This window comes from Gasterosteus aculeatus, chromosome 1 (assembly GCF_964276395.1).
Source record: "Gasterosteus aculeatus chromosome 1, fGasAcu3.hap1.1, whole genome shotgun sequence".
NCBI lineage: Eukaryota > Metazoa > Chordata > Actinopteri > Perciformes > Gasterosteidae > Gasterosteus > Gasterosteus aculeatus.
Window position 1 is genome coordinate 22685106 of NC_135688.1, and position 288358 is coordinate 22973463.

General features: G+C 44.0%; 12 protein-coding genes across 38 annotated transcripts; 6 read left to right on the forward strand and 6 right to left on the reverse strand.

Annotated features, from left to right (window-relative positions):
* The first annotated feature begins 17131 nt into the window (after window positions 1–17131).
* On the forward strand, window positions 17132–65981 carry LOC120819868 (double-stranded RNA-specific editase 1). Of its 4 annotated transcripts, XM_040177641.2 has the most exons (11): window positions 17132–17393; window positions 37765–37809; window positions 52876–52950; window positions 55290–56224; window positions 57474–57588; window positions 58193–58361; window positions 59673–59827; window positions 60967–61135; window positions 61945–62126; window positions 62365–62543; window positions 63621–65981. In XM_040177641.2, exons 3-11 carry the CDS (start codon window positions 52947–52949, stop codon window positions 63795–63797), a joined length of 2085 nt encoding a protein of 694 aa, XP_040033575.1. In that variant the 5' UTR covers window positions 17132–17393; window positions 37765–37809; window positions 52876–52946; the 3' UTR covers window positions 63798–65981. The 4 variants fall into 4 exon arrangements, with proteins under 4 accessions (XP_040033575.1, XP_040033582.1, XP_040033555.2 ...); XM_040177648.2 differs by lacking the exon at window positions 37765–37809 and having other exon boundaries at window positions 17244–17393; XM_040177621.2 differs by lacking the exons at window positions 17132–17393; window positions 37765–37809 and adding an exon at window positions 40461–40758.
* Window positions 65982–71092: 5111 nt separating this feature from the next.
* Window positions 71093–81216, reverse strand: LOC120825939 (uncharacterized). Of its 4 annotated transcripts, XM_040187804.2 has the most exons (9): window positions 81033–81216; window positions 78357–78389; window positions 77114–77164; window positions 76609–76641; window positions 73145–73177; window positions 72987–73031; window positions 72398–72469; window positions 71844–71986; window positions 71093–71749 (listed from the first exon to the last, which is right to left on the reverse strand). In XM_040187804.2, the coding sequence occupies exons 1-8, from the start codon at window positions 81094–81096 to the stop codon at window positions 71868–71870; spliced, it is 450 nt and encodes a 149-aa protein (XP_040043738.2). In that variant the 5' UTR covers window positions 81097–81216; the 3' UTR covers window positions 71093–71749; window positions 71844–71867. The 4 variants fall into 4 exon arrangements, with proteins under 4 accessions (XP_040043738.2, XP_040043748.2, XP_040043757.2 ...); XM_040187814.2 differs by lacking the exon at window positions 72987–73031; XM_040187823.2 differs by lacking the exons at window positions 76609–76641; window positions 77114–77164.
* Window positions 81217–81485: 269 nt separating this feature from the next.
* LOC120813498 (centrosomal protein of 70 kDa-like) lies at window positions 81486–82316 on the forward strand. The gene is made up of 3 exons (XM_040169381.2): window positions 81486–81629; window positions 81712–81811; window positions 82029–82316. The coding sequence occupies exons 1-3, from the start codon at window positions 81552–81554 to the stop codon at window positions 82184–82186; spliced, it is 336 nt and encodes a 111-aa protein (XP_040025315.2). The 5' UTR covers window positions 81486–81551; the 3' UTR covers window positions 82187–82316.
* Window positions 82317–86507: 4191 nt separating this feature from the next.
* Window positions 86508–89005, forward strand: LOC120820588 (ankyrin repeat domain-containing protein SOWAHC-like). Its single transcript, XM_078092794.1, has 2 exons — window positions 86508–86967; window positions 87226–89005. Exons 1-2 carry the CDS (start codon window positions 86661–86663, stop codon window positions 88377–88379), a joined length of 1461 nt encoding a protein of 486 aa, XP_077948920.1. The 5' UTR covers window positions 86508–86660; the 3' UTR covers window positions 88380–89005.
* Window positions 89006–96923: 7918 nt separating this feature from the next.
* On the reverse strand, window positions 96924–108821 carry LOC144389454 (uncharacterized). Of its 2 annotated transcripts, XM_078094124.1 has the most exons (9): window positions 108620–108821; window positions 101363–101442; window positions 99719–99763; window positions 99450–99482; window positions 99027–99071; window positions 98549–98587; window positions 98287–98319; window positions 97218–97344; window positions 96924–97135 (listed from the first exon to the last, which is right to left on the reverse strand). In XM_078094124.1, the coding sequence occupies exons 2-8, from the start codon at window positions 101424–101426 to the stop codon at window positions 97226–97228; spliced, it is 378 nt and encodes a 125-aa protein (XP_077950250.1). In that variant the 5' UTR covers window positions 101427–101442; window positions 108620–108821; the 3' UTR covers window positions 96924–97135; window positions 97218–97225. The 2 variants fall into 2 exon arrangements, with proteins under 2 accessions (XP_077950250.1, XP_077950288.1); XM_078094162.1 differs by lacking the exon at window positions 98287–98319 and having other exon boundaries at window positions 97218–97343; window positions 98548–98587.
* On the forward strand, window positions 108771–121046 carry dhrsx (dehydrogenase/reductase (SDR family) X-linked). Of its 5 annotated transcripts, XM_078093088.1 has the most exons (9): window positions 108846–108971; window positions 112112–112147; window positions 112306–114254; window positions 115250–115357; window positions 115814–115882; window positions 117308–117409; window positions 117495–117702; window positions 118318–118525; window positions 119393–121046. In XM_078093088.1, exons 3-9 carry the CDS (start codon window positions 112355–112357, stop codon window positions 119597–119599), a joined length of 2802 nt encoding a protein of 933 aa, XP_077949214.1. In that variant the 5' UTR covers window positions 108846–108971; window positions 112112–112147; window positions 112306–112354; the 3' UTR covers window positions 119600–121046. The 5 variants fall into 5 exon arrangements, with proteins under 5 accessions (XP_040042623.2, XP_040042633.2, XP_077949180.1 ...); XM_078093054.1 differs by lacking the exon at window positions 112112–112147 and having other exon boundaries at window positions 108824–108971; XM_040186682.2 differs by lacking the exons at window positions 108846–108971; window positions 112112–112147 and adding an exon at window positions 109066–109202.
* A 6370-nt stretch (window positions 121047–127416) lies between these two features.
* On the reverse strand, window positions 127417–129918 carry LOC120818310 (ankyrin repeat domain-containing protein SOWAHC). The gene is made up of 2 exons (XM_040175284.2): window positions 129456–129918; window positions 127417–129197 (listed from the first exon to the last, which is right to left on the reverse strand). Exons 1-2 carry the CDS (start codon window positions 129760–129762, stop codon window positions 128044–128046), a joined length of 1461 nt encoding a protein of 486 aa, XP_040031218.2. The 5' UTR covers window positions 129763–129918; the 3' UTR covers window positions 127417–128043.
* Window positions 129919–133126: 3208 nt separating this feature from the next.
* LOC120818282 (centrosomal protein of 70 kDa) lies at window positions 133127–140351 on the reverse strand. 9 transcript variants are annotated; one of them, XM_040175239.2, is made up of 18 exons: window positions 140186–140335; window positions 139739–139759; window positions 139465–139605; window positions 139283–139382; window positions 138942–139065; window positions 137776–137956; window positions 137486–137661; window positions 136049–136108; window positions 135738–135825; window positions 135568–135656; window positions 135416–135496; window positions 135026–135101; window positions 134795–134932; window positions 134193–134339; window positions 133905–134073; window positions 133713–133821; window positions 133549–133628; window positions 133127–133395 (listed from the first exon to the last, which is right to left on the reverse strand). In XM_040175239.2, exons 3-18 carry the CDS (start codon window positions 139540–139542, stop codon window positions 133334–133336), a joined length of 1758 nt encoding a protein of 585 aa, XP_040031173.2. In that variant the 5' UTR covers window positions 139543–139605; window positions 139739–139759; window positions 140186–140335; the 3' UTR covers window positions 133127–133333. The 9 variants fall into 9 exon arrangements, with proteins under 9 accessions (XP_040031173.2, XP_077949514.1, XP_040031180.2 ...); XM_078093388.1 differs by lacking the exon at window positions 139465–139605 and having other exon boundaries at window positions 134795–134964; window positions 135070–135101; window positions 140186–140351; XM_040175246.2 differs by lacking the exon at window positions 139465–139605 and having other exon boundaries at window positions 140186–140351.
* A 126-nt stretch (window positions 140352–140477) lies between these two features.
* cd99 (CD99 molecule) lies at window positions 140478–157332 on the forward strand. 2 transcript variants are annotated; one of them, XM_040175295.2, is made up of 13 exons: window positions 140478–141563; window positions 144214–144246; window positions 146050–146106; window positions 146940–146972; window positions 147107–147148; window positions 147367–147405; window positions 148702–148752; window positions 149201–149272; window positions 150998–151027; window positions 151165–151185; window positions 153285–153401; window positions 153504–153557; window positions 154785–157332. In XM_040175295.2, the coding sequence occupies exons 1-13, from the start codon at window positions 141500–141502 to the stop codon at window positions 154811–154813; spliced, it is 642 nt and encodes a 213-aa protein (XP_040031229.2). In that variant the 5' UTR covers window positions 140478–141499; the 3' UTR covers window positions 154814–157332. The 2 variants fall into 2 exon arrangements, with proteins under 2 accessions (XP_040031229.2, XP_040031237.2); XM_040175303.2 differs by lacking the exons at window positions 153285–153401; window positions 153504–153557; window positions 154785–157332 and adding an exon at window positions 151561–152322.
* Window positions 157333–157686: 354 nt separating this feature from the next.
* On the forward strand, window positions 157687–167665 carry gyg2 (glycogenin 2). Of its 7 annotated transcripts, none has more exons than XM_040175314.2 (10): window positions 157687–157938; window positions 159935–160070; window positions 160152–160326; window positions 162584–162746; window positions 162942–163068; window positions 163315–163477; window positions 164001–164153; window positions 164603–164725; window positions 165937–166107; window positions 166490–167665. In XM_040175314.2, exons 1-10 carry the CDS (start codon window positions 157932–157934, stop codon window positions 166655–166657), a joined length of 1386 nt encoding a protein of 461 aa, XP_040031248.2. In that variant the 5' UTR covers window positions 157687–157931; the 3' UTR covers window positions 166658–167665. The 7 variants fall into 7 exon arrangements, with proteins under 7 accessions (XP_040031248.2, XP_077949901.1, XP_040031258.2 ...); XM_078093775.1 differs by having other exon boundaries at window positions 157791–157938; window positions 166493–167665; XM_040175324.2 differs by having other exon boundaries at window positions 157791–157938; window positions 164001–164102.
* Window positions 167666–174766: 7101 nt separating this feature from the next.
* mxra5a (matrix-remodelling associated 5a) lies at window positions 174767–187514 on the reverse strand. Its single transcript, XM_040190247.2, has 8 exons — window positions 187127–187514; window positions 186470–186690; window positions 186150–186279; window positions 184837–185227; window positions 180534–184535; window positions 178971–179889; window positions 178537–178863; window positions 174767–177324 (listed from the first exon to the last, which is right to left on the reverse strand). The coding sequence occupies exons 2-8, from the start codon at window positions 186652–186654 to the stop codon at window positions 175734–175736; spliced, it is 7545 nt and encodes a 2514-aa protein (XP_040046181.2). The 5' UTR covers window positions 186655–186690; window positions 187127–187514; the 3' UTR covers window positions 174767–175733.
* A 19756-nt stretch (window positions 187515–207270) lies between these two features.
* prkx (protein kinase X-linked) lies at window positions 207271–228099 on the reverse strand. Its single transcript, XM_040181562.2, has 8 exons — window positions 227259–228099; window positions 222700–222868; window positions 220034–220297; window positions 216569–216688; window positions 214002–214097; window positions 211391–211448; window positions 209676–209753; window positions 207271–209517 (listed from the first exon to the last, which is right to left on the reverse strand). The coding sequence occupies exons 1-8, from the start codon at window positions 227404–227406 to the stop codon at window positions 209392–209394; spliced, it is 1059 nt and encodes a 352-aa protein (XP_040037496.2). The 5' UTR covers window positions 227407–228099; the 3' UTR covers window positions 207271–209391.
* Window positions 228100–288358: the final 60259 nt, after the last annotated feature.

Here is a 288358-nt window from a genome sequence, read left to right on the forward strand (position 1 = left end):
ATTGAGTCCTCATTTTCTAACCCCAAAAATCTTCTCCAACCTCCTCAAACCCTCCAGTCCTCCTCCCCCCTCCACCCTTTTTCCGGGAGACTTTGTCAACTATTTTACCAAAAAAATAGCTGACATACACTCCTCTTTTGCAAACCCACCTCACTACTTATGTCCCACCGACTTCACCTCTATCGCCCTGACCTTCTTCCTTTCCTCACCTATCTCATTAACTCTTCTCTGTTATCTGGCTGTTTTCCCAACTGTCTGAAGGAAGCAAGAGTTAACCCTCTCCTGAAGAAACCCACCCCTCAACCCATTTTAAGACCGTAACGACCTCCTGCCACCAGCCATGCTCCAAGGCAGGCCATTCCACAGAGACTGCTCTCCTTGCTGTCTCAGAGCACGGGGGTCGTCATGGCGCAGGGGTTAGAGAAGGTGTGCTGGGAAGAACAAGGTTGGTGGTTTGATTCCAGGCTGCCCCATGTTCCATGTTGAAGGGTCCCTGAGCAAGACACCTAACCCCTAATTGCTCCCCGGGCAAAAATCCATGGGTTTAAAGTCTAATGTAAGTCGCTTTGGATAAAAGCGTCTGCTAAATGACCTGTAATGTAATGTAACTCCACACTTCTAGAGCCGCCTCTCTCTCCTCCTTACTCATCGTTCTGGACCTCTCTGCTGCATTTGACACAGTCAACCACCAGATCCTTATTTCCTCCCCCCAGGAACTTGGTGTCTCAGGCTCTGCTCTCTCCCTTCTCTCGTCCTACCTCGACGGCCGCACCTACCGGGTAACCCTGGGAGAATCTGTGTCGTAACCTTGTCCTCTTACTACTGGAGTTCCTCAAGGTTCCGTCCTAGGTCCCATTCTCTTCTCGCTCTACACCTCTCTCTCTCTGCGTCATTCGCTCACATGGCTTCTCCTTCCACAGCCGATGACACCCAATTCTCTCCTTCCCTCACCCAGACACTCAGATCTTTGCCTGTCTGACTGACATCTCTAAGTGGATGTCCGCTCACCATCAACCCGACAAGACTGAACTACTTCTCTTTCCGGGAAAAGACTCTCCTACCCATGACCTGACTTAACTCCGTGCTAATGCCCACTTTGACTGCTAGGAACTGATAATCAAAAGTTATTTTCGTGGGCTTAGTTGGGGGTTTTGCTGTCTTGTCTTGATTTAAGAGTTAGGTAAGGGGGTAAGCAGGATCTGCCAAGCAGGCAGACACGAGTCTGACAGGATGGGGAGTCAGTTTGTGTCCTGGCTGAGGAATGTAAGGTCTGCGGGTCAACTAGAAGATTTACCAGCCAAAGGGGGGTTAGAGACACACCAACACTATTCAACATACACACTCTGTTTACGATGTTTACGTTAAGTCAGGAGTCTGGATATTGGATGTAACCGGATCTTAGATGCGGGAGGTGGAAGGTCCTCCTCTACGCCAGTTTAGGGCCAATAGAAATATTTCCTTCTCTGTCTTTCAAGGGTTATAAAACATGATGTTCTTGCTGATGTTAGTTAGTTGTTCTTCCGGCCTGTGTGCTGCCTGAACTGCTCCTGCCTTTGCAAACGCAGCGCTGATACTTGACCTGTGATCTGACAAATAAATTTTCCAGAACGAGAGAAGTCATTCGGCTGAATTTTTGATAACCCCGACCAGGCTCCAAATCTTGAACACGTATTCTTACAATTTGGTGACCCCGACGTGATTTGCTGACCTGGACAAAGAAAGACGGGGACGTCCGTTTTCCGGACCGAGCCGAAAGGACCGGCGGCGTGGTTCAGCATTGACAACAGGCGCGCAAACAGAATCAGGTGAGCAGACAACCTTTTGTTCTAAATGAATAAAATGTCTGTGATTGGATACTTCTAAAAAGATTTGTTGTCAACTGCAGAATTCGTCTCTGTCCATTGACTGAATAAGGTCGTTATAAGACCATTAAATTTAAAACTAAATTTGAAAATTTCCTGTTGATCACATGTAAAGTATAAGCACATACTCACACTGAATTCAACGTTAGGGAAAGTGAATAAGTGTCCATAGGTTTAGGGATTTAGGTAAAAATATATATAATCTTAGTCGGTAGAAATCCAAGTTGCAATCCGTGTGGTACGTAGATACCTCTGGTAACTGCAGTCCCACGTTTGCATGCAGTGGACTGGCAGTTTAGAATAGTGTAGGGATTTAGGTTTAGGGACTTAGGTAAATACATGAAGAGTTTAAAAAGGAATGACGGGGCTCACTTGAGTTCCCTGAGGTCGACTCTTAGTCTGTAGAAATCCAAGTTACAATCCGTGTGGTACGTAGATACCTCTGGTAACTGCAGTCCCACGTTTGCATGCAGTGGACTGGCAGTTTAGACAGTGTAGGGGTTTAGGTTTAGGTTTAGGTTTAGGTTTAGGGACTTAGGTAAATATATGAGGAGTTTAAAAAGGAATGACGGGGCTCACTTGAGTTCCCTGAGGTCGACTCTTAGTCTGTAGAAATCCAAGTTACAATCCGTGTGGTACGTAGATACCTCTGGTGACTGGGGTCCCACGTTTGCATGCAGTGGGCTGGCAGTTTAGAATAGAGCAGGGATTTATGTTAATCTTAGTCTGTAGAAATCCAAGTTGCAATCCGTGTGGTACGTAGATACCTCTGGTCCTGCAGTCCTACTCGTGTGATTCTTGGACTGGCAGGTTAGAATATTAGATGAAGAAATAAGGACACAGGGAAAGATTTGTTGTTTTTCATACTGGGAAATGTGTGGGTGGTTGGTGTAACTCCTGGTGTTTTACCGAACCTGGAAGCTGTGCGTATCAGGACTTGAAAAAGGACTGAGAATCCGACAGTGAAAAGTGTTTGACCGGATTACACATCTGTGGGGATATGTATTAAAGGGTAAAAGGGAAAATCATAGTTAAATGATGGTGGTATAAATACGAGAGAAATAAAACAATACGAGTGAACTGGTGTTATAAGCCTCAACAATCGAGCGCTGTATTCCTCTAATACAGTAGAAGGTTCTTGATTGGGTTCACAGTATTGGGCATTGAGTCCTTTCTCTTGTGTTCAAAAACCACGTGTGAATAAATAAATAACCTGTGATGAAAATGGAGGAAACCATAACGATATGGGAGAGGTGTAAAGAAGGCACTCTGGGTTTCGCCCTATTTAAGACTTATAAGAGACATATGGATAAAACCCTAGAAAAAGATAGGAAATGTGTAACAAAAATATGTGAAGTGGGTTGCACAGATGCAGGAAAGAGGAATGTTTGGAAGGGAGACAGATTCTCAACCAACAGGCGAGCAGCTGCAGGACCATCTTAGGATGGCGAGAAGAGGAAAAGACCAAGCGCATGCGCTCCTTGCCGTTAAGGGGAGATTTTGTGGAAAAGAGAAGGAAAGTGCAGAAAAGGCAGATGAGTTCTTAGTGGACTGTAGAACATTTCTGGGAGAAATAAATGCGGTATTCGTGAGTAAGACGGCAATGCAGTTGCCGCAAACCAAAGCAGGAGAAGAGAAAGTGCATGAGACCGGTTGTAAATCTAGTGCGCCTCCTCCCTACTCGACAGGCCCATATGCGGAGGCTAATCGGTTGTTAAATGAACCACATCAGATGCCACTGAGGCAAGGGAAAGCTACTAATCCAGGAGAATCTCAGGTTTTGGTAGTTCAAAAAGGGTTGTTACAGGTAACTCCATATCCACATGAAGAGAATGATGGGGTGGAGAAGGTTTCTGCTTTTCTCTCAGAGACGCTACAATTCCCTACAATATTTGGAGGACAGGCCCCAGTTGGAGCCTGTCGATTGGAGTAATCCAAACACAACACAGGGTCACTCGACAGTCGTAAAGAAGCGGCAACCCGAGCACAGACCTATGACCTCATTTAATGTAGGGGGAGGAAGAGTTGCAGGAGAAGAAACTTTGTTAGTCAAAGCCCAGGCAGAGCGGCAATCAATCACCCGGCGTGGATAGGATGAGCGGGGGAGGCAGGTTGAGTCAGAGGAAGATGAGCCTGGCCCTGCAGATGATTGGGACGAGGAATTTCAGGAGCATGGAGCAGCGCTAGAGTCACAAAAACCACAGTCATCTACTCCGATGGAGCGCCATGAGACAGGGGGGTTAAGAGGTAATAGGAACAGATATTATCAGGGGAATGCAGCCAGAGCGAATGTGCATCAATGTAATGATTTGAAGTCAAAAATCAGACGGGATGCTCAGGCCTCTCATCAACTACCACTGTTAACGGCTATTTGTAGAGACGGAAGTGAAAAAACAACATATGCGCCACTCGCATTGTCAGACCTAAGCATGATGAAGCTCGCATTACCTAAAATAGAGAAGGGTGGTGCAGCGTGGATTCGTGGGTTCCTTGCTCAGTGTGCGGGTAGTGTTCCCGGTTTGGGGGATCTTAGAAGAATTTTTGTGGCGTGTGCCTCACTAGCTGACCTCCAGAAGTTAGAGGGGGAAGCCGGGACCTCTGACCTCCCTGACGGGGAGCCTCTGGCAAATTGGGTGTCAGTACTCTGGCCAAAGCTCAGACTCCAATATCCTGTGAAGGTGGCTACCACAGAACTCACTTATGTTCCCCCACACGACGGTGAGGGTGGAAATAGTTATTTAAGGAGAGTCAGAGAATTATGGGACAACAAGTTAGGGGAAGATGTCATGGATGATCACAGAACCAAGCTTCTTTTTCGCGGCGCCATAGAGTCATCTGTCTCGGAGACAATGAAGACCCAACTAAGAGGAATAGTGGGGTTGTCTGACATGAATTTTGATGCTTGGTCCTCACAGATTAAACACTATGTGGACCGGAGCAGAGAAAAATATGATAAGGAAAAGGGTGAATTAAACAATATTCAGTTACAATTGGCGAAAGCACAGCTGGAGTAAAGCAGAGAGAAGGTGAACCAGGGCAAGAGTGAAGCCAAACAGATGACCCAAACAACAGCGCCATCTCAGGGGGAAGGGCCACCTCAATATGACCCTTATCCAGACCCCCCTCCCTTCCCATGTGCGCCAGCCTGCCAGCAACCACAACAGGCCGCGTACACTCCTCCACAGGCTTACTATCCCCAACCTTATGCCCCGCAACCACAACACATGATGGGGGCCCCACTGTACGGTGGCTTCAGGCAACCGAAAAGACAGTGGGTAGGGGGAAATCGTGGCCGAGTTCCAAACAATGGAGGGCAGTTTAGACAACGACAGAATACTTGTTTCAGCTGTGGGCAGCTTGGACATTGGTCCGACGCATGCCCCCATCCACCTCAGGGTCAGAGGCCTCAGTCCAACCCAGCTCAATACCCTTACGATATCTATCCACCACAAGCACCACATACACTACAACAGGGTAATAGCCTGCGGCATCAGGCCCCAGGTCATCAGCAAATGCCATAGGGGTGCCCAGATCCGACGGCTGACGGTAACCTGTTCCCAGAACCCATGGTGACTCTGACAATCAACGGAAGAGACATTTTGTGTTCCCAAAATATCATTATGCAAATGACGAAGGGATGTATCACTGTAACATTCCCGGATGGGACACAGCAACGATGTGCCACACCCCACTCTTATGGCCACCAGTTGCTGCAAGCTGAAGTTCAACAGACGCTGAATGCAGAGGTCTGGTGGGGGAGAGTGGAGGACTATGATGGAACTGTTCTGCATGAGACTGTCCGCCGTTGGGGCCCATGGTTCAAGGTATTACACCCGACTGAACCACCTGCGGATCCTCCTCATTGCACGATGAACTATTCGCTGTCTCCTGATGAGAACTATGACACCCTGTGGAGTGGACTTGAGTTTGAAAGCGAGGTCCATGGACATCCTGCTGTTAAGGTCCGAGAGATCTATGTGGGGAAACAAGGTGTGGCAGCTGCGGTGGAACTAACCTCTGAGTTACAAGTTCTATATGCGCTACAAGAGACCTCTGCTCCTCACATCACCTTGCTCATCCAAAGCGGAGGAGAAGCCAAGAACATGGGGCCAATGGTTAAAGCGGGGGTTGATGCCACGGACTGGGTGCCCACTTAAAATGTTAACTTACATTACTCTCAGGCTAATGACATGTACCATATTGCACATACCTCAGAAGTAAAACTTATACCAGAGAAACACCTGCTAAGCCGCACACATGGTAGGGAAAATACTGACCATGAGAACACACAGCTCATGCTAGTTGATTTTCCTGATACATTTTGGACAAAAGGGGGAGCTGATGTGGGATTGATTCCAATGGCCCCAGTGGTAATTGAATTAAGAAACGGAACGGTCCCAATTTACCGTCCTCAGTACCCCTTAAGGGAGGAACAAATCGCAGGGATAGAAAAAACAATTGAAGTGTTGCTGCAGGCAGGTGTATTGGAGAGGACGGGGTCCCCCTGGAATACCCCGATTAACCCGGTCCCTAAACCCGGAAAGCCTGACTATAGAATGGTGCATGATTTGAGGCTCGTCAACAAAGTTGTAGTACCAACTCACTATGACACCCCAAATCCTTATACAATGTTAAATGCAATAGGCCCTGATAAAAGATGGTTCACCTGCATTGACCTGGCGAATGCTTTTTTCTGTGTCCCTCTAGCTGTGCGCTCGAGACAAATGTTTGCGTTTACGTATAAGGGGCGCCAATATACATATACGCGGTTATGATTTTTAACCATGTTCTGAAGACCATTTTGGCCGAGTTGGAACTACCAGAAGGAGTTGTTTTACTACAATATGTGGATGACATCCTGCTAGCAGGGACAAGTTCAGAAACGATTATGTCCGCTACCAGAACGGTTCTGCAGTGGTTACAGGAAAACGGCTTCAAAGTGTCTAAATCGAAATTGCAGATTGGGAGACAGAAGGTGAATTTTCTGTGGAGAATTGTGTCACCATCAGGGCAAGCTATGACTGACACACAGAAGTCGTCCATTTTGCAACATCCTCGGCCCACGACGGTTAGAGAAATGATGAAATTCTTAGGACTTGTAACATGGAGCTAGAATATTATACCTGATTTCTCGGTGCAGGTGGCTCCCTTGAGGGCGCTAATATTGGGTGCAGGCTATAAGAACTACTCAGAGCCTTTGGTGTGGACCCGGGAGGCGGAGACTGCATTTATTGCCACCAAGCAGGCCATGGCCAGCGCAGCCACGTTGCGCCCCCCTGACTACTCGAGACCCTTCCATCTGGATGTTGATGAAAAGAACGGATTTGTGAATTCCGTTCTGTTTCAAAAGGGGGAGGGTAACACAGATCGTAAGGTTTTGATGTGCTATAGTGGTAAGCTGGATAACGTGGAAATAGGGCATCCCTCGTGTGTCAGAAACGTAGCTGCTATTGAGCGTTGATTAAAACGGCCCATATAACAATGAAACACCAGACTGTTGTGCACACATCGCATGGAATAGTTGCGTTCTTACAGTCAAACACGTTCACACTTTCCACGGCAAGACAATCAGTCATTGAAAATTAAGAGATAAGGTTGTGTAAGATTTAAATGAGGAATGAAGGTGATAAGGAATTAGGAGATTTGTTGTATATATTGTCCATTTTTTGGATTAATGTTTGTAGTTTTTCGAGTTTTCTCCTAAATTCAGAGATGGGCGGTAAATTGTTGAGTGCTGCTATTGAGTGTATAGTGCACGATACACTTGATACAGTATCTTGATGATGGAAGCAAATGTCTGATCAAAGGAACATTTATAGCACCAGTACACGAAATATGGAAACTTGTTACAGACGGTCATCCTGTAATGTTCAACAGGTAGTACACCCTTACATTTGGATACGCTGACCATGAGAGCTTGGTGATCTATCAGTAATGAATGAATGGATTGGATCAAACTGAGCATGAGCTGAGTTTTATCTGCAAGTAACAGACATGTCTCCCACCCTCTGCTTTGCTTTTGGGCTGAAGAGCAATAAAAGTGGAGATTAACACTGAAGGCTGGACTTGGAAGTTTCCAAGTTGAGGGCAAGAGGTATTTGTTGGTATGCGTTGATCCTTTTTCTAGGTGGGTGGAGACGATCCCCACAAAATCAGAAAGAGCAGCAGACGTAGTAAAATGGCTGACCAGAGAACTAATACCCAGATTTGGAATTCCAGAAGTCATACGATCGGATAATGGTTCACACTTCTCGAACGCTGAACTACAAGAAATAGAGAAAACGTTTGGGATCAAACATAAATTTGGGGCAGTTTATCATCCTCAGTCTCAAGGGCTAGTTGAGAGAGCTAACAGAACCATAAAGGAAGGTTTGGCTAAAGTCTGTGCTGAAACGAAGCTGACGTGGGTGGCAGCCCTGCCAATAGTGCAGTATGGGATAAGATCATGTCCTAACTCTAAGTTAGGGATTAGCCCCCATGAGGTATGAACGGGAAGAAAGATGCCTTGTCAGTTAACAACCACTTTGCCTACCACTGTCAGCCCATTGCAGTACCAACATGTGGAAATATCTGACTATATGAGAATGTGTAATAATACTGTGATGAGTATCTCTCAACAGGTGACAGAGATCCTTTCTGAAGAAGAAGGAGAGGGTGCACCAGTGGAGGTGGATGACTGGGTACTACGTAAAGTAGCCAGATTCAGTTGGACTGATCCCCGCTAGGAAGGTCCATACAAAGTTGCAGAAGTAACCACGCTCTGTGTGATAGTGTGCCGAGAGGGGTACCTGATCAATACAAGTTAACGGATCAGATAGCGGCCGGATGGGAATCATTGTTCCCTTTTATAACTGTAAACAAAAATGTGGATCGACTAAATTATGTACATTTCAATATCCAGCGGCTCACCAATATGACAAGAGATGCTCTGTAAGGGGTGCACAGCCAACTATCGGCCACCTCATTGATGACTTACCAGGACCGGATGGCTTTGGATATGTTATTAGCTGAGAAAGGAGGAGTGTGTGCGATGTTTGGCCAAGCATGCTGCACTTTTATCCCCAATAACACCGCCCCAGATGGATCCTTTACTAGAGCATTACACGGACTAAGAGCCATGTCTGTTGAATTAGCTGAACACTCTGGTATAGACGGCACCGTCGGTAATTGGTTTGGTAAATACTTTGGACAATGGAAGGGCTTCTTACTGTCAGTTTTTCTGACCTTAGTAATCGCAATAGTGGTTTTTGTGGATGCTGCTGCATCCCCTTTATCAGACAACTATGTCTCCGACGCATCACCTCTGCAATAGATGCTAAAATACCCCTGCCATACCAGATGGCTTTGTTACATGAGAGGATCCAATTGTTAGGGCCGGAGGAGATTGGAGAGGAGATAGGTATGGTAAGAACCGACTTCGAGGGACCCGAAGAAGAAATCCTTTTAGGTTCAACATTCCTGTCCGCGTGATCTGCTAACTGTTGCACACATCATATATAGTGGATGCATACACGTAGATGGTGTGATATTTCTAGGCTAGGATGTATTCTGTGTCTATTATACTCGGTTTAGATTTTTTGTACTGTTTAGGGATTTCCATGACTGCTGCATTCACCCGTATTCACTGATATAGATATTTAGCGTTTAGATTGGTGGTTTCTTTTGATTTTTTTTTGGTTTACATAATGAATTATGTAAAAAGGGGGAATTGATAATCAAAAGTTATTTTCGTGGGCTTAGTTGGGGGTTTTGCTGTCTTGTCTTGATTTAAGAGTTAGGTAAGGGGGTAAGCAGGATCTGCCAAGCAGGCAGACACGAGTCTGACAGGATGGGGAGTCAGTTTGTGTCCTGGCTGAGGAATGTAAGGTCTGCGGGTCAACTAGAAGATTTACCAGCCAAAGGGGGGTTAGAGACACACCAACACTATTCAACATACACACTCTGTTTACGATGTTTACGTTAAGTCAGGAGTCTGGATATTGGATGTAACCGGATCTTAGATGCGGGAGGTGGAAGGTCCTCCTCTACGCCAGTTTAGGGCCAATAGAAATATTTCCTTCTCTGTCTTTCAAGGGTTATAAAACATGATGTTCTTGCTGATGTTAGTTAGTTGTTCTTCCGGCCTGTGTGCTGCCTGAACTGCTCCTGCCTTTGCAAACGCAGCGCTGATACTTGACCTGTGATCTGACAAATAAATTTTCCAGAACGAGAGAAGTCATTCGGCTGAATTTTTGATAACCCCGACCAGGCTCCAAATCTTGAACACGTATTCTTACAGAACCTCGGTGTGACACTTGACAGCCAACTCTCCATGACTCCCAACATCACTGCGACAACACGATCCTGTAGATACATGCTCTAGAACAGCGATTCCCAAACTCAAGAAGGCCGCGGCCCAATTTGAAATCTGAAAATCTTTCGCGGCCCACCCCAACCTTTCATCACACCTCTGATCAAAATATAATGATTAAATGACCTTAAGAATTTAACCAAAATCAAACATCCGCGAGCAAAAGTCTGTCTCGCGCGAGCAAAAGTTAGTCTCCGCGAGGTATTTGCTCGCTTGCAAACATGAACTTCGTTTCGCGCTCGAAGGAGTTTTCTACGCGCTTGCTGTTTTTTTTTTTGACAGTAAGGTGGAGACGGTGCTTTCAGGGTCCGATCAATGCTGCGAGGTGCGTCCGCTCCCGCCGCCTCCCTCGTCATCCACGCCTTAAATCTTCGGCTGCTTTTAGAATAACTTATTTTCCTTCCTTTCTTATCTATAGCAAGTTGTAAATCAGCTTATTTGCACTATTATTTGAGAGAACATAAATAATTAATACATTATTCATTTGTGAGCACCAGTTCATTTATGTTTCTTTGCCTTGAGAAACAAAATCCAGCCACTTTATTCTCAGTCATTTATTTTGAACGCAGCACGTCTGTTCCTGTCTTTTTGGCAGCATAAATGTAACTGCGCTATATGCTGAGTCAAGTCAGAGTCATTCTTCTTGTTCATTCTATTGTGTTTGATAAAAGTTGTCCCTTTGGGGCCCCGAACATTTATAAGGCCATACATCTACAGGAATCAGGAAACATTTATTACCAAAATATGCCAAACATACAAGGAATTTGTCTTGCCGGTTGTGCGCGACAGTAGACAATGTGACCATAGACAAGACAGCAGTGCACAAGTAATAAAATAAAGTAAAATGAAATGCTAATGCGATGGGTTAGTAGAATAAGGCTTTGGGTTAGTATAAAACAAGAGAATAAGGTTACAAATTTTAAATATTAAAAAAGTTTAAAAAAAAAGAAATATTAAGCATAAAGTGCACTAACGAACAAGTAACAAAGTGACGAGTGACGACAAAGTGATGAATTACAGTTAAGGTGACATGTGCAGTGTGAAGGGGAGTGACCGGTGGAATGGTGGCGGGAGGTCTTAGTCCTGATGGACCTCAGCCTCCTACCAGATGGAAGGGGCACAAACAGTTTTTGTCCGGGGTGAGAGGGGTCGGCCACAATCTTCTTAGCTCGCTTCAGAGACCTGGAAGCGAACAAGTCCTGCAGGGACGGCAGATTGCAGCCGATCACCCTCTCTGCAGAGCGGATGACACGCTGCAGCATGCCCTTGTCCTTGGCTGTGGCTGCAGCGTACCAGACGGTGATGGAGGAGCAGAGGATGGACTCCATGATGGCCGTGTAGAAGTGGACCATCATCGTCTTTGGCAGGTTGAATTTCTTCAGCCGCCTTAGGAAGAACAACCTCTGCTGAGCCTTCTTTGTGATGGAGCTGATGTTCAGCTCCCACTTGAGGTCCTGGGTGATGATGGAGCCCATGATGAAGAGCAGAGGGGAAAGAACGCAGCCTTGGGGGGAACCGGTCCTGATGGTCCGAGAGGCTGAGACATGTTTTCCCAGCTTCACGTGCGGCTTCCTGTCAGACAGGAAGTCTGTGATCCACTTGCAGGTGGAGTCGGGCACGTGCAGCTGGGAGAGTTTGTCCTGCAGCAGAGACGGGATGATGGTGTTGAAGGATCCACAAACAGGATCCTGGCGTAGGTTCCTGGGGAGTCCAGATGCTGGAGGATGTAGTGGCCATGTTGACAGCATCATCTACAGACCTGTTGGCTCTGTAGGCGAACTGCAGGGGGTCCAGGAGGGGGGGGTGAGGGACTTCAGGTGGGTCAGGACTAGCCGTTCACAAGACTCCATGACTACAGAGGTCAGGGCGACGGGCCTGTAGTCATTGAGTCCTGTGATCCTGGGCTTCTTGGGAACAGGGATGATGGTGGAGGCCTTGAAGCAGGCTGGTATGTGGCATGTCTCCAGGGAGGTGTTGAAGATGTCAGTGAACACCGGAGACAGCTGGTCAGCACAATGCTTCAGGGTGTGAGAGGAGACGGAGTCCGGACCGGCTGCCTTACGGGGATTTTGTCTTAACGTCTCTCTCCAGAATAGAGAGGGTCGTTGCTGGTGGGGGAGGGGAAGGTGATATAGATGAAGAGGCGTGAGCACCTGATGGGCTGGGGGAGGGAGGGGTAGGGGACTGCAGCAGGTTGGTGGAGCTGTGGGGGATGGGATCCGGACATTGTCTTTCGACTCATTCAGCTCGTCTGCCAGGCGGAGGTCATTCATGGAGTGGGGGGTTTTTGGCTTGTAGTTAGTGAGGTGTTTGAGGCCTCTCCAAACCGAAGCAGAGTCACTTGCTGAGAACTGTTGTTGGAGTTTCTCAGAGTACAGTCGTTTAGCATCTCTTAACGCCTTGCTAAACTTGTATTTTGCCTCTGTGTACAAGTCTTTGTCCCCACTCCTAAATGCCTGATCCTTCTGCAGGCGTAGTGTTCTGAGTTCCGCTGTGAACCAGGGTTTGTCGTTGTTGTAACTCACCCTGGTGCATGATGGTACACAGCTGTCCTCACAGAAGCCGATGTAGGAAGTTACAGCCTCTGTGAACTCATCCACACTGTCAGTAGCAGTCCTGAAAACATCCCAGTCTGTGCAGTCAAAGCACGCCCGAAGATCCTCCAGCGCCTCACTGGTCCTCTTCTTGAGTTCCCTCACCACAGGTTTGCAGAGCTTTAGTAATGATAATAATGATAATTAATAATGATATTTCCCTTTCTTATAGAGCAGAACTGTATAAGGGCAGCATGGAGTTAGCGAGGCCCTGTGTGTTTGGTCTCTGCTTTTGTTCTCTACATTTCTTCTGGCTCTGGAGTTCCACTCTCGTCTGACGCTGGATCGGCTCAGGGCCACATATTTCTCCTTCATGACTCATTCCTGTCTGGTGCGGGATGCTGGCGGACCCAGGAACAAAACAAACAATGTTGGGCTCCTCATTTATCAGATCAACACCTGTTTGGTGAATAATACAACATTCCGGATGCTTGCAAATCCTCCTGAGCCGCTGAGTGCGCTGCTGATTAAGCTGCAGGGCTTCCTCTCCTTTAGCGCTACAGTTAACCCAGCGCCACAGATCCAGCCCCCACATGTTCGACAGGTACTGATGCTATCTATCTCCTATGTGTTTAATGCTTACATCGTTAGATCAGATGTCTGCGGGTTTATGTTATTTGATGTCGAAGTGAACCTTTTGAAGCGAAGAACCCTGAAGTAAACTTCTAGTTTATGTGTTCAGCTTCCGAGCTTGAAGGTAAACCTTTCCTGTGTGACTTTATCTATCTACCGTGAAGTTTTGAATGGCTCTGCTCAGGTCACCGAGGAACGCTTCATGTTGACCGCTGAACTGCTTCTTGAATAACATGAAAGAGAAAACCACACTCAAACATTTCTTTGGTTAGCATTTTATATATTTCAGACCTAAGAGTAAATGTGTCTAGTCAGCAAGACTAGACTTCTCAAGGGGGGCGGGCGGTCATAGTCATATGAAGAAATCTCTGAACCAGCTGCCCAATGAATAGAATATGGATGTATTGATCAGAAACATCACTCAACATACTCGTCTGAAAACCATCTCACCTTCTGCTCAGTGACGCTGGAACTCCTGCGTCATTCCATATCACACCTTCTTCTTACCCCGAAGCACCCAAAGATTTACACGCCCTCAATTTGTTTTTGTGCTCGTTTCTTTCTCTATCGGTATGCACAGGTCATGTAAATGTGGTGGTGGTGGTGGCCGAGGTTTGGCTCGGCTGCAGAGGGGACAGAGTGGCTCAACGGTGCCAGGTGGAGGTGTAAATGGTCTCTGCTGTTCGCAATTGTTTGAATTGTAAGCAGTAGTGGTGATCCAGCGGACAGGAATGACAAGTGAGAAGAGGAGTCCTTTTGCCGCGATTTATACATACAACCACGCACGTTACATCCACATTTATGGTTCCAGAAGACTGAGGAATGTTAACAAGTGCCAGTAAATCCAGACGTTTTGGTTCACTGATTTCACAGAGTAATGCGCTCTGTGTACAACAATGGGAATTAAAAACTCTTAGTGTGTTATTGTTTGTAATTCGACAAGTTGTTTAAATCTGTTGTGGATAATTCAGAGTAAGTATAAACTGAAGGTTTTTCCACAGAGGAGAGCTTCTGTAATAATGTTAAACTAGATGAAACTGGTTAGGGGACCTGAAACCATTACTACCTGGTAACAGGTCCAAGTCAGAGTGTGTGTGAGGAAACACAAACATGGTGACTTGGTGGAATTAAACAAACACACTGGACAAGAGCTCCAGAGTTAGATAGGTTAACCGTAGCTTTTTTTACTGCTTTAGAAACGGTAAAATGCTGGTTGTGAGGACAATTCTGCTGAACATAACTTGCAAACGTGTGTTTTTGAACTTATTTTCTACAGTAATCCACAGTCCTATGCAGTGCAGGGAACCAGTGATGCTCACTTCCTGTTGGAGAAATAGGTCATCGCTCTCTGCATGAGGATGCATTCGCATAACGAATGCGACAGCATCCTCACGCAGCCCTGTCCCGAAATATCATGTCCCAATACAACTAAACTGTAATTGTGCTCGACGTTTGTGGGAGATGTTCATGTCTTGTGTAACCAGATTCATGCCGATGTGTTTTCCTTAAATATTTTACTCTACTCACCCGCAGTGTCGGTTGGCAGTATTCATTACCTCAATTATACATTTTCTTTTGTATTTCTAACAACATTGTCATTTTGAAAAAAATGATGGAGCGCTACCAGGTTATACTCATAATACCTTCTGGGGGGAAAAAAACACTTTACTCAACATAGGGAAAAATGAATTTTGAATCAGGCTTCATCAAATAGTTACATTTATGCTAAGTACCTGTATGCAAACGAGCACATATTTAATCAATATTGTGGTATAACTATTAACTATCATATCATAAATATATTATATAAAATTATACATATATTAAAATCTAAATATATTTATATAAAATCTATTAGATCATGTACAGTATATATATATATATATATATTGAGATGCACCTATCAACCTAGTATGTTGGCTAAACAGGAGGAATGAGGAAAGACAAACTCAAAGGCCCCACAAAATTTACACAAAAGACTCAATGTATTTTAGAACGCTGAAATTATAATGTCACTCATTAACTTTATCAGTGATTGGCAAACTGCTTCTTAGACCCGCCGCTTTGGGACCGTGCCCCAACCCAGCTGAGACAAGCGGACAGGAGGTGCAGGAAAAGCATATATTTTGCACAAATATCTTAATTTAGAAATTTTACTGGGTATATAATCCATATTTCAAAAGCACAAAAACACAAGTATTGACTATTTGTCAAATGTCGCTCATGGTGGGGCCACGCCCCGTTGCCCTCTATGGACTAGCCGCCACTGCTAAAAGGCGTCCTAAAGCGGTTTGCGAAAGCTCACATTGGCTGAAACCGACCATTTGCTGGGTTTCTGGTCTTTTTTTGGCCGTCGCCGCTGAGCTAAAACTGAAATGACAACTAAAGTCACATTCGTGTCGACGTACTCGTATCAATTCATGGTTCTAAAGGCTTGCGTGTGTTACAGAGCAATTCCCCTCCAGAACAACAGGTGGAGTAACGTTTTTGGAGTCACGTCTTTGTGTGTGGAAGTTGTTGGTTTGTTTATTTATTTATCATAGACTTTATTGCCCCGTCCATCGCCACTGCTGCTTTTCATCGCAGACACATTTGTCTCCTATTTTCCTCCACAACTTTGTTCCCCTCGACCGGCAAACCCACGTTTGAATCAGAGGCCATCCGCGCGTCCTTATGGTCTGCCAATGACGGGTTGTACAAGTGGTCATATTTACGCATTTCTTCCGACAAAAGTTCTTAAATCTGATCGGTTCTCTAAACATTCTTTGTTTTAATATTGGCGGTATGGTGCTATGAAAACGGAGATGTGAGACTCCGTAAAGGATGCAGTTAGCAGACCAATCGCAGCCTTGCGGGCTGCAGGAGGCTTGCGTAGCTTTTGACGCAAGCCTAGAAAAATCGGGGTGGACGCACACAAGCACGCAAGGAGGTGTGAAAAGGCAGCAAGGGGCTCTTGGGTCTGCGTGTCCTTGCGTCTCTCTGAAAACGCAGAAGCATAAACTAGGCTTTAGGGTTACACTGCTGCAGTTCCCTGTCCTTCTCTTTTCTTGGCATGATGCTGCAAATCTATGTGAATAAATGTTTGTAAATAAGATAAATCAATGTTGCGCATAACAATCAAGAGTGACTTACATACTCTCCATAAAGCTTGTGGAACAGTAAAACTGCCGGTCTGTATCTCTCTCTCCCTCTCTTCATCAAACATGACAAACGTCAGTAGGCCGCTGGACAAGGCTTTGAGGGGGGAGGGGCTTGTGAGCGCCGCGCAGCATGTTGGGGCCAAATTCTAACAAGAACTCAAGTAAATGCCCCGCCAAATATCAAAACCCATTTGGGGGAATTGATGACAGAGAGAGTCATTTTTATTTCTAAATATTGATGAATGAAGATACAAATTGGGCTCAAGCAGAAGGGACACTTTTCTTGAGGTGCTTGAGCAACATTATGAGCAACTGGCCAAGTAGCCCTTCAGATTTGTCCTCCAAATGACTTCTTCAAATATGAAATCATAAAGTTATTATATAGAGAATGTTATTTTATATCATATATTATGTTAAGACAATTACAAACACTGCTTTGAAAACCTGGGGTTCCACCTCCTTCTACACAGTGCACGAGTCCCACTCACCGCGCTACACAGCGGGCGTGTAAAACCTGCCTGCCGTCCCCAGCGTGTCCGATCCGTGCGTCTGCCGCGTAATGCGCCATGTGGCCTCGTTCTGTCTGCACCCACCTCTCCCCCGCCGTCCAATGAGAAGAGGCCGCTTTTGGAGCAACCGGGAGAGACTGTTGCCCAATGATTCCGTGAGGAACGATTGTTGCTCCCTCAGTGCGCAGAGATACGCAGACCGCACGGAGATCCACGCAGATCACCGCATACCCCACGCAGAGCCCCGCAGACCCCCCCACGCAGACCCCACGCAGACCCCCCCGTCGTGTCCTCCGGAGCTCGGACGCAGCAGCATCACCTGCCCCAGAGATGCTTCTGAGCCTGGACGGACCTTGACGCTCACCGTGAGTCCCCGTTGATGTGTCTCCTTCATATGTGTTTTTCTTTTTATGGTTATAACGTACAGCGAGATTAATTGTATTTTCACCAATTCAAAACTCCATTGTAAAATGTGTCGATTGGACCTTTGCTGTAACGTGAGCACGCGGCTCATGACACAAACTGTATTTTACTTTAAGAATGGAGCTCAGTGATTGACCCAGTAGGTGTACTATAATAAACATAACAGCGGCTGTGCTCATTGAAACGTAACTTCGGTGGCCGGTTGACGGGAGCCGCCGCTACTCAGCGCGGAGACTTGGCCGGAGGATGCGGATCATGGAGCAGTCAAAGCGGCTGTATCCATAGAGCTGCCGCTGCTATGGGTCTTATCCGTCGGCCGAATTGAAGGATCTGTCCAATAGAGGATGACAATGTTTTTACTTTATCTGTGTGAAATATGGTTTTGGCGCCAATCAAGTTTTCCTTAAATTAATAGTTATTTCGATTAAGTTTTGCATGAGTTCTTTTTGACGCGACTGAATGATCCGCAATCACGATTACCGGAGCCCATACGCAATATCGCAATGTTTGAAGGATTGACAATTATATTTCATGATTAGAATTAGCAAGGTACTGTTATTATATAACTTATATCAATTACAATATCACTAAACATGCGTTCTTGATTTTATTATGTGTGTTTGGTCAAAGTCAAAGAAACGTGTGTGTGTTAGATAAAAGAAGTCTCATTGATGAAAGTAAATTATGTGAGGATTAGAACCCATAAATAATGAGAGATTCTGGGGAACAGGATTCTGTTAACAACCAATGAGGAATGTAAACTTTTAAAATGGAGCTGAGCTTGGCTCGCTGTGGCCCACCATGCAGGCATCCCTGAAAGCAGACCTATTCGTCCCACACATCATTTTGTGTCACGGGTTTGAGTCTCCGTTCTCTGCTTACCGGTTCTGGCGGAAATGGTGCAGCCCACATCTTCTAAAAGATGTCTGGCACGTTATTCACGTGTGTGCCCACCCGATGCGAGAGGTCTTTTTGGTTTACACGCCATGCTGCGCTGCAGGCCCCTGTGACCCTACGGAGATGTTGTTAAAAAGCCTCTGGTGACGATCCTCTCAGATGTGGCCAGTAAAAATGAATAAACAAACTTTGATTGGCTGAGGAATAGTGACTCCAGAAATGTCCTGGTTGAGTCCAAATAAATAAACTTGTTTCATGTATTAAAAAATATATATACATTCATGCTTAATGTATTGCATTAAAAAACAGAAATAAAAGCTCAGTCCCGGTTATTCAACATGAATAGGTCGTTGACGTTGTAAATTCACGGCTCATAGAAGCAGTGTGTTAAGCATCCATTTCCTTGGAAATACACATTAATTATGCATAACACATTAACAGACTATTCCAGTATGAAGACAGATCATCCTGCGTTATTCCCTTGTGAAGAAAACTGCCTTTGGCCGCATCAGAACGCCTATTTGGCAAATTCATTTGTGCTGCGATTACTTCTGCCCTCTGCGTGGCTCGGCTCAACTCGCCGTAGACCTTTTCCGCTCTTGTCTGCCACTTAGCCTACATGCACGGAAATAGAAGTAAAAAAGGCGGATGACAAAATGCATGTTCACTTGCATGCATGTGTATTCAAAGTTTCTAGGGTGTGACTCAATCAGTGGGCATCTTTAGCGAGACTCTTTCTATTGTATTTACTGCTCATCACTCGAACAGGAAACCAGCGCATCACCGTGGCTGAATATACTTTGTCATTTTGGTACGCCTACCTTCAGCTGGTACAACAACCAACACAATACCAACACAATCCCTTCTGGGTGCATTTGAGAAGTTCAAATGTGGTCCAAGTACAAGCAGTCATACATGAAGTGTGCCTTACAGTCCAAAAATGGCATTGAATTATTATTTACCAATAATGTATATTGGTATTATGAAACGTATGAGTACAGGACACTTTTGGTACTAAATGCTTAGTACACCTTGTGGTTGGTACTAATGAGGCAGGTTTTACCTTAAATGTCGAGGTCCGACCCGTTACCATAATGAACAGAAAATGTTTTGGCACTTTTCAGCTTTTGATTTGACAATCTGACACTCAGCGTTACAAGTCTCTCTGGCTCGTTGAAGGAAGAGAGCCCCACTGTGACTGTCTTTATGGCGAGACCCCGTTATCGGAACCCTCTCTTTAATGCTTTTGAGTGTGTCCAGAGCACTTCTACACACCTTTTCCTTTAGATGTGGTCTGGGGACACGGCATACAATTGAGTTCTGACTCTTCTATTTTTTACGCTCACCGTTACATCGTGCTTTTTCACCGGGCCGTTCTTGGGTCAGTGTAACAGTTCTCGCCAGCTCAACATGTAGTCGGCCGAAATCCATGTTCTGATACAAACACTTCTCCTTCATCGCAATCCATGTTCTTGTCTGGCCTTAGGGTTGAGCCAAGACTCAGGAATTGCATCTTGTTTATTTATCCCACCTTGACCTCTTTCTTAAAAGGTGGACTGCAATATTCTGAGAAAAATGGAGGGACGAAAATAGTGACTATGGTCATTTTAATGATGCTGGTCTTGTCTAACCAACATTTTCCAGAAATTCAATGAATGACATCAAACAGGGGACGAATGTTTGACACAATTCAGCATAGATCCATTCAGTGAACGCACTCAAGGTATGAAGGAATAGAAAGTGATTTCATTCTGTCTGCGCCGGTCCTCCTTCTGATATCAGACCTACTTAGCTATGGTCACTGGTATCGTGGACTAAATCACGGGCTGTGCAGAGGCTCCACTCTCTGGGATTACGGAGCCATAGTGGGTGGTCCGACCATTTCGTTGACTGCTCAATCCCCTTTTGGACAATTAATGTGCCTCCAGCTTAACCCCGTGTCTTACATCACTGTCGTCTTTCTTCACACCGCCATGCAGTCCGGCGCATGAGAATGAAGGGAGACACTCAATGATGTGGATTATGTTTTTGTTTTTTTGCAATGTGGGGGCAAAAGCATAGCGAGGTATGTACAAACATGCCGCACTGAGGTAAAAGCCTGTCATGCATATACATTCACGGGAGGGTCAAGGGTAAAGTAGGAGTTTCTCATAAAGGGATGGAAGGGGACACGTAAAGTGCGCCCGTGGAAGCGCGCCTGCGTTTTGCAGTGAAAATTCTCCACCTCCTACAAGCAGGTGTAAACCAGAACTCCTCGCATATGCCTGCTGATCAGTATTGCAGCAGTAATCCGACCCAGACGGCGACATGCGGCCAAGGAAGCGGGATGAAAGGATTTTTGCCATAAAAAATCATTACGTGTTACAGATTAAGCAGCATGCAATCATCAACAGTCACGGGAAGAAACCAAAGATGACGTCGCATCTCCGACTCAGCGTTCACATTCCATTCCAGCAGTTGTTAAACTCCTCTCTATAGTACAATTATTGGCATTGGGATCATTTCAAACAGTCATAGCATCAGCTGAGGGAAAATCGCAGTCTGCACTCAGCCGTATAACAGCACAAGTTCGTAACACTTTGCTACAGCGCACCAGTCAATACAGACGTTTCTCCACCACTAACGCCCAAATAACACATCAACTTTGTTGTCACTGAATGTTTTCTTTCTTTCATGCCATCCACATCTTGCCATCCAAAGCATCCCTCTCCTCGTCTTAACACTGCCACTTTGAGCTCACCTTAAGAGCAGTGTGTTGAGGTGCTCAAGGATGTACCGGCACTGCTTTTTTATCTGAAGGACAGTTTGATTCTCAGGTAACAGCTGGACAAAGGAGAGAGAGAGAGAGGGTGAGAGCTTTGACGTAGGACAAAGAGGCTACACACCGACCAGCGCAATGCTGAATGGGTCTCGTGATCTCAGCAGAAAGGGGGCCGTCCTCAGGTGGACCTGTTAGTCCTACAACAACACTTTGTGGTTTCACTGATGCGTATTCGTTCATTGTGACCCGACTCATCGCTTTTCAAATCCTGAAGCCGAGTGGCCGAGCACTGCTCTGTTTGAGTCAGTGCTAATATCAGACCTGTGCTCTAAGTCAGAGGGAGGGCCAGGGGGAGAGAGAGGAGCACAATGCTGACAGCGTGGCAGATGGCTTCTGAAAAAAGGCTTAAAACACACCGTCAACGGCAGGAGTGTGCCGCGTGGTTCAGAAAAATGTTAAGCCAATGGCATTGGATGTATGAGCAGCAGTCAGGGAGACTCTGTAGACCCGGATGGGTCTGAAGAAAAGATTTCTCCAGCTAGGCACTGAGACCACAATCACCCAACGGTTAAAGTCATAATCATAGTTTTTTCATAACTTGAATATTTGAGGGTACGGCCATTTTGATCATTGATGTGGTCTTTTGACTTTGTCCTTACTTCCCTCATATCATTGTTTTCCTTTGCTTGTCCTCTCCCTGGTTCTTGTTCTTCCTTTAGAGCACTCTTTGTGGAGGCAGGTGTCCCTGACCCTTGGACTACCCTTTGTTTGATGGTGATGACTCAACCAGCTGAACCTCAGTCTCTTACTCTGAAGGATCCTGACTCGGCATTTCACTGAGTCTGCGTGAATTGTGTCCTTCGGCACCTGCAATTCCAAGCTGGTCCCTGATCTTTGCTTTTTCGGGTCCCCTTATGAAAATGCATGGTTAGATGAATTATGGTTGCACACAGTACTAGCTTTCATTGTTAGGAATGTCACGCGGTAATTAAAGCCAGAGGAACATTCTGTGTTCCAGATGGTATTGTGTAACCCATCTGTTACATCTGGTAGATCACCATGGTATTGCTAGTTTGGCAGCAAGTTCTAGATTTTTAATATCCTCATTTTGAAGCTTTCATTGCGAGCAACTGGAGATTTGCAATTCCATACATTTTCTTAATTTAGTACTGTCCCTAGAGGCTATTAAAAAAATTACTTTGTCGGGCCTCTTTAGCTGCTCCTGATACATGTTTCTGATTTCTGAGTTTTTATTCACTGAGTATTTTGCCTCTTAGTGTCAGAAGTTCACTTCCAAAGATCCCCACTAACGATTGGAGGTTCTCCAACGGACTTTGTGGTGAAAGGAAGCTCTCCATTGTCTTTGAGCCTCATTTCCTTGTGGGTGCTGGTACATTTTTAATCGCTTGCCAAACCAAAGGTTGCTCAAACGTATGTGGTGTACGTCGTTGGTGTGGATGGAACTCATGTCATCACAGACCTGCTGCCTTCAGCCATATGATCTCCTGCTAACGCTCAGGCTGCCTCTACAGACCTTTTTCTTGCAGCATTCTCTTCTAACTTTCTTGAATGCGTTCTCTCCTCTTCTTTTCTAGCCTCCGCTCAGTCCCTTTTCTTTCTCCTTGGAGAATAATGCAGATATTTTTCAGTCTGCAACGATCCACAACTTTGAGTCTTCGTGGTCTCTCTCTGTGGCAGTGTTGCTCGGCCATAAGCTTGAAAACTGCTGGAGGCTCAGCAGCTTCTTCTTGTGTTGTTACTGACGATACATTGGAATGGATTGAAAGGGGCCTCGTACGCTTGGAGTCTGCAGATGAACCCTGAATATTTTAGATGCAACTAAAGAGCCTGCATCCAGCCAAATAGGTTCCTTGAACTGAGCATTGATACTTGCGTATCACTTGCGGATGGCTTGCATTTCGTGAGCGGGGCTGTCATTCACGACGATATAAATCATCAACCTTATTCATAAGAATAGATCCCTTTAAACAGATGTTCTATTCCCCTTAGTTGAACCTTTCCAGCGTTCATAAATACCGACGAAGCAAGTTAGAGGCTCTTTGTTATTTCTTTCTGAAATTCCCCTCTTTTGCTGATATGTGCAAGCTCTTTACTTTTTCGAGGCTCTTCAGACTTTATCGCTCGTTGTGCAAAATTCAACTCACCCGTCTTCTCTTCTCTGAGCCACTTGTTCTATGAGTGCTCCTACCTCTCGGCTTCTTCGTGACATTTTAAACAATCGAGTTCACAACAAATATTTAATGAATAGGATATTCTAAATTACGTCACTGTCCTTCCAATCCGCCATTTAAAGTTAATTGTGCAACGGCCTGAAAATGTAATTTACACTTGACACAAGGTCAACACTGAAATGATTTGTGATTGAATAATAATAAACCATGACTATAACACTCTCTAAAATGCACACTCACACACAAAACTCTGCTTTCTTACCTACATCAATGACCTATGTTATATGAAATAATAAATGAGGAATATCAGCCATGTAGCAATAAATCACTGACCTTATTGCCTCTTTGTATCTGTTAAGCTACACAGTGCATTTATTTGTCAGTTTCAATTTAATTCCAGTAGACGCAGGTCTGAGTTCCTGGAAATACACAACACATCTTCCTCTGGTTCATTTGTCTTATCTTTGTCTCAGTCAGCACCGACTGTTTGAATACATAAAAAAGGAGCAGGCGTAACCATTCACATAAACAAACACACCCAAGCGGAAAAGTCAACTTGAAGAACAAGCCCTTCATCATCACTTTAGTATAACATCTTCCGCCACAACTAAATTTATCCCGGCAGCTAAACACAGTTCCTATCAATGGTAAATCCAAACAAACTCAATATTTTATCAGCAGATAAACAGTGTAAAATGTGTTTTTTCTAATTGAAAATATTTTACTCTGAATGCAGACAAGCAACACAAACATTGCTCAGGTCTCATGGATGCACAGAAACCGGTGCACTTCCCGACCCTCTTCTCATTCCAAGGCTCCTCTCATCACATGTTGTCAGTATGTGCTCGGGATTTATTCTTACAGGAAGTTAGAGGACCACTTCAGAGCACCATACACCACAGGATCGAAGAAGCCAAAGTGCAGAAAAACCATGTGACCACAAATGTGTTTCTAATTGCACAAGTGCCTTAATGTCCTTCAATCAGATGTGTGAGACATTTAACCAGCATCCTTTGACTTTCGAATGGTCTTTGTTCCTCTCACTGCTTGTTTTCATTATCGTGTAATAATACGTGTAGGCCTACAGCTTGATATTGAACTCGCTCTGCCATGAACCCGAGACGTATTAAGAGTTCTTGGGACTTGGACTTCTTCATCCCACTATATATGGACAGGAAGAATGAATGCTGCAGAACCACAGACAGCATCATTTTATCACTTCACACATTCTTCTCTCTAGCATGCACCATCTTAGTTAGCATGCTAACAGTAGCTTGTTAGCATCAGAGTCAAACTACACAGCTCAGGCTGATGGGAATTATTTGGTTCTGTAGCTGCTTGATCATAAACACAAGTGTTGGACACGTTCAATTATTGACCTGACGATGGTTGTGGGTGAAAAGTTATCCCAGTTCATGCTGTCTTTAACACAAAGGGCCGAATTAAACGCTCAGTGCTTAGCGACGTTGGCAGAGGGTAACCGCTTTCATTTAAATGGAAGACTACATCCAATTAAATGAAATGAGCTGAGCGCCTTGATCGATTCCTGTGAGCGGGCCGGGGGTCGTCTCCTTTTCTCCGTCTTCAGAGCTTTCTCCATGTCGATAGGCGTTTCGCTGCCTCAGGCTCTGAGGCAGCATTGTAAGTATTCCCAGAATCCCCGCTTGACTCAGCGCTATTTCTTCTGCTCCCCCCTATTATTTTCTTCCTCACTTTCTTGTTGTGGAGGGTCAGGCCCAGCTCTCTTGTGCCGCGTGCTGTGCTGCTGTCGGGCCCACTTTAATATTTCATAGGTCGCCGCTCCGATAGAGCGGAGGGAACGCCGGGCCTCGTTAGTGTGAGTCGGGCCACGGAGACGCCTCGCTGCTGAATCATTTATCCCTCCCATTGTTCCCTCACCTCACCTAACACTGTGATGCATCAACAGTTTATGTGATCTTCGTTGGAATATGTTGATGATGTTCATTTTCTTTCTACTACAAAAAATGACACAAAGCCACATCAGGGGCACATCATTAGTCACCGGAGGACGTGTACGCCGGCTCGGATTAGACTGACCCTGGCCGAGGATATTGGTTTATCATCATTTATCTGCTGACAGCTTTTGATTCATTCTGTTGGCCCGGGCCATTACTTGATTTCACGCTTTTCAAATCCACCTCTGCCTCATCTCCGCCGTGTGGTACGACTCCACTCCACACATGTAGTGTACAAAGTACACACAAGGGGGGACATTGGGATTGGGCCCTGCTGTACATTGTATACAGGGAGTATACAGTACCATGGCAATGATGTCACAGACTCTTTTTGACCAATTCTGACAATGATAAAGTGACCAACAGATAAAATAGCTCCTCTTAAGAATACCTCAGTGTGCAGAGAACTCAGTTATCATAGTTTGAGTTAGTAAAAGTTGAGCTTAGTGAGATTAATAATTCTTTTAAATATTGAAATGTATGTTACATGGGAAGGAGAATGTGATTGTACTTTTATTTAACATTAACAGCTTCATGTGTTTCCATTCGTCTATAAATTGAAGAGGTCTATAGTGACTAGATATTTATATTTATATATTCAGATTGGTTCCTCATGACGTTTGTGCACAAAAGGTGGTGTGATTTGTTATTGCTACTGACTGGAGATTCTTATTTTAGTGGTAACAGCAGGCTCAGATTGGAAGTTAGGTCATGATTTTGGTATTGCATGTTTACGAGGGCTGAAGTTACAATATGTTCCTTCTCCTGAGGTATATTAGAGCTATTGCTCCACTGTGATGACATGATTTCTATCATGTCAGTGCCTGAATAAAAATGCTGTTCTCATTTCATCATAACAGGCAGCAACTTGATGCAGCAGCCACCATGGAAGCCTGTTCCAATGTTGTGTTGCTCGGGCACCATGAATAATACAGGAGATAAACACATTAAAAACTGAACGGCATTATTGATGAGAAAAGATCCGGATGAGGCCCGTTTGCATAGCGTGATGTCAGATATCCACCAACCTCACGCTCCTCTCTTCTCATCTGTTCACCAGGTTTATTGCTGCTGGAGCATATTTATTTATATATATATATATATATATATATATATATATATATATATATATATATATATATATATTCTATATATAATATATCAGACAATTAACATTGTTGATATTTAATGACCCATTTCATTTGCTACTGCTTTGACATCTAGTCATAAAAGCGGCCATAGTCTTTCCAGTTTGCTTGCTATAGGTTTTGTGGAAGTAGCTTCACCTTGTTCAAACCTTGTACGGGGGAGGTTTTGCTGACATTGAATGCATGATAATTTGCATGGCTGCATAAACAGACAGCTTAGGGTGTCATTCCAAGGTCGTAACTCCGTGAGGTCATCCTGTCACTGTCTTTGTAGCTTCGGTGCTGAGAGGACAGCCTCGTCCCCCCCGCCCGCTGCAGCGCCAACATCTGAGTGCCCACAGTGGTCCAGGGAGTGCTGCGGCATATTGTTGTGCTCAGCTGGACCTCACGGATGAGCTTTATGATTTTTAGAAAGGTACTATATAGATAAAGAGTTATGAGCATTTGCAGGAGAAAGAAATAATTGCATATCGATTATGTGTCCACTGTGATGCTGAGCAAATTGTCAGGCTACTTTGGGACGACGATAGAGGTACTAGATTTATTTCATTTCTCACCTGCCAATTCCGGATGTCGGATACTTGCTTCACTGTAATTAAAATGTAATGTCTTAGCATTAGCATTTTTAGTATAATCTGTTGTTTGCGTTTATGATTTAGCTTTTAACTAATTTGTGATATTAGGAGTCTTCCTTAATAAATTTAATTAAGATAACTTTCTAGCCAAAAACTATGTTTGTTGTTTAAGATTCCCTTTAAACACATGTTAGCATTAAAAACACACATTTTACTAAATAGAGCATGAATGCACAACAATCACATTAATGCAGCCTCTGATAATAGCAGCTGTTACTCTGATATACATGATGGGAATGAGTATGATAAGCTCTTCATCCAAAGCTTATATGATTCTTGTAATGTATGTGTGTGTGTGCACGTGCGTGCTGATGTAACACTAGCAGAGACACGTGTGTAAATTTCATCACTGTGTAAATAATATGAGGCCGAAGGTTTTAGTTGACAAACAAACCCTCAAGTGTCAGTCGCTGCTGAGCTCCAATCCACCTGGGCATGCAATTAGTCCAAACAGACAGGCCTGGATGACATTACACAACATGTGAAGTCATCTACCTGCTGCTGAGATATTCTTTAAACACACTTTTCCAAAAATATTTCAAACTTCATTACTAGTAATCTCTTACAAATTGTAAATACGTCCCTCCTCTCCAGTGTATTTCCACAAGCCCTTAAAACTGTAGTTACTAAAGATGGCTAATTTAGACGCTGCAACAATGAAAAATTAAAGGCCAATATCACACCTGCCCTTTTTAAGTAAAATAATTGAAAAAGCAGTTTTTCCTTCCTGCCTTCCAGTCAGGCTTTCGAAGGACTGAAACTGCTCTTGTTAAGGTTTTCAACGAGATCCACTTAAACACAGACAATGGCAGAATTTCAGTCTTATCATTACTGGATCCTAGCGCAGCATTTGACACGGTCGACCACGACGTACTACTGGGTAGACTAATCAACCAGGTTGGACTCCTTGGCACAGCACTTAACTGGTTTGACTCCTACTTGAATGACCAATAATACTATGTGTCTGTAGTTAATTACACATCAGGGTTGAAGAAAATTACATGTGGTGTTACCCAAGGTTAACTACTGGGGCCCCTTCTGTTCAACATATACATGCTTCCATTACCTCAGATTGTGGAAAACAACCGTGTGTTATCATAATTATGCAGATGACACACAAATCTACATAACTATATCACCAGGGGACTGCAATCCAATACAGGGGCTGGGTAAATTCATTGAACAAATCAACAACTGGATAATACAGAAGTAATTGTTTTTGGTAACGCGGGTGAACGATTAAAAGTGCTGAGATTCAATCACTGATGTTAAAAACAGCAAACCAAGCTAGAAATCTAGGTGTAATTATGGATTTGGACCTCAATCGACCAGATTTTTTATTTTTTTTGCATTTTTCTTCAGTAGACTCGACTGCAATAACAGTGTTTTTCTCTGTAAAAGTCAATCAGAACGCTACAGCTCCGGTCCTCACTCCAGCTCTCAAGTCGTTATACCGGCTTCCTGTCAAACAAATAACTGACTTCAAATCCTGCTGTAGGTTTATAAAGCACTGAATGGTTTAGGGCCAAAGTACATTTCTGATCTGCTGATCCCTTATGAACCGCCACAAACCCTTAGGTTGTCTGGGACCGGTCTACTTTCTGTTCCCAGAGTTAAAACTAAACACAGAGAAGCAACGTTCAGCTTTTCTGCTCCACATATCTGGAACAATGTCCGAGAAAGCTGCAGTTCTGCTGAGTCCCTCAGCTCCTTTAAATCCAGATTAAAGATTTTTCTGTTTGCTGCTGCTTTTAATTGACCATTTCTGCAATTCAGAATTCTTAAAGGCATTCTTAAATTGCAATACACTGCGTCTTTGAATTGCCCTGTTGTTGAAATGTAAAAATGTAAAAAATCCAACTCTGTTGGTCAAAAAAGAATAATTCATGAGATATCCACTACTGTAAATGGTGGTTTTGCATTGCATTACACGGCGCGCCGTTGTCCTTGTGCTCTGCTGGCTATTGATCACCTCAATTCATTTCTCCTTTCACTCCCACAAAAGGTCACAACCTCCTCTGACCATGGCTGTGTATTTAGAGCTGAATCCGTCTCTCTACGAGAGGCTTTTAGACTCCCTGATTGGTCCCTGATCCCCTGAGCCTGGAGGTGGATTAGAGAGGGACCGCCGATCGGTGTGCTGGAGTGAGATCCGGTAGCAAGGACCGGGTTAACCAGGGACCCTGCCACGCACCGCTTATGCAACTGCTGCACACCCGATCCAGTTGTTCTTTGTGATCTCTTCTGACAGCACACAGTGACAACGTGTGTGTGTGTGTGTGTGTGTGAACTGAGGACTCACTGACAGTACGACCCGTTCACATGGGAGTCGGACCCTGAGCTGGTAGCAGCTTGAGGATTCGGCTGAGTAAACTTGGGCCTGCGGATTTATCGTCGTGCAGCTTTCACTTCCCTAAAGGGGGGCGCAGCAACGTGAACCCGGGCACGTTACCATCTTACAGATGGAAAGCACTGGTGATTAAAAAACGGATTGTAATCCCTTCTCGGGGGAAATCCTGGGTCAGCAGTTCATCCTGTTAGTGAAAGCTGGGCATCGCAGAGAGATAATAAATCAGATTTGTAAACTCAAATCCAATTGTTAGTTGTTTCTCTGTGGAACCATGTCAGGAAGAATCACATCACAGCAGATGCTCTGTCGCTTGTTTTCAGGGGGGGGGGGGGGGGGACACAGCAATTTGTCTGTGTGCGTCAGATGGGCCCACGCAGCGACGGGGAGGGCGGGTCCTGAACCCTCGGGTGCTGCCGCTGCAGGGAGGCAGGGTGACTTTGTCACGGCTGTACAACAGAGCGGAGAGGACGTGGCTGTCTCCCTCCTTCTGTCAGGTGGAGAACGGCATGACATGATTACTGTTCCCATGAGATGTGAGGCGTTTAGTTGTGACAGTGTGACTCCTTGTCGCATTTATGTGTGTATTTGTGTGTGGTTAGTGTAAGTTGTTGACCTTTTTTATATTGAGCCGGGTCCGAGCCGACAGTATGACAGACCTGTAGCCTGATCCTTTCCTAACAATATTTAACACCATATTCAAACTAACAGTGTTTTTTGATAAAAGGTCCCAATAGACGGCTGCATTGAAACCGCTACCAGTACCCTACTGACCCCAGAGCAGCAACTCTAGAACAGTTACAAGTGCGGCAAGATTTTTTACCGACTATCCTTTTCTAAATGTTAATTAGCTAGTTTAATACTCAGGGAGGGCACACTAAGGGAGAAGGAACTCTTTCTGGTAAAGGGTGACACAATACGTGTCTGTTTTTACTGTGAAAAGTAAGAACAGAAGGATCAGATCTGGCATTTTATGTGAAAATATTAGGGCTGTCAATAGATTATTTTTTATTTTTTATTTTTTTAAAGACTAAATCTTACAAGTAATGAATAATGCCGTTAGAAAGCGTGTTATTTGGACACTGTTGTTTAATTGTATTTTTGTTTTAAATATACACACATGTGATCATGTTGGAGGCAGAATACATCCGGTATCTGGAGAAAAGCCAAAATGCATCAGGGAGCATGTGTTCCTTGCATAAAGACTGTCTCTGCCTTCCAGCCCCTCTAAAGCTCACTAACCGATACCTTCTGTCTCGGCTGGTTCATCAATGCTGAACCAGCCATGGCTCTGAGGGAGGGGTCAGAGGGCAAGGAGTCCCTTAAAACTCTCTCACACCAAAGAGAATAAAGGGACTGAAGGCAGCCAGCAGGCCATGTGGCACCTTGGTGAGTCGGGGCTGATTGAAGCAGTGAGAAGGACAGTGACTACCTGGGGTGGCTCCCTCAGAGAGGAAGGGGGCATCAGAGTTTGAGGGAGTAGTCGGAGACTTCGGGGACGGAGGTCAGGGTTTTTAAGTTTTTAAGGTGCGCTGCCTTCTTTTAATGAACGCCGGAGACCTGAAGAGGGTTTAGTGTCAGACAACGTTTTCGTAAAGTGAGAGGCCCGCTGTTGAACACCTGTTTTCCAGGTCCCGGTTTTCTGGGGGGGGTTCATGGCCTCATTAGCGATTAATGTAACGGTAAACTCACTGATACACCCGGTCAGGGTGATTAAATGCTTAAATGCAAAAAGCTTGTTTGTGGAGAAGAGATCGCAGCGGAGGCTTCTGAGTCGTCTCTGCCACCGTGTCCGATTGGAACTCTGGGTTATCTCCGTCGGCATTAGTTCTGACAAACTGGTGGCGCCCCAAGCAAAACAGCTCATAATTGCTCTGTGAGCGTGACAAAGTTTGCGGTGATAAGTTCTCTTTTCTCTCTTTTGGAATTCCTTGATCCCTCCGGTATCGTGTGAGAGCAGCTTGAGTCCCACTTGATACGGTTCTTGGTACGGCACACCATGCCGTCAGATTACTTTTATGGCTCCTAGTTCTAGTTAAAATGTCAAATAACTATTAAGGCTCCTTTTAATTACGTGAGTTAATTCACAAAACAAACTGTGTTACTTTGAGCACAACCATGAACCTTTCTTCTCCTGAACCTGGGGTTTCTGTGGTGATGGAGACACACAATGTAAGTACATCACATGGCACATGAATGCGTCGTTAAGAGGCCGGGGTCCTTCAATTCCTCTCTGTTGGGTTGAATGCATTTCTTTCATCGTCTTCAAATAAAAGGGTCACCATGAAAACAATACCTGCTCTTGTGCATGTCAAAGGGATTTTAATGAATGTGTGCGGGAAGGGGGTGAACCATTAATCTGACTGCATTGTCAGGCCGCTCCTTGTCTTGTTTGAATGCGTTGCAGGTACGGGGCTTGGGGGCAGTAACAGTGTGGTGACTAAGCAGTTTTCACATTGTCTCGGTCCAACCTTTCAGTCCGATTGGACCTTTTTTTTCTTGGCCTGTCTTTTTGAGCTCCAGTAACATATCACTCGCTCTGACAGATGATATTGTTCACCGCTGGATTGTGGACCAGTAAGATTGGGGCCTATGTAATAGCCAGGGGGCCTCTAAGCTGCAGGGGGCTCATGGCGCATTGCTTGAGATTTCCCAAAAAGTGAACTTCTAGTTTGCAGCAACCGCTCATTTAGTGTTCAAAACATAAGCTGACCTCAAAGGGGCAACAGGGCAGATTGTCCTGTTATGGTACCTCCTTGCATCAGTGTATGAATGAATTGAGTCCTGATAAGCAAGTGGTTGGAGGATTTGAAAAGACATTGAGATGCTGTTGAGTTGCATTATGTTATTGAGTTGCAATATTGGTTAGTTGGTGGAATGAAAAAAGGCTGAAGCGCCAGTGCATATTACTTATTTCTTTAGTTTTGATAAGTTTTAAAATGTACAAATAACATTGAAATGAATGAAAATCATATATTGTTCATCGTGCATTCTAACTGTAGAAATGAAGAGATCTTGTGGCACCTCCTGCCCCTCTTAATTCTAGAATTCTCCTAAAAGCCATCCATCCCATTAGATTTGAATTGTTCTGATGTATCAGTAAAAATGTGGGTGGGTCTGCGATTGATGTGTTGTAATGTTGAAGGTCACAGGAATGCGACCCTGCTAATCCACATTTTCCCTTTTATTTTCATCGCAATATCAATAAAGCATGGGAGTGAGGGTGGGTGAGTGAATGGCATCCAGTTAACGTGTTACCACGCGTGTGTGTGCTTCCATCAAGACAGACATTTTCCGATAGAGTAGGAGACAGCCAATCGAGCGCGCCGTGTGCCGGCGTAACTCAACAGCGCTCCAGGGACTCGTTGAGCAGAGTGGATGCAGAGATAAAAGCCCCCGACACGAAGGGAAGAGCCACACAGAGATGATGATACCTTTATTCTGAAGGGGAGTCCACACACTCGATCAAAGTAGGCTGAAAGGTCGCAGCCCCGTTGAAGGCGGGGCTGGGATCCATCTTGCGCATAAGGAGGAGGAGAGGGAGAGACAGAGCAATGACATGCTGAGGACATATGGCAGACACCTATGACATTTAATATCTGTTTAAGTGTGCAGTAGATTTGGAATAAACACTGCGGCTGCTGCCTCCTTTGGGTATTTGGTTTGTGTGACTTTGTAACTAATAAAAACAAAGGCAAACTAAGACAAACCATCTCTGCAGAGATAGATGAACCACTTTGTCAATGGAGTCTGGGGGCTTTAAAGAAAGTAACAACACACAAATACTTATGCTCCATCAGTTATCATTGGCAAGATATTTCATATTCAACTATTTTTCCGTACATTTGATTCCTAAAATGCAGAAGTGACTTCATCGAAGCCCTCGCGCTGGCAGAATAACAATCTGGGGGCAAAATACAGAATTAATAACATGCCTTATTCATCAAAAATATAAAAGTTATGAAAAAGTTATCAAATATATTGGAATCCGCCCATAAAATGTGTTCTAAAATGAGAGCCAAGCTACCTCCTAATAAAACACCGGGACATGACCTCAGTAAACGTGGTCCTGCTCACACATCTGCTGCCTCTATTACGGCTTTCCCTTATTCTTTGTTTATATGGTTTAATCATCAGACATTCATCACATTAAAATACCAACACCTGCACCGCCCTTGTGTTTTATAGTCGAATACTGTGGACTTAAAGTATTGATTAAACTAAAATAAACAAGCCACTTTAAAAATGCGCTGCTTGCTTGCAGTTACGGTCCCTTAGGGCTCACTGGAGTTGTTGTGTGATATCACTGGAATAAAGATCTTCAGACTTCACAAAAAACATCGGCACCGGTCCTTTAATAATGAGCTGTGTTTGTAGTTAAAAACAGAGAAGAAAGTGAATGCAACACTGTGCTCTCTGCTCAAGGACTAACTGCTGGAAAGGTTGCAAGAATAGTGAAATCATCATCATCATCATCCTCCTCATCCTCCTCATTGTTTTATTTTAGATTTAATCCACGGAATCCACAGGTACTTTTGCAAGCCTGAAAAATCATTTTCAATAATGTATAATTCAACCTTTGGATCACGTGAAAACCTTCAAAGGTGTCAACATGAGTCCTGGGATGAGATCAAATGAGCTCAACCTGGTGTAAAAATAGCACGGCCGACAGCTTTGTGTCAGGGGGGGAAGAAGGGAAACCGAGGCAGCACCAGGAGAGAGATTAGTCCAGGTGAAAGGAGAGCACAACCTTTTTATTTAGAGAAAAACAAAACGATGTGTGAGTCTGTGCAATGCAGAGGGGAAGTTCAACACTCATTACCTCGGTAACAACCCTCTTTGTGAAATTATGCTTTTTACTAATTACGTATTTTACGATGTTTAACAGCTGAGTGATTATCTGCACGTTGTTAGTCGCAGCCATAAACCCAACAGAAAGCTAAAACTAATAATATGAGGAGCACTGTTATGCAATAGTGTCTGTGCACCAAATACAACAAACTGGTGTGTTTGGATACGCTGATCTGATACTGACCTTCATTAAAAACACATGAGATACAGTCCATTTGTTAATATTAAACATGGTCTGTGGTGATGACACGCATGCTCCTCTGGATGCTCCGTCAATTGAGCTTGATGTGTCTGAGGAGGGCCGTGCCCCTTTAAGGCGTGAGACTCGGCGCGCTCAAGGGGAGGGTAGGAAGTCACAAAGGTGACGTCAACACACTGAAACAGTGTTTAAATAAACATGAGATGTGATTTACACCTTTGAGACCACGAGCGTGATCTCTGTGTGTGTGTGTGTGTGTGTGTGTGTGTACACACAAAAGCATTTGCATATTGGAGTCCGATTATTCCGTCCCACAGCCCGAGTCCCTCTCTACACTCGTGCTCCCACCCCACAAGTGGGATTTTAGAAAAAGCGATGAGATGAAGCGAGGGGGGGGGATCTCTGCAGGCCCCTCCCCCACAGTGCCTAAATGCGTTTTCCTCTCCACACTGATCACTGATCTGTGATCAAATATTTACCACGGTTGCAGAGACAACATTGATGAAGTGAACAGAATGAAAAAGAAAGATGTCTGATCCGCAGAGGTTTCAGACGGCGTGTTACTGCTGCATCTGGACCTGGTTCCAAAGTGATTCATGAACATTGCGACCTCGAGGGGTTTCAAATGCTGACACTGGGCTTTTTCTAGCCGACCTGTCTTGTCCTTGTCAGACCGACCACCCCCTCCTCAACCCCCCTCATCTCACCAACCCGGCACTCTCTAAAACTGCCTCCTCCCTCTCTGAATAATATGCAAATGCTTGAAAGTAGGTTACAGACATCCTCTTGTGTTTGCTCCTCACCCGTCTCCGCGCTGGGATTTGGGGAAGAAGGAAAAGAAAGATACATCCTCTGGCCTCCTGCTTCTCTCATTCTGCACACGAGCAAACACTTGACCATTTGGTTTCCTCGCGGCCTCACGGACCGTGGCCGTGTATCGGAGTGAGGCTGGATCGGCCAGTTGAGGTCAGACCTCTGAAGTTGTTTGCCCAATTAAGCTTCACATCGCTCATGTCCGCTACTCAAACCAAAAGTCCACGCTGACCTACTTGACCTTTTGTTACCACTACTTTACTTTCTGGTTGTACGTCACAAACGCTCTTATTTGAAACCAAACCACAAGGTGGTCACTCAGCCTCAGAGATCAGCATGAGTAAAGCTGATCATTTTCATAGACAGAAGATGAATGGAAGGAGCAGACATGTGTGAGTGGATACATGCTGATGGAGCCATTTGTAATCTTTTAAATTACTGTACATGTCTGTATTTCTGCTGTGATGTTATCAATGAAAATACAAAATATAGAGCACGCAGTGTCTAAATCATTGTGTGTGTTTTTTAATGTAGCCATGCTTCTGTGATACATACTATTAGAGTCAGGAGAGTAAAGAGAGGTCTAAAAAAAGGTTCAAGAAGATAAGAAAAGGTCATGAAGACATCAGGACTGAATCTCTTCTCAAGACCAGTTATAGCTCTGCTATTATTCTAAGACATCATAATGTCTTCAAATATATCTTCATATGTTCTAGAATAATCTTGTTAATTGTAGTTTTTGATGACAAACTTGAATGAATCAAATAGCTTTGTATTTTCACATTAATATAGAACACAGGTTGGAAATTCATTTTGATCTGTGCATTTTCCTTTGACGCGCTTCATACAAATTACAAGACGACAAACAAAAAACCTGGGAAAGAAGGTGTCAATTTCTACTCTTGCTCTTGATTTGTAAAACACAAAAAACTAAATATTAAAATAAATATATATTAAAATAGGGCGGCACGGTGGCGTGGTGGTTAGCACTGTCGCCTCACAGCAAGAAGGTTCTGGGTTCGATTCCGCCCAGTGGCCTTTCTGTGTGTTTGCGTGGGTTCTCTCCGGGTTCTCCGGCTTCCTCCCACAGTCCAAAGACATGCTCTGGGGATCAGGTTGATTGGGGACTTTGAATTGCCGGTAGATGTGTGAATGGTTGTATGTCTCTGTGTGGGATTGCTGCGATTGGCTGGCAATCCAGGATGTACTCTCTCTCATCTCCTGAAGTTGGCTGGGATGGACTCCAGCCCCCGTGACCCTGTGCAGATGGATGGATAAATTAAAATAAACCAACCACCTTGGAAGTTTTTAATTACGTACTTGAAAATGTAAAATCACATTTTATTTAAAAGTCTCTAAAGAAATATAATTTCCCTTACTTTAGATCACTGATATGTCATCATATCATCTTTTATTATTCTAATGAATCCATACACCGTATGTGATATCTGATTTGATGAGACTGAATGTCAAAATATTCACAAAACAAAAAAGGAGAGTGAAATCATAACGTACGGAAGACATTTGGGACAAAATGATACACATTCTGCGTACAGCTCAGATCTTGAATAAATTCTACATTTTAGAATATTGTTGAAATATGTGAGTTAATAACGGTCCAGTGGAACAGCAGTAACTTGATGATGACCTTATGCAAGCAGCTTTAACTCATAATTCATGCATACATTCTAAATGTTTCATTTGTTGAAGTATGACATTGTATGGTGCCTTTTGTTAAAAAATCACACACAATACATTTTTTAAAATAATGATATATAAGTCCAGTTATCATAATTCTTAATAAATGCTGGTCATTCACTGACCTGTTTTATAATTGTAGTATATCTACCACAATTGTAATATAATCCTCTCATAGTGCATTATAAACAATGTTTGAATGTGATTATTAGGTGAGCTGATTATTAGTCGCTACAAGTGCTCACTATTTGCCTTTGTGTTATGCTTTAATATTTGCTCTCACTATTGTAATGGAGCCAGATAGATATTAATGAGTGCTTTCACAGATTGTCTGCATGCATACAGTGTTCCCTCTTGGCTCTTGTTGTTGGAACAGAGACACACGGCTCCCCTCTCTCCCCCCACTTGGCTCAGTGTATGTAAGAACCCCAGCCAGTCGGGGCTGGAGAGCTTCCCAGTGCCTTTGTACACCTGGTTCCCACCTGACCTCTGACCTTCTCCTCACAGAGAGCTAACAGTGGAACCATGTTGGGCCCTCTAGGAATGTCTTCGTCTAATTTCCACTGTCTCAATTCAATGAAAGGATGCCGGGCTTTTAATCTGGAGCCCCACTTTCGGATCACGTGACCGCCTCGTCTCCGTCTCGAGTCAGCGGGATCTGCTTCTCATAACCCTTCAGCTGAGCCACCGAGAGAAGAGGGGAGGAGAGGGAGGAGTACGGTACAGCGGCTCCACCTGCAGGCCGCTTGTGTAACCTTCCCACTGCATTCATCACAATACCGTTTCTGTATTTCAGAGCCTCATCTTGTCGAAGACATTCCCAGAAGAAGACATCCACCAGGTGGGTAGACTCTGCAGGAATACCTCTCTTTCAATGGCACTCTTTATGGTGGAGATGATGATGGCAGCAGAGGAGACGTTTAGGCTAGCTCCAGAACCACATGACCCTACATCTCCAGTTTATGCTTGCATCGCCCACCTCATACATGTCCATTTCTTTCAGACTTCATGTCATCAGGTTTAGGGGGTTTCCCTTATGGATGTGCCACCGAGCCCAAGCTGAGAAGATGCTGATGACATCATTATGACCTCGTGTGGGTCACTACCTCAGACAGAAGAAGACAGCTTTTGCTACCTAAAAAAGACCTTCTGTCATGTTAGTGTGGAGCACGACACAGGCTGGGCCAGGAGTAGTTCACGGTGGCTTGCTTCACATCACCAATGGCTGATGGGATGTTGGAAACAAAAGGAGAGGAAACACAGCCTGGCACTTGGATGGAGAGGAGGCATAACATACAACTTCTTATGTCAGTTCTGATAAAATCATGAGACACATACAGATTGACAGTCGGCAGACGTCAAGCCAGCAGACCTCTGTTCATGTCCCCTGGAATATAACTGTGCTCATGTAACTCCACTTTTGTTCTTATTTGAACCAAAAACAACCAGATTTCCTAAATCCAACCAGGTAGTGTTGTCTCCGAAACTCTGTGCAGACGAACATGTGATAAAATCTCCTCATATTTTATACGAGGTTATGTGACCACGTGAAACACAGCTGGGACTGAATTGTATGGACTAACATGATTTTGTTATTCCTCACATCAAACCCGTTTCCACTGTCTCCATAACTACTACCACTAGAGGTCGCCAAGTCCAAGCTAAAGGAATCGACTCAGACTCGAGGACACTCTTTGCCTCACTAGTTTTACATATTGTTAAACGCTAGGGACTTAATATCAGTGGACATCCTCCTTTAGGGAAACTATCTGGCCGGCTGTGTTTGATAAATAACCCAGGTAATCTTTAGAAGTCGGGTACCGTGGTGTAAAGTCGGAGGAACTTCCTTCCCCTGGACCTCAGCTTCTATCGCCAGGTTCTGCTTCAAAGGGTCAACCCGTCCCATAGATGTATACACGCAGGTGTCATATGGGTGTACGAGAGGTCATCAATGATCGGGAACAAATGGTTGAAATGATCCAACATGTGGGCTCTCACAGCTGCTTTATTCTAGATCAGGGATTGCCAAAGTGTGGTGCTTGCTTGAGCAGCTGCTAGGGGGAAAAATGTATTTGTGGTCCAATGATGCAATAATTTATATTAAATATGATTTTGTTTTTAAATAAGTGGGTTTTTGTACAACAAAAAACATTTCTTTTGTAAGATTTAAAATTTAAAAAAAAAAATGCACTTCAGCTCCTGCCACCAGACTTTCTTCTATGTACGCACTAGCTAACGTTAGCATAGTTTGTTCAGCTAACCGCTAACTTAATTTACTCTAAAACATTCATACAAATATGCTAAACTGGCTAAAATCGGGGAAACTGTCTGGTGGGACATCTGAAGCTAGAAGAGACAGAGACAGAGTGAGTGAATCGGAGGCAAAGGAAACGGAGAGGTACGTGGCGAGAAATCAAGTGGGAGTCCGATAAAGATGAGCCGAAAGAGACCGAAAAGGAGGAAGGGATAGCAAAGACAAATGAGGAGCACCCAGTCTCATCTCAGAGTGGAAAAATTAGGAAACGAAAGTAAGACACGGAAAAGTAATATGATGAACTCTACAGATGTGAACGATCTGGCCAATCTGGTGTACGTCCATTGTCTTTTCAAAGGCGCGGTACAGGAAGACCTTTTGTTCTGTCGGCTCCTTGCTACCAAAACAACAGGATAAGAAATCTTTCATTTAATTGACGTCTTTAGGAGAACAGATGAGATTGACTGGACACGCTGCGTCAGAATCTGCACTGACGGGCCAAAATCAATGACGGGGAAGCAAACAGGGCTTATAGCTCGCAGCAGGAAAGTCTGTCCATCCATTCTCTGGTTCTCTGCAGTGTTCACAGGGAGGCCCCCACAGGCCAAACCCTGATCCACACTCACAACTTAATCATGCTGTTAAACTTCATTATAGCGCGCCGGCTAAATTCAGTTAACATTGGGTCCAGCAAACACCCAGCAGACCGCTGTCCGGTCCCATTGCCTATTTTATTTGACTTTTGTCACATCATTTGCATGCTTAACCAACACCAGATACATAAGTAAGGATACAAGATACTTATTTCAATCTAAACCAAGATCTTTTCCTAAACCTAATCAAGCCCCGATGGTTAGTTTGATTTTGGGATAGATGCAGTTTGGCCTATCTAAGGCGTTATAATGGTCGGTTTACCTTCGGTAGTCCCTTGATCAGAATATTCTACATGGGGGCGGGTTGGTTCTCTATGAAATATTACCACGACTTCCCACTCTTTAGCCTTGTCTTTCAGCCTTGTCCTTCTGTCTCTGCACGCTATATGATTGTAAAGCCTGTACATGTTAGAGCAGAGCTGTTTGATGGCACACTGTAGAACTTTTTGATCCTCCAGTGTTTCATGTAATGGATTTTCGTTTTTCCTCCGGTGTGTCGCACGCTTGCAGCCCCTCTGATCACTCGCCGTAGTGTCAGATGTATATTCAAAAGGCACTTTTGAGGTATTTTTTGGGGAGTGGCTCATCACAGTCCAGAGTATGTATGTGAGAGGAAGAGGAGGAGACATCCTAGGTCATTTATCCGACAGCCATTCACCACAGCAGCTCTCCGCCCTCCTCACGGTAGACTGGCTGCCCCTCCTCTTTCCCCCCACGCCTCCCCTCCTCGATCCAAAGTTATCCAGGCACACTCGGCGTTGGGCTGAGCGAGGGGAGCTCAGCGTGGGGACCCGTGCCATGGCTCTGATGCTGGACAGCGCTCTGTGCTGCCTGATCCGCCGCAGGGGCAAAAGGAGGAGGAAGAAACGCTCCGAACGCAGAGGTACTCCTACGTACTGCTCTGCTGTGCGTGTGTGTGTGTGTGCGCGTGTGTGAGAGAGAGAGAAGAAGATATTGAGTCTGGAGCAGCGCTGCTGTTGGGAGGCTTTGTGTTAGATTAGCTGGTGTTCATGATGTTTGGCATCATGGTGGGACGTCATCACTTACGGATTATATGTATTTCTATTTATTTTTGCTCTATGGAAATCAACTTTATTTTGTAAATAGCACTAACGTTTTTAAAAAATCCGAACTTAATGTCCTGGAGGTCTGAACATCAAAATAAAGTAAGGTATATAAAAGATAAAAAAATAACAATAATTTCTTGATATGATGTAAATAAAAAAATACTGACTACTGAATGGAAATCTCCTGAAGAGATTCCTTTATTTTAAAACCAGACAGATACTAGATTTTTGAGACAATATTAATGTTTTCAAGTTAAAATGAAGATAACATTGACATGAGGTCAATATTCTGAATACAACCAAAGTGTCTCTGCCTGCTTTGATTGGACATTTGGAAATAAAATGACACGTTATGTCTTACGTAGGGCCAAAGCAATGTGAAACACTTGATGAGTTCAATATTTAATTCATCATAATCATTGATAATAAACAGATTCCGATCATTGTAGAGCCTGTTTATACTCGGAGTACTTTCTATGTCACAGTAACATTCAGTGATGAATAGTTAGCGCTTCAACGCTCACCGTTAAAGGAAAGCAATGTCTGAGCTCAACGTTTATATTATTGTCTTCTGAGACTAAACTAAAAATGATTAGTCGTGAAAACAGGACACATCATAGGAGTTATGTTTCTGCTCCGAAACTCCTGGAATGAAGGTACCTTAAAAGGTCCAGTGTTGGAAACTGCAGTGCACCCTTGGAACTTAAACCAAGTGCCAGAGAAGGCTCGGTGAGGGGGAGTTAGAAATGTCTCATGAATAGAACTTTATGTAACTCCTAAAGCATAATTACAAGAGATTAGATTATCTTTTATGAATCTATATCTGTGCCTTTTATTGACAGATCATCATCATTTTACCCAAAGGAAGTATATTTTTGGGATATCCACCTACTTGTGTGGATTTTTGTGAGTCTAAAAATACAGAGAGCATGTGACTCACTTCATGTAGCATTGTTCCATGCACAAAAAGACGTGAAAAGATCCATGATTTAACGTCCTGCTGCACGCTGTCTGAGGAATATCGTGTATCTGTGTCAGTCCACAGAAACCTGAAGGCAGCAGGTTGAGTGATGATGCTACTTTCAACTGAAAGACACACGCTACCAGCATCAGAACCCTCTGTGACGTCCACTCAGTTTGATACACAATTCACAGCTCAACTCAGACATGACAACTAGCCTGGCCACAGAGCAGCAGCTGACCGCCCAGGCAAAGAGATCAAACCAGAGGAGGGATTCTGATCAGAACAGACGGGATGGACACGTGAAATGTGAAGTCTGGGTCGACCTGCCACCACAACCTGATAAGAGGAAAATGGATGGTGGGTGAATGGATGTATGGATGGAAGGATGGATGGACTGGACACTATGCAGTTGGGGTCATCTACCGCTCTGTGCTTTATCATCAGGAGTGGTATTTATTATACAGTTTCAGACTTCTCTTCTGCATTTCTCTCTAAACATTACCACACATGTATATTAGAAACAGTTAGATATTGTGAAGTTACCACTTATACATTAGTTCTTCTTTGAGGTATCTATAAATGTTAAATCATCGCCACTTACTCAAGAGAAAAAATATAAAGTTGATCCTTAAACAATGATGGACTTATTTGTCAAACCGAGCAGCAAGTCCTCATCTGTAAAAGCAACGTGAAACATGCAACTTTAGTTTGATATTTCTTTTATATATTATATGTAAATATAAAAAACTCAACTGTAAAATCTCAAATACACTTTAAAAATGTGTAAAGGAAAAGATGAAACAATTAATAAATGAGTCATTCACAGATAATTCACTGCCACTATTTAAATGTTGTAATAGTAAAACATTTTGTGGTTTCTTAAATACCAAATAAATGAGGCGTATAAAATCAGCAGATAAATCCATAACAAAATGATAACCATTATTTAATGCTCAAGCAACTACACCAGTAAAATCCTGCTCTTCATGAGTAATAATAATCTCATGTTACCTTGGGTCATATCACGTAAGAGTACTTCTACTTACTTGAAGTACATTGACATATTTTTACTTTAACATGTAACAAGTAACCTTTTCAATGAAGGACTTTTACTACTAACATATGTTCATAGATTTTTACTTTTTATTTTATTTTTCTCTACTAAATGAAATGAATACCTCTTCCACAACTGTTTATTTGTACTAATATGAATAAGAGTATCCATTGAGCCCCTCACACTCCTGTCAGTGTTGATACCTTCTAAATATCCATCAAATTAATCCTTAATACGAAAAAGCACTTTGAGGAAGTATTAACTTCATGGCTCAGTAAAGGTCTGCATTTAGTCTTTGTTGTAGCTTGAACATGTGCTCGCCCTTTCAAAGCACAGCCCCCCCCCCCCCCCCACATTCCCCCCCCACTCTCCCCCTTGGCTCTCGACTCCTGCTTCATTTGCTCTTTGCATGATTGCCAGCGTCTGCTAATATTTTCACTAAATGCAAAAGTCGAGTGCACTTAATCTTCACATTCATTCCAATTCCATTTGTCGCCCCAAAAGGCCAAAAGCAGCAGGTGTTATGTGACTTGATTCATCTTATTATCCCACTGGGCAGTATTTAATCTAGTTATTTATGGAGAGAGTGGTAACCAGTACTAATGTGTAGAATGGAGCCGTCGCACATGCTTTGCATGCAGCGGCGAGTGGGGAGCCCCTCCTCTCCCCGTCTGCTAAGCGGCGTGTTGTGAGATGAACTGAAGTGTGAGTTTAATCTACTGGGAGCAAAAGTGAATTTCAGACGCTCTATAAGCCGATGTGCTCCGCGAGGCGTGGACACGCCGCCGCCGCCGCTAAGGGATGTGTCTGCCGGCCCAAAACCGCCGCTGCAGATCTCGTCGAGCACACGCAGCGCTCTGCGATGTGGAGGGCTTGATACGGACCCCCACTCTCCCTCCACCCTGCAGTTTGTGTCGGCCTGAAGCTCTGCTGATAACCCACGTTCTCCTCAGGGCTCAGGCTTGTGAGCTCCTCTGGGCCCTCCCCCCCGCCTCCCACCTGTCTGTCAGACAGGTCGAGAAGGAGGCATGAAGGGCAGACTTATTACTTTTTAACTTTTAATTCAATGCAAGATTTGTATTTAAAATGAACTCATCTTATCACAAAGTCTTTCCAAACTTGCTGTCATTTGTCAAATCTGCATCCAGAGGAAACAAATAAATAAAGGAACAACCGAATATGTGAATACACCATCCAGTTTTCTCTGATCGTTCTAGGTTCTGTGTCTGAGTGACTAATTGGAACGACATGTTTAGTAATTGGTCCAGTAGTGAGATAGTGGACCACATGTACTTTATTGATGAGAAGGCCCAATATGATTTACAGGAATCAAAGAAGTATCTTTGTTTTTGGTGTATGTGGAAATTTTGTTTAGTTTAGTTTAAAAAGATGAAGAGGAAAAGGACAGCGTGCAATCCACTGACTCACGTTGTTATTCTAAATGTCATACTACATCATGGAGAGGAATAAAGGAATAAAACCTCTTTCCGTGAGTCAGAATCGGAGCCCTTGTATCCTTCTTATTACTGCTAAAAGACGCGGCTCATTGAGGCGCAAGCTGACAGCGGAGAGCATGGATACTAACTGGGAAGCATGCAGAGACCTTCCAGCTCCACCTGCCTGTCTATCAGCTCTTGGCCTCACTAATCCTGATGCCGTGGGGTGTGAAATTCTACATCGGCCCTGAGCTCCAACCCCACCCCCCCCCCACACACACACACACACTCTGGGAGATAGCGGAGGACCCGACCTGGCCTTGGCTGGGGCGAAGAGAACAGTGATAGCCATCTGTTGTGAGCGCCGAGACCAGTGATGCAGAGAGAATGGGGTGGGGGGGGTGGGGGGGGGGGGGTGGATGGGCGCAATGGGGAACCTGGAATCTCTCATGCCGACCTTTACAGACCTTGTGAAAAATGTAAAAAGTCAGAAATAAGCTCAAGCCGAATCAAAGCCTGTCACCACAGATCAGCCGTTCAGAGGCTGACATTGTGACCAGAAGGTCAGGAAGTCAGTGCTTTGGCTCCAGCTCCGTCACATTGCATCAGTTTTGAAAGTTGTTTCACCCCAGACTGTATTACTTGTACGTCACTGAGGTCACCGCAGAGGCAACATTAAGCTCAAAGCGGAGAGGTGGAGCGCGGCCGGAGCCGAGGTCGCCGTTTAGCTTCCAAGCTTGCTAAGGATGGTGCGCTAGCAAGAAGGGGGGTTGTGCTACTCTGTGTAGATTTATTTATCTTATGTCCATTGAAGATGCTAATTAAGTAAAAGTCTTAGCATCAAAATTAACTTTACCAATCATGTAGATAGACCTGTTCCAAATCATGTATTTATGGTTGTCTTAAATCAGTGGGTTATACGTTTTGATTTCACTTGAGTGTTCTTTAAATACTTACTAACAAGTGGCCTTCATGCTACTAGTTAATTCAACTATTCTTCAAAGTAGCTTAACATTACTATTGTTAAATGTCTCCCTCTGGGATGTATAGGACTAGAAGTAATACTTCCCAATTAAAGAACTACAAAATAGAGTAGACGTACATATTCTTGTATATTCTTCGTAAGTATAACATTTTAATTGTTAGGACTGTACTGTTATAGTCTAGCCTCTCATCAGATTGATGCATTCAACTATAAAAAGTACATTTTCTTTTGGAGGAGCATGAGGAATCTAGAAAGGTCACTGTGGGAAGAACCCCCTGAGGCTGAATGCTATCGGACCAATAGCGGACGGGCTCTGAGCTCCAGAAACCGAATTGAAGTTTTGGTTTCAACAGACGTTGAATTTCATTTCCTATTTCATGTTTGTACTTGCTACTTTAAAAACTGACTAAGTTGGGCGTCATGCTACTAGTTTATTAGCTGATTCTGTTTGGTGTAAAAAAATCTGATCCCCCGCAGAGCAGAGAAAACCAAAGTACAGTACAGGAACTTAAGGTATAAAAAAGGTACAAACCCAATTCCAAAAAAGTTGGGACACTGTCCCAATTGTGAATAAAAACAGAATGCAATGACACATGATTCAAATTTCATTATTGTATTCGTAATACAACATAGATGACATATCAAATGTTTAAACTGAGAAAATGCATCATTTTAAGGGGAAATGATTTAAAATGTAAAATTTCATGACATCAACACATCTCAAAAAAGTTAGGACAAGGCCATGTTTACCACTGTGTGGCATCCCCTTTTCTTTTTATAACAGTCTGCAAATGTCTGGGGACTGAGGACTCAAGTTGCTCAAGTTTAGTAATAGGAATGTTGTCCCATGCTTGTCTAATTCAGGCTTCTAGTTGCTCAAATGTCTTAGGTCTTCTTTGTCGCATCTTCCTCTTTATGATGCGCCAAATGTTTTCTATGGGTGAAAGATCTGGACTGCAGGCTGACCATTTCAGTACCTGGATCCTTCTTCCACGTAGCCACGGGGTTGTAATTGATGCAGTATGTGGTCTGACATTGTCATGTTGGAAAATGCAAGGTCTTCCCTAAAAGAGACGACGTCTGGATGGGAGCATATGTTGTTCTGGAACTTCGATATACCTTTCAGCATTGATGGTTTCTTTCCAGATGTGTAAGCTGGCCATGCCGAACGCACTCATGCAACTCCATACCATCAGAGATGCAGGCTTCTGAATTGAGCGCTGATAACAACTCGGGTTGTCCTTGTCCTCTTTATTTAACCTACCCTAACCCATTTTTCCAAAAAGAACTTCTAATTTTGATTCATCTGACCACTGAACAGTTTTCCACTTTGCCACAGTCCATTTTAAATGAGCCTAGGCCCAGAGAAAATGTTTAGATATGGCTTCTTTTTTGACCTATAGAGTTTTAGCCGAATGGCACGGTGGATTGTGTTCACCGACAATGTTTTCTGGAAGTATTCCTGAGCCCATGTTGTGATTTCCATTACAGTAGCATTCCTGTATGTGATGCAGTGCCGTCTGAGGGCCCAAAGATCACGGGCATCCCGTATGGTTTTCCCGCCTTGACCCTTACGCACAGAGATTGTTTCAGATTCTCTGAAGCTTTGGATGATATTATGCACTGTAGATGATTATAACTTCAAACTCTTTGCAATTGCTCTCTGAGAAACTCCTTTCTGATATTGCTCCACTATTTTTCGCCACAGCACTGGGGGAGTTGGTGATCCTCTGCCCATCTTGACTAAGAGACAATGCCACTCCGAGAGGCTCTTTTTCTACCCAAGTATGTTGCCAATTGGTCCTCCAGCTGTTCCTTATATGTACATTTAACTTTTTCAGCCTCTTATTGCTACCCGTCCCAACTTTTTTGGAATGTGCAGCTCTCATGAAATCCAAAATGAGCCAATATTTGGCATGACATTTCAAAATGTCTCACTTTCAACATTTGATGTTATCTATATTTCATTGTGAATAAAATATATTCTTATGAGATTTGTAAATTATTGCATTCCTTTTTTATTCACAATTTGTACAGTGTCCCAAATGGAATCGAGTTTGTAGAAATAGCCGTGTAAGAAGGTGTTTTCTCATGGGAACATCTCGTCCACAACCAACCACCAAGTTTCTAGTCAGCAACAATTTTCAGCCCCAGGAGGCCCAAGAAGCTACCCGTGATGGCGTTAAATGAAAATTAGAGTGTGAACCAGGGGGACTGTGTGTGTGTGTGTGTGTGTGTGTGTGTGTGTGTGTGTGTGTGTGTGTGTGTGTGTGCGTGCGTGCGTTTGTGGGTGGTAAACTGAACAAGTTGCACAAAATAGACAGCAGAGAGTCCCGAGGCTCACAGCCACATATCTTACTGCAACAGCTGCAATCACACCCTAGAAAGCTCCCGTACAATAGGAGACCAAGGTCTGGGATGTGATCCACAGTGTATGTCTGGATTAGAGGAGGATGTATCCGTCCATGGAGGATGCGCTGCTGGGTTTTCTTCCGCGCTACATTTATTCAAACATGGAAAAGGTCTTGTTGTTCCACGGTATATTTTCGCCCCGTCACTCCATCCAGTTCAGCTGTGCCTGCCTGAGTGGGAACGACAATGGGAATGAAAACCGGTGAAAGTCTGTTTTACAGGAACCGTTAGAGGTTTTTATCTGCTTTCCGATGTCTTGGATGTGACCTTGAGTAAAGACGTGAGCTTTATTTCCTAAATGACTCCTGTGGTTGTTGGCCCTGAGGCTCCACTCACAAAATACGCTACCCAAGCATCGTCTCTGCCTGGCCCCCTCCCCACACGCAGTATGGAGGAGATAATCCACTTAATTGCTTTACCTTCAGGAAGGCCGCCACTTCTCCTTGGCCACCAGTGGCGAGGGCATTACGCTGCTTTGAATAGTTGGCTGTCAACACCACAAACGTGTCAAGGAGTGTGTGTATTAGCCTGTGGCATTGATACCGCATTGACCCCCCGGCCCCTCCAGCTACCGCCTGGGCCCACACAGAAAAATGAAGCCGTCATAAAGATTTGAGAGCCTGTGGAAATGTTCTTGGGAAGCAGGGAGGGGCCCTTGTCCCGTGATCCCGGGACCACTAACGCTATTCTGTTAATGTGCTATGACGTTGGATGGATGGAAGAATAAAGTTCAAACGCAAAAACTATTAGGAATAAGCAGTAATAAAAATAAAACAAGTTGACAGTAACTGAATGAAAAACTATTATAAGTGGTTATACTGCACAGGTTTTAGGGGATTTCTTGTCTACTTGGAGCAGAGCTGGTTGTGCAGCCGGACAGCAGCACTGATGACGATAATGATAATGTTAATGATAAATAATTGGACTTCATGAGGAAGCTCTGAGCTATTTGGTTCAGCCCTCCTTCTTCATGTTCTCATTTGATTAGCATCAGCTGAGCCTATTGGTCCATGTCCGTCCATTCTGTAGACCGACACACCGCCGCTGCTCTGCCTCATTGAAATGAATGCGCTTACTCTGTTCTTCCACATTACGCTGACATGGAAATAAAAAGTGTGAGAACAAGCCCAGACTAAATAGTTTTCCCAATCATGTTGTTGTGCATTGCTGCTTGCATCACCTTTACAGACAATATGAGCCCCCCCACCCCCCCCCAGCCTTCCAGCCTTATTCATATCTGCCCTGTTAGGATTGAATGTGATGGGTTTGCAGTTACATTAGGCAGATTCTTTTATGATTATTTTGTAACCTACTGCAAATGTCACATTTCCATGGAGCTCCGAGAGCCTGTGAAAAGTGAAGTAAATATAGAGGAGAAGCTTCCGGAGAGATGCCGGTTAATAAGCATTCTGTTTGTACCTGCCAAGCTGAAAAGGTCAGGCAATGATCTGGTTGAATCGAGCCGACTTACTGAAATGTCTTCATTCTGCGATAGACTTGTTCAAAGTCAAAATGTCACTTTTTCTATTGGTTTCAATTACATTTACTCTTTGGAACAATACTCAACTGATTGATTCTTGGCAGTTCAATTATTAAATGTTAGCTCTATCTACCAGCCAAATTAGTAATCCGTTTTTAGTATTGAGCAAAATCTAGTGTGCCCAACAAGACTCCATTTCTGCACTCTCACTACTTCCCCGGTGTACAGCATGTGTGAAGAACAAAGGGCAGCACATACAACCATGAGGAATGAACATTTCCAACTGACCTGGTTTCCTCTCTACCTAAGACACACTCGTTCTGATCTGGCTAAACCGCAACAAGCTAAATCTCAACGTCTTTGTCGGCTTAAAAAACTCACTAATTGCAACATGAGGAGGGTGACGGTTTATTACACGACACGACACAATCGTTATGCGAAGATCCACCTAAAGACCAGCGGTGCCAGGAAGGTGAGCGCATAGGTCCAACTCACACATTCGTCCAGGTGCCCTTAATTAAACTAAATGAAATGAAAATAACATTCACAGCGGGACATAGAATTACAGGTAACAAGAGTACATTTGGGGATTTGATTGTGATATTCTTCCCTGAAGTGTCTCCAGGTGTGTCCCCTCTCATCCACTAACTCATCAGCTTCCCCGGGGCTATCAATATGTCACTATCTGGCCTGCCAGGCTCCAATTTCTGCTCCTCTCAGAATAAAATTTCAGGGGAGAAAATGGAGTTTGTGTGTGTGTTTTTGAGCCCTGTCCCTCTGGCAGGAGGCTGCGGTCCATCGGAACCAAGACGCCCCGCCACAGAAACGGTTTCTTCCCATCACCAGTTGGTCTCATGAACCAAGTCTGAGTCGCCCAGTGACCCAAATACTCCACCCCCGTAACATTTGCACAGTGGTTTCTCTCCCCATGGAGATATGTACATACATACTTGTTTTAACATACTTATCTGTTTATATTTTCTTTATCTTAGACAAATTCCTCTACGTTTAATATGTGGCAGTAAACGGCTTCTGATTCTGATTCTGAAGGAAGCCCTGTGCTGCCGACAACGTTCAAGAAAGTTGTTTTCTATTTTTTTGTCCACATCACACATCTAAGGCCACCGTTTCCCCCTCCCTGTTGTCTGCATCTCCTCCGGGTCGATCCATCTGCATTAGGCCACTAAAGGAGTCCTGTGACAGCTGTTTGATGTTGTTCTCCCTCTCAGGCTATGATTGTAACTCGCCACAAGCACCTGAAAAAGGCTCCCAAATCCATTCTACACTGTCGGCTCAGTTGCTGGTTACCACTGATGGCTGGTGTCCAAGTGCTCTGTTCTTGTTGAGGGGGTTTGCTGAGGGCAGCACGAGAGGCTGACGTAGCAGCTCCAACAGAGGCAGAGCCTCTGCCAAGTTGATTTTGCATGACTGTTCATGTTAACAGCGGATCATTTACCAAACATCCCGTCAGTCTTCAGATTGATGTTTTTTCCAGGCATCTGTTACTACTGATTCAGGTGAACCATAGTAATCCACTTATAAAAATAATAATAATATGTATAACTTGTAGTGTTAGTGAGGTGTAGTGCGGCTGTGGCTAATTTGTTAATCAGCAATTCAGGTATATGTGCGCGTGGAAATCGCTATGTTCTGTGCTCACTCGCTCGCTTTTTTTAACAGTAAGGGCGCAGATCCAGTCACCATGATGTCACTCCGTGTAATTGGTTACAAACTTCGTCTTTGAATTGGCTAATGCACTCCCAGAACTATAGAGGGCCATTTCCGCACAAGAAAAAAGATAAAAAGTCCTTTTTTGCATGCATGGACCTGATTTGCGCTCTCGGATTTTGTGTTGCTATGGTGATTTTGGCCAACTTTGCTTCCTTGAACCGATTAGCCTGATCTATGTAATCTTATCCTGAAAATGATCCGGCTAACTTAGTTAGCCACGTACGAGGAACGGGGCCCTGGTCCCTGTGTATGTGATTCAGACAGTCTATAATGAGGTAAACAAGGTTTTTGAATGAGCATAATACAAAACTCAAACTTACACGTATTGACACTTTACTTCCTCTGAGTTAATTTTCTTCTTCCATTATCTCGAGAAAAGCCGTGTTCTCCTCCCACCCGTCTCACACAATGGAGCCGGAGAAGGCCGATAACATTGTTGTGTCTAATGTCTGGAGCCACGTGGCTGAGTGGCAGCGGGGCAGGAGGCCGGATCTGCCAACAGAGGAGCGATTAAAGAGAACAAGTATGAAGCCTTTTCTGTCAATCCCATCGGCTCGGAGCTTTGCTCGGTCCTCCTTCCAGAGGAAAGCCCCTTTCATTGGGTCTAATTGAGGTGAATGAAGGAAATCATTGTGAACCAGAGTTTTCTATAAATGGATTTCCTGCAGATACAAAAACAACGTAGCGCCACAGAACTCCATGGAATTATCATACTTTGACGACATACAGTATTGGAGGAATTCCTTGTTTCTCCACTATGTTGCCAGAGATGGATTTGGATTTACTTTAGCAATACCTTCTGTTCTCTACGCAGACCTGCATCCAACCAAACCTGCTTCTACCCGATTGGTCGAAACTACTACAAATGTATCTGTTCATAGAGATGATGAGTACCATGGCTCAGCCTGAAGTATACCACCAAAAGTAAAAAAATAGTAGTCATAAAGAATGTACTGAGATGTAGTGGTGTTCAGGGAACCAGTAGGATCTCTACACTCACAGGACAGACACCCCGGCCCCTCTGTCTCAGTAAATGAATGCTAATTGTTGCATGCTTTCTGCTACTGTTTGTTTGTTTGTTTGTGTCCAGGAATGGGACGCTGAGCGACAGTTTCATGATTAGACCGCAGGAAATAACGACAGCTTAGTATCTGTTATCAGCCTGAGGGACGAGTACCTCTGTCTGACAGGAGTAGCTTAGGGATGAGGGCGGGGGGGGGGGGCTGGGGGATGAGTTGTGACACATGAGCAAGGAGACGTAGAGGGAACAGTGTTTGGATTGGTTCAATGATGGATTAGGTATAAAAGCCTAAAAGCTTTTCAACACTGCTGCTCTGAGGGATTGTTTCACTTTGTGTCATCAAAGTCATAAAAACCATACATGAAGGAAGGAAGTGTCCCATCACCACTTCCTGTTTCACATTTCATCCGTCTGTAATGATACTGTATCAGACAAAATATGTGACTGCTTGTCTTCTCTGTTGGTTTGCATTGAGCACTTGTTTTTACGTGCATCGGTCTGTTTGCTGTTGTGTTTTCAAGGATTTATTTTTAGCACTTTTCAACACTGCGTTATGAAGTGCAAAACCACGCAAAAAAACTGTAGAGAACAATAAAATCTAAATGGAAGTATGAAATAGCAATTGGAAAAATAAAAGATGAAAGCTTTGCTAGAACATTAAAAGCTGTTTGTAGGTTTGTTCTGATCAATGTATGAAGTTCTTGCACATGCACCACCTTTAACAAAGATTTATATTCATGTTTGTGTTCATGACGTGAGATTTCTTGTTGCAGTGAATCCCCACGGCTGCAACGAGCAAAGCCCTTTTCACAGATCAACCTGCATCATTTGCTCTGTGTGTTTCCTCCAGGCCGAGCGGGAGATCGGCTAGATCAGAACCAACAGAGGCTGCTCACCATAGAAGGGAGCGAAGCAAAAAGCATGAGTGAGTCAATTTATGCATTTCAAGTCTAACCAAGACACCTTTTTCAGATATGAACCCAAAGCATTGAGAAAAACATTTCTGCTTTGAGTGTATAGGAACCATGCAAACTGGTATGGGAGGTACAGGATCCTGAGCTGAAATAGCTCTGCTGCATTGTTTACTGTCAAACTGTCCTTGAAAATGTACCACCCAATTCTTTTTGGCCCGGCTCAGGAGGCAGGATCAGAGCTTAATCCCAGGGTCAGGGTGTATCTACTGGGAGATTTCAGTCCATTTTGATAGCAGATTCTAAGCTTGTCCCCTTGGTCTTAACAAAAAAGCTCCCTAAAGCCCCCCTGAGAGACACCTCTGGATTTGAGTCACAGGTCTATTTCAGTCCTAAAACCACCTGACCCATGATAAGACACAATATGATTTTATGGAAAAAATGTATGTATCAAGATTGTAAGAGATGTTAATATACAGCAAGCAAAACAGTTTAACACAGAGCTTTGCTTTCATCTGGCCTCAGTTATGTGTCTGCTTTTGCTTCTGGACGCTGATTCCTGAGGAAAAGATGTGTGGTCTATTAAGTGTGCTATTTATTTACAAGGATGATACAATCCAACATACATGTAGCTGAGATGACATTCCATTTTCAAGAGTGAGGTAATCCGGCTGTTCGTCAGGGTAGGCGGAAAGAAGTCTCTGTGCTGGAGGACGAGAGCCAAATCAATAGTTAAGCATTGTGATTCGGCCTGCTGATGCCGCGCCCCAAAGCTAACGGACTATTTAAACGTTTCTCACACAGCAGTAATCCTGTCCCTGTTCAGTTTAAGCCAAAGTGAAACGAGTCGGGAGAACATGTGGATTATGCATGGGAGTGCAGGGAGAGTTAGCTAGCGTTGGTGATGGAAGCGCTCAAGGTTATTCAAGGGCTGCTTGTTAAAATCATAAACAGCAAGCCAAACAAAAAAGGAATCAAATATTAGATTCCTGCTAACGCATTTTGCGTTGGCGTTTTAACAGGACCTGCCGAGACACATTTTGATCCACAGACAGACCTTTCCATTGGATGCACCAAAGGGATTCACTTCTATATCCAATGAGAAAATTCTTGTGACTATATTTGCTCGCTGAGCCACATCTCTGACTGTTTCAGTGGAAGAACAATAACAATATGTTCTCTCTTCCCCAGCAGACCTATAATCATTCTCCCCCTCTTGTTGCTCAGGGTATTATCTTCCATTGTGTTTCTCATGTTTGGGTTCAGTTCCCCTCGTGAATGCCTGCTATGTACTTTGCTTACAGTCGTTGACGACTGTTGTTGAACACCGAAAATAACTCCACTAACTGTCCAGGAACTGTATACGTTGATTAAAGAGGAAGTCAAAGACATTTTTAATTGGAATACATGAAGCTTAACTTGGTTTAAGGTGACAATGGGTAGGGATGGGTACTTTTGCATTTGACGGCCCAGAGAATACAATGTAAAACCGGCAGTAGGCTGAGACCGAGGGCTCGTCTTCGGAAAACATTACTATAAGTTAACATACGGCGCCATAATTTCTTTTCATGTAGTGTCAGAAAGACGTGAAAGAAACTCAAAGAGATATTTATACCTTCATGTATTGTGATGCACCATCGCTGCTGGTTTCCTGTCTGAGGTCGTCGCAGTTAATCAATCGATAAAAGTGCTTGAAGTTAATATTATTTCTCTGATGTTTTTCTTCAGGCTCAGTCAAAGTACAGAATTATTTTAGGAAATAATGCATTGTTTGCACCCCCATCTTTCCCCACAACCCCCTTAAACCTGCAATTATAGGATTGTTTTCTGTCCTGAGCACCGAAAGGAGTAACCTATCGAGCTTATGCTGGAGGATGTTATAAATGGAAATTTACATTAAGTTCCATCAGCTTTTTTATCAGGGCCAGGTGATATGTGTTCCCCAAACACACAACATCGTCCTGAGGAAGTCATTTCAAAACACATTGAGTTGTATAATTTTCTGAATTTGAGTACTGCAACAAATAGCTAAAGTCAATGTTTTGCTTCTCATGGTAATAAAGATTATATTTTGGTGAGGCAAGTGTTATAGGTTAACAGTTTCTTATTTGCCATACCTAATTTAATCAAACAAATCAGTCCTGATTGTGTGTAGCATTGTTGCTGTCATGAATTAATGAATGTGTTTAAAACACACTACCGATAGAATTTCCCTCCTTTTCACTACTAAGTATTGATTAAGGAACACACATCACTCGTTCGGTTGCAAAGAAAGCTAAAGGAATCTCTAAATTTTACATTTACAAGATCCTGCAACGAAGGCATTGTAAGTTACTCTTTCTGGGCACCGCAGGTTCATGCAGCACAGATGTTAAGGAAAATCGGAACTTGGACAAACTCTTCTCCAAAGAGGGGGTTGCAGCTGCGGCTGCTCAACTCCCCAATGGGAGTGGTGGGGGTGGGAGGAAGCGTCCTTTAGAGGAGGGCAATAATGGGCATGCGCATTCCAAGTACAGGCCCAAGAAGCGTAAGAAAGTCCCCGGGCCCATTCTGCCTAAGAATGCCCTCATGCAGCTCAATGAGATCAAGCCAGGGCTGCAGTACAAAATACTCTCGCAGACCGGGCCCGTCCATGCACCCGTCTTCGTGATGACTGTGGAGGTCAACGGGCAGCTCTTCGAGGGTTCTGGTCCTACCAAGAAGAAGGCCAAGCTGAATGCAGCAGAGAAGGCACTGCGCTCCTTCGTCCAGTTCCCCAATGCGTCCGAAGCCCACATGGCCATGGGCCGGACTCTGTCTGTTCACACGGACTTCACCTCGGACCAGGCTGACTTTCCAGACATGCTCTTTAATGCCTTTGATACATCCATTCCTGCGGATGACCCGTTTTACCTTGCATCCATCAGTAATGGTTCCTTCAACTCATTGGGAATAGAGTACCCGTTGCTCCCCTCTCCTGTCCCCAACCTGGGGCAGGCCCCGTTACCGCTAGTCCCCTCCCCCTTCATCTCCCCTACAAGCGGCAAGAATCCAGTCATGATCCTCAATGAGTTGCGGCCGGGCCTCAAGTATGACTTTGTGTCAGAAAGCGGGGAGAGCCATGCCAAGAACTTTGTTATGTCAGTGTCAGTGGATGCTCAGAGCTTCCAGGGTTCTGGACGGAACAAGAAGCTGGCCAAGGCCCGGGCTGCCCAGGCTGCTCTGTCTGCTCTGTTTAACATGCAGCTGGATCAGGCTCCATCGAGTCAGCCAATACCCAGAGAAGGACTGCAGCTTCACCTGCCACAGGTAAGCAAGGACCTGGGTGCATAGATATCATGATAGTATTGCATGATCACATGGGACTCCTTAAAAATGTCACCAGCAACTGTTTTCCCTTTCTTCGCAATTGCTCTGACCACATTCTCTCTGCTCTCCATTGAGTTGTAAATATGCAATGCAATGCTCATTGTGTAATAACATAAGCCTTTTCTTTGTATTTAGTTATGGCACAGTATGAATAGTAAACATGGACTGATGACTGTTATTGGAGTAAATAATATAATAATTATTATATATAATAATTCATAATATCTATCCATTTGAAAAGAGAAGACCAATATATTGTATCTAGGACCTTGAACATACGATAATCTGATAAATGTTTAACCTGAGCAGATGTTTGGTCATTAACCAAACTACTTATTACCAAGCAAATCATATGCCCACAAACATGGTTTCTAGTCTCACTGGACTGGAGTCATATATGATGTTGATCTGAGGTTCGTTGTAATAATATAGATTTATTCCAATATATATATATATATATATATGTATGAAGGAATTTTACTGTTTTTATATTGGCACAAACCCATTTCCTGAAAGTTGGTCTTCATAACAGCAGAGTACAAAAGCAAAATTGAGTTGTATCACAAATGTGAAGAGAAAGTGATGACAATCGTCACCTGTAAAGAAAAGCTTTTTTAAGAAAGGTCGCAGGCAGACAGTGGCAGCAGCGTTGATTGTGAGCCGCACATGTTTCTTTGTGAGATCTGTGTTGTCCACACGAAAGACTCGTCTACCTTGTCCCCGATCGTGGGCCAACCTGACAAAGTCTGATTGAAGAGCTTCAGGAGAGACCAGTTCAATACACTAGGAATCTATTTACACATGAACTAATCCCTGCCTGTAATCCCTGCACACTGATAACAAAGCTGCTATCTTAATTACCATCACCCTCTGCGTGCTATTCAAACGCTCCCGTTCATTATACCAGCCTTTCCTAGTCGCTCTGCTTTACTTCCAGAGCAGTCAGTGAAGCGGAGGATTTGAATGTGGTAAGCTGCTCAGAATCCTGCCTGTCATTCACACCAGTGCAGCATTCCCAATTGAAATATTTAATAACATTTTCAGTGCAGATAAGAGCTTTCACTTTATTTCCATCACTCGTGGCCCTTGTTGTTCTCTCATACTCCTATTACATCAAATCTGGGGATGAGATCAGTCTGCTTAGTTTTCTTGACAGACTTTATTTTCTGCCGTTCTTATTCCTCTGAAGGTCCTGGCGGACTCCGTCTCTCGCCTGGTCGTGGACAAGTTCAGTGAACTCACGGACAACTTCTCGTCTCCGCACTCGAGGCGGAAAGTATTGGCAGGTGTCGTCATGACAACAGGTGATTTTTTTTTTCATTTGCTTGAACCCCCGTCCTGGATGATTTTATGAGCTCTGTGTTTGAGGCTGCAGCGGGTTTTTTTTAAATTTAATGTATTCTTTGTTTGAAATGCAAAGTTTTGCCACACTTCCTGGTAAGCTTCTTCTCAATTAACCTTTGTTTTCAGAGTAACATGCCTTAGTTAGTGCTTTTGGATTTCTGAAAAAGGAAACTTGAGTTATTGGGTATTCTGTCCAGCTTCAGATGGGTATCTACTGCTTTGCTGGATGGTAAAATGTGAATAATTATTTACTCTGATTTCGAACAGCTTCCATGAGTCAAAAAGGCGATGATGGATGATAGAGTGGTGATTTGTAGCCCCAGCAGAATGGCCTGGCGAGTCGTTTGGTCCTCTGTACAGTGGACCATCAGTCCCTTGGAATCGCGATTGTGTATTTCAGGAGAGCTGTAGAAAGATTTGCATAACCGTAGCCAGGTTGAGGTTGGTTAAACGGGGGTTACATTAGAGGTCACTGAACTTTGGGTTTCTGAACATCAGTTTGTGCATACCAACACCTGATCAATGTCCCAATTTAGACTGCTATCCTCATTCTCTCTTGTACAGGTACAGATGTGAAGGACGCTGAGGTCATCTGCGTGTCCACAGGAACAAAGTGCATCAATGGTGAATACATGAGCGATAGAGGTTTGGCCCTCAATGACTGCCATGCTGAGATAGTGGCTCGCCGCTCGCTCATCAGGTACCTTTACTCCCAGCTGGAGCATTTCCTCAGGTAAGCTGAGCTGCTATTCCACTATTTGGTAAAGGCCAGTTTCATAACAAGGGAAAATAACATTGTCGTGAACTTGTCAATTCCAACCAAATGTCTAAATTCCAATAAATAAAAGTCTGATCATTAAACACAGTTTATATATCTCCTGCATGTTTGAAATGTATTGAGTCGTTGCTTACAGTTGTTCACAATCGTTTCTCAAAACAATAACAGCTTTCTCAAAACGACATTCACAAAACTGAAGACCTCACACATAAGATGCTAAACCTGACTTTGTCAGGGATGCGTGGGAAGGCGGGACTCAAATGCAGAGGTCAAAAGCAAAAAAATGACTTTAATAGTCAAAATGCAGAAAACAAAAGGCCAAGGGGCAAAAACACACACAGGAACAGAGGGCAAAAAGGCAGGCAGGAACTCGGAACATCCAGGACGATAGACAATGACGAGACAAGTGACAAGGGACTCACACTGCTTAAATACACTAGGGAGGTGCAGGTGATTGGACACAGGTGGAAACAATCAGACAATCACAGGGGATGACAGGACAAGGCAGGAAGTGAAGTTACCCAGGGAGACAAGAAGCAGAAAACTACAAAATAAGACCGGAAATATACCCACACCGTGACAGAATTTCCCTTTGAAACATGACTCTATGTCATCAAGTATCTAAAATTGAACTTGTGTTTTCATTTGTACACAGCCATATTTTCAAATCCCACACAGATTTATTCAGATTCACCATTCATTGACTACACACAACTAAGCATTTGCTGCACACTGCCAAGCAATTACAGCACACTGAAGTGCAATCATAGAAATTGAACACACTTTATGAATGACAATGACTCTGGAGAATGCGCCATTTCTCCTTTTGTAAAATGTCTCAGGGTAGGCCTACTTTTTTCCTCAAACATAAGAAACACACAAATATGCAGCATATTAAAAATGAATAAAAATGAATTAGGCCCAACATTGCATTATTCAAAATGGACAACAGCCCTGAATGTTTAGAGATTTGAATATTTGTTGATGCTTTGAGATTTTACTTGAGAAGTGTGTGCAACAACATTTTGTGTAGTGCTTTGATAACAATGTGTAGTTGACATTGAGTGTAAAGAAGGAAAGTCAGAGTCTAGTTTTGAAAAGTAAGGCCAAATTGGGTCGAGCAATTGGTATATGAAGTAAACATTGTGCAACATTGTGCCAAATGTTTTGCTTTTTGTGTGTTAACAACTGAGAAAAACTGTAAAGACAACCTGCAAGCCGGCGTTCTGTGTGGCATGTCCCTCCATTTCACATATGTGTCTCCAGTAACCACGAAGAGGAGCAGCAGACATCGATCTTCGCCAGGTGTGAAAACAGACAAGGCTTCAGGCTGAAGGAAAATATCCAGTTCCACCTGTACATCAGTACGTCCCCCTGTGGAGACGCCCGCATCTTTTCTCCCCATGAGGCTGGAATGGAGGGTGAGGAGATGAAGAAAAGTAGAAAGGCTGGTCTTAGTATGAGAGTGTTTCAACGTTTCCAGGGTCCTAAATATCCCAAGTTGAAATAAAGCGAACTGTTCGAAGGTTTCATTTTGTCACCCTTAAGTTCCCACAATATGTTGTATAAACAAATAGAGCTCCGTCAGGTTGCCAATTTGTGCTATACAGAGCTGGGGAAGCAATCCACAATAAACCTAAGAAAACACAATTGTCTCCTAGAAACCATTGACACCAAGGAGTTAAAGAGTCACATCCTAACGTGTAGCTAGTTCGAATTAATAATAGGTTTGTGCAACATAAGATCTTAGGACCTGTTGAGAAAACAGCAGTAAAACTGGGGCACACACGGCCCTTTGTCCTGTTACCAGTATGTGCTATATACGTTTGGGAACGTAGGGACATATGACTTGGGGGACATGACATTTGGACCTCAAATGTCTGAGAATAAAACATTGGGAACATAGTAACCAGGTACACTTAGAACATAGGACATTGGGAACATATGACCCTGGTAACATAGGACCTATGAATATAGACCCTTGGAGTATACATATGTGAAACTGGGGCACATAGGACCCTGTGTGAGGTTTTGGGGACAGAGGAGGTCGCATGTGAACAGAATGTAAAGCCCTCTGAGAAAAATGTGTGATTCGTGATTTTACGAAACAAAATGAATTGAATTGAGTACATTTGAACCCATGCATATCTGCGTGGGTTCTCTCCGGGTTCTCCGGCTTCCTCCCACAGTCCAAAGACATGCTCTGGGGATCAGGTTGATTGGGGACTTTAAAATGCCCGTAGGTTTTTGAATGTGAATGTTAGTGTGAATGGTTGTCTCTGTGTAGCCCTGCAATTGGCTGGCGACCAGTCAAGGGTGTACCCTGTCTCTTGCCCGAAGTTGGCTGGTATAGACTTCAGCCCCACCCCGTGACCCTGTGTGCAGTGACAATGGGTACATTTGACTCGTCACTTGTTCTCACTTAAACCCAGGGAAATAAGACTGTGGGAACATAGAACTGGTTCCTTCATGAAGAAGAAGAACAACTGAAAAAAAATAATTTACATGATGGTGTATTGCTTATCATAAGATTCGTAAAGTCTCTGCCTGCTTGCTACAGATCAGGGGGACAGACACCCGAACAGAAAAGCCCGTGGACAGCTCCGCACTAAAATAGAGTCCGGTGAAGGAACCATCCCGGTTCGCTCCACTAACACCATCCAGACGTGGGATGGGGTTCTTCAGGGCGAGAGGCTGCTAACCATGTCCTGCAGTGACAAGATTGCCAGGTTTGTGTTGTGTCGCTTCCTGTTCGCACACACCCACATACACACACACAATAGAAGAACCTAAAAACGCAGGTGGCACTGTGTCTGGTAGCTCCTCCCATCAGTGTGTGAATGGTGAATGATAACATGTCGTGTTAAAGAGCTTCTAGTGGTTAGAAGACTAGAAACAAGACGCACAAGTACAGTCCATTTACCATTTAAATATAACACAAGACACAATGCATGGATGACGGTATTGTGTAAGGATTTTTTATTGAAGGCCACTAAAAACTGAAACGTGGAACCGTAATTTGATATTGGGCTCATTAGTGCCCAATAAAATAATATAACCTCGTCTTTATGACCATGTTGTGTTTTTACATCGAACATCCTTTCGATATATGTTAAAATTAAACCTGCAATGTGGTCATACACTTTACAGTGCGCATAAGTGGATCAACAGACAACACAAACGCTGCCCTGCAGACTCCCTGAGGGGTTGACTGGGTTTTTTCAGAAGGCCCTTAGGAATCCTGGTGATTACGTGCACGTGTAAAGACGTGCTCCAATCACTCTGTCTGTGTCTTCTGTCGGCTCTCAGGTGTCATCATGCCACTGGAACTCTGATTAGGCTGCTTGATGAATCTCAGGGTTCCTCTGAGCTGGAATGAAATAGCTGTGAGAACCGTGTCGTGAATAAAGGATTAAACCACGTGGTTACTCTCTTTATCTGCGTGGGTCATAAAAAGAGGACCGGAACCGACGACCTAACTGACAATTTGAAGGAATCTGCTTGATTGGATACATTTTTCCATTCTGTTTCCGTTCAGGTGGAATGTCGTCGGACTCCAAGGCTCTTTGTTGAGCTACTTCACTGAGGCCATCTACTTCTCCAGCATCATTCTGGGCAGCCTGTACCATGCTGACCACCTCTCCAGAGCCATGTACCAGAGGATTACCGAGATCGAGGACCTGCCCCAGTCCTTCAGCTTGAATAGGCCACTGCTCAGCGGTGAGAAACAGGCCGTACTTCTAGAAAGAACTGATTTCCATTGATTTCAACTGACTTCCCTGCTAAAGTCATTTTTTATACATTAGGGCTCCAGCTTACCTTAAAATATGTGACACAAGAGGTGTGCAAAATGACAGTTGTGGGCAACCTGTGTGATATCCAGGCCGATTCTTATTCTGGTCGCGTCTTGTGAAATGGATTTGGCCTTTCACTCTGTGAACTGAAACTTCTTCTACAGGAATAAGCAACTCAGAGGCTCGTCAGCCAGGAAAAGCTCCCAACTTCAGCGTGAACTGGACGGTGGGGGACCAAGGGTTAGAGTTGATCAACGCCACCACAGGGAAGGACGACCTGAGTCGACCCTCCAGGCTCTGCAAACACGCTCTGTACAGTCGCTGGCTGCGCCTGCACTGCAAGGTAACACCACATGCTGCACACGGGCAAAGTGAATGGGTGGGTCCGACATCCCCAGGACATTTGTGTTGACTTATTTTTATCATTTCGTACCTTTCTAAAGCAGGTTCCCTTTTAAACGTAATTTAAACCCAAACTGCTTTTTTCCTAAACATAACAATTCTTTTGTTTGCCTGATGTAAATGTTCTAATTTTCAACTCACAAGGTTAAGTTTCAGTGGTAAGTGAACTATTAAGTAGTGATAACCTAACCTAATGGGCCTCTGGTTCAGGACACAGAAACATCAGCCGACAGAGCTCATAAAATCATCAGCCGTGGTCAACTGATACAAAAAGGGCGGGAACTTACCAGGTCATTGGATGAACCCTTTTGGTGAAGAGTGAAAAGCTTCCAGGGCCGGGCTTTGCTTTTCTTTCCATGAACAAATGTTCTCCAGATCAATAATAACTGATGCTATTGCAGCGTCTATGACGTAATTCTAGGGGGGCTCAATACGTTGATTGCTATTGAGTGGTCGATCACCACGGCAGTGCGGGACACACCGGTCACCACGTATCCGCGGCCGACCCGTGGGAGCTAATGCAAATCTCCGTTGTGCTAATTAGCAATCCTTGCTTGCTAACATATTTGATTTAATTCGAAAGCAACTCTGACTGACCCCAGTCAGTGAAAGTCATTGTTATTTATTTTCTCATTTTAGTTGGTTCAGTTTGTTGGGGGCCAGTTCTGTGGAAGGTCCCAATGTGTGTACGTAGTCTAAGTCATAAACTGACATCACAAAATGTCCTGGGGCTTCCCTGGATTCTCAGTAGCGGTGTCAGGCGTGCGTAATTCCTTTTCAGTACTGTTGATGATTACTACTGTAACTTCTACTACTACTCTAACTGCTACATTGGGACTCTATCATGTGCTTAGCTGTGGTTTAGGGTTTCAGCCTGGTGTTACACAGTTCCATCAGAAATTCTGTACACTGGTGAACATCCTGCAAGTCTTACTGAAATAACAACAGTAGTGTATCGTCTTTTAAGCCACTCATTCTGTTTAAAGCTGAGACCATCTTGTTGTGTCATGTCCCGTAGCTATCCTCCACCCTGCGGATCAAAACGGTGAGGCCCAGCAGCTACCATGATGCCAAGCAGGCAGCGGTGGAGTACCACAGCGCCAAGCACGCGCTCTTCAGAGCCTTCCACAAAGCCGGACTGGGCGCCTGGGTGAAGAAACCCATCGAGCAGGATCAATTTGCTCCGGGCACCTGAGCGGTGAGCGATGGGAGAATAGGTCTGCTGGCTTTATTTCCTGGGTCAGTTTCCCCGGTGGAATGGTTTCCCTCCGGATTGTCATGGACTGGCCTGTGTATTAGTGGGAGGAGAGGGGAGGATCGCATCCAGATGTCAGAATCCACGGATTTAACCTTCATCTGTGTAGCCTCATGCTATGCTACCTCTCAGCCAGCACTGCGCATTCAAGAAGAGAATTATCCAGTCAGTTATGCAACTTTATATCACGAACAAATGTAAAAACAGACTTGAGAATGGAAACTTGTTATCAGCATTGTTCGCTTTAATGGCACTTGTTTATATAACAATATGGATGTTCTCATTTTGCATGTGTGTTTATACCAAATTCATGTGTCAGTGTTGTAATGATTTGAGAATGTTTTATCTGCTCATTTGCAGTTCTTTGAGGTCACACATATATATTTTTTTGCTAAGGATATGCACACTAAGATGTCTAAAATGGCAGAAAACTTTAGAGGATAGTAATTCACAGTTTTAATGACAGCTTTACTCTTAATTACTTATCTACATGAGCTGGACTCCACCTACCACATTAAGTGGACATGCGTGGTGGATTTAACTGTGCTAATCTTTAAATGCATAGGCTCGGAAATCATAGTAAAAATATATATATCATAGGTGGAGGGACGACGGTGCCAGACTCGTTTTCTGAAGAGAGTTCTGAAATGCTGCGCGGCTATCTAACCAGAAAATACAAATACAATAGAAAAATAAAGCAGGCCGACACATCTGTCAATCAAAGAGATCCAACCGAAAACATTTCCGTTTTCATTCTGCAATAACCCTAACCCTGCTTTCCCCTGATTACCCATTTAGTCCAGAACAAGCTTCCTAGGTCAATACTAATGAGCATTTTTGATGTCACCGTTAATATTGTTCAAAGAGAAATTAGCCCCAAGACAGATTTATTTTCACATCAAAAGGCAAAACAGAAGTTTATTTTTGTATGAAAATATAAAATTTTGGGACAAATATCAACCTACATGTATACTAAATTAAGTGGTCATTTAAGCTTCCATCTTTGTTGGAATAAAGAATAATAAGGTGATTGTTGTCAATGTCCGAGGCGTTAAGCCATGGTGGTTTGTTAACTCGATGCTCTTTGAAGAATTTGTCTCCTTGTACCCTTTAACCCTTGTAGTTTGGGCTAATTTCCTCTAGTCACTAACGTTGGCTGTGAACAACTCTCCTGTTGCACCGCATCGGGCTGACAAGTTTATGCAACCAATCTAACAAATACGTCACAGTCTGCAAATCTCTCACCGCAGTGATCGCCCCTATGCAGTAACGACAGCGAACCCACACCCTGCTAGTGTTGTTAACACGAAGACCACCAGTAAAAGCTCACCAAAGATGATGTCAGCGTTTTTTGTTTTCTGTGTTTTTCTTCCACACATTGTTGTTTTATACTATTGTATTCTGCCTGTACTACTTGTGCTGATGTGTAAAGTGAGGTTATGTGTAGTAGACTCTCTTACTCTTTCAAAACCAAACAAGACATTTTTCTTCTATAGCGAAGAAATAATTCATATTTGATTTCCTGACCCTGAGTGGTTTTTGTTTGTTTGTTCAATTTGTCTTCAAATCATTTTGAAATTCTTTATTTGCTGTTAAAAGTACTCGGGATGTAAACCTCCAGCCTCAAACCCACACAGGGCATCTTGAACAAATTTCTTAATTTTTAGTTGTAGTTGAACGTGTATCCTTCGGCTTCTATTTACTTGCTGAAAATGCATCTTGACTTTGAGCATGTGCAGACCTGTTCCTGTCTCGGCTTTCCTGGCTCCACAATCGGGCCCTCAGGGTTTTAGGAGGTGCCGCCAATTATGTTTCCTCGTTATATGCACTTTTTTAAAAAGGGAATGGTATAGTTTTTCCATAGACAAAGCAAGCAAGTTGATAAGTGGTTAAATATGGTCCACCGTATTTTGTTCCTATTTGTCAATATGTTGGTGCTTGTTGAACCTCCACATTTCTTATGGGTTCATGCATTATGTTATTGATTTCCCGCATAAAATACAGCAAGACCGTGGGGCCTAATGCATGAGCTCAACCTGTAAAGCATGAAAATTATGAATATAAAATATGTAGTAACTGAGTCATGTCACTGAGCTGAGATTTAATAAAGTGCTGTTACAGTCATATTGTATGATGTCTTTGCTTTACAAGGATTATGGCTGTGTTGCTTCGGAATAAAGGTTGAAGAAAGACTAAAAGCAAAATCTTTTCAGTATGAACGATCGTAGCTGTATCCTAAGGGCGGATATCATCATTAGAAACACACATTGGCCATTTACCCAAGCTTCTTAGTTATTTCAATCAATTATTTTCTTTCTCACTAATGGTGGGTATTGTGTTTATTATCAGCTGTTTCCCATCTGCCAATCATCCACAGGTAACACAGTGTATGTAGCCTGTTGGTCTTTATTGAGACCACCTAGGCATTTTAATTTCAAAGTATTTATTATAGCCCAAAATCACAAATTAGCCTCAGAGGGCTTTACGATCTGCACAGGTCTGCGCTACATTATAGCAACATCCAGCTATTTTTCAGATCCATATGTTACACACACCGTTAATATTCCACAACATAAACCTAAAATGTTATATTGCTATAGATATTTGCAGTATTTGTAAAACAATGCAGGTGTAATGTGAAAATGCTGGTAAAGTTGCTGCGCTGTTGTTGTTCACAAAAGTTGACACAATGCCAGGTCACTGCTGTTTATCTGCTGCCATCTAAAGCTGCTGCAGCCGCCATCTCCACATGGGCTGTTAGAGGCCTATTACTTTGTGGTATCAGCCTCGGGCACCTGTGCAGCATGAGAGAGCCTCATAATCTCACTGTGGATAACCTGTCCCCTCTGTAGTCAGACCCCCCGCCAAGAGACGGACCTTTCAATGGAGAAAGCTGGGGTATTTTTATTTTTTATTTTTTCAAGAACCAAGGTTTAAAAGTTGATTCCTGGCCAGGGATTTCAGCTGATGGAGTCTGACTTCTCTATTCTCTCACTTTCAGCCAAACAGCTTCAAGGTGAAGAGGGATTAGTGAAATGGGGCTCTTCATACGTCTCCACCTTCCACAGTTTATCTGTAAATGACGTTCCCGAGCTAAGCCCCCGACAGGGACAACTCATGCTCAGAGTTACAATACTTGGATTGTCATTTCTTAGCAATTTTATGCATTCATGGTTCCACCTATATGTCACCATTTCCTCTTCTACCCTTTAACGAGGATTCTGTCTTTCTATATCTTTCAGTGCATATGTAAAAGCAGATTTAATCAAACAAGCAATAATGATTCAAACCTACATCAATGATGGCAAATGGACAGTGGACAGTTTTAGTCGGCTTTTGGCCCCTGAGCCCTGCTGCAGGGGGAAACATCTCAGAGGACTCGGCGTCAAATCAAAAGTAGAGTGCATATAGGTGATATTCACCTTCCGTTATTTACACTGCTTAGAGTAACCGTAGGAATATGTTCACGCACACACTCACCTTCTTCAAAATACAGTTTATTCCACGGCTTCTCTTGCATGACCCAGGTCAATTCAATAGGAAAGCTTTTAGTTTCGATAACCATGGCGACATAATTTATTTATTTTGCCTTTTATAAACAGGACATGGTATGCATTATGAAACTAATCCATTTCAGCCCTAGAAAAGGAAGCACAGGCATTGACATGTGCCAGCACTGCGTGTGCTTAATGCAAATAAACAACTTTATTTCATACCACAATAATATGAACACAGGAAAAAAGCCTTTACGTAAGTACCATGAGATTTCAGTCCGAATGGGCTTTGTTTTTCTGGGCTTCGCTCCACTGGGTTAGAGACTTTCACTCATTTTCCATTCAGCTCAGTGAGCTGAATGGAAAAACTTCTCTCATGTGGCTGAAAAACAGTCTCCCTTGCTGTGGAAGAGGGATAGGGAGGGCGAGTCGGCATGATCAGTCATAAAACAAAATCACAAAGAGTCATAGAAATATCATAAAAATATGACAAAATCTGAAACTTATGAGCAAGAATTCACAATGGGTCAAATGTCGTTAAAATGTTATATGGTGTGCAAGGAAAATGTCATAAATATGTTATGGGGGAAAAATCTAATTTACAGAGCAGTTATAAAAATGGCCAAAAAAAGAAATCATAGTATTGTAGGCTATACCATAAAGTGTCTCAGGAATGTAATCACAAAACGGGGCTTTGTATAGCATGGCTAAATTACATATAAAAAAAATAAAATAAATAAACGATATTAATTAACGCATTAAATTCCCCCCAAAGTCATACTACATACAACGTTTAGCAACCTGCCTCCACCACCACATGGTGGTGGTGTTGACTGATGGAACAATGAGTTGAATAAGCTGATCGAGCTGGAACGAGTATCAGCAGCATGAAGCTCCTGAAGGTAGAGAGACAATCATATTTAAAGAGATAGCAGCAAGATGATAGGCTAAGAATGTCATTGTTCTGTTGTGCATGAGTGATTGACAGATGTAAGAGAAATAAGCTATGGGCTATAGGCGGGCTAGAGCAGGTTACCTGACTGAGTTTACGCTACAGCTTTATGAGCAGCATCCATGAGAGGATGCTCAACATTCAGAATCTTCTCATCTCTCTCACAGAATGAAGCAGTGCATGAGAGCTTACAAATAACCACCATCAGAGTGTTTAAATGGTTTATTCTAAAAGGGAAAAAATACCGTTTTAGAGAGCATTTGGCAGCTTTGTTTCAAACAAAAATCCAACACAACTCAACATATATCGTCCCGGAGGAGAAAACAATTCCTTAATCAAACCAGAACTTAAGTCGCTGCAACATGTTCCTCCTTTCTGTGGGTTTCCTCCTCATACACGCCGCTTCACCATCTGCTTGGTCCGCCCTCCTCTTCCCCTTCTCCAGCCCTTAAGTCGGGCCATAATCAACACCTACACCACATGTGAGGGAGTTTAGTATTACATATCTGGAAAGAATGGTCATTGTCATCTAATTACTAGAAGGGGCCAGAAGGTCCCCACATACATCAACTCCACTGAGCAAAAGATTCAAATGGAAATTTAGGCCTGAACGGAGCCGAGGGCCCTGTTAACCTGTGCAGTATGATTTATGGCAGGTGATTTCATAACCTCTATGCCACCTGGACCGCTGCGCTCATTCGATACTCCAACTCCTAACGTTCATTTAAACACAGGTTGAGGAAGGTTATTTTTATTATTAGTCACAGACAATGAGGTTGATCATAGTACAGTTCCTCCCTCGCAGGTGTTCAGAATTCCGGTGGCTCCGGAGGACGTGTTCTTCGGCGCCCCCTTGCGGCCTCCTGCCTCCACGCTGGGGTTGAGGCCTCACACAAACGTTCTATTGCGTTGACTTTTATTGTGAAAATGTACACATACTTCCAGTTTAGCTGCGGCGCTTTGTAGTTCGTTTCATAGGTAAAAAACAAAAAGGGATTTAAAATCAAAGGCGTTATTTGAGTGAGGGTTTTCTTTTTTAGATATTGTGATGTCACGAGAGGTGCCGCCGCTCTCACAGGGGTAGTTCAAGTAGTGCGAGGACACCAGGTTCAAAAATTGTAAACAAAAGTTTAATTCCCATCCTTGGGATTAAACAGAAAACAGTCAAAACGGGTAACTTAGGCTTCGGTCGCTCTTCGCCGGTACCAGCCCGGCTACCCGAATCTATCAAGGCCTCCACGTCCTGGTGATTCAGTCACCAGGCAGGTCGATCTGGGGGGGGGACATCTACAAGTCCTATGAGCGAGGCAAACTGGGGGGCGGGTGGTGAGCTGGAGGACTCAGCCGTGGGAATCGGCTTTTCCGCCTGCGTCCCACACTGGCAGGAGAGGTGTCCCACTCGCCCTGGGGCTCCTGAAGAGGCTGGGTTGGTAGCCTTGGGACCGGTTTCTTCCGTCTGTGTCAGGGCCGCGCTCCTGGGTTCTTTTCTTGAGGCCCGAAGCATCTCTGTTGCGGCTTGGTACTTTTCCATCGCTTCCACAGTTAGATCGGCCGTGGTCAAGGCCTGTTGACTAAGGAACCGCTTCGCCTCATACGGTAGAGCCCGTAAGTATCGATCCACCACCACGGCCTCTACTACCGCAGGTGCCACATTCCTCTGCGGTTCCAGCCATTTCCACGTGATCCGGACCAGTTCATGCATCTGCGCACGGGGAGGTTGATCGTGTTGGAAGGTCCAGCTGTGGAAGCGCTGGGCCATACCAAACTTCGTGACGCTATTTCTGCTCAGGACCTCCGTCTTCAGGGCTTTATAGTCAGTCGCCTGGTCAGGCCCCAGGTCCCGAAGAGCATTCAGTGACTCCCCCGTTAGAAAAGGGGCTAACAGCCCAACCCACTGGTCCCTGGGCCAGGCTTTCCTAGCGGCCGTGGCTTCAAAGGCATGCAGGAACGCCTCAACGTCATCCGTGGCCCCCATCTTGGACAGATAGTCACTCGGCTTTATTGGGCGGACATTCCGGTCGGCCATCTGTTTCTGCAGTTGTAATTCCTCTGCCTTCAGAAGGTTGACTTTCTTTTGTTCTTCCAAGAGAGACACGTTAATTTTCATTTGGGCTTGCTGGCCAGCAATAAGGATTTTCAAAATGTCTTCCATTTTGTTGGTTAGGGGCCTACGGTCCTTCTGGAAAAGTGTCGAATAAAACTTCCGGTGTCTTCCTCTTACATGCACTAATTCCGCTTGAACTAGACCTGCATCCTCCACCATATGTGATGTCACAAGAGGCGCCGCCGCTCTCACAGGGGTAGTTCAAGTAGTGCAAGGACACCAGGTTAAAAAATGTAAACAAAAGTTTAATTCACATCCTACGGATTAAACAGAAAACAGAAAAGGTAACTCAGGCTTCGGTCGCTCTTCGCCGGTAAAACTTAAATAACGCCTCGTCTTTGGAGGGGAATCGGAACCTCCCTCAAGAGAATATACCGTCTTCTCCAACGGCCTGCCTCCGGGAATCGTCCTGCACTGGTCTGGTCTTCTGCAGCGGGCCCAACCTGCAGCTCGTCTCTCTCTGCTCTGGGATGCTCTGCGTTTCGGAGTGGGGTTCCTAACTCCACCGGCAGATGGAGCCACAGCAGTTACAGACATCTCCGGTGAATAGTATTCCATCCAAGACCCAGCCTCTCGCTACATCACAATTTGAACACCAGAAAAGGGAAAACGGCCGCATGTTTCAGTTTTCTCGCTTTTGGTTTAAAAAAAAAAAAAAAAAAGGAAAAAGTTAAATACACCGGGCTAAATTCACCTTTTTATTTAGTTTTCTGTGAATTCATTAAAGAAACCACGTTTTTTTCAACCCCAGTACACCTGGTATGTTGGGCTAGGTATTCAACATTGAAAAAATAAAATTAGGCAATCATTTCAATTTAAAAAGGATCATTCTTTGAATGTTGTTGTGTTGCGAAAATATTTTTTCTTTTGTACAGTCCTTTTTAGGAAAAAAATTATCTTCATTAAGAACTGCGGCAATATGGCCACCTAATAATAACTAATAAATATATGTGTAATATTTATTTACATTTTACAGGGTACATATACCATTATAAAGGCCGTTTTAGGTTTACACAATATTATTGTGTGTGGGTTATCTAAAAGGAAGAAATTAGTTATGTGATAATAAAAATGTCTTATTCCTACAACGGGCTGATGGGAATGATAGGCTAAAGAAAATGTGATACTGCTGAAATAATTCTGAAATATTACATTGCGGTTTCAAAGAATTATAGGGATTGTCATAATCATTTTACCAGATATAATCTATTCTACTAATTAGCAGATCCATTTTGAATGTACTAATATAAAAGAGAAGTGGCATCAGTAGTTATATAACCGTGTAGTGATGAGTAAAAAGCACTGAGGAGTTCAGGCGCACTGAGGGAGGTCTTCCTCACATCTGAAAATACAAGAGAGGTCCGGTTAGTGAACGTGTCTCTGTGGAGACATCAGCCTCTATTTCATGAACATAAGTAGGTGATAAACAGACTCACAGAGGTCGTCCTGTGTCTACACGCTTAACGTGTACGCCGGTCATTGAAGCGAGAAGATGGAGTCAGCTGTTTGAGCAGACGGAGCTGCTGGTTCTGATTCTTGATGATGGTGTTAAGTTTCTCCAACAAACCTCCCTGGTAGCCTGTTAATAAAAACATAAATTGTACATGTATATATACTAGGGCTGTCAAAATGAACTATTCGATCGCACATTATTCGATGAAAAGTTTGCTATTCTTCTAAAGACCAAATCTTATAAATTAAATGAAATCTAATTCAAGACAAAATCAGATTTGTTATTTCTCCTTAGCATTAATGCTGTCTGTTTTCTCAGAGCATCGTGGCAACTCCAAGAGAAGACCTAGTAAAACAGAGTACCTAGGTTGGCATACCAGCAAACTTTTTGGATGGATTGACTGGAAAACACATGTAATAAACTCTACAGTTTGACAGCTCATCAAGGCACCACAATAATAACTACACTAAATGGTACGGTAAGTGTTATTTCCACAATGCAAATGGAGGAATTTGGCAGGTGGTGCTGATGTCCTACCTCCACCTTCCTCGGGATTGTAGTCTCCACCAATGACGTCCAATAAGTCGGAGTCACTAAAGGTCCGTCCACCTTCAAGAAATGAACAACACAGTGTCAAACCAATCTTAAACTGTGGATTACAGTTTTGGGACGTGTGTAGTAAAGCTGACATGTCCAACCAGGCCGTTATAGATATTACAAATCTCATTACCAAAAACAACAAGGTGTTCTCAATAGCTCTCACATTTATTTTGATGGATGGATGGTTTGGGAGCTTGGTGACCTTAATCATTTATTTGAATGGAAGAAAACCTTTGTGGTATATTGGAATAACTAAGCTCAAGGTGCTGCTGAGCCGTCTAGAACACACAAAGATCTCACTCATGAAACAATACTAATACAGGTTATTCTAGGGCTCTCAAGTGTAACGCATTGAGGGTGACAGTCAATCATTTTGGTCTCTAATCACGCACTCCCGCCACACATCCAATTTCTCAGGCTAAAAAATGAAATCGGAGCGTCCACCCCCCGCCCACCCTCCGTCGGCCGTAGCATCCAACCCCCTCCCCCCCCCCCGTCGGCCACACGAGATGTACGTTAGACCTACCAGAGTATCGTGAGCATGGTTTCTTGGGGGGGTTTACAGTCGGATCTGTGGAGGACAACACAACTAAGTCTCATCTTGAAACCACACACTGAATGAATGTTTCAAATATCGGCTGCCGAGTGAGACACAGCAGCTTTAACGTGCACAGGGGACTTTACCTGGTCCAAAGGCGTCGAGAAGGTCCAGCCCACCTGGAGGGGAAAGGGAGCAGAAGAACTTTAAACCCAAAACACTTCAGTGGTCAGTCACACGGCCGCACCATCAGGCTATTTGTCATCACAACCACATCCAGTTAAGTAGTGTAGACAAGGTGGTTCCATTGTGGATCTGCCTCAAACCTGTGTGACCACCCACTGCGCTCCATTGTAAAGCGTGTGTGGAAAACTCATTGTGAAATATAAAGGGAAGGAACTCTTAACACAGCACAAGTGGTATAATTTTTTAATAAAGAGGAAGTGCTTGCACCAAGATGCAACCCCTTTTCCTCAACTACTGGATGCTCACAACATTTAGAAGAAACATTCAAATACATCATGTTCCAATTCAATTCCCCTCATGAGCCGTCATAACGTTGGAGATCCACAGACTCTGTCGCAAACTGGCGAGTCGCGACCATTGGAAACATCCCACAGTCAACATGAGTATGCAAAGGCTTACACGTTAGCATTTAGCTGAAAGCACCACGGTGCCAAAGCCCCACCCAATGGGATTCGGAGACTTGCTCCCCTCAGTGCTCCCACTGGCCTAGGGAAGAACAACCTCTGCTGAGCCTTCTTGGTGATGGAGCTGATGTTCAGCTCCCACTTGAGGTCCTGGGTGATAATGGAGCCCGGGAAACGGAAGGAATCCACAGTGGTGACGGGGGAGTCACCTTGGATGATGGGGGAGGGTGGGACTCTGTTCCTCCGGAAATCCACAACCATCTCCACTGTCTTTAGAGCTCCAGGGTGTTGAAGGCAGAGCTGAAGTCCACAAACAGGATCCTGGCGTAGGTTCCTGGGGAGTCCAGATGCTGGAGGATGTAGTGGAGGGCCATGTTGACAGCATCGTCCACAGACCTGTTGGCTCTGTAGGCGAACTGCAGGGGGTCCAGGAGTGGGTCGGTGAGGGACTTCAGGTGTGTCAGGACTAGCCGTTCAAAAGACTTCATGACTACAGAGGTCAGGGCAACGGGCCTGTAGTCATTGAGTCCTGTGATCCTGGGCATCCCAGTCTGTGCAGTCCAAGCACGCCCGAAGATCCTTCAGCGCCTCACTGGTCACGTCTTGAAGTCCCTCACCACAGGTTTGCAGAGCTTTAGTTTCTGCCTGTATGCAGGAATTAGATGGACGATGAGGAGGTCCAGAGTGTCCCAGTGCAGCACGAGGGACGGCGTGATAAGCCCTGCTTAAGCCTAGTTTATGCTTCTGCGTTTTTAGAGACGCAAGGACACGCAGATGCAAGAGCCCCTTACGAGTCCCTTGCGTGCCTTTTCACACCTCCTTGGGTGCTTGTGTGCGTCGACCCATTTTTCTAGACTAGCGTCAAAAGCTACGCAAGCCTCCTGCAGCCCGCAAGGCTGTGATTGGTCTGCTAACTACATCTTGTCCGAAGTCTCACATTTCCGATTTCATAGCAGAATACCGCTACTATTAAAACGAAGAATGTTTACGAGAGAACGGTTCAGAGTAAAGAACTTTTGTCGGGAAAAATCCGTAAATATGACCACGTTTACAAGCCGTCATTGGCGGACTATAAGGACGCGCGGTTGGCCTCCGATTCATGGAGGGAGATCTCCGCAAACGTCTGTCAGCAGGGGCGATGCACGGGGCAATAAAGTCTATAATAAATAAATGAACAAACCAACGACTTCCACACACAAAGACGTGACAGTAGGTCGTCTTCAATAAAACACGTTACTCCACCTGTTGTTCTGGCAGGAAACTCCTCTGCAACACACGCAAGACTTTTAGAACCATGAATTGAAGTTCGGTATCGATCCAGAAAAAACAATGTTGTTGCTTATTATCTTTCATACTTAGACAAACAAGACATCTGTTTAAAATAGTCAAACATTAGTTCCGTCGTGAAAGGCTAACTACAGCTGCTGCAGTGTAGCCTTGCCGAGCTTTAAAGTAACGCTGGGTTACCACTGTAGGTAGTAAGCAGGTTAAAGAACTTTGTTCTAATCATCACATACAGATGGAGTAACTATTTATCTAGCGGAATCACACATAACCTTTGACCTCTCCATTCAACTCATCCTGAGAGCCCCTAGGGGTTCAGGGTGGTGCTGAAGGACACGTGGCTGGAGGACAAGTGGCCACAGACACAATGGTGTAATGATACCAAGTTTAATCCATTCCAAACCATTGTGCTTTGTGTGGAAGATGTATGGAGATGGTCTAAGAAAACAACATGTTCACCAGGCAACAGACGTGGGCAATACTTGCTTTTGATTCATGCAAAGAGGAATACATCGACTGTTAAAGCTTCATACCGGCAAGACTCATATTAGAACCATTTCTATCTTCCTTACCAGGACCGAGAGCATTGAGCATGACAGTCACTCATTTCGGTCTCTAATCACGCACTCCCGCCACAAATCCAATTTCTCAAGCTAAAAAATCCCTCCCTGGTAGCCTGTTAATAAAAACATAAATTGTACATGTATATATACTAGGGCTGTCAAAATGAACTATTCGATCGCACATTATTCGATGAAAAGTTTGCTATTCTTCTAAAGACCAAATCTTATAAATTAAATGAAATCTAATTCAAGACAAAATCAGATTTGTTATTTCTCCTTAGCATTAATGCTGTCTGTTTTCTCAGAGCATCGTGGCAACTCCAAGAGAAGACCTAGTAAAACAGAGTACCTAGGTTGGCATACCAGCAAACTTTTTGGATGGATTGACTGGAAAACACATGTAATAAACTCTACAGTTTGACAGCTCATCAAGGCACCACAATAATAACTACACTAAATGGTACGGTAAGTGTTATTTCCACAATGCAAATGGAGGAATTTGGCAGGTGGTGCTGATGTCCTACCTCCACCTTCCTCGGGATTGTAGTCTCCACCAATGACGTCCAATAAGTCGGAGTCACTAAAGGTCCGTCCACCTTCAAGAAATGAACAACACAGTGTCAAACCAATCTTAAACTGTGGATTACAGTTTTGGGACGTGTGTAGTAAAGCTGACATGTCCAACCAGGCCGTTATAGATATTACAAATCTCATTACCAAAAACAACAAGGTGTTCTCAATAGCTCTCACATTTATTTTGATGGATGGATGGTTTGGGAGCTTGGTGACCTTAATCATTTATTTGAATGGAAGAAAACCTTTGTGGTATATTGGAATAACTAAGCTCAAGGTGCTGCTGAGCCGTCTAGAACACACAAAGATCTCACTCATGAAACAATACTAATACAGGTTATTCTAGGGCTCTCAAGTGTAACGCATTGAGGGTGACAGTCAATCATTTTGGTCTCCCGCCACAAATCCAATTTCTCAAGCTAAAAAATAAAACCGGAGCGTCCACCCACCGCCCACCCCCCGTCGGCCGTAGCCGTAGAAAATATCGGCTGACACCTTTTAAATTCAGGGTATGAGAGAGACACAACAGCTTTAGCGTACCTGGTCCAAAGAAATCGATAAGGTCCAACCCACCTGGAGGGAAAGGGAGCAGAAGAACTTTAAACCCAAAACACTTTAGTGGTCAGTCACAAGGCCGCAGCCCATCAGGCTATTTGTATGGTTTTCCCTTCCCTTTAAGTAGTGTAGACAAGGTGGTTCATGTGTGGTTCACATGTCCAACCCGGCTGTTATAGAAATTACAAATCTCATTACTAAAAACAACAAGGTGTTCTCAATAGCTCTCACATTTATTTAGATGGACGGAATGTTTGGGAGCTTGGTGACCTTTGACCAGAACATTCTAATCATTTCTTGGAATGGAAGAAAACCTTTGTGGTGAGTTAGAATAAATGAGCTCAAGGTGTTGCTGAGATACAGAAGAACAACCTTAAACATGAAGCCTGGAGCCACCACATCACCAGCGTGAGGAGGACCAACGCTCTGAGGTCTTAGCTCTGAAATTTGGATTTAATGAAGAAAATGAGCAGATAGATAAAAGACTTACCTCCACTGCTTGGTGGCTTCACAGCAGGTTTATCAGGTTTGGGTTGAGGATCTGTGGGTACAAAGAGGTTGTCGCCACCAGACATTTAGTGAACACAGAAAGAAAGCCGATCCATTACAACTTAGGAATGCAGCAATAAATGAATTAACAATTCCAATAAATGATTGCCATACTCTGAAGTCCAATCGAACCTTAGGTTTAAAGCCAGAAAGAAGAGACTCCATGGGAAATGCATGGTGATTTCATAAGCAATAAAAAACCCTATTGTATTGTAGAAAAAGTACCCAGAACACTGCAGCGTTTTCCCTAGGTTTACAATTTCTGGGGGGAGGGTAGTAGTTGAGCAAACTCTCTGCCCCGCTGCTGCAAGCAGCACAGCACACAGACATGTTTGCGTGTGTTGAACAGCCAATGCGTGTAAATATGAATTAAACTTTAAATTGAGTTCTGTTATTTATTAATAATGATTAGTATTAGCTATCCTATGAGGTGATATTACTGTGCACATCATTGAGGTAAATCTTTAAAGGGAACACCCACGGCTAACAATGACTGGTAGAGGCGGGGGGTTGTCCCGTGGCAATACACGGACTATGGATCAGAACCTTGTAAAAGCCCACTTCACACATGTGAACTATGGTATAATGTCAGGAATCAGGAATCGGGAATCAGGAAACATTTATTACCAAAATATGTCAAACATACAAGGAATTTGTCTTGGCGGTTGTGCGTGACAGTAGACAGTGTGACAATAGACAACAAGACAGCAGTGCACAAGTAATGAAATAAAGTAAAATGAAATGCTAATGCAATGGGTTAGTAGATTAAGGCTATGGGTTAGTATAAAACAAGGGAATAAAGTTAAAATATTAAAATATTAAAAAAGTTTAAAAAATATTAAGCATAAAGTGCACTAACGAACAAGTAACAAAGTGACGAGTGACGACAAAGTGACAAATTACAGTTAAAGCGACATGTGCAGTGTGAAGGGGAGTGACCGGTGGAGTGTTATAGTCAGTCAGTGGGGGACCGGGCTCTGTTGATGAGCCCGACTGCCGACGGGAAGAAACTGTTTGTGTGGCGGGAGGTCTTAGTCCTGATGGACCTCAACAGTTTTTGTCCGGGGTGGGAGGGGTCGGCCACGATCTTTTTAGCACGCTTCAGAGAGTCCGGCAGGGACGGCAGATTGCAGCCGATCACCCTCTCTGCAGAGCGGATGACACGCTGCAGAGAAAGCACTCACCTGGATCGTCCAAAGCATCAAAGAGGTTGAACCCTGTAAGAGGAAGACATGAGGAACATCATTAAAAACTGTAGACCAAGCCACCGTAGACATCGGCAATAGATCAGCTGACCAGAAGGTCCTCTCCTTCATAGTGGAAGCACATGTGTTCATGTGTTGTAAGGCGTGCGCTGCACTGTTTTGCTTGGTTCCTATGGCGACGCTGACTGATACACCGCAATGCTTTGAGGCATGAGTCACTAGGACCAGCAAGTTGCTTCCCCCTACAGAAAGAGCAGAGGCCAACCCTTTTTACCCAGGAGGCAATGGGACACTGTCTCTCCTCTTGTGAAGCTCTGGCCTTCATGACAGGTCACCGTCAGTGGTTCAACATGCACCACATCAACGCTACCTGCCACACTGCCAGGTAGCCGCCATCGGTCCTCTGAAAAAGGGGCCGACTACTCCTTGAAGCAGCTGCAAAAATGAATGCATTAATTGCAATCCTGAAGTAGACTAACAAAACAGAACCCAGAACCAAAGAGCCACGTGAAACTCGCTGGTAATCCTAGTAGTTCAAAACACATAAACCGTGGACGCGGTACAAGAGGACCGAGGCTCCATCACAGTTTGTTTGTTCATGTCAATAATGAGACTTGTGAATCAAGTTGGATATATTTCTCTCATACATCACACAACGTCAGATCATTTCTTCATACCAACAGGGGTTAGAAGCCGGGTTCAGCTCACATGATTCTTATGGTTCAATATAGCAGCTGAATATTAAATATATGTTTGGTGATGAGGTGTTAGGAAAACCTAACCAGGTCACTTTTATCAGATTGCACTTATAAGAACACATTGGCTATGTATAATTTTGTATTTAAAAATGTACAGAAAAGTACTGTATTTCAGGCCGGTTGATGAAATTGACATAATACTACTACTTTCTTTTCCATTTCCTGATTGAAACCTGACTAAAGCACTTGTCTTTTGTGGGTTACAGCATTATATTTAGGTTTAGGTTTATCACGCTCCACACGCTAACCAGAATGTATCACAGAAATAAAGCTCACTGGTAATGGATACAACATATCAGCACTACTGTAAGCCACAAAATATCATCCTCGCCTATTTCCGTCAAATAGCGTGCCGAGTCTCTCTCATGTGCGTGCCTGTGGTTTTCTGCCACACAAAACAGTGGCACGGACTCAGCTCGGAGCAACTTCAGCCCGGATATTGTCTTTCTCATTGTTTGCTTCAGTCTGACGCTGTCCGACAGATGAGGTACAATGGAGCTGTGGCTACTTTGTCGGTCCAGTTCTCCTTTACAGCCGTGATTTAACTAAAACGCGCTGCAGCGGGCTGACAAAGCACGATCACAGACTGTGTATGAGAAGAGGACAAAGTCACGGGGACATCTCCTGCTGGTTTGACATGTTGGGGGCGGAGATAAGAACGACCGTTTTACAATGAGCTTCCATGGAAAGATCTCAATGAAATAGTTAAAATTGTAAGATGAAAACACAGACAACACCCAGACCAGACAATGCCATTAATGGACCATCATTTACTGTATGAACATCATGCTGTATTGAAGACTTCTCGTAACTACAGATTGTGATCATAAACTCATGTTTACAATGATTAGTGATTGAATAAATCCAGAGAGAAGTAGAGTCTTTTTCTCATAGACTTCTATAGGACCAGAGGAGTCGCCCCCTGGTGGTCAGTAGAGAGGATGCAGCTATAACACATGAAGCTTTGGCTTTACTCTACAGAACCATCGGTGGCCCCCGAGCCAGACCCGCAGATAGCGCTCCAGTTCATCTGAAAGGTTGAATTGGGTCGAGGTCAGGGAACTCAGGTCTCTATTTCTTCAAGACCGGGTGATTGTCATGTAAACAGGAAAGGGCCTGCCACAGATATGAAGACACAATTGTATTCTGCAGCTTAGGATGTCCCTTAAGGAGCCATTAGGAGCCATGAAAACATGATGTTCTAGTCCACTGTTCAGCTGTAAAATGAGAACAAGCTGAAACTGGGCGCCACCCACCCCCCCTTAAAAATACCCACTGTAGCTTAACACTACATGGACCTCATCATATTCTACGATCTCATTTCATCTTATCCAAATAAATCACTTGTTTCTACTTCAACCTTCATTCACATGTAAAGATGCATAAACAACATGAACACACTGGGTATGCAATATGGAAAATACCCAGTGACAACATTGGTCATGTGATTTTTTTCCTGAGGTATTTCCAGATTTTTCAGCAAATCGGGCAGAGTTCACATAGTCTCCCGTTGGAGCCAGGCGGGGCCTGCGCAGCTCCAACACAACTCACATGGTTCTCCATCCACTGCTGACGTCGGCCTGGACCCACGCTTCACCTGTGTGGATCAGGTCCCGTAACTCGGTCCGCAGGGGCCCCTTTAGGGTGTGAAGCGTGGACGAGTGTCCTCACAAGCTTCCTTTCAAGTGTAACCCCCTCCTCCCCCCTTGTAACGCATTAATAACAACACGACTACTGCCACACAAGCAACTGATATGCAAGGTTACATGTTGTGGCCTTTGTAAAAACAAAAAACTCCTTGTGAACTTTAATGATCTCACCTACGCCTTCAGACACAAACCAGTGAAAAACACCATAACGAGACCTCCACACCCCGGCGCTGCGGTGGGGATCTTACCGTCGTCCGTTAAAGTTCCAGTAACCAGTAGAAGGAGAACAGCGACCCTCAGACAGCCCGCCATGGTGACCGTAACTTCTGCTAGCTCCGTTAGCTTCGGGCGGAGAACCTGCGGCGGGTGTTCGTGGTCTCAGTCCGGGTCCAGACTGCTCGGCTCGGCTCGGCTCGGCTGGTGTCGGTTTACGGGTTTGGTGGGTGTGAGTCAACTTCTCCTCTGGGTGCGGTCACCTCGTCACAGGGGCGGCTCACAGGAACCGAATGGAGACACACGTGTGACTTTATCTAACTAGAAACAGATGCTTGTCGATTCATTTCACGCCGGACTGCGTTGCATATGAATTATTACAACCGGCGCAGATATATTTTCAAACCGAAGCAACGCGTCCTGTGGTGCAGGAGTGGCATCTCCTCTGCTGGAGGAGCTGCAGAAACCTGATCACTAGCTGCTCCGGACAGGAGGCTCAGCAAGCTGTGTTAAGATTGAAGTGAGCGCGTGCTGCAGTCGAGGACACTTTAAACATGGACAGCGGGAGAACTCCGTCTTTACAACCGAGAGATAAGACGTTTGTTTGTCTGTGGACTAGCAGGCAGTTCCAGGTAGCTGTGGAGCTCCGATCTCTGCAGCGGCTGCACGCTGCTCTGTGATGTTGATGCTCATTTGATTGTGTCTGTATTTCAGCAGGAGCAGGTAGAATGGGATGATGTCAACAAACTTCTGCAGCATCATGGTTTTAAGCCTGTGCATTTTGCAGATCCTGGAGGGAATACGAATATTTCAGGTAAGGGTCATTCCAAATTCTTAGCTAAACGTCTATTTCTAGGGATGATTTAATTGTTCTCGGCTTTTTGTTTTTGCTTTGGAAGCCATCCAGTTTAGCTGTCATTAGTAAGATGAGGGCCTTTGTGCTGATACTTTGCTGTGAGAAGTTTGAAGATACTCTCTGAATACTCTTCATTAGATGAGTGTCTGTCACATGACTGTCCGTGTGTCCTTAGATCTGATTGTGCTGGACAAGAAGTCAGCTGGGGAGATCCGGATGAGTCTGAGGACCCTGCTCACCGACTCGGAGAGGAGACAGGCTCTAATCCAGGAGCTCATCAAGTCCAACAACCAACTCAAGTACGTTCATCACACCATTCAGACATGTACATAATCATACCACGATAAAAACATTAGAAGCACCAGTATTTTTTTTTTGTGGAAGTTCACTTACAAAAAAAAAGAGGCAAGGAGTCAAGAAATATAGAAAATAGCATAATGTGCTCCTGGAATGTATGGAAAACAGGGTATACATGCTTGCAGTATACATTACTGTGGGCGATCGTGTGTTTCCCCACTTAATAATATATCTGCAGTGTGCGTGGACCACCTGTCCTCCTGTCATCTAATCTCATCAGCATCAGATGAGCATCACAGAGGGACACCTGTCCCCCAGCTTGGTGCGGGTGTGAAGGTGTGATGCTGCCCATTGTCCTCCACAACCATTGTGTAGTCAAAAGAAGTACTGGATACATACATCAGATATTAAAAAACATATGTAAGGCTTAAAATCTCAATTCATAAAAATGTGGATTAAACCAATCAGCAAACTGATTTCCTGCACAAATAATTATGGTTGTTTATTGTTTATTTAACCAAAAAGGTGACTTTGAGATGCAATGAGGAGTAATTTCTCTCGTCATCTAGTCCCAGATACTGGATAATATGTTGGTGAGCTGGATATGCCCTGTGATCATTTATGTCACAGGTGTCAAACTCAAATCCGGCCCGCCGAATAACTTTGCTATTTTGAGAATTTCGAAGTTCTACAAGCACAAGCTCCGTCGTCTGGAGGGCTCAAAAAAGCACAAAAGGTGGGATCGATTGCTTCAGACCTGGCTGAGTTTCACACTGTGGTCCCCACACTGGAGGCCTGGGCTCAGCAGCTCCGCCTCCTGAAGGTAAACACCACCTGTAGTGGCTTCTTTGTCTATCAAAAGAAGGCCACCACACTGGCCGCCTCACCGTGGAAAGTGATGTTTCTTTTGTTTTATTTAGTGTATGTATTGTATTTGTATAATTTATTGTTTTCCCAACACGAATCAAAGACATCCATGTTCACTGTCTTAATATACCTTCTCCTATTCTAAATGAACATAAATCATAAAACGTGTTACCGTACACTATTAAATGTATCTTTGCACTGTCCTGACTGTTACTAGAATCATCACTATCGGCAGCAGCCCTACTCCTCCACGTGGTGGGAGGTTAAACCAAACACATTGATAAGAAAATGGCTCTTCCGCCACTTGAGCAGTTGAAGGGACGTTCACGTCATCGTTCACCATAGAGCTGGAAATGAACCTGCTGTGTGGAGCCACCTTTATGCGTGTTGGTTGGATGTGTATGTCGGTAGGATCTGCAAAGGGCTTTAAACCGGTTGACTGGCAGACTGATGCCCTGGAAGCCGCGTGATGGCGGCCATACTGTTGCAGTGAAGGTGGAGGACATGCTGATGCTGGTGGACAGCATGCTGGAGAACACCTCAGCTGAGGAGGACAAGGTGCCACCCTGCGCTACTACGTGCTACTTGCTCATGGTGGTGTAGAATACGCTGTGTCAGTTGATCCCACACTCGTAGGTTTGAGATGACCTTTTTGTGCTGTGGTGTGTGTCCCACAGGTGCTAAGGAGTCCCACTCGGTACACGTTGGGCTCCATGGTGTCTCACTTCCAGAAGCTGTTTGACGTGAGCTCCCTCAGCGGAGTGTACCCACGTATGAACGAGGTGTACAGCAGGCTGGAAGAGATGAGGAACATAATGAGGAACCTGCGAGATGTTCTGCAGCTCGGTAAGCTCCGACTCTAGTGTTCTTTAGTGTGTGAGGAACATCTGGACAGTAGTTACACGGCACTCTGTGGTTCTGTGTAACAGACAGCAGGGCTCCTGCTGCTGAGGTGGTGCATCGTGTGGAAAGACTGGTCTCCTCCACCCAGAACACCGCTGGATTCCAAAGCTTGCTGGGAGAAGCTGATATCGACAGGTTCCCATCCGCTGAGCACACACGTTTTTTGGTCTGTTGTGTTTCTGCTGGTGTTCGGATGACTAAACAAAAAGCAAAGGCTTTTATGAATATGCACCAATATACCGTATTGTTTAGAGTAAGATAATCAAATCTTAAAGTGGCCCCTTAAGTTTAATGGACCCAGGCCAAATACCCAAAGTAAAAATCACTGTTTGTGCCATGAAACTTATCATTTAAAAATACAAACATTTTGTGTAAATGTGCAAATCATAGTGGACTTTGTAATAAAAAAAAAAATCCTCTAGATCTTGATCACCTAGAGATGCACACCATGTGTTAACGTTCAGAATGCTTCATACAACAGGAATTATACCTGCCTTGTTGTAACACATTATGAACTTACCTGAGAATAGGGCTCAGGTACAGGTACTGATCTTGTGCCCATATCAACCAGGTGCTTAACTCATAAAACCATAACTTTCTGACGTGTTTTAATACCCCTTTGTTTTCGTCCAGCTTCGAACTGCGTACTTCCGGTTTCTCTACATTCAAAATAAAAGCGCAACCGGAAATGCACCGACTGCCGTAACAATGTCATACTAATTCTACCTTATAGTCCAGTGTATTTATCGTCTGGAGTCAAGCATATTGATGTAGCAAACTCTACCTACCTTGGAGTGTTACAATAACCATAGCATCTCATTCCATGTGTCCATCCAAGCAAATTGGTGGATCCAAATGTTATAAAACAACACATGGTGTTATTTATCCCAAATAGCAGTAGGGCCAAGTGCGAAAAGTGGTCAGTGGCAGGTTCCTTTGCCAGAACGGCAAATGGAAAATGGGTTCTCTATTTATTTATTCATTTATTTATTTATTTCGATAAATATGTCCCACTATTGTTTTCGCGTTGCCATGCCTCTGAATATCGCCATGTTCTTATAACATCATAGAAAGGTGCCAAATGACCCATTTCAGACTTTAGGAGCAAATATAGAATCCCGTTGTGTTCATTTCTAAAGCCTCGCATCAACACATACATCACTTTATTTAAGACGCTGCGCTACTTGCAAGTCCCCGTGATCTGCTAGATTGTCAATGAAGTTAGAAAGAAACACGTACGGGAAACCCACGGTCACGAAGATACTCATTCTGAAAAAGGATCCTACCACAGACTACGACAAATTACCACCGACCAACCAACCTGCCGTTCAGACAAAGGAACCGACCACTTTTCGCACTCTGCGTCACTCCAAAATAGGCTAATGTTAATTGTATGCTATTTTTTTAGGGCTGTCAAAATGAATGGGTTAATCTATGCTATAATTATTGTGGCTGAGATTAATGCGATAAAACACTTCAACGCAGTTAATTTAGCTTCTTATTTACTTCTGGTGTGCGTTAACTTCTGGCACACAACTGCCTCGTGCCTGCAGTCAGATCAGGGTCAGATCAGATCAAGGCAGAGAGAGATTTTTGCATTGGAAGTAAAACAAACCAAGGCGCAAGAACTGTGCATAGGACCTCCTCAATGTGTCAAACAAGGGGGACGAGCGTCAAACGGACCACTTTAGGCACTGATAGTACCCGAAACATGTTATTAGGTGCTGGGCTACTTCCATCTGAACATCTACCCTGCGCTGTACACCATCTGCAGAGGAACTCCAGTGTGGCGCTAAAAGACAGTGGTTTGGAAAACGTCCCGGCTAAATCTCGGGAGATTGATGGAGAGTTGACAGCACAGCAAACTGCACACAGCAGGAAGAGTGTGTCTAGTTCAACATGTTTGACCTGGTGAAATTCTGCTTTGGAGATGTTTAAAAGTGTAGTTTTGTGTTTAAAAAAGTGTAAAAAATTGAGTTTTCTAAATTGATTACTCGTTAATTTATGGAGTGGGCTGATGTTACAGTAACCCCCGGGCCACTTTTCCCCCAAGTCTGCTGCTGCTTCGCATGAAATGCCAGTGACACATAAAATACAGAAGTATAGTTTGGACACGTTTTCTCATTCAGACACTCCAAAAAAGTGTTGAAACTTTTGACTGGAAATCCACGTGGCTGACTTGTTTAGTCCTGTTGTGTGACCTGGCAACCAGTTTGTGTTTCTGATTACATACTCTTCAACCATTACACACTCAAAATAAAATATTTGCATAACTACTATTCATAACTATACATAAGCACATGTCCACTTTTTGATAATTAATTTAATCTGTTAACGAACAGGCGGCGTCACGTGATAAAGAACTGGTATACTTTATATAGACAAGACTAAACAAAAATGTTGATTTTTTTTATTATCATTTCAAACATTATCTCGTTTAAATGTTTTCATTTCAGTGGACATAATGAAAGTGTTTAACACCCCAAAGCAGCACAAACAATGTATTTAACGTTTTTTTAACCATGAACCCCCCGCGGAACAGATGGTACAGTCCGAAGGTTGGTACAGTCCGTTTCCTGCACTCGGTTGCTAGGAGGCGGAGAACGCTAGAATACAACGCAAGGAGAAGCTCTGGGTGACACGGCTCTGCTACGACACGTGATAGTTCCTCGGGTTTTTTGGTATGGGACTGTACAAGTTGTTCAGTGGCTTCAACGGGTATTGGATTATTATTGATTAAATGTTTACAATGGCGTCCGACTGCACTCAAGAGGCCGTTCTTGTTTTTCTGCAGGGGAAAGGGGGCAAAGCGACCAACGCGGATCTAATAGAGCATTTTAAGTTCGTGTTCCCGGGGGAGTCGCAGGAGAGAGCTGCTGTCCGTAAGACTTTTAAAAACTACGTGGACCACGTTGCTTTCGTAAAGACTGAGGGCGAAGTCAAATATGTCTGCCTGAAGAAAAGATTCCGCGGTTCAGAGAGGCTCGATCCGGAGGACCTCCTTCCCCGTTATCCGCACGCTTCAGACGGCAGGAGTGACGCGGCAGGTGAGGCTCAACCACCTGACTCAAGTTACGGAAGTAGCGGCCAGGTGAGAGTTGATGCTGATCTCACCACCGCATCCACTTCTGCGGGGGAAGCCGACTCGAGCGAGGGTCCTCAGCTGGTCTGTTCAGTGGAAGAAGCGGAGATGGGAAACGGAGACAGCTTTAAAAGAGACAAGAGAGAGTCCAAGAAGAAGCAGGTCGGACATGGGCCTGAAATACCAGAAATATCTGTGACTAATGCTTCGCCTCTTCCTGCAGAGGGATCTTCGTTCAACATGCCGGGGCCTGTGCAAACCGGTACTACAGGACCAGTTCCCACAGGTGGTGTGGGACTCAAACCCGGAGACAGGCTGGTGGAGGCCGAGGCGCTCTCCCCAGAAGTCCTGGAAGAAGGAGAACACGGTAACGTGGTGGCCAGGAGCAGAGCTCCCTCCAGACAGCTGGAGTCTGATGATGATGAGGAGGAGGAGGATGGCGATGAAGGGCAGTCGGACACATGTAGCCTCTCTGGGAGCGAAGGACTCTGCAGCCCCAAAGGCAGCCGTAAACACTTCATGGAGGCCATGATGAACAGGTCCCCCCAGCCGAGGAGGAGCACGGTGACCAAAGGCTCGGTGTACTTGTCATCCAGGACCGACAGCGACTCGGCCTCCCTGGTCTCCTCCTGCCCGGACGACAGGACCCCGGTGGCTCTGGACCCGCTGGAACACGAGTGGATGATGTGTGCCTTGGACGGGGAGTGGGGCAGCATGCACCCCCTCCTCACCACGGAGCCCAGTCTGATCCTGAGGAAGGACTTCGTCACCGGGTTCACCTGCTTGCACTGGGCGGCCAAGCGAGGCAACCCCGAGCTGATGGCGCTGATCTTCAATTTTGCCAAACAGAACGACACCCCCGTCAGCGTGGACGCTCGGTCCAACGCCGGTTACACGCCTCTGCACGTCGCTGCCATGCACAACCACATGGAGGTGGTGAAGCTCCTGGTGGGGGCCTACAGCGCAGACGTGGAGGTCAGAGACTACAGCGGGAGGAAGGCCTGCCAGTATCTCACTGACAGTGTGAGCGTGGATATCCAGGACATAATCGGAGCATACGAGCGCTCTGACCCGGAGGACGCGTGCCGCGGGGCCGGAGGCCGTTGGAGGTTCTCCAAGGCTCTCCAGTCCAACCTGAGGCCCCTCCGACTCCTCAACCCCAACGACGAAGGTGACTCTGTGGACGGGGAGGCCCGACCCTCACAGAAGGTCCTCAGGAGGAAGTCCTCCCTCAGCAGGATGAAGCCCGAACTGCACAGGCTGCGCTTGAGGACATCGCAGATTGTCCACAGGATGTCGTTCCGTGAGCCAGAGGAGTCGGGGGGCTCTGGGAAAGGTTCCCTTAAGTCCAGACCCAAGACCCACTTCTTTGGGTGAAGTCAATGCAGTTACAGAGCGCAGCGTCTACAGGAATATGGCAGAGGAGCATTTCTATATTCCACTTCCATTACTAGGCTGTGTGTTTGGAGCTGGTTTATTATCAGGGGAAAGCTGATACTCTATTAATAATATCCAGCACCTTAAAATGTGAACAATTGTAGTCCAAATAATCAACACTCAAAAAGCTATGTGAGACCTCTTCAAATCCTCCTTAGTCCAATGATCCCATAAGACATTCATAACTGTCATAATCATAAATTCAGGAATGATGAATGTATGAAAAGGTTATAGTTTTTATGAGATGGTTTGAGCCTCTAATTCTGCTAGAAAATACTTACCAATCACAGCCTTGCGAGCTGCGAGAGGCTTGCGTAGCTTTTGATGCTAGTCTAGAAAAATGGGTCACAGGTGTTGGTGAGAAGCAAAATAGTTTTTTGACCGTGAGGGTGAGCGTGAAGTGTGGACGTGAAGTGTGGACGTGGAGCGTGGAAGGAGAAGCGTGGAATGAGAGCGAGGAGCGCGAGCATGACAGAGTGAACGTGACCGGGTGGAAGAGGCATGTACGAAGATAATTGGATGGTGTCATTAAAGAACAAAATAAAGGACAATCAAAGAAGTGGAAACGTCTCGAGGAGTATTTAAACACGTCAAAACAAACTCAAAACACCAACCAAGAGGACCTAACTTTGAGAGGCAAACAGGGTCTCTACAACGTTATTAGTATATGTTGTATAAGTGTAGAAAGTCATAAGGACTCAAGACATGACAAGACAACACTCTTTTTGTTGAGGTTTTGTCATATATACACACAAATATAATATAATTATTACTAATTTTTCCATCTCCATCTCGGCATAAAATAAACATTTATTTTCTTATCAACTAGTAAACCTACACATTTTTAACAATTATAGTATTATTGGTAGTCTATTGGTAGTTCGTCAACATGATACCAAACTGATCAACAATTATAGGCACACGCTAATAAGATATATGCTATTTTATTCAACAAGCAACTTAACTCAAATAATGATGATGATGTGTGCACTAGGCATCTCTTTCCAGCTGTCTGCAGGCTGTTGTGCACGAGCTGAGCGCCTGCTGTTCAAGTCACGCACAATGCACTTTTGCAGCCAAGCACATATTGTTTTTGTGTCATTTGAAGGGAAAATGGGTGCAATTTAGCATTCGAGTCACTTTACAAAAGTTGCTCAAAGGTGCCAAATATATATTTTTAAATGGCTAGATTTGTTTCTATGTGCTGTGGAAAAAACACGTTGCCAGGGTAGTCTGAAAGGTAGCTGAATCGTCCCAGCCGTCGGAGCTCTTTGACCTACGTGTATTGAGATGGAGTAATGGTTATAACATTGTACAACAATTATTACCCCAAACTAACGGTAAAACACCAGGACACAACAATTAGTGACAGATAAACAATTTGTAACAATAAGATTTATTGCTTTTTTAAAATTGTATATGTCGTATGACCAATACATTTAAAGCTTCTTTGTCTGAAAAGTTGACATATTTAATAAAGGCTCATGAATGTGTCCTTGTGTTTCATTATTAAAAGATAAATGTTCATTACAGACACCTGGTATTTCCATTACACAACCCTGATTTATCGTAGGTACCTGGAATGGATTAATGGGCCATTTTAAGGTTTGACTCGCTTCCTCTGATTAAATAAACAATACTATACGTTAGAGCATCTTTACAAAGGCTTGTGTGTGTTTGTTTTTATGTTTTAAGTTCTCCCAGATAGAATTGATCAGCTCCTCACTGTTGTTGAGCCTGCGTAGGGTGAGGCTCTCAAGAAGGTGATATTTTATGTGAGCCTGTGACCTAAGGAAGTCCAGGGTGAGATAAGACACAGATGGAACCATACGTGCCCTGACTGACTTTTAAATGTAGTTGATTGACTGGCTCCATTAAGGGAGGGTGACGGTGTCTCCCCCACGTCGTCTCTGGTACTTTTCCAAACACTCCTCTTTGAGGGACGGGCTCTCCTGTGCTGAGGCAGCACAAACCTCCCTGAAATGTATAAAACCTCCTGTTATCCTTTTCAACTTGGTCAGATCTTCCTGCTCCTTTTGGGGGAAGGAACAGCTCTTACATTTGTACAAAAAGAACAACAATATTTATTGTAGGTACCTGGAATGGATTAAGGGCCATTTTAAGGTTTGAGTCTCTTCCTCGGATTAAATAAACAATAGTATAAGTTAGAGCATCTTTACAAAGGCTTGTGTGTGTTTGTTAATGTTTAAGTTCTCCAAGATACAAATGATCAGCTCCTCACCAGTTCTTCCTGAAGCTTTATCCACCAGTGCTGATGAGTGGACTGTGAAACAATTCGTCCTGGTTGTAAGGATCACGGAGGGGGGCCAGAGAGTATGCTCATCTGATTTTTTTGGGAAAACCGTAGCACACGGAGTAAACCCACTAAAAAAGATTCAACCAGTTTAACAGAACGACAACCATCCGACGGCACGGCCATAGTGTAAACTACCAAATTATGTCTTATCTTAACTTGATTACATTAGTCTGATTGATTTAAAGTTTTTTTGGGAAAACCGTAGCACACGGAGTAAACCAAACCAAAAACGTTTAGCCAGTTCTTCAGTTCAGCTCCCACTTGAGGTCCTGGGTGATGATGGAGCCCAGGAAACGGAAGGAATCCACAATAGTGGCGGGGGAGTCACACAGGGTGATGGGGGAGGGTGGGTCTCTGTTCCTCCGGAAATCCACAACCATCTCCACTGTCTTTAGAGCGTTGAGCTCCAGGTTGTTCTGACTGCACCAGGACACCAGATGGTCAGACTCCCACCTGTAGGCGGACTCATCCCCACCAGAGATGAGTCCAATGAGGGTGGTGTCATCCGCAAACTTCAGGAGCTTGACGGACTGGTGACTGGAGGTGCAGCTGTTGGTGTACAGGGAGAAGAGCAGAGGGGAAAGAACGCAGCCTTGGGGGGAACCGGTGCTGATGGTCCGAGAGGCTGAGACATGTTTCCCCAGCTTCACGTGCTGCTTCCTGTCAGACAGGAAGTCTGTGATCCACTTGCAGGTGGAGTCGGGCACGTGCAGCTGGGACAGTTTGTCCTGCAGCAGAGACGGGATGATGGCGTTGAAAGCAGAGCTGAAGTCCACAAACAGGATCCTGGCGTAGGTTCCTGGGGAGTCCAGATGCTGGAGGATGTAGTGGAGGGCCATGTTGACAGCATCGTCCACAGACCTGTTGGCTCTGTAGGCGAACTGCAGGGGGTCTAGGACGGGGGGTGAGGGACTTCAGGTGGGTCAGGACTAGCCGTTCAAAAGACTTCATGACTACAGAGGTCAGGGCGACGGGCCTGTAGTCATTGAGTCCTGTGATCCTGGGCTTCTTGGGAACAGGGATGATGGTGGAGGCCTTGAAGCAGGCTGGTACGTGGCATGTCTCCAGGGAGGTGTTGAAGATGTCAGTGAACACCAGAGACAGCTGGTCAGCACAATGCTTCAGGGTGTGAGAGGAAACGGAGTCCGGCTGCCTTGCCGGTTAACGTCTCTCTCCAGAATAGAGAGGGTCGTTGCTGGTGGGGGAGGGGAAGGTGATATAGATGAAGAGGCGTGAGCACCTGATGGGCTGGGGGAGGGAGGGGTAGGGGACTGCAGCAGGTTGGTGGAGCTGTGGGGGATGGGATCAGGACCTTGTCTTTCGAATCTGCAGTAGAACTCATTCAGCTCGTCTGCCAGGTGGAGGTCATTCATGGAGTGGGGGTTTTGGCTTGTAGTTATTGAGGTGTTTGAGGCCTCTCCAAACCGAAGCAGAGTCACTTACTGAGAACTGTTGTTGGAGTTTCTCAGAGTACAGTCGTTTAGCATCTCTCAGCGCCTTGCTAAACTTTTTTTGCCTCTGTGTACAAGTCTTTGTCCCCACTCCTAAATGTCTGATCCTTCTGCAGGCGAAGTGTTCTGAGTTCCGCTGTGAACCAGGGTTTGTCGTTGTTGTAACTCACCCTGGTGCATGATGGTATTCATCCTTTGCCGTGCGTTAGCGAAGAATTAGAGGTAGTTTTTCCATTTTGAGACGTCGATTTTCCCCCAATTCATTCAGTACAAGTTTGCTCTGAATGTTTCTCTCATCGTGTAGGGCCTCGACCTCTTCCCATACACTCGGTCTTCTCCCCAGAAGATCCTGGTATTCATCCTTTGCCAGGTTTCTTCTTCCCTTATCGCTCCTCTGCAGACAACCTGTTTCCACAGAGGACTCTGTTGGGTTGATCAGCCTTCTGTACTGAGTGCCAGTTTGTGTTTTCGTCCTCACCCCTTCTTGTGGGGGAGTTGGACGTAGTTTCCCCATGTCCTTGTGGACACCTTGAAGTTGTCCAACTCTTTCACTGTCTCAATTACAACAGTTCCCTTCTCCCAAGGTCTGAGCAGTGTCTCTTGTGATATCTGCTGTTGTCGAAGCTTGAGTAGTTGATTTCCCCCCAATTCATTCTGTACAAGAATGTTTCTCTCATCGTGTAGGGCCTCAACTTCTTCCCATAAACTCGGTCTTGTCCTCAGATGATCCTGGTATTCATCCTTTGCGGTGCGTTGGCAATAAACTGGAGGTAGTTTTTCCATTTTGAGACGTCGATTTTCCCCCAATTCATTCTGTACAAGTTTACTCTGAATGTTTCTCTCATCGTGTACGGCCTCGACCTCTTCCCATACACTCGGCCTTCTCCCCAGAAGATCCTGGTATTCATCCTTTGACAGGTTTCTTCTTCCATCATCGCTCCACTGCAGACGACTTGTTTCCACAGAGGACTCTGTTGGGTTGATCAGCCTTCTGTACTGAGTGCCAGTTAGTGTTTTTGTCCTCGCCCCTTCTTGTGGGGGAGTTGGACGTAGTTTTCCCACATGCATCTCACACAAGTCATTGTGGCGCGGTGGAACCCAAGGTCTGCGCAGTGTCTTTTGGGATATCTGCTGTTCATTTTGTCGCGGGTTGATCAGCCCTCTGTAGCGACTGGCTCTGTTTGCATTGGTCCTCTCCACTTGGGGAGGAGTTGGGTGATGTGGCCCCATGACCTTGTGGCCCTGGATGGACATCGTGATATATTCCAGGTGGTTCTATTCACTTCTATATAATGTTATCCCTGTGTTATTCCAGCTGTTGAATTTACCGTGAGTTCTGTAGTTTTGAGTGTCCAAAGATTAAAGTCTAAAACATGGAGTCTGTCTCTTGTGTGTGTGTGTCTCTTGTGTGTGCCTCCTTCAGACCGAAGAATGTTAATGACTTCCAGGCATTAGATTTGAGACACTGATGACTTCATTGGATTTCTATTTCATCTTTCACCTGTGATCATGTGACCATTATCGCGGTCACGCGATGATGATCATATCATCGCATATGGTCACGTTTGCATGTAATTTGTATTCATCTGGAATGAAGAACATTGCTTGCGTGTGGTGCTATCTATGCCCAGTAGGTGGCAGTGCAGCGCTGTGGTTTCCGCCGCCTTAACTCTGTATCGTGCAGCGTCTCATCGCTTGAGAAAAGAAAAGGCTTTTTTGTTCATACCTCCATAGCAGGTTCATTTGAGCCAGTTGGATTAGTTCGCCACTCCCTCGGAAAAAAGGGCAGCTCTCTTCCTCATTGATGAAGGAGCGATAATAATTAGATTAACGTTTTATAGAGAGACAGTTCTCTTTTGGCGCTTAATAAACTTCTAGATGTCCCATATTTCACTGCTTCAATTGATCAAATGTCCGATAATGAACAATATATACACAGGGACCAGCCATACACATTCACACACACATAATAAAACTCCTAGTTATATATGGTTATCTACACATACATGTATACACATACATAAGCGCTCGGTCCGTGTACGTTTTGATAGTCCCTTTTACCGTAAAAAACAGAAAACGAAAACACTCGTTTCTCGTTTTTGATCAAAAACGATAAAACGGAAGTGGACAGTCGTTTTCTCGTTTTTCGTAACAAACTCACAACTTTTTACTCCGTTAATCCCTTTCGGGGTTTTGCCCAAAAAACGAAAATACGAAGCGGAACCGCTAAACCGGAAGTCCGTAGATTTTCACAGTAAGAGTCAATGGAACTCGAAAAGTGGCATTATGAAATAAAAGTACCATGAAATAATTAAATGTATTTATTGTCTCATTTCATGATGTATTTCAAATGCATATTTCATGTATTTATGTTTTTATTCATTTATTTAATTTTGACTAAAACGGCATTCCATAGTGAATAGGTGAATATTGAATGTGAAATGATGCCATGACCACCATATTTCCCTGTTGGCATGTTGTGCTCAGTGTTGGGTGTCCACCACACAGCGTTTGGCATTGAGGCAATAAGTTCAGTTTTGGTCTCATCTGACCAGAGCATCTTCTTCCACATGTTTGCTGTGCCTCTCACATGGCTTGTGGAAAACTCCAAACAGGATTTCTTAGGGTTCTTTCAATAGTAGCTTTTTTTCTTGCCACTCTTCTATTAAGGCCAGATTTCTCGAGTACACGGTTACTAGTTGTCCTTGGGACAGTTTCTGTCCACCTCCAGAGTTACCATGTGATTCCTGGTTGTTGCTTTATCAAGGACATCAAAATGTACTCAGGATAAATGTGAACTTTGACTTTGGTGATGATAGAGGAAATTAATATAATATACAACTAAAAAATATACCAATATTGTATTTCAAGTAAGAGGTGTCTCTCTGTCACTGGAGACAACCTGTCCAAACATTCATTTCTTCTACCAAATTACATTACAGTGTCACTGAACTAAAAGCCAAACTTCCAGCCTGACAGTGGGATCCATCCACAGCTCCAGAGATCACTCTAAGGCAGTGTTTTTCAACCAGTGTACCGTGAAAAAAAAAACATTTTTTACATACTTTCACTTCATTGGTGACAAAAAAAGAGCCAACTTGTGTTTGTGTGTGTGTGTGTGTGTGTGTGTGTGTGTGTCGTCGAGCTGTTGGTGGTATGAAGGCTCAATACTCCACTCTGCCTGTGGGTGGCGCTACGCAGCGTAATTAATAGGCAGATTTGCTGAGGCGAAAATTTAAAAAAGTGAGATTTAAGGCCGGCGCATAATTCTGCATTTGTGTCTGCGTCGTTGCGTCGACGCACTCGTTTCAATTCATGGTTCTGCGTGTGTTGCAGAGTAATTCACCTCCAGTTTGAAAGGTAACATGGAGGCAATGACGAAAAGAGAATGAATTCATTTCTTTATTGTTCTTGTCTAGTGAGAAAAATGTAAAATATTCTAGAGTCAAAATGTTGAATACCATAGTCAGTCATTTTTCTTATACCAACATTATTTCTTATCATCAGGGCCCTTTGACCTCTTGGGCCTAACCGTTCGATTTTGGATGGAAGTGTGACAAATAAACCAGAATTAATGAAAACAAACGTCTCTATTCATAAACTGTCATTCCTTATTGCTTAATAAACACGTGTTCCCTCTTCCATGAAATAAATATAACAAGATGTATTCAACAATGGTTGCAAATGAACCATAAAAGTCACATACAATAAACTGCATTAAATACATCAAATTGCATACAGTAATAAATAAACAGTTTAATAACATTAAATCTTTGGTTTAAATACACGCATTCTGCCATCAACTGGTGGAGATGTGAACATGTTTACTCTGCCTCTCATTGGATTGTCTGCGCTCACTCAAGCAACACAATACGTGGAGAATAAATAAATATCAGAGCCAAGAGCAATGAGTGACAAGGGACAGCTCATGGGATGACAAAAGGGATTAACGGAGTAAAAAGTTGTGAGTTTGTCTCATTTTTTGGTTCTAAACGAAAAATGAGAAAACGACTGTCCACTTCCATTTTACCGCTTTTGATTAAAAACGAAAAAAGAGAAAGGAGTGTTTTTGTTTCCTGGTTTTTACGGTAAAAGGGACTATCAAAAGGCATCAAGAGCTCCCCTCGTGACAAAAAGGGGCGCAGGGGCTGCTTCGTTGAAAACTTCCAGGGAGCGCTATGGAGGCTATTTATTACTTTTCAGCCAAAACTCCACATCAGCTCTGTAACGTCATCACCTAGGACACTAACCTATCGTTTCAAGAGTTTTTCAATTTGCCAAGGCACCGAAATATCAGCTTGAACTGTCATGCGAAGACCGTGTTCTCAACACAATATTTCAAAAGCTCCCAATAATCATGGTGAACTATCACGTCTTTAAGCTTTAATACACACATTTAAAGGTCGATCAGATTAAATTGCTAGGAGTGGCTCATCAAAGTCTAAAACTTTTCATTTCCCTTTGGCAATAGGTGGTGCTATACTTTTTGGAAAATCACTGAATGGAAATACAAATTTTCAAATTTTGGCCAGAAATAAAAATGTGAGTTATAACATTTTTTATGAAAAATGCACACGTCAAAATAGTATTTGTATTGGCCTACACCTCTTCATGGCCAGCCTCTCTGGACTTATGTGCCCGTTTCCTACGCAGGGCCTTTAGCTTCATGTTCATGCCAAATAGTATTAAGCTCATACAAATGAAGAAACACACAAGTTCCCCATTCGTGATCCCCTTTATTGATCCACCAAAGGTTTGCTTCAGCACCCTCTACCATTGGCTTTCATGACATCCCTCTTGCAGCTCGCTTCATGCATATTAAGACATCACTTGTGCATTTATAATACGGTAGATTCATGTTCAATCGTGTAGTGATGAGTAAAAAGTATTGAGGAGTTCAGGCGCATTGAGGGAGGTCTTCCTCACATCTGAAAATAAAGGAGAGGTCCAGTTAGTGAAGGTGTCTCTGTGGAGACATCAGCCTCTATTTTAAGTAGGTGATAAACGGACTCAGAGGCTTAACGCGTGCGCCGGTCATAGAAGCGAGAAGATGGAGTCAGCTGCTTGAGCAGACGCAGCTGCTGGTTCTGATTCTCAATGACGGCGTTCAGTTTCTCCAACAAACCTCCCTGGCAGCCTGTTAAAAAAACCATGAATTCTATTATACATGTACATGTGTATATATATATATATATATATATATATATATATATATATATATATATATATATATATATATATATATATATATATATATACTAGGGCTGTCAAAATGAACCATTTGATCGCACCTTAATCGTTGAAAAGTTTGCTATTCTTCTAAAGACTAATCTCTTTAGAACGCATGTATTTTAGACACTGTACACACATTTGACCATCTCTAAGGCAAAATTCCAATGTGTGGAACATGTTGAACTAGCGACTCTTCCTGCTGTCCTCGTACAGTTTTTTGTGCTCTCAACTCTCCATCAACTACAGTCTCGGTCTCGTTCTAACTGACTGCAGGTACGCAGCGGTTTCGCTGTTAACAGTTAACATTAATCTCAGCCACAATAATCACATAGAATAACGGGTTCATTTTGACAGCCCACATACATTTGTATGTATATGTATACATGTATATATGTATGTGTCCAAGTTCTACACACTACCCATGTAATTCAATATAAACATACTAATAATGCTTTATGACAATACTTCATTACTGCTGGTCACTCACTGCAGTCTTGTGCTGCATATATTATAGGTCCCCAAGTAGTAATACATTATGATGTTTGCATACACTCATTGGTTTAATTTACAATAATCCAAATACTCATTGTGCCCATTTAGTAAATGTTAGAAATGTTAACAAAAAAAAGAACGCACACAACATTTTAAAATTAACTTTGAATATCTACTCGTCAGTGTTCTGCAATTACAGTATTATGATACTTGCCTTTATGGGTCATTGTGAAATGCTTCATAATAGCAGTGTTTCCCCTGGAATTATATTAGCCCCCCCACCACCTACTCCCCATTTCAACAATATTGTAATAATATGGTAGCATGCATGTAATAAAAGAGGTTTTAGGCTCACTTTCTCCGCTGGGATCAGTGAGGGGTTTCTGAGCTGAGGGATAAAATATTGAACAAAAAGAGTCATCAGGAAGCTTTTTACCAGATTCTTTCAGAAATAGAGGGATATATTAGATATTAGAAGTGACTCACACTTATAAACATTCATGCACAGATCAATCTATTTACCAGTTGTACCAAGATATATCCAAAGTAAATACATCTGACTCAAATCAGCCGACAAAATCTAATGTTGTATTTTCATATGAAACTAAGAGCTTCCCCTGGTTGGAGAGCATCCTCCAGGTTGAACCCTACGCCGTCTGAAATGAAGAACATTATTAAATTCCCAGAGAAATGTGATACGCTAGGTTGACATGTCAGTGCTGTACAGCTCGCCATGTGGCCAACAACTCTTCCTACAATAGACGAGTACACTGATGTAAAAAAAACATCCACCACAGCAAAATGATACACTTATGATTGAAAAAGCATTAGTTAAAACAAAAACAGAGAATTATGAGGGTTCATTCAAATCAATATTTACATTATTATTATCACTATGTTAGGCCACTATTACCCAAAACCAATCTCTTTCAAAAGTTTAAATATCAGAGCCATTAGGATGAAGCGCATCAGCCAGGTTGAACCCTACGCCATCAAAAGAAATACATCAAAAACGTAGAAAAACTGTATTTTTTCATAATACATCACAAATATACTTGACTACAATGCATATTTGTATAAATGATTTGTACTCACCTCCTCCAGCCGGGGCCTTGGTGGGTGCAGGCTGGGTGGAGCCTTCTGTAAGATAGAGAGGCATCAACAGAAGACTCACTGCCCATTCTACCTCTCATTGTTTCTGATCCATCCAATACATTTCTATAACTAGAATGAACCAGAACTATCTAGAATGAGCTCTACATGCGACACACAACAATATACCTGGGGATAGGTAGAAATATAATGGAGCATTTGAATTCAATATATTGAAGGGAAATTGAATTAGACGTATGCTATTATCTTATTGCCCATCACTAAACTTCATAACAGAACCTTTAAAGTAACTATACGTTGAGGGGAACTCATTTGATCTTCATATTCCCCGTATGTGCTGCTCAAGTATTAAAGCTATCCATGTAAACCTTTTGCGTAGTGTTAGCTTGCTCTGAGGCAACTCACCTTTTCCCCGGAGAGAATCAAACACGCTCAGTCCTGATTGAGGAAGATAAGAAGAGTTGTGACTTAAAAGGAGATGATCAAGCCCTCAGAGGTCCACTTCCTGCTTCAATAACTACTAACACTGAGAGGTCTAAGCTCCTTCTCCACACAGCGGATATTCAACACTGAACAAATAAAAAAACATGCAAAACTTGATGTCGCCATCCTCTGCAGATGAACAATTATTTCAATGAACATGAACACGACCCGGAAATGATGGGATGACTCACCACTCCAGCGCTTTGCCCGCTGACCAGCAGCTTCATGGTTGAGGTCTGTGAGCACAGAATGATTGCATCAAGGATCTTTTCTCTTGGGACATCAGAACACTGTGACACGACGGATTGTGTGGCGGGGAGTCGTGGAGATGTCATCATCATGAATAAAGTGCTAACTGCTGTGCAGGGTTCTTAAAGTAGTGGAAGAGAGGGAGGTGAAAGGAACCCACTGGTTCCCCCTGTGTCTTTAAAGGTCTCCTCACTCTGCCTCATGACAGGATGTTAGCAACACATCTGCATCTGGGAGGACATTTACATTGTCACGGGGGGGGTCCCAACACTCCTTAAACAGGTGCAGCGCTCACGGGTGTGGTGTCTGTCTGAGGCAGAGTGGGTGGAATGGTGACATGAAGATCCCTCCTATTTTAACGGAGCCCACTCACACCAAATGCGTAAATGCTGCCAGTTCTTTGAGCTCTGTGGTTGCAATAATTTCATGTCATAGTCAGCAGGGCCTTTAGGACAGCAGAGTGTCTGTAACCTCCTACAATGACAGCTGTGTACGTCATGTCAGCTGATGTCGGCGCTTAAAATTTCTTGATGGCCTCCCGGTGTCTCGTGGGGCAAAATGATATGTCCTGGGGTAAAGAACATGATCGTCCGTATCTAAAGACGAGTGCATATCCAAGCCTCCCTGTTTCATGTTCTGGTCCTGGAGGAGATGCCTTTTGAGTAGCCTTGATGTATGTGTCAATTCTGTCTGTATTATTTTACAAATGTCTTGTTCAATGTTTTTATACTGGTGTCGAGAAATACATTTTTTTAACAACTTTCTTCTTGAGTGTCAGTATATACTAACAAGCACGGTGTGCGCATCACAACCTGATGAGCCGCAGACCTCCGTTAGAACATTAACGCTCTCCAGGCATTCCTTTATTAAGCTGAACTCACTGTAGGTTATTTGGTCTCATCCCCACATTCACCGTCCCGCTGGGGTACTCACAAGAGCACCAAATGAGGATTAATCCACCACTGAATATGATCCCAAACTAAACTAGTAGAAGCTGCAATGACCAGCTGATTTGGATTATTACCAAGCTGCAATTTGGGGGAAATTAGAGGTTAAAGTGCCTTTGTGATGGATTCCTGGATTCTTCTCGACAACGTAACATAAATCACTAGAGTGAAGATGTGACACGGAATTCAATGATTTCCTCAAATTCAAACTGCAAACTCCTGACATGTCTTCAAAAATCAACAAGCCTACCTGTGAAGTTATTTTTATGATAAAGCAATCATCTAAATATCTCCTCATGTCAGGTGTTTTATTCCTATTCGATGTCCCCTCGTCTCGTTCCTATCTCCTCTCCTCGTTCTCAGGCCACTCAAACAGCAAATGGGGATCCAGTGAAGGGATTTTGGTAATTATTGTTATAACTATCATGAAGATGGACGAGAGGTCCGGAGAGGGGCCAAAGTAATAGTGGATGTGTGCCCACCTCGTCGCTCCAACGGTCAGAAGTTCACCTAAGAACCAAACCCCAGATACCTGATCCACATGGCCTTGCTGTCTGCCCCCCTTTCAATGAGGAAACCAGCTGTGACACCCTGTGTTCAATCCATACCATAATACGCATGCAATGATCCGTGCCTCACCTTCCGCTGTCACTGCTGCAGTCACCAGGAGGAGAAGGACGGCCAACCTCAGACTAGACTCCATCTTCGCGCTGGGATTCCTGTGAATAGGTGGGAGGACAAGTGGCTTTTAAAGAGCCGGCTAGGTGTGCAGCTCTGACCGAGACCTTACAAAAGACATGCATGTTGTGAAAGAATGAAAGCAGATTAGTGAGGAACAAACAGAACAGTTAGTGGTTAGAAGCGCTTCCATCACTCAAAGACGGGGCGGGGAGCCTCCCTCCCATGAAATCCTATCAGCGATTTACTGCTGCATGTTATTACAGTTTATCTGATCGTTCTTCATTTTCAAATCAAAATGAAAATCGCAGAAATGTCAGTAAACATTTCACTGAGTCTACACGTCTCCTTCAGCAGCAGCCTTATAAACGGAAATAAACGGAGAAAAGACATACTTGACTCAGAGCCTTGGTTTCTTACTTAACGATTGTCTGTGCAAAATCTTCCACCACAATTTGGTGTCAGAAGTGGGATCGTTTGAAGCTCCGTCGGGACTCCGGGAAGGGGCCCCTTCAGGATCCACCAAAACGTGATTCTGCCCTATACCTCATCACACTCAGAGAGAGGGGACCGGCGACCAAAAGAGACCTGATTGGCTTCAACACGATCCGATGAGGAAGATTTTCACACGAATCGGGTAAGAAGTTGATATTCTGATTTTCAAACGGGGTTTTCTGAATCATAACGGGCGATAACAGATTACAAAGACGGGTATTTAGTACTTTGGGATTTTTTTTATATTATTTAATTTTTTTTTATTTTTTTTAATTCACTTCACTAATACAATACTTCATAATAGTAACTTACATATTTCTCCGCAGTGTTGTTTCACACTATTGTCATCTGTTTTTCTGTATTTCTTTCTACTTTTCGTAAAAAACAATCGTCATCATTAGATTATTAGATTACAGCTACATCAAAACATGCTGTCATTAGACTAGTACAAAAGACAGTATTTTACAGAGAAAAAGAAAACTTTCTCTCTGGACGTTTTTTTTTTGTGTGGTTCTGCTCGTCCTCGTCATCATCTTATGGTACATCTTCCCGGTTGTGGACTGCGACCGTGCATCCGACGGACACGCACACCCAGACAGCAGGGTGACCGTGACTCACGCCCTCCTTCAGGTCATAATCCACATGTTGCACCAACGTGCACCAACATATCGTCAGTGAGTCAAAGGCAGAGGGAGCACGTCAGTGAACGACTATTAATGGGAATTATTTTACAAACTGGTGCAACTGTTCGTCTTTTGGACACACGGTGCTTCAGGCCAACCCAATCACCTGCATAGATTAGTCCATTAGGGTGCATTTTAACTAATAGTTTAATGCATACTTTTGGAAATGTACTGTAAATAGAAATGAGAGGGAGTGGAGCCCTCACACATTGTAAAGCAACTCATAATGACTTAACCTTCCTCTTGTGTTAGGGTTGGCACCGACCCGTTTTAGATTTTAAAAGCATAAAAGAACCACATAAATTTGTGTTTATGCATCAAGGCTTTTTGACTTTGTCAGGAACCTCTATTTCAACAAAATCAAACAAAAAGAACAATCTTCACTAAATTATAAAATGCTCTTTTTGAAATGATGCCCTTTGTGTTGTTAGGGTCGGTTTCGACCCAGTCATAAAAATAAGATTATAAAGCAATAATTAGAGACAAAACTGAAATAAAAAGTGCACTGTCAGCCAACACATTGACAACCAGCTCCTCTCCCAATCATTTCAGCTTCAGGGGATTCTCATTTGGCCTCTTTTTCCAGTATTCCTGCACAAAAACAAAACTAACAAAAACGGGCATGGGCAGACATGTGTGGTCAATTCAGTAGAGTTGGTTATGCCATTGTCACTAAAAAGAGTTATTATTGCTATGAGAAACCTTGAAGGACAAAACATCCATGGCGACATGTGGAAAGACATTGATGAGGAATTCCTGGATGCTTGTATTGCTATTCTTCTTATTGCTGGAGTGTACAGATCACTCAATGAGGCCTGTCGCTTTCACATGATATCAAGAGTTCTCCGATTTGACAACAGAGATACCAAAGCAAGGTCCGACAAACTTTCCCCCATCAGGGATGTCTGGCACAGATGGGTGCAGCTCCATCCACTGATGTTCAACCCAGGGCCACAGGTGACGGTGGATGAACGTCTTGTCCTTTTCCGAGGAGAATGCCCCTTCCGACAATACATACCCAGTCAGCCAGCGAAGTACGGCAAAAGAAATCTGGGCAGCCTGCAAAAAACACTATGCCTGGAATCTACAGATTTACACAGGCAAAAAAAGTGACCAAAAGCCCACAATTATCCTCGACTATAACAAAAACAAAGTAGGAGTGGAAAAGTTGACCTACACTTGCCAGCGAATGACCAGGAGATGGTCAATGGTTGTGTTTTACAACATCCTTGATGGGTCTGCCTGTAATGCATTTGTGTGGAAATGGGTGGAACTCAACCAAAAAAAGCAAGTGGAGAACCCCTTTTCTTGAAGTAAATACATAGGGATCAAAATTGATCGAAATAGATGTTACAATAGTTAATAATATTAAAATAAAAAATAATCAAAACTAATTTATGTGAGAGATGTGTTCTAATACCCCTCAAAAATAGTCAGGTAATTTTACAATTTTTTTAAAATATAAATTGAGGGGTATACTGGCAAAGAAAAGGCCCACAAGCCCAAACCAAAAATATTAAAACCAATATTTTCATGGATAAGGAAGCCTAACAAGGTAACCAAGAGATGCGAAACAAATTGGATGATGGATAATTGTTTCTAGTGTATTTTACAGCTGATTTAAGACACGGGTCAAAACCGACCCGTTAACACAAGGGATGGTAACAGAAAGCTAACACAAGAGGAACGTTAAATTGCCAAGCATCATCATCAAAAACTACCTTTTAATCTCCTGTAAGAACAACACACTAAATGTTGCAACCCTATTTTCCCCTACATGGACAGTGTAGTTTATTTTAATAAATGAATAACAATAGTGATTGTAAAGCATCATAAGATATTATAATGCATTCCAACTGAGGGAGTTACAATACAATATATTCCATGCAACTGAGAAGTTGTATGATACTAATATACTACTGATTTGATTAGTCAATAATGTTTGTTTCTTAATGTGTTAGGATTAATGTCATAAAGCATAAGAGTGCTTATCTGTCTCTGTGTGGGGTATTTCTTGTTTTATGTCGTATTTGACTGCCCCTCCTGTCCCTGGATTAACTTCCCAGTCAACCTGGGCTGGGTCGGGCTGAACCGAGCCGTCTGGCCTACAGTTGACGCAACTGCTGACTCACTTCAACATTCACCCACATGTTCACTTATATAGGTCACAGTTCAAATAGTACTGAACTGCATCATACTGCGGTGTTATTTGTAATTATTTGTACTTTATTTGAACATACGTGCGGTGGTCGGAATGTTGGAGAACGCCTCCAAATGGACTGGTGCAACACAAACTGAGTGCTACTCAATATTACTTCACCAGGAAAATTGATTTCACATGAAATATTTGTAAGGAAGGTTTCATGAGGCTGGTTCTTAATCAACCATCTGTGATGACGGGTTGTTTCACTCTGACACTGCTTGTTAAAAACACTGTGACCCATTTAACGCCAGTAGAAGCAAGACGTGTTGTCACGTTCAAAAAATTATGACGTCAAAAGACCAAATCACAAAATACAATTCTATCAACAAGTCATTTTAGAAAAGCTGCTCAGTGTCGTTGTTTCATGTGAGTAACCATTGTTGACTATGATTGGCCCTTTCTACAGCAACCAATTACACACAGCCCATGATGACGTGACCGTGACGTGACATCGTTCTTAAAGACACTTAAAAGCTTCAAAATGTAGAGGTATGCATGCCATACTGTATAGCAAAGAACAAGACATTCAAACACCTTAAGCTTGTGTCAACCACGTGTGTGAACCACAGACCTTGAAAGTTCAAAAACATATTTTTCTAGTTCAGGATGTTCTTGTGCTATTCCAGTTGGGGGTGGAGAGAGTTTGCTGCTGAACATCTGCTGCTGCTGCTGAAATCTACTACATAAAAGCAGGTCAGAGGGTCCCGCTATCCTTGGTGTTAGCTGTGCCTGCTCCCACTCTCCAAGGACTTTCTCCTCCATGGACATGAGCAGGGACTTTAACCCCGAGAGGAGCTCAGGGACACGCCAGAGGTTTTTCACAAAAAGTCTCACCAATAAGCTACACCAGTATTGCCATGATGCCATGTACCATATCCCTATTGTCCGCACTAACGTCTTGTTAGTCTTTCTGTCTATCTAAAGACAGTCTATCTGTCTTTGCTTTTATTGTTGTATTTTGGCATTTTGCACTGTGAGGTTGGATGAATATGTATAAACAAAGGAACAGGAATACATCTTTACCCGCTGTAATCTTCATGGTATTTTAAATGTGGCATCACAAAGTCATCCTAATAGGTTGATTAGATATAGAAACAGTATGGCAAGAACAGTATGGGCATTATTCATTTTGAATAGATTCTGTGATCAATGTAAACATAAACGTATCGTAAACAATTACGTTTTATATACATAAGAATAGCAATGTAAATGTGTTAAAGAAAGCAAAAAATCTTCTTAGTAAATAAGAATCAGTTTTGCTTGAGAAATTAGTAGACCGTTGAAATGAGTCAAAACCCTAATCTGACATTGTTCAACGGCAGATTACCCAATTATGCTCAATGCACGGACCAATAATATGGATCATTAATTATATCCAAATAAATGAACACTGATATAGTCTAAATTAACAGGGCCATTATGTGGAATTAAAAACACCAACTTAACGTTAGCTAACTAAAGTTAGTTTAATTTATTCAATAAATCCGCCAGTGTAAACATAAAATGAGATGATGGGGAGCGCTAGCTAATGTTAGCTAAAAGTGTTTGCATGCATGCTAGCATCATGTGGTGAACACCAAGTCAGCGAAAAATTGTGTTGATATAATTTCAATTGAAACAAAATGACTTAAAACCGTAACCTTGTTAGCATCAGAACAACGTCGCTATCCAACAGCAGCAGGAAGAGCTACGTTGAGCTGTGCGCTAAGCAGGTGAACCCGCTGAATATCTTCTACTCCAGTCTACCTTCAGTCCGGAATCACAAACCCGTGCTATTCAACAATTATAGTGTAAATAAGTTACTGGGATCCAACACAAATGGAAAAAGAAGAAAAAACTAACTGTTGTATGCCCTTTGGAAAGAAGCTTGCTGTTGATCCTTTTTCTCTCCCAGGGCATCAATGTATTTGATAAAACGGTTTGTATGAAGAACTGAACAGTACTGTCTGGTTTTGTGGTCCTTTTTCTTTAAAAAGTGCAAGCTTATTATAAGTAGATAACCGATGTTATCTGGTCTCAAATGTCAAGCATTAAAAGGCCTCACTCACGCCCGGACCAATCATTTATTAGCAGATATACTCCGTTCCAGATGGTCCGTCTCCAATCAGACGACCCCAACATGACTCCCAGTTACTGGCTCTGTTATTTCCCAAAGAAATGTGGAAATTCCTGCCATTCTGCCATTACTAATGACATTAGGACTGGATGAGAACAATGGTTGCTTTATATGAGGGTTTCATCCATAATACCCAACTAAGTTTAGTATATTAGTTGCTATTTCAAAGAGTATATATGTATACAGAAATATATGTATGTATATATTTCCATGTCTGTTATGGGATGTTTTGCGTTGTGAAATGAAATTAAAAAAAATATATGACTAACTAAACTCAGAAAGAATAATGTTGTATCAAGCGGCTATAAAAATATGATTTTGTTGTTTTTGTTAACATTTAACTGCTTGTCAGCTGTAGCCAAAGCTTCTTTAAAGATCTTTATGCTGAATACTATACACACTGTCATGCTGTGATCATATGAAGTCCTGGAATCCAAACTTTGAGAAAGTGTTAGCAGATATGATCCAGTTCAGTCCACCACATTTTCTCAAACATGTCTCTTTGTGTCTTCCCCTTCAAATGGCCACCCTGGCCACAAGCACACAGGCCTAAAGTGCAAATTTCTACATTATGATTTAATCAATTCACAGAAAAAATACCTTTGAACTACACTTTATTTTTTGTAATTTCAATGGGTCCAGTTATCGCTGAATTAAATGTGAAATGGACCAGTTAGACACTGAAGCCTCATTCTATGGTGTGAGCAGTGACACTCAACTCACAACCAGAACAGTCCCTGCCGGCCTGACAAACATTTTCTATTTCACAGGGACAATAAACTGGTTCACGATGAGATTTGTTGTACATGTAAATATGGTGGCTGACTGAAACACTAAAGTCAAAAATACAATAATGGGGCTTGTTAATCAAAACACAGTATCAGGTTTATTTACTGGCCCCTGGTTTTGAATAAATGGCCCATGAGCAAAGCAAGTCGAGTAACATCTGATGTTCTGCAAATAAAGGAACCCGGTCACAACAAACACATGTGGGCATTGTACCGTTGACCAAAGCATTGGAATTTGAATGTCGAATCCCAGATATGTTTAGAGAATATTTTTCACATTACACTTGCAGAAAGAAGCAATCACTTGTGGTTATCGCTGTGAAACTGTTGAGGCAAAAGAATAGCTAGGCATGGTCCGAAAAAACAAATATTACGTTTTGTGTTTGAATAATAAGGTAAAAAGAATAAAAGAGTAATATTCTCCTGACTTTCTCAAAAAAGGTTTTATAATAAGACGACACTGTCAGTCTTGAGTCAGTTTACTTAAGGAAGTGGACAGCGGTACTTTCAAAAAAGGGTCGCTCAATATGATTTATCACTTGTTCTGTATGAATATGAATTATTCACATTACAAATGTGTATTTATACATATGTAAATTATTTATTTTGGTGTATATATAGTGTATGTAGACCAAAATACATTTTTAGTTTAAATAGGTTGAGTTTAGTTTATTATCTAGTAATTTATGTAAATATAAATAACCTATTCAAACTAAAAATAACTATTTATTTTGGTCAGTATACACTATATATACACCTAATAAATACGTATAACCTAATTTGCTTCCTTCTCTTTGGGATATCTTACTTATCACTTATACACTTGCCACCAATTAAATATTATTAATATTAACATTTTCAGAGGGAAGACATGAGGCATTATAAAGACTGATAGCAATGTTTAGCACCTTGTGTTTTCTCATAGTTACTTACCAGGAGAGAAGGGTGGTTCAGGCCCACATTACTCTACAATACAATTCATAGACGGCGCGCTTGTGAGTAACCGAATATCAGACGCTAAACGTGACCTCTCTTCTCTTCTCGGGTGGCCTCTCCCACTTTCTCCCCGCTTTGTGACGCGCTCCTGGAGGCGGAACTCCGGACCAACAGCTTCGCTGCGGACTCCCACCCGGACACATTCAGGCGAAGCTCAGCGGAAGTCGGAAGCCGTTCGGTGGGAGAAAGATGTGGCTGTTCTCCGTGCTGTTGCCGCTGCTCAGACTCTATCTGTGCGGGATCAAAGTTCTGATCTACCAGATGTTCAACAGATCCTTCACGCTGCCAGGTCAGACCCCTTTCGGTGTTACTCTACTAAATGTGGCTTCAGGAGTCCATTAGAAATGGGACTGTTTATGTCTTCGTGATGGATCTGCAAATGAACATATCCGATAGAAGCCGAGCGTAGCTGCATAACAGCGGTGTGTTGTGATGGGTTCGGCCTCCATCTGATGCTCGTTTAACGGTGTGATCAGTGGTGAGGTGTTGAGAAGAAGAAGAAGAAGATGAGGACAGAGAGGTGAACAAATTTAATTAAATTCATTTTATTTTGTATATCCCCAAATCGCAAATTACAAATTTGCCTCAGAGGGCTTTACAGTCTGTACACATTAGGGTTGACACCTTTAGTACCTACAAATAACGGTGCGGGGGGGTCGTATCTGTATCTGCCTCCGCCATTCTTTCAAATCGACACTCCGCCAAGAGACCCGCCCCCCTCTGACTCTGATTGGTTTTGTAGGACGAGTCTTCGGGTGGGATTATTTGCATGGGATGCTGCATTGACGACCACTCGGAAAATACGGGACAAACGGCGGCCCGTGTTGATTCAAAACGGGACGCGCTATTCTATTCTCAAATACCGGATTCCGTATTTTAAGGGACGGGTGACAACAGTAGTACGCATGCGACATCCTCTGTCCCGAAAGAAACCTTGGCGAGAACGTCAGAGGAGGGATCCCTCTCCCGGGATGTCGCGTGTACACAATGTAAAAGATGTACAATACATTTAATTCCTATAATCAAATAATTGCGAGGAGTAAGCCGTGTTTACGGCAGGACCACTGCAGAGAACGTGAACGTTTCTAACATCCCAACGGAGTTTGTCTTCAAACAATTAATAACACATTCACAGCCCTTGAGAAATAGCTGTTCATTTGTTAGATATCATTATATTACATTACATGTCATTTAGCGAAAAGCGACTTACAAGAAAGTGCAATTTCATCAAATAAGCTGATCTACAACTTGCTAAAGATAAGAGCCATTATCAGTACAATTTAAGTGCTGCAATTTGTTAAGTCTTTTTCATGACAGCCAACATAGTTGGAAACTAATATATGTTTAATTTTGTATTTATAGAATTATACTGTTTTAGTGTTAAATTAGCCTAGACTTAAAATTTCTTTTACATTTATGATTTAACATTTTAGATTAGCTTATCTTAAATAGAATCATACGGCTCCAAACATCAAATCCAAAGAACTTCCATCCATTGTGGCTCCTTTACTAATCCACTGAGGAATGTAGCCTGTTGTTAAATGCATTCTGTGGCATGTTTTTAGTGAATGTCACCATTGTCACTAAAACACTTTTCATGAGTAGCTTTTAAAACAAGCTTCTTTCCAATCTGCAACACCCTTTTTTTCTTTTCTCTTTTCCATTTGTGTTGGATCCCAGTACCTTATTTACGCAATAATTGTTGAATAGCAGGGGTTTGTGATTCCGGACATCCGGACTGAAGATAGGCTGGAGACCATTTGTGTTTAACTCTGCTAGGAGAGCGATGAGGTTGATTCAGTCCTTATGAAGGCAGCATTTCTGATCTTCATGTTGACCCTTGTACTTTTAATAATATTTAATAATGGGCTACAGGTTTACTTTACGGGTAGTATCGGTTTGGTTAATATTGGTTAAATTATCACATTCTTGGGGCTTTTTTTCGATCTAAAAAAAAGGTTAAGTGTGTGTTGTAAAACAATTACATTATTGGGTTTTATTTCATTTTTGAGAATGTTAAGTAAACTCTGTTACATTACTTGGTGCCAGAAGGCTCAACAGATTAGGGTTTGCTACTTTGAAGATATCTTATTGTAATTATATAGCTCTTTTTTATGCACACACATAAGCTGCTCAGACTGCTGGTGGAGATTTACTGCATGAGAGAGACCTTTGTTTGATACAAATAAAAAGTGATTGACTAGAGACTCTGTCTCCAGACGTGGTGAAACGGGTTTTAACACTTTTAATCCCTCAAAGTATGCACGCCTTCGATTAGTCAATAAGAGGATTTCATCAATTCTGGTTGGTCGTGAGGAATTGCCAACGTTGTGGCTAAAAGATAAATGCAAAGTGACTGGTGATTTCCTGCAAAAAATTCCAGTTTTCAGCCGAGCTCTGGTTTATTTGTTCCTTTTAATTTGGACAGCAGACATTATCGGGTCGGGTTACTCCAGTCAGACACTTATTCAAACCACTTATAAGCTTGATGTTTGTATACCTCTACTGCAGGGCTGTCAATATTGCGCAAAAATGACGTTCGAATATCCGCTTAAAAAAACCCCACATATATTTGAATACATTCAAATATTTAGTTGAGCATTAGACACGTCAATAACAGGACAAATTAATACAACAAGACATAACTACTTGTATAGGTACTGTATTTAAGTTTAAACATATTTAACAACATATTACCTACACACAAAATAAGTAAATTAACTAACGGCCAAGACCGCAGATCTATCTCTCTCCCGCACCGTCACGCTCTCTGCGCAAAGCGGTTTAGATGAACGACAACAATTAACAAATGCTCAGTGCTGATCAAGAGTTTTGTGCAAGCAATTTAAGGTCGCTACTCTTGTCCCAAATTTGGCCGGCTTCATTCAGCGATTGAGACAAATATTATTAACGTTAATTGAAGTTTTACCGTACCGACATTGAATCCTCCGACCGAGCTGTGCTGTTGTAAACATGGAACTTTTCCGTGGCATGAGACAGCATGCCATTCGACTTGTTTTTAACTATTCGAATATATATTCGAATATAGAATATTCCTTGACAGCCCTACACAGCAGTGGCACAGACCGTTAATACTACATATTGTTGCTCTGTCCGATCCAAGTTGCTACTCCCTCAATTCCAGCTTCTAAAGGATCGGTTTACCATTTTCAAAAATATACTTATTCTCAGTAGAATCCTCCCGGGCCCTCAACAGTGACCCGGTTCATGAAATGTCATAACGATGAGACTGCTTATTTATTGCGTATCCCGAGGTTTAAGAGGCTGACTGTTCTATTACAGTTTAAACAATATCAATATAAATACATTATTATCAACCTTATGGAGGTAGAATATTACATAGAGCTGTCATATCTTACATCATTCATATAGATATATATGTACCTAATAATAAACCTGTTTTTATAGATCAGACCACAGCCTTACTCAGACAGGCCCAGTAAGGTAACCCAGGCAACTGATTTCTGCCATAACCCAATTGTTCACTGTGACATAGTTTGTTGTGAGCATATTGATGGAATTCATAAGCCAATCTCAGCACAGCTTCACAAATTGTTGTTTCTAACAATCTCCTGAAATGTGTATTTCACTATTCTTGTTAGGTGCTCAATAAGTGAAGGAATCCAAGTGGATTGCTCAGCAAAGGAACCAATGGAGGGTGAAAGTTCCGCAACTCCGTGCACCGGCCCTAAACTGGTGGCACACCCACGGGCTAAGAGCAAAGTGTGGAAGTACTTTGGCTTCGACACGGATGCTAACGGCTTCATCTTGCGCTGGAAGCGGATCTACTGTCGCGTGTGTATGAGTCAAATCGCCTACTCCGGAAACACCTCCAATCTGTCGTACCACCTAGAAAAGAACCACCCTCTGGAGTTCAATGAATTTGTAAAGAGCAACACGGATCAGATGCGCGAGGCGTTTGCCACGGCAATCCCCAGGATAAAGAAGGAGCCTTCGGGTCTACATTCTAAGCCGCCATCCCAGGACCCCAACTCGAGACAGGGCTCAGAGAGTGACAACAGACAACACAGTGATCTCACAGTAGCTGTCATCACCTTCATCTGTGAGGGGCTGTACCCCGTGTCTCTGGTTGAAGAGCCTACCTTCAGGAGCTTGATGAGTACCGTCGATCCTGGGTACTCTCTACCCAGCCAGAGGGAGGTGGCGGTTAAAATGCTTCCTCAAATGTACTGTCGTACCCGGGACATGGTCTTCAGTGAGCTGGTTGGGGTTGTGAACTGTGGCGTTTCCACCGACCTTTGGCATTGCCAAACTCAAAACAGGACATACATCTCCCTCTCTATGCATTCAGTGAACTATGATTGCACCATTGGCTTCTCAATGATCAACCGGTGTCTAAAAACCTTTGAAGTACAGGGGGACAACACGGCCAAGAACATCACCAGGGCCATGCACGAGGCCTTTGTAGAATGGGGGATAACTCACAAAGTCACCGGCGCCACAACAAATGGTTCAGTAGACGTGGTCAAAGCGTGCTCGCTCCTGGAGCTGTCTGTGGAGATGCCGTGCCTCGGACATGCCATCAATCGTGCCGTTGACGAAGCCTTCCAGCTGCCGCAAGTTGACAGCTTTTTTGCATGTTGCCGAAAACTTGTGGACCACTTCAAAGAGCCGACGCTGTATCTGCTGAAGGAGAAACAGAAGCAGCATGGCCTCACACAGTGTGCACTCATTACAGACAGGACACGGTCTTGGTTGGCCACACTGGCAATGTTAGAAAGGCTGAAAGAGCAACAAATTGCTATTACTGCAACACTTCGAGAGAGTTCCAGTAGTCATAATTTCACCTTTGATGGCCCTCAGTGGTCTTTGTTGGATGGCCTGATCAAAGTTCTTCAGCGTTTTAAAGTTGTTACAAACATGATCACTCATTGTAGTTACCCAACAATCAGCATGGTTCGGCCCCTGCTTCACATGCTGCTGGACACCACCCTCAAGGTCAAGGAAGGGGACCTCAAAGACATCAGTAAGACCAAGGAGGTCATCTCTAAGGTCCTGTCAACCACCTACTCTCGGAACACACAGCTGTCGCAGGAAATCTCCACATTCCTCAACATTGCTACCTTTCTGGACCCTCGGTACAAGAAGTTGCCCTTCCTGTCACTTCATGAACACTCTAAAGTTGAGAGTAATATCATTGAGGAGTGCAAAGCGATCCTTGAGAAGCAGATTGCCGAGCAACCGTGCCTAGATGATTACTCCTGGGTATGTGACGAACCACCGAACAAAAAGCCGGCGCCTCTGAGAAAACACACCGGGAGTTCAGTCCAAGACAACCCTTTGGCAGCTATATTTTGTCAATCTGACACAGAACAGAACCAGGAAGAGCTGCATGCTCAGGTGTTAGAGGAGCTGGGCAACTACAAATGCCAAAGAGTCCTAGGTCTGAATGAAGATCCTTTACTGTGGTGGTCGACTCATGCGCCCTTGTTCCCCACCCTCTCTAAGGTGCTGCAGAAGTACTGGTGTGTTCCTGCTACCAGTGTACCTTGTCACAGGATGTTCAACTCCTCTGGGACTGCTCTGTTTGGTAAAAGGAACCGCCTAGCTCCGGCTTTGGTAGATCAGCAGATATTCTTATATGAGAACTCGAGATGTTACTACGAGCGTGAAGCCTATGAGGCTGATTAGGACCACTGTTTGGACAGAAACTTTACCATAAGCCGGCTTCTTGAGGGACGATGTGGTTCAAATGGTAAAATGTCCCGAGGGAGTTAGTGATTCTGATATAGTCCAGCTCCTGTTTTTGGTGGAGGTATGGTACATCTAATCACTCGCAAAGCATCTTTTCCCTTTTCAAACCATTACATTGACTTCTCAGATTGGTTCTCACATTCTTCAGTATAACAAGCCATCCGGCTGCTTGATGTTCTGTGAGTATTTTTATAATCAGTGAAAGCAGCGTCTCCACATTACTACAATACATAATTAACAAAGCGACAAGCAAGTAGATGTGGGAAGGGAAAGTTCACAGGGGTGAGGGTCTTTAAATTAGTGCATCATTATTAAGAGTCGTCTCAGCGCATTGTTTCTGTCACTTTCCCTTCAGCTGTAATAAGAAACCAAAAAAAGTTCTCTTTTAAAACAATAAGCTGCAGGGTTTTTTCATGTGTTTTTTCTGTTGGGGATGGATTTGTAAAACCAAATGCATATGAATATCTCAGCACTAACAATGGACGGGGATTGCTTTAATGTCTTTAATGTTTATGTAGGTTATGATGTAAAAGCAATCTGAAAGTAAAGACTTTTCCCCAACATTTTCCTGGCTGTCTGACTTTCTTTTTTTTTAATGTAACATTGATGCATTTTTATGAATACGCTCACAATTATTCATCTCTCCCAGGGGAAAAGTTTTTATTTTTTGTATTAATTACAGATTAGCGGTTCCTGACCTGACGTAGTCCAGAGTCTATGGAACCACATCCACACCACCTGTTACTCACACTGAAACATATTAATGCTGATTTATAAGAATATGGAAAATAAAGGACGATGGTTTCATGTGATGCGCTCTCTCCCACACAGTCCTACCCAGGCAGAATGGAAGGGTTGCCGTAGTGACAGGGGGCACCAGAGGAATGGGTTATGAGACGGCAAGATACCTGGCCAGCCTTGGCATGCATGTGGTCATAGGTAGGCTACTGTTCAATCACACGCATTCAGCCCTGTCACATGGGACATGTTCTTCCATCATCATGTAGCTCAATGAATGTTAGCATGTCATATACAACAAATAAACAGACTAATTCAAAATGTTACTTTTGCTTCACACAGACTTTTTATGATTGCTCCATTTCTGCAAGATTGATGGCAAAATTGTGTACATGAAAGGTGGAGCACGTGTTGAAAAGGGGCAGCAGGGTTAATGTCATCTGGCCAAAGATGTTTTGTAATCCTGTACCTGACATCACATTCAGACATGCGATGTTGGCTTTTGATCAGTAGTCAAAGTGTTGAAATGAAGGCCTGATGGATCCATTTAGATGACGGCTAATCACCTTCAGAAGGAATAAATCATTTGTTACGACATAAGCTTCAGCTGGAGTAGATTTGTGCTGGATATGAAGTCTCTCTGATCTCCATCTCCAGCTGGAAACGAGAGGGAAGAGGGAGCAGCAGCCGTGAGGACATTTCAGGAGGAAGGCGTTGAGGGAAAAGGTAACCATGAATCTGCCTCTGTCTGAGTGCACAGCTCTCCTTTTAATACAACCGTAATTTAAATAGTCAGGACTCGGGCTAAGTTACTGTAAGTCATTTTTTAAAATCCAATATTTGTAATGTCTGAAAAGTTCCCCAATCCTCGTTTGATATTGATAGAAAATGACAGACTGCATCTTTTTACCAGCTGTTGAATGATGCACACATCTTCTACCTGTGTGTGTGTGTGTGTGTGTGTGTGTGTGTGTGTGTGTGTGTGTCATAACACACAGAGCAGCCAATTAGGGAGGAACCTGTCAATCATAAGAAGTACTTACCTCCTATATGCTTTTATGAATCGGAAACATCAGTTCCGTCAATTACATCAATTACCAGCAGGTCAAGAATTTCTACAATGACTCCCCATCACGCTCGTTAGCATGTTCAAATCAGTAGATATCCCTGCCACATAATACACAGACATTTACAATATAACGTCTACACAGTAATTCAGTGAATTTTGATTAATTTGCTGTGTTTTGTGGTTTATTATATATGTAAAAAGTCATTGTAGGGTTTATGTGAAGTCATTTTTTCTGGTTTGTGCTTCCCTGAAATGAATGGTCAGCCAGTGAAACTCTTTCATTTCATTTTACAAATCAACTCTAAAATACTAAATTAGTGCAAAGTGCTCTGATGAAAACAGCTTTAAGCGGGACTCATGGAAGTGGACAGCTCTTCATAAACTGATGAAGTCAAGCTGAGGTCCTTAAATTAGAGTTTGCTCCCGAACACAGGAGTGCTCTATGACTAGTCCAGCATGTATCATCTCATCTCCACACGTAGCGCTAGACCAGGGATTATTCACTGATTATTATGTGCTTCGTGGACACCACGTTCCTACTTTGACCCCCTGTTGTTCGGTAAGTTCCTTTTAATGGATTTAATATGTGACTAACTGACCCATGAATGACCCACAGCTAAAACACATTCTACCCCTTAAGCGAGCACCACTCCAAACAGATATAATGACTATAAGTAAAATAACTTACATCCTTTTACGATCCAGTCCGAGATCTCCATGAGTTAAATATTTAAAGATATAACTAATCTCCAGTAATTCTAAATAGTCCAACCTCTCTTATGGATGTAACAAAGTAGAAGTGTAGCCTGAAATGGAAATCCAAATACATTAGTAATTGTTTAATGAATGCTGCTCTGAGTATGCTGGGTAGGTAAGGAGATATTGATTGAAACCACTATACAGATGGATAATATCTCCGCACTAAAAGGTCAAACCTTTAAATGACTTGTCACATATGTTATAGTCTTTATTCGTGTGGTCCAGCACTTTGCTCTGATATGAATAACCGGATCCTAATCTCAGAACCAGTTCAGACGGGCTCATCTGGAGTCTGTGCTAACGTGGCTCTTTTCCGCTCACAGTGGAGTTTGTCTTCTTGGACCTGACCTCGCTGAAGTCTGTGCGGCAGTTTGCTCAGGCCTTCGCAGACCGCAGCCTCCCGCTCCACGTTCTGGTTAACAACGGTAGGCCAAGTGGACCAGGGATTGAGTTAGGAGGGGGGTCAGCTCATACTGGGTGTTGATTAACACCCCATCTCTGCCCCTGCAGCTGGCACCATGATGGTCCCCGAGAGACAGACAGAGGACGGCTTTGAGTTCCACTTCACGCTCAACTACCTCGGCCACTTTCTGCTGACCAACCTGCTGCTAGACACGCTGAAGAGGTCGGGGCGGCCGGGCCGCTGCTCCAGAATCATCAACATGTCCTCAGCAACTCACTTTGCCGGCGTGGTGGACATGGAGGACTTGAACAAAAGGTGTGGGGAACAGGAGGCGATTCTGTTCTTTTTTGTTATTCCAAATTCAGAGCGTAAATGGGATCGAGGAGCCGCCTCCATGCGGCTCTCATGGTGGCGTCGGTGAGCCAGCGGGCTTGCAGCTAACGGTGCTAACAGACCACTTTAGTCACAGCGGATTCAAATCTGAATTGTGTTCCTTGCCAGGTATATTTACACATATCTTTCAGCCATAACCACCACACACTAACACCTCCTGTGACCGAGAGAAGGAGATGCTAACACACCCAGCTAAGACAGCGGACACGATGAACAGTACGTTTGTTGATACGTAATTGTGAGCGTGAGGCTGATAACATTTAGCCCCCACGGAGCTACTGGTCTGAATGTAGCCGCTGGATGTTATTTCTGACAGTGTGGAGAAAGCTTACAAAAGTGAAATTGTTGTTTATTGGTCTTGGTAATAATATGATGGGACTTTCTGTGGTTGGTAGGCTTTTTTTTTGTCTTATTTTCATGGTTTGACGATGTGCTCTCTTGCATCTCTAACAAGCCTTCAAACCACCATGGTGAACTCTTTGCTTGCATACCTCCCTGTGGCTAAAGCTCAGCACGTTGTGCCCCCCCCCCCCCTAGGATCTGCTACAGCTCCCACGCCGCTTACTCCCAGAGCAAACTGGCCCTGGTCCTCTTCACATACTACCTGCAGGAGCAGCTGGCGGCCGGCGGTTTCCCGGTGACGGTGAACGCCGTGGACCCCGGCATGGTGGACACGGCGCTGTACGACAACCTGTGGAGCCTGGCGCAGGCCATGAAGAAGCCTGTGGCCAAGACACTGTTCAGGGTAGGTCTCTGAGGGTGTAGGGGAATCACTTCTCCCCTCCGAGTCCATGGACTGGACGTTTTCAATGTGTCTGTTCAGAACGTCTAATCCACCTTTTTGGGAGAAAGTGTAGGTTGTCGCTGCCCCTAGTATTTAGTCGTCATCATTAACATACTGTACATTCAATCAATATGGCAGTAAGTATTCATTCATCTTTATTTTTGTAATATTGTCTTCTATGCCATAAATACATAAAAGAATTTGAGAGTATATATATTTCCTGTTTATCCGTTAACTGATTGATGCTAGGCTTGCATCAGACCTCGTGGGCCAGTCCCGATTCCCCCCCTTAAACCTAAACCCTTAGGGACTTAACTGACGTCACCTGGTAAGTGGTTTAGCGTGAGAGCCTGATACACACGGGACAGCGCTTTGCTGCCGCATGTCACGTAACCATGACAATGTCCAAAATATGATTTAGAATTTGAGGGTATTACAATTTCATTGGTTTATTTAAACATAGCATGTAACTGATTTTTTAGGTGGCTTAGCAAGTTTTTCACTTCACCTTTTACAACAGCTTGCATGGACTAAAGCCACATTTCTACCCCACAGATCGCAGCAGTGTGGATACAACCCCAACCTTGCAGTTATTTGTGAACTAAGTACAGTTAGCTTGCCAGGGCTAGTGTTCACATTCTTCTTCAGTTTACCTTATTAACCATGGTCACAAGTGGACAAAAGACCTGTGCTTGGTGGATCTGAACAAAGCTCTTTGTTGATAAGAAGGTGACGATGGTCTACGTGAGGGCTAGCTCTGCTTATATCTGCTTGGGTCCTGAAGAACTAAACTCCCATGGTTTGTTTTCTCTGACTTGTTCTTCTCAGACTCCAGCAGAGGGAGCCTCCATATCCATCTATGCTGCAGCCTCCTCTGAGTTGGAGGGGGTGGGGGCCTGTTACCTGTACAACAGCCACAGGATTCAGTCTTCCGACAGCTCCTACGACTCGGAGCTCCAGGCCGAGCTGTGGAAGAAGAGCTGTGAACTGGTGGGCATCAGGGATAGTTGTACATCCTACCAGTCCACTGCCTGAGCTTCTACAGAGCCCCCACGCTTCAATCGTCGAGCTGTAAAGCTACAGCTTGCATAACACAAAGCCTTTATGGAATTTAAGAGGCAAAAGCCAAATAAAGAAAAAACCTGCCTTGACATCGTCCCATGTGCACTAAAGATGCGCAAATACTCCAATAAGAATCCTTATAGGATCCAAGGATCAGCTACTAACACTTACCTACAGTATGTTGAGTAAAAGTAGGCTCTGTGCTAACGGCTAATGCTGTTGCATGGTATTCACCAGGTTGAGCAATAGAGGCCAACAAAAGGCATCTTAAATTAATAAATGAAAATATAGGACTTGCACCAAGGAGACTGCTCTTGTAGGTAACCAAAACATTCCTGGAATTTAGCGTAGCAAATTTATCTTAATCCAGAATATGAATTTTTTGTATCCTAGTAGTTTTGTAACTAAAATAAATGTATATATATCTCTCTCTGTATATATATATACATACATACACACAGTATATATATACACATATGATTCTCTTGAAACCAGAATACCGTTTGTATGTAATGCTGTATGTGACAGGGTAACTTAAAGGTTCCTTAGTGTAATAAAACCAACAGAAAGGTGATGCTCTGTGTTCATGGATGGAGATGGCATCGTTCTCTCCATGTGCCACATCCCAATACAAACAGCAGGGTTGTTGCCATTGTGACGGCCTGCTTACCTTTAAAGCATGTGACACCCTCCGTCCTTAGACCCTCGTTCATGTGAGGAAGGAACCTCAGTGAAGAGCAACACGTGTTGACTATAGAACAGCTTTATCCTCTAGCAGAAGGCACCAGATAATAGGCGGGTAAACACACGTTTTCATCTCAGTGTGGTGATCTATGAAAAGTAATTGAATGACATGTTACAGGACTGTTGCAGGTGCAGACCCCACAATGAGATGAAGCCTTTTTAAAGTCAGACTTTATGCATGAAGGGTTGTTCATACTTGGTCCTGTAAAACGATCTGAATATGTCTAATGTTGACTGCTGTGATATGATGGCATCGCCTGGTTCTATCTAACACAGAGCCCGAGTTGGCTTTGGTACGTCAGGTCAGGTGGTCTTCCTATCGGAGACCAATAAAGATGATGTCATCACCAAGTAGCCCTGTGAGTTCTCCTGAAGAAGCTGCTGGTGGAGTTTCGCCGTGTCAGTATGAGCACATGAGATTCCTAGGTGCTTTAGCAACGGCTACTTAAGCCTACAGATGATTTGTGTTTGTCGCTGTCTCCTTTTATCTTTCCATGTGTGTGATTTAATGTCAAAATGTCTGTAAATTGTATGGAATCAGTAACCAATCACAACATGGAATGTGGGATTGACTTCAGTTAAAGAGTATCAAAAAATAGCTTTCATACATCACATTTTTCTTGTCTTTTTGCCAAAAAGAAGTAAACATTAAATGGAACATCGCTGTCAAATAAAAGCAGCACTACATCGGCTCTAGAGCTTGAAGGAAGGACGGTAAAAGTTTGGATTTGTTGTAATCTGTAACCTCACCGATGGAATAGCGAGATCCTACATTGGAACTACCAAACCACTCGCTGACCCTTTTTCAAATGAGACTATATGGTGTATGTGTGGTTGGTTAATGAGGAGTAGCAGTAACCAAACAGAACAACAACGCTGCATACCATGAGCGCAAAACGAATCCATACTGAAAAAATAACGAGCCTCTCGTCTGTCAGAGGCGAAGGGAACAACTCAGTCATTCCACACATTCTTGGTCATTACATTACACGGATGACTTGCACTGTTTGGAGCCAGGTTTGCTTTGGAATGAAATCAAATGATCCGTTAGTTAGCACGAGTCGATCACTAATTAGCACGACCAAGTTTTCTGTTCCCTCGGTCAAACCGAGCAAATCATGAAAGCATCTAAAGCATCATTTCTTAATTGAACGTATTGTCTTTTACGTTGTTGATTCTGTACATCAATCGCTTTCGGTCTCTCTAAAGGTTCTTCCCTTTATTATCGAATGCTTTTTTATTTTTGGGGGAGTTTCTCCTGTGCCGATGTGAAGGTTTCGGGACAGAGGATGTCACATGTGTACAGACTGTAAAGCCCTCTGAGGAAATTTGAATTGAATCAAATAATCATGGCAAAAACTGGCAGCGCCCCACTGCGAGGGCCACAAGCAAAGTATCCCAGACAAGTGTAGAAAATGTATGGGCTCATTTTAGGTGCCTCATCACTCTAATCAATCAGATTATATTTCTTTAAATGTGCTCGCCGGCAGTCGGCTTCATGGATGCATCATCATCCAATGAGATCTTGCTGACGAAAATAATGATCTCAAAATAAGTAGATAAAAAGAAGCCCAAAGAGTCTAATTGATACAAATGAATAGTTATCAGGATGTATGAGCGCTTATGTATGTGTATACATGTATGTGTAGATGACCATATAGAACCAGGAGTTTTATTATGTGTGTGTGAATGTGTATGGCTGGTCCCTGTGTATCTATTATTCATTATCGGACATTTGATCAATTGAAGCAGTGAGATATGGGACATCTAGAAGTTTATTAAGCGCCAAAAGAGAACTGTCTCTCTATAAAACGTTAATCTAATTATTATCGCTCCTTCATCAATGAGGAAGAGAGCTGCCCTTTTTTCCGAGGGAGTGGCGAACTAATCCAACTGGCTCAAATGAACCTGCTATGGAGGTATGAACAAAAAAGCCTTTTCTTTTCTCAAGCGATGAGACGCTGCACGATACAGAGTTAAGGCGGCGGAAACCACAGCGCTGCACTGCCACCTACTGGGCATAGATAGCACCACACGCAAGCAATGTTCTTCGTTCCAAATGAATACAAATTACATGCAAACGTGACCATATGCGATGATATGATCATCATCGCGTGACCGCGATAATGGTCACATGATCATCATCGCGTGACGCACACGGAATGTTGTGTGCGTCACGTGATGATGGTCACATGATCACCATCGCGTGACGCACACGAAATGTTGTGTGCGTCACGCGATGATGGTCACATGATCACAGGTGAAAGATGACTAGAAATAGAATCCAATGAAGTCATCAGTCTCTCGAATATAATGCCTGGAAGTCATTAACATTCTTCAGTCTGAAGGAGGCACACACAAGAGACACACTCACACAAGAGACACACTCCATATTTTAGACTTTAATCTTCAATATTTGGACACTCGAAACTACAGAACTCACGGTAAATTCAACAGCTGGAATAACACAGGGATAACATTATATAAAAGTGAATAGAACCACCTGGAATATATCACAATGTCCATCCAGGGCCACAAGGTCATGGGGCCACATCACCCAACTCCTCCCCAAGTGGAGAGGACCAATGCAAACAGAGCCAGTCGCTACAGAGGGCTGACCAACCCGCGACAAAAGGAACAGCAGATATCACAAAAGACACTGCGCAGACCTTGGGTTCCACCGAGCCACAGTGACTTGGGCAAACTATGTTTGTATGTGGAAACAAGTCGTCTGGAGAGGAGCGATGATGAAAGAAGAAACCTGGCAAAGGATGAATACCAGGATGTTCTGAGGACAAGACCGAGTGTATGGGAAGAGGTCGAGGTCGTACACGATGAGAGAAACATTCAGAGTAAACTTGTACAGAATGAATTGGGGGAAGATCGACGTCTCAAAATGGAAAAACTACCTCGAATTCTTCACCAACGCATGTCAAAGGATGAGTACCAAGATCTTCTGAGGACAAGACCGAATGTATGGGAAGAGGTCGAGGCTGTACACGATGAGAGAAACATTCAGAGTAAACTTGTACAGAATGAATTGGGGGAAGATCGACGTCTCAAAATGGAAAAACTACCTCGAATTCTTCACCAACGCATGGCAAAGGATGAATACCAGGATCTTCTGGGGAGAAGGCCGAGTGTATGGGAAGAGGTCGAGGCCGTACACGATGAGAGAAACATTCAGAGTAAACTTGTACAGAATGAATTGGGGGAAGATCGACGTCTCAAAATGGAAAAACTACCTCGAATTCTTCACCAACGCATGGCAAAGGATGAATACCAGGATCTTCTGGGGACAAGACCGAGTTTATGGGAAGAGGTTGAGGCCCTACACGATGAGAGAAACATTCAGAGGAAACAGAATGAATTGGGGGGAAATCGACTACTCAAGCTTCGACAACAGCAGATATCACAAGAGACACTGCTCAGACCTTGGGAGAAGGGAACTGTTGTAATTGAGACAGTGAAAGAGTTGGACAACCTCAAGGTGTCCACCCAGGGCCACAAGGTCATGGGACCACAACACCCAACTCCTCCCCAAGTGGAGAGGACCAATGCAAATAGAGCCAGTCGCTACAGAGGGCTGATCAACCCGCGACAAAAGGAACAGCAGATATCACAAGAGACACTGCGCAGACCTTGGGTTCCACCGAGCCACAGTGACTTGGGCAAACTACGTCCAACTCCCCCACAAAAAGGGGTGAGGACGAAAACACAAACTGGCACTCAGTACAGAAGGCTGATCAACCCAACAGAGTCCTCTGTGGAAACAGGTTGTCTGCAGAGGGGCGATGAGGGAAGAAGAAACCTGGCAAAGGATGAATACCAGGATGTTCTAGGGAGAAGACCGAGTGTATGGGAAGAGGTCGAGGCCGTACACGATGAGAGAAACATTCAGAGTAAACTTGTACAGAAGGAATTGGGGGAAGATCGCCGAAGACTTGTAAACAGAGTCAAAATACGTTTAGCAAGGCGGTAAGAGATGCTAAACGACTGTACTCTGAGAAACTCCAACAACAGTTCTCAGCAAGTGACTCTGCTTCGGTTTGGAGAGGCCTCAAACACCTCACTAACTACAAGCCAAAAACCCCCCACTCCATGAATGACCCCCACCTGGCAGACGAGCTGAATGAGTTCTACTGCAGATTCGAAAGACAAGGTCCTGATCCCATCCCCCACAGCTCCACCAACCTGCCCCAGTCCCCTACCCCTCCCTCCCCCAGACCATCAGGTGCTCACGCCTCTTCATCTATATCACCTTCCCCTCCCCCACCAGCAACGACCCTCTCTATTCTGGAGAGAGACGTTAACCGGCAAGGCAGCCGGACTCCGTCTCCCCTCACACCCTGAAGCACTGTGCTGACCAGCTGTCTCCGGTGTTCACTGACACCTCCCTGGAGACATGCCACATACCAGCCTTCTTCAAGGCCTCCACCATCATCCCTGTTCCCAAGAAGCCCAGGATCACAGGACTCAATGACTACAGGCCCGTCGCCCTGACCTCTGTAGTCATGAAGTCTTTTGAACGGCTAGTCCTGACCCACCTGAAGTCCCTCACCCCCCCTCCTGAACCCCCTGCAGTTCGCCTACAGAGCCAACAGGTCTGTAGATGATGCTGTCAACATGGCCCTCCACTACATCCTCCAGCATCTGGACTCCCCAGGAACCTACGCCAGGATCCTGTTTGTGGACTTCAGCTCTGCTTTCAACACCATCATCCCGTCTCTGCTGCAGGACAAACTCTCCCAGCTGCACGTGCCCGACTCCACCTGCAAGTGGATCACAGACTTCCTGTCTGACAGGAAGCAGCACGTGAAGCTGGGGAAACATGTCTCAGCCTCTCGGACCATCAGCACCGGTTCCCCCCAAGGCTGCGTTCTTTCCCCTCTGCTCTCCCTGTACACCAACAGCTGCACCTCCAGTCACCAGTCCGTCAAGCTCCTGAAGTTTGCGGATGACACCACCCTCATTGGACTCATCTCTGGTGGGGATGAGTCCGCCTACAGGTGGGAGTCTGACCATCTGGTGTCGTGGTGCAGCCAGAACAACCTGGAGCTCAACGCTCTAAAGACAGTGGAGATGGTTGTGGATTTCCGGAGGAACAGAGCCCCACCCTCCCCCATCACCCTGTGTGACTCCCCCGCCACTATTGTGGATTCCTTCCGTTTCCTGGGCTCCATCAACACCCAGGACCTCAAGTGGGAGCTGAACTGAAGAACTGGCTAAACGTTTTTGGTTGGGTTTACTCCGTGTGCTACGGTTTTCCTGAAAAAACTTTAAATCAATCAGACTAATGTAATCAAGTTAAGATAAGACATAATTTGGTAGTTTACACTATGGCCGTGCCATTGGATGGTTGTCGTTCTGTTAAACTGGTTGAATCTTTTTTAGTGGGTTTACTCCGTGTGCTACGGTTTTCCCAAAAAAATCAGATGAGCATACTCTCTGGCCCCCCTCCGTGATCCTTACAACCAGGACGAATTGTTTCACAGTCCACTCATCAGCACTGGTGGATAAAGCTTCAGGAAGAACTGGTGAGGAGCTGATCATTTGTCTCTGGGAGAACTTAAACATCAACAAACACACACAAGCCTTTGTAAAGATGCTCTAACTTATACTATTGTTTATTTTATCCAAGGAAGAGACTCAAACCTTAAAATGGCCCTTAATCCATTCCAGGCACCTACAATTACATTACATTACATTACAGGTCATTTAGCAGACGCTTTTATCCAAAGCGACTTACATTACACTTTAAACCCATGGCTTTTTTTCACATTTTCGCCCGGGGAGCAATTAGGGGTTAGGTGTCTTGCTCGGGGACACTTCGACATGGAACATGGGGCAGCCTGGAATCGAAACAACAACCGTGTGCTTCCCAGCGCACCTTCTCTAACCCCTGCGCCACGACGATCAATTCTATCTGGGAGAACTTAAAACATAAAAAAACACACACAAGCCTTTGTAAAGATGCTCTAACGTATAGTATTGTTTATTTAATCAGAGGAAGCGAGTCAAACCTTAAAATGGCCCATTAATCCATTCCAGGTACCTACGATAAATCAGGGTTGTGTAATGGAAATACCAGGTGTCTGTAATGAACATTTATCTTTTAATAATGAAACACAAGGACACATTCATGAGCCTTTATTAAATATGTCAACTTTTCAGACAAAGAAGCTTTAAATGTATTGGTCATACGACATATACAATTTTAAAAAAGCAATAAATCTTATTGTTACAAATAGTTTATCTGTCACTAATTGTTGTATCCTGGTGTTTTACCGTTAGTTTGGGGTAATAATTGTTGTACAATGTTATAACCATTACTCCATCTCAATACACGTAGGTCAAAGAGCTCCGACGGCTGGGACGATTCAGCTACCTTTCAGACTACCCTGGCAACGTGTTTTTTCCACAGCACATAGAAAAAAATCTAGCCATTTAAAAATATATATTTGGCACCTTTGAGCAACTTTTGTAAAGTGACTCGAATGCTAAATTGCACCCATTTTCCCTTCAAATGACACAAAAATATGTGCTTGGCTGCAAAAGTGCATTGTGCGTGACTTGAACAGCAGGCGCTCAGCTCGTGCACAACAGCCTGCAGACAGCTGGAAAGAGATGCCTAGTGCACACATCATCATCATTATTTGAGTTAAGTTGCTTGTTGAATAAAATAGCATATATCTTATTAGCGTGTGCCTATAATTGTTGATCAGTTTGGTATCATGTTGACGAACTACCAATAATACTATAATTGTTAAAAATGTGTAGGTTTACTAGTTGATAAGAAAATAAATGTTTATTTTATGCCGAGATGGAGATGGAAAAATTAGTAATAATTATATTATATTTGTGTGTATATATGACAAAACCTCAACACAAAGAGTTGTCTTGTCATGCCTTGAGTCCTTATGACTTTCTACACTTATACAACATATACTAATAACGTTGTAGAGACCCTGTTTGCCTCTCAAAGTTAGGTCCTCTTGGTTGGTGTTTTGAGTTCGTTTTGACGTGTTTGAATACTCCTCGAGACGTTTCCACTTCTTTGATTGTCCTTTATTTTGTTCTTTAATGACACCATCCAATTATCTTCGTACATGCCTCTTCCACCCAGTCACGTTCACTCTGTCACGCTCACGCTCCTCGCTCTCATTCCACGCTTCTCATTCCACGCTTCTCCTTCCACGCTCCACGTCCACACTTCACGCTCACCCTCACGGTCAAAAAACTATTTTGCTTCTCACCAACACCTGTGACCCATTTTTCTAGACTAGCATCAAAAGCTACGCAAGCCTCTCGCAGCTCGCAAGGCTGTGATTGGTAAGTATTTTCTAGCAGTATTAGAGGCTCAAACCATCTCATAAAAACTATAACCTTTACATACATTCATCATTCATGAATTTATGATTATGACAGTTATGAATGTCTTATGGGATCATTGGACTAAGGAGGATTTGAAGAGATCTCACCTAGCTTTTTGAGTGTTGATTATTTGGACTACAATTGTTCACATTTTAAGGTGCTGGATATTATTAATAGAGTATCAGCTTTCCCCTGATAATAAACCAGCTCCAAACACACAGCCTAGTAATGGAAGTGGAATATAGAAATGCTCCTCTGCCATATTCCTGTAGACGCTGCGCTCTGTAACTGCATTGACTTCACCCAAAGAAGTGGGTCTTGGGTCTGGACTTAAGGGAACCTTTCCCAGAGCCCCCCGACTCCTCTGGCTCACGAAACGACATCCTGTGGACAATCTGCGATGTCCTCAAGCGCAGCCTGTGCAGTTCGGGCTTCATCCTGCTGAGGGAGGACTTCCTCCTGAGGACCTTCTGTGAGGGTCGGGCCTCCCCGTCCACAGAGTCACCTTCGTCGTTGGGGTTGAGGAGTCGGAGGGGCTTCAGGTTGGACTGGAGAGCCTTGGAGAACCTCCAACGGCCTCCGGCCCCGCGGCACGCGTCCTCCGGGTCAGAGCGCTCGTATGCTCCGATTATGTCCTGGATATCCACGCTCACACTGTCAGTGAGATACTGGCAGGCCTTCCTCCCGCTGTAGTCTCTGACCTCCACGTCTGCGCTGTAGGCCCCCACCAGGAGCTTCACCACCTCCATGTGGTTGTGCATGGCGGCGACGTGCAGAGGCGTGTAACCGGCGTTGGACCGAGCGTCCACGCTGACGGGGGTGTCGTTCTGTTTGGCAAAATTGAAGATCAGCGCCATCAGCTCGGGGTTGCCTCGCTTGGCCGCCCAGTGCAAGCAGGTGAACCCGGTGACGAAGTCCTTCCTCAGGATCAGACTGGGCTCCGTGGTGAGGAGGGGGTGCATGCTGCCCCACTCCCCGTCCAAGGCACACATCATCCACTCGTGTTCCAGCGGGTCCAGAGCCACCGGGGTCCTGTCGTCCGGGCAGGAGGAGACCAGGGAGGCCGAGTCGCTGTCGGTCCTGGATGACAAGTACACCGAGCCTTTGGTCACCGTGCTCCTCCTCGGCTGGGGGGACCTGTTCATCATGGCCTCCATGAAGTGTTTACGGCTGCCTTTGGGGCTGCAGAGTCCTTCGCTCCCAGAGAGGCTACATGTGTCCGACTGCCCTTCATAGCCATCCTCCTCCTCCTCATCATCATCAGACTCCAGCTGTCTGGAGGGAGCTCTGCTCCTGGCCACCACGTTACCGTGTTCTCCTTCTTCCAGGACTTCTGGGGAGAGCGCCTCGGCCTCCACCAGCCTGTCTCCGGGTTTGAGTCCCACACCACCTGTGGGAACTGGTCCTGTAGTACCGGTTTGCACAGGCCCCGGCATGTTGAACGAAGATCCCTCTGCAGGAAGAGGCAAAGCATTAGTCACAGATATTTCTGGTATTTCAGGCCCATGTCCGACCTGCTTCTTCTTGGACTCTCTCTTGTCTCTTTTAAAGCTGTCTCCGTTTCCCATCTCCGCTTCTTCCACTGAACAGACCAGCTGAGGACCCTCGCTCGAGTCGGCTTCCCCCGCAGAAGTGGATGCGGTGGTGAGATCAGCATCAACTCTCACCTGGCCGCTACTTCCGTAACTTGAGTCAGGTGGTTGCGCCTCACCTGCCGCGTCACTCCTGCCGTCTGAAGCGTGCGGATAACGGGGAAGGAGGTCCTCCGGATCGAGCCTCTCTGAACCGCGGAATCTTTTCTTCAGGCAGACATATTTGACTTCGCCCTCAGTCTTTACGAAAGCAACGTGGTCCACGTAGCTTTTAAAAGTCTTACGGACAGCAGCTCTCTCCTGCGACTCCCCCGGGAACACGAACTTAAAATGCTCTATTAGATCCGCGTTGGTCGCTTTGCCCCCTTTCCCCTGCAGAAAAACAAGAACGGCCTCTTGAGTGCAGTCGGACGCCATTGTAAACATTTAATCAATAATAATCCAATACCCGTTGAAGCCACTGAACAACTTGTACAGTCCCATACCAAAAAACCCGAGGAACTATCACGTGTCGTAGCAGAGCCGTGTCACCCAGAGCTTCTCCTTGCGTTGTATTCTAGCGTTCTCCGCCTCCTAGCAACCGAGTGCAGGAAACGGACTGTACCAACCTTCGGACTGTACCATCTGTTCCGCGGGGGGTTCATGGTTAAAAAAACGTTAAATACATTGTTTGTGCTGCTTTGGGGTGTTAAACACTTTCATTATGTCCACTGAAATGAAAACATTTAAACGAGATAATGTTTGAAATGATAATTAAAAAATATCAACATTTTTGTTTAGTCATGTCTATATAAAGTATACCAGTTCTTTATCACGTGACGCCGCCTGTTCGTAAAGAGATTAAATTAATTATCAAAAAGTGGACATGTGCTTATGTATAGTAGTTATGCAAATATTTTATTTTGAGTGTGTAATGGTTGAAGACTATGTAATCGGAAACACAAACTGGTTGCCAGGTCACACAACAGGACTGAACAAGTCAGCCACGTGGATTTCCAGTCAAAAGTTTCGACACTTTTCTCTGAAAGTGTCTGAATGAGAAAACGTGTCCAAACTATACTTCTGTATTTTATGTGTCACTGGCATTTCATGCGAAGCAGCAGCAGACTTGGGGGAAAAGTGGCCCGGGGGTTACTGTAACATCAGCCCACCCCATCGATTAACGAGTAATCAATTTAGAAAACTCAATTTTTTACACTTTTTTAAACACAAAACTACACTTTTAAACATCTCCAAAGCAGAATTTCACTAGGTCAAACATGTTGAACTAGACACACTCTTCCTGCTGTGTGCAGTTTGCTGTGCTGTCAACTCTCCATCAATCTCCCGAGATTTAGCCGGGACGTTTTCCAAACCACTGTCTTTTAGCGCCACACTGGAGTTCCTCTGCAGATGGTGTACAGCACAGGGTAGATGTTCAGATGGAAGTAGCCCAGCACCTAATAACATGTTTCGGGCCCTATCAGTGCCTAAAGTGGTCCGTTTGACGCTCGTCCCCCTTGTTTGACACATTGAGGAGGTCCTATGCACAGTTCTTGCGCCTTGGTTTGTTTTACTTCCAATGCAAAAATCTCTCTCTGCCTTGATCTCCCTGATCTGACTGCAGGCACGAGGCAGTTGTGTGCCAGAAGTTAACGCACACCAGAAGTAAATAAAAAGCTAAATTAACTGCGTTGAAGTGTTTTATCGCATTAATCTCAGCCACAATAATTAGATAGATTAGCATAGATTAACCCATTCATTTTGACAGCCCTAAAAAAATAGCCATACAATTAACATTAGCCTATTTTGGAGTGACGCAGAGTGCGAAAAGTGGTCGGTTCCTTTGTCTGAACGGCAGGTTGGTTGGTCGGTGGTAATTTGTCGTAGTCTGTGGTAGGATCCTTTTTCAGAATGAGTATCTTCGTGACCGTGGGTTTCCCGTACGTGTTTCTTTCTAACTTCATTGACAATCTAGCAGATCACGGGGACTTGCAAGTAGCGCAGCGTCTTAAATAAAGTGATGTATGTGTTGATGCGAGGCTTTAGAAATGAACACAAAGGGATTCTAGATTTGCTCCTAAAGTCTGAAATGGGTCATTTGGCACCTTTCTATGATGTTATAGGAACATGGCGATATTCAGAGGCATGGCAACGCGAAAACAATAGTGGGACATATTTATCGAAATAAATAAATAAATGAATAAATAAATCGAGAACCCATTTTCCATTTGCCGTTCTGGCAAAGGAACCTGCCACTGACCACTTTTCGCACTTGGCCCTACTGCTATTTTGGATAAATAACACCATGTGTTGTTTTATAACATTGGATCCAGCAATTTGCTTGGATGGACACATGGAATGAGATGCTATGGTTATTGTTACACTCCAAGGTAGGTAGAGTTTGCTACATCAATATGCTTGACTCCAGACGATAAATACACTGGACTATAAGGTAGAATTAGTATGACATTGTGACGGCAGTCGGTGCATTTCCGGTTGCGCTTTTATTTTGAATGTAGAGAAACCGGAAGTACGCAGTTCGAAGCTGGACGAAAACAAAAGGGTATTAAAACACGTCAGAAAGTTATGGTTTTATGAGTTAAGCACCTGGTTGATATGGGCACAAGATCAGTACCTGTACCTGAGCCCTATTCTCAGGTAAGTTCATAATGTGTTACAACAAGGCAGGTATAATTCCTGTTGTATGAAGCATTCTGAACGTTAACACATGGTGTGCATCTCTAGGTGATCAAGATCTAGAGGATTTTTTTTTTTATTACAAAGTCCACTATGATTTGCACATTTACACAAAATGTTTGTATTTTTAAATGATCAGTTTCATGGCACAAACAGTGATTTTTACTTTGGGTATTTGGCCTGGGTCCATTAAACTTAAGGGGCAACTTTAAGATTTGATTATCTTACTCTAAACAATACGGTATATTGGTGCATATTCATAAAAGCCTGTGCTTTTTGTTTAGTCATCCGAACACCACGTCGAACAAATCACCATCACAAATCAGTGACGACAGGTGGCCCAGTAAAAAATGTGGGCTTTGTTAATCACCTGGTTGATTAGGAGGGAAAGCATCCATCCCACTTTGGATGGAGCAGAACTCATTTCAACATATCTGACCCAGTTTCTTTCTTTTATCCATGAGTTGCAGTCTTGCACACTTCCCTGTGCTTCCATCAGAGCAGTTACCCACCCAAAATAGAATAAACCCTACGGCCACTTTAAATCAAAGGTAAACAGCCGAGGAGTTCAACTAAATCACCGAAAAGTTAAAACCAACAACGCAACAGTGAAACAAAATAGGAGATTTAACAGTGGACCCAAAGCGCACCCAAACCAGAAACAATAAAGCCGGTTCTCTCTGAAGTGTACAGGGCCCCGGGCCCCTGTTCAGAATTACCATGGGATAGCACTGTAGCCACGTTTAAAGAGGAGATTCCTTCCGCTTTAACTTCAGTCTCGTGTCTCCAATGAATTTTTTTACTCGGCCCAGCAACCCCACTAATTTTAAATTAAATATTTTTGTAAGTAGGCAAGGATCGCTAATTAGAACTACCAAGTTTTCCGCTGGTGACCCGCGTATCAGAAAGCAAGTGATTTCTTTTTCCAATGGCAGGCGATCTACCGGCACTTCCTTGGCGACCGACCTCTGTGGGGAAGAGTCTGAGCAGGTGGTGTCCACAGCGTGAAGGTCTGCAGTGACCTTTCCTGTTTTCTGATCTACCGTTTATCCTCACACAAGTGTAACTTTTGAAAACAATTGTATAGAATGAACTCTGACCAGCACTGCTCTTTATTCTCCACAAATTTAATTTCGATGGGAAGTAAACACTCCGCTCCAGGTGGGTTGTTACCATTAGCTGGTACTTGGTTGGTTGAGCTGCTTAGAAGAGCTCTGAAGGGACATTTTCATATATTCAACGTGACTCATCTATCTTTTCCTATTCAGAAATCTAAAACGACACAAAACGCCACACTGAGTGCAGTCAGAGCAGCTTGTCACTGTGCTGTTGGTTTCAGAGACTCCACAGCTGGAAGGACGTCACCCAGGTGACTCACTCCTGAAGCACACACACAAACACACAAATCGTGCTGCATGAGCATTCTTGGAGGCAAAGGCACAGAATCATATTCTACCATATGAAGGCTGTCATAACACATGAGCAAACGCAAAAGTATCACCTTCCTCTTGAGAAGGTAAATGTCATATTCACCTAGAGTCTGTAACATATCAACAATGAGGGCATGGAAAGCAGGAAAGAAGTCATCATGCTGCTTCACTTTGAGGATGATACTGGAAAACAAGAGCAGCTTGGATTAATGCGGACCAGCAGAAACACAACAGACCAAAAAACGTGTGTGCTCAGCGGATGGGAACCTGTCGATATCAGCTTCTCCCAGCAAGCTTTGGAATCCAGCGGTGTTCTGGGTGGAGGAGACCAGTCTTTCCACCCCATGCACCACCTCAGCAGGAGGAGCCCTGCTGTCTGTTACACAGAACCACAGAGTGCCGTGTAACTACTGTCCAGATGTTCCTCACACACTAAAGAACACTAGAGTCGGAGCTTACCGAGCTGCAGAACATCTCGCAGGTTCCTCATTATGTTCCTCATCTCTTCCAGCCTGCTGTACACCTCGTTCATACGTGGGTACACTCCGCTGAGGGAGCTCACGACAAACAGCTTCTGGAAGTGAGACACCATGGAGCCCAACGTGTACCGAGTGGGACTCCTTAGCACCTGTGGGACACACACCACAGCACAAAAAGGTCATCTCAAACCTACGAGTGTGGGATCAACTGACACAGCGTATTCTACACCACCATGAGCAAGTAGCACGTAGTAGCGCAGGGTGGCACCTTGTCCTCCTCAGCTGAGGTGTTCTCCAGCATGCTGTCCACCAGCATCAGCATGTCCTCCACCTTCACTGCAACAGTATGGCCGCCATCACGCGGCTTCCAGGGCATCAGTCTGCCAGTCAACCGGTTTAAAGCCCTTTGCAGATCCTACCGACATACACATCCAACCAACACGCATAAAGGTGGCTCCACACAGCAGGTTCATTTCCAGCTCTTTGGTGAACGATGACGTGAACGTCCCTTCAACTGCTCAAGTGGCGGAAGAGCCATTTTCTTATCAATGTGTTTGGTTTAACCTCCCACCACGTGGAGGAGTAGGGCTGCTGCCGATAGTGATGATTCTAGTAACAGTCAGGACAGTGCAAAGATATATTTAATAGTGTACGGTAACACGTTTTATGATTTATGTTCATTTAGAATAGGAGAAGGTATATTAAGACAGTGAACATGGATGTCTTTGATTCGTGTTGGGAAAACAATAAATCATACAAATACAATACATACACTAAATAAAACAAAAGAAACATCACTTTCCACGGTGAGGCGGCCAGTGTGGTGGCCTTCTTTTGATAGACAAAGAAGCCACTACAGGTGGTGTTTACCTTCAGGAGGCGGAGCTGCTGAGCCCAGGCCTCCAGTGTGGGGACCACAGTGTGAAACTCAGCCAGGTCTGAAGCAACGGAGGACGGTTGGAATGGACCGTTGGAATCGGTCACAGCAGCTCGGATCTCCTTCAACAGCTGGAGTCCAGGACAAAAGATTGTACTGAGTTCTTAAGTTAACGAGGAGAAAGGAGATATTCAGACCGGTAAGGAACCGAAGAGCGAGTTTACATGGTGATAGCGGGCACAGAGACCAGCCTCCTTGGTTTGCTCACTCGTCTCACTGGTGTTATCTTCGTTTGGTGATCTGTGAAGAAGGTTGTTTCTGTATTAGGCTTGTTTATTATGATAGGTAACAGGACACAGGAAGCTCTCACATCTGGGAACTTTCTCTGGACCTCAGCACTCTTGAGCCCAAAATCCAGTTGAACAGTAAATTAGAAAATGCCACGTTCCTTAAGGAACTCACGTGGTTCTCGAGCATACACTGGATGTATAAGTGGACGTAGCGTCCCGCATTGTGGACTATGGTTTGTCGTCTTGTTTTGTCTGAGCCCAATAGGACCACATGTGGACAAGAGGTTGGAGCTACAGAAGGAGCACATTGATTAGCGATCCCACCTTGTGCTTTTGTGCTTGTTTGTTGAGCCCTCCAGGCGACGGAGCTTGTGCTTGTAGAACTTAACGTCTCTGAGTGACGGCCTACACAGGAGAACATAGTCAGCGCCTTCACTGATAGGACAGCGCACGTTTCACGTGAGAGGAACACACACCTTTTCTCCAAGTCTTGCTTCAGGCGCTCCACCTCCCTCTGCAGCTCTTCGGCCTGGGCGTGGCTTCTTTTTTGTTGTTCCTGGTACGCCTTGGAAGAAATGCATGAGCAGTATTACCTTCTGCTTCAGGGGGAGCACCTCTGAGAATGAGTCAACGCTTGTCAGGTCACCTGGAGGACGGTTTTGAAAGATGGAGTTGCCTCCTTCATTCCTGTAGGTTGAGCCATCGGAGATCCTTCTGGTTGACTTTTGACAGCTCTGGGGTGAAATGAACAACATCTAATAAAGCAGAGGCTTCCTACCCCATTAACCACTATGGGAGTGTCTCTCCGCCCATTGGCTGGAAACCACTGCTCTGGATAAGAGCTTGTTTCACAGGATTCAACCAATGGAAGAGACTGCCAGGCTTATCTGGATCAAAGCGCTCAGTAATAAGGAGAACACCTGGTACAATGCAGCTCATTTTCTTAGCCTGCGATACCTGAGCTCATCCAGCAGCGGAGTCATTTTGGTCTCGTAGAAGTCGATCACATCCAGCACCCTGCAAACACGAGAACCGCGTCATCTCTTTACAGACAGCGGTTTGTTTCCACTGAGTACAGTTTGTAAGCCAGCAGAGGGGAACAGCCTGTGGAGCTACGGTGGGCATTTGGAAATGGACTTTTGATAGCATGAACATGTGACCCTCAGGGTGATGCGACTTGGTTGCCCTTAGCAACGGCAGCTGTTGAGTCCCCCATGTGGGAGTCCTCTAAAACAGTGATTCTTAACCATAGGGCCGCGGCCCAAACTTGGGCCACCAGCGCCCCCTAGAGGGCCGCAAAAAACTTTCAGTTTTGCACCTGTGGGCCGCAAGGGCCGCGGGACTGCGTGCAGCTTTCGACCATGTGGTGGCGGTAATGCATCACTCGGTTGTTTAAAAAGCGCCAATACACAGAGAAGAAGACTGTCTACTTCGCAGCAAAAATGGATACGTTTTTAAAAAGAAAAAATGAAGACGAACGTCCTGCCGATACCCCCACCCAGAAGACAAAGTTTTTGCGGAAATACAATCTCGACTTCATTAAATACGGTTTCGTAAATGGAGGAACAGAGGCAGTGCCAAAAGCCCAGTGTGTGGAGTGTGGGCTAATGCTGTCCAACGAAGCTCTCAAGCCCTCAAAACTACAGCGGCATCTAGAGACCAAGCACCCGATGCTTGTGGGAAAGCCGGTGGAATATTTTAAGAGGAAGGAAATTGGGCTGCAGATGCAGAAAAGGTCTGTCGTGTCACTGACAAACAACTCTAAATGTGCATTGAAAGCCAGCTACCTCGTAGCCAGACGTGTGGCACAGAGTAAGAAAGCATTCACCATAGCGGAGGAGTTGGTTCTGCCTGCCGCTGTTGATATGTGCCGTGAGCTAATCGGAGAGGCCGCTGCAAAAAAGCTGCTGACCATCCCACTCTCAAACGACACTGTGAGTCACCGTATCGCGGACATGGCCTTAGACATACAGCATCAACTTACAGAAAGAATAAAAAGTAGCCCTTTTTTTTCTTTGCAATTAGACGAGTCCACGGATGTCACGAATGCTGCACTGCTGCTAGTTTTTGTTCGCTATCGCTGGGACAGTAGTTTGCACGAAGACATACTGTTTTGTGGAGAGCTATACAGTGTTAATATTTAATGGGCCCCGGGCCACTTTGTACTATAAAAATTGGGCCTCAAGGTCGAAAAGGTTAAGAACCCCTGCTCTAAAAGCCTTCAGTCCATCTTACATAGAGCTCACTAACTAGTCTGGATGGCTGAGGGATCAACGCTTTGTGCACATTCTGATGACGTCGACTGTAAAAGGGTGGATATCAATATCATGATATCTTACAAGGCCGTACAGAGAATAATTCTGTCTCGTCAGTGTTTTAAGGCCATGTTCTCACTGCTGGTCTGCTGGGGATTGCTGCTGGCTGACTCTTTTACAGATGTTCTGGAAGGTGCGGCTCTGTCGAGCCAATCGCTGCTCTTGTTCTCTGATGGTGAAGTAGAGTTTTCTCTGGAGCTGAGCTGCTTCCTCCCTCTGTGTGGACAGCTTCTGCTCCAGGACCTCACACTGTTTCTACGAGGATGAAACATCACACTCTCTGATAGCAGACAACATGAGCGGTTAGAAATACAGAAAAAGTGAATCATTCTTTCAGCAGATGATTTTTATTGACACCTGCTGACCCACCTGTGCTTCCTTCCTTTCCTGCTGCAGTAGGTGTGTGTGGCCGTGCTGTTGGGCGGCCTCGCTGAGGTAGCGACCTTCCAGGTCCTGGACTCGGGTCCTCACCACGTCCAGCAGCCCCTCCAGCTCTGAGACCCTCTGGGACTGCTGAGACGCTCGGCCTGTGTGCTGGTGAACCTCCTCTCTAAAACACACACACACACACACACACACACACACACACACACACACACACACACACACACACACACACACACACACACACACACACACACACACACACACACACAAACGAGCCTCTCGTCTGTCAGAAGCGATTGTGCATGCGTGGGGACCTGAGTGGTTTCTTTTTAAATGGAAGGGATCTACCAGCTCTGCGTTGGTGAACGACCCCCTGGTCTATCGCATGGCCTCACCCAGAGTGCGACCCCCAGTGGACTTCTTAGGAATAGCAGCTACTTTTATGGAAATGCAATTTATGTCTTTCTGTAATTCTCAAAATAGCAAAGTTATTCGGCGGGCCGGATTTGAGTTTGACACCTGTGGCATAAATGACCACAGGGCATATCCAGCTCACCAACATATTATCCAGTATCTGGGACTAGATGACGAGAGAAATTACTCCTTATTGCATCTCAAAGGGACCTTTTTGGTTAAATAAACAATAAACAACCATAATTATTTGTGCAGGAACTCAGTTTGCTGATTGGTTTAATCAACATTTTTATGAATTGAGATTTCAAGCCTTACATATGTTTTTTAATATCTGATGTATGTATCCAGTACTTCTTTTGACTACACAATGGTTGTGGAGGACAATGGGCAGCCTCACACCTTCATACCCGCACCAAGCTGGGGGACAGGTGTCCCTCTGTGATGCTCATCTGATGCTGATGAGATTAGATGACAGGAGGACAGGTGGTCCACGCACACTGCAGATATATTATTAAGTAGGTACACACACGATCGCCCACAGTAATGTATACTGCAAGCATGTATACCCTGTTTTCCATACATTCCAGGAGCACATTATGCTATTTTTTATATTTCTTGACTCCTTGCGTCTTATTTTTGTAAGTGAACTTCCACAAAAAAAAAAAATACTGGTGCTTCTAATGTTTTTATCGTGGTATGATTATGTACATGTCTGAATGGTGTGATGAACGTACTTGAGTTGGTTGTTGGACTTGATGAGCTCCTGGATTAGAGCCTGTCTCCTCTCCGAGTCGGTGAGCATAGTCCTCAGACTCATCCGGATCTCCCCAGCTGACTTCTTGTCCAGCACAATCAGATCTAAGGACACACGGACAGTCATGTGACAGACACTCATCTAATGAAGAGTATTCAGAGAGTATCTTCAAACTTCTCACAGCAAAGTATCAGCACAAAGGCCCTCATCTTACTAATGACAGCTAAACTGGATGGCTTCCAAAGCAAAAACAAAAAGCCGAGAACAATTAAATCATCCCTAGAAATAGACGTTTAGCTAAGAATTTGGAATGACCCTTACCTGAAATATTCGTATTCCCTCCAGGATCTGCAAAATGCACAGGCTTAAAACCATGATGCTGCAGAAGTTTGTTGACATCATCCCATTCTACCTGCTCCTGCTGAAATACAGACACAATCAAATGACCATCAACATCACAGAGCAGCGTGCAGCCGCTGCAGAGATCGGAGCTCCACAGCTACCTGGAACTGCCTGCTAGTCCACAGACAAACAAACGTCTTATCTCTCGGTTGTAAAGACGGAGTTCTCCCGCTGTCCATGTTTAAAGTGTCCTCGACTGCAGCACGCGCTCACTTCAAGCTTAACACAGCTTGCTGAGCCTCCTGTCCGGAGCAGCTAGTGATCAGGTTTCTGCAGCTCCTCCAGCAGAGGAGATGCCACTCCTGCACCACAGGACGCGTTGCTCCTCACCCAACTTACTGTGTATAATATAACACATGTTCAGCGTGGACTCACCTGCTCCATCGCTTCGCCCCACTGCAGGAGAGAAACCGCATGCACGGGGTTACGATTGTGTGGAGCTTCAGTCAGTTAAATGCTGAACTCCACTGAAAATGGGGCAATTTTACGATGCCGACGAAACTCTGCGACCGATTAGAAAATAATACAATGTATTCTACATGGAAGCGAGGCTTTCAACTCAGAATGATACTTAAACGGCACATTTTGAATGGTTTGTCAACAAATTAACATACGACATCACGTTGCTTCAATATACCGCTTTCCGAGAAACTTTTTTTATCAGCTGTTACGTCCAAAACATAACGGAAGTAACGTTGGTTATTGACGTTAGCTTGGTTAGCTTCTGCAGCTAACACATCATGTCGGCTGTGTGTGCGCGCGTGTGTGTGTTACTGTTGTCGGACTGCGGATAGTTTTGTCATTATATACTCGGTAAGTTACCAGTTGTTGGTGCTGCCGTTAGCCGGGACCAGCAGCAGCTGGTTCACAGCAAAAGAAGTTTAAACTAACTAAACCTTCCACAAAACGCCTCTTCTACCATTCAAAGAAAAGGCACTGTGACGAATGCGTTTACAACCAACGGGATGTGGCTGTTCAGGTCGTTCACCAATTGGCGTTAAGTCCCGCCCATAGTTTCACCTACTCCCGCCCTGCTGTGCTGTGATTGGCTAGTACTCCTGTACTGACAGAAAAGGTTCATTTTATTGGTTTTAAACACTTTATTCAATACATGGAGGAGGACGCATACTACCATAGTTGATAGTAATACGAAAATCCTGTACTTCCCCAAACTCTGCAGTCCTTTCTTATCCTCAGTGAGGTTTCCGTGGTAAACGAGAACACTGAATCTGTTGGATTCAACAGAGTCTGTTGGATTCTGTTGAAGGAGTTGAAAGATGCCACGGAAGAAATAGAAGAAGAAGAAGTCTTCTATTTCGTGTGGAACCTTTCACCCCTTTCACACTTTCAGCTATTAAAACCGTTCAAATATTGTAACAATTTAATTCGAACAAATATTATATGCTGAGCAAATATACAAATATACTGCCACCTACTGGTAGATATGAATACGTGTGCTCATTTACTTGGAGGTGGAAAACTAAAATATTAGTGCCAAAGGCAAATAGTCTGTGGCTTTCTCTGACTTTGATTAAACTATATTATTAAACATATTGTATCAAACAGTCCAACGATTATTGAGAATTGCTGTGTACATAGATTAAGGAAAATATATCTGCGTGTAGTCAACACTGTTACTAACACTCCTATTTTCCCTGGATTACTTATAATATTCATTAAATAACTTCTCTTGTAATGGTACCCTGGCATGCATGCTTGCATTACAGACGCATACACACTTTCTATAACGTTGACCTTTACTGTGAAAATGTCCATGCGGGGAGACATTTATGAACAACACGCAGCTTTCTCTCCTCGTGACAGCTTCGGTTTGAAAATATATCTGCGCCGGTTGTAATAATTCATATGCAACGCAGTCCGGCGTGAAATGAATCGACAAGCATCTGTTTCTAGTTAGATAAAGTCACACGTGTGTCTCCATTCGGTTCCTGTGAGCCGCCCCTGTGACGAGGTGACCGCACCCAGAGGAGAAGTTGACTCACACCCACCAAACCCGTAAACCGACACCAGCCGAGCCGAGCCGAGCCGAGCAGTCTGGACCCGGACTGAGACCACGAACACCCGCCGCAGGTTCTCCGCCCGAAGCTAACGGAGCTAGCAGAAGTTACGGTCACCATGGCGGGCTGTCTGAGGGTCGCTGTGCTCCTTCTACTGGTTACTGGAACTTTAACGGACGACGGTAAGATCCCCACCGCAGCGCCGGGGTGTGGAGGTCTCGTTATGGTGTTTTTCACTGGTGTGTGACTGAAGGCGTAGGTGAGATCATTAAAGTTCACAAGGAGTTTTTTGTTTTTACAAAGGCCACAACATGTAACCTTGCATATCAGTTGCTTGTGTGGCAGTAGTCGTGTTGTTATTAATGCGTTACAAGGGGGGAGGAGGGGGTTACACTTGAAAGGAAGCTTGTGAGGACACTCGTCCACGCTTCACACCCTAAAGGGGCCCCTGCGGACCGAGTTACGGGCTCCTCTGACGGGACCTGATCCACACAGGTGAAGCGTGGGTCCAGGCCGACGTCAGCAGTGGATGGAGAACCATGTGCGTTGTGTTGGAGCTGCGCAGGCCCCGCCTGGCTCCAACGGGAGACTATGTGAACTCTGCCCGATTTGCTGAAAAATCTGGAAATACCTCAGGAAAAAAATCACATGACCAATGTTGTCACTGGGTATTTTCCATATTGCATACCCAGTGTGTTCATGTTGTTTATGCATCTTTACATGTGAATGAAGGTTGAAGTAGAAACAAGTGATTTATTTGGATAAGATGAAATGAGATCGTAGAATATGATGAGGTCCATGTAGTGTTAAGCTACAGTGGGTATTTTTAAGGGGGGGTGGGTGGCGCCCAGTTTCAGCTTGTTCTCATTTTACAGCAGTGGACTAGAACATCATGTTTTCATGGCTCCTAATGGCTCCTTAAGGGACATCCTAAGCTGCAGAATACAATTGTGTCTTCATATCTGTGGCAGGCCCTTTCCTGTTTACATGACAATCACCCGGTCTTGAAGAAATAGAGACCTGAGTTCCCTGACCTCGACCCAATTCAACCTTTCAGATGAACTGGAGCGCTATCTGCGGGTCTGGCTCGGGGGCCACCGATGGTTCTGTAGAGTAAAGCCAAAGCTTCATGTGTTATAGCTGCATCCTCTCTACTGACCACCAGGGGGCGACTCCTCTGGTCCTATAGAAGTCTATGAGAAAATGACTCTACTTCTCTCTGGATTTATTCAATCACTAATCATTGTAAACATGAGTTTATGATCACAATCTGTAGTTACGAGAAGTCTTCAATACAGCATGATGTTCATACAGTAAATGATGGTCCATTAATGGCATTGTCTGGTCTGGGTGTTGTCTGTGTTTTCATCTTACAATTTTAACTATTTCATTGAGATCTTTCTATGGAAGCTCATTGTAAAACAGTCGTTCTTATCTCCGCCCCCAACATGTCAAACCAGCAGGAGATGTCCCCGTGACTTTGTCCTCTTCTCATACACAGTCTGTGATCGTGCTTTGTCAGCCCGCTGCAGCGCGTTTTAGTTAAATCACGGCTGTAAAGGAGAACTGGACCGACAAAGTAGCCACAGCTCCATTGTACCTGCTGTCGGACAGCGTCAGACTGAAGCAAACAATGAGAAAGACAATATCCGGGCTGAAGTTGCTCCGAGCTGAGTCCGTGCCACTGTTTTGTGTGGCAGAAAACCACAGGCACGCACATGAGAGAGACTCAGCACGCTATTTGACGGAAATAGGCGAGGATGATATTTTGTGGCTTACAGTAGTGCTGATATGTTGTATCCAATACCAGTGAGCTTTATTTCTGTGATACATTCTGGTATAGCGTGTGGAGCGTGATAAACCTAAACCTAAATATAATGCTGTAACCCACAAAAGACAAGTACTTTAGTCAGGTTTCAATCAGGAAATGGAAAAGAAAGTAGTAGTATTATGTCAATTTCATCAACCGGCCTGAAATACAGTACTTTTCTGTACATTTTTAAATACAAAATTATACATAGCCAATGTGTTCTTATAAGTGCAATCTGATAAAAGTGACCTGGTTAGGTTTTCCTAACACCTCATCACCAAACATGTATTTACTATTCAGCTGCTATATTGAACCATAAGAATCATGTGAGCTGAACCCGGCTTCTAACCCCTGTTGGTATGAAGAAATGATCTGACGTTGTGTGATGTATGAGAGAAATATATCCAACTTGATTCACAAGTCTCATTATTGACATGAACAAACAAACTGTGATGGAGCCTCGGTCCTCTTGTACCGCGTCCACGGTTTATGTGTTTTGAACTACTAGGATTACCAGCGAGTTTCACGTGGCTCTTTGGTTCTGGGTTCTGTTTTGTTAGTCTACTTCAGGATTGCAATTAATGCATTCATTTTTGCAGCTGCTTCAAGGAGTAGTCGGCCCCTTTTTCAGAGGACCGATGGCGGCTACCTGGCAGTGTGGGAGGTAGCGTTGATGTGGTGCATGTTGAACCACTGACGGTGACCTGTCATGAAGGCCAGAGCTTCACAAGAGGAGAGACGGTGTCCCATTGCCTCCTGGGTAAAAAGGGTTGGCCTCTGCTCTTTCTGTAGGGGGAAGCAACTTGCTGGTCCTAGTGACTCATGCCTCAAAGCATTGCGGTGTATCAGTCAGCGTCGCCATAGGAACCAAGCAAAACAGTGCAGCGCACGCCTTACAACACATGAACACATGTGCTTCCACTATGAAGGAGAGGACCTTCTGGTCAGCTGATCTATTGCCGATGTCTACGGTGGCTTGGCCTACAGTTTTTAATGATGTTCCTCGTGTCTTCCTCTTACAGGGTTCAACCTCTTTGATGCTTTGGACGATCCAGGTGAGCGCTTTCTCTGCACCGGGACATATACAATAGTTCACATGTGTGAAGTGGGCTTTTACAAGGTTCTGATCCATAGTCCGTGTATTGCCACTGGACAACCCGCCGCCTCTACCAGTCATTGTTAGCTGTGTTGCTTTTTAGATGATATGATGGGTGTTCCCTTTAAAGATTTACCTCAATGATGTGCACAGTAATATCACATCATAGGACAGCTAATACTAATAATAAATAAAAGAACTCAATTTCAGCTACGGAAATAATCAATAAGGTCACGCTGCTGTTCCTCCTAGGTCTGCTTTGTTCATATTCTAGAGAATTAAATGTATATTTTTCTCATTAATAACCTATTATTTGACCCCCTTAGAACTATTTTGCCTAAACTAACTGTTTAAAACTCCAAAAGCCCTAACTGATGACGCAGCGTTTTCCCCCAGGCCTGACACACATGTATCACATGTAGCGTGACTCCCAACATGAGTCTATACTAACGCACTAGTATAGGGAAGAAGCTCATAGTGATGTCCCTGTTCCCAGAGGGAATTTCTCATCTATATATAGCCTGGTCCACATGGTAAGTAACCTGACCGGGACTAGGGCTGTCACAATATCAAATTTTTGTTGTGCGATTATTGCACCAACATTTATTGCGATATGCGATATTATTGCCATTTTCAGACTATTTTATGCCACTGATAACATAATGAAAATACAATAGCATATAGTAATAAAAGTGCGCTATTTCAAAGAACAAATAACGTTTTATTTGTCAGAATAGTTAGACATTAGAATCGGTGGAGACGGTGCTTTCAGGGTCCGATCGTTGCTGCGAGGTGCGTCCGCTCCCGCCGCCCCCCTCGCCATCCACGCCTTAAATCTTCGGCTGCTTTTAGAATAACTTATTTTCCCCGTTAAGATGGTTCAGCTACTGTAGAGAAAAGGGCACCGTCTCTCGCTCTTTAATCTCATGAAGTGCTCGGCAAGAACGCCAGCTTTGTTTCTCCGACGCGCCATGAAACAAGCTCCATATCTCACGCGCTTGAGCGCCGCTCAGCATCTCGCCTTGTCACCTTGAAACATTTAAGTTGGTCTCGCCAACTTAAATGTTGGTGACGTTTATTTATATGTAAAATGAATATCGCAGCAACAAAAAATATTGCATGCGATTTCAGAGAGTGTGCGATATGTCATTTTATCGCATATTGCGACAGGCCTTAACCGGGACCCGGGTGAGACCCTGTGAATCCCATCCGGTAGGGAGTTTATGGGGATCTCTGGTCTTTGTGCTAACATGGATAATAGCCAAATGGAAGTAAGCTAATTCTACATCAGCTAAATACCACACGATCTAATCTGACTCATATCGGGTCCTTTGTTTGAAGATGGGTTTATGTACTGTGGGTTCTTTACGTTTCAGGTAAACTAAGAGCATGTTCTCTGTAATGCTTTGCCTCTGTGAGGCGATGGAGCACACTAATTATGATCTACTCACATTCTATACAGTGATCTGATGAGTGTTTTAATGCACTGAACAAATGTGCAGCAGACACTAGAGCGTCAATAAATAATAAAAACCTGGAGCTTTCAGTCACATGGTCTTCTTCTGGGGGGCGGATGTTGCTCAGTATGAAACTCCACTGATGTCCATCGTCTCCATCACTACTTAGCAACCCTTCCTGCTGAGGCAGGAAAAAACCCCTAAGTGGACCTTTAGTGAATGTTTGCGGTCATGGTACATGGAGGTAAAGTGACAGACAGTTGGGCTGCTAATAGTAACGCCGCTTACTTCTTTCTGTTTCCTAGTGTCAACTCCAAAGCCCAAAGAGCAGCCGAAGGCCCCGGAGAAGCCCAAAAGTGACGGTTTGTATCTCTCCAGCTGCCACAGAGGACCTTTCTCTATTATTAGACTACCACATGAACACAGTGCAGTGTTCCCCCTACCATTATAACAGCCCCCCAAATCCCCCTCCCTGAAAAAGTGCAATAGATCACTTTTTTGCCCGAATACTCCCCCCCTCCAAGTTGTAAACCTAGGGAAAACACTGCAGCGGGAGCACTGAGGGGAGCAAGTCTCTGAATCCCATTGGGTGGGGCTTTGGCACCGTGGTGCTTTCAGCTAAATGCTAACGTGTAAGCCTTTGCATACTCATGTTGACTGTGGGATGTTTCCAATGGTCGCGACTCGCCAGTTTGCGACAGAGTCTGTGGATCTCCAACGTTATGACCGCTCATGAGGGGAATTGAATTGGAACATGATTCATTTGAATGTTTGAATCTAAATGTTGTGAGCATCCAGTAGTTGAGGAAAAGGGGTTGCATAAATGGGGGTTGAAAAAATATTTATTTAGCAGGCACTTCCTCTTTATTAAATTTGTTTTCCACTTGTGCTGTGTTAAGAGTTCCATCCCTTTATATTTCCCAATGAGTATGTCACACACGCTTTACAATGGAGCGCAGTGCGATGGCACACAGGTGGTCACACCTGTGTGCCATCGCACAGATCCACACCTGAACCGCCTTGTCTACACTACTTAAATGGAAGGGAAAACCATAGAGACTGAGATGTAGTAAATTCGCTCTAGATCGGATGCAGCCACTTCCTGCTTGATGGTGTTGTTGTGATGACAAGTAGCCTGATGGGGTGCGGCTGTGTGACTGACCACTAAAGTTCTTCTGCTCCCTTTCCCCTCCAGGTGGGCTGGACCTTCTCGACGCCTTTGGACCAGGTAAAGTTCCCTGTGCACGTTAAAGCTGCTGTGTCTCTCTCGTACCCTGAACCTTAAAAGGTGTCAGCCGATATTTGAAACATTCTTTCAGTGTGTGGTTTCAAGATGAGACTTAGTTGTGTTGTCCTCCACAGATCCGACTGTAAAACCCAAGAAACCAAGCTCACGAGACTCTGGTAGGTCTAACGTACGTCTCGTGGTTTGGAAGATTCTTTGGTAGAGACAAATGGTTTTGGGGTTGTGGGTGTGTCACTCCAATAGATGAAGGGCTATGGACTTTTGGTGAACTTGTCTCACTTCGCTGACTTTCAAAATAAAAGCAAAAAGACAAAAAAAACAAAGATGCGACTAGCATTATCTCATGAGTGAGGTCTTTGTGTCCTGTGCGTTCTAGGTGGCGCTGGACTGGATCTGGAGGATGCTCTCGGCCCTGGTAAGGAAGTTTAAAATGGTTCTAATATGAGATGCATTCCTCTGCATGAATCAAAAGCCCAAGTATTGCCCACGTCTGTTGCCTGGTGAACATGTTGTTTTCTTAGACCATCTCCATACATCTTCCACACAAAGCACAATGGTTGGGAATGGATTAAACTTGGTATCATTACACCATTGTGTCTGTGGCCACTTGTCCTCCAGCCAATGTGTCCTTCAGCACCACCCTGAACCCCTAGAGACTCTCAGGATGAGTTGAATTGAGAGGTCAAAGGCTTTTATTAGCTAGATAAATAGTTACTCCATCTGTATGTGATGATTAGAACAAAGTTCTTTAACCTGCTTACTACCTACAGTGGTAACCCAGCGTTACTTTAAAGCTCGGCAAGGCTACACTGCAGCAGCTGTAGTTAGCCTTTCACGACGGAACTAATGTTTGACTATTTTAAACAGATGTCTTGTTTGTCTAAGTATGAAAGATAATAAGCAACAACATTGTTTTTTCTTTCAACTTGGATCCGTATGCCTTTCAAAACACCAAACACCCCCCTCACAGCAGGCCGCTCCTCTCTTGGTGCATCTCTGGTTTCTCGTTGTTCCTCCTGCATCGCTCTTTTCTGTGTTTTCTTCTTGTTGTGATAGCGGGCGAGCTGTACCCAGCATGCAGTTTGGCAGCGTCATTTTATAAATGTAAAATTACTAATGTTACAAATTGTTTATTTGTCACAAATTGTTGTGTCCTGGTGTTTTACCCTGTTAAAGTGTTTTTTGTCGTTTATTAATTGTTGTTAGAAAGACGATGGCAGTGTAGAGTATTACCCAATACGGGGACAAATAGGATGCTGCATTGACGACAGCTCGGAAAATACGGGACAAACCGCGTCCCGTATTGATTGAAAACGGGACGCATTATTTTATTCTCAAAAACGGGACGATTCCGTATTTTAACGGGTGGCAACCCTAATTTCAATACACGTTAGACAAATCGCTCCGACCACTGGCCCCTCGGCGGTGAGCGGGGAACTATACATTTTGCTGCCTTCCAAAGAGCGGCAACAGTCGTTACGCAGGCACCGGTATGACGGAGCGTGAAAAGTTCCTACCGTAAGGACATTTGAAACCGGTAAACCGCCCTTCTTTCTGGCTTTAAACCTGAGGTTCGATTGGACTTCAGAGTATGGCAATCATTTATTGGAATTGTTAATTCATTTATTGCTGCATTCCTAAGTTGTAATGGATCGGCTTTCTTTCTGTGTTCACTAAATGTCTGGTGGCGACAACCTCTTTGTACCCACAGATCCTCAACCCAAACCTGATAAACCTGCTGTGAAGCCACCAAGCAGTGGAGGTAAGTCTTTTATCTATCTGCTAATTTTCTTCAATAAATCCAAATTTCAGAGCTAAGACCTCAGAGCGTTGGTCCTCCTCACGCTGGTGATGTGGTGGCTCCAGGCTTCATGTTTTAGGTTGTTCTTCTGTATCTCAGCAACACCGTGAGCTCATTTATTCTAACTCACCACAAAGGTTTTCTTCCATTCCAAGAAATGATTAGAATGTTCTGGTCAAAGGTCACCAAGCTCCCAAACATTCCGTCCATCTAAATAAATGTGAGAGCTATTGAGAACACCTTGTTGTTTTTAGTAATGAGATAATTGATAGTAAGAAGATTGTAGATTGTAATATCTATAACAGCCGGGTTGGACATGTCAGCTTTACTACATACATCCCAAAACTGTAATCCACAGTTTAAGAGTGGTATAAGATTGGTTTGACACTGTGTTGTTCATTTCTTGAAGGTGGAGGAACCTTTGGTGACTCCGACTTATTGGACGTCAGTGGTGGAGACTACAAGCCCGAGGGAGGTGGAGGTAGGACATCAGCACCACCTGCCAAATTCCCCCATTTGCATTGTGGAAATAACACTTCCTGTACCGTTTAGCATAGTTATTATTGTGGTGCCTTGATGAGCTGTCAAACTGTAGAGTTTTTGTGTGATTGTGAGTCAAACACAGTTTAGATCTCAGTTTACAACCAGAGAAGTGAAGGTTTAATAAACAACGTCTGGTCTGACGAACCCCCAGCTCATAATTTAATGATAGTTTATCATGAAAGGACACTCTCGGCCATGATACGCTGCATTATTTCCCAGCATGCATCCGTCCAGTCTAAAGTAACATGAGCTGAGTGTCTCCAGATAATTTATTCTCATTATTTATCTGTATTATCATGATCAGTCCGTGCCAACGTGTGAACCGTGTGTCCCTGTTGGTTTGAAGTGAGACGTTGAACTGGTTTCACACTGGGTGACGTGGTCTCCTGGTATGTGCCTTTAGTCCTCCGAAGCTCATATGCGCACACACGCCTCATACTGCCAGAGACACGTGCACAGGCGCACAGGTAATGAGCTCCTCGTGGATTTATGCTTGAGGCCAGGGCAAAGTTATGCTTGTACAATGTTAAGATGCCTGTTGTCCTCCGTACGGGATAAGTTCAGTCCCAGTCAAAGGTTTGGACACACCTTCTCATGGAATTGAATGGGCAGGTGTGTACAAACATTTGACTGGTACTGTATATTCGGTTACTTTGGTTTATTAATCCTCCTCAGAACCTGCCGGTGGGATAGAAAAGCAGGTTGTTCCAGTTTGCATAGCATACGTATTAACGAGTCTCATTATGATTTATGGCCCTATAACTTTGGTACATGTTGGGTTTCTCTGTACGTATGAGGGTCCTGTTCCATGACCTTTTATTTTGCGGCACCGGCTTCACAGGGTTAACCGCTGCCCACTCATGTCCATGCCCATACTGTGACATCATGTGAATCCCGGGAGGCTCAGGAGACCAAGTGAAGAGACCTAGGCTCCGCCCCTGTACCCACGCTTCCTGTCGCTCTTTGTGTGGTGTCTCCGTGCTCTGGTTCAGCCCGGGCCTTGAAGTCATTAGTAGTTCTTTCAGCAGAGGGAGGGAAGGGAACCGAAAGCCGCAGCCTGTTTGGAGACACATGGCTGCTTTTCAGCAGCTTTTGTAGCCTGGCTGTATACATGGAGCCACACACTGTTAGGTCGTAGTTAGAAACCACGAACCCTGCTGATTACACCAGAGAACAATCACAGCACGAGAAACAAAGACACTCAGTCGACTTGTCAGTTTTACTTGCTGCAAGGGGAGCCCGGTCAGTACAAGAGCCTTCACTCGATCACAGCCAACTCCGACTAGACGTCCCCATGCAGTCTCCTTGTATTGAGCTAGTGAACTATGTAAGCATGATGAGTTTGTTAAAAAGGTCAGTAGTACAGCAGTAATAGCAAAAGGCATTGTACACCAAACTGGGTATGTCGACTCAAGGTTTAAAACAGCTTACACAGGTGAATGTATGTGTGCGTCAGACATCGTATGAGTGTCTGCAAATGTGTTTTGGATTTGCTTTTCAGTTTGGTGGAGAAAATACAGTTGAGTCCACCGTTTCCTGTTTTAACGCAATTAAAACAGGACAATGAAACAGTATATGGCGTAATGATAATAGCACAATAAGCAGTATTCCCTAACACACACACTACCCTGACTCACCCTTACCTCCTATCTTTTGAATCCAGGTGGAGCAGGGGACTCCGGCTACAATCAGGGTACGTTTCACTCTTCAGGTCATAAAACCATTGCTGTTGTTAATCATAGTTAATAGAGAAGAGCACAGAGGCCTTAATAGCAACCTACCGGCTGTCCTTCTCCTCATACTGGATTTTGCATTGTGTCTCTCTCTCAGGTGGAGCCGACGAGCCTAAAGGTAAGTCTATATCCCGTCTCTCCCTGTGCTCTTCTTGGGCTGCTTCCTGTCTTTGTGTCAGTGCGGGCATCGTTACGTCTCCCTGCAGACTCATCTCTCCGTCTTGTTGGCAATTTGCAGTTTCCCGCCTGAGAGGATTGGTGTTCTCGTTGCGGGGGCCAACAGTTGTTGTGCTGGTGGTCTTTGTGTCTTTACTCGCGGCGGCGATCTACGTTGGTCACTCTCTATTTGAATCGTGGGTCTTGTCCACATGTTCACCTGACTTATGTGGTGTCTCTGAGGATCAACTGATAGCCGGCTCAGGGGTCTCGTCTCTGGTCGCCCCGGTCCGGTTGTCTCTGGCTAAAACACTGCTTCGATTGTGTGTCGTTGCAGATCCAGAACTTCTGTGGGGCCAAATCCTGAAGACGCTAAACGCTAACATGCCAGAGGAGTTCTATATGTGGATATCCAACTTAAAGAAATCGTTGATGCCTCTGTTAGAGCGGGCCATGGATCTGCTGCAGGCCGGGCCGTAGAAAAGGGCCTTTGACAGCGGCCATGTGGAGGTGGTAGATGTCCTCCGAAGATATCCCCTCCTATCGACTCGCAGATCAGCCGTATAGTTTGGTGCTGGTGGACTCTCCCTTTAAGTTGTCTCAGGTTTACAGTGTGCTGTGTATAAAGCATCGGCCCTTTTTTTGTTTCTTTTTTGCTTTTACCTCTTGGCTCATAGCGTCTCACATAGAAAACCTGTCTCCATGTGTGTAACGTGAAGTGAAAGAGTGTTGTTCTGTTGTTCGCGACGTGTGAGACTGTAGAATAGAGTTGCCCGTGTAGGTTGTTTTTAATAAGCTCTCATGACTCCCTGTGTGGCTCTGTGGAGTTCTCCTGCAGCTGTAGAATCTGTACGTACGGTGTGTGCTTGTTAGGGTAGAGGTCAGGACTCTTCACGGGGCTCATCGACTGGCCGTGGAACTCATGGGTATTTCTCTGCGTTCTCTTTGGGACCAGTCAGGATATTTATTGGGGCGTGTTCTTTGAAGTAGAAGCTTTTGTCTTTGTGGGATTTGTGAGGCGGCTGAGATGATTACATTGTGTAAGTCATGAGACGTATGAAGCATAATGAATAAAAGGCAACATTCAGCGCTCACTTCACACTGTGTTTGATTTGTTACTGCAGAACCATCACACACACACACACACACACACACACACACACACTGTGCTGACTGGGGGGCCTCAGGGGCCGGCTGGATTGTAGCTCTGTATTAGAACCAGGACTTAAGCTGAGCCTCAGAGAAACATTCAAAGTCTTTTAACAGCTTCATCACGAACAATGACAAAATACTCTGATGTGTAAAAGAAATAGCAGAGCACACAGTGATATATCACATGATATAAAAGCACCATAATACACTATAATGATGATGCAGGGACATTGTGAATTCACTAAACCAAATGTTTCTAATCGTGCACACACCAAGATTATCTGCGTATGAATACAGGAGGAGAAAAACACGTTTTCTCCTCCTGTATTCATACGCAGATAATTCATAAACAACTAGCATATAAACAACCTGTGTGTGTGTGTGTGTGTAAGAAAAACACTGTCTTCATCTCTTTTTTATGCCCTGGTGACGCCCTGTTTTAAAACACAGCACGATCACAGCCGACTCCTCTCGCTCATGACTGTGTGTGTGTGTGTGTGTGTGTGTGTGTGTGTGTGTGCATATGTGTGCCACACCCTGCCCTGGAGTTTGGGCGTGTTCCCATTTATGCCTCGCTCTCCCTGTTCTTTCTCTGAGGTGTTCTTGCTGCTCACTGACTCTCTTTGTTTGAGCTTTGCTTGGCTGGTCTCACAAAGCCCTTCTGCCCAGTGGGCGCAGTGGCTTCTGGGAACTCTTTGCGGCCTCAAGTAGCTCTAACACCTACCGAGTCGTGCACCGCCCCCTGGTGGCAAACTGAGGTTACGACATTCTACAGGTCCAGAAACATTTATGGTGTTATGTGTCCATCAAGTGGAGGGAATAGATCAAGAGGTATGTGGAGCAGATGAAGTTTTACAGCAGTTTGCTGTAACACTGTGTGTGTGTGTGTGTGTGTGTTGTGTCCTGCAGAAGCTGGACCGGGACAGATTGCGGGCATCGTCAGCGCCGTGGGCGTGGCTCTGCTGGGAGCAGCATCCAGCTACTTTGCCTACCAAAAGAAGAAGCTCTGCTTCAAGCTGAAAGGAGGTCAGTATGCCGCTCTTCATCTGGCACAGTCACCACTCCACAGAGAAAGAAATCCCCAAACCAGCAGGAAGCTGCTCACACTGACCCGTGTTGTCTGCGTAGGTGCAGATCCAGAGAGCGGGAGAGGACAGAGCGACGCACAGTCCGGTCTCCAAGGTGGGTTCATGTTGCTGCAGGTTGTGATGTAAAAGTATTCCCTATGCACAGTGCTATGTTATTGATGTATTATTATTAATGATATTTCAGGGCCCACAAGATAAAAAAATATATCTATATCTATATATATATATAGATACAGATAGTTGCCGATTCGATCCATGGACGAACTGGGTTAATTTAGAACGATTCGATTCAGTGACTTGAAATCGATTCAGTGACTTTACTGGACAGTGCAGGCAAAGTTTCTGAGATCCCTGTTGTAAGGAAATCAGGTTTAAATTAATTATGGATATTATAAACAAGCAAACAATAATTGATGGCAAATGTATTAACCTTTTATATGAAGTGCCATTTTCAATGTAAACATTACACAAAAATTACATAATGTTCGGATCAATTCACAGAACCCCGGATTTTCAACCTCATTGTAGGGTCGCATGTCTTTACAGATAAACTTGGCAATTGTTACTGTGATGTTGAGTTTGGTGCTGGCGAGGCCTGAGGTGTCTGCAGAGCTGGAGTTACCTGCTGCTGCTGCTGCAGCGGTAACGCTGCTAGAGGTCCTGACTGTCGGCGTTGTTTAATCCCACGGCGCCTTAGTAGATGGCCGGAAAGATTCCTCGTGTTTCTGTGGTTTTTTATTTGTCTTCTACATATTCTACAAACAGCGACCGACTTATTTAGAACACCTCCGTATTTGCAAAAGCCAAGATGTTTCCACACGCTGGATCGATAAGTTAGTTTGTAAATGTCTCGCTCGCAGTCGTCTCCTCCACGCTGTGTTTTGTTGTTCAGAGTTTCACGCGGCTGCCGCTGCGTACTGATGACGTCGCAGACAGACAGACTGAATCGAGTAACGTTTAACGTGTCTAAAGTGCTAAAAAACAAACAAACAAACACACATCCATGACGTTTTTGTGCTTAAATCCAATGTGCAGTTTCCAAGTATCGATACAATCGATTATGTACCATTTCAATCGGAATCTGTTTGTAATCGGTATATGTTGTCCGGAATGCCGATTTGCGGCGAATAGATCGATTCAGTTGGATCGCAGGAATATAAATCGATTAATCGATTCAGTGAAGGAATCGTTACACTCCTATATAGTGTATATATATATATATATATATATGGGTGTAATATATACATTTTTTACTAGATGAATGTAGTAGTGCAGTAAAAAAAAATGTATTCCTAATCCATTGATGGTTCTGTTCTCTCAGTGTTCAGCAACCTGCTCAAGACCTCCTAGACACCCTGGGACAGTCAGTGGGACTCCTCCTCGCAGCTGGCCTTCTCTCCGACCCCCCCACCCCCTCCTATCCGCTGTCATTGGTCCCACGTCTGGTCTGAGACGGGACAGTCCTGTGGCCCTTCACTGGATGCTGAAACGCACACCACAGACACACAACCGCGCTCCTCGGCTGATGCTGAGGAGCTGAGGTGTCTCCCCCCGCCTGTATATGTCATATTCATATCTTACCCAGTGCATCATGCATATTCCTCATTTGTGTGTTTTGTTCAGCGTCAGACGCTCACTGAAAATACTTGTACACTTTCTCTTTGATTGTTCTGTTCCCTTCGATCAAAACCAACCTGTGTGTGTGTGTGTGTGTGTGTGTGTGTGTGAGAGAGAGCCTCTGCTTTACTGTCCCAGGACCCGTCTGCTATGTCTGCCTCTGACATTTCATGCTTTTTCTCAGTGAACCGACCCCCTGTGGTTTTCACCAGTCTGCCTTAAGCCTAGTTTATGCTTCTGCGTTTTCAGAGCGATGCAGATGCAAGACCCCCTTGCGTGTCCCTTGCGTGTCTTTTCACACCTCCTTGCGTGTGTTGACCCATTTTTCTAGGCTTGCGTCGCTTTCGACTCCCGCAGCGCACCAGGCTGCGATTGGTCCGCTAACTACGTCCTTTACGGAGTCTCACATTTCCGTTTTCATAGCACAATACCGCCATTATTAACACGAAGAATGTTTACAAGAGAACGGATCAGATTTAAGAACTTTTGTCAGAAGAAATGCGTAAATATGAGCGCTTATACAAGCCGTCATTGGCGGGTTGTAGAAGCGGGTTGGATTCACGGAGGGAGATCGCCGTCGAGAGGTGCACAAAGTTGTGGAGGAAAATACGGGACAAATGTGTCCACGATGAAAAGCAGCAGTGGCGATGCACGGGGCAATAAAGTCTATGATAAATAAATAAACAAATAAATAAATAGACGTGACCCTCTAGGTCATCTTCAACAAAACACGTTACTCCACCTGTTGTTCTGGCGGTAAATGGCTCTGCAACACACGCAGAACCATGAATTGAAACGAGTGCGTCGACGCAACGACGCAGACGCTGAAGCATGCGCCGGCCTTTAAACACCTGGACCAGGTCAGCAGCAAAACTAGGGCGTCCCCATGACAACGACAGCTGGCCATGCTGCCTCTCCCTCTCTTCTCACACACCTTTTCCAAGCACAAACCCTGCTTCGTTTCCCCCTGCTTGTGATTGGAGTGACTAAATCTCACCAGTGTTGAGGGACGACGCTGCAGATGGGAGCCGCTAAACAGGCTTTATTGTATTTAATAATGATCATATGTCCACTTAGCAGGGCCAGCTGTTACTGTACGCGTCTCACAACTTTACGTAGAGAAATGGACGCTGTTGGCTGTCTAACCTCATGATGTGGGTGACGAGGGGATGCTCGCTGTGGTTATGCAACAGCTGTGGTGGGAGCGTTCGAATTACAGGGTTACCCTTTAAGGGTACCAGTACCAGCATGCAACACCCGAATACCAGTTTGAAAAATACAAGAAGGTCCTGGCTGTCAGATAAAGCTCATGTCACAGAAAGGTGCACTGTGAACACCCAGTGATAAGAGCCAACGCACAACTATGACCAGAGGAAAAACGCATGAAAGAAGAACCCGTCGAGGACAGCATCCCCCAGATCGTACAGTTATCTCAACAATGCCGTCCCCATGTCACGGAGCTGGATCTAAATCTAGCAGAAAGAGATTTATTAATATCAAATGCTGCTTGTGAGGTGATGTTACATGTGTACATGCGGAACAAGTACGACCCTCTGTATCACGCACGTTGATGTGACACACAGAGCTTTTGGTTTTTCATTGTGTTATTCGATTTTGTTCATAATTTGACTTGTATCTTCTTAAAGCTGCACCAATCCCAATTTTTACATCAACTATGAAACTTCACCTCCACGGATAACAAGCTTCTTTTAGCCCGCCGCTTGGCTCGGGCTGCTGAGCACACAGCAGCATGTAAGTAGAAAACACACTTCCCCAGCACGTCAACACTGTTGTCCATTCATGCTCCGGTTGCATTGCAGCTGCTGTGTGTCTAAATATGCAACTGAGCTTCCATCATCTTTGCCACTTCCGCCACGTCCCTTAGTGATCGTAATGCCCCCTCAAGATCAGAGGACTTCACACGTGTATTTCTCCAGGAAGGAGTCATAGGCCTGTTGCATGGTTCATTTCCCTCAGCACATACAGTATCATCATCAGAGGTTGTTGTTATGATGCTAGAATATTAAAAAGAGTTGCACCCTTGTGAGCTGTAAATACTTCATAATAATGCGAGTTATTGCTTGCTGACTTCTGTTTTGGGATTGATGTTTGGCAGTGTGCCTTTTTCACTATTATCCGCATGTTCTCCTGAAGATTCTCGTCATGTCTCACAGGTATATTAAACGAATGTTACTTTTGTGTGTGGATTTAAAGTGTTTACATGTTACCAATAAAGCGGTATTGTACAGTTACTCTGCGTTTGGACCACGCTGTCAGAGGGACTAAAGTTTATGGAGACTTTTTTACTCTACGCTGTTTTTTGGTTTCGCAAATGTACAAACACAAAGATGGAGTTTCCTCCATAGAAAGAAGTTACTATTTCAATAGGAGCCGCGTCCCACTTCTTTGCATTATCTTAGTAAAGCACGTGCCTTCATGTAGTTCTATGCTCCGTTTACTATCCGTGTGTTTCCTCCATTATTACTGGTGCAGTGAAATGTGGAGGGAGGGGTGGAGAGCTCTCATCAGAGGGACAGCAGGCAGGAGGTGGAGGCTGTTGCTCAACACTTGGCAAGGCTCACTATCTGCTGGTTGAATGACCAGTTGATCAAACAGACGAGCGCACAAACACACACACACAAACACACACACACACACACACACACACACACACACACACACACACAGGGTCTGCTCCACCCTTTACTCTGGTGACAGGATGGAAGGTGACACTGTGACGCGTCAGATGTTGATTCATCCCGTCAGTATTTAAAGTTCCGTACACACACCAGTAGACCATCCCGGATCGTCTCTGCGGATAAAGCTGCTGGATTTGCACAAGATTTCCAAGATGTCAGGTAGGTGACATCCTGTTCGGTTTTAAAAACATTCAAAGATGAGATTGTTCTACTCATCGATTGAGGGCAATTGTGTAATAACGGGGAGTTGACCATCTGTACACAGGTTAAGTCAGGTTAAAGAAATGAAAGACAAACAAAGAGTTGCCCCCAGGTTTCCAACTTTGAACCTGGAGGACAGGACAGTGATCTTCTCCAGTTGGTATGTCATTTTACGCACGGACCTAGAATAAGAACGGAGCGCGTGCTCGTGCTCCCTCTGCGTCGTGTGCCAGCTGGAACGTGACCCTACAAGCCGCTCACAGAGCCCTGCAGACTAAAGGTCAGCGAGCTCTGCCTCCGGCTGCCGGCCAGCCAAATCACACCATGGCACTTGGTGTTTCACCTGAAGCTGCTTCCACCCCTGACGCTCACACCATGAGAGAAGCCAGAGCACAATCAGAACTCCAGTCCTTTTGGGGGTCGTAACTGGAACACACCCTAATGCCTCTGAAGTATCGTGAGCTTTTGAAAGCATCTCACTATGTCTTTAAACACACTCATGAAGCCTAAAACCCAATGACCATCTAATGCAGAGTTACATCTCTAGATCTGCTTGTGCATATGGGCCCTTTGTTTATGTCCTACAGATAAACAATTGTAAATCAACACAAAATGTTGCTGAAATAGACTTTTTTTTAATTTATCTAGTTAGCATTTTCGAACAGAACTACATTTGTGAATCTCAGCGGGGTTGTTGCTCGTTCTTCACTCTTTTATTCCCGTTGTGTGTCACATTAAAACTCCAGCAGGTGGAGATAATGCGACAGTTATGGATACTTTAAGAGGTGTCCATAAATGCCTGTATTTCTCTAATAGGCACTGACATCACCAATGCTGGTTAAAACCATTATAAATGGTCCAAATGATCTCCTCATTGTTACACATTCGCAGGGTGCAGCACCTTCCCGACGTATGAGAAGATCCAGAAACAAAATTCCTTGAAGAAATGCTAAGTTGATGTACATGTGATCTGTACATTAGAGGCATAGATGCTGATTTACATGCACGTAGGTCTCTAATTATTCATCTGAGCATTGTGTTTGACCAGTTGAGTATGAGAATGTTTATTGACACACTGGAAAGGCCTCACACACCTCACTGTGGTTTTGTGGCTGTCATCACGCTGGCTGCTGCATTAAATCAGTCATTGAATAACCAAGGTAGATGCAATCTTTTTAAATATGGCTGAGGTAGAACAATGCCAATCATAACCATGATTTGATAGCATTGTTGTATTTTCCTTTGGTTTTACAATGACATGTGCAACCAATCTTTTATGATACTTACTCACAGTAACAGTCAAAAGATTGGACACATTTTCTCATGAGAAAGTGTTTCCATACCTTTGGTTTGACTGTACGTTACTTACATATAATCATAAATGAACACCACTTTGTGAATTTAATCAGTAGAAGTAAAAAGCTAACGTTTAGCTATATAGCATAAAGGTGGTCATAGTTTTCACTGTGATGACGTCTAGTCTTCTCATACAGCCGCAGACAAAATTTCAGGCACTTACCAAAATCCATTCAAAGAACACTTGAAACAAACAGGACATGATAAAAGGCTGACTCACTTCCTGTTTTCATGGAGCACTCGATATGGAGTATGCTCTGGTCAACACATCATCTGACATGGACCTTCTACTACCACATTCTTCTAATACCTCCATTTGAAAGATGCATCCTTTTGTATCTCCAACCGCTTCCTAGCAAGTGATTTACACTCAAGTCTGTGCTCTCCTGGTACAATTTACTGATGTTTGAAAACTAGCTAGCACACAACTTTATATTCAGACTCTATAACGGACCTTTGGTGAGCCGGTGCAGCCATGTGCATATTCATGGAGACAAGAACGTGTTCCACTTAACCCCAGGCGAGGTGGAGAATGCTGCTGATATCAATGATATTAATGATATAGGTCTAACGCTGTCATGTAAACCCTGTGCTGCAGGGGAGGCCTTCGTCACCCTGGCCACCACAGACTCATACTGCATGGGAGCCATAGTGGTGGCCAGAAGTTTACAGCGCCACGGGACGACTCGCAGCACCGTCGTCATGGTGACACCGAACCTCTCACAACAGTCAAGGTGGGCGATAAACCCCCTAAATGAGGAGGTGGATGGAGGTGCTGGTTTTGGGCCCTAACCGTCTCCATCTTTACACGTCAGGCTGGCGCTGGAGGACGTGTTCGATGAGGTCATCACGGTGGACGTGATGGACAGCGACGACCATTTCCGCCTGTCCCTGCTGGGACGTCCTGACCTCGGCATCACCTTCACTAAGATCCACTGCTGGACCCTGATACAGTACAGCAAATGTGTCTTCCTGGACGCGGACACACTGGTGAGTCCACTGCACACGCAGTAAAACCTCCTTTTTTTGGCCTTTGATGATCAAAAATACATTTTAAGCAAATATTTTTTTCACATAAATGACACATACGCGTTATTTACCTAGAATGCCAGAAATAAGGGTCCTGAAGATGAGCAAAAGCAGGAGAAGTTCTTGACTCTGCAGCCAGAGGGCTTGAAAACAAAAAGAGAAGCACACAACAAAAACATGAGGAGCACAAAAAACATTTAGAAACGAAAGATTAGATCTTTGTCATACAAATTATTATTTTCATCCATCCACGCTAAAGGCGCCATCCTTTGTGAAACATTGGAGCGTTTTATAACCAGGGCAATCCAGGGCAGTCGATGTGGAACTTCCAGCCTCCAATTTTTTTTTATTTCAAACCGTAGCTTTGATCACTCTTCAGAGAAATAATTCACAGCAGCAAACACACAGGGCTCTGTCTAAATAAATCCATGCTACATCAAAGGTATTGTACAAATCCCTGCAGCATTTAAACATGGCGGCGTATTGACCCCCCTGCACATAACCATTTGTCGGTCAATATGCTTCTACGGGTCACATGGTGACCTGATGTCCAATGTCCCCATGTCGTTCCCGAAGTCAGTAGACGTGTTGGGGACGTGTTCCTTATCTGTTGGCTCCCTGTAAACATTTTCTCATGTTAGCAGCATGAGCAAACTTAAGGTCATGCCTGCACCGAGGCACAGACATCTACTTGTGCACACATGCATTGGTTTGCATCAACCAAATATCACTAACGTGCATGGGGAATAACTGTTGGCAAGCAGTGCCACATGGGAGCCCCGTGATTGAGACCATAGCTAAATCATAAGCTGTGTCTCAATTCAATGGGCTGCATCCTTGTAGGACTCCTCCTTCGTGGCAGGCCTGGACTGGGTCCTCCAACAACCCAATAGGCTGAATCCAGCGGTCTCTGATAAGCTTTACCTCCGCTGCTCCTATCGCTTAGCAACCTGCTGCGCTTCACAGTAAAAGCCTTAAAACTTACAGATAGAGAAGGTAATTCATTTAACTGAAATACGATATTAAGATAAGGGGCGGCACGGTGGCGTGGTGGTTAGCACTGTTGCCTCACAGCAAGAAGGTCCTGGGTTTGATTCCGCCCAGTGGCCTTTCTGTGTGGAGTCTGCATGTTCTCCCCGTGTCTGCGTGGGTTCTCTCCGGGTTCCTCCCACAGTCCAAAGACATGCTCTGGGGATCAGGTCGGGGACTTTAAATTGCTCGTAGATGTGTGAATGTGAGTGTGAATGGTTGTGTGTCTCTGTGTAGCCCTGCGATTGGCTGGTGACCAATCCAGGATGTACCCTGTCTCTCGCCCGAAGTTGGCTGGGATGGACTCCAGCCCCCCCGCGACCCTGTGTGCAGGATAAGCGGTTTGACGATGAATGGATGAAATAAGATATGCTTCTTTGTCGGAGTCTGATATATTTCAGGCTGAGAGAAGAACATTTTCTGGTGATTTTAAATTCAAAGTAAATCAGTCAAGCCCTGCACGTTCAGCTAAAAGTAATATTGCAACCTTAAGGCAGAGGAAATCAATCAATCCTGTGAATAAAAACCACAACAGCAAACACATTTATTAAGTTGTATGCAATAACTCTTCATTTTCTTTCATAAACTACAACTATATCTATAAAACCGTCATTAGCCAACCTAAAGTGTGCAAGTTAAGTCATTAAAGTGACTTTTCACTAATGACAACAAACAATCTGCGGCTCCCGGTAACGTGATCCGCTCGTTGTGTATTTGTTACAAAAGTGTGTTGGTACATTGATGTTCATACATAGACCCAGGGGGAGGGGGGGAGGGGGGGGGGGGGGTTCAGGTGAGGGGGCAGCCTTTGTCTGTGTATGTATGGGGGTGGCAGCAGGACAGAGTTATAACTAAGAGCAGTTTCTTTTCACGTCAAAAATAATAGGTCTGACCTTTGGTGAGCTTCATGCTGGGCCATGACTAAGATTTGGTTCAAAAAATTAAAGAGCTTGGGGCCTTTTAAAACCTTTCAAAGTGCAATGTTTTGATACACATGGTCCCTGAAGACACACCCACAACCCATAGACATGTACCACCAGTTCACGCTCCGTGCTGCACATTAAAACATCAAGAGCACAACGAAATAGACGACACTCTAGAAGACTGCTGCAACATCATTTGCTTCTAAAAGGCCCACGTGTCACACACACACACATGTGTGCACACACCTCCGCCCTCTGATTGACAGGTCCTGTGTAACGTGGACGAGCTGTTCGAGAGAGACGAGCTGTCTGCGGCTCCTGATCCCGGCTGGCCCGACTGCTTCAACTCAGGCGTGTTTGTCTTCAGACCGTCCCTCCGCACCCACAGCGGCCTGCTGGAGCACGCGCTGCAGCACGGCAGCTTTGATGGTAACCAGGGCAATGATGTCAGGCGGAGAGCCGGGTGTGCTCTGAATACTGACTATAGGGGTCTGCTGTTCCCAGTGCTCCGCTTTAAGGAGCTTCACAAGGGAAACATAGGACTGCGGGTGCATACCCGCTCTAGATTCACATCAATATCTACACGCTCACGTTGCAGTTATAATTTGTGTCTATTGCTGTCAGGGGGGGACCAGGGCCTGCTGAACTCCTTCTTCAGCAGCTGGCCGGCCGAGGACATCAGCAAACACCTCCCGTTTGTCTACAACCTCAGCGGCAGCTCCTTTTACAGCTACCTCCCCGCCTTCCGACAGTGAGTGTGGGCCGTAAGTCGGCTCACGTAAACATAAAATGCACATCTCTGTGTAACATTTGCGCAAACAGCTGTGAAATTGCTCTACAATATGCACAGACTTTCCATTTGCTAGCGATTCTAGCGTTGTTCTATTGAATCTAAATAGGTTGTGTCTTCCTTGGTCAGCGCCATCCCCTTCCCACTCAGCTGTCCACATAATGCTAAACCGTAGCACATGCAGGAGTCACAGCTTTGTTCCTGCAGGTTCGGCCACAACGCGAAGGTGGTCCATTTCATCGGAGCAGTGAAACCCTGGAGCTCCATCAGGGACGAGAGCAGCTCCCACAGCATGGAGCAGTTTGTGTCTCTGTGGTGGAAGGAATACCTCGGCTACACAACATTATCTGGAGCAGGGAAACAACAAGAGGTACGGACATCCTGGAACCATGGTGACCTGGTAGTATATTGCAGACTGGGATCTAACAAAAGCCATGAGCACATGTTGAGCTCTTCACTCCAATCAGGACATGCTTGTATGTGAACATGTGTGGACCCCATGTGAGAGCATGTGAGAGTATCTGTCACTCAGATACGTCAAAATATCCTCTGTGAAAATGTAATATACATGGGCAAGGTGGTTGTGTTGTCATCCTGGGATCGACATATGAAACGGACAAGTGTTCTTGTTAATTAGTCTATGTTATGGAAGACATAGTTTAATTAATCTGTTATTGGAACCCGTTACCCGTTATAACCCGTCATGGTTGCTTCTAAATGCATTTCACATGTTTCTTCCAACTAAAAGAAATGGGTTCACTAGAAATGTATAGAGCATTAATCTGTTTGAAGTATATCAAACCTCCATCATCCTTATATGCTTCCACACTCTGAGCTGCTCTTGCATGGCGCACAGCGTGCGCTGATGGGTGACGGGCGTGTGGTGCCTGCAGTGTTCCCTCACAGATAACACACCAGTGGAGGAGGAGGGGCCCGGATGCGGGGCGGAGGAGGCGGAGGGCGGCGCTTGTACCTCAAACGTTGACACGGATCCAGTATGTAAAGCTTCTATCCCGGACCAGCCTCATATCTATATTGGTCAGAATGTAAGAGCCAGCGTGTTAAATATACGTATACATACAAAGAGAGAAATACACATACAGCTTTGCTACACAGACTTCTTAAGGTATGTCTATCTGCACACAGGACAGATAGACATACAGGTAAACCCACACTGAGTCAAGATTCATTCTTAATTCATCTGTTTTGGGAATTAACCTGGTCATGTTTGCTTGTAGATGCCTTTCACATGTTTATTCCGACTAAAACATTCTAAGGGTTCACTAGAAATAAAAGAGCATTAATCTGTTTAAAGTATATCAAATCACCATCACCCTTATAGGAAATACCACCATCATAAACATACAACAGGTGTGATGCACTCATAAAGAGATCCTCACGTGACTGCTAAACTGTAACTGAGGGTTCCTTTGTAATGGCTGTGATCCCTGATTGGTTGTTGCTCCGACACTCAACATCCTCCCTTCTTCTACAGGTCCAAGAGCGAGGAGGCGAAGGTAACGCGCCGCTTAGAGACACCCTCACCGGTCCCAGTTCACTGCCTGTACATTCGCCGCCCCCCGCTGAGAGTCTTCGCCCCCCACCTGAACCAGAGACAGTAAGCTGGGACACCAACACACCTTACCTGGTGTCACAGTTAGCGTTAGTGGTCAAGGTCAGGGCTCCTTGGATGTGAGAGTGTTTGTGTAGATGGGAGTGCAGTACCTCAGTGTAATGGGAGCATTCTCCCACTATAGAGGAGGCCTCAGGGTCTGAAACACCTTAATACACATTGTTATTTAAATAAATAAAAGGAGGCTTTCTAAAACCACATCTCAAAAATTACAATCATTAAAGGTGCTAAACTCTGGCCTCCACACGGTTCTCCACATGGCAAAGAATGACCCCAAATAGTGACGCCTTGAGAAGCTAAAGTGACAGAAAACAAGGCTGAGAGAATATTGACCTACACAATCAGGACACAAACAAATAACAATGCACCTTTCACTTGATGTCCAAAGGAAAGGTTCTAGGATGTGTAGGAAGGTTACTGTGCAACATATTTATTGCTTTTTGTGCCGTCCCAAATCAAAATAACGAGTCTTGCTTTAAAGGCCGTGCATGTAGTATAGTAGACAGATGTCTTCGCACGGCTGTGTTTACATATATGAACATTTGACTGGATTTGATTAGAACAGTTAGGACCCTTTGGAAAGTATTGTTGTTTTCAAATCCACACCCACAATGCATGATATGTGGACCATCATATCACTTTTTTGTTCTCGTTGAGACAAGAGATATGTCTGGGAAATGTTGGAAAACATGAAAGCAGGGGGAGTCTGCAACCTTCTTCATGAGAAAATATATCCTTTACAACAACTTCATTAGAAGTCTGCATGTTCTGTGAGGAGTCAATAGAGATGCAGATCAATCCCTTCATTAGCAGAATGGATGACCTTATTAGCACAGTGTGTTCATAATATCTCATGTTGATTATTACGGTAGCTTATTAGGCGGCTCAAGTGCCTCTTGTTAGTTCCTGTTAATGCACAAGCGCTTCTGCTTGACTGCATTTGACTCGGGCAGAAAAACACCGGCACACAGAGCTTATTATCTGCCAAAGGCCTCTGAGCTCCTAGTTTGTTTAATTCCTTTCAACGTGATGCATTGTGCTCAAACAAGCCTGTGAGATTAGCCTGAGCAGACATGCGGCTTCCTGTGGGACAACAGCCGTGAACATCCATCCACAGCCGCTGCTTCCACACTCTGAGCTGCTCTTGCATGGCGCACAGTGTGCGCTGATGGGTGACGGGCGTGTGGTGCCTGCAGTGTTCCCTCACAGATAACACGCCAGTGGAGGAGGAGGGGCCCGGATGCGGGGCGGAGGAGGCGGAGGGGGCAGAGGGGGCGGAGGGCGGCGCTTGCACCTCAAACGTTGACACGGATCCAGTATGTAAAGCTTCTATCCTGGACCAGCCTCATCCCTGTATTGGTCACAATGTAAGAGCCAGCGGGTTAAATATCTATGTCCTGCTTATTTAAGTCATTAATATAGTTGTTTTTTTAAATGTATATCAATGATATAATCAAAACGCCTCTCTTCTTAATTCCTAAGCATTGAACTGATTATTTACATGAATAAAACATGAATTGATTACAATGTATCTGCTGAGCACAAAGGAGAGATGCTATTGAATCTAATTTAAGACAGTTAGCTGAAGTGAAGATGACCAGGAATGCATAACATCATTGCGCCCCTCCTGATTTCATAAGCTCATTTCCATTCTGCTATTGCTTGGAGATGACAAATGTCAGCCTGAGCAGAGAGTCTGCGTTTTTTTGTAATGAACTGATTTGTTATCCTGCTACTTGATCACGGCAGAAGGCTGCAGGGACGGAAAAAGTTAAAGAGACGGACGAAGCGGCAAAGAGAGAGACGGAAGCCGAGCGGCTCGAGCACCGCAGGCTGTGGGAGGCCGGCCAGGCCGACTACCTGGGCAGGGACGCCTTCAAGAACATCCAGAAGATGCTGGACCGCTTTCTGGAGTAACGCGCAGGACCACCTCCGTAACCCAAACTCACTTGTGTCCTGTAGGATCTGAACCATATGAGATTTACAAGCAAACATGAATATTCTATTTTTTTACAGTGGTAGTGTCGTGGCGCTGAGAGCGATGCAATGCCAGCACTCTTCACTGGGATCGTTTTATTTTCATACAAAGCTTTAGATTTAGATGATCTGTTAAAGTATTGTAGGCAGGCTGAAAGTAAAGATGTTAACAATAACGTTAAAATACCCGTATAAAAATAAGGAAAAAATGTTGAGAATCAATCAATCAATCAATCTAGCTTCTGCAAATAATTCTCAACATCTCAACTTCATTCTCGCAATGTAAAATGAAACAAATGCTTTCAGTTTGTTCCCCCCATGTATGGCCATCAAACTCCTGCGTACAAACAAGTGTGATGCATCAGAACCAACACAAGGTCTCTTTAACTCTTTCATTGGGACTGATGCAAGCACCGAATATCAAACTCCGACTTCTCGTTCTTACAAACATATTCGAACTGTGTAATATGATTTTGCTCTGCAGTGGTACACATTTTACAATGACAGATGAAGATGTTGAAGCATTCTGTCACGCTTTATTTCACAGGGCCCCAATTTCCTAAGCATTCCCTGGAATGCCATTTTGTAATAGTAGAGACAGTGCTCAACTGGTTTGCTTCCAATCCTTAAATTTAACAGTGAACACCTTCCAACGACGTGCTCACAAAACGTCTTTTCACCATTCCCATTTTTCATATAATTCAAATGAAAGAAGCTTCCAGGAAAATGATGGGGGTCATATGTAAAGCGTGATCCTTTTTGATGTTCTACGTGACAAAAGCAAAAGATAGATTCAACATTTCCAAATTGCAAATGTTCTTCTCTGTGAGAATACATATCCTGGTTTGCCATAAAGCATAAATCAAATAAATATTTTTGTGTAAAGTAAATACCTTTCTCTTCATGCCGTTTGAGTTCACATAGTAAAAACACACACATGAATACATACAGACCGTGTTCATTCTTCCACCAGGGAGCACTGTGGCTCTTCTATCAGAACTCTCCATCACGGCAGCCCATCAGAGAAGCAGGGACGCGCCATTAATACATGTCTGACTACAGTCAGCAGTATGCTGTGTGTTCCTTATCCGTTGGGCACATGGTTTAATGCCATTTTCTTCCAGGCATTTCTCTCATAGTGGAGGAAGATGGTGTGCTGAATACAAAGCACATGGCGGGAGGTGAGCTCGGGCCCGGCCCGGGCTGCTGGTATAAAAGGCCTCATGATGATTGCTCTGAAAGGCAACATGGCACATCGCTGCTCTCGGACGAGTGGGCCCCGCTTGACTTTGATTCATCAAGATTAAAGTGCCAACAGCGATCCTGGGACAGGCTGCTGGTTTCTCTCAACCGCCTCGTTCATCAAGCTCTAAGAAGGCAAAAGGAATCAGATGGAGCATCCGTTTTAGAATAATTCTGACAGAGTAGCTTTGAAACCAGGTTGCAGCTGCAGCAAACAGGAAGTATGGCATTAATGTAGCAGCGGAGTTGTGGAGTTGCAGCATGTGCCAGCTCGGCTGTTGCCATGTTGAGAGCAGCAAAAGAGGCAACAAAAATGCTCCCAATATTCAATACCGAACCGAAACCAAAGACTAGCTGCGTTTTTATGGTAAAGCTCCCAGACTGTGCAGGTTTTTATCAAAGTGGCAACAGCTGAGTCGGCTGCTGAGCTCTCCTTTCAGAGGAAAGTGTGTAAATCAGTGAAATCAGCTGCTGTAATGATGAGTTGGCAGATGAGTGTACATCTGAATGTGTGAGACTCCGCATAAATATGAGCTGTCAGCAGGGAGAAGTCATTCATGTCGGCCTCCCGCTGGTAATTACAAGAGGAGGTTTGACAAAGTGTGTCAACACATGTGGCAAACATTGGTATAAATTAATAACCGATGTGGCTGTCCAAGATAATAAAAGACTAAATTCTAATGACAGTTATACCGTTGAGAGAGGTTAGAATTGTCACAGCAGATTCTGCTCAATGGTTGAACAAATAAAAATAAACCAATAAAGAAATAGATCATGGAGTTTGGTTAGACCACCTGGTCGATATGTCCAACAGGGGCTCGTTTGGTTTAAGGTGGGCAAACATTGTAATTTCTAAATTCAATTCAACCACAAGACAAATATTGTATATTACTGAATGAATTGTAGAGTAGTCAAATTTAAAAAGTGAGTGTTTTGCAGGAATTGGCAGTCCTTCTAGGTCCACGGCAGCCACTTCTTATTTCAATTCCATTAGCTGCTTCCAGGGAGTGGTCCAACCCAATCAGAGACTGAGGTGTCTTCCTATATATAGAGCATTTTTTTAAATCCAAAACGATGTACAGTACTTTTAAAACTCTCAATAGCCTCTATTGAGAGGCCTTTTTGTAAAATAAAAACCTCTCAGACCATTGAAATGACACAAACAAATATTTGTGGCATAAGATTTACAAGCAGTAAAATAATACTCCCCCTGACCCGTAAACTCTTGGTTTGTAAAACTGGTGAAGTGACCCTTTAACAATCTCCTCTTGACTCTCGCAGCATTTTGTCCCTGAAGGAGAATCTTCCACTACTTTGAAAACCCAACTACACCGACTCTTCACAGGCTCATCCTTCATCAGCCTGCTTGAGGGGGGGGGCTGGATTTACTATCTTCTGCTCTCATGCTCTTTTGCACTGCAAAGCGTATGATGTACAGTACTAAGAGTTACCAATGCTGGAGGAGCAGTAAAGGATGGCACATTAAAGGATTTCTGAATTGCACCGGGAGTCAATAAGCCATGAAAAATAATACTGTGCAGCCCTGAGTCTATTCTGTCAAGAAGAAAGACGTCCTCTTGCTACGCCTGCTGGTGAGCTGTCCTCCATTATGGAGCAACTATCTTCTAAGCTAGATGAATATCTTATGATACCCCAAGTGCAGTTTAAAACCAGTGGTGTTTGGCCTATAGAGGGCAATGCGGCGTCACCCCCGAAAAAGAAAAGAGAAGACCCTAAAGACATTTTCATGAAAGATGTATGGGGTTGCTCATTATTTGCAAATTGATGAAGTCCATTTTACATAGACTTTTTGTGAATATTCAGTTCAACTCCACTGAATATTTTGTTTAAATACAGTATAGAAATTGTTAGATATCGGCTTGTTATAATGTAAAAACTAGAATACTAGATGAAAGTAATTTGAACATTTCCTTCTAACTCAAATAAGAGTTGAAATAATTTATTAGACTGAGTAAACAGAAAGCATGATCATGAGTTATACGTCTTTTAAACGTTGCTAAGTTGACTAAACATGTACTATACAGTCATGTGAACCTACAGGGAGCAATCCATAGCTAAATTAAACAAAAAAGTATGAGTTGTACCAAATTGTAAATGCAATCTGACTCTGAAAGTGTAAGGCAGCAATTGAACTTGTGTTTTTAAGCAACCTCCTTGATTTTTTTCTTACTGTGACACAATCTCTTTTGAAACTTTGTTTTTCCAGCTTAAAGCAAACAAATGCTTTCACATCATTAACCATGTGGTATTATGCATTTCTGCAAGCATGCTATTAGGCTGATATGAAACATATTTTTGTTTCAGGAATTGGGACATTCATTGTTCTGTATCCGTGGTTTGGAAACAATGCTATTGATGTGGTTGGTTAAGCTGATATTTGATCATAAACCAAAATATTGATCTGACGATGGCATCGGATAAAAGGTTACTGCATTTCACCCTGATGGGAACAAGACGTTCATACACAAGGTCGGTCAGCTTCTTCCTCTGGGGACCACCGACGTCTGTTGGAAATGTCTGATGCGATTTTTGAACTTGACCCAAATAAAATCAGTTTGATGAATAACTCCTTCAGCCTCCCTGACGTAACCCTCAATGACACCGTATGAGGAATCTCACCGCACTCACCCAGTCTATTTGCTTTGACTGTGTGGGACTGACACCAGTATGTGCAGTCAAGAAAAACCTTATTGGGCCACATCGATGCAAATCCCCAGGAGAATAAATAAGAAGCTTTGCTTGGTGAGATGAGCAGGAACTGTTAGGTCTACTAGATTTGTGAGGTTCTGTCCCCTTTCTGTGTTTTCCAGTCTCCTACCTCTTTTAGCGGGTTTGGATGAACAAACAGTACTGATAATGTTCCCATCTGGAACTCCTTAGTTTCTTGATGAGTACACAGCTTTATGCTTGATGGAGTGCTTGTGATCTGCTGATGATTGTGAGTCTGTGTGTGTGTGTGTGTGTGAGGGAGAGAGGATGGAGGAAACCAAAGGGGTGTGAGGAATGTGTGTGTGTGTGTGTGTGTGTGCAGGTGTAGGCTAGACGTCTATGCTAGTCAGTCCCAGCTGTTATTAAAGCCATGCGGTGTTTACCTTGACGTACACCGTGTGGACCGGAGCGAAATGGGAGATGTCAGAGAACCCTAAGCACCACCATATGTTTCGGGGTTAACAGCTCTGAAGCGCCTCCTCCGCTCATCCCGTGTGGGAGCTGTCGCATGACTGTATGGATCAATGTTTAAAGTTGCTAATTTGATCAGCGGTTCAACCAGCGGTTTCAAATTCTAATAAACCACAATTTCTGTGATCAAGCTAATTGGAGATCGCAAGAGTAATGACAGCGAGCTGTGGAGGAGGCGTCCGGTCCGAGGCCCCCTGGAGGGGAGGAGCCGATGGGTGGGGTTTGTCCTTCAGTGGGAGGCTGCTAGTTGAAACTGAGCCACAAACCGTAGTGCAGTCAGCACTGGATTTAATGGGCAGATGCATCATCTGGAACATTGAAGGTCCATTTCATACCTCATGAATTGATAAGATACATTTTCCAGACAGCTCGTGAAGAAGGATTTGACTGCTGCTATTTCTGTGGGGTGGAATCCTGTAAATTACAGAGTGAATCCTTTCTGTGCCACGCAGAATAAATGACAAATGAATACGCCACATGTTTACATTAGCCTCAGACTTACATGCTAATTCCTAGGGTGGGAGAAGATTCAAAAGGTCCAAAGTTCAGTTCACAGCTGCTGGAACCTCAGAGAATATTTGACAAGATATTTGTCAAACGGCCTAAAACAGAAGAGTTGATATAGAGAACACTCAATATATGGGGTTGGATCTCTAGGGCTCTAATTAAAAATAACTTGATGGGATCTTTCATCCAGGAGGCCGCTGTTAATTCCCCATGTGACATGAGAAAATATGACAAATAAATCATTTTATTTGTCATGTCACTTGTGTCGTTTCAGTGAGAAAACTACCAAAGTTAAATAATCCCAAACAATGTTTTATTCCTAAACCTAACTATTTTCTTTACTGTGAAGACTGAAGCAACACATGTTGTCCTGGACTACAGCCCCTGCTGAATGAGTTTCTATTGGTGGGTATTCCATTAAGAAGCCCATTCAGCCCACTCCATCCAAACTCAACTAGGTTTTTGTATTTAGAGTGAAGGTTTATAATAATTTAATCTATTCTCAGTGAATATATATATATATATATATATATATATATATATATATATATATATATATATATATATATATATATATATATATATATATATATACCTAAAAAACATATTGATTAAAGAGAGAAATATACCTTCATATATTCCCACATTGTATTAACCAAAAAAAAAAAAAGTATGATACTGATTGTAGTACACTAACGGGGGGAGTGTGTGAGTCTGTGTGTGGGATGGGGGCGGGGGACCTTCAGAATGTTAGTCGGTTGAACTTTTAGAAGTTTGGCAGATTTACGGTGCCGACCACAAATTACCATCAAGGCCACTAAATTCTGTGTCACCTCTTTTCAATTTAGCTGCTTATATGCTGACATTGATGCTCCGGTGATTTACTATGAACACAAGCATTCTTGAAGACTGCTCAGCCCTTGTGTCAAAAACAAGCAATAAATCAGACGCGCATACTTAAAGCGCTAAATCGGAGACTGATGAAAATGTCGTTAGGATCACAGCAGCATCTGAGGAAGGAAGGTGTTCAGCTCAGTGCTGTTTCTTCACCAAGGAAACCACTCCATGTTGTCATGCACTGAAGAGAGAAGCCAAGTTGAAAGGACTGCTCTGATGGAGCAGTCCTTTCAACTTCTCTTCAAATCCAGCTTCTCTGCTGCTCAGACATAAAGTGCCTTGATGTGTAGATGATGTTGCAGCTGTAGGACACAAATTCTCCACTGCCACAACTCTCTCCTGCTGTCTTTGATTCATCCGTCAGCTACAGCACCGTGTGATAAGCCAGTCGTTCTCACTGAAGCTTCACTTGCTTTTGTTCTCAGCATAATACGTGCCTTTTTTTCAGCTTTGATCCCTTAAGTAGTGACTTCTTTTTTAAGTTCCTATGATGTAAATTTCCCTAATAGACCATCTGAAGTCCGAGCAGATAAGCACAGCAAGCTAACTGCATTGAGCAGCGTAAAGAGGCATTCAAGTAGCTCAAGGGTCACAAATAGACAGCTTCATATTACACAGACATCCCTGTGGAGAGCTGTGATCTATCTGCTTTAGCTGGGGGACGACGTGCATCACTGCAGCCTAATCAGAGTGGAAAATGTTGACTTCATCGGCAACAAAAAAAAATTAGTGGAGGGAGTACAATGTGGCACTGGTTAACCCTGCCTGGGATGATTAATGGACAAGCTCCAGAGATGGAAAGAGTACTACAATGTGTTTATACTTATAGTGTGTCAATCTGTCCCACTATAACCAGTCAGCTCAGTCTCTTTCTCCGATTGTGACCAGTCAACTCAGTCTCCGTCCCACAGTCAGCTCAGTCTCTCTCTCCCACTGTGACCAGTCCACTCAGTGTCTTTGTAGAATTAGAACCAGTCCACTCAGTCTCTCTGTACCAGTATGTGGAAGTCATTTAAAGTTGCCTTCTTGTAATGGGGGCCAACTTGCTAACGGGGGTGATATATTAGCTCTGTAAAGTCTCTTGTACAACCTTCATACTACCAGGTCGAGTGGAGTGACACTCACTCATTTCTGGTGAATCAGTCGCTACATAAGAGTAATGTAATCCTTTTGAAACATGCAGCTATGGGCCTACATTCACTATGGATTTAGGTTTGATGATTCATTGTTATGTGGATTGAAGTGAATTATGGACACACCATGCTACCCAAGCTAACGTCACTTGTACTTCAGAAAGGACCACAAAAGTGACCACCATCAGGTTTCCCTTTCTTCTATTTAGTCCATGGAGTTATAAATCAGACCCAGCATGCAAAAGTTGGGTTCGTTTGATCCGATGACTTAGCTTGCTGAATGGTGCATTGAAGCGGTGATCAGTTAGGATGCACACAACTTCTTTTCCTGGGAGACTTCTCTCCGAAACTGTGCCGTCCTGCAGCCGCAGACACGCCAGCAACCTCTTTGTTCTGCTGCTAATTTAGCTCCTTTCTTTAGTCCCATTCCCACACCCTCTGTTTTACTCATAAAGGAAGGGACTCGAAACGTAGCAAAGTATACTACTTAAGGCAAAAAGTATTGCATAAAAGTAAAATTGCCAATAGAAGGCGTTACTGAAAATACACAAAACCCAACGTTTTTACAATAAAAAAAAAAGAGTAAATGCAATTTATTACTTCCACCATGGAAATTTCTCAAAGTGTGACTCTTTCAGCCAAATCTGCTGAACTAATGGGGGGATTTCCTCTTGGTTCCAGATGTTTTTTTTTCTGGAAGATGAGACTGCAGCTGTATTCTCTTAGGAATTATTGCAAGGGGAGTCTTCAAGAATAATGGTGACCTAGTTCTATCATCCAGCTTGCTAAATCTAGTACTCTCTCAGATTCATAACTGTGCTCTGCTTTCTAAGGACAGCTGAAAAAAAATCACATCCAACTTGAACTTGAATAATTTCATCAAGAAAAATTATATAAAGTCATACACTTCTGTGTGTTTTGTGAAACTTTAATTGTGAATTCATTGGTTTCAAAGTTAATTCCAAAACCGTTATCAGTTATGCATGCAGTGGCAAACATTCTTGAGTCATCATTTTCCAATCTTTTGCTTTCCCTTATTCAGCAATAAAACATTTTTTTTCCTCCGAGCATTGTAGAAAAAGTTTATTAACAATTAGGAAAATAGCTATGCACCACAGTCTATTAGAAACAAATAATTTACAACTTGTGACTTAGAACCTTGATCAGCAATTTCTACAAGTAGATAAAAAAAGGTGCATACTGCTGACAAAAGCAAAAGACAATCAGTTATTGAAATATGTGCAGTTATGGAAACCCAGAAACAACTTGAGATGGACATTTATGAAGAGTATAGGATAATAAACTGATGTTTTTGGAGTGAAAAATATGTAGAAGTCGTATTAGCAACTTTATGCATACCTACAATAAATTCTGTAATGATGTTAAACTATATTTCCATGAAAATTAGTTATACGTTACGCAACTCTCATCTCAATTTTAGAAGAAATTATACTGATCAACGTCAAGGTACTTGTACAGCTGAGGAGAGTCTTTGGTCAGAGAGGATCAATGGATCAGTGTCTTCTCCAGGAAACACAAACAGATGAGCTGTCCAAAATTATAAATTATATTTATTTAATATCATGCAGTGTTTTTCCATTTCATAATAACATAGATTAGTTGTAGTACTACTGTGGACAGAATAGCAGTAGTCTTCACGGTACCACTGGTATCCAAAATAAATGAGAACAACAGCAACTGTCCATGAGCAATGAGCACTGTAAAGATTATGCAATGCAAAAACATGATAGTCTGCTTCCCTACCTGATTGGCATTTATTAATTAAGCAAGCGTTGCTCAAAATGGAAGGCCCTGTATAATTCCCATTTATAGGGATTTTCTAGAAATGTATGTAATGGGTAAGCAGTGGAGCGGCAAAATACTTTTTGCCTCTAAACAGCCCTGCAGCTTTTAATCAATCTCGATATTTCATTGTTGTGACAGCAGTTTTTACAACATTATGATCAATACATTTTTTACCTTGGCAGTTGCTCGGGCATACAGTAGGGCAAAGGACTAATATGAAGTGACATTCTTCAATACACTTGGAGAATGGTGGCTTTAGAGTCTGTGCCTATGGCATTCCGAGCTGTGCATCGATAGACACCGGCATCTCTTTGTGTCGGGTTCTGGATGATGAGGGAACCTTGTGGATGAAGGTACTTGTTCCCAAAAAGGCGGGGCTGCGCACTGACAGCCAGGCGGGTTTTATTTGGGGTTTCCCATGCTACCTCCACCCTCGGGTTCCCAGTTGCTATGCAGTTTAACTGGACAGCAACTCCAAGTTTTGCGTAGGTCACAGCAGGAGGGCCGTTAGTAATTCTAGGTGGGTATGCAATCACAATTACTGATGCAGAAAGCTGAGAGCTGCCGTACTCGTTTGCCGCTCTGCACATATAGGAACCCCTATCATAAACTGATACTTGCTGGATTGCAAGTGTCCCATTAGGTAGTACGGCATATCGTCCAGCTCTCTGTGGCCTGTTGAGGACCACCCCACTGGGTATGGTCCATGTTAGTCTAAGAGGTTCGCTGCTGGTAATGCAATGAAGCAAAAGTCTTTCCCCGTTCACAACGCTTACGGGAGAGTTATATCTGTTGCTGATCTCTGGCTTCCTCCCTGGGGACAAAGTGATCGTACGCTCCACAAGCCCTCGAGAATTTCGTCCAAGACATCGATACATACCAGTTTCAGCAATAGACGGGTTGCTGATGATCAAAGAGCCATCGGGCTTGTGGAAAAACTTAGACAACCGAGCACCACTTTGCAACAGTGTGCCGCTGGGTAGGATCCAAGTCAGATGAGGAAGTGATGAGCCCTCAAAAGAGCAATTCAAAGTCATTGTATTCCCCAAAGTCAGTGATAGGCTACCTGACTGTGGACCTCTAATTTGGGGTTTCCCAACAACCTCTTTTACATCCAAGTTGACCACCAGCTTGACCTCTCCTCCCTCATTACGAGCGATACAAGCCAGCTGCCCCGAGTCTGTCCTCTTGGCTGACCGAATCTCCAAGGTACCATTTTGATGAACCTCCATTCTGTTGCTGTGGTATGGTGCAGGTAGGATCACGTTTCCTGGTAGTAGCCACATGATGCGAGGGGTGGGAGTTCCCTTTGCCACACAGTCCAACAGCTTCCGCTGATCCTGGACAGCAGCCACCTTGACGGAATTGACAGTTCCTTTTATGCCGTTGATTATTGGAGATGTTACTAGCACGTCAAGCCTAATAACTTTATGGTCTTGCCCTGCATTGTTCCTGGACACGCAGGTGTAGTTACCGCCATCAAAACGCTGGACCTTTTGAACCACCAAAGTCCCATCATCCAGCACCTGGTATTTGTCTAATGCTGGGGAGATCACTCTATTTGTAGGCGATATCCATGTGATGGTCGGCATTGGTTCCCCTTTGGAATTGCATCTCAGTGTGATGGTCTCACCATAGAAAACTCGGATCGACTTTTTGTCCTTATCCTGGATTTGTGGCGGGGCAGTTGCAGCCTTGACTTTGACTCTAACTTTCATCTCATCCTTGCCAAGTTGGTTCTCGGCGTAGCAGGTGTAATCACCTTCTTCTGGCATGCCGACATGGTTGAAGTACAGTGTTCCGTTGTCAAACACCACATACCTACAGTGCAGAGAGAGAAGGGGTGAAGGGAGATACAGATTTCTACTCTTTGAACACTGTAATTGTGTGGGCGACTGTGGGTGAGTGGGGAGCACGGTTGTCCTGGTTGCATGTCCAATCAGAGGGTTGTGGGTTCGATCCCAGGCCTGGCTAACCCGCATGTCGATGTGTCCTTGGGCAAAACACTTAACCCAACATTGCTCCTGTAGCTGCGACTACAGTGTGTGAATGGTAGTTACTGATGGCAGGTGTCACAGTGTATGGTTCTCCTGTCATCAGTGTATGAATGGGTGTGAATGGGTGAATGATGTCATGTAGTGTTAAAGCGCTTTGAGTGGTCGGAAGACTAGAAAAGCGCTATACGAGTACAGTCCATTTACCATGTAATTTCAGTTGTGAGTTGAATGCATTGATGTCATTTAAGTAAAACATTCATGAATTAGGGAAAGATTGGCACATCACACAATTTCTGTACATTTTTCACATCCAGCCCTTACTGATTAAATACGTATACTAATCAAAAAAAGTATTTCTCAGAAACTGTATATCCACATAAAAGAAAGCTGGTAGTGAAGTATTTTGCATACTTAATACAGAATGCATACAGAAACGCAGGTTCTGGATTTATTTATAAAGTTTTTTTTTAGATAGTTTACAACAAAGATATGACTTAATACTCATAATATTACTGTGATGTATTTGTGTCCCATCCTTGATCTAAAATAAGTATTTTCTGTATGTTGCATGCATCATGGCCAGACATAATAAATACAGTTGAGTGTTTGCATTGTAGCAACCCAAAAATTGGTTCTTAAAGAGATTTCCTTTGGTGTAAGAAGTGTAAAGAGTCATTCATTTTAAGGTGGTGAGCTGCGACAGTAGCAAAGTCAAGTTTCTTTACATGTCTTAATTGATTATTTGCATGCAGGCCAGTCCTCCCAAAAAGGTTCAGTGAATGGGTCCTCTTTAAATGTGGTTTACAGACTCGCTAAAAGAGGGCTGCCAAAATAACTTTCATATAAGGTGCCACCTGCTAGCAGGACTTACCATTCAGACAACTCAGGCTCAGTTCATGGGATTAAGTGTCGTAACCAAGGATGACCCCTTCACTGATGATTAATGAATCAGGTGAATTAATTAATTAGGTATATTCTAGAATTTAGTTATTCACTAATTATCACAATTCTAAGACCTTAATAAAGTGGCTCATACCTGCGACTGCGTCCTCCGCTGACACTATCTCTTTGTTTGACCGGGTTGACCATGCTGCCGTCTGGCAGTGCCCAGCTGATCTCTGGGTTGGGGAGACCAGATGCCACACAGTCCACCTTTAGATCCCCACCATACACCACCTCCTGATTAGATCTCTGCTGCTTCTGCTCGATCTTCGCCGGTCTGGTCAGCACGTTGACCCGCAGCAGAACATAGTCATCTCCCATCTTGTTACGCGCCACACACAGGTAGTCACCACTGTCCTGGTCGGTCACAGAATGAACGGTAATCGTGCCATTGGGGAACACTTTTATCCTGGGGTCAAAACTGCAAAGATAATGAAAACAATAGCATTCAGATGCCATTAAATGTAGAGGTTTGTTTAAACATTTAATCTCAGAGGACAATCATTCATTTGCATGTACATTTGTTACCTGTACTGAGCATCCACCAGCTTCTTGTATGGTGTCCTCCAGATGATTCGGGGCTCCGGTCCTCCTGCTGCCACGCAGTCGAGCAGCAGCCTCCCCCCGTATATCACATCTGTTCTCTGGGGAGACGACAAGGTGATACTGGCCTTGGCATAGTTGGGATTTGTCCTTGTGTTTAAGATTACTGTTCTTGTGCTGGATGCCACTGCATTAGTGACTGAACACGTATATCTCCCAGCATTTCCCAGGCCCAATCTCTGTATGAGCAGGGTCCCATTGGGATAGACTAATAGGTTGCGCCCACTAACAAACTGAGAAGCAGTGAGATGAGCGCCATCTGGTGTGATCCATTTGATGACTGGCTGAGGGGCCCCTGTGGCAGTACAGTGGATGTAAGCGGAGCTGCCCTCTGGGAGGGTGGTGTTCTCATACTGGGCCTGCTGAATCACAGGCGGCAACACTGACACGTAAAGGCGCACTGAGACCGAGTCGGCCCCAGCTGCGCTGCTGCCAATGCACTTATAAATCCCTCCGTCTGCGTTAGTGACCCGGCTGATCTGGAGTGTTCCGTTACTAAAAACGACCACATGCTGCTGAGGGGTCACTCCAAGTGGGGGAGCAGCTATGTGGACATGGTTAGGCAGCACCCATGTGATTTGAGGCGGAGGGTGTCCTTCCACTTTACACTCCAACTTGACTTTGTCACCAAGGTGCACAGGGACGTCTTTGTGCCGAGGCTGGAGGACCCGCGGATGACGAGAAAAAACCACAAGGGTGACCACCATGTTGTCTGTGCCGTACTGGTTCTGGACAGTACAAAGGTACTGGCCCCCGTCCAAGGGCTGTGTGTTTCTGATGATTAATGAACCATTTGGATGTACCTCAAACCTCTGGACTCTGGTGTTCTGAGCAATACTTGCCCCTGCATTGATAGAAGGATTGCAAAAATGACACAGTTATCTCAGACATATTAAGAGTTTCAAGTGAAGAAATATTCAATGTAGAAAAAAATGTATATACAGGCACATACAAGTCATTAGCCTAAACTGTGCTTTAGATGTAATGGCTTTAGTATTTGCAGGGTGCGCAAAAAGACCATTTGTGTGTTATGAACTGTGTTCATTTTAAGTGGTAGAAAGACTTTGATCATTTGTAGGAAAAAAATCAAAATATCCTTGTAGAAAAGACTGAACATAATTTGGGATTTTCATTATTAAAGCAATATCAACATTGTGGTAATATACCCCTTTTTTTACTTTTTACCTTTAAAAAACATATGAGAACTTGTTATATTTTCTTTGATCTATAGTAAGCATGATGGCAACCTCTGGCCAAAATCGAAAACGGCATTCCCTCAAATGGCCCCATAAAGCCGCCTCGAAAAGCACGTTGATCCCAAAACATTTCTGCATAAAGTAGGTCAGCTTCCTGCTTATTAGTCCTTATTGAAAACTTAAGCTCTTACAAACTCTTACACTAATTTAATCTTTCTTTTCCATCTCCCCTACTGTAGAAGTAAAGAAGTAACTGACAAGCCTGACCGTGTGTATATTGAGTCGTACTTACCAGTGGCCACTTTGGTCCATGACAGAAAGGGCATCGGCTCCCCCTCGGCCCTGCAGGGAAGCTGAGCATCTGCTTCAGCGTCCACTGTGAAAGTCCGGGGATTGCTCTCAGTTATTCTTGGTTTGCCTCTCGGAATAGATCCTGTTCCAGGTAGCTGTTGCTCTTTGGATACATCCTGAATGGTTGTTGGAAGTCCGTCTATGAGGGGATCTGTTGTTGGGGCAAGGGTCCGGTTTAGGCCCGGTGAAGTTGGATGTGAACTCGTGAAAAGAACCAGCTGGTGGTCAGTTGACTGAGTTGCAGGACCAAAGTCTGATGTTCTCCTGTCCTCCGATGGGATGATGGGTTGGGTTTGTTGTTCTTGGCCGTGGTTATCTGGTGTGATGTTGACCGTGGGAGGCTCCTGAGTGGTGGCCCTAAATGGAGGCCCTCTTTTGGTTTCTGTGGAAGAAGTTTTGGGCAGTGTGACATCAATTGCCGCTCGAGATGGGATCACAGCATCAAGCCTTGATGATGTAGTAGCGACAGTTGTTGTTATGACGATACTTGTAAAACTAGCATCAGAGTTATTTCCTGTGCTCTCAGCATTGTTAAGATGATCTACTGCTGACTTACTGCTAGTGGCTTTCATTGTACTCATATTATAATGAGCTCTTTTGGGTTGAGAAGGTTTCTTTGTTGTAATCTCTTCTGTGTCCGTTTCACCTTCAAGGGGCACGCTCAGTGTCGTAATCAAACCACTTGGAGTGTTTCCTGAGGTTGTCTTGATTTCATGCTCCATCAATGAAGCAGCTGGGGAAGTCAGCAGGGAAACATTAATGTCAGTCTCTTTCAAAAGCATTCTTTCACCTTTTTCCGTGGGCTTGTATTGATAGTCTGATTCATTCTGCCCAAAATCTGTTAGCACTTGTGTTAGAGTGTGAAAATCCCCAAAGTGTGGCACAGGTCCAAGGTGTCCTGTATTGCTAGCATGTTGTGTCTCCTCTGAGGGTTTAACAGGTGGAAGAGGGCTGCCTGTGAACCTCTGCTGAGTGTCTGCTGTGGACATATTCAAGAGCTCTGGAGGAGAGGCCCTTTCTGAGATTCTCAGGGCTGTTTGAGAACTTGTCTGTGCGTGACCCAGTTCTGGAGAGGCGGTTGGAAACGATGGTGCCGCTGATGTGCTTTTTAATAGTGGTTTGGCACGGGGCTGATGGCTGTCATTTGTTTCAGAGGGAGAAGCTGGTAGGGGGGAGAGTTTTACTGCTGCCTGGTTGTCATGCCCTAAGACTGTGCTTTCTTCATGACTCAGTGTGCCTGATGACGCTGCTTGGCTGCCACTGAATGGAAGAGTGCTATTGAAATTGGCTGTTTTAACTTCTAAAGGGTCTATTTTTAGCTGTGTGGAGCCAGTGGTCCTGACTGTTTCTAGGGCAGGGTTTGTAGGTGTGGTGATAAAAAACCGGGTCGGTTCAATCAGCTTTTGTTTCCTTCTGTTGGGCTTTCTCCGACGACCCCCATTCCTTCTACTGGAGCTAGGCTTTCCTATGCGTGGGGGAAATTGTCCTTCAGACCCTCTCCTTCTTGTATGGGTCGGTGCCAGAGTAGTTGTTGGAGTTACTTGTGTGAGCATTGCTTGAGATTGCAAATCATCAAATGTTCGCTCCTTTGGAGGAGAATGTGACTGCGTTATTGTGGCAGCCACAGTCAAATATTTTCCATTTTCCTCTTGGCTTGTTTCTGATTCATTTGGGTTGACTGAAGGGATAACTTCACTTCCCCTTGCAAAGAGTTCTCCATCATTAACAGAGCTGGCATCAACATTCGGTCGGCCCATATTCTCACTCCTCTCCAATCCCTTGGATGCATCAGCTGTTTTGACTCCAACAACATCTGTAGTTGTGCTTTGGGTTTCTTTTAGAGAAAATGTAGTGCTGCTGCTTGCAATGTTTGTGTTGGCCTGCCAGAAAGTGACATTGTGTAGGGAAACAGATGTGGTCTGCTGTGGGAGGAAAAATACACTGTTTGAAGTTGTGTGTTGGGCTGTATGCTGTACACTGTATGTAGTCTGTGCTGTGTGTGGCTCAACTGCATCCTGTGTGCTGTGTGTGTACTGACTGTTTGATATCATATCCCGTGTGGTGTAGCTGTTAGATGCCACGTATTTGGTTTGATCTTCTGTATTATGTTCATTCGTTTTCCTCCTTGGATATTGTGTTGGACTGAGTGGTGTAGTAAAGTAATCCTGGCCCCGCACAGTTGTGCTCTCTGAAGAGGTCTCAATAGTAACATTTGACTGTGTTGACTTCTCTGTCTGTCTCCCCTCTGTTGTATGCTGAACTGGGAGGGCTGTCACGGTATTCTGAACACTCCGATCCCTAATCTTAGCCAAAATATCAGCCCATTTCTCTGGATCAATTTTACTTTTTGACAAATTAGTCTTCCTTCTGCCCTCACCCACGTTCTTCCTGTCTTTAACTTGTGATTCTGTTGGTTTTCGAAGCACCGGTGGCCTATGCCACATTTTCCTCGATGGATGGACGCCCCTTCTGCCAGGGGCCAAACCTACTGGCATTCTCTTACTTAAAGGATCTAAGCGGCTCATTGGACCCCCCACTTGAGTAATCTCAATGTCCCCTGATGCATCCTCTGAATCCTCTGTGGGAACTTTAATCTGAGTGTTCACACCCGACACTGACTGGGGTCTTATTGGAAACCTCCTAAATGGCCTTATGAGCCCTTTGCGGCGAACAAAAATGATCTTAGTAGCCAGTGTATCCACACCGTGTTGATTAATGGCGATGCATTTATAATGACCACTGTCCAATAGCTGGGTTTGTGAGATATGTAGAGTGCCATTGGAATAGACCACAGCTCTGGAGGAGTTAGCCTGGAAACTAACTATGTTGCTGTTTGGTAGAATCCAATTAATTTCAGCATCAGGAGAACCCGATGCCGTGCAAGGTAGAGAAATGGGATCACCTGCAAAGCCCTCGATAGGAGTAACTAAGGCGTCTTGCCCTGGGGGAGGGCTAGAGGATTCCTGCACTGTCAGATGGAATGGCATGACAGCAAGGTCTCCATGAACCCTGGCAATACAGTAGTAAATTCCAGTGTCTGCATGGATGACGGCTTTAATGAGCAGCCTGCCATCACTGGACAGAGTCACCCTGTTGTCTGGAGTGCTCGATGATGCCTCCACCTTCGAGCCATCTGGCAGAATCCAGTGGAGGACTGGTTGGCCAGAACTGTGCACGTTGCAGTACATTTGACTCGGATTTCCCAGGATAGCGCTGAACACTTTGCTAGTCGTGTTTATTGACTCAATCATGACCCATGTCCTCTTCTGTCGCTGCACAAGCTCTGTCTCAAGCGTCTCTGAGAAGTCCGTGCACAGGATCAATTTGACCATCTTGGCTGATGACTCAAGTCGGTTTAGCTGAAGGTTTGCAGATGTCTGCATCAGCCAGGCCGGCTGGGCCATCATATTTACTTTAACACCGGTGTAGTACTGGGCATCCTTCTCATAGTCCTGTCTGTAAACATGGATTGGATGAGGCTCATTTCTGACTATAATCCCCCGTTGTAGGTGGGCTGGCACACTACTGTAGTATGCAATAAGCCTCCACAGTTGCTCATATCTATCTCTATCAACAGGGCACTCAAGATCCACAGTTACAGTTATGTTGGATGCCACCTGGAGCTGGTTGAACTTCTCCCAGTTGATCTTGGTAAGAACTTTTGGCTCACCAATACCACACTCCAGATCCACCTCATTCCCATGTTCGTCTGACAGGCCCAGGGAGATGTTCCCAAACGGTTCCCTGAAGTCCTCCATAGTCATGACCTCACTCTCTACGTCCTCGGGTGGCGAGGTCCTATGAGGAGAACGGATGACGGGGCCGCTACAGACCAGTTTCTCCAATGGCTGAAGCTCTTTCCTCTGAAGGTGCCTGGGGGAGGAGCACATAGGACACAGCTGGCCACCTGAAAGGGTCTTGTCCTTTTTACATTTCAAGACACCTGGAAACGAAAAAGCACGAAGCTGTCAAATAAGACTTTAAAGTATTCTCAGATTAACATCTTTGAAGGTTTCAAACTATAAAAGATGGAGACATGTGTCATGTATCAAGTCACTAGTTTTACAAGGTTCAACAATAAAGATCGAAGACTAACGAAAAGTAGTCTGTCACTTTTTGTCCAATCAGGCAAGTGATCAAAGAGAATGAACTGCTTTTATTCCAGACCTGATTATTGAAATAGTTTAGGAGGCAGCTTTCTGAAATATTGTGTTGAACGTTGAACTTGAAATGAACAGTCTGACCTGGGGATGTTTTATCCCAGTCATGGAGCCACCTCATGTTGCAGTCACATATCCACGGGTTCCCATGGAGGTACAAGTTCTCTAGCTGTTGCATGGTTTCCACTAGCGCAGAGGGCAACGATGTCAGCCTGTTGTCCGACAGATAGAGGTGCCTCAGAGTGGAGAAGTGAAAGTGGCCCATAAGGGTGAAGGTGGTGAAGGTGGCTGGGTGCAGCTGCTGGAGCTGGTTGCCTTCCAGCTGTAGCAGCCGCAGGGAGGTGAGGCCCTGGAAGGCGTCTGGGTGGATGAACTCCAATCGGTTGTGGTCCAGGTGCAACCTGGCCAAGGCCCAGAGTCCCTGAAGGGTGTTTCTGTTGATCTCCTTCAATTTGTTGTAGCTCATCTTCAACATCTAAACCAAGGAGCAACAAGGAGAAAGGAGATTAGCATGAGTATTGAAAACATATATAAATATATTTATATAATTAATTAATTAATTGAGTATCCCTTTTGCAGGCAGGTTGTGCTGAATAGATGAGAGACCTTCAACCAGACAGTTGACTTAATGTGATGATGCAGACATATTATTATATGAACTTAAAATAGCAACGCTAAAGTCAGATTTTCATTTGCAAACTGAGTAAAAGTTGTTGATTATTTTTATATCATGGGTTACACAATTGCAAAGTTGTAATGAATCGACTTTTTATTCATATTGCAATTGAAAAATATTTTGAGACATTTATCATTCTAGAATTCTTAGAAGTCCAGACTTTAGGTTTCATTTTGGCATTAATATAATAAAATAAAAAAGGCAGTAGTAACATAGGAATAATAGAATCTCAGGGAAACGAAATAATACAGCTGCTTTTCTTAAACCATTTCAAATAGAGTCTTACCAAGCAGTCCGGTTTGGCTCATTATTCATAGAATGGCTATAATACCCTTTTCATCATTGGCTGGGTCTGTATGGGGACAACAGAACCACTACACTGTTGGTATGACCTCGGTCGAGGTTCAATGTGACCCTGATACAAGGAGGAGGAGTTATCAGGTGTACACCACTACGCTGTACCACACTGTACCCTACTGCCCCACTACGAACTACTATGTGCACTACATCGTACACTACGTCATACACTGCTACGGAAAGGAAATCCGACTTAGAAAAAAGGACCTGGTACCATGCACTGGAAACATGGATATGAAGTCATGATCCAGGTCTTTTGGAGTTTAGGAACACAGGAGCAAATTTGTTAGAGCAAAAAATATATTGATAATAATGACTTTAGTTCATTTATTCAATCTTCTTATTAGGTTCTCAGTCGGCCTACCTGCAATGAAGTAAGATCCTTGAACACTCCCTTGGGGAGACTGTGGATGTTGTTCCCATGCACCATCAGAAGCTCCAGCTTCCTCAGACCAGCCAGCGACTTGTCAGTAATCTTATTGATGCTGTTGAACCTGAAAAAGCAACACAGAGCAGGAGGTAAAATCAACATGCAACCCATTCATGAGAAACAACACATGAGCTTGGATACTGACAGGCCCTGACATTAAAGCCCCTTATTATTGTTCATTAGGGTGTAGTCCAAACGGTGCAGCTCACTTAAAGGTATGCCAAGTGGAGGCTGAGGATGCAGAAATGACTGACCCCAGGTTCATGCGCTCCACGTCTCTGGACACAGCAGCTGGGATGGTGGTGAGGGAGCGGAAGGTGCAGTGGAGCTCAGAGGGCTGGGGGCAGGAGCAGGGTCGGGGGCAGGGGACCGAGGCAACAGGGGGCAAGATCATCAGCACCAGCACAGTGTGGAGGACGCACACGGCGGGGGGCTTCATCTTTATTCAAGGGAGGAGCAGCTACCCGAGGAATTACTGCAGTAAAAATCATTAGGTTATTAACAAACGACACATGCTATTTTTAAAATCTTATTTATTGCATTATTAGCAATATAATTAGTATTAGTAATTCATTATTGGGTTTTAGTCGCGTTATTATTATTTTACCGTTTTCAGAGAAAAAAGAAAAAGGAAATATAAAATACAAAAACTGCTTCAAATTCACGATTCTTGTTGAAGTAAAAGTGAAACCGGGATTAAATAATTCGGGAGGATAATCCGTCGGACGGTTAATCGAACTTTCTGGCGCTCTAATCGGAGTTCGGCTCTACTTTCTTTGGGGGACCGTCCGCCTCCATCACCGCACGATTGGACCAACACACTGCTGGCCCGCAGATTTCAGCCAAAGTACTCCTTAAATATTGAATAACTTCAGCTCAAATAATAATAAGGAAATACGAATGCATTTTACCTCAAAATCGTGATAGCCTCTCTCCAGGGAGCTCCTCATATTCCATTTCAACGTGTCGGAAGTCCAGAAACCGCACAGTCGAATTAAAGTTAAACCCAAACGGAAAGCTGCAAGAGGCAGCAGATAAAGTGTGTGTTGCAAACGTTGGAAGTCTGCAAAGAGAAGCCGCTGAACACAGACTTTCATATAAAATCCTTGGGTGGGGGAGGAGGGGGTGTTTTTGTCCTGCTCCTGCTCTGTGGGACCGCAGTAAGGAATGAAGTGGAGGAGCGTGTCCCGCGCGCACGGGGGAGACGCAACAGGAGGAGCCACGCGTTTTTTCGGGAGGACAGAAGAAGAGGTTGGAGACAGTCTCAGCTAGATGATACTGTCACACAGCCACACACACTCTCATGCTGCTGAGTGAGAATGACCGGTTAGCAGGGCTGTGACATGGAGTCATGTTGAAGCAATGAGAAATTAGAGTGATGTCTAAAGCTGAAGCAGGAAAAAGATCTGAAAGAAACTGGAGAAGTAGTGGCATCAGACAGATCTCCATGACCTGAACTAACTAGGGCTCACCTCATGTAAAGGGAGGCATATAAACAAGGCCAAAGGAAAAAGGAAATGTATTAATAAAGGACCCCTGGTTTTCCTAGTCTCCACCCTCCACCAAAAAAAGCATATGGCCTGCACCCCAAAATATGTTCGCTGTAACCGCCAACAGATCTTATAAAGGGACAAAATAACAATGTCCACTTTGTTTTTATTGCAGCTTCCCGTTACGTCCCACAGCCTTCATAAGACAGGTAGAATTTGCTTGTCATGGACATGGTTTAACTGTCTACCAGTAAAGAAAAAAAGTCACATAATAACAAAGGTTTGAGTTATCAAGGTGTGATTTATTTACCTTCAGAGGGCAGCCATGAGATTGTGATGCTGAAGGTCCTGTGGGACCTAAACAAAAAATGTGTTTGAGGATGTGTTTACTGGGATGGAGGTCACCATCACCATCTGAGGATGAGTGTGGAGGGAAATTCAATAGAATAAGGGTTCAATTTTCTATCAGAAAACTGTATGCTGTTATGTTAAAAGGTACGTTTCATTTTGGTGTACATTTCTTACAGCTTGTAAGTACCAAACCTTTAGAAAAAATATTGCTTTCCAGCTCCTCACTCATGTTTTTAAGTCACAACAGTTCATAGTTGAGTCTGGGATGTATGATGCTAAACTAAATCTGGGAGTGATTTGTTCTGAAAGAAAATCAAAAATACATTTGTGACGGAGTATCAAAGCAGTGCGAATTTGGTAACTAACTTGGCATCTACACTGAAAAAATAATCCTTTGGATTTACTTGATTTTAATGTGTACATCGGTCCCACATGATAAGAATGTGTATGACTGACAACATTTCCTTCTTTTTCTCAATGAATTATTAGTTGTTAAACCAAACTATTTAAATCATATTCAGGTATTTAAAATAATCTAGTTGAGTTAATTTATATTTTTAAGCTACTGCAACACCAATTAATTAAGTAGAATGAAAGTGATTTTATCATGTTCAGGATACCTGATTTTCAATAAAACAAACTCGATTTGTTAATGCTAATACTATTTAAATGTGTTATGTAAATTAAAAGCAATTTCAGTTTTTTTGTTACAACCCAGGTTAGGTCTCTAAACTAATTTGTTAAAGCCAGCCAAATGCATTGTAGACATCAGTTTTGTGTTGTGTGGAAATACAAAAATCAAACCCGATTGCGTTGGAAAATACTGTATTCTTCCATAAAACTTTAGAAATCACACGCACATACAGTAATTTTAGCATAGAAATACTAAGCTGTAACCATTATTACACCAGCAGCATTCAAAATACTAATCTCTTATTGCAGTACAAAAGCTGAACAGTTAGTACTGCACAAGTCCACTTGATCAGTTATAACTGATCAAGTGGACACTTGTAGGAACCAGGGGGAGTAAAAACAAACAGAATAGTCCTCATGGTGACATCTAAGGTTGGTTGGTTCACATCAACTTCGGGCCTGGCCTTGAAAGACATATATAGGAACACATTCCACCTATAATGTTGGTGATAGCTTCTGATGGTGATAGCCTCTGGTGGCGTCTGGCTTAAATAAATGTTGAAAACTCAGCAACAAAGTGTACCAATTCTTCAAGGTAACGAGTAAGCTCAGAGAATGCTGATAATCAAACTGCTGTAAATAATCAGCTAATTGCTTGTATGGCACAGGGGCACACCTTTGCAAACTGCTCGTTTTCCATTGGTCCATCCGCCATCAGTGGCCAATTCAATACATTTTAATAAATTAATAAATCGTTCTTCACGAGAGATTGATGCAAACGTTTTTGTTTTTATGTTACGTTGATTTAAAGATGTATCTTCTCCTCTGTACAACTGTGCCAAAAATCACCCATAAACTGCCAGCCTAAAGAGTGTTAAACTGCTGTTCGCCCTTCTCTCCGTCTCTGACTGTGAGGACGGGTGTGTGTTTCAGGGCGGGGGGGTAACTTCAAAGCCCTTTCATTAACACTGACTCACATAGTCACAGCAGGCAGTCTAGACGCACATCCAGTGGAAAAAAAGCATGCATAGACACATTGGCATAAGAACAATGAGCCACACATCAAAATCAACTGAGCAGGACGGCCTGAGGGGAAGTGTGTGACAGGACCCTGAATATTGCTCTGATATCCGCTATCAGATCCTAAAGCTTACCTAAGAGGACTTTACATGCTGCTGTCACACCATGCGCTTGAAGTTTGGGCTCGTCCCTCTTGCAGCACCACCTGTGATGTTGGCTCCGGACCCCTGAGCCTCCTTCCTCCTCCAGTGCTGCAGTCCTGTAGCTGAGGGAGTCCTGGCCTTGTGACAAAAGTCAAAGGTGGTGGGGTGACTCTGAGCAGATGGGCCAAGCTCTCCCGCTTGGTTGAGACAGCCTCCATTTTTCACAAATCCTGTAGCATCTGGGGTTCAGGTCACACCGGCGTTTGGGTACCTGGCTCCTCTAGTCCACATGTCGGTATATCCTTGAGGGAGACACGTTTACAGCAGCCCACTGATGCAACTTAAGAAGGGATTCTATGCTATGTATAGCTCAAGTAAGTCTTAAAATTTTCATGTGGTTGTCTGCAAGTTTCAAAGGAAGTGGGCGGATCTGCTCACTTTACATTACATTACATTATCTGCTCACTTGTCTACAAACATCGTGCATATATAGGAAAGAGAAACTTCTCCATAGTGTGACGTAAGGAGACAGACATAAGTCGACCATCTGACATAACAAACACTGCAGTAGTGCTGCAGGATTCTCAATAAAATGAGGACATCATATCTCTCATGTGCTTTTTAGGGAAAGCGTATGGTGCTTTTCTTGTCTGTGCCCTACAAACAAAGAAGGCATTTAGACTTCTATTGAACGACAATTATCTAGACACCAACCCCAGTCAACGACATACTTCAATATTAAAAATGTATACAATATACATCCCTTTCATACATATTTATCTAAATAGGAACCAAGTATGAGCACATCCAGACAAAGATAGCTAGTGCCAAACTTAAAGTACGTTGCTTATGGAGGAGTTCTGCACACCGTAAGGCTCCACATTCATGGTTTATTTCTCTTTTTCTCAATGCAATGATTCCTCTGGAAAGAGAAACATCACGGAGTGAACCCACAGTGGTACGAGTGCTTTCTGGGAATTAGGATCATGAAGTTCTTGTTATACATGTCTGCAGGACTTATATCAGATAAAACGGGATTGAAGAAGCCGCGGCGTCCCAGGTGAGCCGCTGTGTCTGACGAAATTGAGATCACATTTTGGGTGAAAAGCACGATTGCTCTGCAAGTTGTCGCAGCGCTTTGTTGTGCATCTCTAAACAGGCGCCACAATGAGAAAAAAGCATTATCTGAAATTAAAAGTACAATAATGAATTAAAGGACCACCCATTTATTTTTTAAGAGATTTAAAAAAATAACATTTGAATAAATAGCTGTCAACTGAGTCAAAACCTCAACTGAATAATAAGCCTGTCAAGCCTGTTTCATTCTAACAATACCATGTGCTTTCCTTAAATGGATTGTAAATGCTGGTTCAGTCCATTACTGGGGGTGATGTGGAACAGTCCACCTGATGGTAGTAATAGGGGTTTTATACACAGTGATTAAACAGGGGGCCAGCTGCACGGATGTAAAAGTTTGGCCTTCTTACTTTAGGTCTCTTGTATAATTTGTTACACAACAACTTCTCTTATTTTGGCTTGTTTATCCGCCACACCTTCAAGACCGGTCCACAATATATGGTCATGAAACCGGTCCGTTAGTCAAAAAAGGTTGGGAAAGCTAATTTAAACCACTTTATTTGGAGGTCAAACTGAACGTGAACACCTGAAATGTACAAATAATCTTTCCTTGCATAACTATAGGCCTTTCTTTATCTTTTGTGACACCTCGCTAGGCGATCCACCGGCTTCAGACACAGAAATCGATGTCCCTACTGTCAAAATGCATCTTGAGGAGGTAAGAGACTTATCGGACGAGCTAGGGGACATGTTAGAGGGGTTGGGAGACTTATTGGAGGAGCTAGGAGACTTATCGAAGGAGGATGAGACATGTTGGATGGCTTAGGAGAGTTACTGGAGGAGCTGGAGACTTGTGGTAGGAGTTAGGAGACTTGTGGAGGGGGTAGGAGAATTATTGAAGGAGCTAGAAGACTTATTGGAGGAGCTACATGCGAGGAACCATTGGTGGGCGAGAATGGAATGGAAGAACTCAGCACTCATGATGTATGATGTGCCCCAAACCAGAAAATTGTGAAATCCGGGTCAGTAAACATAACTACAATCAGCTTAGTAGGTCAAAGTTGAACCAAGAGCTGGGTTTGTAGACACTGAGGAATGTTTACAGGGTGACACTTTAAAGGTGGTTCTCTGAGGAGTTGTCAGACTGCTCTTGGGACTTGACCTGCTGATTGCGTTCTCAGATCTCAGTAATTACCTTGCTGAAAACGATGTTATCATACGTGATAGAAACAGCTGTCAGAGCGGCTAAGGTCCCTCAGCGGACACGGTAGTGGGCCGATCGATTCTCATCACCGGCTGATGGGTGTTGAAGCACACAGCAGAAGGTGTGACATCTCAAATGGGCCGTGAGGTCAACAGTGGAGCCTTTTACAGCCAACATTGTTCCTGGAACTCCTCGAGGTAACGTCTTAGAAGAAGGCGGCTGTTAATCAGAGAGCGAATGCGAAATGGATGGATGGATTCAATGTGAGCGTCTCCGGTGAGCAGGAAGACAACTCATGTCTCAGTGCACCGACGTGACAGACTGAATGTTACAAATGTCTCATCGTCCTGTTCGCTAACTCTCTCATGTCCTTTCAGGTCCGGCCTCTGATCCCAATCAGCACTCACATCCCTCACCTGCAGCTTAGTCCCTCATCAGTCCCTCACTATTTAGGTCCACTCACTCGCTACTGCTCCCTGCCAGATTGTCCAGCATATTCCGGTTTCTGTATCTGACCTAACTGTTCTCAACTTTGGATTCCCTGCAGGCCCCATTTTGGATTTGTTTGCCTGTGTGACTAATATCCTGGTTTGGACCCCCCTGTCTACCGAGTGAACCCACTGTACTTGTTCTGCGTATTGTGCTTTACTGGGAAAGCCATTGACTGAACGTAGCCCCCACTGGGACTGGAACGACCATCTAGTAGGTTGAGAAGCTGTGGGCTGTAACGAGCTGTTGGAAGGGCAGGTGTGCTAGTAAGCAGCAAGACGGGAACAAGACACACACATGCATATATACAGTTTATACACACAGAGAGGACACCTGGGCACAGGTAGGACATGTCGAGGTAGAGTGCAAACTGGACTGGGTGGCATTTTGTTAGCATTTACGATGGCACTTACTTATAGTACTTAGTAGTTTGGCTTTCTTGAAGAAATTGTACTTCCTTGATTCTCGCTGTGGCGGTTCTGTTCCCTCTCGATTGAAGGCACTTATTGGAAGTCGCTTTGGATAAAAGTGTCAGCTAAATGATGAATGTAAATGAGAGGCACTTAGGAAAATGTTCCCCACCACTGTCCAATCCATCCTTAGCAACCGTAACCAGGAGGCCTGTCGCGCTGCCTTCAGGCTGAGAGCTGATCTCTTTAGAGTTGAGAGGATAGTGTTGAATTGTTCTTAAGCATGAGGCTGGAGACGAGAGAAGTGGATTAAACATTGTGAGAGACCTCACAGCCGAATCTAACTGCAACGACGCCTCTGTTCTCACATTAGCCTCATATTAGCAAACCAATAGCGTTTGTACCGAGCCCATCTCCTTTTGGAATATCATTCGCATGTTGATAACACCTTATAGACGCCAACGCTCAGCATGCGCCAGGTGACTTCAGGGAAGTGAAGAAGAAGTCTTACATTAAAGCAACATTAAAGCACCCAGCAGGCCAGACAAGATGACTCGAGTCCACAGATCCCCGAAGCTCCGCCTCCGCCGCTGCATGGGGCTTGTTTATTCCAAATGCACCAATATTTAACTTGTCACATCAAATTGAACCGACTCCAGCTCTGAACTCCCAGGGGGGGTCATCAATGCAACAAGGGGGAAGTAGATCCAGACCGACACTCACACACACATACACAATAACACACACAGAAAGATTCCTTGCTCTATAGTCACATTAATTCTGTCAGTGTCCTGTCAACATGTTAATCGTACACATAATAATTTGCTTAAAGTAACAAATTAATAGTTCTGAGATTTATTTTGTGCTTACTATTATGTTACCAAGGCACAGGCATTAACAGAAGTTTCTTAAATGGGCCTGTTTCTGTCAAAAAAGGCCTTTATGAACTACAAGATGAATGACTGTGTTACAACAATCTCTGGGAGAGAGCAGCAAATGGACATTTAATTATAACAATGTCATTATCCCAACTCCAATCCCGCAAGCAGATTGCAGGTTGACCGTTCCCCGTGTTGTGTTCCCCGTTTCTGTCACACTGCATCATTCCTGCATAGGAAGTACTGCGATGACGTCGAGGCTAAATTTGTCAGTGTAAGTTACTTCTGTCTGTAAGTAAATAGACACATTTTGGGGGGATTTGTGCCGCAAACTTATTCAAATTTAAAGCATAATTAATGCATGTTATTCCCCCAGAAACACAACATAAGTGCTTTTGTTGGAGAATTGTACCAGGATGCGAGCCTTTTTGTCAGAAGCCGATTAGTCACGTTGTGTCTGCGATGAGAGGGCCGTGGACCGCATTCAGCCAGACACCCATTCCCTGAAAACGCTGCAGTAGCATATTCTGTCGGTGATGGAAGAGTGGCCGCTTTAGTCGAAGGACATTAACCAAAAATACGTTTTTCTCATATTATCTGATGCTGCGGTCGTTTTATTTTTATGACGCAATAATCTGGTAGTTACTCTGTATTTAGTTTACCAATGATGACTTCCAGCTGTTTTCAAAATATACAATTATTCTCACATTAGATTACGTTTCACCTTTCAATGAATAAAAAATAACTTTCTCATTCTGTTTTATTAATAGTTCAAATCAGTACATGATATGAATACCATATTGTAACTATTATAAATATATAATAAATAATGAGTATCATAAAACAAATATATTATAATAGAGGATAAATATATTACAATATATTTATATAAAATATAATAGAAAGACCAACTCAAAATAAAAACACATATACAATACATTATAATCTTTAATTCTTACCATTTTTTTGTGGCTTATATCCAACCATAATCGTAACCCTAGAACCCTGATCACAATGTTTCCACGTAACCGAGCCTTAGACGTGTCTTCATGTAGACTTATTCATTTATTCTTCATCAGTAATGCATAACAGTTTTGAACAAACTAATGGTGGAAATAAATCACTCATGAGTCACATTGCTTATTTAATTTAATTGTAGTCAATTGACTGAGGGCTTTGTTCAGAGGATAAACGGTCTCATCAGCGTTCAAAGAAGCAGAATATTCATGAGACAATTTGACAACAACTCTCAGTTCTGCCTCTGACTTTTTTTCACTTTTTTTCAAAGTTTCACAGTATATCTAGTATTTGAACGTTGTGTGTGGTATGAGAAAGAAAATGGATGGGGGGGCAAACACCACAGGAAACCAAACGCTACGCTTATGTTGTGACGGTAACTTGTTAAGTTTCCATGTTACGTTATTGTTTAAATACAAACGTTAATCTTTTCACCAAATGCTAACCAATCATTTTGTTGTGGTGACACCGCAGACCAAGTGTGACAAAGACATTTAGAGTAGCATTCAGTCATTTTATTTGTGATATTAAGTTTGTTGGTGATCGATGATATGTGACATAAGGTCATACAGATCATATCGTACAGTATGTATATCACTCCAGTGTGGGGGTCAGGAGCAGATGAGCAGATGAACTGTCGGGGAGTAGACTGCAAGCCACCATGACACACCTGAAACTAAACAGAGTTTAAGAGAAAGGCTGAATGAATGAATATGTCTGAACCAGGCCAAATACAGCAATAAAGGAGCGGAGTGAGAGTATTCCTCTCCTCGCACACTCTATAAATCTCTCTCACGCAGACATATGGCTTTCACATGTTCCCAGAGCGACTTTCTGCCATCTAATGACAATTTGCTTGGAGGACAGCCCACTGCAGCAGCGCCGGAGAGCTCTTGGATACAGTTCGGACATTACGTAAACACCAAGGGAAGCCTAATGCCTGGAAAGTTAGAGGGTGGAATCCTCAGACACGTCCCAAGCGGCGGTGTTGGAGGCTGACGAGGCAGCACAAGGTAAAGGGATTAACGCTTCATCCTTCCCTGCAGACTGTTTGCAGCGAGAGGTGCACACACCCACGCCTGTTCAGCCTCCGAGCCATGAGGGAGAAATTGGGGAAAAAGGTTCAGATAGAAGTGCCTTACTGAGCATTCGTCACTATGGAGTAGAGGTTGCTTTACACTCTGTGGAGAAGAGGGGGAAAAAAGTAACTCAAAATCTTCCATGACTTTCTTACCTTGGGACATCATTTTGAGCGTTAACATGTGTCAGCATGGGCAACACAACCTGCACTGATTCACAGCCCCCCCTCCACGGTTACGACCTCATGTATGGGCCGGACACAGAGCAGGGGGCAGCAGTGGAGCAGATGCGCGTCACTCATGCTCCGGCAGTGACATTCTCTCTACCAGACGGGATTCTTTAAAAACGAGTTCATTCCATGCGCAGCAGTTATTATTTTGACCTTGCACCTGGTTATTTTTATAGTAGCACTTCGGTTGAGGCTCCAATGGAGCTGAGGCGATGTTGGTAGGTGGAGTTAAAACAGTGCAGCTCACTGATTGGTCGTCACAACAGCCTACACAAACCCACGATTTTAAATAGCCATGCTATTAAAGGTACATCAAACATTATATTACTCAACCTTCACAGTAAATTATTCTGTACACTATGTACTAAATGGATTACACTGCGTACGCTTTTTCAACGCCCCCTACATGGCGTAGACGGTGGACACTGCAAAGCACAGTTGGTGAAAAGAGGTTACTGATGATGGGGCTCAACGAGGATGACATCACGCCGATCAGCTGAGAGTCCCCCTTCACCGAGGAGGTACTTTCTACCTGCAGTGGAAGAAGCACCCGGTAGCGAGGAAGAGTGGAAGTGGAGCGCACCAGGACATGGCACATTTGTTTCAGCTAGCTTTGTTTCATTTAGCTTGTGATTTCATGAGGTCATATCTGTCTCCAAGAAAACCACAGGACCTACTCTATCCATTCCAGTCTGTCGATGGAAAGTTCATTTCAAATGTACCATACTGTGTTTCTTTATCGGCCACTTCAGATGGAGAGGGGAGTGCTTGAAGAATACCTTACCGACAGACAATGTTCTTTTGCTGAGGAATCGTGTGAAGGTATTCTGCCGACTGGAATCTCATTCCCTTCACTACCTCTAGCGCTCAACAGACTCTTTATCCCGCCCCAGCTAGAAATCACTGAAGTCGCCATGTTCTCTGATGTAGAGAGCCAGAGCCGCTCCACTAGAAACCCACACTGTACCAGGGGGGAAATCTGTTCTTCAGTTCTTCAGACACACCTTGCAGGCCGAGAGCTGCACAATCACAAACCGCACGGCCCTCACAAGCACACAGGACCGACACTGGGACTTGATCCGAGTTGAGCAAATATCAACTACATCAATATGCCATAAGCATTTTACATGAATATTCATATGTGTTCATATGTGTTGATGCACAGAGCTGTTATCGTGTTGCTCGGTTCAGGCCTGATGGTGAGGTTTGCATGTAATTGCAGCATCTTTATAATCCTTTTCATTGTTCTTCTTAAAATAATTAATTAATTACATATTTAAACAAATGTGATAATATAATCTGTATATTATTATTATTTTATGACACATATTATATATCTTTATATAATATTGCTGAATCACAAAGATGTTCTGCTAATGTGTAAAAATTATATTTGTATATATCCCAACTTAAATGTTAGTCGGGATTATCTTTATAAAATAATAGCATTGTGTTTTTAGTATTTTTTAAAGGGAAATCTAACAGAATTATGTGCTTTGAATATACTTAATCCTCGCCGGCATTTCACTTTTCTGCTGACTAAGAAATGTGCATGCAATTCTATTTTTTCTATAATTTTCTTATCGTCAACAAATGCCACAAGAATGTCATGTTGTCATATAGGGGGGCGGGGTGCATGATTGAGGACTGCACAGGAAAATGCACATATAAAACTCAAATAAAGCCAATCATTGATTCTTGGTGTCAGGAAGTTTCCCCAGCAGAGAGTAAGAGAGAAGTTCCCCTCCTCCTCCATCCAGACGGAGTCCAAGTTCATTACACCTGCAAAGACCTCACACAGAAAAAGGAAAATATAATATATTGATCTTTTGGCAATCGTACAGCTGCTAAAAATGTGTAAAGTCATGGAATAATCTCCTTTCAACGTTAGGCCATGTATTATTCATCTTTGAATATTCCTCCCTCCGGTGACAGAACTGGTCCAACACCGGCTCCATCCAGAGATCTTCATATCCTCATAGCTCATAGCTGTTAATGCGTTATAGTTGATGTTAGTAAATGACATATTAAAAAATCAATGAAGTCATTATTCACTCATTTCCTCTAAACTCTATGTGAAAGGTGCCTTATGAGAAAGTAATTTAGTAGATGGTGACGGATTGCTGCCCATGCATCCATGTCACAGTTGTAATAAGCAGAGTGATTGTTTAATATGGCCACATAGGCTCAGATGACCATAACCCCCCCCCCCCCCCCCCCTCTCCCCACCACTCACGTGTTGCTGTAGCTGTGTGCGCTCACTCACAGGTTTCTAGGTCACCTCCTCGATTCAGTTTAGTATTCTACTGGCTCGCAGCCTGATCCCCGCCGGGCTGCAGCTGTGCTCAGAACCCACAGACACCTCCCGGCGATGGGCTGCTGGGTGGAGGCGGGGGGCAGAGCGGAGCCCTGGGACTTGCATTGACTACACACGTATGAAAAGCAGAACCAGCTTTATTGGCCATTTATGCTTATGGATGCTCACGCATACTTGGTATTTGACTCCGGTTTTTCCTTCTCTCTCCACATACTGGACATACAGTTTCTTTTTACAAATAATCAACCATTTTTTTTAACATAAACCGAAAAACAGGTATAGGTGTAAACATAACTATTCGACAATATTACTCGAAGTTTACTGTACATACCTATAGATAAATGTAAGTACATAACTATATACAGTGCATCCGGAAAGTATTCACAGCGCTTCACTTTTTCCACATTTTGATATGTTACAGCCTTATTCCAAAATGGATTAAATTAGTTATTTTCCTCAACATTCTACACACAACAACCCATAATGACAAAGTCAAAACTGTTTTTTGCAAATTTTTGCAAATCTGTTAAAAATAGAGAACGAAAACATAACATGTACATAAGTATTCACAGCCTTTGCCATGACACTCAAAATGTAGCTCAGGTGCATCCTGTTTCCACTGATCATCCTTGAGATGTTTCTACAACTTGATTGGAGTCCACCTGTGCTAAATTCAGTTGATTGGACATGATTGAGAAAGGCACACACCTGTCTATATAAGGTATCACAGTTGACAGTGCATATCAGAGCATAAACCAAGCCATGAAGTCCAAGGAATTATCTTTAGACCTCTGAGACAGAATTGTATCGAGGCACAGATCTGGCGAGGGGTATTGGTAGACTGGCCAGATGGAAGCCACTCCTCAGTAAAAAGGTTGCTAAAAAGCACCTCTCAGACCATGAGAAACAAAATTCTCTGGTCTGATGAAACAAAGATTGAACTCTTTGGCCTGAATGCCAAGCGTCATGTCTGGAGGAAACCAGGCACTGCTCAGCACCTGGCCAATACCATCCCTACAGTGAAGCATGGTGGTGGCAGCATCATGCTGTGGGGATGTTTTTCAGCGGGAGGAACTGGGAGACTAGTCAGGATTGAGGGGAAGATGAATGCAGCAATGTACAGAGACCTCTCCGATGAAAACCTGCTCCAAAGCGCTCTGGACCTCAGACTGGGGCGACGGTTCATCTTCCAACAGGACAACGACCCGAAGCACACAGCCAAGATAACAAAGGAGTGGCTTCGGCACAACTCTGTGGATGTCCTTGAGTGGCCCAGTCAGAGCCCTGACTTGAACCCGATTGAACATCTCTGGAGAGATCTGAAAATGGCTGTGCACCGACGCTCCCCATCCAACCTGATGGAACTTGAGAGGTTCTGCAAAGAAGAATGGGAGAAACTGCCCAGAAATAGGTGTGCCAGGCTTGTGGAATCATACCCAAGAAGACTTGAGGCTGTAATTGCTGCCAAAGGTGCTTCAACAAAGTATTGAGCAAAGGCTGTAAATACTTATGTACATGTTATGTTTTCGTTCTTTATTTTTAACAGATTAGCAAAAATTCTTTGTCATTATGGGTTGTTGTGTGTAGAATGTTGAGGAAAATAATGAATTTAATCCATTTTGGAATAAGGCTGTAACATAACAAAATGTATGTGTATGTGTGCATATATATATATTTACACTGTACATTTAGATTTATCATATATTAGGTTTGCATTTATTATTTTAATTACTGGAGGTGAGTAATAAGGGGGGATATGAAAACACAATTCAATTTTAATGTAAAATATTGGTTTATTTTCAAATGTGAAAAATAAATCAAACTTTTCTGATTACTTATTTTTTACTAATTATTGTTTTTACTGCTTCAGATCACAAGCTCTATTTAAATGATCATATGTAAGTCTCGTCATCCTCTCCACAATCTACCCAGCCTGAGGTTCTATGGCTTCACATTGTGCCTGTTAATGTAACACAATGCTTCCTTGTTGAGCACATATCGAACTATTAGGGTTTTATTGGACCTTACTGAATGCTGTTCATGGTCCAATTCAGCATGTTGAGAGCCTAATTGCCGCTACTAAATATTTTATGAGTGCTCTGCATACTTGTCGTCTCAGTCATTCTCAGTCTTGGTCGATAGAAAACAATGATTCCAAAGTTGTGTAAATCTGGAAGATGTTATGATATTAATAAGTACAGACATATTGGTACCAGCTGAAGCGGTTCCTGTGAGGTCTCTCACACTAACAGACCAGCTGTCCCTTGTCTTGCATTTCCAGTAGAGACCAGAGCAAGGCAGCTGGATGGTGAGAACACTCTGCTGGGGTATCATGGCGGAGCAGGGTTGCAATGGTTCCGTAGTCTCATCGCTGGAAGATCTCATCCTGGTGGCTCTTGACAAACTGACAGCGAGGATTCAGTACTTTCTCCCCCTGTCATGGAGACGTTAGACAAGATGCTTGTGACCTAAAGGGTTCACATAGGGAACATAACTGAGGTGACATCACAGAAACGGAGCAGACTCTAAAAAGATGGACTTGCACTCAGCGGTCTCCATGGAGCTATCAGTATCTGGGAGTGGAATTTCAAATCGGACACACTTCTGCTCATTCGGAAAATCTCCTCTTGACTGAGAGTCTCCCTCCCCTGGGCCTCCACCAGCCGCTTTGTTTCCTCAGCTGGGGATGGGGAACTTCGCCAGGGCCCATTTGTCTCCATCAGCGGTGAGGTCCGTCTCTGGAGAACAATGCTCAGCGATCCGATACAGCTCATACGGCTCAGAGTTCGTAAAATAACAGACGTTTCGGAGCTGCTGTCTGTTTTTAAAGCTGCCGAGAAGCACCCTGAAAGCCTGTGTTTATAGTTTAATTATTGCTGGACTAACGGGTGGTGGGGTTTGCTAAAAGCCAGCACTTGTTGTGGCCATGAAGCCGTGTTGTTCCATTAATGTGTCAGTTTGCCAATATCAGCTTTTTATAGCCAGAAAAGGGTTGTAATGGAAGTGATGATGGGACTTTCACGTTGCTGTCAATGTAAGTGAATAAACTGATAGCAGCAGCTGATGAAGTGTGACTATCGATCCTGTCTGGAGTACCGCTTCTTTCGGTGCAATAATCTGATCTAATCTAAAAGTGTGGGCTTTTGTTCTACACCAAACTTATTCAGAAGATTCCTCATTCCAGTCCGAGAATGTGCGGGAGGACTCTACTCCTGCTGACTCATCTGCTATTGTCATGAGTGAAGCATCTGGCCGCAGATACTTTTCAACCATGACCACAGCAAAGTCCGGGAAGATGCAATGGATTTACATAGTTACATGGAAATATCATTGCATCAGCTTTGTGCGTGTGTATTAACATTACATTACAGGTCATTTAGCAGACGCTTTTATCCAAAGCGACTTACATTACACTTTAAACCCATGGCCTTTTTTCACATGTTTGCCTGGGGAGCAATTAGGGGTTAGGTGTCTTGCTCAGGGACACTTCGACATGGAACATGGGGCAGCCTGGACTCGAACCACCAACCTTGTGCTTCCCAGCACACCTTCTCTAACCCCTGCGCCACAACGACCCCCAGGTCGTTAACGCCAGGCACACTTACTCTCTATCTCTACTGTAGTGCAAAATGTCCAGATATCCGCCGCACTACTGTAGTGTGCTGACCCCGGCTCAAACAGGAAGTGCAGAAGGTACCATGGTATCATTCTTAACCTGTTGATGGTGAGAGAAACAGATCCACTTATTAAAGGAGAGAAACCTGATGATCCAAAGCCAGATTTAACCTGGACTCGAGTCGGAAACTGGATGCTCCTTAAATGTCCCATAGCCTTGTCCCACCTTGAAGTGATCAAACGTCTTCTCCTATGGGATAATGCAGAAAGACAGATTAGGGAATCCAGCCGAGTAAAACCACACCCCTACCTGCTCGGCACGGGCCTCATGCTCCCCCCTAAGGGTAATTAGGTGACTCTTTTCTTCATGTCGGGCTGGTTGTCTTTAGCACCGTGAAGGTAGCACATTGCTTGGCTGTTACTTATATCAGTGATTCATAGACCTACAGGGCCGCAATTTACCAAAACTAAAAGGAGGTATTGGACATGAGCACAACGCCAAAGGAAGGATGATGCTGCAGTATCACACTTATCAGGTATGTCGGTGTTGTGTTGACAGCAAAACATTGATTTATTTGTCTTTAACATGTGACATGCTTCATTTGCATTTCCTAAACCTGCTGAATTTAGGTACTGATTAAAAAATCCAGAGCATATCTGTGATGGAAGGATCGCCACAGACCCTGACGAGGGCGGAACCAAGGTCTAGCGGCTAATGGCGGTAGCAGCTAACGGCGGTAGCAACGCAAACAATGGCCGCATCGCTGACCCAGTTTACCTTAGAGGAACTGTAAGTGGACGTTGTGCTCCCACCTACAAAGAGCTTCTGTTCTTCTTGTGAGGTCTTGAACTCTGCCCCCCCAGGAAGACGAGTCCAAATGAGCCCAGGCTCCTCCCAAGTGAAACATGAAACATTACAGAGGAGATAATTGCAAACAAACTGATGCAGATTGAAAAAACAAAATGGGATACTCAGGAGCAGGCAGATGGGAGAGCAGGCCTCCGAGTGTTGGGAGTTAAGTGGAAACAGAAACACATGGAGGCCTTGAGAGCAGCGCAACAGAGAGGACTGGACCAGCATATGGAGAGAGGATCACCGGGACCGACGCCAGGAGACACACAGGAAGAGGAAGACTCCTGCTTCATGTTCCTCACACACACAGAGGCATCCCAATCAACACCTCCGTCTTCATTAGAGGGACTTCATGTTGGATTTAGGACTGATGAACACACACACATGCTGTCGTTTCACCTCACTGCAGAGAACATACCACACAGAAACACACACACACACACACACAGACAGAACACCACACAAACACACGTTCACAGACAGACACATAAACACACAGAGACACACACCTATCCACACACACGCACAGAGACATAGACAGGGTGATGAGAGGCAGAGGATCACTGTTCATTAGAACAGCAGTTTACAGGGCCTTAGGTAACAGCGTCACCATGGTAACACGTGAGCAGTGTGTCTGGACCCTGTCACTGAGTTATCCATTAATCACAATCGGGTGAATGAAGAGATACAAGTGTGAATGCGTTTCTTCCCTTGAATTCTCTCGGAGTAAGTATCATAATCAGGACGTATCGTTGTGAGGCGCTGACTTGTCATCGGGAAGCCGGCTGATCCGTTGACACATCTGGATGACGGATGTCTCTCTCTCGTGACTCACAGCCAGCTGTCTGTGTGTAGCGTTTCCTCCCTCCGGCGCCAACAACAATGTCTCCAATACGGCCGAACCCCCGCCAAGCGCAACGCCAACTCTGTGTCAAAGGGTCACCAGGCTAAGTGGGCTTAATGTGCTAACAAGCATGGCTGGACAGCGGAGTAGCTTCTCTGGGAGGGTAATATGAAATCCATCAATGGGATAACAGAGCTGGGAAAACAACCATCAGGTGAATATTCCAAACACATGGGTGAGGTTCAGGGAAGCCTGGATGAGGAAGCTCAATTCAAGTGGGCTTGAGACTGCAGGACTAGACTGTGTGTGTCGGTCTCCAGGTGATTTAGGGTCGGACCTTAGAGAAAGGCTCAATCACATACAGCTGTTTAACTGCGATGCTGTTGTTTGTGATGCATGTGTGAGAGCAGTGCCCGTGTGACGTGCACAGTGGCTGGTCATTGGAATTACTGGGTGGAAATGGAAAAATCCCAGACTTTGAAAGATGTTTTGTGGGCTCACTTAAACCAAAAGGGTTTGTCAGTCCAGAGGTTGCGCCAAAAGGAGCCAGCGGTGCTGAGTCATGCTTACCACGACTTGATGAACTACTGCTTCTAGTAATACCGTTTGACCTACAAGAGTCAGCTGGCCCAAAGAACAAAAAGCCTCTTTTGTGAGTTCTCATGGCTATCCATTGTGGGTTTGAGGATGTTCACAATGAGTCCTCCTCCAGCTGTCCTTGTTCTCCTTCTTGAAGGCCCTCTTCTTCTTACTCCATTGTCTCTAACCTGGCGTCTGTTGAACACCTTCATGAGATCGTCGTTGTCCTCTATGTGAATAAAATTCTTTATAAAATGTTGTCTTTACGTAATCACGTAACTCACATGAAAATATTTGGAAGGAAACATATACGAGTTAAATGATGAGAGCAGCATTTGTGTTTTCAGATATTGTTCTGCTCTATAATTAGTCCTAAAACCTACGGACATCTTACGTGTTACGTGTTGTAACATCTACCCCGGAACAAAGGAGCATGATGAAGTGATACAGCGTGTACAACAAGGCCTCAGAGACCATGTACGAACAGGTACAACTAATTACTTCGGAATCAAAGTGAAGCCCAACCCCCAAAAACCGACCCCTTTAATCACTGTAAAGCAGAGCAGCGTGAGGAAGATGCATCTTCCATGCTGACAAACTCCCCTCAGCAAATACCCCATATAGGTTGAATGAAACTTACTTACTAGAGGGGAGGAGCTTTCACAAAGCAGGACCTTTGCCATACATTCATAAGGATTAAAAAGAAATGGTGCTGGAGGACTTTGAGTTTTAAACATTTTTTCATTATTTATGTTCTAAAATTGGATTTAATGTACAAATGTCTTCATTCTGGGTTCAGATTTGTATCTGAGCCTTTTCTTTGAATATAGGTGTCTGATACAGAGGGGAGTGCGGGCCGGTGAGCGGGTGTTGGTAGGGCGTGTGTGTGTGTCCCTTAACTCTGCCGATGACAGGAATCCCAGGTGAACCTTGCTTCCATGATCTGGATATGTGTGTGTCTCTGTGTGTTTATGTGTCTGTCTGTGAACGTGTGTTTGTGTGGTGTTCTGTCTGTGCGTGTGTGTGTGTGTGTTTCTGTGTGGTATGTTCTCTGCAGTGAGGTGAAACGACAACATGTGTGTGTGTTCATCAGTCCCAAATCCAACATGAAGTCCCTCTAATGAAGACGGAGGTGTTGATCGGGATGCCTCTGTGTGTGTGAGGAACATGAAGAACTCTCCAGTCGGCCCAGATGAATACAAGTTGAGGCTGACCCTTCAGCAAGGCAATGGGCTCAGCATTGTTCCTCAGCAGTGTCTAAACACGTCTCGTAAAGCCTGGATGAAGCCCCGTTGTAGAAATGTCTCTGGCACCATCTCAGACCTTGGCCGAGCTCTTCTGGAGGAGTGATTGGAAACGTCTTTGGATTCTATTTGGGGGCTCAAAGTGTTCATTATTCATTCGCTTGAAGCTCATTTCCACTTCTACTTCTCCGCTGGAAGAAATTCAAGGAATTCATTTGTCAGGCGCTGCTGCATCATAATCCGTCCTGTGATGGGATTGTCACAAGTGTGCATTAACCTTTTCTGCGCAGCCCGGAGACAAATCAACCACAAGGGTCTTATTGAGTGGGCATCCTCGTCCTCTAATGAAGTTTGCCCTCCCGCCCATGCAGAGTCTAGGAGGTTGTCTGATCTGACGGGACCTCATCAGTTACTCAGGAAATCCAAATGGACTTGAAGCCGGGGAGGAAAAAGATCTTTGAAGAAATGTTTTTGTAGAACTTTGAAACTTCTAACTCACCCCCGTTTCCTCCACATCCTGACGGCAGTCAATTAATTAATCCATTATTCCAGGTCTAAATGAGACATACGGGTATATGTATCGATATACAGATCATATAAGTATATAAGTATATGAATGTTGCGGTTTTGTAAGATTTTTCAGACCTCCTGATGGTCAGCATTTCTTCTACTTGAGGCCTTCTGGGAGGTTTCAGCCTGCAGTGACTCCAGCACGCCCACCTGAAAGGCCTCTTCATAAGGCCTCCATTAGCTGACTGTCAGAGCGCTGCAGCTCCACAGTCCTGTCGTCATATGTAGTCAGACCAGGAACTGCAGACGGGAACATGACTCACTTTTCCACTGTAAACACAAAAACCCTCCACAAAAACGCCACGCTCAGCACTTATACTCAGGCCGCACCTCTTGCTTTCCAGATAGACGGAGGAAATTAAAGCTCACCACAATCAATGCAAAGCACAGGATTAAATCGTGATTAGCTTTAAATGGATATAGATGAAAACAGCTGTCGAGAGCGAAGTCATCCTTCTGCTGGGAAACACGTAGGTAATAGCTGCCACGTCCCACCGACACCTTGCTGCTGTCAATAGGGACTTGATACTAAATTAGGCACTACAATGAGCTGCACATTTAACATTAAAGTGATGAACATATTAATAATGCATCAATAATTGTATTGCATTAGGTTTCTTCAAATATATATTTAGATGCCAGTATTTGTACCAGTATTTCTACACTATGCTATTGCTACTTTTAGAGAACTTCTTCAACATGTGATGACAGTATGAATTATCATTATATTAATACAGATATTATATCAACAAATCATAAACAGAATGCAGAATTACTTTGTGTTTACCATCACCAGTGCTTAGGTGAGTCACATGGCGCTCTTCATGGAGTTCTCCATAATGTCTCACTGTGCTGTGGTGTGCTAAGAAGACGACTTCCAACATCCCTGAGATGAAGAGTTCATCTCCTAAATGTCACATTTCCATTTCATGGATATGACTGCTGCAGCTGCCAGCTGACCTTCAGAGCGAGGAGCAGAGTGAGGTCTGGAAGGACCAAGCGGGACACGAGAGAAGGAGAAAAGTGTTTTTCTTATGACTTTCAAACATCTCCATGACCCAACAAGTCTTAATACAAACATGTGCCGTTGCTTTAAGTTCCATAAAGAAAGGTACAAAAGGAGTTACTATATATCTATGCGTTGTTATAGGTTAGAAAACAATGCATGATGGCGCAAACACGACAAAGGCTGAGAAATATGAAGATATTGCAAGGTAAGACATAAGTGGCTGAGTTTGGAGGTTAAGGACACATGCTTTGTACAATGAGGCTCTATAGGGATGAGCACGATACATAGGGGGGACACGAATACGACGCTCAGTGGGAACAACTGCTTTTAGTCCACGTCTGATCGGCCACATCCTTCAACGCTCCTGCTAAATGCTATCGTCAGCCGAGCTACGATGCTAGCTGAACATGACATGCCCTGGAGCTTTATATCTGTATGCTTTTTCATTATTACATTTCGTACTGCCAATTTCCAAGGTAAGAAATCAACAATCTCAAACTATTGTTTAGGAATTAGGAAGCTCCGCAAACTAGCTGAACAAAGCTAGCCGTGCACGTTGTCTCTGTTGACTGATGGTCTGCTTAAACACGACCACACAGCGGATCCCTGCCTCTGGGTCGCCGGTGTCCAGCGGGTGCTTTTAGTCTCCCTTGTTACAGGCATTGTGAACATCAGTGAGGTTTCTTTTCTGTACATTACAAAAGCTTGGTATAAGCTACAGAGTGCTTTCTGATGCCTTTAATACTTCTGAAGTTTGCTCATTAAGGTTTAACCATCAGCATGTGATGGACTGTATGCGTTTTTAAAAACAGGGACAATGGGTTCAATATGAAGCAGCCAAAATTGGATATCCTGGACTGAAACATCCTCCACGTTGATATTATGGGTTAATATTAGCAGATATATCAGTAAAAGTGTAGGCTTCCAATATATAACAAGAAATGTCTGTCGATACATTTCAAAGATATTGTCAGATTCAGGTCACTCAAATGCCCACATCACAGTTTTATTTGAAATCTATAATAGATTCAAGCCGTATTCATGTCAATGCTACCAGCCTAACTCACTAACTGCATGTTTAATTGAGGAAATGGTGTTATGAGGATGTCAAGGGGCTGGTAAATATAGTAGAGTCTCACAAATAGTCTTGTGTCTACAGTCAGGTGACGACTCGTTAAAGGTAACTGACCCACTGGAGAGGAGTGATGGGCTGTCAGCCATCCATCAGATAATGTCCTCAACTGTGCTTTGTTGAGCCATTGACATGCAGCTTCTCCGGGTAACAGGTACCACATTTGCACATTTCCAAATTCACCAAAGGGGCCTCAGAGCAGAGCTGGATCTGGACTCTTAACTCACACAGTCAGTCGGCCTCCAGCATCCGGGATGGTCAGGTGACACGGAAAGAAGAGCACAGAGCGCGAGGGAAAGAGCGGCTGGGACTGTACACTGATCACAAAGTGCTCCGGCTGTGGATAAAGCTGCGACATGATAGGAGTTTACAGGATGCTTGGCGGCCAATCAGCAGCTCGCTGGTCATTGGCGGAGGCTGAGGAGAGCACTGCCTCCACGGAACATCATGCCCATCAAACTGTGATGGAAGGCACCTTCTAAAATGGTGGTTGACTCATGACTACATGCAGATTAATGTGTGTCAGACTGCACTGATGACTACTGGCCACGGGACAGTTACAGCACCAGCATGGAGTCACATACATGTGACTGAATGAACATCTTTCAAAAGAGATAACATAAAACATAATGGTGTAAAAAAGGACCTGATTTTTCTGTTGTTTTTTTTAAACCTAGAAAGTAACAGTCTTTTGGTTTCAAAGGAAACTCATTAGTTGTTTTTTTGCATACGAGTAGGCTCAGAGAAATAACAGTGATAAAAAATGAAACCAGCAAAGGTTTAGTTAGATAAATAAAAAATATAAAAAGCAAATCATCTCTGTGGTATGATACATGTCGCAGCATCAATCATCTGGAGCTTGTCTTTGGGGGGGGGGGGGCCTTCCTTGACAAACAGGCATCCTCTCCTTGATAGCAGCTGGGACAGTTACTATACGCCATGTTGGCTCAAAGCCTGAAACATGCCATCAATAAATAAACCAGGCTGGCTGATCAGAAGTTCTTGAAGATCTCTAAGTCCTTCTCAGGCACAGGAGGGTCTTTCTTCCAGTCGTCCTCCGGGTAAACGTCAAAGTTGGATGTGTCACCCTCGTGGGACACTTTGGGGACAATGGGAGGCTGTGGAGACATGGGGACATTCAGTTGAATGGTAGCGACTCAATGGAGATGTTCTCTCCGGGTTAGGAGGACTGAAGAGCTACAATTTATGGTTTGATACTTCATTGAGTGATGATTTCATGAAACCCCAGTTGGTCAGTGTCATGATCGTGTCGTACCTTTAGTTTCCTCAGAGGAACACCGTCCCAGTCAATGGTCTTGAACCACCGGTGCTTCTTCACGTCATCCACTCCATTCTGAAACACAAAACGTGGCTGTATGTGGATCCATTTCTTTCATCAAGTCATACATTAATATTACATTTAAGGGTGCATTATTACAAAACAATAACAATAAAATCCATAACAACATAGGACATTTAAAAAAAAATTCCTGCTACATTTTAATTTTGTCTGGCCTCGACGAGCAATCTTTTATTTTTAAAACGGACCATTGAGAATCAAAGATCAGTGGGAGCAAGCAGGAGCCAAGAGGCCAGACTCCCGCTAACAAATAACAGCTGGCCAATCAGAGCTCCCACTGCCGCTCTGTGGGCAGCACTTCATTTCAATGTGCTTTCAGGTAAGCGATCCGAGCTCTGTGCGTGCCGATGAGATCTCATGTCTGGTTATGAGAGAACACGCTAAGGGCAGCCAGCTGTGTTGCCGTGGATGGGTTGCACTTAGCTGAAGCATCTGGTAATGACAGTTCATAACTCTGTGGGAGTGTTCATTACTAACCTGATGGACCAATACATAATAATCTGCTGAACATCAGTATGTCTCAAAGTCAACATGATGGTTTTTAGCATTTAGTACAGAGCAGCCACAATTAGTTCACAAAGTTGTTTGGTTTTTCAAAGCGTGTTGGCTCTATGCACTCTGCCTCAGTCTGACTCTCCTAAGCTGACCTGGGTGAAAGTCCTGTGTTTGTTTGACCCACCCACCCCGGCCTCCCCGCTACGAGGACTTGTTCACCACTAGAGCGGTGTTGTGTGGAGGGTCATAGGTCGACGCCAGGGGCCACAGACCAAGTGATGGGTTAAATGAGAACGGGTCGGCCTCGTAAGCCCCACAGATCACTGCTTGGTTTTATTTGAAAAATCTTGAGCGTCCACGCATGTTTACCATGTGAGCGGGGAATCAATTGCATCGTGAGATCACGTTGAGCTGATTGCCGGCCTTAGAGGAGCATTTGTTTTGTCTCTCACTGAGGCTGATTGGAAGGCTTTGGACGGGAGATCACAAAGCGTGATGGAGCGGCAGGCTTCCACTTTAACGGGATACGTACACACAAATACACTATTGGAAAACCTTCCAAGAGACCTCTAGAAGTGCCAATAAGATTCCTGAGAATGCACACAGTACAATGATGAGCAGTGTAGCTGTGTGTGTGTGTTTACGCTAAAATACATTGTTTTATTTAAACCTATATTTAATCAGGAAAGTCCCATTGAGATTAAACATCTCTTTTTCAAGGGGGACCAGGCCCACCAAGACAGGCGGCAGCATAGAAACACACAGTTACCAACAGAACACACACAATAATCTATATAATCTAATAATTTACAGATGAAGGCTCTGGTGGTCAGCGTTTCATATCGGATCCAATATTCTGGAAGGCTCATTAAATATTTCTATATCCATATAGATTATAAGGATCCCTTGAGGTAAGCTTATTCCCCTACCTGAGGGACCGGTTTTAAAGCTACTGTGAATTAGGTCAAAGGTTAAAATTGTTCTTTTTTTAATTTTTAAAAAAGTAATCTGTTTTTGAGTGAGGAGGTTCTGTAATATCAATGGAATCAGACATTGCAAACACAGGAAGTATCCGAGTACCTCTCCCACGCAGACAGCTGACCTTCTGAAACACAGCGGCCAACCCACCAACTCACCTTCATGTTGCCCAGCCGTCGGGCTCGGTCAATGACCAGGAACTTCTTGATGAGGTCTCTGGAGGGGAAAGAAGCAGTCAGTGAATCCAAAGCTGTACAGTCCGTCTCTTTCAAGGTTCACCAACACTGTCAAAATGACAAATGCCCGCACCCCCCCCCCCCTCTCCGGGGGGCTCTGATAGGTGGCGACAGCGGACTAAGTGAGTTGTGCCTCTGTGTGTGTGTGTGTGTGTGTGTGATCTCTCTTACAATCTTTTAAATGAACAAAGTGTGCACTTTTTTTACGCACACAGTAACTTTCTGACACTGTAAACTTGTGCATGTGGTGGACGTGGGGGAGTGAAGATGATTCACGGGGGGCACTAAACGGGCCGAGCGGAGTAGATGGAGCTCAGCTGCCGACAGCCTCGTAAATCCAGCGGCTGGACGTTGAGCAGTCAGCTCTTTTCTTCTGAATCCCTCCTCCTCCCAGACGGGGGCCGCGGAGTGATGTTCTAATCAGCCCAGTTTGTATTTATGACTTTTCAGCTACTTTACCGGGAAGAAATTGTCTGCAATAGACGGGAACAAGATGGTAGAAGCGAGACAGGGCTTCAAAAGGGGGGGCCGCCCTATGTTTGGTGCGCCATGTCTCCACGCCAATTATTGAAGAGCTCCACCCTCCTCTCTTTCAAAGGCGACTTACAATGTGAGGTTCCCCTTTGAAACGGAAACGACCGGTTTGTTATTTTAAACCACGGCTTCTTCATTGTTCTGGCTGAGCGGCACAATCGCTCCCGTCCAGAACCAGCCAGCAGACGCTCAGCCAGGGGATTGGATATCGGGACCTTTGTGTGAATCAACCCATCGTATTGAGATGGAATGATTTGTGAATGAACACAACAGGAAACCTCTTTTCAAAATAACCTCCAACGAAGGTTCACCTCCTCTCTAGAACGATGATCTGCTGGGTGAAAGTCCTGCGTTTACTTGTAACAGGATCATTTCATTCTTGGTGCAACTAAACCAAAGACTTGGTTGGGTATTATTCATCAACGTGTCCCAAAGCCCTTTAATAAACTGGTGGATGAGCTTCACCCCTTCATGGGCACTTTTCAAACCGTTCAAACACACCAGTTGTCTCTGAACCAGCTCTGCTGTCGCTGTCTTGCTCGAGAGCACTATGCCAGTATCTGTTGAGAAGGGGGGCTGGTGCTCCACCCTACAGGTGATGCAGAGGCAGGGAGGTCAACACCAGGTCGCCCTGTCCCACAAACCCTGAGCACCCAACGTTTTTTTTTATAAGTGATGACGAGGCTTCGGGGGCGGGGGGCAGCGTGTCACCCTGGGACACCCTGCGCTCCTTGTCACCGCCGCTGTTGGAGACGCAGCGGGCGGCTTTTCCCTTGGAACTGTGTCACACTGATATCAATGGTGGACATATTAAAAGACTCTTCTGTCTGCTGGCGACCTGTTAGGCTCAGCAGCAGCTCAGCAGTGGGGGAGCGTGGCACCGCTGCCTCATTGGGGGAAGCGGTGTGTGTGTGTGTGTCTGTTCTCTCTGATGGAGTGAGAGCACGCACACCCGCATGCATACACACCCTCTGAGGCCTTTAATCTCGCACATTCCTGCACCTTCCAGCTGGCGTAATGGGGGGAGTGGGCGTGGAAGGGGGGGGGGTTGTCATTAGCGGCCCCGGGTCCACCTGAAGGTCCTCATTAGTTCCAGGGAGCTCATTGACCTCCAGATAAAGGGACGCTGCAGCACTTAAGAGAGCCAATCCTTCCTTTGAAGTATTGATGTTTAAATAGTCATCTGAATAGTGAGGGTGGGGTGGGGGGACAGTTAGGGATACTTATTGCCTGAGTGGATGTCAGACTCAGGTTTAAGCCAAACCCCCCCCTGTGGAGACGTGGTCCCGGAGACCTGGCAGGTTGTTGGTTCTCAGGCAATAAATGAATGAATAATGCGGGAGTTCAAATCCCTTCAGACAGCGTGGTTACATGGATTCGAATAACCGGCTTAGTTGGACTGAAATCGAATTATCCGTTTCATGTAAACACCTTTGTCCGACTATGTGCGGCCCGGATAACCCCTGGATAACTCGATCCGATCCAGTTGATAGTTCGACTATTGCGGCATGTAACGGTGAATTGGATAAGAAACTGGACTTTGCGTCTTTGCGCGTGCTTGAGATCCCGACGGCGTCTTCTCTCCGTTATCAAATCAGCCAATAGCGCCATTCGCATTCGCTGCACTCCTATTAACATCATGCACAGATAGTAGAGGGATGTAGCTTCACCTTGCTCTCCGTTCGCCATCTTTCTCCTAATGTTGATGTTGTTGTTGTTGGTAGTGGAGAAGTGGTCAAGCGGAAATGGCTGCATCACAACTAGTTGTAATGAAAACAGCGCCACCTATCGTATCGGATATGACGTGCTTTCGGCCAATGATTCGATTTATTCACTGCCATGTACATTGGGATAATAGCACTTGCCCCGAAAGATAGCATAGTCCGACTAAGCAAAGATTCCAATGATACCATCATGTAAACACACGGAGTGTTTACTGATTGAACTCACGCAGCGCGCTGAAAAAACACAAACACACACTGGCGGCTCGCCGTCTTACTTGACGTAGAAGTCCAGGTGACGTGGGAACTCCAGCTTTCCCGCCAGAATCTTCTGATAGATTCCAAACGGGTTGTCATCAAAGAATGGGGGGTACCTGTGGAGAAGAACACACGTCAGCCACTGAGACACACGCACGCATGCATGTGCACACTGTGCTCATACAGCATGATGCAAGGACCAGGTAAAGGGAGCAAGAGATTGCACCGCCTCACCTGGAACAATTTGAAGTAAATGGATAGTGAACACGTGGGGAGGTTAGAGTGTGTGTGTGTGTGTGTGTGTGTGTGTGTGTGTGTGTGTGTGTGTGTGGGGGGCTATGATAACGTTCTGCTGCAGACAGGGCCGCCTTTGTTCACAGTCCTGCTGGTGATTCTGTGTGAGTGTGTTTGTGTTTCTTCCACCCACAGTCCTTCTGCCGCTGCACTCCGAGCGCCTTCCAAGCCCTTCGCACCCCCACCCCAACCCCCACCCCTGCTCTGGGCAAGTCATTACCCACAAATTACATAATGGGACCGGCCTCTAAATGCATTACGCACGGGGCAGACAGGCGCATAATCGCACTGGTTTGTCTCAAGCCGCTCGCCTCCCCAGTGAGGGGCTCCAGAGTCGGGGCCGTGCACCACAGGCTCCACCCGTGTGCTGTCATGGGGGGAGAATCGGGGTCTTTGTGATGGGACGTGGAGGGAGTGGGACCATCCTGTTTTAAATGTCAGAGTGGAGCACAGGATGAGAACAGCGAGAGTCCCTCACTGTATTAGAATGAAATAGATAATAAGTGTGACACCGGTAATAAAACCACTAAATAATCAGTAAGCAGATCAGATCAGTGAACACACAGGCCGCTTATTAGTACCTCAGCAGTCGTGGTCTTGAAGTGAAACAAATAAAGTAAAGCTGGTCTTGATTCCGAGACTTCACGTCCTACTGAGCACTAATGAAAATGGTGCATGACGTCATGTATGACAAAAGCCCAAACTATCAAAGCCACAATGAGTCCAGTTCATAGAGTTCTGACTTTAGTGCCCCACAGTGGAAGCATCATAAAGTTAAATGCCTTTTCTTTAATGGGTGCCGACCCACACGCTGTTTGTTGGGTATTTGCGTGACTACATATCTTAAAAAAGATGTTAGGAGGGAGAATTCATCCATGGAGTCTTCTGGTATTTGGCTCACTCTCCTGCTAACGTGTCTGATCGGGTTGGACTCGGATCGTACATACATACTAAGAGACGAAGCTCGACGTGTCACGGGACATGGGCTCTACTCTGACGTTCACATCCGTCTCTCTTCAGGGATTTATGCTTAAAGTTTCCACAGCTGTTAAGAGGAGGCAGTCAGGAGTGAACTGTAAATCGCAACCACTCATCTCCATGACAACGGGACTGTGAGGGCGACCTGCCGTCTCACACCCGCTGGACACAGGACTGACCGGGGGACACAGAGAAGGGAGAGATGGGAATGGAGTTAATTACATTTAGATGAACTCAATCTACATGATTGGGTGCAGGACTAGACACACTGAATCCCAATTGGGATTAAATTGGGATTCATTGACGCAGCTTTCTTTATTTCATTAACATGAAAGTGACCCTTGGACCACAGGAGGACCCCCCACAACCTGAGCAGGTCTCGGGGAAGGGGGGGGGGGGGGTGGGGTCAGTTACGCACAGCCACATGCATCCCTCATCTACCCTCTAGGATTGGCTCGCATTAAGAGAGGAATCCGGCCCCCAGAGGAAGGATTACGGAGAGAAGACGCAATCTTTTACTTCACTCTCTTGGCTTCCTCCCTACAGTGGGAGGAGGAGGTGGAGGTGTGGGGGGATGGAGGGGGGGCACCGTGACCCTTCAGTGAATGTTTTTTCAACTTGCACTTCACCCCTAGAGGTGGATGACCCGCCACCACCATTACCTTTTCACAGGCAGCTGCTATATTCTTGGATCAGGACCCTCTGAGGCACAGCTACACAACGCTGCAAGATAAAGGGGGCCCTTTGTCTGGGGGGGGGTCTCACAACGGAGCCCCTCCCTGGTGATGCTGCCGGATGGCAACACTTCAAAGGCCGCCCCAATGAATGCTGGGAGATGGTCGCATTCTTTCCATAAATTCAAAGTCAGGTAGCTTTTGTTCCCAGGATTTAACAGGAGATGAAAGGTGAGAGCAGTAAGTTCTGATCAAAGTATGTGGCCTTTAGTAAACATATACGGGTTAGTTGCCATTGGTCAACGAGAGCCCGCTTGTCTACAGAAATACTGTACACACACACACATATACATATATTATGAATATCAATGAACCGCACCAATTGGATCAAACCTCACATACTAAAATGCACGTTAATAATAGAAGCCCTGCATACGGAAATATCATTAGGTCCATATTTATATACTGAATCAGCAAAATTCAAAAAAGCCACCCCACAAACTGTGTGTGTGTGTGATCCTGTATAAAGTGTGCTTCTCTCTGTTGAAGGGACTGAGATGTGTGTCTCTGGTGGGGGAGAGTGCCCCCCGGTGTTTACAGAGGGTGGAGGTGTGGTGGAGGCTGAACACTGCAGGACTTACCCGGCCAGCATTTCAAAGACCAGGATGCCCAGAGCCCACCAGTCCACCGCCCGGCCGTGACCTTTGCTCTGGATGACCTCTGGAGCCAGGTACTCGGGGGTGCCGCACAGAGTCCAGGTCCTGATCACACACACAGTTTTTATTCATGAGGTTGTCCGTTAGTAGCATTTAGCACTTTAGTTATGAGGTTATCATTTATATCACTTGTTGAGGTTCATAACCACACACACTGACATAAACAGTTTAAAGTGTCATGTGACATCTTCCGTGTGTTTATTATCCATCTTTTGATTTTGCTCACTTCATCTTTTCAACAACTTACAGGACTCACGATCTACGAGCACTTTGTCACATGTGAGGAGCAGCAACTACAACCGATGGATTATCAAATGGCAGCAGAGTCTCCTTCCAATCAGTTCATCCATTCATAGAATGTGAGTGTCGGCCCGTCTTTTCTTATTGCCTCCGCTTTTCACAATACAAGCGTTATATCCACAAGACCTCTAAAGGAGAGGAAGCACACTACTGGAAACCAGAGCAATTATCCCCGAATGACTCGGCTATTTTAAGGTGCTCCTCCGTTGTTAGTGGCAGGAGGACGTAGCGGTGGAACCGGTCAGCTGCTGTTTGACGGGTCAGCAGTGATGCCTCTGCACATCCCTCATTGTGTGGACAGACACTCTGGCTGCAGACACCTGTACGTCCCATCTAGCTGGGTCACCGTCTGCGGCACCACGCGGTGTGTGGACACAGCTGTACCGTATGCAGCGCTTGGACAGGAAGTCCGGGGCAGCTGATTGACAGCGCGGGACACACACGCACACTGCCCTCCCCCCAAAAGCCACTTGTCCTCCGATGATGAGCACTGGGCCTGGCGCCAGCCTTTCCTCGTCTCTCACCCATGTCACCTGGGTAATGACCTCCTACCGCCGGTCGCCATGGCGATGGTAATTTGTATGGAAATGATGCCAGTCCCGGCGGAAGATGAGGAGGGGCTGCTCTCGTCAGAGGGGACGCGTGTCGCCACTCCTCAGAGTGCCCCCCCCCCCGTGCTTTTGAGCCGGCTTCCATATTGGAACCGGGGGCTGTCCACCAGCAGGGGGCGCTGTGGCCGTTTGTAGCAATGAGCCGTTGGTCTTCCTATCCAGGCAATTGTGCCGTCTCCATTTCGATAAGTGGGTCACTTGAACATCAGAGAGGTCTCTACTGCCCCGTCTGATTTGCTCCCCCAGTCTGGAGGAGAATGTAATCTTACTGCATTATGTCAGCCGGGGTCAACGCAGCTCAATGCTGGGGAGAAACACTGATGTCGAGCCGTCTCTGCTACTCTGGGATGCATCTCTTCCATCGCTGGGAGGCTGCCGATTGCTGCATCTGGTTCTTGGGCGGTGAGGGGGGGGGGGGGGGGGGGGGGGGGTCAGACGTGTGACTGCAGGGGGCTTCTTGGAGCTGGGGAGGTTCCCCTCAGATTCGCAGACAGCCTGAACACGCACAGGACATGAGCGATGCTCTGCTAGAGGCCTCAGGATCCTCCAAAAAATGTTGAATATTTTGTAACATGAACTGGTGCGTGAGGCAACAAGTGGCCAAAGAAAGCGGGATTTCTATAGAGCAGTTCAATGTCTGCATCAACAATTCACAATGTGAATCACGTGGAGCGCTAATGGGCCAATACTGATGAGAAGGGGGCGCCAAACGAGAAGAGGAGCTCACTGGACCCAAACCTGGTGAACTGGGAGTCAAAGCAATTTCTAACTCTCTGAGCGAGACCGTCCCCTCCTCCTGCTCCTCGCCCTGCTAGCTCTCCCTCTCCTGCTCTCCAACAGCTCTGTCTCCTCGCATCACGTTAGTCTCGGCACGTGTGGGAAGGGAGGCGATCAGGTGACAGTGAGCCGTGTAGCAGGTCAGCGGAGTCGGCGGCGTGGAGTTGTCACAGACTCATTAGTCTGGACCTTCAGGAGATGGACATCTTAGACATCTTCATCTCAGACCGGGATATGACGTTGATCATATCGTTCCACCTGACACATTTCTGTTCTATGACTAATCCCAAAATATCGCTTTGAATCTGTCAGCATTCGTTCACCTTCCATTGTGTTACAGTTCAAAACCAATTTCACCAGAAAAAACAACAAGGCAAATGCATATAATATTCTATAAATATATGAATGCATATTTTGGGTAGCGGAACAAACATTTTCTTTAATCCTTTTTCTTTCTTTTTTAAACCTGAGAGCCCTCCGATTAATCTCAGGGCTGTTAAATATTTCTGTAAATAATGCAATATTGTTGCAATATTTAAAATGTATTATCTCTGCCAGGAGATGCTGGGGTGGATGTGTGACTGAGCCTCTGTGTGCGTGCACATCTGTGTCTCATGACACATGACCGTACATGCCGGTGTCTCTTTGACGTAGACGGCCCCCGATTCGAGCCTGAACACAGCGCTGCCACGATAACTGAGCATAATAAAGATTAAATGCACATTTTGTTCCATCTTCCTCGTACTCTTCTGTTTAACGAACGTATGTCCTGACTTTAATCTCTAAAGCGGGACAAGAAGTCTGTCTCAATGACAAAAAGACGTCACTTTAGAATCCTCTTACTTTGTTTAAATGACATGAATGTAGATTATCTCTTCAAAGGTTAGGGTTACGGCAGAGGAGAGCAGAATAACGTCTGACCAGGGGGGGTTCAGCACTCGCTTCTAATTTAATTATCATTTCATTTGAGGAAAATGTGCAGGCTGCCTTTTAATCCCTTTAGATTCGGTATGAAACGCCCAAAGCAGAATGTTCTCACATCTGGGAAGCTGGAAGCAAAAACATCTACAGACCATCAACTTCTGGATTCATTGTCGGGGTGAATCTTCACTGACCTCAATGATTCAAAAGCGGGAAAAATTCTTCACAGGGTTACATCTTCATGGACTAAGGCAGGCGGTCCGATGTAGTGCTCCTTACTCTGAATCGGTCACGGCATCTCCAAACAAATCCCCACATTTGGACTTCAGCCGGCTCGGTCGTTCTTTTAGCCTGCACTGAAAGCCAGATTCCCGTTTGAGTTTCACTACGGCCCCTTTCGGGACCAGAAGTGAACACTTCGGCTTCATAGCATTATTAAAAGTGTTTAAAAAACGTTAGTGGTTGGATCTCGCAAGACTGAGCTGCCTGAAGTTAATGTCCTCCTTTCAATCATTGTCTGAATGCTGCTCGTTCAATTATCAACCAGTTGTTGGGCCCAATCACTCAGACTCTAATTAAATGGCTAATGTTGACTCCTTCGTTTCCCCCCCCTCTCCTCAGACTTGGAGTGACCTGTCTGGGCGGAACATTCCTTGAACCTTAGGGTTTGGACCGTTCATCCACACATTCCCGTGTCCCTCTGTCTTCTCTTCACAATCAATCTGCCATGGTGGCGGTTTGGGACGGATTGGGATTGGACGCTGCCCCCCCCCCCCCTCACCTGTCGGAGAGCTTCTTAGCGAAGCCAAAGTCGGTCAGGCGGATGTGTCCTTCGCTGTCCAGCAGGATGTTTTCGGGCTTGAGGTCCCGGTACACCACTTCCCTGGAGTGCAGGTACTCGATGGCGCACACGATCTCCGAGGTGTAGAAGAGGCCCGTGGCGTTGCTGAAGCGCCCACGGCTGCGCAGGAAGCTAAACAGCTCGCCGCCCGCCACGTAGTCCATCAGCATGTAGAGGAAGCGCTCGTCGTGGTGGGTCCAGAACCTGAGAAGGGAGCAGGGAACACTTCTTGAATATGAATTCTTGAATGAGTTGATGTCAAATCGGATCGAATAAGAGGCAGCATCCATCTCCGCAGCCATTGCAGCTGGAAGTGCCCTTCAGAGGAATAAACGCTGTCACCAAAGACGGAGCGGGCCCGAGCGCTCGGGTCCGATACGTTCTCGTCTCCTCATTTCAAATGGGATGTGTCATGCTGATCTTCAAGTCCATACTCTTATCGTCTACCAGAACAGCTTCACATGCTTGCATATACAAAGATAGAAACATTTTTTGTCCTGAATATAATGGCGGAATCGCATTGCTAAGCAACCGCTTGAGTCAGTGTTTACTTCCTGTCCGCTGATGTCATTTAAATAAAGTGCACTTAGAAATCCAACGCGGCGCTCTGTACTGAAACAATCATGTTGTTCTCTGAAGTAGGTTTCATTTCTGTGTGAGAGAAGATGTATCCTAAGATAGTACTTGTTGCAGTCCACTGAGGATGAAGATGAAGACTTTGATGAGCCTTGAGACTGTGGCATAATGCTGATAAAAATAAAGTGTTTAGAATAATACATCGGGAATGTTTGATGGTCCTTTAATGTGTTACAATTTGATGTATTACCATAACTCCCATAAACACTGAAAAAGCTCCTCTCATAATGTGCGTGGCAGTCTTTACTCATAACTGGGAGGACCTGACATCACATCATGTGTGTTGTGCTCCAACAATATACTGACTTGGGTATATTTAACTTCACGAGTCAATACATAATCAGGCAGCATCGGCTTATTTATTTCACACCTACAATGTTTTTTGTGGAAAACACCAACTCAAAAGAAGACTCCATTGAAGGATATTTGATGTTCACAGTGAAACTGGAGGAGAATTGTTATTCATAGCTCTTTAAGTCTCCACATTACAGTGGATTTGTATCAGCGGAGAGAATCTATCGTATTATGGAAATTCCGGGAGTGAATTCATTACGGATCAACTGAGGCAGTCAACAAAAAGTGAATACTTCACGTGATCATGAAAAAAGAAATGGTTTAAATCTTGTGCCTCACTTCAATAGGGGATTATACCCGATCGAGAGTCTTTTGATTGCCTCTCCACGGCTGTGATGGCAGCGCCTGAGCAGCCCGCTCTGAGCTAACAGTACAAAGTCGCTAGCTAGCGGGTCTTTCCTTGGGCCCGATGACGTAAAAGTGACGGGGAGAAGGAGCCTGGACTAGGAAAAAGTCGGGAGAAAAAAAAAAAAAGACAGATTCTCGATGAGAAGGAGTGATGAGTGAGGTTGAGCAGGATATTTATGAGTGTCGTTGTAGCCGACAGTGACATAACACATATTTGCAGCCTAGTTTCTCTTCTCCAAAGGCCCTGGCTGGGAAGACGCTACGTCTGCAATTAGACTGTATATCTTTATTATTTCCCACTTTTACTGAGTTAACTATTTGAACATCATTCGATCAGGACGCTACTAATCAAAATTCATTCCTTTTCTGAGTTTGAACCCTTAAAACAGCCGTTTGTTGACATCACGTTTCCCACAGTCTGATACGTGAATGATTAACCGCAGTGATTTTGATGCATTGCGTTAACTGACGCGGAGCTCCGTAGAACAGCAGCAACGAAGCCCTCAGCGGATCCCAGGGAAATATTTATGTGCCTGATAAACCTGAGGAGAAAACAGCCACAACCACAACTAACACCTCTTAGCTGCTTTAGTCTTTATGCTAAGCTAAGGCTATGCCTTTCCCTCTCTTCAGTTACCAAGAAGAGACCCACAAGTGAACAATAGTTGAGCTGAGAGCGGAGCTTTGACATAGAAGGGAAATGTTTTCACGAGTCTGCAGGAAGAGCAGTGACCTTGGCTCTCGTTGTCATGCAGCTCATATAATCTACAGTTTATGACAGTGGTTCTCAAAGGCTATTCAATTGCATTATTATAGGCGCACCACCCCCCCCCCCCCCCCCCCTCCCCCCCCTCCCCCCCCTCCCCTGTCATCACCTGTCAATCATTGCTGCCTTGCCAGATCAAACAAAGGAGTAGTGGAAGAAGAGAGACACTGATGGGACAGCGCTGTGTATTACATCTTTTTCAACCAAAATGCTTTGCACTGCTTAAGGGGTACTTGAATGAAAGAAATATTTTGAGTAGATCACTAAAAAAAGATTGAGAACTGCTGTCTTATGATATCCAAACAAACACTTGGTTCTATTTTAAGTGCAGCTTGAATGAAGAGTTGTGTCTTTCAGCAGACCCGAATTTCTCATCTGAATCAATGCGTCAGAGACAAATGCACATGTCCCTGAACTTTGACCTTTTCCAGTAGCCGGCGGCCCGCGAGTTCTGCCCCCGGGTGTGTTTGTGTGTGTGTTTGGGGAGGGGGGGCGGACTCACAGTCGGATGAGGAAGGGGTGGTTGACCTCAGACAGCACCTCCTTCTCGTTGTGGACGTGCTGCTCCTGCTTCAGCCGGATCACGTCGGTGATCTTCATCTGCTTCAGGGCGTAGAAAGCCCTGCTCTTCTTGTCCTTCACCAGGAACACTCGGCCAAAGGTCCCTGTGCCTGGCGGGAGAGGGGGGGGGGTTACAAATAAGCGCTGAGCTGCCATGCTTTGTGTATTAATCATGTTTGGGTGTTGTGCCCTAGTACACTTGAGGTAATCGCCCTGCTTCAAACACACAGTAGACAGCACATCCTGACAGATGGCGTGTAGTGTTGCAGCACTTTGGCCAGAAGACTGGAAAAGTAACTAACGTAAATAACTTCCTGTCAGCAGTGACAAACTCGTCACTCAGTGTTTCCCCTTTCTGAATCCTTCGTGGTGCTCTGATGTGAATGGAATGACACAGGCTTTTGGAATAGTTCTTTTCTGTGTGATACAAGCGGCGGCCCGGCTGTTGGGGCGCAACGCATTGGTCTATTGTTTTGTCAAAAGGAAACCTTCCTAATAATCCATTCATCGCTGTAGTCATTTTTCAAATTTAAGCTTGTGAGTGGTGTATTGAACCGAATGTCTCACTGTGGCAGTAAAATGATGAGCGACTAATCAGTATTAAAGATGATCCTTACTAACAGCATTATAGGTATTGGAGCTCATTGGGGATTCGGCTTTGCTTCTTTGGTTATTTAGAGGAATATGTTTTGTGGTGAGGCCAGCGTGATGATAAATGACCGGTGTTCAGTGGCAGCATCGTGCAAACACATTGAGCAAATCAATGTTCAGAATTAAATCATGTGATCATAATTTCACTGGCTTAAAAACTCCTATCCCTGTATTTTGGGACGGTATCCCGGTAAATCTCCCTATTTTTATTTTAAGTAAACACATTCAATCTTCACAAGGAAGGCTGGACAGAATTCAAACAAAGCGAATTCAAACCAACATCCCATGGTGCACCTGGGAGGTTTTCATATCTGTTGCAATGAGAAACCCTTTACTATGGGGCCTCTATCATGACTGCCAGTATTTCTTCCTACTAAATAGGCCTGCTGAGTTACCCTGCTGGAGAGGACCCTGGTCCCAGCGGGTGGACGGACAGGAGACAGACCCCGAGATGCGTGCTGCTTTTTCCCTCCCGTGGTGCTGATGACAGCGCATGATGTCATGGCATGTCGCAGCATCGCCCCATGAAATGCCGTCTGTCTCGTTCGTACTGCTAACAAAGAGCCTTTGTGTGCATTGCTGTTTCCATAGCGACGCGGACACAGCGGCGCTCCGTGGCCGTCACATGATCGTACCTGCGTGAACTACGACCTCTTTGGAACACCCTGTGGCCTCCTGGCAGCTTTACCACTTAACTCTTAGCTACCTTCCGTTACTTCTGCGGCTGTTTTATAACATTTTGGTTTTTAGTGCTACGGAGACGTCTCGTTCAAACAACTGGATTTAATCAAATTGCTGAACAAAACCACATTTTACCAGATTAAATTTGAACACGTCGTGGTAAGTTGTCACATGACTCCTTTTTTCTGAGAATGAAGACACCACCTCCTGCATTTATCAATAAAATAAAGCATTATCCGGATCCTCAGCTAGAAGGCGTCAATATCCACCGTAACGTATTTCTCAGCGCTTCAGATGACTCCCTGCTCATTTAATCGCCTGCCTTCTCCTACAATGCGTAAATCATCTATTTATGAAAACACTAACTTAAATAAACGTTCCAATAGCAAACCTTTAGGAAACGTGGACTCAACCAGCATTGTGACCGTTGAATGAGAACATTAAGAGAGTGAAGCCGTGACTGCTTTCATACCTGGCCAACCACGGTGTGGACTGGGCTTCTAGGAAACGCCTGGCGTAGAGATGTGTGTGTGTGTGTGTGTGTGTGTGTGTCAGATAATCCCTGCTTTTGATGTGCACTGAGGCTCTTTCCTCTGATCGAGTTCAAGGCATGAAAATGTCCTCAAAGTGGAGTCTGAAGAACTGAACCTCAAGAAGTGGGAGGGAGAACAAGCCATGGCTTCTGAAGATGAGAGTGGAGGAGCTGAGCTCTCTGTCCGACGACCTTCCCTCTCTGCATAACAATCATGTGCTCATTTTGGGTGAACGGTGAATTTCACCGACTCCTCCAGGAAGTGCGTCCGGATGACAGCCGCTCCCAGAGCTACTTCGGGCTGACCAGCAGCCAGTTTGATGACCTGTCGGGTCGGGTCCGCGCCCGAGTCTCTCGCTTGGACACCAACTAACTTACAGGCGTTCAATTGTTCAATCTGTCTCCGATGAGTGACAGCTTCATAGCGTATATTCACGCTGGCAGCAGGACGGCGGTGGTGACGGGCGCAGCATCTCAACGCTGATTGGATTTTGCAAGACATCGGACGTTTGTTTTTTTGCGTCGTGTCTTTCGCGCCTCCCGAGGAGGCCACAACAGCACAACAGCCTCATGATTCCAATGACAATCAAACAGCAGGCAGATGAAGAGCTTTAGCTCATTTGTTCTAGGCAGGAAATCCCGCTCATCAGACAAAATAGCTTGGCAAATTGGATTTTTTGCAGGCGGCTCATAAGCTTGGAGCTTTCTCCCAGCAGCGCGGGATGAGCGCCACTCACCGCCGCCGCCCCCCCCTAAACCCCCCATCCCCCCTTTAAGCTGGGGCTCTGCTGCTCGCGTGTAGCTTTGTGTATATGAGGCTGAGCCAGACGTCTCCAGGAAACAGGCAGCGTGAAGAAATCATTGTGGCACTGAAGACGCTGCTTTGCTACGTTCATATTGTCAAATATCACATCATCCGGTTGGCCATCGATCTTACTACTGGAACATGTTGAACACTAGAATGTGAAAAGGGGGGGCATTCGTTTTGCTCAGACTGTCTGTTTGTAAACAGACAACTTTGCTTTACCGCCTGTCTCTGCAAGCCCCGCCCCCCCCTTAGTCTGCTGCGATGGGCTCACGAGAAGGAGATGGTGCCCCTTTACAGAGTAACTTCCTGTGTCCCCACGGGACCCAGGAGGAGCAGCCAGACGCGATGCTGCTGGCCCATCCGATGCTTCTGTATGCAGGTGGTGAGCCAAACGCTCTCTGCGTGTTGTTGCTTCACCCTGTTGGTATGTAGGTGGGGGCCTTTTTTATTACCTGCGCTCTCACATACACGCCGTCCTCTTGGGAGAGATGACGGTTAATGTTTTGGCACAGCGAGCTCAAGGGAGAGGCTCTTGAATAAACCCGTGACGTGCAGTAGGTGTGACTCCAACGTCTCTCCGTTTGGACTTTTCCAGCCGGTGGCGACTGGCTTCCCAGAAAGGGCGCGTTGCAGCCTGAAGACGGCCACGTGAGCTCCTCTGAGCACCAACGGGGATGACTGATCCGCCATGAACCCAAACAAACACGCAGCGTTGGGACATTGTGTGGCTTGGATCTGCAGATGTTTGACTCCCACTTAAACGTTTGGACTCTCCCTTCGGTACACTGACAGACGTTGGCTTCATGACAAACAGGAGAGAATCTGGTTAAAAGACACATAATATCAATTGTGGTGTCTTCCTTTTTGTCCCGTTGGCAAGCGACCGCGCTGTGAGCAGGATAATACTCTTTGAGAAGTCCATTATGGGGCATTAATAGATTCCTCAGAGGCTTCCATCAATGCCTGACAATGGACCTCTTCGGGTATTATCCCGGACTTAGTCACAATATACAATTAATGTGATTGCCGCTTGTAATCGATTGTGAACGGTTAAGAATAGTGACAATGTGATGACCATGTTAAAGTGCTACCACATGCTAGAATAGACTCGCTATAATAGATATAGAGTTCAAATATAAAAAAGTTAACTAGAAATGCACTTTTCCACAAAAGGAGCCGACACATTTATCTCAATATCCATAAATGAAGAAGAATATGTAGGTTTGAATCCATATGATTGGACCTGGTTTGCGAGCATGTAGGTATAAATCTAATTTAATTATGCATAACCTCATTTATTGTAATCCACGTTAAATCTGAGAATTTATCATTTCATTAAATGTGCAGCATTTAAAGTTTCGACGCAATAACGTTGCATCAATGAAATACAGAAATCAAACCACAAACTTTTGTGATCTCTGACTTTTAGGAAATAGAGGTTTAAAGGATGAAATAATGAATGGTCCAATAAATACAACAATTAAAAGGTTAATACATTATTGTCTAGAACCACTCATGGATTGATTCAATGTCATTTTATAAGCAAAAATAGAAAGATAATCAATTGGTTCAAGCTGATCAACTATTAATATTTCGGATATTTCGGGAAGAAATTGCTCTGCAGAAGAGTCTGTAATGAATATCATCATTATTTGCACTGGTGGTCTACAGTTATTAAACCACATTACTAAAGTATAGCGGTTTAATAACCAACACAACACAAAATGCATTTCGATATGCAAGGAACCTCTGAATGTCACACAGCAGCCACAGCAGACAGCAGTCCAGCACTGGGGATTCCGTGTGAGCGGCGTGTCCCTGAACTCACCGACCGTGGCGATGGTCTCCAGGTCATCCAGGCCGTACATCCGGTTGGTCGGTGCCGCTTCTCCGGCCGAACAGCTGGCGTTGCCTTTGCTTTCTTTCAGAGAGTTGGTCTCACTGTTGACTCCGACTTTAGCTTTGGAGGCCGCCATGTCTCACTGTCGGGGACGAGCTGACGTTAATTGGGTTCCGAACTTTCCAGCGGGGCGCGCGCGGAGGTCATATCACACATTGCTGCATCCGGTCAGTGCATCTTCTTTGTCTAGCGGTGGCGGGGCTGCTCGGCGTCGGACCGGGACGATGTCCACAACGGAGAAGTGAGCAGAATACGTAGGAAAAGGGGTTGATTAACGGCCAAAAGGGGGAGAAGCCAGCGATATGGGTGAGACAAAAGAGGCTGGTGACAGGTTCACTTGCCCGGGCGTGCAGCCTCACCGACGAACAGCGGCTAACAAGCCGCAGGGAGCTACACGAAGATTCACCGCAGCACCGGGGCGACGGACGGGAAGCTCCCGAATAACAGAGTTTAACACCGAATTAAGTTGACGGAACCCGGGGCTTGCAGGTTCAAGTTCACTGCTTTCCTTGGTGATGAAACGCTACCCAACTGCCACAACAGACCTCACCCAGTAGTTCTTCTATGTCCACATCAACCAGGAAGCGATTCAGTATCTGTGTCCAAATAGTTTCCTGTTTTGACTTTCAAAGTAAAAGACACGGAGCAGAAAGCGGGCGCTCACTGAGTAAATCACAGTCCCCGATAGACTGCCAATGTTTTCTTTGATAATTAATATGTTCTATACAAAAAGTGAACAAGGATTTTGTTATAACAACGGAACCGAAGCAGTTTAAAAACAATGTTTTGTTTCAAATGATTTAACTTCCGGTATTTTTAGCTGCATCCACGTATCTTGACACTGACGGGAGACAGCGGCTTCATGTTGACAATATGCTGCCAATGAAGGCGAAGCTGTCCCGGGACATTAACCAATAATGTACGAGGAAGGGTGCGGCGATAAAGACCGGTCTGATTCACTCAGCCACCCACGGATAACACGTAATATATAGAGAAATAAAGCGTTTATTCAATGCCATAATATCTGCGAAATTCACTAACAATATGTTTTTATTGAGAATACACTTGGAATGAAAGCTAGTCCCAAAGGACACTCCAAATGCCATGAACAATCATTTTGACACACATCCTTGTTACTAAAATGGGCAAATCAAAAAGGTTACCAACACTGGTGAAACACATTTAAAAAAGAAGCAGCCAGCCATGAAACTGCCACAAAATCGAGTCCACAGACAGTGATATGGTGCATGGTGACCCTTTGACCTTTCAACCAGCCCACATCACATCAAACCACACAAGCTGAATGCCAACATAATGTACATTTCCAAGGACTTTTGTGGACACATCCGCGCTCTAATGGGTGAGCCCTGATGTTTTTGTATCCCTGTATCGGTCATCTCACTTGGAAATACAAAAAGGAAGATAATAACCAAATTAGCAGACTGTCATGGAAGTCAATTTGCTGATCTCACCAAAGCTTTCCAGGGGATTAACCCCTTCAAATGTAGGTCCTTCGTGAGCTTCCATCCTCAGGCCTAAACTTTAAAATTGCACTGGAGATATTTCATGATGAAATGTATGGGAGAAAGCCATTAAATACGTCACATGACTAATACAGAAGCACACTGTAGAGTCACTGAAACCTCTAACGGATTGTAAACGGATGCAGATCTGTCCGTCGGTGTGTTGTTTTTCCGTCTGTCTGCCTGCCTGTCTCTGTGAAGGTCCGTCTGGTGCATTTTCTCTGTAAACAGCCTTCTGCTGAAACAAAACAGTGAAGATGTGCGTTGATGAGCTCTGTGGAGTTGTTGGTAATTCTTTGTGGCTTTTTGTAGCTTCTGTTGGGATGAAGTGTGTTTCAGAACCCGCAAATCATCATTAATCTCCTTTTAAAGAGCCCAGGCTGTGGAGGCTGTACTTGAATACCGGCTAAAAGTGTCTCGGGGGGGGCCTCAAGACATGCATGCCACTGCCATCAACTTAAAATACTCCTCACTGAGTCAGCTGTCCTCAGTGCTCCGACCTGGCAGAGGAGAGCTGCTGTCCCGATTGGATACCGTGACTGGGGAGTTATTCATTTAAATATGACTCGAGGTGCCGCAGCTCTGCTCGCTTTGAAGTCCTGTCTGTCCTACAAATCTGTATTTCACACCGACATAACTCTCCTCCGGCACGGCATCCACCCTCCTCCGAACTAAATAAATCAGCACAGTTCTGCACATCAGGGCTATTTAAAAGTCATATAACGTGTAATACAAGCACATTCATTTAAATCAAACGCAATTTTGATTTCCTGATTTGCACATCCCGCGGTTTTATGGTCTGAACCTTCTGTGACTACATTAGCAGCTGCTTTTTTTGGTATTCATGCCGGGGCCTGTTTTTAGACACGAATGGAATCAAGATGCGTTTGATTGAGAGATGATCAGAGGTGGGCTGACATTTGCACTCGCGTCCTCAAGCTGTGGAAGCCTTTGGCACCCGGCTCGGCGACGCCGCTGCTCTGGAGCTGCGTGTCAAAGTGAAGGAGAGCGGCTTTGGATCGGGTTTCAGACCGGCTCCTTCGGGGGGGGGCGCTTCTTCTCGAGTTATCTCGATATAATGATGTTGACAAAGAATGTGTTCAGTGGTATCAGCTATCTACTGTCGTTAGCTAGCTTTGTGAAAGGGATTGCGATGATCAGCGGAAAAGAAGGGATCTCAACCCTTAATTCTGTCACAACACTTTGCACAATTTTTTGACTTTGTAGAAGATCAAATATATATTATTTATTTTCTTTGAAAGTAGTACCTGGATTTCCCTCCTGATTGGTTCCGGTTTGGAATTGCTACCACCTGAAGCTTTCCTGAGAAGAAAAGGGGAACAAGACAAACAAAATAACTTCCCCAAAGGCTTTAATAATGCCACAGTACATTATGGATACATGGGAAAAACACACGAATAGGAGCTTCATACAAAGTGAATTAAAAGACTACATTTTCCTAAAGGAAGTGACAGAAAGGAGACGGGGAGCATGCTGGTGTAATCAGGCATATTTTGTTGAAAGTCTTTGGCTCGAGGAGGAGGTAAAGCTACGCAACTAATTATTATCATATAAATATTGTAACTTTTCGCCTGTCTCCGTCTGTTGGCTAGAAAAAAGCTCAAAAGGATCAACGAACGATTAGGAGTCATCTTCAGGCAATTGGGACAAAAATGTTTGAACCCCTCGTGTCCAATGTGGATCCTTAATCACTTCCCTCTGTTATCTGAAACCAATGCATAGAGGCCCCCTTTACCCGCTGGAGTACAACAAGGAGTGAGGACTTTCACCCAGGGGACCGTTGTTGGTTTCTTGTGGGAAATGAAGTCTTTCTTGACTTATTTTAGGAAGGAATTATTTTTACAAGACCTACGTTGTTGCATTATCCTATTCAAGTAGTTCCGATAAAGTAAACCAAAAAAAGAGGTTGGTAATTATTATTTTGATGTCTCTCTTCTTTATTGAGTGGAAAAGGACGCGTTATCTCGGACTGGTCCAAATGTGAAGAGGAAATCCACTGATCTGGTAGTAAGGACGTGTTGCATGGTGGCACTAGGGGAAGGTCGCGAGGTCGCTGAAATAGTCCCAAAGTCATCTTGTGGTGATGATGAATATCACACCGTGTCTGTGTGCACTAGTATCCCTGAAGCATGAGCAACAGGAGATAGAAATGTTATTAAAGTCTGAATAGCACCCAACCGACACGTATTGCTCCATCAGGAGTCATGTGACGCAGCAACGCGACTCCTTTCTGTGGGTCTTTTAGTGCGCTGCCACAGCCATTATCCGTCTCATAAAGGCCTCTCCCATCTGCTGAAGCCAGCCGTACTCTAATATGGTCATCCAACTGCGTAATTTGCCTTCGCACACAGTGCTCCCCCCCTCTGACCCCCCCCCCCCCCAGCTCTCTCCTTCTGGAGAAGTGTTCCTCCTCGTGGCCGGTGTGTGCGATGATGATGATGATGAAGGCCACTGAGAAGTGAGGATGTGGGTTTAATCTGCTTGATATTATAATGGGTAACACCTCGCAATCCTACACTTTGATGAGAAGCCCTGTATTGTCCCTGTCCCTGTCCTCACATGTCCTTTCCCTGTATTCAAGGAGGAATCAGAGAGAGGGAGGGGATGTAAGAGGGACTGAAATGCCTTTTTACGACTGCATAATTGAAGCTTTGAGTAGAAAAAACGTATACCGTGGGGAATATGGTCGGCAGTCATGAATGCAGCTGGTGGAAAAAAGACAGCCTAACTGTGACATGATGAACCTAAATTGGTTTCTTATTAAGGAATAAACGTAGTGAGAAATTAGTTTTAATATACAGGTAAATTCAAATATAACGTGCTCTAGATTATGTGTATTTATCTTCATTCCAGATCGGAGGGACACTTGATATGTAGAAAGGAAGATAAAGATGTGCAAGCTATCTTGATTTATGAGAGATTGTTTTGAGCAAGTAGCTCCCAAAAGATGCAAGATGGAAGAGGATATATCATTTCAATAAGCCACATATTTGGTGAGTATTTTATATATAGAAAGAATGTGAAGTTTACTTAGTAGGGGACCGATGCCTCCTTAGAATTGAATGAAGTCATCAATTTTACAGGGAGATTAAAGATACATTAGCCCAAACAATAAATCATACTGCACTAAATTGTGCAATAATTACGTCAATACTTGATGATCCCCAGTGACGTCTTAGTTCTACAAATAAAATAAATCACGTAATACATGTAAGAAACTAGAGCAAACACGATAGCATAATCCCTATAGCATACCTCCTGTTCCAAAATTATATGAATTTGACTTTAATATTTGATGAAAGCTTGTTAAATAGAAAGCATCTTCCATCAAAATAGAGCCTGTAAAACTATTTATATTTTAAACATTTTTTAGCTTTTTGAAGGGAAAAACTAATAAATCCTATGACCAAATAGAAACTGTCAGGATGTCACAGCCGAGGGAATCCTGGAATTAGGTGGCAGGCAAGCGAGACTTGGTCCAGGTAAAAAATATGTTTTCTTTATTTGTAAAAAAAAGGAAGGTTCCTGATACACGTCTCATTAAACAGATAAACAAACAAACAAAATCGAATTCATTAACTGAATCAACTCCACATAACCTCATCTAACCCGTGCCCTCAGCTACACGGAGATTCCACCATTTTCCCCCCAACAGTCAATGTCCTCCACCTTTTATAGCGCCGTCAATCAACCTGCCCCAAGTTGCACCATGTGCACAATATTTCTGTTACAAAGACATCAAATAAATGAGTACAGGTATTGCAAATAAGGGGTACTGATACTTAGAGATCCATGCTTTTTGACACATTGTGCTTAGAACTGAACCGTTTTTATACCAAACCGTCTTTTTATATAAGTTGCAGAACATTTAGCAAACTTCTATTCCAACATAAATATCTATTATGCGTTTAGAAAGTGAAAGTTAAAAAATACCGTCTGGTGTTTCATTTAGATTTTATTTAGTTCTTCTATTAAGTCTTTTCTCCATTGTTATCTGTTAAAAAAAAGACTTAAATAGGGGAATTTCTTTCTTTAAGATAATCTTTTGTAAAAAACAACTTGCATTTGCAAAATACAGTAATGGTTCTGGCAGTGTTTGTCGTAATGCTCGTATTGGCCACAAGAGGCAGACACGCACCACCACACCATGCATGCTCATAATCGCATTCATATTTTCATCATTTCTGCATCCACTCTAAAATCAAGGATCATGTATTGTGTCTTAGCAAGTTGTGGAAATAAATAATCAAAATAACCCTAACCTTTTTAGTTTCTACCGGTCTTAAAGATTTGAATTTGAAAGGACTATCCTGTTTGTAATTGATAAACAGAGGAGGGATACCAATAAACACCAGCTATGTACCTCCAATAACGCTTATTCCTGTGAGCACTATGACATCATCAGGAAAAGTGTGATGAATGCAGAGGCATCTCGTCTGCTTTCCACTTCATCGCTGTGTAATCAGGCAGCTCATACAATAACACCTCAGAGTGCTCTGTGTCAGAGCTACAGTGGAATATGTACGTTCCACGCATGACGGATAACGGGAGGGCCAGGCACAATTCATAAACATTGAGATGAGAAATAGAAAAAGGTTCTGGGTGCAACAGGAGCCGTTAAACCCTTCTACATTCTATTCAGACACATGTGGTGTGTGCTCTGTGAGAGAACACCAATCTCCAGCTCGGTGAGCATCCACCCGTCGAACACAACCAACGACCTGAACCACCAGCTCAGGGGGGAATAAGATTAATTTCACTTTGCAATTACTCTTCCGTTAGTTAGTAATTGCTATATTTGGATCATCATTAAAACTAATGGCGAATTACTTTCTGTGGCTGCTTACTCACTTGTATGCATTCATTAGATTAATTACTGACTCATTTGGTTTTCTTGCATGACTTCAGTGAGGGGGCACACAACCAGTAATTCAGCTTCAAGGAACTGAGTGCTTAATTATCGTTCACGAGGCCTGTTATGTACGCGGAGTGTGAGACTGAATCACATTTGAATGCATAACACCGGCAGCGTGTCTTAAAGCGCGCCGCCCAGACGGAGGACACGATGGGAAAGCGGTGCGCCTGAGAGAGCCTCCTGCCTGAAGAGAGTGAACACAGGAGCAGGATCCATAAGTCCTCTCTGAGCCGCGGGGCCGGCTCACGTGGACCTTCCTCGGGTGCGGCCCGTGACGAGTGAGTCGCATTGTAGCGCCGCACAGACAGACTTACCCTGCAGTGCTGTGTCAGCGCAGAACCAAGGTCCGGCTCCGGCTTGATGGTATTAGCTGAGCATAAGATGAGCATTGAAACTCGTCGTGCGCGTACGTAAGGCTCCTGAAACTCTTTACATATATGTCAAAAACACTTGACATTCTCCCAGTGTAAGATCCTGACTCCTCACAACTGGATGTAACCCTAACACCCAACCCACATACTGAGCTTTAGGAGCCATGTGAGGGTTTCGGAAAAGGGTTTTGGGTACTTATGTTACCTTGTTTACGTTTTACTTTGCACATAGTTCAGCCTATGATGTTTCCATCTGTCTGTAAGTATCAGTTCCTTGAATTCATGAGGCAAACTGATTGAGGATTAGATTTTGGTGTTATAAATCCATTTGCCAATGACTCAAAAAGGAATGTGATATTTATGACAATTGCACACAAATGTATGATTGGATAACATTTTAACGCTGTGACATTTTTGAAAGAGGTGGATGTGGATTGTGACTAAGATCCACAAACCACGTGTCTCACATCGACCGCTGATTTCGTTGTGAGACAAGTATATAGAAAAGTACTCACTCAAGACACACAATATGTTGTTTTTATCAAGTTCCTGCCGTAGCAAAGTGCTGTTAGAATTCCTTGAAAGGCTAATTTACTCCCCGGGTTGAATCGTCAGAAATTCACTCTCTTTGTAATTGTTCATGTTTTTTTTTTGTAGAATAAAAGCTGGTCTTTCTTTGAGCTGTCATTAAGCTGTCATTACTGTGAAAAAACACCCACGGTTATAACAATGAGGTATAAACATTCACACAGGCGCCATGGGTCTTTCTGTGAGTTTGATTAAGACATGATGGCCTTCATGTACGCATGACATCCAGATGTTGACTTCATAGCCTCCTCCTTCATCCATACAGGGTGAAGCTTTGGCAGCGGTTTGCTGAAAGAGTTCAGTGTAATTCCCTCTGCATTTGCCTGTTCCCATTACCAGTTCCTGGACGAGCCAAATACCAGGATGCTTCTATGAAGTCCTTGCTGTCTGTGTGTGTGGGCGGCAAACTGTTCTGCTCTAAAAACAAATCATACAATTAACAAAATGTGGATTTGTGAGGGCAGCATCACTGCTAACCTTTTATAAATGGTATTTTACACTGCAGATGAGACAGAGCAGACACAATTTCACTGCTTTCAATATGAGCCATAGTACACAGGCGCTAGCAATTCTAGTCGGTACCCTGAAATGACTGTGTTTGATCTCCAACAAACTGATTTGCTCTTTTCTTGCTCTAATCTCCACCAGCAAACACAGCGGGACAGCAGTCAGGACAGCAGTCCTGACAACTGAGGGATCCAGACTGACAGAGCCCGAGGATCCGGCCACTCTCATTATCCATCTGCCTCAATTCGCCCCTCCATGAAACACTCTTTTACAAGCGGAAAGGAAATAAGAGATGGAATCTATTGGAGGCAAATATGGGATTTTCTCTAACTCTTTGAAAGTGAAATCAATCCTGTTTCACAAGTAATATGGGACGTCTTTGCATTAACCCACTAATAGGGAACATTTTCTGCATTATCAGGCTGACTGTGCTATGTGAAAATTTAGTAAAGGGTCTTTTATTCGTCACTTTTCTAGTTTTCCAACTATATAAAGCACTGTAACCTACATGTAAACATTCAGCCATTCACACACTGAGATCTGTGCCTTCAAAGAGCAAAAAATGATTAGTGGACTCTTACCGCTCTACCTCCTGAGCCACCCAGTTGGAGTGGTCATTTCAGAGAGATTTAAATTCCCACTAACTCCCTTTTTGTCCCAAGCTAGCTACATCATCACGCATAAAAAGGCAAATCCGGCTAAATATTCACCAACACCGCATTTGTTTCTTTTACAACTAGATTATCTATCAAAAAATTTGTGTCAGCAGCGGTGATACTGTCAGCATTGCATTCAGCCTCAGTGTACAACATGTCTGCTGATTAGCAACTCTTAGCATGCGAAGAAGCTAATCCATGTTGGTGAATGATAAGCGTTGCAGCCTAAATGCTAACAAAAGCATGTTAGAATTATCACTGTGAGCACAGTGGAATGAAATCTTTAAATCTTGTTTAATCAAATGTGAATTCATGTGACTCTTTGCTACGTCCAGTACCCTCGTATACAGGCCGGCCAATCATAGCGTAGCATCGTCCAGCTTCGAACTAGGTCCTCTAACTATGTGGTTCTGCTCCATAGACTCGTACAGTCGTTAAAGTCTTCTTCATGTTCAGTCCGGTTTTATTGACGTAGAGGTGAATGCAGACCGACCTGGCTATACAGGAACAGAGTTGTTCCTTCCGTTTGTTTTCAGTCTCCATCAACTGCTGGTGGTTCACTTTTGATCCGTAAAATCTTTTTCTTCAAATCAGTTTGACATCTTGGATGCAACCTTAAAATGTATCTCTAACGTTTGATAACATTTCTTTAGGGAGTGGAGTTTGTGACAGCGTGGGGTGTTTTTTCATATGATATAAAAATACACTATTCTTCAGTGAATGAAACATTGTGCATAGAACAATAATCTAGTTATTTATACCTGTGTTAGTGTCAACTTTGTCAGATTCCGGGCATTCAAGGCATTGTTTCCATGCATCATTACACAGGCTGGCTGAGGCATATTTAAGCTCATGTACGGAGAAATAAAAAGATCTAAAGGCACACAGCCAAAAAATCATGTGTAACTTCCCTCTGTTCGATGAAAGAATGCTGTGAGATATGTAGTGAATTTGGATTTATTTCCCACCTTATTAATGATTGCTTAACCAAAGCTTTCTGTGAAATGTTAGACCTGAGGTTCACAATTCATGGCTTCTTGTATCCCATAAAAACCCCAACTGCTTTACTAAACAATTTTGTTACAAACTGCAAATACAGAGTGGACATAATGTACTCGATAAAATGACTATTTGTTCATCACCAACAGATGAGGTCATTGCAGAGGCGCATCGCCCTGAAGACGCTCCGACACCAGCAAGGCCAAATATCCCACTAATCCTTACAAAGCCTGCAAATGGCTCTACTTCAGATTTCTACAGTATTAAATAGTGTCAAAAGAAAATATCCAAGTAGTAAAAGTAACTCATAAGTCGTCTTAACGCCATTGTTGGGTAATTATAATGAAAATTCCGTTCCTCTACCTGGCTTCAGGGCTCCTGGTAGCTTTTGCACTGTACCAGAGGGAACCAATCAGAGTCGAGGAGCTACTGACGTAGCTGTCAATCACTGCTGGTGGTTTAATGTTTTAGTGGGGTTTTTTGGATGCAAAATGATAAAGTCCGTGACCTGATCGTGTTTTTCCTTGAGCTCTTTTAAGTTCAAAGGCTACATATTATGAAAATTCCACTCTGATAGTGCCTCTACGTGGTAATGTGGCTTCCTGGCATGACTACCAACCCTCAAACACTGAAATAACCCTTGTACGTTCGTTTTTTATGATGCACAAGAAGGCACAAGAACAAAATGGATTAATTTCATATATGAAAGCCATGTTGCAGCAAAAATTGAGAAAAAGCTCTTGGTTTGCGCAAATCATTTTAAAACAGCCAATATAACGCTGGATTCGCACAAAGATTGGTCTGGTTTGGAGGAGGCGCTAAAACAAAGTTTCAGACAGAAGGTGAATACAGGGATATTCATACGGACTAATACCAGAAAAATATTATTTTTCAAAGCATGTGAACGTGTAGAAGTATAAGTCTTAAAATATGCATTATATTGTTGTGTGTGTGGAGGAGAGAGTACCCAAACGCAATGGCGGGTAAAGTCTGTTTTAATCAACTTAGAATGTCCAAGGCAAAAAGGAACTAAAGTAGCCACAAGGTGGTCTCACAAACAAAATGGCACTATAGGCTTAACAGAAGAGGTGCGGGCGCCTGGCCGGCGACGGGGAATCCCGGAGAGTGAAGGGAGCGAGCTCCAGGCCGAGGGAAGAGCACTCCAGACAGCAGGCCGCCCACATCAAACGGGAGGCTGGGTGGAACAGAGGTTTGGACTCAGACAACACAAACCAGGACAAGGCAGGGCAGGGCAGGGCAGGGCAGGGCAGACGAGACAGCAGGTACAGGTACGTCGGGTGCATAGTCAATATTCTGGCAGAGAACAAGGGGAAAAGGCAGGCAAGAAATGGAGAGTCTAATTGTAGAAGGTAGGAACAGGTGAGGGGAAGAGAGGATGACAGATGAGAAGCAGCTGGGAATGAATGAGCAGGTGTAATTAAGTGTGTGTGTGTGTGTAAGTGAAGAAAAGGTTGGAAAGGAAAAGAGGAGGATACCCGGTTCATGACAGATATGTCTTCTTTAGCATGCCTATGAATATAGCCCTGTGTGTCTTAATTATTTGGGAAATAGAGGAAAGGTTGGATGACGTATACTTGACCAGAACCTTTGACCCCCCCTATGACAATTATGTATCTCTTTGTTTGCTCATTTTATGATGAAACCTCATGAAACAAGTGGCACATATTTAAACACAGAACATTAACCCATTGTTTACAATCAAGGCAGAAAGTATCATTACGTAGTAATTGTAACAGTAATCAAGGCACTTTATGTTCTTAAAAGCCAGAAAATGTATCCATCAAACTGTGTGAAGTGAACTCGCCCCTTCACTGATTAACACCTCTAATGAATCAGGGCGGCGCCCTAGCCGGGGCTGAGCCTCTTGCATGCGTCTCCTCTCTGGTGAGCAGTCAGACAGCCGGGATGGCTCTGGGGCCGGACGTGCTCTTCGGAGCTGTACCCAACCACCTCTCGAGACGAGCGGCGCAGATAAGCCCCGAGTGTTGATGGGGAAAGCTGTCTCCCCGCCTTTATCAATCTTAAACAGAGAGCCTTTTGCACCATTATTCTGTGCTCCGACTGATAAGGTGTAGAGAGCCTAGGGTGGCGTGAAAGACATATTGTGAAGGCCCGCGGTTTGCAGAGATAAAAGGAGACCGTACCACAAAGGTCAAAGGCATCCGAGAGCACGCTGAATGAATCTGTCTTCTGTTCAAGCCGCTCAATGGAACACTTTCAAGGATCATGTTTAATTCTAAGCCCCTATCAGGAAACTGTCCTGTGTTCTGGGGAAACTTGTTCTTGAAGAATACATTAAGCGATGTTGTCGGGCACCTGAATAAAGTGGATTCTTTAAGAGCTCCTTTGAAGCTCATGTTACAGTCACATGTCCATGTGGCCTTGAGGGCCTGGGCACGTGCATTTGGTCCCCTTAAAGCGTAGCTCCCACTGAACTGAGTGGAGAGTGGACAGTATGAGTCATTAAACATGTGATTGTGTCCACGTATGCATTAACACAATGCTGCATTTAAGGGTGCAGGAAGAATATTGCTACCTGTTCTAGACGTCTCTATCCTCCTCCTGCAGCATAACCTCTGTACGTCTTTGCCGTGGCTTTGTCGGCAAAACACAAGCTATCTATACATCTATATAAATGCAAATGTATATATATATATATATACAGTGTGTCCGGAAAGTATTCACAGCGCTTCACTTTTTCCACATTTTGTTATTTTACAGCCTTATTCCAAAATGCATTAAATTCATTATTTTCCTAAACATTCTACACACAACAAACCACAATGACAAAGTGAAATCTATTAAAAATAAAGAACGAAAACATAACATGTCCACGCCGGAAAGCATGGCTGGGTTTTATCCACCATCGTAAGACGTTGCGCAGACATTGCACATTTTTTGTTATTAGCCGTGTTTGAAGTGAAATACTGTACAAATTTGAAGATTTCTGCAAAGTTAAAAGACCTATTTTTGCAAGTTCAAAACCACCAAATTTCAAGAGATGGTGTTTTTGAACTTGCAAAAATAGGGTTTTTACTAAGGAGAAATCATCAAATTTGTAAATAAAGTCTTTGACAGTAGCAGTGAGACATGGTCCTTTTGAACTTTGAAATATAGGATAATTATCTAACTTTGTACAGTAAAAGTAGTCCTATTTTTGTACGGCCAGTGTGGGGGGCGATGGTTACAGACAGGGCATTGAAAATCCGGACGTCACACACACCGGCTTGTGCCCAACACATGCCTTGAGTCCCAGGTCCACTTCACGCACTGGTTATTAGTGTCCATTTTATTTTATCATTGTGGTTATGTAGTGTGATTGATATTTTATCCATTAGACGTTTGGGGATTGTGATTGTGAATGTTCTAAATTATTAAAAGTTCATGGACGTCTTAAATTATTTTGCTTTTGCCTATGTTCTTAAATGACTAATTAAATGATAATTTCACACATGTCAATAGATTGATAAACAAAACAAATGGGAAAAGACACTTTCTGGTTCTCCAAAGCTTCGATGTAGCTTTTTCAAAGGCGGTCTACTTTGTAACATCATTATTAAAGGGACATTTTAACATTTTACGCTAAACTAAAAGACTGTTTTTCTGTCATGACTAGTGTAAATTATCAGTGGAAGTAATATCAGTAATATATTCCATTGTGTTACCTCTGCTAGAACTCATAGCAATTAACGAATATTGTGATGTGGATGATGATGATGATGATGATTTTAATTATTAATAATAAAACAACTGGGAAGATGGCGACATATTCAGCAACTTTGAGTAAATACCAGTTATCAAATAATGAGACAATAACCTGACTGCAACAGTTAATAAACCAAAACATCCTGTAACACTGATTTAGCAGAAAGTTAAAGGCCTTCCTGAATAAAAAGGTGTTTGGGCCAGTCTTAAAAGAGTCCAGGGTCTTTGTTGCCCTTATTTGGGGGACTGCTCCAAAAGAGTAAAAGCCCTGTCGCATTGTGAGAAGCTTATGGTGGAGCTTGGTGTTGGGAAACGAGTAAAGGAAAGGAGTAGCGGTCGGAGGTAGACGTGGGGATGTGTGGCGGTGCAAACCTCAAGCCAGGCTGAGGGTGCATCCCTGGGATGAACAGCACCGTCTCCAGCTGGTGAACCAGAGAGCTGCTTCAGAGGCACCGGGTCCTGCCCGCCTGATGGTGATGCCGCCATAAGGCAGAGTACTAAACGAGCTTTCAGAGGGGCTGCATGGCCTCAATCTGCCATCTGATTCCTCCAGCTACGCTGTGGGGGGAACACACACTGTCAAAAAGCGTTGTCTTTTTTGTTTCACTTTAAAGAGCTGTTTTTAAAAAATCTGCTCGCTGCTTCTGGGTGACTCACATTTCTTGGGTCGCAGTTCCGTCGGCACGGACTTAATTCAATGTCATCACGTGATACATGGACTTGTGGGAAACACCTCCACCAGACGGTCTTTCAATGGCCCATTTCCATCCGAAAATAAAGCCTATTAGTTTAATAACATTTTTATGATATAAATGAGTTTAAAGTATGGTTAACCAAACTAACACCAAACATTTCTGTCGGTTTTCTCCAGACATCACACCAGTAATGGATTCATATAGGAGTCGGCAGTGTTCGGTTTCTCTGGTTTTAGTTTAATAAAGATTCATTTGAATTATTTGACAATGCTGACAGGGGAAGCAGCTTTTGAGATCTCTCTCTCTTTAATAGCAGAACCACCGCAAGTGGAGCTGTGCTCGTCAACCTGGCCTCCATGTGCTTCAGGCACCGGCAGATCAAGGCATCCGCCACTTTGGTGACCCAATATCTCAACCACATGTGGACAAGTCCCGCTAGTAATGCAAATATTTTGTTTTCATACATTCTCCCGCTGCCTCCGGGCAACGTCTTCAAGTAGGGAGGTACGAGATGAAGCCGAGCTGGAGCTTCCTGCCGAGAGCGGGGAGGTAAAGAAATCCAAGTGTTCTCTGAGAAAACGTCTTAATCTTCTGCGCCGCGGTTGCAAAGAGGAAGCTGTCAGAGGCCTCTGATGATTGAAATAGGGAGCTGCTGCTTGGCTGTATTTTCTGCTTCTACTGCACACAACAACATTGTGATGAATAGGACTTTTCAGGAGTCAACCCACCGGCTGCAGTTTCAAATTATAAGCATTACATGTCATTTTTTGCAATTACAATAGAGTCCCACGGGTAATTCATCATCGGTTAACAATATAAACACTACTTACTTAATGATCCTATCATTGCGGAGTCTTCCTTGGATGAATTCTGGGTTTTGTAGCAAGCACCAGAACCAGGTTTAACTTTTATAGATTTAAATTAAATGGTATCCACTCGTCTCGTCATATAGCATATCAAGGAGAGGTATATAGGGGTGATTAAAAGGTTTTCTGAAGAGACATGGTGTTCGCAAACACTAAAATCTTCCTCCTGTGGTGTAGCTTGAACATGAAGCATCAAGTCAATTTGTTTTTCCTTATTTCAAAGATTCAAAGACTGGCTCCTTTTCAGATAAACAGGGAGTAGCTTGAGGTTTTTTGCTAGGTTTAGCCCTGGCCACTCGGAGCTACTGTCTGCACACTCCCACTTGACCAGAGCGGCCTGGCAGGAGCGTTCTCCTTAAACATCTGTCTGTGAGGTATATCGGTCGGTTTCAGCATTACCTCATATTTAAATGCCAGTGTATGACTTTAGAATAGGATTGATGTGGTCTGACCTTTTGGTCCCTACGAGCACTGCAGCAAGCCAAATAAGCTGAAGCTTTCTGATGGTCAGTTTGAGGAGCCCTGTCAGAAGAACATGCACAAGTCAACTGTCACGGTGTGGTTTATTTCCAAAACCAAGAAATTCCAAAGGGCCAAGGGGCAAAAATACCAGCAGAAACCAAGAACATCCAACAATCAACAATGACAAGAGACACAAGTGACAAGAGACACACACAGCTTAAATACACTAGGGAGGTGCAGGTGATTGGTCACAGGTGGAAACAATCCGACAATCACAGGGGATGACAGGACAAGGCAGGAAGTGAAGTTACCCAGGGAGACAAGAAGGAGAAAACTACAAAATAAGACAAGAAATAAACTACACCGTGACATCAACACTGCTGTAAATAAAATAAAATGTTTCCAGGTCTGCTTTGACATCAAGTCCCTGAGTGTGACTGTATTTGTATGGTAATGAAAAAAATGTATTTTGTGTTGCTATTTAGACAAATCACAGTCAACTATAATGGTAACCACTGGTCAAAAATGTTGAATTTCATCATTTTTTCACCAACAAAATATTATAATAAAAAAGAAACGATTGCTATGATTACAACACTGAAATCAGTTTGTCTGAATGCATGTGTCATTCTGTTTTCATTATAAAATGTGACTTCCACATTTAGCGAAACCACTCGAAAATTTTAAATGTCATTTCATAATGTGAAAAAATGTAATGTAAATGTAAAATGTAATGTAGCATCTGTTTATTACAAAACGCAGCAGGTCATCAGAAACAGTGTTATAGGAACAGCCATATTTCTCTCTGCTTCAACTACGGATTGTCGGTGCAGCATGTTTTACTTCTTTTCCCCATCCCCTTCCACTGAGGCACTGGTTCCCATGTCTGTGTGATATGAACCTATTAGTGTCCATCAGAGTTACAGATTATTACATCTGCATTATTCTGTCCCTTTTGCACTAAATGGACAGAATTTAATTAATTTATTCCTTCGAATAGTCAGCAGTGAATTAACACTTCATCCCAGTCATTTCACAGTGATAACATGACTGAGCAAACACTCAGCTTGTTATTTATTCTGCACACTTTCCCATCTGTGTGTGTTGACAGTTTGCATCCTCTGTTGAGTTCACGTTTAATCGGATTATATATGTCTTATAATAAGATCCCTTGGCTTGGAGGATTGTTGTTTTTCCACACTCAGGGACTTGACACTGCAAGCGATGAGCTCTCGCTCTCATAGTGGCATCTGGAGCTGAGCTCTCTCTGAATGCCTCTCGACCCTCCATTGTTGAAGGTGAAGAGGTGAAGGTATTAAGAAACAGTTGTCTATCGACACATCAGCTTTCAAAAAATCTCTTTTGCTGCTGAAGCCTCCATCATGTCCCCCCGCTGCTCTGTTACAATAAGCAGGGAGAGTACAGTCAGATACTTTTACAGGTAGAGTATAATTAGATATTTTTTTTAAGTAGAGTACAATCGGATACTGTAACAAGTAAAGTAGAGTACAGTCAGATACTGTTACAGGTAGACTACAGTCGGATACTGTTAAGTAAGGTAGAGTAGCGTCGGACACTGGCACAGGTACGAGCAGCAGTGCCTCGTATTCAATTGCCAGTGTAGTCAGATACTGTTACAGATAAAGTAAAGCAGTCAGATACTGTTACAGGTGGAGTAGAGTACAGTCAGATACTGTTACAGGTAGAGTAGTACAGCCAGGTACTGTTACAGGTAGAGTAGTACATCCAGGTACTGTTACAGTTAGAGTAGTACAGCCAGGTACTGTTACAGGTAGAGTAGTACAGCCAGATACTGTTACAGGTAGAGTAGTACAGCCAGATACTGTTACAGGTAGAGTAGTACAGCCAGGTACTGTTACAGGTAGAGTAGTACAGCCAGGTACTGTTACAGTTAGAGTAGTACAGCCAGGTACTGTTACAGGTAGAGTAGTACAGCCAGATACTGTTACAGGTAGAGTAGTACAGCCAGATACTGTTACAGGTAGAGTAGTACAGCCAGGTACTGTTACAGGTAGAGTAGTACAGCCAGGTACTGTTACAGTTAGAGTAGTACAGCCAGGTACTGTTACAGGTAGAGTAGTACAGCCAGATACTGTTACAGTTAGAGTAGTACAGCCAGGTACGGTTACAGGTAGAACAGTCAGATACTGTTACAAATAAAGTAAAGCAGTCAGATACGGTTACAGGTGGAGTAGAGTACAGTCAGATACTGTTACGGGTAGAGTAGTAAAGCCAGGTACTGTTACAGGTAGAGTAGTACAGCCAGGTACTGTTACAGGTAGAGTAGAGTACAGTCAGATACTGTTACAGGTAGAGTAGAGTACAGTCAGATACTGTTACGGGTAGAGTAGTACAGCCAGGTACTGATACAGGTAGAGTAGAGTACAGTCAGATACTGTTACAGGTAGAGTACCTGCAGCTGTTTCCTCGGCTGCTCTCCACTATGAGCCACACAATAACAGCCTCTGTAAAGCTCACCAATTGTATAATAAAATTGGTGATTTTTTGGTGGTTTCTTTTGTGTTTCGGTAAAAGTGACACATTTAACTGAATATAGTGAGTAAATGGGAAATATAGATCAATGCAGCTTTCAGTACAGAGGTAGCATTGACTTCCATCCCGTCTTGTTCAAGGAGACTGATGCACTATTAACAATGATGTTGTCAATGAGAATGGGTGAAAGGAGCGTATGTGTGTGTTTGGGCAAATGAGGCAGGGTTGGTGTGTGTGTGGGGGGGGGGGGGGGGGGGGGGGGTGTCAGCTTCAGCCCGAACACAAAGACTTCCGTATCTACCTGCATAACGGGGATGTCTATAATCCTACCTGTAACGCCCCTACCTCCCCTTTCCCATCTCTGCTGTCTTCCCCCGTACACACTCATGCAAGCTGTCCATCACAGCCTAGGAATAGAGGGAAGGGGTGTGAGTCTGGAGAATACGCAGTGACGACTTACAGACTGGCTACCTGACTAAACATAGCAAAGCCCCTCTGTCTGTGGTTGAACTATGCCTGCCGTGCCTTGTCTTTTCCCCGAGTCTGGTCACAGGGGTTGGTGGGGGGGGGGAGGGGGATCCCCCTCACTGCCATGTGGGGGCGCTGTGGAGCTACGCCTGCTGCAGGTGTGAGACCCTCATGTTCATTCTGCTCTGCACTGGAGGTTAAAATTAAACATTAAACATGGAGGAAAATGAGAAGAGGGGGTGCGCATAGGGAGGGTCGGGGGAGATTCTATTCATGAAACGTCTACTTTCTTTGCAAAATCGGACATAACAGTGGGTGGATGATTCATTGCTCGTGAGGGGCGAACTATTCCGGCAAAGGATGCATATTTCGGGCTTTGACACCTTTTACTAACAGTCCCTGTTGTGTTGTAAATACCCACGGTCCCGAGGGGCGGGGTAAATTTGTGCACGGTTATCAACTCACCAAAGAAAAACTACTATGTACAAATCAATTCACCATATTCACAACAGCGAGAGGTCTCAGGAGGAGATGTTCAGATGCTGGCTTGGGTTGGGAGTGGGGGGGGTTATTGTTAGGTATCTCTGGGGTAATGTGAAGCAATGGCGTGTGGATTTTGACTTGATGCCATTTTGTTACGGTTCAGCGTTATTGATGTTTGCCGTTTTTGGCACAACAGCATCTTTGAGGTTTTTCCAGAGTTTTATTTTACAATGTCGCCACTGATGGCAAACCCGGGCCCTCTCTTTGCCGTTTCAGGAACAAATGTGATGCAACCCAGTGGCTGACATGTCCAAAGGGGGCGGATTGAGCGGCTCAATGCAGTGGCTCTGTGCCGCGCAGCCAGTTTTCGCTATCATGACCTTGTCAACTGACTGCCACTCAAGTCAGACCTCCGAGGGTTTCTGCTTCCTTAGCCGAGGCCGGCGCTGTGACGGACCAAAAAAAATCTCACTGCTGCGCAATTCCCTTGAGACGCCACATGGCAGGTAGGCAGCAGTACGGAAAGGTTTTTCTGTGAACTTCAAGGAACGATGCCCCGCCCCCCCCCAAAAAACTGAAAACAGAGAGAGAGATTACAGACTCAACACATCGGCCATGGCTTGAATTTTCCTTCTGAATTAAGCAATCAGGGACAATTGAAGGACTTGGTCAAAGAGTCACACAAAAAAGTGGTTTTGTCATTGTGCAACCAGAGATTTTGTGTCGGTAAGAAAGTGAATTAATTAAATTGCATTGGTTAGCGCCTAAGTACTTGACACTGGTGCCCAATTAAGATCTGTAAGGCCTGGGGCACGAAACACTGGAGGAGCCTATAGATTTTTAATAGCAAATACATGACAAAAGTGCTACTTTCGACTTTGATAACCTTGTTTTAATTACGCAATTACATGGCCGTCTCCTAACACTGCTCTCTTTGGTGCATTTAAAAGCAGCCTCCACATTGAGGGCCATTTGTTCAGGGCTACGTCAGCTTTGAACTCGTGGAAAATAATATGCAAAAATCTTTCCTTTGATGCAGAGCAAAGTGCGCTTATTAAACAATTATCATAGTTATTCTCGTATTAATCCCCCAGAGAGACTGAAAATTAGCAGGAGGGTTTAAAATAGACTTGTTTAATAGGTGACTGTATGCCCCGCGGCACAGCAATGCGCCGCCGTCAACACACGTTGACGATGTCATGGTTCCCCGTTGCTGTTCTGTCAGGGAAGCTCCCCATGAGGAAGACATGACAGCTCTCCCCGGCTACGGATACAGTGCTCTTGAGTCCTTTTTACCTCGATAAGCCTCCGCAATGACGGAGTGTTTCGGCCCACATGGCACACACACACCGCAGTAAAGTGCAGTCATTAAGATGTTTGGTTTCCCGCGCGTCTCCATCTGAGATTGAGTGGTTTGGTGTTCTGACGCTGCGCATCCCAGAGAGTGGCTGTCAGTCAGCAGCTCCATTTCTATAAATTGTATAGTAAAACTAAAATAAGGGAGTCTAGACTGTATGGCAGAAATGACGGGAGCAAAGGTTATATGTGTGTCAGTGTACCTTCTGTCTGGGTCTGTCGGCCCTGGTTCAGACAGTTTGAAGAGAAAGAATACTAAATTAATATTTTAGCTAGCAGTTTGCTTCCACTTTTGTGTCGATTGTGAGAGCGTAGGAGGTGAAAGAACTGAAAAATAACTAGAAAAGGCAGTTTATGAAGCAGTACAAGCTTTCTCTAAGGGTCAGAAACAAACCCCAGGGCCAGACGACAGACAGACAGACAGGCAGACAGTCAGACTCTGCATACACACACAGGTCTGACATTAGGTTCTGTTTTCTCCTGATCAGTCATGTATTTCAGAATTCAGAGCTACACACACTTAATCCAATATATATTTTTACCCTCCTTGTGATCTTGTGAGAGTCTCATCCCGCCTCTGTTTGCCACTGTTGTTTGCGTGGTCATCTGGATGGTGTTTCTTGTCGTCCTGATCTTCTCATTTTGATTTAAAGATGTTTCTATTAGGACATTTTGGCTTTTTTTAAATTCTGCTTGCTCATATGATCGATTGCATCATTTCTTTCATCTCGTTTTTTCTACCATCACATTTGATCAACTGTATTTTTCCTTCTTGACGCTCAGCTGCTGTTTTATTGCTGCACAAATAGACCTACAACCTGTTTTTGTTTGTGCATCTAATCCACTTTTTCTGCCACCATGTCTCGGGCTGACTATAAATCATCTGGCTTATTTTTCTCTAACGTTATAACCCATTGGAGTCGGATGAAAGAATTAACCACCTGCCCCCCCACCCACACACAGTACAATGATAATAGACGAAAGCTACGGATGAATATTAATAAATGATGATGAACATCCTTTACTCTCTCCAAAGACAATCTCTCAGCTGGGGGAAATGTAAATGGTTACAAGCGGTAGTAGCAGGTAACGGAAGAGTCCAATAAAAGTGAAGTAGGAGGGTCACATATATTAGAATTACACCCGAAAACAACTCTGCCTGCAATGCCAAAAACACCCAATAAATTCTCTGTAAAAGGTATTTACAGTTACTAACGCTCATTCGAACACTCAGATATTGTGTGTTATTTATAGTAACCCAAGTACTTTACTTGTAACACCTACATCATTGCTTATAATAACAAAGGATGTGATAGGAGTGTCGAAGATGGCGGTGGCTGATTCTGATTCTGCTGATGTAATGATGAATCAGCAAAGTACGATGAATGAATTGCGGGCAAACAAGTAATAAAGTATGTTTTTGCCTGTCATGGGGTTGGGGTGGGAGACTCAGACAATGGTAGAGGATTTAAGGTTGGAATGTATTCCTCAAAGCAGATACAAACTAAAAGGCCAACAGGAACACAAGGAAACACATGGTTTAAACACACTGGGGAGGTGCAGGCAGAAAATCATTAAGGTGGAGAAACACCGGGGCAGGAAGTGAATTAAACCCAGGGACATGAGAGGCAGGAAATACAAGAAAACAAGAACAAGAAAACAAGAAAATCCAACCCAACATTATGACAATCCATACATAGTATATCTACATAATCTCCATCGGATGCCAGGATAGGGTATTCCTTAAACACTGTCTCGTTTCTCTCCTCAGCCCCCCCTTCTCTAACTGAGAATGTTGGTGAGAAGATAATGTTAACTATAAATATTAAAACCAGTCACAGAGAATATCAGGTTTATTTTCTGCATCAGAGCAGGGAGGAATCGAGAGAGGAATCATCACTTTACGTCTGTTCAAGTGTGAGCTGTCGATCCCAATTGTGATGTTGAAAAGTTGCATGGATATTAGTTCAGCAGATTTGAATTGTTATAGCTTGTGAGTCAAATCTGATTCGGCAAATCTGAATATTTTCCTCTGGAGTAGAAGTGTTTTTGAAGTGCCTTTGGGTTCTTTTGTAACAATAGCATCTTTCAAAATGACAAACATTGAATACAAATGCCATATAATAACGATATTAACGATATTAATAGTCTTCATATATCCTACATGTTTGGTTTGCAATGAGCAGACATTTAGCCCGGAGAACTTATAGGAGAAATCTGGTCAGCTCCGCACTGACTGGTGCACCCCCCATCACCCCTCCTACTCTGGCCTCCTTCTCCAGCCCGAGGAGCTCTCCATGGTGCTCACACATTTACAGCAGAGCTTAACCGGACCCGAGGAACCTAATCGATCCACTTATTAGAAAATAGTTTTTTCCCATAGAAAAGCTGGTCAGACTGGAAGCTGTGATGATCTGCATCGTGATGTGAGGAGGACGCACTCCCACCCCCTTCACACCTCACACATGCTGTGGCATCGTTAAGATCACAATGGGCTTTATTGGCCATGCATGGGCAATGTGCTCCTCCCTGTGAGTCCGGCCGTGAAGACGTCATGCTCCTCAGAATCACACTGGCCGTGGGTCATTGATCGGAGCAGTTACTCAGCCTCAAACGGCTTATTTTGGAAATCAACATGACTCCAGGCTTTTGGTTTCTGAAGGGTGCAGCCTGACGGAGAGCACCTTTAAACATCCCCTCATATGGTCTGTGTTTTAACTGCATTATATATTCACTCAATGCGCACTTACAGGCTTTGCGTCGGATCTTCTACGACGTATCCTTGTTTTCACGCACAAATGGACTTTGAATGGCCATTGAGGAGATGGTGGACACTGTGTACTATAAGATGGGATAACGACAGAACCATCTCCATGGCAACTGAGAAAACAAAGAGGAAGACCGTGAAACACAGTTGAATCAATCAATTTTTCAAATAAACATCAAGTGTTCTATTAAATGTCTCTCTAGCGGTTCTGGAGCTTTTGATTGCCATCACATGAGCTTCATCAATGTCAAGTTTGACAAGTGCTCCGTTAGTTGTGGATAACTTGAAAACCTGGTTTTATTTAGAAACAAAGACCTCAAAATACATGATCTTCATAAAAATGGCTTTCAGAGGTGTCTCGTAACAAGTTTCAGCTTGTATCCCATCTCATGCTTGTTTATTGGAATAGGTCCCCCCAGGGCGGGACATCTCATGGAACAGGCCTTCTCTCCTCAGGGCCCACGCTACGCACTCTTTTTTTTGCATCCCTTAATCAGGTGGATCAGACCTCCATGCTTTATTCTTGATGGACACTGTACACACTGTAGATGATGAAGGGGAAACGTGTTTACCCGTTGGTATCATGACTACGCGCCCTTTGAGGGTGTGCTCAGCTCTTCACAGTGGATGGCATTGATTGCACAGGGAGAGGGGGTTGTCATCAGTCTGGCTACGTGGCTGCAGTTTCCAAAAAAGACTGATATGAAGAATGAAATATCTATAATTGCTAGGACTGTCAACATAAATGCATTAATCTATGCGATTAATGCGGCCGCGATTAATCCAACAAAATATTTTAACATAGTTAACGTACGTTTGTTTACTTCTGGTTAACTGAAGTTGACCGTGGAAACAAAACGGCCGCTAACTGCAACCAGTTACATCAAGATGGAAAGCTTTTTGCATTGTAAGTAAAACAAACAGAGGCGCAACATACAGCGGTGCAGAGGAATTACTCCACGTGTCAAACAGAAAGTGAGTGAGTGACAAACGGACCACTTAAAGCACTGCTAGGCTAAACTAGCTGCCAGGCTAAGGTAGCAGCTAGGCTGCCTTCATCTCAACATCTAACGTTACCCTGTGCGGCACACAGTCTGCAGAGGACCACCACGGTGTCCCTAAAAGACCTTGATTTGAAAACGTTCTGGCTAAATGTGGGGAGATTGTTGGCACTTCAAATACAGGCGTTACATTATGGAGAGTTGAGAGCAGAGTGCACGAGGACGACAGTTCAACATGTTGAACCATAAGGGGAAATTCTACCTCCAAGATGATCAAATGTGTGTAGTTTTGTGTTTAAAATAACATTAACAACAATTACCGTTTGGGGTTAATTGTACAGTAGTAGTAGTAGTTGTAGTAGTAGTTATCCTTTAGAAGAATTCCCTGCATAAACGTAATGCTGCAATGTTTCTCATTGTCATATTTAGTGATTTGGGGATTAACATCTGGTAGTATGCCCAGTGCCGATACTCCGTTACCTCCAAATGTTCTCTGAGCACCAGCCAAAGTTTGCTTACAATGTATGATCGTGTTTAGAAGCTTGCAGCTCTTGGTTGAAGATGGCTGAGGACTGTGTGAAATGTGACATTTTCACACACAATAGCACAAACGGTATATTTGAACTCTCTTATCATCTTTTCACCACACATGAAACACATTGAATTCATACAATTGAAGACACAATAGCAGGAGCCCCGACCGCCCACTATGATAGAGGTTTAAAAATACCTTTACAACTATACTCAATGATCCAGTATGGGAGCCATTATGTACCAGCCTGTGCTCAGTTTCCTCTCCTCTCAAGTTACAACTTGAAACAGTATATTCATGTTCGCCCTGATGTGAACATTGTGTGCTTTAAATGATTTTGCCAGAGAACACTTTAAAATGCCACTTCGAAAAAAGTGCAGGCTGATCACTCCGAGAGGGAAATGCAGCAATGTTATATCACAGACACACACACACACACACACACACACACACACACACACACACACACACACACTAATCTGCTTCATATTGCTTTTAGAAAGGCTCAGAGAAAGTTTGATTAAATAAAATGCAAATCACAGTGATTTTACACTTGACTTTGAATGTAACTGAGATGTTGCTTCATTGGTATTCAGCCGAGCATTATAGTGATCCTTACTGCACAATACAAATGAAGCTGCAGAGGCTCTCAGCATGAATACGCACAAGGGAATGTCATTCAGCTCTGTCTTCTCCATCATTATGTACACCTCACCATCTATTGTTTGGAATCCAAACACTCTTTGAGCCAGCAGGAATCCTGTTATTGTGGATCAGAGGAGAAGGGGTCAGGCTGGCCCTGGGAGCTCGAAGCACTGCGAATGAGAAAACATATGCAAGTAGGCAAAACACAAGCACATTAAGAAATCATTATCCCCAGGTTCCCAACAAAATGCTACGAATGGAGAAAAGACCCATTGATGTGCATGAATAGGGAGACATTTTCTTACTTTGCTTCTGTTTGTAGAGCATTGAGCTTTAAAAGAAAAAATCATATTTAAGCATGAGTGGTTACATTGTGTCATGTTATTGTTATATACCTGCTACGACCATGTAATAACTGTTAAGAGGTCCTGCTCCTGTCTGTGCAGTCACATCGCTCCCGGAGAGGAGGGAAGAGGGTCGGAGCTTTTAGATATACATAGGTTTTAGTGTTTTTCCAACTACATTTGAATCTTTTATTATTTTGTCACCGTATTGGGTGTGATATCAAGCCTATTGCCGTTTGATTGCTTCAGTGCTGTCTCGTTTTATGCAGATTTTACAAGTTTTATATCCCATCCCCATCTTTTAAACCAATCTTTTTCTGCAGACTACCTGATGTTTCAACCTGCTGGCTTTCGAAGTCTCCGCTCAGCACCACCTCAGCTGATAGAAGATCTGCTCCACCCTTTGGTAGCCACACTGTTTACAGCAGTACAGCCCCCCCAGTCTTCATGCACGGATATTTAATGTCAAAAGATTTCTGGCTTTTCATTTGAAATATTTGCAAGAATTGTTGGTTTTATTTTAGCGGCCAAAAAATCTGCAAATTGAGGAAGTGATGACTAAATGAAAACAATTTGGGTATTTGTAGCAAAGTGGTATTCATGACCAACCACCATTACTGATGCCCTTCAGTAATAATGCCCTGATGGCATTATTGTATTATCAAGACAACAGGTAAATAAGGTCAACATTGGTTGTACTTGTTTACTTTCAACTGCAGTTATAGATCGCATTGATTGATGTTAATGCATGTGTTCTGAAGTGTTTATTTTTTCATAAAAAATGTTTCTGCATCCCCATAGACTAAGCCTTAAAGTTAGTTATAGCCAAAGCCTCTACCATTTACTCAGAACTACTCTTAGGTCTAATTCTTAAATGTTTCAGACTGATATGAAAATTACCTTTAAACCTTAAGCTGTCATTACATTCACTTACAGCAACTTCATTCACTGTGGATTTTCATTTCATTTTGGAGATGTGTAATGACAAAAGCACAGGTTTGCAAGATCTTTGTCAACTGTCTAAATTTCTAAATGGTACTGCAGTGGTGCCCAATAAGTTGATCGCGATCAACCAGTCTGTCTTGAAGGCAGTACCAGTCGATCGCATGCAATCGATTAAAAGAATGACCCATATGCGCGGCCATTCCGCGGGAGATGACCGGAACTAATGCTAATTAGCGATCCTTGCTTACTAACGGACGCATTTAATTTTATTCTAAAGAATGTGCGGGATGCTTGTGACGGTTCCCTCCTTGTGACAGATGAGAGGCTAGTTGTTTTCTTCATATCGACTCGTTTTGCGCTGACTTCAGTCCTGCTGTTCCACTTGGTAACCGTTACTACGGTCCCCCCCCCCGCCGGGCGGTCCTCCATGGGGAGGGAGGAGATCGCCATGACTTGGTCAGTTGAAAAGTAGCTCGCGAGCCGGAAAAGTGTGAGCACCCCTGGTCTACAGGGACACCGGTGATTGCCTTGGTCTCTGTGGAGGTTCATTTTCGGCTTGGGGTTCCAAGTGCTCGTAGCAGCTGTTCAGTCTCTGTGTCTCCTCTTGTGTATCTGTGTAAATAAGCAATGCCTTTTTTCAGATTGGATCACAGTAGATTGGACCACACCGGCTGAGAGGTCTTCTGGGATGCTTGGCTCCATCTGTTCCGGTACCAAGCATTCATCATGCAGCCAAGTAGTAAGTCTGGTCATATAGTGAAACAAATATCATTGAAAATGTATGTGTTAAGCACTTAGGACACATCTTTTATAGTATTTTTATTGGACACTCCCTGCCTGCTACAGGTTTCTAAGCCAAACCTACAATACCAATGTTGTGCTGCAAAAGTGGAAATAACACCTGAATAGTCTTGTAGCCAATCTCAAGATACCACATGTGAGTTCATAGATGCAGTAAGCCAGGCCTAGATGTTCCACCACTGGTCCAGGCACTGACCCATAAAGAAATGACCAGATGTTAAAATGCTCCTTTCCTATTACCTAAGGGTTGATATTGTCCAATAGCACAACAGCTCCTTGTGCTTTATCAACCTGTTCACAATCAGTCACTTTTATGGCTTGTAAGGGAAAAATGTGTTTTGTGGGTTCCAACACGTTTCAATCCCTCATCCCTCGTTTCCATATAATCATAATTAGTGTTCAGATCTTTATGTGTTCAGATCTTTATGTTCACGTTTGTTTAATGTGACTAAATACGCTTTGGCGTTCAACTGAACACAGTGTGTTTTGGAACTCATCCATCCAAGTTGTTTGATGATGTATTTCTTTGTCCAGCCATATTTAGAAACTTGGAGAGACGAGGTGGAGGCCAACATGAGGTTACTATAAACGGATAGAGGATCATTTGGAGCATTGTGTTAAAAACATCAAGAAACTGGTTATGATCAGAACCCAAATAAAGGAGATGGAGACGTCCCCCCCAATATGAAATGAATGAATGTGTCAAATGTGGTATTATTATGTACAACTGCCTCGTATGTGTCTTTCTGGAAAGAGCTTGTTTCATTAGAGTCTGTGTGATTCCAATACATCTCTGTGATTTGAAACATCTGAATGTCCAGTGTGTTCTGTGTGGGGGTGTTACTGAAAGTCCTACGTACCTCACCACATGTTAAAGTTAGAAGATAGAGTTAATTAGTCAGAAGGTTGTACAAACTGAAATCCACCACCAAAGAGGTTGTGGTCTGTCCCTTTTGTTTCTCTTTGACTCCGTTTTACATAGCGCTTGTGCAGCTACATTTTGAGTTTTAAGTTCAGCTTTTAGCTTCTCTTCTATGGTATGATGAAGCGATTAAGAAGACTCAACCTCCCCCGCTTACGTTGACCGAGATGATAACCCCCCCTTCTTTTGTGTTTGATGTTGAGTTCCCTTGGTGGTAGTGGTATTTGGGGGCTATTGTCAAATCTATCACACTAGATTCCATCTTTCACCTGTTGCTCTTTTTTGTCTGAAGTGAGCACAATGTTCCCCTCTCACACTCTCCACAGTAATGACCCAATGTTCTGAAAGAAGAAAAGCCTGAGTCCTTGGGGGATGAGGGGGGCGGCCCAAGCGTGGACTGTATGCCCCGAGGCCCTCTCGCTCCGCTTATAGAAAAGTCCATTTTAGCTTCCTCACACGCTGACCTGCAACCACAAACAGTGGAAGCTGATTAAAAATATGGCATTTCTCTTTTTGCTACACAACATGATGTATGTGGCATTCACAGTATCTAATATCATATAGGTAGTGTGTCCAAAAGCACAGTACACCACATTGGCATCTGTCAAGCAACATCGTTGCCAACCTTGCACCAGCAAATTCTTATGATGGTGAGTGATGACTAAGTATTCATTATTTTGAAATGATTTAGTTGGCTAACGTTAGCTAGTTCTGATTAGCTAGCTATGGGGGTGTGCTAGCTAACCTAGCTAAGATAGCTAATGTTAGACAGAGTGCAGTCGGTGAGAGAATTTTTTGGAAAGGGGGTGTGGCTTATCTCTGTAAAGGCAGTTATCATTTCCGCTATCCACTATGGAAATACACTATTTGTGCTCTGTACCTGTTGTGGAAATAACACAAACGTAGCACATTAACTTACGATCTTTCAATCTGAGCTGTCTGTCTCGGTAAGTGGCAGTTTCATAAAGTGTATTCACGCTTTGGCAGTAGGACGGCGGCGATAACGAGCGGAGGAGAGGATCTCAATGCTGATTGGCTTTCGCAGGACAGCGTTGTGGAAATATTTCACCTTTGATGAAAAATCTATTCATTCGCTTCTCTCCTTTAGCTTTTTCGGGTCCCCCATGCAGCATTGTGTTGAAAATTTGCGTTGAAAATTTGCTTCCTCCGCAACCATTCTGTGCATTGACTTTGCATGGAATCTACTCACTCAAATAATTTGCTTCGCTTTTGCTGTGAACATTAGTGAGACGCAGTTGACTGGTCTCAAGGTTTAAATATTTAGTGTTTTGTTTTTACAGAAGCATGAAGTAATCGGCTCAATAACATTCTGCGTTCTGCAAAATGGTCAAGCTGTTTGACTTTGCTTAAAATATTGCTAAACACGAGAAACTAAAAATAAAATTGAATGAGTCTGATTTATGTTTTCTGTTTGATTTGGTTCAAAAGAAAACTGTACAGAATCTGTACACTACTGCCTAATAGTCTTATTAGTGCTATTTGATGACAATTACACATACAGGAAAATAAGTTAATTTATTATTTTTAACAAAGGTTGAATGTTATTTCACAAGTTTCATAAAATGCCCCCAATTTCTTATGAAATTGGTTTTTAGTCAGTGGGGGCAAAAATTCTGCTATTTTTGCACTCTCACATCTGTCAAGGGTTACCATATTAAAAGTTATAACTGAGCCGTCATTTTATGGTCACAATATTGAAATGCAGGTGCTGCCGGACAGATGCCATTAGATATTAAATGTTTCATCACAGTGAATGTGGCAGCATGCTGCTTGTGTGGTTATCACAAAGTCCCTTGATATCTGAATATTTTGCTTAGACATTTTTCTTAAATTTGACTCCACAATCTAACACACACACACTCACCTACACATACACCCTTCTTAGATCTCATCCACACTTGTCGGCTGCATCTTTCACAGTCTAAATTTAGCTTACCAGATTTAATTCAATAAACCACCTGTCTTCTCTTGCAGTCACCTCACTGCTTCAAGGTTTTCTTCTTAGCATTTGCATAGTAAATTACAAAATAGATGTTTCTCAAACACCAAGTCTGCATGTTGTTATTTTAACCAGGAACAACAATCTCATCAATATCAATAGGAAACGCTGAAATGTAAATATCACACTTGTTTAATATCTTCATATTTAAAAAGCTCTTTTTGAATTTAAAACAACAGCCTCCTAAATTCTTTGTTTGTTGATGTTTTACAGTTTGTGGAATATTGCAAAATGTATTAACGTTTGTTCTTCTTCTTAAGCAACCATTTTGTTCTGTATGTACATGCTTACAACAGAGTTCCAGCTGATGAACCAGTATCATGGCCAGAAAAGGGCACACAGCCCACTGATGCTGGGTAATGTCCACACGACTGGTTAATAGCTGCTGTCACAATGTAGCGACACATCACCATCACACATACAAAGGGCCTGTAGGAGCTGCACGACTCCTCGCATGAGATCCACCTGATGCTCCGGTGCTGCTCCTCAGAAGATCCACATATCCATCTTCTAGAAATGTGTACTTGGCCTGACTGCTTTACACAAGAGAAAAACAGGAAGGCATTAATAGCTGTCGGGTCTAATGTCATTCCTCTTACAGGATAGTGCAAAGTTTATTCAAACAGGCTTTGTTTCAAAAGACATGAAGAGCCTCACGTTGTCAAGTGTGGAACTGTTCTGTTTGACTGAAGCCTCAAGGCAGCCAGGAATAAAGCATGGCTCTTTTAATTATTTAGATCGGTTTCCCCCTGTCACGCATTTGATCTTTTGATGTTGGGTTTGTTTTAATACAGAATCAGTATTCTTCAAGTTGTTAAGCCTGTGTTATAGTGCACGTACGTAAATAAATAAAACATTAAATATCAGCCTGTTAAAGATCTAAATAAAACAAAATGTGAGAGCATTTCTCAACCTTAAAGCCTAAATACATTAAAGGACAGAGCAATCATTTCAGGCCTCCGGGCCACTGCTGGTCAGGGCACAGTTTTGTGAGTGAGGCGGGTCTAATCCCGCCCCCGGTGGCACAGTACTTGCTAATATGACAATACAAGATGGATTCAAAATGTCTGGTAAGAGATGCTCACCTTTGGGGTTGGTTAATCATTTCAAATAAAAGTATTTCCATCTCATTTGTTTCAGTTACATTATTGCATATCAAGTCAGTGTTTATGTTACTTTGTCGTAGCCATTAGATAGATATGTCCATTCTAACTCTTAACTTCTATACTTCTTCCATACTTTCAAATGTGTCCCCTCTGTAAAGCTTCCGGGACAGCGGTGGTGGTGGAGCAGCTGCCCGCTAATGAGGGCTCTGTGAGAGGCTTGCTGTGGTTTGACGTGCCTCTCCTTCCCGAACCGAGCGTGGACTCATTTCTCTGATCCATTACCCTTCACTCCCGGGTGTCTGCTTGGACTTGGCGTCTGGCGGCTTGCTCCTAATCTGTTGGATGTGAAACATTAACTTGCGATTGCTGCCCACACCAACCCCCACAACCCCCACAACCCTCACACCCCTCAAGGGTGTTTTCTGATCCTCTCACCCCTGACCGGGAAACACAAGTAAACACACGGCTGATACTCCCAAACACTCCATCAGCCCCGGGGTGTTATGTGGTAACGTGTGTGTGAGCTGTCCCAATGACCCTTAAGCAATGTATTCCCATGTATATGAGGACCAACCAGAGGCTGGGAAAGGATTTAGCGTCTCTATTCAAGCCTTTAAGACAAACGCCTCAACTCTGGACTCTGCATCTATAGTCCTTTAGCAATGAAAAGATGACAGTGATGAATCAGGCTGCATTTAGTTAAAAGTTTAAAGATTGAATTTACGGGTATGTGATGAAGATATTTGTGTTCATAGGTCTGCTCGTGTTTCCATAGCAACGCTTTGTCGCAGCGCTCAAGGTCTGATATGACGAGTCAGCCTCTAGGGCAGGGGTATTCAACTGAAATGTAGAGAGGTCCAATTAGACACAATTTCGAGAAACAAAGGTGCGGAAGATCATAATGTAACTATTTAGTGTGATTAAATATAGCGAGATAGAGTTGCATCGACATCTGCATTTATTTAATATATGATTGACAAATCAGATGAATTGAGTATGATTCAAAAACTCTTTGAGACAAACTGAACATATATATTTGACTGCAAATATAAATAATGTTCTCTCAATAAATAAATAAAAGTAGGGCTGTATTTCAAAATAAAACAAAATACATAAATGTGAAAATTGTACATGTTCAAATTAAGTATATGTGTATATATTATAGTGCCTCGTGATGGCGTTTGCTATGGTTTTTAACCATATGATACACACTAGAAGAGAAACCAGTCTGTTCATTCTAGAGTATTTTCTTCTTTCACTCTCCACTTTGTCTTTTTGGAGAGCGCTATTTTTTATGTTATTTTTGTCACCGGCCCTTTCCCTCGCTTTCTCCATCTCACTAGTGTTATTCTCAAATTTCGGTACTTTGTCTTTTTATTTGTAATTTGCCGCAATCTCTCTAATCTGTCTGCAGTATTGAGACGATACCATCCAGCCTGGAATGCGAAGACTGGATTGGTCCAGTGGTATCACGTGGGATGGCTTAACTCAAATGCAATTGGTCTGTGCTTTAAACCACTTCCAAAATTGGGCTAGTCAAAAAGTGCCCGTCGAGTTGAATCACAACGGTCTGTTTTAGCTTTAGGTCCTGGTCTGGATAACATTATCGATTTTAGCGAGGTTATCAGACGTTTAGAACGATATAGTCAGGTGATGTAGCAGTAAAGTTGACAAAGCTGGCGTGGGCAAAGGACTGGTCAAACCAACACTGGATTTTCACCGAGGAGACCAAAGTTAATGTCATCTGTGAAACCAAAATTCAACATAACTGAAATTAAGCAACGGGTGGAAAAAAGTTTTTGTTTATGAATCAGAGCGGTTTGGATATGTGCAAGTATATGTGTTTATGTCACAGCGGCAGCGTGGCGAAGCAGGACTCAATTACAGGGTTAAACTTTATTGACATATCTTTATCCAAATCAGAGATGCCTAGGGCCAAACCGGGGATCAAGCCAGGAGCAAACAAAACACATTCAGACTCATCACAAAGGCATTCAATGAACCGACAAGAAACAAGAGACACATATGGTTTAAATACACTGTAAAGGTGCAGGTGATTGGATACAGGAGGAAACCATCAGGGTCAGGCAGGAAGCTACAAAATAAAACAGTACACAAAGAAGAATCTCTTTTGGCCTGTTTCTTTGCTCAAAGTAACTGGTGGGACACCAAGAGCGACTATCCCAGTGAGGCCTATCACTGTAAGGACTGCATCAGTTTTTTTTCCCCAGGTGGCAGAATGTTCTAAATCAGGCCAACTGGTGGGATTCTGATATCCACAGCAGCTGTCCAAGTGGAGAGGAGATCACTCCCCTCGGACTGCCCCCTTCCTTCTCTTCATACGGCAGAGCGCTGCAGCTCAGAATGACTCAGAAGCCTGCTTTAGTGGGACACGGGTCCCTCCAGAATTGCGGTCATGTTTAACTCTCGGCTCGCTACCCATGCAAATCTACCATATGTCCCTCAAGACAACCTACAAACCTGGGGCCTATTAGTCACCCCGCTAAGGGCTGTGGTAGGTAAATAAAACTGGAAAACATGTACTATTGTGATGTAATTTGCTTTTGGGGTTAATAACCTTAAGCTGAAAGAAAATAATACAAGACACGGTGCTTGTGTCCACAGCCCCAAGGATTCTTCAGCACTGGGTAAACCGAGCCCGTCCCAAGCCCCCATGGAGACCAGGATCTGGTGTTCTGCACCATGTGGCACAGTTCTCTGTGTCCTTCATACAGGCAGAGACCTGTGATTTACAGCTTTAATAGACCACAATAAAGTTTTCATGTTCACAGTATCGCTGTCCCTGTTGTCAGCAAGTTTCAGCCGGCCGCCTTTCCCGGCGCTAAAGAAAGCCAGTAATAACGTTGACTTATCAGTGCAGCGCCACAACAAAGGAATCAAAATGTCACAAGGAGCTTATAAGAATGTTTCCCCCCTAGAGCCTGTCTCCGTTTCCTTCCTGCTCAGGTAGCCCTAGAGTGTATGATAACAGAGCTAGGACTTAATCAATAACGTCCACCTCCCATCACTCACCCACCCTCCCTATACAGTTCTCACTGCAGCTTCAGATTCTGTTGGTCAAAGGTCAATTGGAGTCTGAGCAATCAGTGTTGTTTGGCAAAATTCTGACAATACTCACTAATGGAACTGAGCTAATTTTGACTGTGACAGAAATATATTTTGGAACCATTATCACTGATAAACCAAAATTACTTTGTATTTGTTGTGTGACGTCAGACAACTTTTCTGAAGCGGTTCATAATAAATTCCTCATAATGATATTATGCATCATGGTGCTTATATTTGAGTGCAAAAAAATGGCCACCTTTAAAAGGCTGACAGAGTAGATATAATTTAGCGCAAAATTATGTTTTAATAAATAAATCTGATAATAAATTAAAATTAACTGAATTCAAAGTTTAAATATGACTTAGTTCAAGTGGCCACACTCTATCAGCTCCTGCTCACTGTCTTATGTCTTATGTTTTTTAGTTTTAATTTATTTTTGAAGATTTATGTGCACCATTGACATTTGACCTGTGGTGGCTGTACTCTACCACCGTGGTCCATGGTTTTTACATGATTTTTACCTGATTCTTTACACCAAGGATTAGTTTGCTGCTGGAGGAGAGACCCAAGGTTTCAAACAAGCTCCGCCCCAGGATGAGAACTCACACACTCGTCCTCCCCTCGATCATCATGGGGAATCTTCCCCAACGAGATGGGTAAATGGTCAGTGATCAGAGGGAATACCAGGAGTGTTTACAGAGACGTGACTAATAGCACTAGCTCCACGACGCTTTGAACCAGACAATGTGGGCGGACAAGGAGAGCGGAAAGTACAAGGGAGGAGATTGGGAAGTATTCGTAGACGAGCACATAAATATAAATGTAATACTTTGAGGTAAGGCCACTGAGTTATTAGCCTTTAGCATTAGGCCTTACTATCTACCATGAGAGTGCTGTCGCCATAGCAGTGAAGTGGTGACTAGCCTTTGAACGTCCACTCGGCCAACATTCACTCCATATGTCACATGCAACCCCACAGACCATAAAATACTGAATAGATTTCATACCAGCACCAAGGAAGCATGCAGGTCATCACCTCCCCCCTCGCCTTGGAAGATCGCGGGGCGCCTCTTGCCCATCAACAGACCACACAGTGACAAGGTAAGGCTGATGTGGCTCTGAAGGACTTTTTCGATTCACCTTCATGGGAAGTTTTTTGTGGTGGTTATGAGGAGGACAATGATAACGAGAGTTACGGATGTAATTAAAGTTCAATAAATCCTGGATGAGTGCCAGATGTATTTATTCACAAAGTGACTGTAAACCACTTTTCAGTGCTTTTACTGAATCGAATATCAATATATATATATAGAATATATATTGAAATAATTAAGGGTCTCAATGACATATGTGCAGTCACACGTTTAGTATAGATGGTCACATGACCATAGCTGTTAATGTCCTTGAACGTCCACCATGATGAGAGGATGGTGTTATGAAATACTTTTGTACAGTACATACGCAGTTCTGGTTCTACCCAAGTCTACGCTATCCTTTTGTCTACTTTTACATTGATTCAAGCTCTGGAGGAAACCAGAGTTTCCCCTTCTCTCTTTCCCAATACCCCAATACCCCAACTTCATCAGTTACAAATGCTTGTTAGCAAAAAAAATTGATCAGCTAATGGTATTTTAGCATGTCGATATAGTCAAGGCAATCTGCTGGAATTCAAACCAAGTATAAAAAGTGTGGAAGAAAGGTGACTTTTAACTGAAATAGTTGCTAGTGCCAGATGGGTTAGTATTTCAGAACTGCTGATCTACTGGGATTTATTTGCAAAACCCTCCAATCGTGACCTTCATCTTGGACTTGGCAGCACAGTGTAAATCGGTCGGCTTGAGTCTTACTACCTCCAGGTCTGAAACTGTGGTTCTCTGCAGGAAATGAGCGGGTTGAATCCACATATCAACACATGTTTACATAGTATTCTACAGGTTAACCAAACACCTGCTTTTTCATGAAAATAAAACAGTGAAATAATGATTGTTTATTGCAAATGACATTAAAATATTTTCATATCTTTGAGATGAAATGGGTTAACCTCCCTTCAGAATCTTTGTGCCAGTTCAGGAAATTGCGATTGAAGAACACTGGGATTTATAGAGCTGTAGTTACATATGCGAGATTCAATCTATTTCATTGTTACTGAATGCCAGAGGCAGTGCTGAACACGAATGACTTTTATCAACCGAGTCATGAGGAATCCCAATCACCTAGCTCATAAAGATGGCAGGGCACGTTATTTCAGCCAATATGCAGAAACAATTTGTTTGGAAAAAGCACAGGTTCCCTTCAGACTGCCATTACAGACAAAGAGCTGTTCCAATGCCTGTTGGCCTCTACAGAGGCTCCGATGGCCAGAACTGGGCACAACAGCATCGACTATTCCTCTCCTCTCACACGACTACTAACTTTACGAGAAACGCTGTGCTAGGTCGCAGAGTTACGCCCGAGCCCTCAAAGGGCAAGGTCAATACATACTGTACATACGGTTCGCCTTTACACAGCCACTTGGGCTCTACCTGAGTTCAGGGTTCAGCATCAGTGCCCCTTGCAAGGAGAGGAACACTCTCCTCCGTCAATATTGACCCAAGCTTTAACCACTCTACCTGCTCAGGGTCACTGAATATTGACATTGCAGGGCAAACATATAAAGACAAACAACCAATCATTTTCATATTCACACCAGCGGAAGATTAGTAGTCAGTTTTAAACAAGCTGCCTGTTTTTTTTTGACTGCTAGAGGAAGTGTGGGAATATGCAGACTGGGGACGGAGAGGAAACATGGGCCCAGATGTGAGGACATGCGGGCCATCACAAGTGCCAGCCATCACACCACCACGCTGCGGTGTAAAAGCAGCCACACCCTCCTTTAGTGTCGAGGTATGAAATTATTCTAATACCATGTATTCTTTTTTGGTATTAGCAAAGAGCAAAGGAAGGTAAGGTAATAGCATTATAGAGCAAGAAGATGGAAAACATTTAAGCCGTGTAACCAAGGTCCCCTGTAGAGAGTACACAAGGGATTGTGCTGACATTTAAACCAATTTGGACATGAAAGAAACAACCTTCTTGCAGTAAAGGACTGACAGCATGATGAGTGATTTTCTAACCAATCTGTCCATATTGATCTACACACACAGAGGTGTAGGCTCTAAAATTAACATTGTTTCATTTGAACCGTTTCTCTGATGGGAGCAAATATAATGAAAGGAGCCCCAAAGGCAGCATGGGACCTGTTGAGATCACTCATATGTTATTAATAGCCTGAGAAAAACACACTCGTTCCCTAGACTGGGAAAGGGCTTCAGGACATGAAAGATTTAAAGCAATCTACACAAGTCTTGAGAGACCAACAATCTTTTTTAGGCTCTGCATTAAAATCTGATGATCTGCTGTATCCAAAACAGCAATTAAATCCGGGACAGCAAAGGCTGACACATTGTCAAAATACATCTCAAACAAGATCTGCTGATAGGGGATGGAGGCCTTTATTTTCAGTAGGCATTCAAAACAGTAGCAGAATGGTTTTCAGATTGGCTTTGGGATTTTTCTAAGGTCATGGAGATTCATCGTTGCTGCAAACCAGGCTTCATCCCCACTGCTGCGCTTCTTTTTGAAAATACACATCTTTTGCTAAGTTTACGCCTTGGGTTGAGTCTTTAAAGGACATAGAAAAAAACGCTAGACCAATTTAGAACTGAGAGAGAATCTCAACCCGATAAAGGTTCCACCAGCAAGATCAAGAGCAAACTACTTTGGTAAAGTAGTGGTGGATAGATCCTTCTGAGAACATAGTACATTTACTCAGAGCCACTCTGTACTTGTTTTACTGGGTTCCCTGCACATGTGTACCGTTGCCTTCACAATGTTCTTCCAGAAAGGGTTGTTTAAGATACAAAACATGATTGTTTTTAATATAATACTAACAGTACATGATTCCTATCTGTGATAGTTTGAAATGTGCAGAATTCAGATGTACTATCTACATTTACATTTGACATAATCGGTGAACAGGTATTTATACAGGTGTTAACCCTGCAGGGTTCCTAGTGCCTTTTTGGTGTTTTTGTTTTTTTTGTTGCTAGGTCTTTTGCTTTCTGTTGGGTCTGTCTGTCTTTTGAGTTTCTTCCCCTCCTGGTTGTCAGCTGGTCTAGTTGGGATCTTCTTGCAATTCCTACCACCTGCTGCTGATCTTCTTGCCTCTACTCGCCTCCAGTATTTAAGCACGGTCTGATCTTCCAGTCTTTGCCAGTTTGTCAGTTACTCTTGTGGTAATCTGCTTCCTGGCTGTTGTTCTTTTGAATAGTATTTTTTTGCGTAACTATTAGTACTTGTATTGCTGTCCAGGCGTTAACTTCCAGCCGTCTGCTTCTTCCCCAGTTTTATTCTGTGTCCTGCTCCTCCGCCTTGACCAGCACTTCTCCCTGCCTCGCCAGTTCCTGTCCGGAGCTCCAGCATCCAGCCTCCCCAGTATCAACCTCCATCAACCTGTGTGTTAAAATAAACTTCGGGACTGAAGTTCAGTCTGACTTGTGGATCCAGTTCTTCCATGTTTGTGCCATATTCGAAAAAATTCCCTCCCTCCGAGATATTGTATTTATAGGTTCAGGATAGATGGAAAACACAAAGACCTAATGCGTTGCTTTGTTTGGAGGTAACATAAAATGGTCCAAGAAGGAATGCATAAGTTTCTGATAACAGGAGTTGATCCTCAAATCCAATCCTTAAGACAGCCTTTCCAAACTCTTATATCCAAGAGATCCAATTTGTGTTGTGTGTTTAGACATTGGCAAAATATTTGCATGAGCTGCTGTCGTAACGAGGTATGTTTAAGTAACTATGTAGCAGCACTAGTGATATACAACTAAGCAACAGGGTAGCACTTGATCTGAAAACCATTCTGCTGTCAAGTTGGGGTGCCAAAGTCTTCCGTTGCACAACATAGACTAAGCCACAGAGGAGGCTGCTATACATCGAGGAAGCCTGGGAGACTATTTGTTTCGGTTTATTTCCCTCCAAGAACTTTATATAAGTCAGATAGTTAGTTATAAATCTTACACAGCCTGGTATTCCTTTGGGTGGCAAGTATTGTGTGAAATGATATAGTGTTAATGAGCTTGAGCTGAGAAATAGGTTAATCAATTGGACAGCTAATGACTTCTTCTTCCACAGTACACCTGAAAGGCTGACATAAAACTCAAAAGTTCCTTTCTCTCTCCATCCTTTATCCTGGAATAAATTGTCAAACGCTTGGCCCTGTTGACTCCCATTACTTGATAGTTAACTAGGTCATACATGATGGAATCTCTCCATTTAACCCCAGCTCCAAAGAAAGCCAGATCGGAATTATTTTCACCTGAAGAGATTTCATTAGTTGTTGTGAATAACTTTGGAATTCCTTTCCTTCATGTTGTTAAACAATAAAGGGAACGTCGTGTTCTCAAGATGTTTCTCAATCTGACTGGATTTATATGAAACTTCTTTCCTGTTGCCCTGGGTATTTCCAAGGTGAGTAGCAGAAGCAAATAAATATTTGATTGAATTTTTAAGAAATTAATCATTTGATGAAAAAGACACCCGTATGACTTGATAGTTAAAATCTTTGTTTTCATCTGAGGAGAAGTCACAGTTGGAGGGGATGAACTGGAGCGTCTCTATCCAAAGGAGGCTCAGCACTCATTCCTACGACAACTCCAGTGTCCGGTGTGACGTGTAAACCATGCTGTGGCTTCTCAGCATGTATGTTGGTATGCACTCTGCCAAGTTACACTTTTGTTGTTCATTCCTTATTGGCAATGTTTGTATTTATGTCCATATTGTTCAATAATACCTATTTTTAATGAAAAATACCATTAAATTTACATTTGGGGTGTTTTGAAGATGTATGAGGTACTTAATCATGGTCAGTGTATTACGTACAGCATGTTCGGAGAGACACTAGCATCGGAGCAAAGCAATGCACTGCTGTGAATGGGGGCAGCAGACAGATCTATTTTCGGCACCTCAAAGAATGACCCATCGAAGAAATAGACTCACTTTTAAGTGTAGCTGTATTTAGAATATTTTCCAACATGTAGCTAAACTGGAAGTAAAACATATCCGGGATGTTTTCTCAACGGAGTCTTTCGGCCTTAAAAGCGGAAAACATACATTTCATTTTCGTTCAGTTTCCCTTCAGAAAGGTCTGTCTGAGAGAAAATATAAAGCAGGGAATATAACCTGAATATATTGTCCATTTAAAAAGTATGTTGAATTTCAGGGGGGTAAAATTGGGGTTACTGATACATGTGTCCACAGAGAGATACTGCTTTGCTCTCGTATCTGTACATCAGCCCATTTTGCAATACTGGGGGCATGCCAACTGCCTTTACTGTAGCACACACTGAATATTTATAGTAAAGTACTTGGTGTTGATATGGTGTTGAACACCATTTCAAGACACCCAAACTATACCTTGAAGCAAATGGAACCAAGTGCAGATTGTTCTCCCTAAAAATGATCATTTTGGATTTGTTTTAGTGCACCAGCAAATAAGAGGGTTAAACTGTACAACAGAGGTTTAAACTGTTTTTCTTTTAGCTTAACTTACATATTTTTATTTGAGTGATCTTATTGAACAATTTATGCAATTTAAGCTTTGTTTGATGAGAAACATTGCTTTTTAACAATTATCATGGTGCTCTACCTCGGTATAAAGTAAACCACTGTCATAATATTTAAAGCCTGTGTTACGTCTTAAAAGACCTTGCAAATCCCAAACCTTTCTTCAAAGTACAGGTTCTCTATAAACAAGGCTTTAAATATTATTTAAAGCCTTGTTTATATAATATATATAAACAATATAATAGGTATATATTATATTTAAATAAGGCAAGGTGAGTAATCATATACAACTTGAAACATAGTACTACTATGTTTTACATCCCCAGCCATGGTAAAGTATATTACCAATCCAGAAGACAAAAACACGGTTAGATGTACGGAAATACAGAGGGTAAAATAAAAGATAGTGACAAGAGATTGCAAGCTCCCCAGACCTATTTAATTAATCACAAGTAGTAATTAGTCCCAACACTGGTTTTAAAACAGATGCTGGTGGGGGGAACCGCTGCAATGACTCTACAAGAACCATAAATCAACCAGAGACCTTCTGGAAACAATTAAACGGTCTCAGGACATTGTCTTCACTTACAGTCTTTCCCACATTAAGGAAGGCAACAAACTGGTCTCCTGTTGAGATCAACCAGTGCAGCCAAGGGTGTGAATGCATGACTCCTACACCCGCTAATGCAGCTATATTCACCGAAATGACAAAGGACGAACTCAAGTGGAGACATGTGCTATTAGGTTCCAAATATCTAGCAAAAACCACACTGGATCTAGCAAAAAGGGCATCACACTTTAAAAAGCATTCAAACCACAAGAAAGATAATCCAGATTGCTCAGTCCATTATGTCACACTGAGGACAAGCAGGTGTACATCTTCCAGTGATCAAACTGGAAGAGGGTTAGGGAACATAGAGACAGGGGGAGCAAAACAACCACATTTAAGGGTCTGGGGGCCCGGATGAAGTGCATAAAGCTTCAGACTATCACATGTCAGTCTGCTGAGGTTGGCCAACCAAGAAGTGGGAGAGGTGTTAAGGCCAACAATAGGGCTGTCACAATTTTAAATTTGTGTTGTGCGATTATTGCACCAACATTAATTGTGATAAACAATATTATGGCAATTTTCAGACCATTTTATGCCACTGATAAAATAATGACAATATAATAGCATGGTAATACAAGTGCGCTCTTTCAATATTTGAAAGAGCGCACTTTATTTGTCGGAATATATAGACATTAGAATCGGAATGTGAAAAAACATATCCTAAATAAATAAAATGTTTTTGGGCTGTTATCCGGTTTGGATAGTTTGATTACCTTTTTTCTAGGGGTGTAACGATTCATTCACTGAATCGATTAATCGATTTATATTCCTGCCATCCAACTGAATTGATCTGTGCTCCGCAAATCGGCATTCCGGACGACATATATTGATTACAAATCGATTGAAATGGTACATAATCGATTGTATCGATACTTGGAAACTGCACATTGGATTTGAGTACAAAAACGGTATGGATGTGTGTGTGTGTGTGTGTTTGTTTTTTAGCACTTTAGACACGTTAAACGTTCAGATTCTCGATTCAGTCTGTCTGTCTGTGACGTCATCAGTACGCAGCGGCAGCCGCGCGAAACAACAACAAAACACAGCGTGGAGGAGACGACTGCGAGCGAGACATTTACAAACCAACTTATCGATCCAGCGTGTGGAAACATTTTGGCTTTTGCAAACACGGAGGTGTTCTAAATAAGTCGGTCGCTGTTTGTAGAATATGTAGAAGACAAATAAAAAAACACGGAAACACGACGAATCTTTCCGGCCATCTACTAAGGCGCCGTGGGATTAAACAACGCCGACAGTCAGGACCTCTAGCAGCGTCACCGCTGCAGCAGCAGCAGGTAACTCCAGCTCTGCAGACACCTCAGGCCTCGCCAGCACCAAACTCAACATCACAGTAACAATTGCCAAGTTTATCTGTAAAGACATGCGACCCTACAATGTGGTTGAAAATCCGGGGTTCTGTGAATTGATCCAAACATTTTTTTAATTATTGTGTAATGTTTACATTGAAAATGAAATTCTTCGCATGAATTGCGATTCGAATCGAATCGTTGTTAAAATGAATTGTTACACCCCTATTTTTTTCTCATCTTGTGTTGCGTAGTTTTTCACATAATTAGTCGTAGACACACACACACTATCTCACTAATACCACACACAAACTAGACTCTTTAGTCCAATAAGTCCACAACACACCTAAACAATGATGACATCAAAGAGAGGAAGCAGATGCGAATAATGGTTTGATTAGTTATTCATGTAGTCTATATGTAGAGAAAGCCAGCAGGAGACATCAAACGAGATCTGGTGGACAGATGGACACTGGCTGCTTGGATGGACCCTCACCCGGGCTGACTGTTGGGATCTACAGGTCGTGTCTCTCTGTCTATCTGCCTCAATCCTGCCTGCCCTCTGCCTACTCTCATCAGATCCCCTCCTCTCTCGGCTCTTTGTTACGTCATAGTGCAGACTGTGGAAAAGGGAAAACAAATCCAGGCAAACACAGAAAGTTGTGAGAGAAATCTTCTCACTCAGGTGAAAATCAAAGACAAGGATCTTTGCCTGAGCTTTAGAGGAAAACAAGATGATTGGGATGAGCATTCATGCAGCCTGCAGTGTGCACACCTTTTCCCCCACATCCTGAGAGCAGAGGTCTTATCCCCATTTTTGGTAACCAGATGGTGAGGGGACGAACAAAGGGAAATACATTTCTGGTTTACAAATGCAAACTGATATTATTCACACCTCAGTGGGGCCTAAGTTGCTCTCAAGACTTTGCACAATTCATATTTATGTGACACAAGGCTGTGCACTTTTTGGTCATTATCTGTTCTTTGGAAATCAACAGACCATATGAAATGTCTAACATGACCTCGCTATGCCTGCCACAGTTCCAAATAACCATATCTCTCCAAAAAATACTTATGCCGCCGCCATGCTATCAACAGAGAAGGACTTACGACCCTACGACAATCACTGGGAGGAATGACAGCGAAGACATGATCATGACAACAATGTTGGTGTCATTTTGCGTAAGCTCTATGACTATGTTTGGAGCGGGGAGATTTTCTGAGCAGGGCGTTTGGCTTCAAGACGACAGTGTCAAACCAATGGGTTTAGGGGAGGAGCCAGAAAGCTAAAAAATACCATAACGCACATTTACTGAATCCAACATCTTGAGGTACGTCTCTACCCTCCACTCCACTTCATGTATTTTATTTTTAATTTTGTTTTATCGAAGTTTCTAATTACCTTCTAGAGTAAATATACAATATACTCATGATCCAGTATTATAAAGCAGTTCATCAGATATCTGAAATTAACTCAACTTTTACTCTTTGAATAATAGCTATGGTTATACAATCACCTGTTTATTTGACATATTGTAGCATATCCCTCCCGACAGATCGTCTGACGCTTTACTGCTTGATTGTACAATTTATTTTTTTAAATCACACAAACAACCGTAAGGGAGGAGGCACTAATACCGTAACTGTCCGTTAACTGACCACAGTTTTTTCTATTCCTTTTCCAACTGACTTCCATTTTTTACCCAAGCCCTGCCTTCAAAATAAATCAAACTCGAAACAGGAAATGCACAACAAAATCATCTAAAAAACATATAATAAAGGCCAAACGCAAAACCTTCTCCAATACCCACAAACTCGGTTAGTTACAAATATGTTACATGAAAATAAAAAATATTCTGCATGATGTTTTTTTTATCTTACTTTGGTACTTACAGAATATTTCAAGCACTTTTACATATATTTTGTACAATTTTGAAACCAGGAGTACTTTCACAGTGTGGAATTGTGTGTGAGAAAGTATTTCATATAGGGCTGTCAATAGATGGATAGATAACTAATTAATTGCACATTTTGAAATTCATATTCTCGATTAATGGCTATTAATAAAAGTTGTTTAATGAATTTTTTTTTTTATTTCTAAAGACTTACTATTATAAGTAATGAGTAATCACACTAGAAAACGTGTATTTTAGACACTGTTGTTTAATTGTTTATGTTTAACACAAAACTACACACATTTGATCATCTTGGAGGCAGAATTGAAATTAAATTGGAACATGTTGAACTAGCAACTCTTCCAGCTAGCTTAAACAAACAGCTAGTTTATCATAGCGGTGCTTGTGTTTGACATATGGAGGAATTTCTCTGCACAGTTCTCCGCTGTATGTCGCGCCTGTTCGTTTTACTTCCAATGCAAAGAAGCCACCGTCTTGCTTTCTCCGATGTAACCGACTGCAGCAGGCGGCTGTTTTGTTTCCACTGTCAACAAAGTCAACAAAGCTACGCTAACTAAGCTAAAATATTTTGTTGCATTAATCACGTTTATGTTGACAGCCCTAATTTTATATGAGTAGCGTAGATTCAGTTGCAACTTTTCAGCTCTCCCCCTCACCCGTCAACACAGCAGACACTGGCCGACTCCTCTCCTAACTGCCACGTGCTCGTCTGCTGGGGGAAAACACTTTGCACTTTCTGACAGCAACTGGCAGTGAAGGCCTCACAGCGCGTCACAGAATCTTGACATCGACGCAGAGAAATCCTCAGGAACATTTGTTGTTAAATACTTGTTTGTGACATTGCCGTCATCGTGTAGAAAGTGATTCCGTTGTGCGTTGCGACCAAACAAGTTGATGAAGTAGGCCAACATGACGCGGATCATTTTGAGGATTTAGACTCAGGATACCAGGATCAATGCAACCCTCTCTCACGGAGAGGGACGGTTTGAAAGAACCAAATGTAACAACTGCTTCTTTTTCCAGAGTTACCAAACGGCAGCTCGCACACCAGCAAAAGCTTCATGGATTTGTTTGATGTTGGTGTTACCAGGGTTTGAAAATGTGTTACTGTTCATATGTAAATTAAATAAGGTGTAACATTTTCCCTGTTTAACCAGGAAAATAGTTCATCTTTTCCTTAATAGTCAATCTTTGTCATTCCATGCACAGATATTTATTTAAGTGATCATCTGTCTCTTTATAGACGATCTTTGTTTTCTCCACCGATTGTTTTAATGAAGGTAGTTAAGAGTAAGCAGAAAACCTATGATTCATCAAAAAATTAACAACTTTAATTCGAAGCATGAGCCATTTAACGTTGGGGGTTTCAGGGAAGATGATAAAACCTTTGAACATTTGATATCCTGGCTGTTTTTTTGGATGGCTCCATCACTGGAACCAGAAGTACTGTCCGATCTGCCGCCACATCTTCATCGTCTTCATCCATCCACCACCAAGAGAACCCTCACATCCGACCTCACAGTGCGCCCGGAGTCCATTTGACTTGACATTGGTTGTGGGTGGTAGGACTTTTTTTTTTGGACGATACTGCTTCTTTTATACGTTTTTCCAGATTGAACTCATTTCTAAGATCTCAGAGGTTTTCTTTATTTTTTACATTACCTGCTTGGACATTCTTTTGATGTGTGGAATCTGGATTGAATTTGAATATCCCCCTATATTCTGCACTGTCTCTAAGCGATAGTTGCAGGGGAGGGGGTCACTGGATTGAGGGAACAGAGGCTCTCAACACAAGATGGATCTCAACACTGTGGAAATGGATTCTAAGATAGGCACAGATAGTTTGTGTTGTGGCCTCCGTCTCGTCCCTGAATCAGCACATCACCATACCTGTAGGCAGAGCAACATGTCAAAGTCACAGCTGAGGTAAAAGTAAATATAGCACAACCAGTACGGAAATAAAAGAGTTTAATACAACTTTCTTGACGGTAACAACTTTTTTTCAGTTCTACACGTTGCATCTGAACATTGACGGGAACTTTATTTCGCTTTTTTGTTTTTGCCAGAAGTGACGATGCTGCAGGTGCAAAACAACTTCAACCTGTGCAGTAGTTTGATGAGGAGCCAGGGGTCGTCGCTCATTAATGTTAATTTAGTAAAAGACTGCCCCGATTCAGAGAGTAAAGCTTTTGGGCAGGGCTATCTTGAAGAGAGAAAGTGTGTTTTCAGTGGGTCGAAAATATAAAAAATAAAAAATATCTCATTCAATGTTAGCCACAGAGAAGAGTTCTTTACAAGACATGACATATGTACTATATTTTGGCAAATTAATACATTTCAATGTTTGATGTCAACCCAATTCAATCTATTCTGAACAGCAACAAATGCCAAATTTGCCTCAGAGGGCTTTAAAATCCGTACGCACATCGGCACAGGAAAAGCATCCCAGAACAAAAAGAAACCTTTAACAGGGAGAACAAAAAGAAGAAACCTTTGGAAGAGAGACAGGAGGAATAGAGAAGTACAACAGATGTCATGTGCACAGAATGAACAATGTAAAATGAATGTTTAATGATTTAAGTTGAGTGACGCTTACTCATAAACACAAAGCATTTGTCCTTTTTCTAAATGTGTGTAACACAACTCTTTAATTAGCTTCTCGAGCTGTTGGTTAGCCTGCTTGTCATCCACCTTCTCCCGTGGTGATGCTGCGTTGCTTGCTGGAGGGAGACAGTAACACGCGCAGAGTGAAGTGAGGACACGCTGCCAAGGAAGCGCACTGCTCAGGGAACACACATTTCTAAACACAATTAAGGATGACATGAGTGGACAAGACAAATGTATTGAGGAGATGATGTAGTTGTCAGGGTTGCTGGGGGTGGAAGGCAGGACTCAAACGCAGAGTTGTCAGGAAACACAAAAGACTTTATTACTAGATCCAAAAACACAGGAACCGGGAGGAAAAACAGCAGGCAACATGTGTGACGAAAGACAATGACGCGACAAGTGACACAGGAGACACATGGCTTAAATACACAAGGGAGGTGCAGGTGATTGGACACAGGTGGAAACTATTAGACGATCACAGGGGATGACGGGACAAGGCAGGAAGTGAAGTTACCCGGGGACACGAGTGGCAGAAAACTACAAAATACAACAGGAAGTGAAACCACACCGTGACAGTACCCCCCCCTCAAGGACCGACTTCCAGGCGGCTCACACTAGAGCAAAACAAGGGGTGGGGGGGCAGGGAAACCAGAGACGTTGGTCGGACCACCCGGGAAACTCTGGCGGGCGGCCCGGCGGGTGGCCAGACGAGCGGGGAGCCTCTGGGGGTCGGCCCGGCGGGCGGTCACCAAGCCGGCTCCGGAGCGGCGACTGCAGGGCACGGAACGTCTCTAGAATGGCCGGCTCGGGGACACGGGAAACCTCCGGGGTCGGCGGCAGCAGCTCGGGGACACGGAACACCTCCGCGGTTGTCGCCGTCGGCTCGGGGACACGGAACACCTCTGCGGTTGTCGCCGTCGGCTCGGGGACACGGAACAGCTCCGCGGTTGTCGCCGTCGGCTCGGGGACACGGAACACCTCCGCGGTTGTCGCCGTCGGCTCGGGGACACGGAACACCTCCGCGGTTGTCGCCGTCGGCTCGGGGACACGGAACACCTCCGCGGTTGTCGCCGTCGGCTCGGGGACAGGGAACACCTCCGCGGTTGTCGCCGTCGGCTCGGGGACAGGGAACACCTCCGCGGTTGTCGCCGTCGGCTCCAGCTCGGGGACACGGAACACCTCCGCGGTTGTCGCCGTCGGCTCCAGCTCGGGGACACGGAACACCTCCGTAGTCGGCTCCAGCTCGGGGACACGGAACACCTCCGTAGTCGGCTCCAGCTCGGGGACACGGAACACCTCCGTAGTCGGCTCCAGCTCGGGGACACGGAACACCTCCGTAGTCGGCTCCAGCTCGGGGACACGGAACACCTCCGTAGTCGGCTCCAGCTCGGGGACACGGAACACCTCCGTAGTCGGCTCCAGCTCGGGGACACGGAACACCTCCGTAGTCGGCTCCAGCTCGGGGACACGGAACACCTCCGCAGTCGGCTCCAGCTCGGGGACACGGAACACCTCCGCAGTCGGCGGCGGCTCAGCCCCCCCCATAACCCACCCCATAGCCCCCCCCCTCAAGGGCCGGATCCCAGACGGCCCTCAAATCACCAACGGGAGGGTGGGAGAGGACCATGGGATGGGAGGGAGGGAGCCTGAGTCTCGGAGCGGGGACTGGGGGCGTCGGGGTCATGGCTGAGAGTCTCGGAGCGGGGACTGGTCGGGTCGGGGGCATGGAACGTGGGGCCGGTACTGGTCGGGTCGGGGGCATGGAACGTGGGGCCGGTACTGGTCGGGTCGGGGGCATGGAACGTGGGGCCGGTACTGGTCGGGTCGGGGGCATGGAACGTGGGGCCGGTACTGGTCGGGTCGGGGGCATGGTACGTGGCGCCGGAACTGGTCGGGTCGGGGGCATGGAACGTGGTGCTGGTACCGGGGGCATGGATCGTGGCGCTGGCTCGGGGGTCGGGGACATGGATCGTGGCACTGGCTCGGGGGTCGGGGGCATGGATCGTGGCACTGGCTCGGGGGTCGGGGGCATGGATCGTGGCACTGGCTCGGGGGTCATGGGCTTGGGTCGGGAGGCCGGGACGGGAATCTGCTGCGGCCCAGCGCGGGACATCTTGCGCTGCGACCGAGCGGGGTCGGGACGTCGCTGCGGCCCAGCGCTGGACATCTTGCGCTGCGACCGAGCGGGGTCGGGACGTCGCTGCGGCCCAGCGCTGGACATAGTGCGCTGCGGCCGAGCGTGGGGAGCATAGGTGGCCTGTAGTCGGACCGCAAGGTCCATTACCCGCTCCCAGTGCGAATCGCCGCCAGACGACCACGAAATGGTCTCCTCCTCTGGGGACCATGTGGGGGGGCGGCGGATGGTGACCCAGATGCCTACTGAGGGCTCCAGATGGGGAGACGGAGTAGTACAAGTACCCAGCTGGAACCCCCGGGAGGACCGTTCCCCCACTACGGGGACTCCGTGGACCGCCCATTGCCAGACGGGTTCCCCTGAACTCGTCCAAGGGAAAAAACTCTGCTGAGTCCTTTCTTGGTCGCGTCATTCTGTCAGGGTTGCTGGGGGTGGAAGGCAGGACTCAAACGCAGAGTTGTCAGGAAACACAAAAGACTTTAATAATTACTAGATCCAAAAACACAGGAACCGGGAGGAAAAACAGCAGGCAACATGTGTGACGAAAGACAATGACGCGACAAGTGACACAGGAGACACATGGCTTAAATACACAAGGGAGGTGCAGGTGATTGGACACAGGTGGAAACTATTAGACGATCACAGGGGATGACGGGACAAGGCAGGAAGTGAAGTTACCCGGGGACACGAGTGGCAGAAAACTACAAAATACAACAGGAAGTGAAACCACACCGTGACAGTAGTTAGCCAACCAAAGCAAAAGCCTTTGTTCTATCACCTAGAAGATGTAAGATGTTACATGGGAGATGTTTGATGCTCTTTGGATGATCTTTATGAATGTATTCTGATGATGGAATCTGGATTAAATAACTTAACATCTTTTCTTTTAGTGCGTCAATTGAAATAATATGTACCATCGACGTTTATTGATTTTATGTAGTAATTTGAACTATTGCAGCGATGTCTCCCTCAACCTCACTAGGTTGTCTTGTTGCCTGTGGTTTATTTGTATATCGTGGATAAATGCAAACGTCTTCCATAAGGCTGCAATGCTAATTCAATCCGGAGAGACTTGTAGAAATTTTAACAATGCTTTATTATAAACAGGGTTAGAATAGGCGCCACATTTCCCAGGTCTTGAGCTGACCCGTGCTTGTAGGGTGGAGGTGTCCGTCCTCGATGGGCCCGGAGTAGTTGGTGGAGAACACGTACTGGGTGTAGTGCTCTTCCTGTTACCCAGAGTAGCTCGTGCTAGTTCGGACTCCCGTTTTGCTTCGCCTTTGGTGTGTGCTGAAATGAAAACTGACAGCATCAAAGAGGAACAGTTTTTTAACGTTTGCCAGCACCGATTCAATTGGTTTACGTTAACGGCCCCCACGTCTGGTTGGCTGGTTTCACCCGTCCCTGATCAGCTGCCCGTGGACCCACAGGGAGAGAGGAGGCCACCAGAGAACGGCACAGCCTGTCCAGTCTTCCTGACTGATTTTTCGCCTAAGCTTCATTGATACTTGGCATTACTGAAAGTGAAGGTAATTAACGTCAATTTCTCTCTTTTTTTAAGTGAGTCTGTCATTTCAGAATGGCTTTAAAAGGATGGCAGAAAGAGCAGAAAACGTGCTGGCAAATCCAATCGGGACGCTAACACATAATTAATTCAGCATTATCCACATCATTAACTCTACAAGCCATGAGACCTAGAAAATTGTACCTAAAAACAAGTTGAAGTTGGTTTTGGACTAAATCTATCACACATGATGAATGGTGATAAAACACACTCAGAGATTGGATTTAGGATCTGACTCATGTCAATGGGTATTACTCCAATACCTGTCCCAGTGACACTTTTGGACGCCATATATGCTATTAGTTTTGGAATTAATGAAAGATATGCAGGGTCCGTTCCTATAAAAAACGTAGATAAAAGGATATAACTTACTTGTTGATTAGCTGAGCGTTGATTAGCTGAGCGTTAACACCTTCCATATAAAATTCAATCAAAAATCAATCGTCAGCTAATTCCCATCTGTGGCCATTCTGTACTTTGTACTCAAAGGTTGTTTTTAGCTGGAGTGTCCACTCCATAAACCTATCTGAGACATTTCCTCAGGCTTTATTGCCACAGCTTTCTGTGTACTGCAAAGTGTGCTTTGTCACTATGGTGTCTCCCATGTGGCAATTACTCTCTTTGCCAGAGGGGAGAGACAAAACTTCCATACTTCAACTAAAAATGAAAACGATGGCAATTTGATTATTCATAGTAAGGCTCCAGGAGTTCATCCACTTGTGTGCTTCCACCCCCGCTAGTGTTTGAAACTTTTTCAGCTTGACTTGACATTAAATAGCTGTGAACACAAATCCCTTCTCCAATTGGTTCAAATTCCCTTTAGGGTTGTGAAAGTGCCCTCATGACCCCTTAAATAGTCGGACTAGTTGTCAAGACCCCCCCCCCCCCCCCCCCCCCATTGATGTGGCCCTGACTTTGCAAGTGCATTTGGACCCTTCCTTTATTAGTTGATCCAGCTGTTAAACTAGTCCTTTTTTGTTCCACTAATGTTTTCACCAAAGCATTAGTCCGTGCTGCTTGAGTCTTTGCGAGGCAGGAAGAGCAGCCCTGCCTTACATCCCGCTCCACAACAGGCTCCGCCTCTGACAAACAAGGGCATTTGTTCAGCATTCCGGGAGATTCTGGGAGATTCTCACTTGTCTGTGTGTGGTAATCATTGGACCGGGGTACCCAGTAATTGGCATTAGCCTGGGTCTCAGATACCGATCAGTACCCCGAAGGTTTGAGGCGTGTGTATTCTTCAACGCCTGTGACACAATCTAAGTTTGCAATGGCTTAGTTCCACAACAACAATATTGTTGAATTTAGAAAGGCGTGTACATTTAATTTGCGTGAGCAGAGTATCAATCTCTGGCACATGGTGTCAACGGTATGGGTATTGATTCAGTTTCTTTTCTCATCTCAGAAGGTTACCATGGGGCCCGTGTCTGTTCCGCAGCCCCACCCCCACTATCCATTATGTTTCAGTTCATGGAAAGTATAACCATGAATAATTTGATAGGATGTCCCTTTACATGTTTTCATCTTTGCTGATTTTGAGCTTAGGCTTTATGTTAAACCCCTCCGTGCACATAGCTCCACGCACACACACAAACATGCCGGGGGTGCCGAGCCCCCCCCCCCCATCCCCTGCAGACAGACACAGCTGGTTGATGCTGGCTGTTCCTCGTCACTTTCAGCGGCGACATAAACTCCATACAAAGTCCTGTTAACACAAGATTCACACCCAGATGTGGAGGAGCTGCCAACGCTGTGCTAAGCGTGAGAAAACGCACACGCCTTAAACGCCACAAAAGCGCTTCCCCCCCACAGAGGTCCAACTCCATCCAGGACCAAATATCAGAATAATTTCCCCCAGCCATGCCTGTGTTTACCTCATGTGGCTTAGCCAACCCTCAGATTGCATGTACCTTGCGGTTTTATTACTGTGTGTGCGTGCGTGCGTGTGTGTGCACATGTGAGTGTGAAGGAAAATAAATGGAAACACTCTGAAGGCACAGGTTGTTGTTTTTTTTCTCACACATTTGATGCGACCTGGAATCTTCAAAGTTATTGTTGTTATTTTCTCTCCCCCTCCTCTCTGCTTCACTCAGCCTCTGGTAACACTGCTGCATTGCCCATCTTAAGACAAGTACCAGGCTTTTGATGGAATTTAGTCGAACTTCAGATTAAACATAATAGAGAAACTACTGATTATTTTACATCATTTCAGAGTTCAACAATCAGTTAGCTATTTAAAAAGAAATTTTGTATCAATCTGATCTATGTCTTATTCTACTTCTTGTGTGACAAAAGAATAATGTTTATGTGAGCAGAATGCAAAAAGGGCAAAAGAGCGTGATAATGTGTAGAGCTATGATTTTGAAAATCTGTAATTGATAAAGAAATGCATACAGTGAAATACTTTATGGCACCGCCACGTGGATTGACGAAGAGATATACAAAATCTGAAGTTACAATAAATGTACCATCCAGTGTAATACCTCATTGCACCACCATATTCAGCGAAAGTCTCAAAATAACTAGTTGAACACACCCGGAGACGTCTCCAGGGACGTGGACATTGCCTTTCACGCCTTTTTCCGTTCAGTATGTGTGCGCCCCCTGTTCAAGATTCGGGGGTGGAACCGTTAACTACTTTGTGCTCTGTGTGTCTGATTCTTAGCTGAGATGTTCACTTTTTAGCACAATGCTTTTTCTTTATTAAATACTTTTGGTTATTACTTTTCAATCCTTCAGTCCTTTATTTGTGCAGAGTTTCTTCATTTTTGAACATGACAGTTTCAATTGTAAATGATCTGTATTATTTACAAATAAGTGCAAAGAGCATACAAGTCAATAAAAATTATGTATTATTAAATATAATAAAACATTCTGCCACATATGTAAGGCAAACTAAAGGTTAAGGCGGCATACCTATGGTCTCAACAGTTTAGAGAAGTAGCCATATACTATATGCTTTCAACTGTATATCCTTATTTTAACTTTAAGGACTATAACATTTTGTTACTCTGTCTATTAAGTCAAAAATCCTCTGCACTTGTATTTGTTCATTTTAAATAACTTCCTTGCCATATCAAGGATTCAAGGATTTTCGTCTTAATAGGATTTGGAAAAAACTGTCCCTGCATTCATCTTCAGTAGACTAGACGTTTGTAACGGTGTGTTCAAAGGTCTGTGTGAAAAGTCAGGCAATCAGAACACTGCAGCTGGAATCCTAAATAAGACTGAGGATCACATCAATCCAGTTCTAAAGTCCTCAGACGGCTTCCTGTCCAACAGAGACTTGACTTTAAAAATCCAGCTGTTGGTTTTAAAGCTCAAAAGAATAATGTTTCCAAAATGGCTGATTTGCGGCTACCTTACAAACCATCCTGATCCCCCTGGTTGTTTGGGACTGGTCTCCTTCCTGTTCCCGGAGTCAGAACCAAACATAGAAGACAAACTCCCAGAGAGAAGCAAGTCAGTGAGGAGTGAGAATCTCAGTGGATTCAGATTAAAGCTTAAAGACTTTGTGTCTGCCTTTAACTGACAATTTACTACTGTACTTTTTTCGTAAAAAGCACTGCAACTTTTTCATTGCACCTCATTTAACTGACACTTTTATCCAAAACAACTTACGTTGCATTTTTGGTTTTACATGTTTAACACATTGGGAGTGGCGTGCAGCCATAAGGGCGCAGTTAGGGGTTGGGTGACACTTTGGTTCCCGGCTCACCCTCTCTACTCCAGGCGCTAGCGTCGCCTGAAGTATTGTATTTTATCTTAAGAGCATTGATTAAAACATTAACAAACATTGTAAATGTCCTTTTCCTCCTCCTTATGTTTTGATGGTTTTATGTGAAACACATGTGGAATGCCCTTATGGTTCCATCCATCGTCAAACCGCTTATTCTGCACAGCCAAAGGATGTCTTTGGAGTGTAGGAGGAAGCCGGAGAACCCTGAGAGTACCCACGCAGACCATGCAGACTCCACACAGAAAGGCCACTGGGCGGAATCGAACCCAGGACCTTCTTGCTGTAAGGCGACAGTGCTAACCACCACGCCACCATGCCGCCCTCCTTATGGCAGAAATGTGCTATAGAAATAAACTTGACTTAATGAAACCATACTAGAGGTGATGACAGTAAGGTCAAGCTCTCTGTTTACTTGGGCTCTTGCTGCCGACACCTTTCCAGAATCGTCTGCCTATTCTGCTGTGGTTTGTGACAACTAAACGTGGAGGAGCATATGGTCAATGTTATTACCACTGAGCCATTGACTGTCATCTGAAGGACATTTTGTCTCATCAAGGGATGGTAATCCAATGTAGCCCACATAAAACCACTCACCTTGCTATCGATTTAAAATGCAGTGATATTTCTTCATCCTGGCTTTTGGATGCGGGTAGACTGCGTAGTATATTAAAGGTTTCAGTGTAAATCACAAAAGATCTCTATAGATGCTGTGTAGCTCATCAATGTGAGCTGTTTACTGTGGCCACAGCCTGCCAGACTTTGTTGATGACACTACAGCCCAGTTGTCTGTTAGGCAGGTTACATGCTTGTAATCGTCAAACTGCATTCTGGGCTTTCACCCTGTGACCATGGGAGTTTCTGCACTCCTCCGCTCGGTCTGATTTATGAACAAAGTCACAGTGAATGAAGCAAGACTTTAATCTCAGAGTCTTCCTTGTCCTACCTCGGTGATGGTATCCCTCCCAGGCGTGGAACCTTCACTGATGATGTCTTGTCCTGTTAAGATGTGACATGACTCCAGTTGATAAGCTGGTTTCACACTGATTTCATAAGGAAAAGTAGGTACCGTAACTGCATTTACTTGAATATTGTACTTACTCAAATAATTTCTCATAAAATATTTGACATTTCATCTCTCTACATGTATCAAACTCGTATATTAATGTTGTCGAATTTTACACCGTCACGAAGAAAAATAGACGTTTTTTAATCAAATAAGGGCCATCTCTACACCTGGGGAGGACCATGTTATCCTCAAAGTGATTAAATGCCCATGAAATCATCATGTTAAAGCATCCATTTGACACTGATGTGAATGATATGAATGGGGTTTCAGCTATCAGTTAGATATAAGTGTAATGGTAATGTAATGTCATGTAAGCCCAGTGTTCTTGATAAATAATGATCATTAGGTCTTAGAGTGGGTGTTAGGTGGTCATCATTCATTTCCATTCTTTACCTGGACCTAGAAGCAAAACTGTGAAATATTTACTGCTACTCTGCCTTGGTACCACTCTGCAGAGAGGGTGATCGGCTGCAATCTGCCGTCCCTGCAAGACTTGTTCGCTTTTAGGTCTCTGAAGCGGCAGTCGGCAGTCGGGCTCATCAACAGAGCCTGGTCCCCCACTGACTGACTCTGACATTCCACCGGTCACTTTCTTTCATACTGCACACGTCACTTTACTGTCATTTTTCACTCGTCACTTTGTCACTTGTTCGCTGGTGCACTTTATTTTTAAATATTTTGTAACTTTTTAAGTATTTTTAATTTTTAACTTTAACTTTATTATCTTATTTTATACTAACCTATAGCCTTATTCTACTAACCCATAGCATTAGCATTTCATTTTATTTCATTACTTGTGCACTGCTGTCTTGTTGTCTTGTTGTCTATTGTTACACTGTCTACTGTCACGCACCAACCGCCAAGTCAAATTCCTTGTATGTTTGACATATTTTGGCAATAAATGTTTCCTGATTCCTGGTAAAAATAAATATTAATTCTCCCCACAGAAGAACAGGACACCGCCAGCTTGATTTTTGCTAAACTAGAGGCGTTGTATGACGATAGATTGCCTGTCTCGGATCTGCGCTCAATGTATTTCAGGTGTACCCAAGAAGCCAGGGAAACGACATGGGCTTTTGCCCTGTGACTATAAGAGCTCTTCAAAAGACTGCAAAACTGAGATCCACGGGGGGCTTGGTAGCGAAGATGTGCTCTTGAGAGACCCATTTGTGGATGGCCTTCTTGACACTACCCTCAGACGGGAGTTACGCACAAAATTGCTGTTGCCGGAAGACCTGACATTTGCCACAGTATTAACCCGTGTAGAAGTGTATGTTGAGGAGGATGTACTTGTTCGGACATATGCGGTACATCAAACTAACCCCTTGGTTCAGCCTAGTGCTGCTTCATGGCCATATCTTTCTGCTCAGCCGGGAATTATCCCCCAGGAAAACGTCTTAGAACACATGAAAAGTGACCTGCGAAAAGAGTTGGTAGCGGAGTTTCGAGAGCAATTTACGTCGCTATCCCGGAAGCTTTGATCCAGGAAGTACGAGGACAACAACAACTCATCCCGAAAAGGCAAGAAAACCATCAGAGAACCTCACACGAACCTCGCGCTACAACTCATTCCAGCTGGGGCCGGAGAGAGGAACACGACGGCAACAGTCCACACGGACAGTGTGTCGGTATAACGGTCCTCCTTACAATCCCCAGCCAGACTTGGAAAATGACTAACCAACATGGAAATTGTGGATTTAGCCCTTGTGAAAAATCAAAAGTATCATAAACTCGTTTGTGATTTTACTAGCTAGTATTTTACTAACTAGAACAAGAAAAATCATAGTCGTAAGTAAAGACAGAGGTCAAATGACTACAATTCAGTACGAAAGGGGCAGATTGTTCCTTCCCCGAAAAGGAACAGGAAGATCTAAACAAGTTTCTGAGGGAGAACAGGAGCTTTCATACATCTCTGAGAGGTTCGAGGAAGAGGAAAACAGAAGACCCCAACAAAAGGCAGATTAGTTGTAAACAGATGTCGTTGGGAGACACCCATGTCCCTCCCTTAATGCGACCTAGTCAATCATATTTGACAGACTAAGTGAACGGACAAGGAGAAGACCAGGATACGGATCAGTCCAGGCACCTATCAAACAGGATGCCATCGTAAACGAGGTCAGGTCACGATTTTCCCAAGAAAGGTCACACACCAAGTTCTTGAGAAACTCACAATATGCAGCTCAACAAATACTTCCCTGACTCCTAGGAGGGGTGAGTAGTAACACAAGGCAACATGGAAAGTGGAGGAGAAACCCACCAGAGGAGGCCAGAATGGACAACAGCAGAGAGGATGCAGCAGAGGAGGCCAGATCGGACCATAGTCGAGAGGCCCGACAGCACCGACGCACCTGGGGAGTACGATAAAGGGGATTTGAACAGTTTATTATTGAATAAACATTGTCAAAGGGACTCAACAAAAATTAAACCGGGAAGTAAGATGTAACCGTTAGACACCACTTTGTTAAAACAAGGTCCATAAAACGAATAAAACCGCATCTGCCATAATACATTAACCACCTGTGGCAACCCACGGGCGCAGCACTCTGGACAGCGCCTGAAGAGAGCAGCACAAAGGGTAGGGGCAGCAATGAGCAAGAGGTCAGGTGACCTGTTGGTGGGAAGCACGGTCGTCCTCAGATCAGAGGGTTGTCGGTTCGATCCCAGGCCCGCCTAACCTGCATGTCGTTGTGTCCTTGGGCAAGACACTTAACCCAACATTGCTCCTGTAGCTGCGACTACATTGTGTGAATGGTAGTTACTGATGGCAGGTGTCACTGTGTATGGTTCTCCTGTCATCAGTGTATGAATGGGTGTGAATGGGTGAATGATGTCATGTAGTGTTAAAGCGCTTTGAGTGGTCTGAAGACTAGAAAAGCGCTATACAAGTACAGTCCATTTACCAAAAGGGGAAACACCCCGCCCCCTCAGGAGACAACGAGCGGCCCAGGTGCAGCTCATAAGCTGAAGGTTGGCCACACTATAAAAGACCAACCATTCCAACAGCCCAGCAGACAAAACGTGAGTAGAAGCTGGCTTCATGCCGGAGTTTGTTTGCAAGAGTGTTAAAGCCTGTTTGTTTTTTTGTGCCACCTGCAGGAAGGAGACTGAAGGCCAAACGAACCTGCTGAACCGCACCCTCAAAAGAGGAAGAACCTAAGTTTCCATTTTTTTGTTACTTTGTACGTTATAATAAATCGTACCCTTTTCTTGTGCAACTAGACGTGCTTCTGAGTCCGGTGATTCCACCCACACCCGTTGGTTGCCACACACCACACAGATTCAAAACATCCAAACAATAAAAATGAATAATAAAAAGAAGTAAAAGCATGCAGACACAACTCTAAAACAAAACAAAATGGGGTCTGACAGTTACAAGTCCCATGGAATATGTCCCGATCGAAGTTGAGGGCCTTTTTGGTGCGCCATCATCTTGTCCCACCTCAGTGCCATCACAGGAGAACAACCAATGGGTCCCAAACTCCAGAAGCCATACTGTAATCGGGTAAGAGGGTGTTTTACTTTTCACACCATGCATTTAAGTGCCAGCACTGGTTGCCTTGCTGAACATATTAGTTTCAGCGCCCATCTTTCAATTCACCATTTTATAGGTCTTTGGAACTCCCACATGTTCACCAGATGTGGAAGGTCTATCATGATACTCCTGTCTGGTCATGCTGTGTGTGACTTTCTGTTTGGGTCCTCTCCAAATTGCCCCATCATTGGAGTTGCCATCGTAGAAGAAAGCCTCTGCTTGTTTCCATCTCACGCTCCCTGCCAGGAATCGCTGCTCTTGTGTGAAAGTCAAGTCCTGTTTAAAACATACCCTAGAGCAGCCTGTGGTCTGAAATGCCCTTTTGCCAAGTGGTGTTTTGACTTACGACTCTTACTCTTTGCACCAATTGCTTTCATTTGATCTTTGGAAAATATTGCAGAAAATGTATTTTCCAGGATTAACTAGTTCTAGTAGGACTAGGAAAAAAAAATGGCCGACACTGTCTCCAGAGCCGATCCGAGCAAACATGTCATCCAACTGGTTGGCCTGAATTAGTGCCGGAATCGGCAGACTCAGTTTCTGGAGAAATTGGTGAAATTTCCACAGCTGTGTGTGGCTATGGATGGTGTTATGAACCCAAACACAAGTGTTTGCAGTTCTATTGTTTGTGTAATTACCACAAGTACTAGCAGAAAGGGTTTATTCTGCCTGGTGGATAGCAGGAACAATAACAAGCCACCTAGATAAGCAACGCCCCCTTTCTGGCGCAAATGAAAGGGATGCGAATGAAGTGAATTAGATGTCGGGAGGGTAAACTCGCGAGTTTAAAGCGTTGTGAAAATTTGCTTCCTTTTGGTGTGGATGCACCATAAGAGTTCAGTGCCACTGACTAAGATGCCTTATGGGATTCTTATAGGTGACAGTGTAATGCTTGATGTGGGGTTGTTACCAGAAAGTATTATTCTCCCACTGCCGTGCAGGGTTCTTTCCCAGAGATAAGAACCAAAATGCAGAGTTCAAGTCAGCAATGATCACTGCAGCAGGCAGTTTTAGAGTCCTGTTTTACATACCAAAGGAAGTAAAAAGTCTGCGTTGCCCAATGGTGCCGTGGCTTTTGAATGAAGGGGCCATTTAGTAGGCAGTGGGTAGTTCGTGACCAAGTGCAGAGTTTCACTTACTGCGATCCCATCCGTACCCAGACCTAAAGATAAAACATAAAAAAATTGAAAACCTGACGGGACAGTTTTATTTCAACCGACGGTAGTAGTTTAAAGTACAGACCAATTGCATTCGAGTCAAGCCATCCCACGTGGTACCACTCAACCACACGATTCTGTCTATTCCTGGAAAGGTGATATTGTCTCAACAGTGCAGACAGATTAGAGATAGCGGAAAGTCCCAAATATAAATATAAAGACGGTAGAAAGAAAAAGAAAGACTGAGTAAAAGACGGGTGAGACGGAGAAAGCAAGAGAGAGGGACGGGTGAGAAACATAAGGAACAAATGGTGCTCTCCAAAATGTTGACAGCGAAAGTAGAGCTTTAAATACAGAAAATATAGTCATTTCTGGATCACACTCCCCACTGGGATGACTACTAAACACACTGTTGTGTTTAGATTTATTATTATATAAATTATATATTTATTATATATAATTAGCTGAGGCTGTTGAGTCCAAATTTG

What these genes read in the sequence shown, in the direction of transcription:
- LOC120818282 (XM_040175239.2), bottom strand. Translation starts at nt 139,542, where the DNA reads ATGGACAGCGGGAGAACTCCGTCTTTACAACCGAGAGATAAGACGTTT. An exon ending in CTTTCAAAACCGTCCTCCAG is followed by an intron (nt 135,657 to 135,737) that starts GTGACCTGACAA and finishes ATTTCTTCCAAG; the next exon opens with GCGTACCAGGAACAACAAAA. An exon ending in AACAAGCACAAAAGCACAAG is followed by an intron (nt 135,102 to 135,415) that starts GTGGGATCGCTA and finishes CCTTCTTCACAG; the next exon opens with ATCACCAAACGAAGATAACA.
- LOC144389454 (XM_078094124.1), bottom strand. Translation starts at nt 101,426, where the DNA reads ATGGAGTCTAGTCTGAGGTTGGCCGTCCTTCTCCTCCTGGTGACTGCA. An exon ending in TGCAGCAGTGACAGCGGAAG is followed by an intron (nt 99,764 to 101,362) that starts GTGAGGCACGGA and finishes CTGTGCTCACAG; the next exon opens with ACCTCAACCATGAAGCTGCT. An exon ending in GCGGGCAAAGCGCTGGAGTG is followed by an intron (nt 99,483 to 99,718) that starts GTGAGTCATCCC and finishes TTCCTCAATCAG; the next exon opens with GACTGAGCGTGTTTGATTCT.
- LOC120825939 (XM_040187804.2), bottom strand. Translation starts at nt 81,096, where the DNA reads ATGGCGGGCTGTCTGAGGGTCGCTGTTCTCCTTCTACTGGTTACTGGA. An exon ending in TGGAACTTTAACGGACGACG is followed by an intron (nt 78,390 to 81,032) that starts GTAAGATCCCCA and finishes TTCCTCTTACAG; the next exon opens with GGTTCAACCTCTTTGATGCT. An exon ending in TATCGATTTCTTTGGACCAG is followed by an intron (nt 73,178 to 76,608) that starts GTACGCTAAAGC and finishes TTTCCCCTCCAG; the next exon opens with GTGGGCTGGACCTTCTCGAC.
- LOC120818310 (XM_040175284.2), bottom strand. Translation starts at nt 129,762, where the DNA reads ATGTTTACAATGGCGTCCGACTGCACTCAAGAGGCCGTTCTTGTTTTT. An exon ending in CGGCAGGAGTGACGCGGCAG is followed by an intron (nt 129,198 to 129,455) that starts GTGAGGCGCAAC and finishes CTCTTCCTGCAG; the next exon opens with AGGGATCTTCGTTCAACATG.
- cd99 (XM_040175295.2), top strand. Translation starts at nt 141,500, where the DNA reads ATGGCGGGCTGTCTGAGGGTCGCTGTGCTCCTTCTACTGGTTACTGGA. An exon ending in GGAGGATGCTCTCGGCCCTG is followed by an intron (nt 147,406 to 148,701) that starts GTAAGGAAGTTT and finishes TTGTACCCACAG; the next exon opens with ATCCTCAACCCAAACCTGAT. An exon ending in GGACTCCGGCTACAATCAGG is followed by an intron (nt 151,028 to 151,164) that starts GTACGTTTCACT and finishes TCTCTCTCTCAG; the next exon opens with GTGGAGCCGACGAGCCTAAA.
- dhrsx (XM_040186682.2), top strand. An exon ending in GGAAGGCGTTGAGGGAAAAG is followed by an intron (nt 115,883 to 117,307) that starts GTAACCATGAAT and finishes TTCCGCTCACAG; the next exon opens with TGGAGTTTGTCTTCTTGGAC. An exon ending in ATGGAGGACTTGAACAAAAG is followed by an intron (nt 117,703 to 118,317) that starts GTGTGGGGAACA and finishes CCCCCCCCCTAG; the next exon opens with GATCTGCTACAGCTCCCACG.
- mxra5a (XM_040190247.2), bottom strand. Translation starts at nt 186,654, where the DNA reads ATGAAGCCCCCCGCCGTGTGCGTCCTCCACACTGTGCTGGTGCTGATG. An exon ending in AGGATCTTACTTCATTGCAG is followed by an intron (nt 185,228 to 186,149) that starts GTAGGCCGACTG and finishes TCCTTGGTTTAG; the next exon opens with ATGTTGAAGATGAGCTACAA. An exon ending in CTGGTGGATGCTCAGTACAG is followed by an intron (nt 178,864 to 178,970) that starts GTAACAAATGTA and finishes TTATCTTTGCAG; the next exon opens with TTTTGACCCCAGGATAAAAG.
- LOC120819868 (XM_040177621.2), top strand. Translation starts at nt 40,476, where the DNA reads ATGTATGTGAGAGGAAGAGGAGGAGACATCCTAGGTCATTTATCCGAC. An exon ending in AGGTGTCGTCATGACAACAG is followed by an intron (nt 57,589 to 58,192) that starts GTGATTTTTTTT and finishes TCTCTTGTACAG; the next exon opens with GTACAGATGTGAAGGACGCT. An exon ending in GAATAGGCCACTGCTCAGCG is followed by an intron (nt 62,127 to 62,364) that starts GTGAGAAACAGG and finishes CTTCTTCTACAG; the next exon opens with GAATAAGCAACTCAGAGGCT.
- LOC120813498 (XM_040169381.2), top strand. Translation starts at nt 81,552, where the DNA reads ATGGACAGCGGGAGAACTCCGTCTTTACAACCGAGAGATAAGACGTTT. An exon ending in GGACTAGCAGGCAGTTCCAG is followed by an intron (nt 81,630 to 81,711) that starts GTAGCTGTGGAG and finishes TCTGTATTTCAG; the next exon opens with CAGGAGCAGGTAGAATGGGA. An exon ending in AGGGAATACGAATATTTCAG is followed by an intron (nt 81,812 to 82,028) that starts GTAAGGGTCATT and finishes GTGTGTCCTTAG; the next exon opens with ATCTGATTGTGCTGGACAAG.
- gyg2 (XM_040175314.2), top strand. An exon ending in TCCTGGACGCGGACACACTG is followed by an intron (nt 160,327 to 162,583) that starts GTGAGTCCACTG and finishes TCTGATTGACAG; the next exon opens with GTCCTGTGTAACGTGGACGA. An exon ending in ATCCCTGTATTGGTCACAAT is followed by an intron (nt 166,108 to 166,489) that starts GTAAGAGCCAGC and finishes TGATCACGGCAG; the next exon opens with AAGGCTGCAGGGACGGAAAA.
- prkx (XM_040181562.2), bottom strand. Translation starts at nt 227,406, where the DNA reads ATGGCGGCCTCCAAAGCTAAAGTCGGAGTCAACAGTGAGACCAACTCT. An exon ending in CACCCCTTCCTCATCCGACT is followed by an intron (nt 220,298 to 222,699) that starts GTGAGTCCGCCC and finishes CTCCCTTCTCAG; the next exon opens with GTTCTGGACCCACCACGACG. An exon ending in CACCTGGACTTCTACGTCAA is followed by an intron (nt 211,449 to 214,001) that starts GTAAGACGGCGA and finishes TTTCCCCTCCAG; the next exon opens with AGACCTCATCAAGAAGTTCC.
- LOC120820588 (XM_078092794.1), top strand. Translation starts at nt 86,661, where the DNA reads ATGTTTACAATGGCGTCCGACTGCACTCAAGAGGCCGTTCTTGTTTTT. An exon ending in CGGCAGGAGTGACGCGGCAG is followed by an intron (nt 86,968 to 87,225) that starts GTGAGGCTCAAC and finishes CTCTTCCTGCAG; the next exon opens with AGGGATCTTCGTTCAACATG.